This window comes from Dipodomys merriami, unplaced genomic scaffold (assembly GCF_024711535.1).
Source record: "Dipodomys merriami isolate MVZ:Mamm:240054 unplaced genomic scaffold, mDipMer1.0.p SCAF_22, whole genome shotgun sequence".
NCBI classification, from domain to species: domain Eukaryota; kingdom Metazoa; phylum Chordata; class Mammalia; order Rodentia; family Heteromyidae; genus Dipodomys; species Dipodomys merriami.
The window spans coordinates 9,866,667-10,155,024 of NW_027203604.1; the positions used below are offsets into that span (position 1 = coordinate 9,866,667).

A 288,358-nucleotide genomic window follows, 5' to 3' on the forward strand; every position below is an offset into this window, starting at 1 on the left:
CTCTCAAGTGTGAATTTTTAAAAGTTCTGGCAAAATGTTAAAAAAAATGACTTGCACACATCATATCTCAAAGGTAAGCTTATAAACATAGGATATCACATTCTATAAATGCATTCACTTGTTACTTTGACTTCTGATATTCTGAATAGTTTCAGACACATCATCAGTCACACATGTAAATGCACACATTTTCTTCTCACTCTCAATTTGAAGAACATAAAATTAAACAATTTTCCAAGTAATGTCCTAAAACACATACAGAAAAGCATCCACGTTCTGGGAATTGTAACGGGCCCCAGGTTGTCAAGAATAACACATTGTAATATAATCATTGACCTGCAAAGGAGCAGGTCATGGCCTCACATGGGCAAATATGCTCAAAGACTGAATACATAATAAACATTACAGAACTATCACATGAGTTGCACACAATCCTTTTGATCAACTACTACACACCAGGCTTGATTTTCATCACACTCTTGCATCCACCGGAAGGCAGTCATGCTATGACAACTTCGGTCTCAGTTAGAGCCTCTTATGCAATTCTGCAATGGCATCAAGAGCACTGATGACTACAGGGAGAATCTGGATGCTGATCGATGTGCTCACTTCCATAAGGATAAGTGCCCCAAGCAGGTCTGTCAGACCTTCTATCACTGTGCAATGAAAGGAGCTACTGTTTAGCAGAACTGGACATGGATTTTCAAGCACAGCAGACATTTCCCTCAAGCTTCTCCCTTCTTGAGGCTGTGAGAGATATTGGAGGGGCTATGCCTGCAGGCTTACAACACATTGTTAGCCTGCGTCCTCTAGTAGAAGGCCTACGATCCCACCGAAAAATGAGATGGCAGGGCTATGGCACTCGCCAGGACCCATGGTGCACAAACTGCCAGATAGCTGGCCGGGATCAAAGGGCACCGAGTCCCACAGGCCACGGGCTACTGCCACCACCCACGGACACAGACAGGGATGCTAAAGGCTCACAGGCTGCTGACACCACGCAGACACGGGGATGCTAAAGCCCCAGGGCAGAACACTGCAGCAGCGCACTCACAAGCTCAGGAAGACTGAGCCCTGAGCTGCTATTACACGTGATTTTATTAACAGACTGGACATCACCATCCGAATGACATCGTCCATGCTCGCGCCTGCGCATAACGTTCCCCAGGGAGGGGCCAGGCTCGCGCCTGCGCATCTCCACCAGGAAGTTGACAGTTGAAGGTGGAGCATCAGAGCGCCTCCTTGGGTGCATGCACAGGCCTCGTGGCTTCATGCCACAGCTCACCCTGGAGGCCCCTCCCAGAACGTGGGTTGTCACCCTTCCCTAAAACAGCCGGTCACACATGCACACTCGTGATTTCCAAACTCACCAACCTGAGACCCCTGCACTGCACACCACCCAACTCCAAATTCCTCTTAAGACCCCTCTGGCACCGAGTTTCAGACCTGGGCAACACTGTGTTCCTAGAGCTTTTCATACTACAGCTTTGCTCTGCTATGTACATCTCCTCCACACAGAGATTCCCCAGTAAATGTGGATGCTCTCACAGTTTAGTGACAGCTTTCCTCAATATGAAAGCCTTGGCAGATGTTGGTTGATTTCACGTGGTATAGGGTACCTTTTAATTGCTGTCTCTCATTACAAATCTCTCTTTCCTTCCCTCCCCTTTACCCTCTCGCTCCCTCCCTGAGACATACTGCAAAATTTCAGAAACGTGAAAGAAAAACACCTGTCCTGAGTTACTAACCCTTTCAACACCAGCACTCCCCTGTCAGGGCCCTGCAGATTCCTCTGATTTCTCATTCCACAGGCAGCAGCAACTTCCTCAAGCTATCCCCAGCAAGGTATGCCCGCTGCAAAGCTCCAAGGACAAAATAGAGCCTCTTACTATCACTAGTCCCCTCTGAGAGGGCAGAGGGGCTCTGTCTTCTGAAACTCGGTGATGCTTCTCCACCAGTGCATTGTCACTGGCGTTTCCTTCCTGGCATTCAACATGGCTCCAGGCATTGCCTCTGTGTGCACTGTCTTCACAACTTATAGCTGGAAGTATTTCATTATATCTGCACATCTCTAGCCCCAAGTAAGGTCTAGGGAGACTTGTACAGAAAAACAGCCAAACAGAGCAGAAAGATAGCTACATATAAGAAAGCAATTATTCGGTGTGGGGGGGGAGGGGGGTATGATTGGGTGGGGGGGAGGGGGAGGCTGGGAAGGGAGGTGAAGGGTAAACAAAGGAGGAGGCTGCAATGCTTGGTAAGAAATGTATGCATTATCCTGCCAATGTAATTGTAACCCCTCTGTACAGTATGTTCTCAAATAAAATAAAATTAAATTAAAAAAAAAAGAAAGCAATTATTCCATGTGACAGAAGACTGAAGCCTACACGTAGGTTTCCAGAGGGGCAGCCGCTGTGTGTCCTCACCCCTGCCACTGTGACCAAACACTGTGCAGGCATTTGATGGAAATATGCACAGGTTCATTCAGAAATATAGGTGGTAGGAAACAGGATATTGGAGAAGCATTGAGATATGGAGCAACACAAGAGTCCCAAATGAGGGAGACCCCCCCCCCAACTACCCTGGGGGCTTTGGACTTGAGATGCTCTGTATTCCATTCCCGTCTGGCCCCTGTTACACTTCATACAACACCCATTTTGGTCAAAATATCTCAGCCAACAGTGTTCTGTTTCCAAGAAAGGTCACAAAGTGGAACAGTCCTTCTGGACTTTTCCTCCCTTCCCATCTGTAGGATGCCAGCGAGGAGTGAAGTCCATCATGTAGCACAAATTTTCCTTTGGGATTCTTCCTCATACTCATCCTATGTCTCGTTGTGCATTTTCTAGCAATGTCTTTTGGTCTTGGCATAAACTGTGAGTATTAAAATTCCTGTGATTTGGACATTGAAGAACTGCAATTGTCACAAGATGCAAATGAGAATACACATTTTTAAGAGTTGCTTAAAACCATTACTCTTCAGATATACTCACAATTGGTGCTTAACTGATTGCTAGGCAAGTCTTAAAACCCAACTTTATCACAAATTCACACTTCCAATTCATAGTTTCTGTTCTATGGATACAAAAATCTGTAACCTGGGTGAACCTTCATGAAATATTATCAGACCCTCACATTAACCCAAACTTGGACAAAAATCATCTTTTTCCCCCTTTCTATTTGCCAGAAGTAGGATTGGAACTTAGGGCCTGTGTATTGTCTATGAGTGTCTTTTTTCGTTACCACTAGATACTGCCCCAGTTCTCACTTTTTGCAGTAGTTTATTGGAGATAAGAGTCTCTGCCTCGGATTGCTTTGAACTTTGATCCTGACATATCAGCCATCTGACTAGTTTGGACTACAGGCCTAAGTCACCAGCAACTGGCCACAAAATCATTTTATCCTTAAAGGTGTCAATGGCATGAACACATGGGCATTGTCTAGACATGATAGGAAGACAAGTACAAAACATATTTAGAAATAGAGATGTATGATTCCCTGCTGCAGAGACCATCAAATATGTACCCTGAAGTCATATGGCTGTGAAAGGTGTGGTTAGCTGTCCCGGCAGCACTTCAGGACAGAAGATGATGAGAGAAGCACTAGCTCAGCTAAAGATCAAAACACAAAACTTCACCTTTGTGTCTTACTGGATGTGTGTGGCTCCACCATCATTGTAGTGTGAAAACAAACAACAGCAAAGAATACAATTTGATGCCAAGGCAAGACATCAAGTCATTAATATCACCCATGCAACAACGAAACCGGATTCCAAAGAGGAAGTGGATGTGATGGAGACAAGCCATTGGGAAGCCAGTGAGCAGTGTGGCCAGGATCGCAGGGGACAGCTCCCACTACCATGGGGAGGACACAGAGGAGTGGGTATTGGGGATCAGTGGGTGGAAGCCTGGATCTTCTCAAACTACACAGACATAAGAAGGATAGAGAATTTCTAATGTTTGCATAAAAAGGAAAAGAGAAATATGAAGCACCATTACCATAGGGCAAGAGTAGGTTTTTTGCCTCCCTATTTCTCACAGCCTTCTCTACAGCTATGAAGTCTAGAGGTTACCATGAATATTTCATATTTGGAATCATCTATAGCCAGAATTATGTGTGGGTATGGACAATGCATACAGATCATGTATACATACACATTATATAAACACATGATGTACACATGCAAATAGACATATGCATTGGCAAACCTGAGCTTAAAGACAGAGCTTATGAAACCATTGAAATGGTTCAAGAATCTACTTATGCAGAAGGAAATCGGGTGGGATGAAGGAAAGAAAACCAGGCTTATGGATGAAGACATGAAGGACAAAAACATCAGCAACACCATTGGCCTCTACATGTGAGAGCGAATATTAAAGTTGCCTGGGCACCCACCAGTCATCTTGCCTCTGTATTATTATTTAAAGGGAACTGAGGTTCTGGCCCACCTGTCACAGCCCTTAATGGAATGTCTGTCAACTCCCCACCCAGCCCTCCTGGGTGTCTGCCCCTCCCCCACTGTAGAATGCCTTGATCCCCACATTCTACTGCTATTTACATTTAAACTTTCCCCAGTTGTAGTTGGACCCTGAGAAGCAACTGGAGCCACGTTGCTCTCTGGGTTCTCCTCTTGACTTTCCTCCCTTCGAAGATTGCCAGACAGCTGTGGGCGATGTCCAAGCGTGTGGGGATGGCTTCAGATGGAGGTAAGCCTGAAGGGCAGGGTCAGAACCTTTAACCCCCAGCCATTCCTGAAAGGTTTTTGGAGTTTCAGTTTGCGCCTCGCTCCCACCTTGAGTTATTGAGCTGTAGCTTACCAGCATAGCACTGAACTTTCCCAAGATCATCTAGGTGACTCAGGAAAGTATGACAATTTGGAGATGGCTCCCAAGGGAGTCATCATAAGGACCCTAGGAACATGGTCTCTTAGTCGAGGCTGCAGATCATTCCACTGGCCTCAGGCTAGACCTGCTGGTCTCTTCCCATTCACAGGGGACTTCTATGCTAGTCCAGGTAACTCATGCCACTCATCGCAAAGGGACAGGGCAGCCTGGACACTGCAACTGGCACACAGCTTGGGCTGCACACACTTGGCGACTGTCATCCCTTGGTACAAAGAAGCCTTCCGATTTTCTGTCTGGTCAACAATCTCTGCCCTTTAATTGTCTGTGGACATGAAGGCTGGGCGCATCTCCTCCAGCTGGTATTTCATGCATAGGGAACTGATAGGGACTGCTGCCGACTTTCCTTTTGTAGATTCTGGGGTTGTCTTTCTGAAGAGGTCAGAGGGAGCACCACTGAGTGGGGAGGACATTCTGCTGTTACTCTTGTCATTCAAGTTACAGCAGGTGACCTGGTGGTTAGGTGTAGGACCTGAGCACCTAATTTTCTTCACAGAGGCTACGTGAGGGCATTCAGAACATGCTGTCCTCTAGAGCACTGTTGACCCTGTGTATCTGCTTCACGCCTGGATCCTTGTTACCCAATCCATGATACAACTGAGGGCAAAATAGAAAAGTGACACATTTCTGATGTGACAAAGTGACTATGAAAATCTCTAGACTCTCCCGTTATTGACTCACTATTCCTCATTCCCTGAGTGTTCTGGTCCTCTGCAGCCATGCCTGGCTGTGCAAGGACAAGATATCAGCCACACCAATGGTTCTGTGAAGGAAGGGACAAGCAATTACATAGGAAAGGCCTGGTGAGAAGCCTCTTCCCTTACTGTTTATCCAGGAAGGTGCTAATGTGAAGTGGGTTGTGGGTTGTGTTATGAGGATACCTCTGGACTTCCTAAGCTGCTAGGTGGGAGAGATTTCATTCAGTGCTTTTGTTTCTGGTGGTAAGTGAGAGACAAAAGGAGAGGTTTATGTGGAGCATCAGGAAAAGGAAGGCTGAGGAGCTAAAGGGGCAGCTTTTGAATCTGATACCTCCATAGAGAAAACTGGGGGGGGGTATCACTGCCGATGGACAGGGTCTCCTGCACAACAGCAAGCATGCTGAGTGGATCAAGCTGCGAAACAGGGGCAAATTAACCCCTGTCTAGGAAACGGCCTTCAGGGACATGGGCTGTCTGCCCAGGATGCCTGAAGGAGACCCACAGAAGCAGAAGAAGCTGAGGGGTTAATCTCAGCACACACAGGTGCAGGAGTGTTGTAGAACAGGAGCAAGTCCTCCGCAGGATGAATCCTCAAAGAGAGACACACCATGGCATTCACTTGGGGACATCTGTGAAACACTATTTCCCCACTGCAAGCCCTGACTTGCTGTCGTTCTTCCTTAGTCCTCCGTTTTTCCAAGTCCTAGGGAGCACCTCTGCGGTGCCCTGTCCCTCTTCAATGAACCCTGTTCTCTCTCCAGCAGCGTGTCCAGTGTCGGCAGCCTACCTGAGCCTGAACCCCGTTGCTTCCAGAGCTGCTCTCACAGAGCTGCCCTTTCACACAGCCGCCCCAGAACCAGCACAAGGGTCACTGAGGAAGCAGCCTCCCTGTCCACCTCCAACAGTGGCTGCGGCATTCCCTCCTCAGGGGAGCCCTCTGGTGCTGCCTGCTTTCCCCAGCACATCTCTGGTGTCAGGAGGAAGCTGCAAACCCAGTGGGGCAGGCCCCTCCCATGTCATTGTGGAAATGGGGACAGGAGGAAGGCCAGCAGTGCCCCTCCACACTCCAAAAGTAATTGTCACTCAGGCCCCTCTCATCTGGAATGTTCCTCCTGGGGATGGGGGTTCCATGGGCCCAGCTCCACTCCTCTTGCCTGGTCCTGCCAGCAGTGCTCCAGTGAGTGTCCCCATGACTGGATGTAGACAGGCTGCCCAAGACAGCTTGACCTGGGGCCCACCCCTGGGATCAACACCACCAGTTTCCCAGGAGGCTCCCATCAGGCCCCCAGTGAGCCAGCAGGCACCGTGGCCACAGAGGCCCTGCACAGAGGGCAGTCGGCCCACATCCCAGGCCAAGCTTCCACCTCCCAGTGTCTATCAGAACTTTCGGCGCTGGCAGCAATTGAAGGCCTTGGTCTGGAAGAAACTTCCACAGACTCCTGATGGGGAAGCACTTGCCTGCTTCTTCATGTGAGTGTCTCCTCTGGGAACATGGAGCTCCTGGGGGGCTCCTGCATGGGAATCCACACCACAAGGCAGGGAAGTCCTGAAGCTGATCACACCTGTAGAGAAAAACCACACAGACATAGTAGTGTCACACATGGGCAAGAAAAGCTCCTTCCCCTTGCACCATGGTACCCCTGTGAGTGTGGCCATCTTACTTTTCCAGAAGGATTAACACTGTAGAAAGGACCACATTCCCAAAGAGCACCTGCTATGAAGGGAGCCACAATTTGGCCTTAGGCTCAAGATCATTCTGGACATGTACCGCTCAGCTCAGGCCTCACCCATACTTGTGGAACCCAGCAATGGAAACCATTCCTTGCTAACAGTGTGGAAATCTCACACTCTGGGGCTGGCAGATTCCTTGTCTGGAGATGGTTCTCCTCATGGCTGCCTTGTGTGTGTCATGCAGGGCTGAGAGGTAGCTTTGGCTGCTCTTCCTGTCTGCCTCTCCAAGGCCACTGTCCTGTCCTGGCAAAGAATGCCATCTCCATGAGTGTACCTAAGCTAGGCTGGCCCAGGGCCCTGTCTCCCAATAGCATCACTGGGGGATTAAGGCTTCAGTATGTCAATTCTGAAGAACAGAGTATTTGTCTAGAATGTTCACTAATGGAAAGCACTCCCAGGAACTTGGGGAAGGCCAGCAGTGGCCTTGCTACTGATTTCTGTGGTCCATAAGGGTGACCTGGAGATAAGAGCCCACATGGGAGCTGGACATGTAGGCAGCAAGGGTGAGGAGCACAGGGTTTGGGTCCACTGGGAATGGAGGGTCAGCTGTGGGCTGTGGGCTGTGACTGATCCTGATGAATTGCAGCCCAGTGCTTCGGTCCCTGGCCCGGCTCAAGCCCACCATGTCCCTGGACGAGGGCCTGTGGAGAGGCCTTCAGGAGTGGGAAGGCACTAGCAATTACGAGCGCATGAACTTTCACGAGATGGCGGCCAAGTGAGTGAGGGACCCTGGAGCTGGGGTTTGTGTGGTGGAGGAGGACAGAGACTGCACGCCTGGGCCCAGTGGGGCTCATCACTCCCACTGCCAGGAAGGGCATGGACATGCACAGAAGATGCCCTTCTCCTGACAGCCTTCTGTCCAGGCAGTGGCACAGTCTCTCTGAGGTGCGGGTTGAGCTCTGAGTTGGGGGCCCTCACAAACTCCTGCCTCACTGAAGCCTGGTCCACACCTGCCAGGGGGCTGAGGGTCAGACCCGGTGGGGAAATCAGCCAACAACTGGTCCTTCCAACATGGGCAGTTGTGCAAAGGCAAAGACGGCTCCAGGTATCAGTGGCTCATGAGAGTTTAGGGCCCATGCCTGCTCTAGGAGCCCAAGGTTTTAATTTCATCTTGTTCTCTCCATCAATCACAATCCTGATCAGCTTCTGCCACTCACCTCCTCGGTTAGGGGCAGGGATGGAATAGGTTCAGAAGATGGGTCACTGAAGGCCCTTCCTGGGTCACTTGTTTCCACACAAGTCTTGGGCGATCTAGAGTCTCCCTGACCTTTGGGTTTTTAAAAAATATTATTTATTGCTATTATAAGTGTGTTATTTGGAGTGATGCAGTCATGTGCACCATGTGAAGAGTGCGCTTCTTTTGGACAGTGTCACTCCTTCCCGCACTGACATCTTGTTTTCATCCTTTATCAGCAACCTTCTGTGCCTAGGCAAGAACCTCAGAGTACTGCTTGCACACCTTCTATGTCCTCCTTCTGGGAAGTGCCCATGGGGCTCATCCCCCTCTCAGCTCACCCTGTGCCTCCTACATTCCCAGGTTCATGGAATTTGAGGCTATGGAGGTGATAGAGAATTCAAAGTTGCAGGGCATTATGCATGTCCAAGGCCCACCTCTTGCCATCCCACTGAAGCCAGATTCTCCAAGGCCCTCATCCCCCGACATTCTCCAGCAGCCAGGTAGAGTCTCTCAATGTTCTATTGGAGTTCATGGCATGAAGTGGCCGATGGGGTCTCGAAGGGTTTACCTACATGCAGGGCTTCTTTTTTCTTTTTATTATTTTATTTTATTTTTTTTTGTGAGCATACTGTATAGAGGGGTTACAATTACATGGGCAAGATAATGAGTACATTTCTTATCAAGCATTGCAGCCTCCTCCTTTGTTTACCCTTCCCCTCCCTTCCCAGCCTCCCCCCTTCTGCTCCACCCAATCCTCCCCCGCTTCCCCCAACCAAAGTTGTAAAGGTAGGGCTTCTTTTTTCAATGGAGGAGTTCCTTTTACAATGGAAACAAACCATCCCTCCAGAACCTGAGGTCTCTGGAGGAATAGTTAGCATGGAAGTGGTTATTATAGGGCTATGTCTATAGCTTCTCTCAGCACAAGCACCTTGGACAACACCTACTCAGGATCAGCAATGGGATGGGCAGAGCACCAGAATGTCAGTGTCTCAGAATTTGGTACTGCATGGCTATCTTATGTATTCCACATTTTGCAGTCTCTTCTGCTCCACTGTCTATGCTGGTCTGGGGCTGCTGTAGCGCTACTAAACTCTGCTGCTCAGCCATCTGGTGAGGAAGCTCTTCCCCCATCCTTGCTTTGTCTGGTCTCCTCTCCCTTAGAGGGCAACTCCAGCAAGACTGGCCTCAAGGCTCAGCCTGCCCAGCCATCAGCAGCCAAAGGTCAGAGGCCGCCAGAGACCAAGGCACCCGAGGAGATCCCACCTGAAGCCGTGGAGGAGTACATGGCCATCATGGACTGGCTGGAGGGCCTTCCTGAATTGTGCACCCAGGACTCTGGGGGAACACCCAAAGAGGCGGGAATGGAACAACAGGATGTGGAAGACATGTGCTCAGATCCAGAGCTCCTGAGCCTCCTTGACCAGCTGTGCTGCCAGGAGGATTTCATGTCAAATGTGGGCTCCAACTCCAGCCCTGTTCTCTGCCACTTTCCCTCTCCCTTGAAATGGACCTTGATTTGCTGGCTGTTCAGCACTGTGTGTGTGTGTGTGTGTGTGTGTGTGTGTGTGTGTGTGCGCGCGCATGTGTGCGTGTGTGTGTGTGTATGTGTGTGTGTGGACCAGGTTGGGGAGGTAATTCCTTCCTGTGTTCTCAAGGTCCCCTTGGCACAGATTTCTCCTTTCTACACACACTGACACCCTCTCCCTCCTGCTCTAGGTGGAGGCCATCATTCACCCCACATTCCTGGAAGAATTGCTTTCCTCCAAACCAGAGCTGGATCTTGAGGCCCTAATTGAGGAGCTGGAACAGGAAGAAGGACTCACCCCTGAGCAGGTTGGCACAGGAAAGACTGTAGGCAGGTAGATCAGGAGGGGAAGAAAGGCCACACACCCAAAAGGAAGCAGCACTGCCTTAGGCTTCTGGGCAGTCATGGCTTTGGAGGTTATTCCTGAAGGTAGATGTGGATGTGGACTAGAAGGAAGGACACAGGAGAGCCAGAGAGGGGCTGAGCTTGCACAGCTGCAAAGAGACCCAGTGGGGAGCTGACGAGCACAAGTGTGTGTGTCTGCAACCAAGAGAGGTGACCCTGCAGTTGTTCCCTCTACTGTGGGCCTTTCCCAGCCAGATGCAAAGCCAGTAACTCTGTATTTCCTCCAACAGATAGTGGAGAAACGTCTTGGGGCACTCAGAGTAGCCTCAAGTGTTTCTGAGTTGGCCATCTGCCAAGGTGCAGAGAGAAATGAGCAGAGCCCCCAACAAGCAGTCAGTGCAGATACCAGCACTCTGCATATCGTTTGCAGTGATGATCAGAGCCATGGTGGCACAGATGCAGAGCACCTGACACCTGCTGCTGCTGCTGCTGCTGCTCTCCAGGGGGGTCACGGGTGTCCTTCAGTAGGAACCACCCGGTCCACTGCTTGTCTCCGGGGACATGGATCCCATCCCCAGAGACTGGGGTCTGGAGAGGCCGTGAATCCCATGGAAGAGTCTCCTGCTGGCACTCCACGCAAGCGAGCAGGGGACAGGAAGGTGGGCAAGGAAGGTGTCCCCAGCCTGGCTTCCTTGCTGGGCTCTGAGTACTGTCTCCTGCCCTGGGGACTCTCTCAGAGCCCCAGGTCCCCCACCACCCTCCTGTCCTCTGGACACCAAGCCCCCGGGCCTTCACTGTGCAAGAGAAGAGGCCACCGCCTGGATCCCCCTCCACCTGCCAAGTCCAAGAAAAGGGCTCGCATTGGAGACTCATGCACTCCAGCAAAGAATCCCTGCCCAGGGTCTCACTATGAGGAATCTGCAAAGCAGGACTTGGCTTTGGGGCTGGTTCAGCCCTCACAGCCTCAGAAGAGAAAGCGTGAGGTGTTGGACGCCCAGAGGAAGAAGAGGAAGAAGAAAAATCCTTGAAGCCAGTTGGGGCCTGAGTGAGATCTCACCTGGCTTGCATTGTGCAATGGACCAAGCAAAAGGTCTTCCTCACTCACTGCTGATCCAGGGGTCCTCAGGGTAGCAGGGGAAGGGGGAGGGCTGTGGGAGTGAGGGGAAAGAGGGCAGGGAGAATGAGTAAAGGGGGGAGGATGGGGAGGGAGATTTACCTGGGGGGCTATGTAATTGGGCAGATTAAATAAAGATAGTTTGTTTGGAATGTGTCCTCACACAGCTGAGCCTGGGTCTGGGCTGTCCACGGAATGAGGAGTGTGAGCAGGGAAAGAGGTAGAGTTGTCAGGATCTGCCGTGCACACATTGCTTCTGCAGTTCTTCCATGTGGATCAGTCCATTGCTCCTGGGAGCAGGCAGACTGGAATCTCACTGTGATCCTTGATCATAATCGTCTCTCAAGATCTCACCCATCGTAAGAGGTCCTTTTTGCACATCACTAGATGACCCACAAACATCTATTAGGGGATGTCCATTTTGTGATTTCCACTTTCTTCTTCTTCTTAATTTCTCTGGGATTGATGGGAGATGGTCTTACTGAGCTTCTTTTCAAGGCCATCATCAGGCCCATGGCTGAATTTCTCAAGTAGCCAGGGTCTTCCCCAGTGAGTGGCCCTGGGAGAAGACAAGTGTTGGCCCCTGGGGCCTGGAGAATCTTCGGCTGACAGCCCCAGCTTGACTCTCCCCCATTCATGCAGATGCCATGCTCCCTGACAGTGATGCAGGGGACCTGCTCTTGGGGATGCCTTTTGGTGGCTGTCCTTTCATTGTCACTCAGAATAGCTAGAGGTTGTCCTGGTCTATGCACTCTGAGCAGGATTGCTGAGTGTCCCTGGTTTGGGGAAACTTGGCCACGGTTTCTCAATCTGGACATATAGCTGCAAATTGTCCTCACCTGACAGAGTCTTGCCAACCATTGGCCATCGCTTGGCACGAGTTCCACAAGTTTCAGAGCAAAGCAGGAAATGTGCCTGAGCTCATTCTCAGGACTGACAACAGGGGTTGCTGAAAATCATCATCATACTTCTATGGCTTCCATGTGCGGATTCTGTGTCAAAGTGAGAGAATATCTTCACTTGGTATATTCACCACACAGATTGTTTCTCTCTGTAGACAAGGTCAAGAGCCATAACTACCTAGCATGTTTTCTACAGGGTTTTAAGGAGGTCTTTACTGTACAGTCAGTTGTGAGAGCTTCAGATAGGATTACTCTGCATCTCTCGACACTTGTGTTTCTTACATAAAACACATGACGACTGAGAATGCTCCCCCCAAAAGTCATTTTCTATCCTCCTCTCAGTTCACCAAAGAAAAAATTTCTGCCTTCATTCCATTGTCTTTCTTTACACTGTGCTCTGTATTAGATTACTGCAAGCCCGCATTTCTCCCTTTGAAAGCAGCATGTTTGTACCAGTGTATGAGGGCCTGCAAGATGTTTCTGTCAGTATAATCAAACTGCAGAGGAAACTTGCATAGGAGGGCCAGCTCATGAGGTGTGTAGTGAATTTTAGTAATGAGTCTTCAATAATAGTTTCCTGTTTTAAATCAAGAATAATGACTACTAGCCAGGCACTGGTGACTCACATCTGCAATTCTAGCTACACAGGAGGCTGAGATATGAGGTTCATGATTTTTAACAAGCCTGGGCAGGACTCATCTCCAATAAACCACTGGAAAACCGGAAGTGGTGCTGTGTCTCAAGTAGTAGAGCACTAGCCTTGAGCTGAAGAGCCCATTGGCAGCACCCAGGCTAGAGTTCAAGCCCAACAACCAACAAAACATCCACAACAACAAAAAAGAAAACAGAAATGAAAGAAAGGAAGGAATAATGACTAAATAAATCCCCTGGCTCCATTCATTTTGATTGTAAAGTCTTCAATGTTGCAGGCCATCCTGCTGGCCAGTGCATCTCCAGTGTCTCTCTAGCTTCGCTGGGGATTGAAACTCTGGAGTGTGGGCTAACATGGTAACAGTTTCACGCTTACACTTCTTGGTCATTTGACTAGGTCATTATGGCTCCATTTGCCGAAACAAGTGACTCCTGACTTAGACCCAAAGATGAATGAGAGGATGACTAGAACAAGATGATATATTGACTTCTCTATCTTCCTATTTTTCTAGCTACTCTCTGGCCTTAACCTTTGTATAAAGATACTACCAGATTTTGTGGCCAATAATAGCAGAGCAGTAACCTAGTGAAAAAGTGAGGGGGCCAGCTAAGTTCCAGAAAGATCTCCACCTATGCCGAGAAAAGTCATGACAACTCCTCCTTTTATTAGCCTTCATGTTGTCTATTCTCTCTTCATGACTCACCAACCTGCTCAGTGGAGAGGCTGATTTCTCAGTAGGGGTCACACTAGTGCATTCCTTGGCCAGTCAATAGATTTTGTTCTTGCTGATGTGGTGGTGCACATCAGTATTCCTGGCAACTTGAGAAGCAGAGGGAGGAGAGAAGGTATAAAACCCAGGAAAATCACTAAATGGACTATGGTCAAAAACAATAGCAACAGCAACAAAAAAGGACATACTGTCTGAAAATACTAGGTTTAGCGAGAGGCTGAGCACTCGCCTGGCTATCAATACCATCACACACCCAAACATTTTACTCATTCTCCCACCTAAGTCATTGGCATTATCAGGAACCTGCAGAATCTAAGGGTTTTCTTGGCTTTATTCCTTGGAGCTTGCTAGTACCAAACTGACCTAATCCAGGTTCACCTCCTCAGCTTATGCTGGTGCAGAAATTCAAAAGCAGAAATCATACAATCCAACGCACATCACAGGGACCACAGTGTTGCCATCAAAGCCAGCTAGGAGATGCTGAAACAATCACAGCACACCCACCAAGTAGATGAAATTAAGGAAAAGATCCAAAAAGAACCAAAATGTGAAATATATGGAGTAGTACATCAGAAAGCAGTAAGTATGTTCTTAAAAGACTAAACATATAGATACCCTAAGACCCAGCAATCCCACTTCTTGTTATTTAACCAATAGAATACAATGCTACACCAATAATACAGGCACTACCATCTTCACCGCAGCATTGTTTGTCATAGTCAAGATGTGGAATCATGTGCCAATCAGTGGATGAACAATTCAGAAAATGTGATATATATATAGATATCTATCTATCTATCTATCTATCTATCTATCTATCTATCTATCTATCTATCTATCTATCTGCTATGCAGATATACTCACAATTGGTGCTTAACTATTTGTTTGGCAAATCTTAAAACTCAATTTTGCAACAAATTCACAAGTCAAATTCATAGATACTGTTCTATTGATACATAAATCGTAACCTAGGTGAACCTCCATGAAATATTATCAGACCCTCACATTAACCCAAACTTGAACAAAAATCAACTTTTTTTTTCTGTTTTTCTTTGTTAGACCTAGGACTGGAACTCAGGGTATTGGCTGTGAGTGTCTTTTTGCTTTACCACTTGAGACACTGCCCCAGTTCTCACTTTTTGGAGTAGTTTATTAGAGATAAGAGTCTCACAGATTTTCTGCCTGGGCTGGCTTTGAACCTTGATCCTTAGATAGCAGCCTCCTCCCTAGTTAGTATTATAGGCCTAAGTCACCTGCAACTGGCTACAAAATTGTTTTATCGTTAAAGGAGTCACTGGCATGAACACATAGGCTTTGTATAGGAATGATAGGAAGAAAAGTACAAAAGATATTTAGAGATGTATGATACACTGCTGCAGAGACCATCAAATATGTACCCTGAAGCCATATTGCTATGAAAAGTGTAGTTAGCTGTCCCTGCAGCACTTCAGGACTCTAGATAATGAGAGAACCACTAGTCCAGCTAGTGTGCAAGACACAAACTCTCACCTCTTTGTCCTACTTGGCACAGGTTCCATGAGTCTCAGAGCAAAGCAGGAAATCTGTCAGGGATCATTCTCAGGACTGACAACTGGGGTTGCTGAAAATCGTCATCACAGTTCTATGGGATCCTTGTGCAGATTTTGTGTCAAAGTGAGAGAATGTCTTCACTTGAAGTGTTCACTGCACAGATCCCTCACTGTAGTCAAGCTTTTAAGAGCCATTAGTGCCTTGTATTTTTTTATTGGGTTTTTAGATCTTTTTTGAAGTTTTAGCCATGACAGCATCACATATGCTAACTCTGCAAATCTATGGCATTCGACTATCTTTCATGAAATACTTGACAACTGAGAATGTTCTGACAAAATTTTCATTTTCCATCTTCATCTTGTTCTCCAATAACAAACGGTTTCTTTATGCCATTTTCTTTCTTTACAATGTGCTCTGTTTTACATTATTTCATTATTGGCATTGAAATTAGCATGTTTTTAATAGTGTATGGTGGACTAAAATATTTCAAACCATAGAGAAAATTCACATAGGAGGGAGAAGATGAAGAGTTCGTAAGTAATGAGTCTTGAGAAATTGTTCCATTTTTTTCTATCAATAATGACTAAATAAATCTCCTGGCTTCATTCATTTTGGTTAAAAGTCTCTAATTTTGGAGGCCATGCATCCCCTGTGTCTCACTGACTTCGTTGTGGACTGCAACTCTGGGATGTGGGCTAACATGGTAACCGTTTCTAGATCATTTTTCATGGTCTATTTGCTTAGGTTATTACAGCTCCTTTTGCAGACAAAAGTGACTGACTTCTCAGACCTGAAGATGAATGAGAGGATGACTGGAACAAGATGACATACTGACTTCTCTATCTTCTTATTTTTTTTTTTTCTGTCTACTTTGTGGCCTTAACCTTTGCTATGAAGACACCTACCAGATATTATGGCCAATAATACCTGATCAGTAACCTAGTGAAAAAGTAAGCCACCTAAGCTCCAGAAAGATCTCAACCTATGCCCAGAAAAGTCAAATACAAATACAAAATTATCATATTTGAAATAGCAGATAAAATACAATCATAAAATTTTGTGATTTTCCAATAACCATTAGGCTAAGTGAATTTTCATAGTGGTCTCTCATCCATTCATGATGAATGGATGTCTGTTTTTGAAGTGTTATCTTACTGTGTGCAGGATAATTTATTGAGTTAATCTAGAAAGAACAAATATATGCAGTACTGTTTCTTTTATTGTTGTATTGCCTTGGAACATGTTTAGTTTTTACATACTATAATGTTTCCCTGCATATTGTGCTGTTTGAGGTCAACTAACATGTTACTAGTAACGAAGAGAAGTGTATGTGCTTGAAAAGCATGTCAGGTTCATGATAATATGCTTTCTTTAGAATATTTCTGTAGGTTTCCTGGGACATACATTTAAAAGGCTTCATTTTGAGTGTGCATAAACATTTGTGTGTATAATTATACTCCCAGATCTAACCTTGCAGAGTTCCATAAAGTTACTAAATTTTTGGCAAGAAAGAAAGAATTTCCCATAAAAAGTAGGAAACTTATTAAAACTTTAACCTCTAATCACTCCTCTTACATAACTTGAAAAATGAATATCAACTTCTTAATGAATTTCTCACCACTTGTACTAAAAATCATGTAAAGTACTCATTACCCTTTTTTGGGTCAGCATTCTTTACCATAACCAAGATATGAAATAAACCTATGCCTCTCAGTAGATGAATGGATCAAGAATATGTGGAATATATGCACAGTGGAATTGTATGCTTCCATCAAAAAGAATGACAGTACACCATTCGTAAGGAAGTAGAAAGGCTTGGAAAACACTATCAAGAGAAGCCAGACCCAAAGAAACATAGGCTACATGGTTTCCCTCATTTGTCGTAATTAGAATGTGCTTATAAATCTACAATTAAACACAATGGGTGGTAAAAGACAAAAGATTACACTTGGACATGATAAAAACAGGACTCTAAACATTCACACAATGAGACAGAAGGAAGATATTCTTTGAAGAGGATCACAAAGGTTCAACAGCTATGTGCAAATGATCATTTAAATGATATTTACCAAAATGAACTCCAAGAAAGGAAAACAAGAAGTTTTTTGTTATTTTGCCTTTTTTTGGTTTTTATCCATTGTCACTGTTTTTGGCTAGTGTCCCTTTTTGTATGTGAGTTTATCTGCTTGGGGGAGGGTAAAGGGGAGTGCAGAAATGGTGGGCTAGAGAGTGAACTAATTCAGCAGTGATACTCACTAGACACTATGTTGAAAATGAACTTTACAACTTACGGTGTAGGGAAAAACTTGGAGAAAAAGAGAAAAGAGGTGACACTGTTCAAAAAGAAATGTACTCAATACCTTTACAATAAAAATATATATTAAAAAATAAACATAAATAAAAATCTGTAAAAAATGAAATGTACTCACTTCCTGACTTTTGTAAGTGTAACCCCTCTGTGTATCACCTTTACAATAAAAATAAGTTAATTTTTAAAAATGAAAGATAACATTTAATTACATGCTTCTAAAATGCAATGGTACAGAATAACTTTGCATTTCAAAAGGCAAGAAGAATAAGAAAACAAGCAGGAATCAGTCCAAAGCAAGACAAAACCAACAGGGCAAACATTCCATCCTCTATCTTCACATGGCCTTGCTGGCTACAGCTCACAAGGTTACACTCTTTATCTGCCTTGGCACACAGCAAGCATTCCACATTCTGACATCTCCAAATGCCTTGGGTCTCCACGACAGCTGTGGCTCACTCTCATAGCTTCACACATAGCCCCATCACAGCCTGTGTGCAGGGACTCTGACATTACCTCAAGCTTCCTGAACACAAAGGCTTTCCTCTGAAATCACTGTAGAGGCCTCCATAACCTCATAACTCTTTCATTCTGCCCATTTTGACACCTAGCACTAAATGTATAAAACAAGTCCTGATACCTCCACGAGCAGTACTTGGGCTTGCACAGACCCTATCTCCTGTGGCCTCTGAATGTCATCATGGCCAAACAGGGAAAAATAAAAGCCTGGACCAAAAGACCCTTGGAACCTATTCCCTGGAAAGCCTGTGCAAACAAGGAAGCTGCGCTCCAAAACAATCATGGGAGCCATTGGTGACTGGCAATACTAATCCTGAGAAGTCCTCCAGGCATTTTCTTCCCATTGTAGAGAACTTGGCTCTTTTGAATGACCCTAATCACTTTAGCAAACATACTTTTTATCCTCAACTTTAGACATCTTACTTTCTGTCCCAACTAACTTTTTCAAATCTTTGTCCTATGTATTTATTGCCAGGATCTCAGTATAAGTTTGGCCAAAAGCTGTCTTCAATGCTTCTATCACAGCTCTTCAATTATGTGCATTGTTGAAATTATTTTTGTCAGGTCACCTTTACACCTGACCTCACAAAAATTCTCAGGGAATAAACAAAATGTAGACAAGTTTAGTGTCAGTATTTAACATGAGCATCCAATACCCAATATAGTTCTTATTTCCATCTGAATACAATCTTTACTGTTCATATTCATCACCATTCTACCTCATTCTGGAAGAAAAGCATTTCTTGCCTCTATATCATGTTTCTGTTCAGAACATGACTTGCCAAAAAAAAAAAGGCCTGGATCAGAAACTTTGGGGAAAGGTCAGGGAGAAACAGAAGTATTGTGGCATTTGCCTATAGTCACCTTGATCATACAGTTCTGTTTCATTGGTCAGCTCACCAAAAAAATGAAGGAAATGAAGATAATTGTACTACCTTGTCAGGGAAACACAAAGCTGACATGAGCTTCCAAAAAGCTGAAATATCAGCTTTTCATGGAGAGAGGTTACTACTGAACTGCTATCACAGCTAACCTGCCTGATAGCCAGCAGTACCTACCAACCAGCGGGCAGGTGATAGTGGGCTTTCAACCATCAAAACCTGTGGAGAGTATCCTTTCCAAATAGTTGAACATACAGAGGTAGCAGCACTTCTGGCTGCCTTCATGCAGCTGAGATGTTTTGCGAGACAAGAGGTTGGCTCATCTTGCCTGATGTCAAGAAAACAACATAGCTATAAGACTGAAGTCCATGAAGCCCATGCACTTACAAAAAGTCCTCTTTTCCACTGTTATGAACCACTGGCCCAGCCTTCATGACCCCCAGATAGCAGGAGCCCACAAATGTTGAAAAAACATCTAACTTTCCAATGTATTGTCACCTTTGAATCCATATGCATGAAGAACCTGAACCCAACATTTATGGGGACTCTTTAGCTCTAGAAAATTAACTAAACTAGTTAAGAGTGAAGCAAAACTCATAATTGACCACAATGTATACACCAAATGGCCAATTTATCCTGATGTTCCTCTCACCATTCAGGTCCATCTTACTCCCTCTGACTCTGAGGAAACATCTGGAAGACACACACACACATGTACTACTAAATACTTAATAAGAAATATAAGAAATCGCCTGTGAAAATCACAAAACCCCATCATCTAGCAATTCCTGAATATACAAATCATCTTCCTACATTTTCCCCACTACATAAACCAATTTCAAATCCACAGAAAAATGACCAATGTCTTAACATGGCCTATAAACATATGCACAGATTTCTTCCACATTTGCCTTAATACATTCACAAACCTAAAATTCGTTTAGAAAAAGTACTGGTAAAGTGTTAAAAACCCTAATTATAAACACCTAACCCAAAATTCAATTGCATCTTACATTCCATAAATATACACACACATCATGCTACAAACACCATGCTGAAATTCCTTTATTCAGAATATCTTTACAACTATCATCACTCACACATGCAAATGCATAGATTACATTGTCACATTCAATTTACAACGTAACTCCAAAACATACATTTGTACAATTTTCCAATCAATGTTTCAAAACACACTATGGACATGACTCATGCCCTCTGAATTCTCAGTCCCCAAGCAGCCAAAAATAATACATTTTTATAATAATTCATTGCAATTTACATGCTCTCCAAAGCAAACACACCTTCACATGTTCAAAAGTGCTCAATGACTTCCTCATACATTATCACTAACACCCACTGAATACATAATTTTGCTGAATAGATGAGTAGTATACACTGGAATAAAATACACAATTTTCTTCAATGTAGATTCCTTTTAGTCAACTAATTATAAAGTTTTGATTTTCACCAGACTCTTGCATCCAGAAGAAGTCCTTCATGATATGACATCAGTCTGAACAAAACACTATTATGAAATTCTGTATAGGCATCAACAGCACAGATGAATATAGACAGAATATGGATGCTGACATTTTTTCTTACACCCACAAGGGTCTTAAGTAAAACAAGAAAGTCTGTCAGAACTTCCATCACTTTGTAATGACCGGAACTACTTTTTTTTGTACCTTTTTTATTGTAAAAATACTGTACAGAGGGGTTACAGTTACATGAGCAAGGTAATGAGTACATTTCCTAGCGAACATTGTTGCCTTTATTTCCCCCCTACCATCCCTTCCCTCTCACCTCCACAATTCCCCCCCCCCAAAGTTCAACAAAGTGTCTTGTACATCTCACTGTTACAATGGATCAACCTGTAGCTCTATTTTTTTCCCCCTTCTCCTCCCTAAATTAGAGAACTGTATATACAAAATGCAGGGCACCGACATCAAATACAGTGAAAACAGGGATTATTCTGTGGGCGAGGAATATACAAAGAAACAAACAAACAAAAAAAACCACCACAAGGTAGATTATAAATACGTTAGAAACAATAGCAAGCAAGAAAAAAAAACCTACTTGTGTCCCTATCTTGGGGTTCATTTTACTTAACATCATCTTATATGGTCGGTCATATGTACATAGCTTTTTGACCTTTTCTACTTGTCCTACACATGTACTAGTTATTGCAAATAAGGGAAACCATGGGACCTATGTTTCTTTGGGCCTGGCTTACTTCACTTAATACAATTTTGACAGGAGCTACTTTATAGCTGAATAGGAAAATGCTTTTCAAACACATGAGAAGTTTCCCTCAACCTTCTGCATTCTTGAAGGAGTGAGGGCCAGGCTTGTAGGTTCACAGCACATTTATTAGCCTCCACTCCCCACCTGAAGGCCAAAGACCCCACAGAAGAATGAGGGGCGCCCTGGGCTGTGGCCCTCCCCCAAACCCAACAAAACACAGTGCTAGGTCCCGGCCGGGCTCCCGAGAGCGCCGAGTCCCACAGGGTACTGTTGCCCTTCCCAGACACAGAGATGCTTAAGACCAAGGACTGAACCCTGGAGCAGTGCCCGGCCATGCTAAGGTAGAATCAGCGCTGAGTTTCCATTACCTTTGTTTTTGTTTAACTGACTCAGGGAGCCATGACCGTTGAGACCATGTCCTCCTAGCTCGCGCCTGAGCTGCTTGGGCAGCAACGCCCAGGTCGCGCCTGCGCATCCAAGCTCGCACCTGCGCACCCACACCCAGGCCTGCGCATCCACGCTCGCACCTGCGCAATTCTAACTGGCAGTTGGATGGTTGTCAGAACACTTCCCCTGTGCGCACGCGCTGGCTACGCCCCGCGGGGCGGGGCAGAGGCACCGCTCATCTTCTAGGCCATGCGCCCTCACAGAACCTTGGGAGATGATCTTCCTTAAAACCATCGTGTCACGGGTGGGTGCAGGAGGGAAAAACTGAGAGCGAGCGAAGGGGTGACACTGTCCTAAAAGAAATGTAGACACATTATAAGTACATTAAAAAGAACACTAAGAAAGATATCTCTTGAGTCCCTATCTTGGGGTTCATTTCGCTTAGCACCAGGTTATATGGTCATATGTACATAGCTTTTGACCTCTTCTGCTTGTCCTAGACATGCACTAGTTATGGCAGATAAGGGAAACCATTGGACCTATGTTTATTTGAGTCTGGCTTATTTCACTTAATATAATTTTTTTTGTTTGTTTCTTTGTATGTTCTTCCCACATGGTATAACCCTTGTTGTCAGTATATTTGATTCCGGTGTCCTGCATCTTGTATATATAGGGAAATAACAAAATGCTGAAATAAGGCTACAGGATGACCCATTGCAACAATGAGATGTACAAGACACTATGGTGAAAATGAACTTTACAACTTTTCTGGGGGGAGGAAGGAGTTGGGGAGGTGGGGAGGAAAGGGATGATAGGGGAAGAACAAAGGAGGAGGTAACACTGCTCGATAGAAAATGGACTCATTACCTTGCTCATGTAACTGTAACCCCTCTGTACAGTAGCTTTAAAATAAAAATATATTTAAAATTTAAAAACTAGATACCCGACTTGTGTAACTGTTACCCTTCTGCACATCACCTTAATAACAATAAACAATTTTATAAAAACTCATCATGTCATACTTGACCACTCATGATTTCCAAAGCTACCAATCTACCACTGCAAGTTCCAGTGAAGAACCCTTCTGGCACAGAAGGTGATGTGTCCTGACTCTTTTCCTAGAGTTCTTACTCTATACTATATACATGTGTTTCACACACAGATATCCTCCCAAATGCCAATGCCAGGAAGGTTTACTTTCAAAGTTTTGATCTACTTTTAGTGAACTTGACAGCATAGGCCAATTGTGGTTGACTTTAAAGTAGTATGGGGCCCTTTTAACCTCTCTGGCTCTGGCTCTGACCTTGCCTCACTCCCTACTGTCCCTCCCTCCCTTCCCCCCCTTCCACCTCCGGCCCAACGTATTGCAGAATTTCAGTTGGAAATGGAAAAGAACAGAATCAAATATCTTGAACTTAGTAATACTTTCAAAACTGTCACTCACCTTCCTGGGACCTTGAAAATTACTTCTAAAATACAGACTCAACCTCAAAGCCCCAAACACACACACACACACACACACACACACACACACACACACACACACACACACACACGGACATCAAGGAATACCGCCAACTTCCTTACACACACAAAGTCTCCAATGTCTGCCTAGAAACAATCTCAAACAGAATCCTCCCATCACCACCTTCTAAATAAATACACACTTACCCCACTAGTGGCTCCCATATACACATTCTTCTGTTTCAAACACCTTCCATGTCTAAAAAGATACACATTCACAATTAAATACTCTTCTAAATAAAAACAAAGCATCCCTCTCTAATAAGCACTCTTTAAAAGTACGCACAAATCCTGTGTGATAGACTATGCATTTACACTATTAGTACCACCACACTCTAACTTCTATTCCATGTACACATGCTGCCCTACACTCCCATAGTCAAAACACATACCAATACCAAAGCTCTGAGATGATCACACAATAATCACAGCTTCTGAATATATACAAACCCCTAGTTTACATGAACTTTAACACTCAGATATCTGAGCACACATTCAGAGTATCACACACACACACACACACACACACACACACACACACACACACACACACACAGAGGCATCCCATGGGCACCATAATTCTTTCTTTGGATGGTTCTTGAGCTCCAACAACTAGCAAAGTCTTTTGGGGGTAGAGGGATGAGGGAAAAGAATGACATCTTTGTCTTTAGAGAGGTGATAATACACTTATGGGATTTGAAGAATACCGATTTGAAGAATACCACTTTACACTTAGAAATATCCTGCTTTTCTGATTTGCTTTTAGTTTTAGGTGAGGTCAGTGAAATAGAGCCTTCCCAAACTTCCAAGAGACAGTAGCAGAGGACAGATAAGAAGCTAGGCTGGATCACATCCCTGGACCTTCCTTTCTTCCCTTGGCCATTAGAGGATAATTCTGTCACTCATAGGGTTGCTGGGCAACCAGAAGACAACATGTTGGCATGAGTAATTTGCAGAAGGTATAGGGAGCAGGCAGGGAAGCTCTATAGACAGGCTACCTGGGTCTGTGCTCCAGCTCTATAGTTCTTACCTGGGCTATATGGCTGCACTCCTCATCTGTAAAATGGGAGAGAGAGAGCCACCTGCTACCTGAGATGCAGAGAGGAATCCATGAGCCTATGGAAGTCACCACCAGAAGGTCCCCTTACAAAGATGGTTAGTGCCTAAGGGAAAGATAGGAGAGGTGGGAAGTTCTGGAGTCTTCTTTGGTCAACATTTCCTGCACATCTACAAAGTGCTTCACTTGCTTCTGGGACAGGGAAGAAGTTGATGGTGGCCCAAACAGATCTCTGCGCATAGGGGCAATAGCCATTTTAATGTCAGACACACAGCATGGTCCTTCTCAGGTGCTGATTGACCTAAGAATAACAGGAAAGCAGCAAATATCTGTGAGAGGTGCAGTCACATCTCAAGGCTGCTGGATTTAGAGGGTTGAGGCCTGAGCAGAGACTCTAGGAGAGTAAAAAAAATAAACTATCTCTATTTAACGATGCCATGTTTGAAAAGGGCACCAGGCTCAGAGCAGCAGGTTCAAAATCCACTAGTGTGGCCAGAGTTCAGAAAGATGAAGAGCTTGGAGACAGAAGCAGGAGGGGGGGGGGAGGGAGAGAAACAGACAGACGGACAGGCAGACAGACAAACTAGGGAGGAACAGGAGGGAGACAGCTGAAGAAGGAGCAACGTACCTTCAAGATAATGCTGGAAGCTGAGTGCCGGTGGCTCACACCTGTAATTTTAGCTACTAAGGAAGCTAAGATCTGAGGATCACAGTTTGAAGCCAGCTCGGAAAGAAAAATCAGTGAAACTCTTATCTCCAATAAACCACCAGAAAACCAGAAGTGGAGCTGTGGCTCAAGTGGTAGAGCGCTTGCCTTGAGCTGAAGAGCTGACGGACAACACCCAGGCCCAGCGTTTAAGCCCCATGACCGAAAAAAAAAAAAAATAGGGCTGGAACTTATGGGGTAGAATTTTTACAGGACATATGACAAAGAATAAAAATGAACTTAGGAGCACTTCTCCCTTCTAGGTATCTTCTGATGTTCTCTTAGGAGCACTTTCATTGCACCTAATAGATCTTCACTTGCTTTTTGTTTTTCTTTTCTTTTCTTTTCTTGTACCAGTACTCAGAGCCTCATGCTCTCACTTGGCTTTTCTGCTCAACACTGGCACTATCCTGTATGTGCCACAGGTTTTCTTTTTTCTTTTTGCTAGTTAATTGAGAGATAAGAGTCTCTTGAATTTATTTGCTTGGGCTGGCTTCCAAATGTGATTTTTAGATCTCAGCTTCCTGAGTAGCTGTCTGGCTGAAGGAAAACCTCCGCCTCCGCCTCCGCCTCCGCCTCCGCCTCCTCTTCCCTTTCCTCCTCTTCCTTCTCCTCTTCCCTTTCCTCCTCTTCCTTCTCCTTCTTTTCCCTTTTTTAAACTTTTTCTTTTGGTCCTAAACTAAATATCTGATACATTCACTCATTGGCTAGTGCTCTGCCAACTGAGCCAAGCCTCCAACACTTTTTTTTAACTTAAAAAAGATGATCTCTAAGCAGTGTGCAAAGAAGTTTCCCCTTAACAAAGTAGTTTATAATTATAATATATCTTGATCATTCTCACCCATCTCTCCCCTACTCCTCTTCATCATTCTTCTTAATTTTGTAGGATATACACTGAATTATTGACTGCATTCTTCTCTTCATTCAGCTCCCCATTTCCCCTTGACCTTATCCCACCCTTTTTGAGTACTCATTTACTAGTGTTTATTTTGTTGAACTTTGCCTTTACCTTTTTTATTAAATATATATTTTATTGTAAAGATACTTTGTACAGAGGGGTTACAGTTACATGAGCAAGGTAATGAGTACATTTCCTTGTTCCCCCCTCCTTTGTTTCCCCCCTCCCATCCCTTTCCTCCCCACTTCCCCAACTCGTCCCTCCTCCCACCCTGAAGTTGTAAAGTTCATTTTCTTTCTTTTTTTTTTTTTTTGGGTCAGGTTATGGGGCCTGAACTCTGGGCCTGGGCGCTGTCCCTCAGCTCTTCAGCTCAAGGCTAGCGCTCTACCACTTGAACCACAGCACCAATTCTGGCTTTTTTCTTTGTGCTTATATGGTGCTGAGGAATCGAACCCAGGGCCTCAGGCTTGCAAGGCAAGCGCTCTACCACTGAGCCACCTTCCCAGCCCCTGTAAAGTTCATTTTCAACATAGTGTCTTGTACATCTCATTGTTACAATGGGTCAGCCTGTATCCTTATTTCAGCATTTTGTTATTTCCCTTCCCATCCCCAAATTAGAAAAATGTATGTATAAGATGCAGGGCACCAGAAGCAAATACAGTGAAAACAGGGGCTATACCATGGGGGAAGAACATACAAAGAAACAAAAAAATCAAATCACACAGTACATTATAAGTACATTAAAAACTACAGCAAGGCCGGGCGCTGGTGGCTCACGCCTGTAATCCTAGCTACACAGGAGGCTGAGATCTGAGGATCGCGGTTCAAAGCCAGCCCGGGCAGGAGAGACCGTGAGACTCCTATCTCCAATAAACCACCAGAAAACCGGAAGTGGCGCTGTAGCTCAAGTGGTAGAGCGCTCGCCTTGAGCTGAAGAGCTGAGGGACAGCGCCCAGGCCCAGAGTTCAAGCCCCACGACCGACAAAAAAAAAAAAAAAAAAACAAAAAAAAAACAAAACTACAGCAAGAAAGTTAAAACCTCTTGTGTCCTTATCTTGGGGTTCATTTTGCTTAACATCATCTTATATGGTCATATGTACATAGCTTTGGACCTTTTCTGCCTTTGCTTTTTTAAGGACTAATGGTATTTGAGTTCTCTCGAATCTACTATATTTCAATTAATGCAATTGTCTACACTTGCATACCACCCAACGTATTTAGTTATAAGTTTATGATTGAAAAATAGCTTCCACATATACAGGATAATATGCATCCTTTATCTCTCTGGGACTGCTGATTAACATCACTTAATATAATTTTTCCAGGTCTTTCCATTTCTTTACAAATGGCATAATATTCTAATAGACGAGTAACATTCCATTGTGTGCACATATGTATACATATATGTGTATGTATATGTATATAATGTGATATATATATATATATATATATATATTCTTAATCCATTAATCCATTGAGGAACATCTGGGCTGATTCCATACCTTAGCTATGGTGAATAATGCTGCAATGAACATCATTATGCTGGTGGCTTTTCTCTAACCTGGTTGGGATCTTTTGAGTAAATGCCCATTAATGGAATTGCTGCATCATTTAGGTAGTTCTTTGTTTAATTTTTTGAGGAACCTCCATACTTCTTTCCAGAGTGGTTGAATAAGTTTACGTTTCCACCAACAGTATATTAGGTTTCCCTTTTGGCATCATCCTTGCCAGCATCTGTTGTACTTTTTCGTTGTTTCTTGAACTTGTTCCACATGCTGGCCCATTTTAGTATGAAGTGCCACCTCCCTACCACCCAGACACTCAACATCTGCTGCCACTCAGGGACTCATACATATTAGGTATGTACTATACGACCAAGCCATGCCTCCAGCTTCATTGTGCTTACCTTTGGAATGGTACCGGAGGCCTGAGATCTTGAGTTAGCAGATGTTGTCCTGTCTCAATCCTCCTTCAGCCACCCTCCACTGTAGGTTGTTCCTGGCACTTCAGGTGCCTCTGTTCATCTGAGCATCAGTGTTCCCTTTTCTGGAATATCCTTGTTGCCTTCGGATGACCAAAGACTCCTTCTCTGTGATCACATCTGTTAGAAATGCTGTTTTTTCCATGATGTCAAGCAGATATTCCATTGTTAAAGCATTACCTGATCACTAAAAGGAGTCTTCACTGTCCTTTCGCATACATCATTAAGAGTTACTCTCCTGCCTTGGCCAATGTATGAAACCCCCATTGAAGGGTTGGAGGGTTGAACACAGGGGCAAAGCCATCCTGACCTGTTCTTAGATGGTTGATGTCTCCAGAGAACATTTGAATAAATTAGAATTATAATCAGTCAAGAAGAAAGAGAAATCAGAGATCCTTGGCCATCTGCCATTTGGATGAGGCAGTGGAGAATTGGGAAAGGAAGCTCCATGAAGCTTTGTGAGCACAAGTCCTTTGTTTTCATTGTATAACCCAGATGATGACCACACGGGATGGAATGGCTCTTGTGTGACATCTGCTCCTCATTAAGCAGGGCCATTGGAGCAGCTGGAGTAATATCCAGACTGGCTCCTGTGCCAGTCAGTACATTGCAGAAATCTCACTGATGTGGTGGCTGTAGGAACCAGAACATATGACTCCATCTTGTAAGGCATAGATCCTGGAAATAGAGTATTTAAGTTTTGCAAAAGTTTCCTTATGGGCTTCTGAGAATGACTTGGGCTGAGTAGGGTCAGAAGGGATGGGATATTCTATCTCCACGTCACCCTGGCTCTCTTCTGCATTGGTTCTATTCCATGATGATCCAGAGAGAAAAGGCCTCAACTTCCAATTTGTGATGATTTGGAAGCAGTTGAAGAGGCATTCATAGCAAACACAGATACAAATATAGATATCTCATCCTTAAAATGTCCTGTATCTATCTGTTCTACCAGCCATGCTTCCTTCATTCCCTGGAGCCCTTTCAGCTTCACCCCATCTTTCTGGGTCCTTGTATTAATTACTCAGGGCTGCCAAGACAACATGTCACACACTGAGGGTCTTCAAACAACAAATACACATTCTTTCCCTCTGCTGGAGGCTAGAGATAAAAAAAAACCAAATTGTTGGTAAGGCCATGATCCCTTCTGGACCTCTTGTAGCTTCTAATAACAACAGGCATTCCTTGGCACAGCCACAGACTATATCCATCTCTGTTGATGTCATCACACGCTGCCATCTTCCCCGTGTCATGGTACCATCTCTCACATCTGCCTTAACTCAACACTTTCCTCCTTGCATTTCTGGTGTTCCATTGGTCACATGGGATCAAGATCCATCCCAGCCAATCTTAATGTCATTGTAGCCTCATTACACTCACAAAGAACATTTTTTTAAAAATGTAACCTACATGTTCAAGTTCATCTGGGTTAGGCTATCAGGATGCAGGACCTCAATTACTTTTTTGGAAGGACGACAATTCAGTTCACAGCAGTCTCATTCCCTTTTATTCTCAGAATCATCTCTCTGTCCTCATTCTCCACCTCTTAGAATGCCTTTCCAAAGCTCTACTTCCTTCTCTATTACGTGGAATCTTTCCTCCTTCCTGGATACCTCCTTCTTTATTCTACCCTTATTGTACATATATACAACAGGGATCATCTACTGTGACATTATTTGCTTTTTTTTTTGTCAGTCGTGGGGCCTGAACTCTGGGCCTGGACACTGTCCCTCAGCTCTTCAGCTCAAGCCTAGTGCTTCACCACTTGAGCCACAGCACCACTTCCAGCTTTTTTCTGCTTATGTGTTGCTGAGGAGTCGAACCCAGGGCCTCATGCATGCAAGGCAAGCGCTCTACCACTGAGCCACCTTCCCAGCCCCCATCCCTTGCTTTTTTTTTTTTGGTTTTGTGAAAATACTGTACAGAGGGGTTACAATTACATGGGCAAGGTAATGAGTACATTTCTTATCAAGCATTGTTGCCTCCTTTGTTTCCCCTTCCCATCCCTTCCCATCTCCATTCCTTGCTTTTTAAAATACTTTGCCATAAATTGAGCACATAGTTCCAAATCAGCAAGTACACATCTTCAGCATGCATCTGAAGGGGCCATGCAGAACTCCATGTGTGTCTCTTCCATTATTAATCCTTAATTGTTGGGCACTTAGGTTGTTTGCACTTTGCCACTGCTGACAGCATTGTCCTGAGAGCATGATCTCTGTCTCTATCTCTGTCTCTGTCTGTCTGTCTGTCTGTCTGTCTCTCTCTCTCTCTCTCTCTCTCTCTCTCTCTCTCTCTCTCTCTCACACACACACACACACACACACATTGAAGTGTGAGTTTAGAAATAAGTGGATATTAATTATATAAATTGTGTGATATCCATACATGCATAGAATGTACTTTGGTCAGATTCACTCCCTCTATTACTCTTGGAATTTGACATTTCTCAGTGGGCTATTTTGTGTTCATATAAAAGAGCTCCACACTTGGTCTATCCAGCAAAATAACTGCAGCCAGAACTAAAAATGGGGGCAAATTCCTGACACAACACATTGTACTGACCGTTAATAGGTCTGAGTGATGGTCTCTGCTTAAAGCTTAAAGCTACAAGCCTGTCTCATTGTAGGAGGAAAAGGATGACTCTCATTTTGAAGTCAGTGTTTGGAAACATACATCAAAAAAGAGGCTTTATGAACATTGGAAATGTACTCTCAGCTCAGGTTTTCCTTTCAATACCCATCTTGTTCATCCCATAGCTCAATGAACGGTTAACATCACATATATCTTTTGTCCTAGCAACAAATCCAGCAGTTACTCTGATTTCTGCTAACTGCAAACAGATGAGATTGAGTTTTTCTCAGGGCAAGGAGAAAGGAGAAGAGGAGAAGTCTGTGTGGATCGCCCTGCAAGACCTGCAGTGGGGTGGGGCAAGATGGCGTACTTCCGACTCTTAACCCATAAGGCATCAGATGATTACCATGTAGCAATGTGATTATAAACTCCAGATCCCTTTTCCTGGGTAAATAAGAACTTTCATTTAATCCTTTTGCTGACCAAAAATTAGTCAATTAACTACAGCTACATTTTCTGCACTAAAGGAGAAACTGAGAGTCAATGGAACACTAGAAAGGGGGAGGAATGCCATCCATTCTGGTTTGTTGAGATTCTAACAAACCTCAACTTTGAAGACAAAAGCCACTGTTTTCTCTTGCTTGCCTGAGTGGGCCTGATATCTCCTTGACTTGACCTTGAGGGCTTACTAACATATGCCAGCCCTTGCCTCTAATCCTTGCTCCAAGTCTTTTTTTTTTTTTTTTTGCCAGTCATGGGGCCTGAACTCTGGGCCTGGGCGCTGTCCCTCAGCTCTTCAGCTCAAGGCTAGCGCTCTACCACTGGAGCCACAGCACCACTTCCGGCTTTTTCTGTTTATGTGGTGCTGAGGAATCGAACCCAGGGCCTCATGCTTGCAAGGTATGCACTCTACCGCTGAGCTACCTTCCCAGCCCCCTTGCTCCAAGTCTTTCTCAGTACCTGTCAGAAACTTTTCTTGCTTGGCCTGCTCCAATGGCATAATGCATTTGGAAGCAGAGTGAGAACACCCCACACTTTTGCTGTAAAGTTCAAGTTCAGAAGAGCCTTCTCAACCTCTGTGACCTTTCTTGAATCTGACACTATTTCTAGGCCACTTCCCCAGAGCAATGGTAATGAGGCTGGAATTCCCAGAGTCAAGTTCAGGTCTAGCAAGCAATCAGGGCTTTGGAGTCAAAACAAAGGGGCTCAAATTCTTCTTAATGAAGCTGGATAGACTAGGAAAGATGAGATACTGTCAGCTAACAGCAAATACGGGAGATATTCCTTCATGTACTTTCCTTAAGATTAAGGGAACAAAAATCATTTTGGGGGAAATTAAGAAGGATAACTTATGGAAACTGAGGCCTGGTGTAGGCAACTCAGAAATATGGTATCTAGAAACTTAGAAATGCTATCTTTGGTTCAAAGAGAGGCAACTGACTGCATTCTTTCCTAAAGGATGCATTCCTCACCCAAGAATTCACAACTGCCTGACATGAAGCCCCAAAATGCAGATAGCAGGATGTCTCCTCCTTTCAAGGGTAAGGATCTGTTTTATGGCAGGATGCATTCTTACCTGGAACACCAGGTGTAGTTAAAGCAAAGACAAAGCACCTAGCTTTGCATAACTTAAAGCCAGATCCCCTCCTTTACCCTATAAATACCTGACAGCCCAAGGAGCTGTGTGTCTCTCTGGGTGTTTCCTTGTCTGTGTCTTTGTGTCCCTATGAGAGTACCCACACTCTGCTAGAGTGTACCCCTGCCCTTTTGTTTGTCTGCTTTTTTGTCGGTCTGCTTCCTTGTTTGTTTACTTAATAAAGTTCTGCCAAGTTCTCTTACCATTGTGACTTGTCCAGAAATTCTTATTTGGCGATCAAAGTAAAGGACCCTAAGTAAAGAGTTCCTTCATTTAAAGAGGAGCTTCACTAAACCTCACCTCTGTCCGGTGACACTATGATTCTTTTAATGCTGTCCTTGTGGAGTGAATCAAGGTCTTCCCTCACCTGTAAAATGGGGCCCATGATAGATCTAGCTCCTGTTCACCTGCACAGACTGTCAAAGGACAAGTAGATGAAAGAGTATTTTCAAAAGTGTTCTCTGAAGGGATTCATCATTTTCTGAAAGGCAGGGGAGAGTGGAGACTTGGAGTGTGGTGGGTGTGAGGTTGAGTGCTGCTTTACTTCTCTGGGCTGATTTTCCTAGTCTGTATTATTTGTAACGGTTAACATACATAGAGACTTTACCATGGGCTTTATGAAGTCCTGTGAAGTTTTATAGAGGTCATTATACTAATTTGTAGCAACCTTTAGAGCATGGAACCATGGCTATTCTCATTATGGAGCAGAGGAAACTGAGGCAGAGACAGAAGTTGTGATAAAGATCACCCAGTTAGTGGGTGTCATAATTGGAGTATGACAAACCAGGTAGACACCTAATGCTGCTCCCCACCCCCTCCGGGTATGTATGTAAGTGTACCAGTATTGGGCTTGAACCCAGGGTCTGCATATTGTCTTTTAATTCTTTTGCTTAAGATTGGCACTATACCACTTGACAGCTTTTGGATAATTAATTGGAGATAAGAGTCTCATGGACTTTCCCGCTTAGTCTGGCTTTGAACATTAATCCTTATATCTCAGCCTCCTGAGTATAGCTAGGATTAAATGTATGAGCCATTTGTACCCGGCCTCACTGCATTTTATGAGGATAAGTTGATGTTTTCCATATTTTTGTACCAATAGTCACTATTTTTCCCTTTGCTTGACATTATTTGGTAAATTATTCCAAGATGATGCCAATATCTTATTACTTATATATAGCATTCACCCATTAGCCTAAGTATCCACTGACAATTCCTTCCTAAATCAACCTCTATACTGATGCCTGCCAGAAGGTGGATTTTCTATCATTCCTTCCCCATTTACTTGCTGACCTTCTATTCTAAGAAAAGGTGTTCCATTTTCATTCGTTTATAGTTAATATCAGCACACAATTCATGGATTTCTATCTTATTTAATGGGCTAGAATCCATTCCTGTAATATTATTTATTTGATGCTCAAATTGTCCCAGATTTTTCTACTGGGAAATCTGTTGGGGGCGTAGGGCACATACAGACTCAGTTTCCCTGAATGTTCTGGGGCTGGCTGGGATCTGTGGCCAGACTGGGAACCACAGGCTTAAAGATAATCTGGCCTGTTCCCTGACTACTCCCTCCAGAAACAATAGGCCAATTAAAGCAATTGCTTCTAGCGTATGTAACAGGACACAGGGGTCATAGCACTCAATTCTTAGAAAAATCTCCTATAAAAGTGCTAATAATGCTCAGTGCTAATAATGAGCGGAGACTTGCTCTGTGGAGCTGAGTGGTTCTCTGCTGCCCTTATTGCAGCAACCACTGTTGCCTGTGAGGCTCCAGGCTGGGAACTCCTCTCCAGCCCTCCTGTTCAATCACATGTCCCAAGCAGCTCTGGGAACTGTGAGGAGAGAATGGGGCACCCTGCCACTGGTAGAGAGAAAGGCTGATTCTTTTTTAGAAAGGTGATGACATGTTTTGCAGATCTCTGCCTTGAGTCTTCCTCAATGAGAAGCAATTGCCAAGCAAGGTCAGGTTTACACTGGGCTATCGACTCTCCCCACTGAGTAGCTAGGATTACAGGTGTGAGCCACTGGTGCCCAGCCAACTTATAACTTTTAGTGGTATACTCAACTCTGCCTCTCTATCCAGACACTAAAGGAGTAAGGAAAGTCATGGTCAGCTTGTATGTCTCCCATTAAGTTAGAAGTTCCCCTACAAGCATACTCTTAGGAAGGAACATGCAATGTCTACATGCCTCTGATCATATCAAGGATTATTTATGGAGATGAAGTCCAGGAAACAGAAATGAGATGTTATTCCTTTGTTATTATTGTTTTTCTTTTTTTTATGTTTGTTCATTTCTCTGTCTTTGAGAGGGTGGGGGGGCACAGAAGTGGAGGGATAACGGGTGAATAAATATGGCAGTGGTGCTTACTAGACACACATATTGAAAACAAACTATACAACTTGTGGGATGTGGGAGGGAAAAATTGGAGAGAGTAAGGGAAGGGGCAACACTGTCCAAAAAGAAACAAACTCATCACTTGACTTATGTAACTGTCATCCCTCTGTATATCACCTTTTAATAACAATGAACAAATTAAAAAATTAAAATAGGTAGCTATTGGATACTACAAAAATGAGCTTTGCCTTTGCACATTTTTTAGAACTAAAAATAAGCCATTGTCTTGTACAAAAGAAGTTTAACAAAGGAACCCAGTAGATCTTGGCTTTATTTAAAGAACAAATAGCCTGCCTGAATCCTGGATATTCTATCAGTTTGTGCTGTGTTTTCTGATTGGTTCTGCTGCTGATTCTGGAGAGTTCTGTGCAGCCACATTCACTTCTTACTTCTGCACTGGCATCATGAAATTTTAGCTAGATGGACTCAACAGACCTGTAGTCATTTAACCCTATACTTAAAGAAAGTCCCAAAAGAGTCTCATTCAATCAGAATTTCTGTCAGGGGATTTTTTTCCTAGAGGAATTTTATGAAGTCCCTGTATTCTTCTCCTCTTAAAATTTATGAAAGAGGACTTGTGGACTGGACAGAAAGACAGCCTGGTGTGGTTTTAGACAAATTACAAGCAAGTGGACTGAGAGCCTTGCTGCTTGGTATCCACTTTGGAGGGACACATTTGTTACCACCAGGAAGTTTGCATAGAAAAGAAAAGCACTGAACATACAGTGATTTCCACCCGGTGTCTATCCATCCTCAATAGCCCTAACGATTTAGCATTTGCTTCTTAATGCCACTATGTGTCCTGAGTCATTCCTAAACACGAACTTGCCTCTCTCGTAAGTGAGGATTACCCTGTGTGTCAGACCATGATTAATGTTCTCCCTCCATGAGTTAAACTGTGGCTGTCATTAGATCCTGACAGAAACCAAGTCATTAGATCTTGACAGAAAAAATTTGCCATTTCACTACAAATTAAAAAGTTCTAGTACTAAATTACTCATGACAAAAATGAATTACTGGATAATTTACCTTGTCACTGCTGAGGTGCGAGTACATAGCAAGTCACTAGAGGTCATCATAACACGGAAGTGAGGCTTCCCAAATCTTCCGCGAGGAGAGCTCTTGTCCTGCCTTTCCTGCTTCCTCACTTGTAAATCCCAGAAAATGGACCTGATGAGCTTACTCCTTATTTTCTATTTGTTCTTTGTTTCCTAAAGTCCAGTAGGTATAAATCCTCTCACAAGGAGCATTCTTTCTAAGTGATTCTGGTCCCCAGGGATTTTAAGCTCAGCTTTCTGTGCTTCTCTGCCTAGGCCTCAAGTGTCAATGGATGCTGTTACATATCACCCTCTTGATATAGATGAACCATGTGTTCAGTACATTACTTTTTACACCCTCCTCAAAAGCAACACATGAAATTTAACCTGGAGCTGCGTTGCTGTTTCCTGGTAGGCAAGTGAAGCTGCTGCCTGTCCCCCTCCCCAAGACAGGACTGAAGTGTGTGTCAGCAGTTCCTGTCACTGCCAGTAGGCTGTTGAAGTCAGCTCAGTCACTACATCTGATTTCTTCATTCATCATCCATCTACCCAGGGCCTTACCCATGCTTCCACTAAGCTACTATTTAATGTGTGTAACTTCCCAAGATTGAGGGCATGGCTTTGTGAAACAGGGCTTCTGGTGGCATCATTAGACTTCATGGGTATCTTCCCTGGAGGACAAATTGTGGATATTGTACAATTCTTGGGGCTGGTGACCTGGTTTGGAATGTGTATCAGTTTTCATGATTGTGTGGTCTCCTAAACTCTGTGACTCAGGTGTAAGGATCTTACCTGTCCCTGCAGCATCATCCCATGCTTTCATTATATGGAGTGGTCAGGACAGGACTTAAACTTTCTCTGGAATTTGTAAACAAAGCATTGAAATTCCTAGTTCGATGAATACACTAGCAACCTGCTGTCTGAAGACAAGAAATGGTGTGCTGTCTTTAGTACTCAAAGTTGTCTTTTTTCTGTTAACATGGATAAATCTTGGGGCACCATGATAAAGTGTTGTAAGGTGAATCATACCAGAAGCCACATTTTGAAATATATAATATTGTTATACAGTTAACAGGCTGTAGGATGCCCGTTGTTACAAAGGCCCGCAGTATGCAAATGTACATAACAGAACTAGGAAACATGCTAAGGAGGAAAGAAAGAACAAAAACAATACCAACAAGCCAATTCAGCTTCAATGGAGAGTTGAATTGGGATTCTATGATGACCGCAGATGAGCCAGGAGACAGGACACAGGACCCGATCATGGAGACACGTGGCATGGAGTCCTGGGGGGTAGGCTGGTCCCGGCCTAAATAGGTCTGCGCAGAGGGCAGATCCTCAGGAAATTCCCAGTCCCAGGCACTGGACTGACAGATTCAGTAACCTATCAGCCAAGTTCCCACCCCTGCCTCCCGGGAGGCAGGTGATGGGCAGGGAGAGTTTTCTTCCCCCAGCATGAAGACAAATGACAGGTCCTACAATCCACCGTATGGCCAATATGGCGCGGGCCAGACCTGACCTCCTTACTAAAAAAGTCTGATAAACTTGAACAAAATACAGTATTTCTAGAAGAATTGAAAATATGGGTGGCAAAATTATCACTTGTAACAAAAATCCACCAAGAAGGGATTTAAGATTAAAAGGGAGGCCTTGTTCAAAAACAAAACAAAACCAGTAAGCAGTTAGTAATCCACGAAGAAAGGAAGTCAGAAGATGGAGAGCAACCTAGTTCATACAGAGAACCTTCCTACCCAGAGTTCCCTGATCTACTTATGTAAATGAAAGCTGTGGTGGGCCATCCTTATTGGGTTGGTTTTCTGTAAGTAAATGATGCCCCCATGACACATCGTGATTGGTTAGCATTTCCATGTGAGGGCGCTCAGTTTGCATGTGAAATTAGGGCTTCCTGGCGGTTTATGCTGGCAGTTGGGACAGAGATGTGCCTGGAGGAGGGCCGCCAAGTTCAGCTTGTGGTCCTGGAGGAAGGAACACAGGAGGACTGTGTGAGACATGGACTCATGTCACCGTTGGTTCAGACTGGAAGGCCAAGGGGGCCTGGGGCCCTTGCTGGGATCTGCCAGCCTCTCCTGAAGCTCTCAGGAGCCAGTGTGAGTCTGCCCGCAAGTCCTGGTATGGAGTGAGAGCAATTGTGAGACAATCTGGGCCCAGGCAGACGAGGCTGGAATCCGGGGTTTCCCCGAAAAATGGGTTTTGTCCAGCCTCAGTTTCTGTGTGAGGCCATGGAGAAACCCCCCATCTTCCCTTATGGGGTGCAAACTCTGCTTTACTTGCTGAGGGACTTTATCCAAGAAAGCTTTCGCCTGCTGGCTGGCAGATGGAGCTTGTCCCTCATAAGCGCACCGGCTCTTGGCCTGCTCCTGACCTTGGGGAGCAGCTCCAGGAAGGGGCTGTGCTGTGAAGACTTCCCTTTCTCCCCCAGCTGGCATGATCATGAGCTGGAATGGAGCTCGGTGCTGAAGCCTACATGGCAAGCCTGGGACCCTGGCTTCCAGCCTCAGGTCTGGGGGAATTTTTTTCCCCTTCAGTTCATATGAAATCATTTCAATGAACACATGTTGATGAAAGGCAGTATTTTAAGAGCTGTGGATTATACCTCAGAATTGGCCAGTTTAAAAAATATTGTATGTCTGTAGATGTTTGCTTAAATGTTCTGAGATGATCAAAGCTGAACATTTGCTAGTTTTACTTTTTTAGTTTTCAGTGATCAGGAACTTGAACATAAACCTATATACCAAAAGTAGTACAATGTAGATACAACTGTATATGGAACAGCTTACAATATAAATATATGATGCAACAGTGACACTAGCTAGGTGCTATGTGTCTGTGATATTAAAATTCTGTACAATGTTGTTTTGGTTTGTGAGAACATTCGTGAGTCTTGGCACTTCACAGTTCATCTTTCCTATGGTGTGAAATGTGCAGTCAATGCCAGGAGACTACAATAATTGAGAGAGAGGGAGTATACACTGACCAAGTTACATTTAAGAATGAGAGGAGACAGCAAACTGAAGTGTACTTATTCCTTCTTTGATGTAACAAAGAAAATTCATGTAATAAAATTTCAGATATGGAAGATGACATAGAAGACAGTACAGATAGTAGATTTGAGTACATACTTTGACATACTTGAATTATTGTATAAGGTTAAAAATCCTAATTGTATTGATCTGTATGGTCTAGGTGTGTCATAGTTGTGCTTTCAGGCTAGTGCAACTGCACTTTGTGGTTTCATACCATGTTAGATTCATCCCTGATGCACCACTTGATACACCTTTTTGTCTCACTAAATGATTATATGAACCTAAGTATGCTATTTTGAAAGTATGGGGAGGATGCAGAATTTGTATTTCTTAAACACCAGGTCATGTAATAAAAGAAAAAATTTCATGAGAAGATCTCTGAGCATTCCAGAGTTAACACATTTTCTATGGAAAGTCATTGGGTGATTTTGAGAATCTTATTTCCCTCAGTTGTGAAGTGGATGACACAATTTCTGACTCAAGGCTTTCATATGATCCATGTAACTCATGCTGCTGGTTGTTCTCTAGGTGAGGAGAAGAAAGGCAATATAGCCAGAGGGAAGAAAAGAGGTAGAAGGTACTAAAATGCTGTGTCTACTAGGACACTAAGAATGCAAGACCCATCTGAGCCAAACTCTACATTCAGTATCTGGCAAGAGTTCCTGGGAATCCATGAAACTTAGGTTACAGGGTCCAGTTGGTATTAAAACAAACAAACAAACAAACAAAAACAAATAACTTCCCAGGACCATTGTGTATTCCAAAACCTAAGCCAGAGAGAGGAGAACTAGGCCTGGGCTTGAGATGAAAGGGCAGATGACTTCAGGTCAATGTGGCTATGAGCAGACAGAGGGGTGCTACACTTTTTTGTTGTTGTTGGGTTTGAACTCAGAACCTGGGCACTGTCCCTCAGCTCTGTTGCTCTAGCGCTCTACCACTTTGAACTACAGAACCATTTCCAGTTTCCTGATGGTTATTTGGAGATAAGAGTCTCACAGACTTTCCTGCCTGGCCTGGCTTTGAACCACAATCTCCAGATCTAAACTGCCTGAGTAGCTAGGATTATAGATGTGAGCCACCCACTGGTACCCTGCTGGTGCTACACTTTTGAGTGGTGGTGTCCATTCCTAACTCAACAGCTGTAGGTTAAATTCACCTGAGTCAGCAACAGCTCTGGCTAGAAGAACATGAAGTTCTGTGGATTTTCATATCTCCCACTTGCACAGATGAAAAGCCATACAATGTGTGAAACTGAGCATCTTTCCAACCTCAGTCAGTACTTATAGGGTTCAATTTTAATCAAGATGCAAACTCTTGCAACAGCAAATGGCATGAATCAGGCTTTTTATTCTTCTTGAGAGCTTCTAACTGTTCTATATTTACTAGCACACTTTGGACAAGACATGCTTGCTACCATTTCTAGCATTTTCTATATGTTAACTAAAAAGTATGGAGGAAGGAAGGAGAAGGAGAACACCTATCAGTGCATTGTGATTATTTTCCTTCAGACACCTGTGCTGCTCTCTGGCCTCTACCTAGTCTTGGGTGTCCAGCAGCAGCAGCATGGAGCTGTTCAGAAGCTACCTCATTAGTTTGTTAGTCTGGATTTCACATATGGTCAATCTGCTATTGTCCTCTTATTTATCCATCCTGAACTCCTTCAGAAAGACTTTGCAACTTTTAGCTACTTTCCATTCTGAGAGCTGAAAATGTTTATTACATTGTATCTAATGAAATTGAAGAAACTATCTCATCATGATAAAATTTATAGCTTTTCTTCTGGCTTATTATAAATTTGTTTAGTTTGGCTGAAAGCCAGTGGCTCACACCTGTAATCCTAGCTATTCAGGAGGCTGAAATCTGAGGATCACGGTTCAAACCAGCCCAGGCAGGAATGTCTGTGAGGCTCTTATCTCCAATAAACCACCAGAAACCTGGAAGTGGCGCTGTGGCTCAAGTGGTAGAGTGCTAGCCTTGAGCTGAAGAGCTGAGGGATGGCATCCAGGTCCAGAGTTCAAGTCCCATAACTGACAAAAAAAATTGTTTAGTTTGTTTTGAGAATGTTCCCATATACCAAAAGGCCATGAGTGCTCATAAGGAAAACTCTGGCTAGAAAGTGAATCACTGGATTTTATAGATTATTTCCAATCATTTCATCTCTTTTTAAGAACAGGGCATAGAAGGATGACTAGTCAAGTGAACAATTCATGATAAACTAAAACCAGTAAATAAAAATAAATGTATAAATGAGTGTCAGAGATCCCGAGGGACCACAAGGCCAATGACCTCAGAGGGAAGGCTCAGAAATTTACCATTAACAATTTCTGTTCATCCTAACTTGTGAAGGGCGATATGGGCTCACTCTTGAAGGTATATTAATCCATTCATGCCATCTTGGTACATTATTTTCTTATTGAGCAAATAACAGTTAAATAGACTAAATAATACACATAATTAATTGAATAATACTTAAATTCAAATGTTCCATTAAAGTTGATTCTAGATTAGAAGTATCACATATTTAATGTTACTGCATGCAAATACATTGTTGTAAATTATGGTGGCATAATTGTGGAAATGAGTCATTTTCTCACATTTTAGAATATTTCAAAGATCAGAGATTAATTATAGCTTGAGATCACTGTGTCCTTAAACCAGCCATATAAAAATATACATAGCATGGCACATGGATAATTATAATGGTGATGGTGATTCTTACAACAGATGTTTTGGGTTTTGAAAATTCTGAGCCTGATCTAGTAAGGAAAACCTGTTGGAATGGGTGATGGATACTCAAAATAACCTTCCTCTATATTATGGGATGAGTAGGTTTTTACAGGCAAATCTCTTCTCATTCCCTCAGTGTCTCATTTATCTTGAAACATTGGGCTTCCAGAGTTATTATTAAGAATTAGAATTATGCCACATATCACAACTTGTTCTAAGAAGTTTATACAGGACAACTGCTCACCACCTGAAGCTGATGAAATAATTGGTCATAGTTTAGGCATAGATGAAGTTAGCCAACTTTTAGCCTACCAAATGGTAAAAGAACCTAAAATTTATTGTGTTATATGGTTCTAAAGTACCTCAGCAATTGAAGACACATGATTAATTAATATGATTAATTAAAAGTCACCCCACATCTTGTAAGTTTTATTTTGTGACTCTATTTTGGTTTATTCCTTCATTTTATTGATGCATATACTTACTTACTTTCCTGTTAATTTATAGAAAGAATTATTTCTTTAAAAAACCACTAGCACTAAATGTCAGTCTGTGAGGGATCCTGAGTGGGCTGGTTGGAGTCTTATGGGTAGGCCCAACCATTTCCAGGGACCAGAAAGAGAGCAGCAATGTCCAATGGGCTGCATTATCATGACCCTGGACTTTGTCCCCATATTTTCAGTGTTTCTAGAAGCTCCCTAATGAAAAACTTGGTAATTTGTAGTGATAGCAATGGGTTAGCATTATCACTGTATATAGACTTTATTTTTGAAATGGCTCCCTTGGATCTTCTAGATTTCTTGCTTTGATGTCAGAAATTGGGTGTCACATACTGATATATTTTATATTTTTAATGCATAGAAACCTAAGTTGCTAAAAATATAGCATCATATAATTCTGAACACCATTTTTATAAAACTTAGATTTCACAAAGTAACACATATCTGCTTGAAAATTTTGACACACAAATGTAAATGTCTAGAAAATATGCATTTAATATCTTAGGTTATTTTCATTAAGCTTAATTAAAAATTTGTAAACTATTTGTTTTTGGTGTTTGTCCTGGAGCTAGAACTTGGGGCCTAGGCACTGTTATTGAGTTTTTTTGCTCAAGGCTGGTACTCTACCACTTGAGCTATTGCTCCACTCTTTTTTTGATATTTATCAGAGATAAGGGTCTCACAGACTTTCCTACCAGGGCTGGCTTCAAACTGTGGTCCTTAGATCTCAGCCTTCTTAGTAGCTGGGATTATCAGTGTGAGCCATTGGTGCCCAGTCTACTTTGTAAAATTTTTAAATGATTGGTATTTCTCATATAAAAGCAAGATAAATGAAATCTACACGCTGTATAAGAACAAGCTGGAATAGTCACCTTCATCTTATTCTTACTTTGTACTCTAAATTTATTGAGACTTCAAATCCTCAAATTACCAGAACATTCTATTCACAGAAAATCATATGAAGGTTTGATCTATTTCATTCTGCATTTTGCTTGTGCAGCTCATTTTTTTAAAAGGGGACCTTGTTCAGGCAGATTCAGTGTCATTTGGGATACTGTTGCCTTCCAGCTCTCAGTGCCATTCATCACAGGACCTGAGCGCATGCGTGGTGACGAGAGACATGGACTTGCAGAGGAATGGCAGAGAGACCATGGAGAAGACTAGAGGCGCTTTCCTGCTCCCTACAAATGTTTGCTTCCAAGTACTCCTTTCCTGTGGGCATCTGTGAACGCTGAGCCACGAGGTCTAATGAAGAGAATTGGAATGTCTCGGAAAGCTGGGAGTGGCCTGAGAAAGAGCAATCGCTCCCAGCATCACAGAGACCCCAGCTCCTACCCAAAATGTGAGTTAATCAGAAGCCAAACTTGCTTGGACCTTGGAGTTTGGTAAAGGCCTAAACAAATTGTGGTTGTTTGCTGCTTACCCCAGCTTCCTAAGATAAGGAAGTCATTCATCCTAGGATTGCTTCCCATGCTGGTGTCTGTAACTTCAAAGAGATTGCTACCTTACTTTCTGCACGTACTCCCCTGTCATAATCAATAAAGACTCTGTGTAATGGGACCTTGGGCATCTGTTGCTGGTGAGAGACACAGGCCCTCGGTACCCTGAAACCAGTTTCACGGTCTGGTTTCCATCATTGCCTTCTTCCTGGTTGCTGTGGGATAAGGTGCCCATGGCAGTTTGCAACACTTTCCAGACAGAAGGACCACTGTGGTCCTAGCTCAGATGCTGCAACCATGGACTGTAAAGTCACAAGTGCCCCATGCATACATCAAAGTTGCTATTGGATACAGTGAACAAAAGAATGTTGTGGTTTCACCTTACTGTATAGTGACACATGAGAATGACACCAGTTAAGACAAGGAGAAATGATTAAGTTGTTGTTAGCTTGTGACTCTCAGCCTTTCCAAGACTTGATACTTTCTCTTAGCACATGTATTGGCTGTCTGTTGGTGGAGCAGGAATTTGTCCAGTGCTTCCAATGCAAGAAAAGGTTGCACTAAAAGTCTTAGAGTCTTCATTTCTCACTTCTTACAGCTACTACTTTAAATTCATGTTCCAGGCTTTCACAAGATAAAAGTTTAGCTTTGGCATAAAGATATTAAATGGCTTTTTTTTTTTTTGTCGGTCGTGGGGCTTGAACTCTGGGCCTGAGCGCTGTCCCTCAGCTCTTCAGCTCAAGGCGAGCGCTCTACCACTTGAGCTACAGCGCCACTTCCGGTTTTCTGGTGGTTTATTGGAGATAGGAGTCTCACGGTCTCTCCTGCCCGGGCTGGCTTTGAACCGCGATCCTCAGTTCTCAGCCTCCTGAGTAGCTAGGATTACAGGCGTGAGCCACCAGCGCCCGGCTATTAAATGGCTTCTTACAGCATGGGGCCTCTCACTCTCTGAAATGTGCATTTTGCCAAATAGCACATAAAATAAAATTCACTAGCTTTGAATCGAAGAAATGTTTTGTAAAACTTGAGAAGGTTGTGTTTGCAGCCTCAGCCATACACCACCGCCCTCTGCTGCCAGCGCCATCTCTGGCTAGCCTAGCTGCAGCCAAAGGAACAGAGGGGAAGTAGGCCTGGAAACCATGGTTCATACCAAGCCAACCATGCAGATCCACTGGTGGTAAAGCACCCAGGAATCCTGTGGCTACAAAAGCAGCTGCAAGAGCTCGCCCTCTACTGGAGGAGTGAAGGAACCTCATTATTACAGGCCTGGTACTGTGAGGTGCTTGGTGAAATTAGAGACTTTCAGAAATCCTGTTAGCTGATTCCAGCATCTGCTGCAGGAAATTGCTCAGGACTTCCAAACAGATCTGTGCTTCCAACACACAACCATTGGTGCTTTGCAGGAGGCAAGCGGGTCCTATCTGGTTGGCCTATTTGGAGATACTAATATGTGCTATCCTTGCCAACTGTGTGACAATTATGCAAAAAAGATATCCAGCTAGCACCCTGCATACATGGAGAATGTGCATAAAGCCACTAAGGGGGAGCATTTCATTCTCAAAAAGGTCCTCCCACACCCGTCTCCCCTTTCCTGTTATGGGCAATTTTGAATGTTAGATTCTGTTTCCCCCACTGTGTCAAATAGTGACAAGTATGCGATTGCCAGTCGAAAAATAAGGGACAGAAATCAGGTACTGGCAGTTTTTCCATTATTGTGTGAATTTCTAGCATAACTACAGGAATATAAAACATTAATGCAAATAAAAATATTTCAATGAGGGGCTGGAAAGGTGGCTCAGTGGTAGAGTGCTTGCCTTGCATGCCTGAGGCCCTGGGTTCGATTCCTCAGCACCATATAAGCAGAAAAAGCTGGAAGTGGCGCTGTGGCCCAAGTGGTAGAGTGCTAGCCTTGAGCTGAAGAGCTGAGGGACAGTGCGCAGGCCCAGAGTTCAGAGCCCACGACCACCCTTCCCTCCCCCCCCCCCAAATTCAGTGAACAAGTTTCAACTTTACAACAATTATAAACCTGTTATTTTTTTCTTCAGCTCAAGGCAACTGCTCTACCTCTTAAGGCACAGCACTACTTCCAGTTTTCTGAGTGGTTTATTGGAGATAAGAGTCTCACGGACTTCCTGCCTGGGCTGGCTTTGAACCATGATCCTAAGATCTCAGCCTCCTGAGTAGCTAGGATTACAGGCCTGAGCCACCAGTGCCCGGCAAACCTGTTAAATGTTTCTGGACAAAAAATTTGGATTCTAAAATTTGACTATTGTGCATAGCATAACATTAAGGATGAGTATACCAATATGTTTCTCTAGTAACTCTTTTGGAGTTCTATTTTTAATTTTGGAGAAACCACCATACTGATTTCCATAATGACTAAATTAGTTTACATTCCCATTCACAGTGAATAAGGAGTTCCATTACATGTCAAACAATTCTCTTTTCGTTTGTGATCTTGACTTTTTTTTTTTTTTGCCAATCCTGGGGCTTGAACTCAGGGCCTGGGCAATCCCTGAGCTCTCTCTGTGCTAGCACTCTACCACTTGAGCCACAGAGCCACTTCCAGCTTTTTCTGTGGTACTCAGAAATCGAACCCAGGGTTTCATGCATGCTAGGCAAGCATTCTACCACTAAGCCACATTCCCAGCCCATCGAGACTTCTTTCGAAAAGAATCTGGTGAGCCAATTTGCCAGTTTTAAAAAAATAGGTTGTATATACATGTCAGAATTTTACTTGAGCATTGAGAACGAAATGTTATTTGCTGAAAAATGTATATGTGGTGAAACAAGCCAGTCCCACAAAGATAAGTACCACATATTTTCTGTCATTTGTGGAAGCTAAGGAAAGTAAAACAAAACAAGGACATAATAGAGGGACTACAGAGGTGGAGAGGTGACTATGACTAAATTAATTTTCTGCATTGGTTAAAATGACAAAACCCTCTACTATGTACAATTTAATAAATGCTACTAAAAACTCAAAAAGTTATTTTAAATATTAGATGAAACCTTATATAAATTTTTTACTTATATGAGAGAATATTCTGTCTTCTCAGAGCCTGAGGGAGTTGGCCTATGATGCTGATATGATGAAAGCTCAAATCACAGTAAAGGAGCATGCAAAAAAAAGTCCTATTAAGGTATGTGGAACAGGGAACATTTTGCCTTCCAAAAATGTTTTAGACCTGAAAGGGGCAAATGATAGTTTTAAAGCCAGGATTTTTTGATTTTTTCAAACTGTTTGACAAAAAGTCCCTGCCAAAAGGTAACAAGATTCAGGTAAAATGTGTCTATGGCCTAGGGCATAGAGCTCTTTAATGTAACTAATTGGCTCAGAGCTTGTCTCAAATGTATGATGGTAGCTTTTGGAAGAACAGAAGACGATGTGGTATCATCTGATGAAAGGGGAACAATTGCCTGCTCCTATCTCCACACATTTTCTTGAGGGTCACACCAAGACTTCAGTATGATATAGCTACTCTGATCCAGACACTACTAAACTCAATACCCTCTTTTGGGTAGGTCAGCATCTGTTTTGTGTTTTATTCAAAATGGCATGTTTTGAATACATATCTAGTTTTGAGAACCTCTGCGTGTAGGAAGTTTCTGGTGTAGATTGCCTGAGTCCATAGATTTCTTGTATATCACTGAAAGATGTTTCTTACCTGTGTAACATTTTCCTGTTTTCACTTCAGGCTGAGTGGGGCTTGACTTAGCTTTTTTGTTCGTACTCATTACCTTACTCATGTAACTGTAACCCCTCTATTTTTATAATAACGTTTAAAAAAAAGGTTCCTCAGCTACCACTCTAACTCACGAAGGTGAATTAACCTGAATTGTAGACAAAATCTTGCCCCGTGTGACTCAGGTTTAGACAAGGCTTAGGTGGAAAAATACTTTAGCCTCTTAAAAATTTCTAGGATTCACTCTTCTGGAGAATAGCTTCCAGGTCTGCCTCTGCTTGCTGGAAACTCCATGGAACCCCAGCTCCAGTTGCCCAAAGGAGAACAAAGGAGCTGGCAGGATCACTAGAAGTGATTCACAGCATTGCCCTCCCCACTGAACCCTAACATTCAAGGGCTGAGTCTGTGACTTTGTTAGCAGCCACAAGGTGCATGCAAGATGTTCCAACTGAATAAAGTTCATCAGGCTGAAGAACATTGTGGTAGGCTGTCTTCCCAGGCTTCTTTAGCACAAATCCTAAAGGCTTTCTATAGTTTGTGGTATAAAAATGGTTCATTGATGGTTTCCCTTATTTGCAATATCTAGTATCTGTCTGAGTCAAGCAGAAAAGGTCAGATAAGGTGATGTTAGGGAAATGAACCCTAAGATATGTATTCAAATGTTTTTTTCTTTCATGTTTTTCTTTCATGCAATTGTTTCTAACACATTTATAAGACTGTTGCTGCGTATGTCCCTCCCCTGCTTTCACTGTATTTGATGTCGGTATAATTTGTGGAGGGGAAGGGGAAAAACAAATCGTTTAAATAGGGATACAGGTGGACCCATTGCAACGAGATGTACAAGTCGTTATGTTGAAAACGAACTTTACAACTTTGGTGGGGGGGGAGGTAGCGGGGAGGATTGATTGGGGGGGTGGGGGGAGGATGGGAAGGGGAAACAAAGGAGGCTCCAGTGCTTGATAAGAAATATACTCATTATCTTGCCCATGTAATTGTAACCCCTCTGTACAGTATTTTCACAATATAGATTTTTTTTGAGTCACAAAGAAAAAAAAATGGTGCATTGAGGGAATGTGGGCTGAGGGTACCATCCCTTCTTAGAAGCTGCTTTGAGGAAGACCACATATTGACCATCCTTATCCCAGTTTGTAGCAAAGAGAGTCACTACATCTCATGAGCAAATTTATTAAGCAATACATATCGGTGAAAGTAGTCATCCGTTGACAGAGGATGGACTCATATGAAAACGATAGTATTACTACTCATGGGCTGGAAATTATCCTGAGGAAAATACACCCCACAAGAGACTACATGAGAGGGGTGGCACGTATGGCCACAGAGGACACCAGCGACCTGACAGTGCCGTGGGCAGTGGACGTGGTGGCCTGAGATGTTTGTACCGGTTCGCCTCTGTTGGCAGGGACTATTGGCTAGAGACACAGGCCTTCTGGGAAGCAAGGGTGTCCCCCTGCTATCCCAGTAGCTGACTCTGTCACTGACAGGATGGCGGTGGCCAATGGGGCTCCTTTGGTGGTGACAGACTTTACTATTCCTAACTGGGCATTGTTCCAGGTAGGAAGCCGCGTGGTAGTGGGAATGTCTCTCTATGGGGGCTTGGAATTCTTTGTGCACAGTTTTCTTGGAGAGAGAACGTTCATGTTGACATCCAACCTTCTCCTCTAGGATCCGTGCAACATTGCTTATGAGCGTCTGGGTTTCAGACAATTCACTGCTCTCAAACGTATTGCTTGTGGGTAAATCTTGGGTCTGGGTACTGGTTGATTGGATCTTGGACTTCTGCGGGGAATCTGCCTGACTTTTTCCCTTACCAGGGAAAAAAGACATAAAAAAACTCCTTATCCGGTTGCCAAAAAACTGACTCTCTGGAGGAGGCTGCTCTTTCTCTGGCTCAGGGAGACAAGACCTCTTCCTCGTGGTGCTTGGTCTCCTGACTTGGGCAGGTGAGCTCGGCTTCTGGCTGTGGGAGGGCTCGGTTTCTTCGGTCTTTACCTCCTGAATCCTTATTCTGGGCCTCTCAAGGCTCTCTTCCTTATCAGGTTCACTGAACATCTGGCTGTACCATGGGTCTTGCTGCTCAGATGTCTCCGACTCTTGCTGTTTCGGGACGTCCCCTCCATTTGGTAACGCAAGGCAGGGATTACAAATGGATGTGCTGCTCCCGGAGAAGTTCCGGGAGCTACCCAGAGAGCTGCGGGAGGGCAGCATGTGCGCAGAAAACAGCACTTCAGGCCCACAGTTTTGCAGTAATGCATCAGTCTCGCAGTCCTGCAGGATGACGTCCAAAGGTGGGCTTTGGCTTGGACCGCTGGACTCTGCCTGTCCTTGCAGGCCTGGCTCTTGGTGCTTGGAAATTCTGGAGGCGGGGAGTGCCGTTTGAGTGGCTCTCAGCACTTCCAGACTTCGCAGGTTCAAATGACTGGAGTCCACGTCTGTCACGTAATTGGGCTCTTCCTCTTCATCCTCTGCCATTTCCCTGAATTCGTCTGTTCTTCCGGGCGTGGACTCCACAAAGACCTCTCGTATGGAGACACTGTGGCAGAGGCTCTCTGTCTTTGGGGATTCTGATCTATCTGTTTGGGGGCTTGTAATCGGCTCTACACTGCTAGCTTCGGACCTGGGCGCAATGTCTCTGTGCCAGGATCTTCCCACAAGGCTGTAAGGTTTGGGCTGAGAAGGCGGTCCACCTTCCTGTTCAAGCGGCGCTCCCTCGGTGGGCGCCTGGGCATAACTGCAGATGATCCTCCGCAGACACTCGAGCAGAGGGGAGGGGAGGGCAGTCGGGGCGGCCGCGCCTTCCGTCTTCCCTGTCTCCTTCGCCGGGGCTCTGGGAAAAGCTTCTCCCGGGACCTCGACCCCCTTCGCTGTAGGGTTTGGCTTCACGTCCTTACAGGCCACGTTCTGAGAAGCTTCCTGAGACACTGACACGGGCGGAGCCCTTTTCAAAGTCAGTTGATTCAAGGACTTGAGAACCTTCAGGAACAGGCCCCACTTGTGCCTCACCCAGAGCTTCTTGATATGCGCTTCCAGCAGCTGGCGAGCAGCAGCATCGAAGTGGGTGGCCTGTGGGGAGCTGGTGCCGGGCGTCCCCTCCGTTTCCAGGCTTGAGTGGGAGTTTTCAAAGGAGGACAAGGAAGAGTCTAGAACGCCCCTGGGCTGATTCGCTGTCACAGGGACCTTGCCGGCATTGATCTGCCCCCATTCCCTGTTTGCATGGATTTGGAGCAGGTTTTCAGGACGATACTTGTCTGAATGCATGGGGCAAACATAATCTGAATCGCTGCTTGAGCCAAGAAATGATTCAGTCAAGTCAGTGAAGGAATCTAGAGCATCCTCTGAGCTTTCTGTATCTATCTCTTTAACGACTCTGCTCAGACAAGGTCCCTTCTTCCATCTGGGGAATGCTGTTGCTGGGCCGTCTGAGATGGCTTTCTGTGTAGCCTGGCAGCTCTTATCTGCCTGGCCTCTCCCTGGCAGTTTGTCAGGAGACAGTTGGATCATGCATTGTGTTCTATAGCAGTGCTGTGTGAACCTCTCTTGGAGGTGATGCTCCAGCTTTTTCTGGAACTCGAAACTAATAAAATCCCCTGGGAAGTTGACAAAGTGTCTCTGGTCTGGAGAGCCCTCGTTGTGGTTAAAGACCTTGAGAGACTGTTTGACTGCAGGGGGTAAAGCTCTCTGACTTTCCTTGTGCTTCTTCAGAAGGTGACATTCTAGCTGCTGAATGACAGGTGGAATCATACATTTGTTACCTTCCTGTGTTGTAGGGCTAGAAACTGGAGATGAGTGGCATGGCAGCATTGGTGGTGTACAAGATGGAAGATGGGCATGGGCCTGGGTCTCAGCCACTGGTGGAGTCAAAGCTTGAGATTGTACTAAGTGGTGTAGCAAAGGCTGGGATGGAAACAGTTGTGGCTGTATGTTAGGCTGGACTTGTATCGGAATGTAGCTAGACAATCCATTGAATAAAATAGAGGGTAAGTCTAGTGGATGACCAGACAGCCTCACAGGAACCACCAGGGACTCACTGTGAAGAAACGGAAGGCCCCAGAACAGCTGGCTGCATTTCGGTTGTAATTGTTCCCCCAAGAAAATATACTCCTGGGAATCAGGAAGCTGCTCTGGTTTTGTGTTCCATAAAGGCTCTGGCATGGCAGTGTCTTGTTCACCACCCAGTGACTTCATCATGTTCCCCAGAGAATCCAGAGGGTGTTCTCTTTCCTGACAAGCTTTCAGCTTTGCCCTCTTACTAATTACTATCTCCAGCATCTCCAGGATGTCAGAGTTGAAGGCTGGGATAGGAGAAGGCACCCTAGAGCCATTGATTGGAGAGCAGCTCTGTGGGGTGGTTTCTGGTGGGACTTCTATGATGTTATATAGAGGAAGACCCAGGTTTGAATTAGGCCTGGGTGGAAAGTAGACCACAGGTTGAGGAGAATGAGAATGGGGAGAAGAATGTGCAGGTGAGCATGATAGATGTTCTCCTAGAGCAATCAGTGGCTCTGGAGGCCGAGACACACTCTGGGATGTGTGTGACTCAGTAGAAACTGAGGAACCCATCTGGACTGGTGGCCAGGTTGAGTCCAGAGGTTGCAAAGCCTTGGGTGAAGGAGCTGGGGAAACTTTTGAGGACATGGTGCTGGAGAATGTGTCGTCCTCATAGTACCTAGCTGATGGCGGGGAGGTGGTAGATTCTGAGTTGAAAATTTCACTTAGGGCACCTCCTTTTAAGAAATGCTGAAAGCTTCTGGTATGATGGAGCTGCCCTAGGTAACTGTAGGAGACAGGAGACATTTTATTCAGCAACAGGCCCAGGAAGATGGGCAAGATGGGCAAGGGTGATTACCTTCTGTCCATAGCACACAGAACCACCCCCTTATTGTGTGTGTGTGAGTGTGAGTGTGTGTGTGTGTGTGTGTGTGTGTGTGTGTGTGTGTGTGTGTATGAGAGAGACAGAATGAATCCTGGGGCTTGAACTCAGGGCCTGAGCACTGTCCCTGAGTTTTTGTGCTGAAGACTAGCACTCTACCACTTGAGCCACAAGCTCAACTTCTGGCTTTGCTTGTGTGTGTGTGTGTGTGTGTGTGTGTGTGTGTGTGTGTGTGTGTGTGTGTGTATGTGTAATTGGAGATAATCTCATGAACTTTCCTGCCCTGGCTGGCTTCACACTGTGATCCTAGATCTCAGCCTTCTGAGTAGTTAGGATTGCAGCTGTGAGCTCTCTTCTCTGTAGTCTCCCTTCTCCAGCTCTATAGGCTGGGGCTTCAGTCATATCCCATCCTCCATACCTGGAAAGTCTTTTCCCATCCCCATTGCAACCCTGGAGTAGAAATGCAGGCACAGAAACAGCTGGAAAATCCTTACCAACTCAGAAGGGAAACTAGATTATGAATCTCTTCAAGGTGTTCTCGAGTGTCTTTGCAAGCTAGAAACAAGAGACTGTGGTTATAGCAAACAAGAGGGGGTCCCAGGATCTTACAGGAGACAAACATCCCCCCTATTAAAAAAAACGGAAGATCATACTGGATCCCAAGTCTCAATGTTCATGGCCACATGACTGGTGGCAGTGCTAATCGGGCATAGGGAGGGGTAGTGCTTTGTTTAAGGTGCTTTCAACTCTGCCATTCTCCATGACCTGTAGAACCTCTCTTGGGGGACAGGGAGATAGGACCCCTCATCTCTAATATAGTTCTTAGGGAAGTGAGTAGGTCCACATGTGGGCCTGGAGGTCACACCTCCACATCAAGGCAGAGTTACCTCATAGCCTCTTAGCCCCTCCCCACTTTGTGCCACACCCAGCCCCTGGCACATCACAGCCTCATTCCAAGCTCCTGAGAAGTGTCTCCAGTCTTTTTTTTTGGGTCATGGGGCTTGAACTCTGGGCCTGAGCGCTGTCCTTCAGCTCTTCAGCTCAAGAATAGCTCTCTACCACTTGAGCTACAGCACCACTTCCAGTTTTCTGGTGGTTTTTTTTGGAGATAAAGAGTTTCATGGGCTTTCCTGCCCTGGCTGGCTTTGAACTGTAATCCTCAGATCTCGGCCTCCTGAGTAGCTAGGATTACAGGCGTGAGCCACCAGCGCCCAGCTTAGTGTCTCCAATCTTGACAGGAAATTCCCCCGAAGGACTAACAAACTGACATCCCTTGTGACCTGGCTCTGGTTGTCAGAGACAGGTGAGATCAAAATCCCCTTGGGAGAAAGGGCAGAGCCTACCTTTCAGAGTTTCACGTTTCTTCCTGTTCTTGAAGTGCCGCTTCTCCATGTGATGAGAAACAAGAGAGAGTCTTAAGACTCCTTTTCCCTTCTCTGTCTAGACAAAACTAATTATTCACTGCTCCTGGATAAAACGACATTCTGTCTTCACCTATGTCCTTTCATTTATTTTAGTGTGGCAAAAATGATTTTCTGTCTGTCTTCCTTGGAATATCGTTGGGATTTCTATATGAAGTAAAGACTTACCACACAGGGCATCAGTACCATTTCTCTGCTCAGGATCGCACATTCAGCTCTCAGCTGGCAGGATAAGTTTTTGCCTCCTAAGTCCAGAGGTGGTTCTCACTTCTGATTTTCCAAGAGCTTAGGCCGTGATCCTCAGGTCACATTATAGGTGTGAGCCTTTGGATCAGCCCTACACTGGGGAAAGGTGTGGTACACAGTCCTTTCTCAATTCCTCACTCTCAGGGGCCCAGTCCTTGGTTGCTGAGTTTCAGGGTTTGACTGCCCTGGTGTTTGCTGCATACCACACAGGCGGCCTGATGGCCCAGTAGATGACCTCATCCTCTCACCCTGCCCTGTTCTGCCAGCCCCTAGAAGGATGCTCTCTCCCCTTTCCTGTGACTTCCCCTCTCCATGGTCTTGGGAGAGGTGGAAACAGTAGAGAAACTAACATTTAAAAAATTATCTTTTAATTGTACAAAGAAGTTGCCATTTAACAGCTTATGAATACACTATATCTTGATTAATGTCACAACATTCACACCCATCCCTCCCTTACCCATCTCTTCCTTCACTCTTAATTTTGTAAGATATACATTGGATTGTCTGCATTTTCTCTCTTCTCCATCTACTCCTTTTCCCCCTTCACCCAACCCTTTCAAGTACAGCTAGTACTTGAACATTTTGCTGAACTTTGAATCTACCATCTCCCTTGAATCTATATTTCATTTAATACATTTCTAGACACTTGTATATCACCCAACAGATTTACCTTTGAGTTTGTGAGCTAAATCTAAGAGAAAACATGGATCCTTTGTCTCTGGGCCTGACTCACTTCACTTAATTTTTCCAAGTCTTTTTAAAAACATGGTACGATATCACTTTCAAATGTAGTAGTAAAATTCCATTGTCTATAATTGTACCCCTTTGGAGGGGGTGTCTTACCTTCCTTAGTTTCTTCTTTTTCTTAGGTGTTGGTGAGGATGGATTTCCCTTGAAGCAGGGCAGTAGTAGTAGCAGGAGGAAGAGCCCCACTCCACATACAATGGCAAGGATCATATCCATTGCCAAAGTGATGAGGTCAGGGCTCAGCCATGGTATATGAACGCTTTTCAGTGACAAGAGAAGATTCTCCATCATCTGGATTGCACTATTGCTCTTGAGCAACTGAGCTCTGGGAGTTTCCTTTGGCCATTTATAGTAAATGAAGGCCTACATCACAAAGGCCTGGATTTCTAGTAAGTCACAAAGGGGGAGGAGTGATGTGTAACAAAGCCCTCCCCTGCTGCTAGCTCAGCAAATCCTTTACTTCTGGGTCCTTAGTTTCCCACCTCCAAGTTCACCTACTCAACCTGTCAGAGGCATATTTCCATCCATTTCCTGTGCCTTCCCCCCTTGAACCCAGACATTACCTGTTTTTTTGGAGACCACTACTTGAAGTCCACATGGTTGATAGTTTTGAAAATTTGGACTTTGCTCTGGAATTTGTGCTGTTTCACATGGCTTTGTAGTCTAAGATAGCTCTTGTCTGGAACTCCAACGTTTCCCACATTACTGGAAATTCAGACCCTTGAATTCAATGTCAATTCACAAATGAGATTAATGTCTTAGAGTAAAGGAAATAAACGTTTATTAATTTGGAGGTAAAATGAGAACTATTTGAGCTAATGTCTGAGAAAGATGCACATCCTGGTGGGTAAGAGAAGGAAGCTTCTTTCCCCTTCTAGTCCTGGGGCTTGAATTCTGGGCTTGAGTAATGTCCCTGAGCTTTTGTGCTCAAGGCTAGTGCTCTACCACTTGAGCCAAAGCTCTACTTCCAACTTTTTCTGTGATTAATTGGAGATAAGAGTCTCATGGACTTTCCTGCCTGGGCTGGCTTCAAACCTCAGTCCTCAGATCTCAGCCTCCTGAGTGGCTGGAATTACAGGTATGAGCTGCTAGCACCTAGCAAAGACAGCTTCCCTCCTGTCCCCAGTTCTAGGGTTTTAACTCTGCCTGATATCCTGATATACTATCCCTAAGCTTTTTTGTGTGCTCCAGGATAGTGCTCTACTTCAGCTGAGTCCTATGGACTTTCCTTCCCCAGGCTGACTTCAAATGGTGATCCTCAGATCTCAGTCTCCTGAGTACCTAGGATTACAGACATGAGCCTGGAGGACCTTGCAAGGACAGATTTTTTTTTTTTTTTTGCTCCAGTCGTAGGGCCTGAACTCTGGGCCTGGACACTGTCCCTCAGCTCTTCAGCTCAAGGCTAGCACTCTACCACTTGAGCCTCAGGGCCACTTCTGGCTTTCTTTTTTTTCCTTATGTGGTGCTGAGGAATTGAAACCAGGGCCTCTTGCATGCAAGGCAAGCGCTCTACTACTGAGCCACCTTCCCAGCCCAACAAGGACAGCTTTTATAGAAAGGCCCAGGAACTTGGACTTTCTGATGGATTTAAGTGCTGAGGCCTGATGTTTGGCCGAATGGTGGTCTTGGGCCTGCTTATTTCTAAATGTGCTGCCCATTAGTCTTCAGAAATGTAGTCCTTGTCCTGAATGGTCCTTCAGTACTCTGGTAAGCAAGATAAGGAGAGGTGCATAGTGACCTTGCTTGGAACTATAAAAACCATCTTGAATCCCCTCTTTTGGGGAATGGCAAGTAGTGAGGGGAGAGGCGAGTGAGAAAGAAAAGGAAAAATGCTTCCTTTTAAAAACGTGTTTAACTAAAAGGACCCTGGTTAGTTAACATGCTGAAGCTTGTAAGAATATTTGGATGTCAGTTCCTCTTACATTTTCCTGTCAGTTTTACCCATTCATTTCTATGGAAAAGGGGCATTGTAGTTGTCTGATGAAGTGGGTGATACCCTGAGATTTTCTGATGGAAGGCATGCACCTGTCTTTGTCCATGATTCTGATGAATTTTACACAAAGCCCAGTAGTGTTTTATACAGGTAGGAGATGAAGCAAAGTACTAAGTGGAAAAACAGGTATATTAATCCAATAATACCACATTGAAATTAATGACCTCTAATAGAAACAATTTGACACCGTTAGGTGATTCATCTACCATCACATGTATATACAACATGTGGTTCATTAATTCATTGGTCTGGAGACATTGGGTGGGTAATGTTAGAAAGTGAACAGTACTGAAATATATTACAGTATTGTTTGAAAATGGCAAAATGAAGCTCACTAAAAGCTGTTGAGAAACAGGAGGGAAGGGGAGAAGAAAATTGAGTGTGGGCACTATTTGAATATATGTCTGAATTAAAGCAATTAGTATACACTTAAGATGAATTATAAGAATGTAACACAAGACCTGTGAGAGAAGTAAATGCTAGTTTAAGGTGGGAGGTAAATGGAAGAATACTAACTATCATGTGCATGTGTGAAAGTGGAACAGTGAAACTTGTTGAAGCTGGTTTGGGAAGCTGGGGGAGAGGATGGAGAATGACAGAAGTAGTGAGTCAGACCTAGGTACACTGTACGTATACACATATAGACATCAGAACGAAACCTTTTTGTGCAACTAAATGATGCTAATAAAAATTATGGATAATTGAAAAATAAGCCATTGGGGTGGTATGCGGAGCTTTACAGCCAGACTCTAGCTCCAGGATGTAGCTGAGATGTTGATGTAAATTTAAGATAAAACCAGCCACACTGAGTTAGGATGAAGTCCTTTTTGTACTAAGCTATATCCACTCCTCTCCTTCTGACCTAGATTTGGGGAGACCTAAATGGTATTGCTGCCATGGGCACACTTTTGTCTGTATGGCTCACAGTGAATTTGTCCACTGGTAAATCCTCTGTTTCTAGTTCTTTTGAGGTACTCTAAAACATTGTTGGTGGGATGTAAAATAGTTCACTTATTATGGAAATCAATAGGAAAGTTCCTAAACAAAGAAAACTAGGACCACCATATGACTTTGCTCTACTACACCTGTGTATTGGAGAAATCAAAGCCAGCCTACAGCACAGGTAACTACATCACTATTGCATCACTATTCACAATTGTCTAGTCATGAAATTAGCCTGGTCAGTCTTGATCAGCCGTTGACAGATAAATGGATTTTAAGAAAATGTGACTGAGAGCCAGGCACTGGTGGCTCACGCCTGTAATCCTAGCTACTCAGGAGGCTGAGATCTGAGGATCGCGGTTCAAAGCCAGCCCGGGCAGGAAAGTTCGTGAGGCTCTTATCTCCAATAAACCACTAGAAAAACTGGAAGTGGTGCTGTGGCTCAAGCGGTAGAGCGCTTGCCTTGAGCTGACGGGCACAAGGACAGCGCCCAAGCCCAGAGTTCAAGCCCCAGGACAAAAAAAAAAAAATGTGACTGAGACACACACAACACACACATACACACACATGAGAATATTATTCAACTATAAAAAGTGAAATCATAGGGATGGTCCATCCCTTGGACTATGCTAATGCTCATAGAGAAGCATTCATTTCTTGAAATGAGGAAAAGCAATTCTAATGTAAATCATGCAAGTGCTATAATTAGTATAAATTAGAAAATTGAAGATTCAATCATGGTATAGAATGGTAAAGTACCAATTCATTTTCTATATCATATTGTTAAATAAACTGTGGGCAAGAGAAAAAAACATGAAATCAAATTATAGGAAAGTTAATAGAACTGGCAATCATGGTATTATGTGAAATAGATTCAGACAAATATATGTTTTCTCCCATTTGCAGACTTTACATTTTTTATAGACATGAAAGGGGATGATTTGGGGAGAGGGGAGGATCAGCAGGGGAGGGAAGGGTTGAATAAGAGTGAAGAATGGGCAAGTGAGTAAGAAGTTGAGAGGATAAAACATGAAAATATGTTGTACAGTTGATTCAAACTATAATATTTTTTAAAGATTTGTTCATTGGGGGCTGGGGACATGGTTCAGTGATATTGTAATAGTAAATTTGAGGCCCTGAGTTCAATCAGAACAAAAAAAAAACCCAACAGTTTCAAGGCTTTTTAATTTTTATTATAAAGGTGATGTAGAGTGGTTATTATTACATACACCAGCTAATGAGTACATTTCTTTTTGAGCCGTGTCCTTTCCTCCCTCAGTTTTTTTCCCTCCAGTCCCCTCACCCCACGTTGTATAGTTTATTTCCAACAGCATCTAGTGAGTATCACACGTTGTAGGATTTTAATTCTATAGTATATTTAGGCCTGCTCTTATTATATTTATAAAGAATTTTCTTTTTTTCTTTTTCATTTTCATTATCTTTAAGTAGTTGTACAAGAAGTTTTCAATTCAACACAATTTATGAGTATAATGATCAATACTTTTGATCAATTTATGAGTATAATGATCAATACTTTTGATCACTGACACTTCTTGCAGCATTATCTCCCTCATCCATCTCACCGTCACCCATACCAATTTTGTATATGTACCTTACTTTAAAAAAAAATTTCCAAAGTACTTGTAATGTTTTTTTCTGGTCCTGGAGCTTGAACTCTTGTTCTAGGCGCTGTCCCTGAGCTTTTTTTTTGTTGGTCATGGGGCTTGAACTCTGGGCCTGGGCGCTGTCCCTGTGCTCTTCAGCTCAAGGCTAGTACTCTTCCATTTGAGCTACAGTGCCACTTCCAGTTTTCTGGTGGTTTATTGGAGATAAGAGTCTCAGGGACTTTCCTGCCCCGGCTGGCTTTGAACCGAGATCCTCAGATCTCAGCCTCCTGAATAGCTAGGATTACAGGCGTGAGCCACTGGCTCCCGGCTGTCCCTGAGCTTTTGTGCTAAAGGCTAGCACTCTACTACTTGAGCCACAGCTCCACTTGGGCCACACCTCCACTTCCGGCATCTTGTGATTAATTGGAGATAAGAGTCTTATGGACTTTCCAGCCCAGGCTGGCTTTGAACTATGATCCTCGGATCTCAGCCTCCTGAGTAGCTAGGATCACAGGTGTGCGCCACCAGCATCCAGTCTCAAATTCATTTTTGATCTCATCTTTAAAACAATACTTATGGACTGGAAAAGTGGCTCAGTGGTAGAGCGCTCGCCTTGCATGCTTGAGGCCCTGGGTTTGATTCCTCAGCACCACATAAGCAAAAAAGAAAAAAGCCGGAAGTGGTGCTGTGACTCAAGTGGTAGAGCACTAGCCTTGAGCTGAAGAGCTGAGGGACAGCACCCAGGCCCAGAGTTCAGGCCCCATGACCGGACCCCAAAACAAACAAACAAAAAACAATACTTACTTGGAAGAGGGGTGTGTTTTTTTCTTGTCATTGTCATCTGTATGGGTGGATTCTTTTTTTAAATTTAGCTATTTTATTTTCTGAAATTTTTAAAATTATCTTTCAGTAGTTGTACAAAAGAGGTGCCACTTAGCAAATCAGTTTATGAATACAATGCATCTTGATCAGTGGCTCCCCTTTCAACATACCCCCTTTTGACCTACTCCTTCCCTTACTTCTCTTAATTTGGGGGTATAGACAATTCTTGACTGCATTCTCCTCACTTCTGCTTAACGTGTCTATGCCTTCCTCCTTGACCCCACTCCTCCTCTTGCATATATCCATTTCCTGGTGCTAATTTTGCTAAGCTTTCGCATAGTCTTTCTAAAAGATTATACTATCTGAGCTTTCCATAGAGAGCTCTATTATGCATCAGTAAATTCATTTTTTAAGTTTTTTTATTGTGAAAATACCATACAGAGGGGTTACAATTACATGAGCAAGGTAATGAGTACATTTCTTACCAAGCATTGTTGCCTCCTCCTTTGTTTCCCCTTCCCATCCCTGCCCTCCAAAGTTGTAAAGTTCGTTTTTTGACACAATGACTTGTACATCTCATTGTTGCAATGGGTCCACCTGTATCCCTGTTTAAACAGTTTGTTTTTTCCCTTCCCCTCCACAAATTATACCAACATCAAATACAGTGAAGACAGGGGTTATACCGTTGTAACCAACCTGATTGGACCGATTCTAATGTGTTTACTTACAGATTTATAGGCACATTCTAGTTACCACAAATGAAGGAAACCATGCAACCTTTGTTTTTCTGGGTCTGGTTTACTTCACTTAATATAATTTTTTTCTAAGCCTTTCCATTTCATCCTTTCTAATAGTCAACTGGAAGAGCATCATCCTAGCAAGTGTGTGGTCCCGGGTTCAAATGCTGGTAGTACCAGTGAGTGGAGGTAGTGGAGGTAGTATGTATATATATATATATATATATATTTTTTTCTATCCAAATACTTCTATAAGCAAATGGGCAGAAATACCCTCTTCTGGAAAAGTAGAAATAACCTATTCTTACATAGATGAATATATAATGTTGGGTAGGGATTTTTGGTTTAATTTCTTCTCCATTTCTCAGGATAAAAAATTCTGACCAGCAGAGAGGTCAGCAGGATTCTTCTTTGCGGTCTACCTAATGTAGGGTGATTATTTTACAATGGTTTCCATGGTGTACAACATCATTACTATACTTCTGTGTATCAGTGTGTCATTTTCTATTCCAGGATAACCAGTTTCACATCCATACTGAACATTATGTTAGATTTGCAATATAAGTAACTGTATCTTACTGATAGGTATATATTTCTTTTCTTTTAATTTGTATTTCTATACCATTATCTAGATATCATCTAGACTGACTTTCCACATGTATCCCAAAGCTCTATTCTTCAACAAAGAAAACGAATTCTTTGTTTTGAGGTGGAACTGTATGTGGTTGAACGATACTTGCACATATGATGTACATATATACATACACATATATGCACACTCATGAACAGGTAATTGTTTTTTTTAAATTTTTTATTGTGAAAATACTGTACAGAGGGGTTACAATTACATGGGCAAGATAATGAGTACATTTCCCATCAAGCATTGTAGCCTCCTCCTTTTTTTCCCCTTCCCATCCCTTCCCATCTTCCCCCCGCCCCCCACCCAATCCTCCCCCCCCACCCCGCCGCACCAAAGTTGCAAAGTTTGTTTTCGACATAACGACTTGTACATCTCATTGTTGCAATGGGTCCACCTGTATCCCTATTTAAATGATTTGTTTTTCCCCTTCCCCTCCACAAATTATACCGTCATCAAATACAGTGAAAGCAGGGGTTATACTGTGGGGGAGGGACATACAAAGCAACAAAGAAATAATCTTATAAATGTGTTAGAAACAATTGCATGAAAGAAAAAAAACATTTCAATACATATCTTAGGGTTCATTTCCCTAACATCACCTTATCTGACCTTTTCTGCTTAACTCAGACATACACTAGATATTACAAATAAGGCAAACCATGGGACCTATGTTTCTTTGGGCTTGGCTTACTTCACTTAATATAATTTTTTCCAAGCCTTTCCATTTCCTAACAAATGGGGCAATGTCATTCTTTCTGATGGAGGCATAGAATTCCATTGTGTATATATACCACATTTTCTGATTCATTCATCTACTGAGGGGCATCTGGGTTGGTTCCATATCTTAGCTATAGTAAATAATGCTGCAATAAACATAGTCGTGCTGGTAGCTTTAGTGTGGTCTTGTTTGTGAACATGGGGGTAAATGCCCAAAAGTGGGATTGCTGGGTCATAGGGGAGCTCTATGTGGAGTCTTTTGAGGAACCTCCATACTGCTCTCCAAAGTGGTTGAACAAGTTTACACTTCCACCAACAATGCAGTAGGGTTCCCTTCTGTCCACATCCCCTCCAGTATCTGTTGTTATTAGAGTTCTTGATTATAGTCATTCTAACTGGGGTGAGGTGGTATCTCAATGTTGTTTTGATTTGTATTTCTTTTATGGCTACGGAGGTTGAGCATTTCTTCATGTGTCTATTGGCCATCCTTCTTTCCTCTTCAGAGAAGTTTCTCTTTAAGTCTTTAGCCCACTTATTTATTGGGCAGTTGTTTCTTTGAGGATTTGTTGTTGGGGGATTTAATTTTTTGAGTTCCAGGTATATTTTAGATATGAGTCCCTTGTCTGTTGTATGGCTAGTGAAGACCTTCTCCCAATCCGTGAGCTTTCTATTGATCTTGCTAGCTATGTCCTTTGCCATGCAGAAGCTCTGCAGCTTCATGCAATCCCATTTGTCCAACCTTTCTTTGATTTGTTGTGTTTCTGGGTCTCTATTAAGAAAATTTCGGCCTGTGCCAAGGAGACCTAAGGTTTCTCCTATTCCATCCTGTAATGTTTTCAGAGTGTCTGCTTTGACTCCGAGGTCTTTGATCCATTTGGAGTTGATTCTGGTACAGGGAAGGATCTAGCTTTGGTTTTCTACAAGTAGTTAACCAATTTTGCCAGCACCATTTACTGAAGAGGCTGTCTTTCTTCTATTCTATTTTTTTAGCTCCCTTATCGAAGATTAGATGGCTATAGGTCTGTGGGTTCATTTCTGGGTTTTCAATTCTATTCCATTGGTCCTGAGGTCTTAAACAGGTAATTGTAAGCAAACATAAATACATATAATTTCCCTTGCTGCCAATTGTTCATCTCTCAGGGATTTTCTTTTCTTTTTGGTGCCAGTCCTAGGGTTTGAACCCGGGGCCTGGGCACTGTCTCTGAGTTTTTGTACTCAAGGCTAGCATGCTACCACATTAGCCACAGCTCTACTTTGGGTTTTCTGGTGATTAATTGGAAATCAGAGTCTCATGGCCTTTCTTTTGAACTGTGATCTTCAGATCTCAACCTCCTGAGTGAGTAGCTAGAGTTATAGGCTTGAACCAGCAGCACTGGTGCTCTCAGATTTTTTTCATCCACCATTTTTTATTCCTGGAGTGATCTGTAATGTAAACAGCCTATGTCTGTTACTTGGGTGCTTGGTAATCCATGGGCATTTGATTTACTATATCTGTTCTTGGGTGCTTGGTACTCCATAGGCATTTGATTTACTCTGTGCTTCTCTGTCTTTGGTCAGGATTAATGAGATATTCTGTGTGCTCATTTTTCAGTTTCTATTGTACCCAGTACAAGTTATAGACTAACATTTTGTTTCTGCACTAAATGTTTCATTTAGTGAGATCTTTTCATTCAAGCATATTTGTTTTTTCATATTTTTATATTACAAAGGTATAGAATTTACATGCTTCTTGAATTGTTATATTTGGGATTCTTTTCCCCTTAAAATTATTTGTACATTAAGATTAGCTTTTTATTTCATTATAAATTAAAATAAAATACTTTTTTTGTGTACCAGTCCTGGGGCTTGAATTCAAGTCTTGGATATTGTCTCTGAGCTTTTTGTGCTCAAGACTATTACTCTACCACTTGAGCAACCACTTGACATCCAGCTTTTTTGGGTAGTTAATTGGAGATAAGATTCTCACAGATTTTTCTACCTGGGCTGGCTTTGAACGGCGATCCTCAGATCTCAGCCTCCTGAGTAGCTAGGGTTACAGGTGTGAGCCACCACCATCCAGCCCCCCCCCCAATACTTTTAAGGGAACATCCAACTCTGCTTCTCCCGCCCTACTCTAAAGAAATAAAAAAATTCACGGCCATTTTGTATGTCTCCCATAAATCAGAAGGTTCACCTAGATACACATAAAGTTGTTTTGGTGATTCTGTTGGTCTTGTTGGGACTGAGGCAGTGCTATGTCTCCCTGCTTCTCCTCCTGGATGTGGCTGAGCACATGGAAATTTCCACTAGTTCTCCTCAGGAGACTTCCTCAGGACCAACAGGGGTAACATCAGAGTGTGATAATAGGACTCACTGTTGGCTTCTGACTCTGAGCTCAACTTTTCATCTTTTATCTCCTTGCCTGCTCAGGACAGAACACTAGGAAAAGTGCCAGGTGTCTGTCTATCTGTGCCACATGAAAGGTTTCCTCCTGCCCTTTTCAAAGTACCGCACAGCCTTGTACTTTGTACTTTCTTTATACTTTGTACTTTGTTTGTACTTTGGTTCCAGTTTGGCTTCTCTTGCTTGGCTTAGGTATAAGTACTGGTCACAGGAAGTCCTCCTTGGAGAAGCAGGCTGAATTTGTAAGAAAGATGGAGTTGACACTAATAATAAACATCTGTCCAGTGTTAAACCTTAGCTTTGGAGGACAGGTGATACAGAACACAGCTCATAAGAGAAAACCTAAAAAGACACTGGGCTGTGTACAATTTGCTTCTTGCTAATGGTTTCTTAGGAGTTGTTGTTTTGGACCTTATGGAGACAATTACTCAGTAGAAATAAAATTATTTTGTATTACAGTATTTGAACTTGAGAAAATGGCTAAGAAAGATGAAAACCGATGGAGTTACGGTTTAAGCTGTAGAGGGTATTGGGAAAGGATTTCTCTATTTCAAGGCAACTCTATCCTCCCCCATCTCCTGGGCAGGTCTGGAGGCCTAAGGTAAATGGGCAAGGGCCTGCTGTGAGGAGGGGCCTGATGATGTTGGTCAGGAAATACCACATGTTTAGTCTCAGCTTACATGATATTTTCAGTTTTGTTCATGAGAACATACACATTCCTAAGCATGGGCTGTTCATTTATTTTATTTGAGACTCATACCATGCTTTTGCTTTAGTTTGATTTTAGGTGCTGGTCCTGTGGTTGAAATCAAACCCTGAGTTCTGTCCCTGAACTTTTTGCTCAAGGCTAGTACTCTACCACTTGAGCCACAGCTTCCCTTCTGGCTTTTTTGATAGTTAATTGGAGATAGGAGTCTCACAGACTTTCCTTCCCAGGTTGGCTTCGAACTGTGATTCCCCAGAACTCAGCTTTCTGAGGAGCTAGATTACAGACATGAACCACTAGCACCTGGCTCATACCAGTTTTAAGTCATCGTCTATATCTGGTGTACACTCGCTGCAACACACACACACACACACACACACACTCACACACACAGTGCTTCATTTGTTGGTTAAAATTTAAAAATTTTAAAACTTTAATGGAAACCATTAGTTTAATAGAAACCATTAGTTAATCATTAATGGAAATCATTAATTTTCAAAGCTTTAATGGAAATCATTAATTATGCTTGGTTTTTAAAGTTTAGAATAAAATATCAGGCCTTGGAACACAGCAAGCACTGGAGAAGTGTCTGATGAGTGTCTGATGAGTGTGCTGTCGCTGTTTTCCCAGTGCATCTCCCAGTGAGCTCCACTATCAGTGCGTCCCCAAACTACTGAGCACCGGAGTTGAGCTTCCTGGTTCAAGTTGGACTCAGAAGCGAGCGACATGAATTGGGTACACTCTCAGCATTTCTACAGTTAATTTTGGCCTTGGCAAATGCCTCAACTTCTCTAGTATTAATGTTAGCATCATCATTGTTACTATTTTTCTTTTACTGTAGAACAGCAAAAATAAAAACACATTCCCTGCTTTCTTCTCAGGACAGTGTTAAAGTTAAAGATCCTTTCCCCTTTTGATCACTTTGGGTGGAACAGAAATGCCTTCTCATGCAATGCCCATGTGCCTCTGATCCTATAAAATAATATTTATTGCTATGAACTAAAAAAAAGAAAGGAAGGAATGTAGGAAGGAAGGAAGGAAGGAAGGAATGTAGGAATGAAGGAAGGAAGAAAGGAATGTAGGAATGAATGAATGAAGGAAGGAATGTAGGAATGAATGAAGGAAGGAAGGAATGTAGGAAAGAAGGAAGGAAGGAATGTAGGAATGAAGGAAGGAAGGAATGTAGGAAGGAAGGAAGGAATGTAGGAAGGAAGGAAGGAAGGAAGGCCTTCTCAGAGGCTTGGCACAATTGTCTTGTGTTAGGTCCCAGTTGTAGGAGAAAACTGATCCCCCCTATGCACAGCCATTAATTCCTTAATCATTTCTTCTCATGGCCAGATCAAGAAGGAGAGGGGGCCACTAGACTGGCAACTTATTTCAAGATCAGGGACTTAGAAACCTCAGGTCTCCTCTGCATGGGCTCTCTATATGCTGGATTATAAAATTACACATTTTCTTGTTCCTTTGCTTCAAATTCCATCACTGTTCAAAATGTCTCTTCGGGGAATTACAATTAAGTTGAGTGAAGGTAAGGTGTAATTGCACACACCTGTATCCCGCCCTCAGGAAGTAGAGTTAGGAGAATTCATTGGGTACTAGGGCAGGCTGGGTCTTCACAGGGACAGGCAGAGTCAAAAAGACAAAGGAGACAGAATGAGGGAGGGATAAAACAGAAAGGAAGGAGTAGAAAGCAGTACTACAAAACTGATTATCAGTTGCATCTGTTAATTACCATCCACTTTGACCATCGATTACATCTGTTAATTACATTCCTAATGTAAGGCAATTTCCTCTGATAGCCTTCAGACTATCAGACAGTGCCTTCCAGGATGTTCATTTTAAAAAATTCATTTACTGACCATAATTCTTGTTTCCAAGCAAGAGGAGGCATAAGAAAATACTAATATTAGAAAAGTTTTTGTTCTATGCAATTGTTTTCTTAAAGCCACAATAGTAGATTCTGTCTTGACCTCTCCTTTTCAACTAAGATAACTTCCAAGTTTACTAAAGCCAGGCTCAACATTTTGCACTCAGAAAGACTAATTCACAAACATTATCCATCTCAAAATGGACCTCCTTTGACTGAAGTATATTGAACTGCTGAGGGCAAGGTACCCACTGGGAACCAGTTATTCTAGAGCTGAGTTTGTAAGGACCTTTTCCCTGTGTCCAGCCTGGCAAGTTGGAAGGGGGCTTGTGGCTTGGTCTGCACTTCCTTGGGGAAATCACTAGGGGCACTCACCTTGAGTGGGGAGTTCTGCCAGGAAGCACTTGCCATTTGACTACAAGTGTAGAAGTCCAACATGAAATTACCTGCTGGCAGAAAAATTATTCAGTATTTAAAAAATCAGTTTAGAGCCAGGCGCTGGAGGCTCACGCCTGTAATCCTATTTACTAAGGAGGCTGAGATCTGAGGATCAAGGTTCAAAGCCAGCCCGGGCAGGAAAGTCCATAAGAGTCTTATCTCTGATAAACCACCAGAAAACCAGAAGTGGCACTGTGGCTCAAGTGGTAGAGCATTCACTTCAGGGACAGTGCCAGGCCCAGAGTTCAAGTCAAACAATGGACCAAAAAAAAATGTGTGTGTGTGTGTGTGTGTGTGTGTGTGTGTGTGTGTGTGTGTGTGTGTGTATATGTATGTGTGTGTATACGTATATATGTATATATATACATATATATGTATATATATATATATATATATATTCAGTTTAGATGCGAGTACAAAGTGAGTCTTTAGAGATCACCATTACTGGGAGGAGGCGAAGCTTCCCAAACCTTCCAGACTTTGCTGTTTATCGCATGTAATTATGAAAAAAAAAACCCAAACCCCCAAAACCTGTTGTCCTGAGTTGTTTTACTCTTTCTTCATTCCTGTGAGTTCCCGTTTCCTGGCATCCGGATATGTGCCCCTCTTCTCACAATGACAATTCCTAAGGGAGTCACATGCCCAGGGCTTCTGTGTAAAGGACAGGGAACCCATATGGAATGACTGGCTTCTAAGCTCAGCTTTCTGTGCTTCTCTGCCTGGACCTCAAGTGTCAATGGATGCTGTTACATATCACCCTCCTGATATAGATGAACCATGTGTTCAGAACACTACTTTTTACATCCCACGGAGGGGTACTTTTCACCCTTCTCCTGCTCAGGAGCACCACGTGCAATTTACCTGGAGCTGAGTTGCTGTTTCCTGGTAGGCAAGTGACAGCTGCTGCCTGTCCCCCTCCCCAAGATAGGACTGAAGTGTGTGTCAGCAGTTCCTGTCACTGCCAGTAGGTGTTCCATGGAGTCAACTCAGTCACTACATCTGTTTTCTTCATTCACCATCCATCCACCCAGGGCTTTGCCCAGGCTTCCACTAAGCTACGTCCCAGTCATACATAACATTTTGGAGGTGCCATTTAGGGGATCTTTAAAATGTGCTAGATAGTTAAATGTGTGTAACTTCCCAAGATTGAGGGCATGGCTTCTAGTGCCATCACTGGACTTCATGGGTACCTTCTCTGGAGGACAAATTCTGGATATTGTGCAATTCTTGGGGCTGGTGACCTGGTTTGGAATGTGTATCAGTTTCCATGAGTGTGTGGTACCCTGAACTTTGTGACTCAGGTGTAAGGATCTTACCTGTCCCTGCAGCATCATCCCATGCTTTCATAATGTGGAGTGGTCAGGATAGGACTTAAACTTTCTCTGGAATTTGTAAATAAGCATTGAAATTCCTAGTTTGATGAATACACTAGCAACCTGCTTTCTGAAGACATGAAACGGCTTGCTGTTTCTAGTACTCAAAGTTGTCTTTTTTCTGTTAACATGGATAAATCTTGGGGCACCATGATAAAGGTCTGATAAAGTTGAACAAAATACAGTATTTCTAGAAGAGTTGAAATTATAGGTGGCAAAATTATCACTTGTAACAAAATCCACCAAGAAGGAATTTAAGATTAAAAGGGAGAAGCCTTGTTTAAAAACAAACAACAACAACAACAAACCCAACAAAATAAAACCTGTAAGCAGTTAGTAATCCAGGAAGAGAGGAATTTAGAAGATGGAGAGCATTCCTACCCAGAGTTCCCCTGAACTACTTATGTAAATGAAAGCTGTGGTGGGCCATCCCTATTGGGTTAGTTTTCTTTTCTTTTGTATATATGTTTCATTGTAAAGATACTGTACAGAATTTAAAACGTGCTATGTGATTTGTTTGTTTGTTTCTCTGGTATGTTCTCCCCCACCCCCATAACCCCTGTTTTCACTGTATTTGACGTCGGTGCCCTGCATCTTGTATATACATTTTTCTAATTTGGGGAGGGGAAGGGAAATAACAAAATGCTGAAATAATGATACAGGTCGACCTATTGTAACAATGAGATGTACAAGACACTATGTTGAGAACGAACTTTACAATTTGTGTGTGTGGGGGGAGGAACTGGGGAGGGAAGGGATGGTAGGGGAAAAACAAAGGAGAAGGTAACAATGCTCAATAGGAAATGTTCTCATTAGCTTACTCACAGGTTACAGTTACATGAGTAACATTTCCTATTGAGCATTGTTACCTCCTCCTTTGTTTGGGTTGGTTTTCTGTAAGTAAATGATGCCGCCATGACACATCGTGATTGGTTAGCATTTCCATGTGAGGGTGCTCAGTTTGCATGTGAAATTAGGGCTTCCTGGCGGTTTATGCTGGCAGTTGGGACAGAGATATGCCTGGAGGAGGGCCGCCAAGTTCAGCTTGTGGTCCTGGAGGAAGGAACACAGGAGGACTGTGTGAGACATGGACTCATGTCACCGTTGGTTCAGACTGGAAGGCCAAGGGGGCCTGGGGCCCTTGCTGGGATCTGCCAGCCTCTCCTGAAGCTCTCAGGAGCCAGTGTGAGTCTGCCCGCAAGTCCTGGTACGGGGTGAGAGCAATTGTGAGACAATCTGGGCCCAGGCAGACGAGGCTGGCATCCGGGGGTTCCCCGAAAAATGGGTTTTGTCCAGCCTCAGTTTCTATGTGAGGGCCATGGAGAAACCCCCCATCTTCCCTTATGGGGTGGAAACTCTGCTTCACTTGCTGAGGGACTTTATCCAAGAAAGCTTTCTCCTGCTGGCTGGCAGATGGAGCTTGTCCCTCATAAGCCACAGGCTCTTGGCCTGCTCCTGACCTTGGGGAGCAGCTCCAGGAAGGGGCTGTGCTGTGAAGACTTCCCTTTCTCCCCCAGCTGGCATGATCATGAGCTGGAATGGAGCTCGGTGCTGAAGCCTACATGGCAAGCCTGGGACCCTGGCTTCCAGCCTCAGGTCTGGGGGAATTTTTTTTCCCCTTCAGTTCATATGAAATCATTTCAATGAACACATGTCGATGAAAGGCAGTATTTTAAAGCTGTGGATTATACCTCAGAATTGGCCAGTTTAAAAAATATTGTATGTCTGTAGATGTTTGCTTAAATGTTCTGAGATGATCAAAGCTGAACATTTGCTAGTTTTACTTTTTTAGTTTTCAGTGATCAGGAACTTGAACATAAACCTATATACCAAAAGTAGTACAATGTAGATACAACTGTATATAGAACAGCTTACAATATAAATATATGATGCAACAGTGACACTAGCTAGGTGCTATGTGTCTGCGATATTAAAATTCTGGACACTATTGTTTTGGTGTATGTATATTCTGGTGAGAACATTTGTCAGTCTTAGCATTTCATAACACATCTTTCTTATGGTGTGAAATGTGCAGTTATTACCAATAGACAATAATTGAGAGGAGACATAAAACTGCAATGTTCTTATTCCTTGATGCAACAAAGAATAGTTATGAAACATAGATATAGAAGACAGTACAGGTAGTAGATTTGAGTATATACTTTGATATACTTGAGCTATAGTACAAGGTTGAAGTCCTTGTGGTATTGATGTGTGAGGTGTGTCATGCTTGTGCAACTGCACTTTGTGCTATTCACATGATGTTAGATTCATCCAGCTGCATCACTCAATACACCTTTTTGTCTCATAAATGATAGTTATATGAACTTAAGTGTACCATTTTGAAAGTATGTGGGAGACACAGAATCTCCACCTGTATTTTTTCTTTCTTTCTCTCTCTCTCTCTTTTTTGCCAGTCCTGGGTCTTGAACCCAGGGCTTGGGCACTGTCTCTGAGCTTCTTTTGCTCAAGACTCACACTCTACCACTTGAACCACAGCACTACTTCTGGCTTTTTCTGTTTATGTGGTACTGAGGAATCAAACCCAGAGCTTCATGCATGCTAGGCAAGCACTCTACCACTGAGCCACATTCTCAAATCCCCATTTGTATTTTTTTTGGGGGGGTCTAGTCATGGGGCCTGAACTCTGGGCCTGGGCGCTGTCCCTCAGCTCTTTAGCTCAAGGCTAGTGCTCTACCACTTGAGCCACAGTGCCACTTCTGGCTTTTTTCTTTTTGCTTATGTGGTGCTGAGGAATCGAACCCAGGGCCTCATGAATGCAAGGCAAGTGCTCTACCACTGAGCCACCTTCACAGCCCCCCCCATTTGTATTTCTTAAACACTTATGAGGTCATATAATAAAAGAAATATTTCATGAGAAGATCTCTGAGCGTTCCAGAATTAGTACATTTTCTATGGAAAGTCACTGGGTGATTTTGAGCATTTTATTTCCCTCAGTTGTTTAGTGGATGACATGATTTCTGACTCGATCCATGTAACTCATGCTGCTGGGTGTTCTCTAGGTGAGGAGAAGAAAGGCAGTATAGCCAGAGGGAAGGAAAGAGGTAGGAGTTACTAAAATGCTGTATCTACTAGGACCCTAAGAACACAAGACCCATCTGAGCCAAGACTCCACATTCAGTATCTGGCAAGGGTTCCTGGGAATCCATGAAACTTAGGGAATGGTGTCCAGTTGGTATTTAGAAAAGAAAAGAAAAGAAAAGCAACTTCCCAGGACCATTGTGTATTCCAAAACCTAAGCGAAAGAGAGGAGAACTAGGCTTGGGCTTGAGATGAAAGGGCAAATGACTTCAGGTCAGTGGGGTTATAAGGAGCCAGAGGGGTGCTACACTTTTTTTTGTCTGCTGTTGGGTTTGAACTCAGGGCCTAGGTACTCTCCCCAAGCTATGTGGCTCAAGGCTAGCGCTCTACCACTCTGAGCCACAGTGCCACTTCCAGTTTTCTGCTGGCTAATTGGAGATAAGAGTCTCACAGATTTTCCTGCTTAGACTGGTGTTGAGCCACAACCCTCAGATGTCAGCCTCCTGAGTAGTTAGGATTGTAGGTGTGAGCCACCCGTGTCTGGCTGATGCTACACTTTTCAGTGATGGTGTCCTTCTCACCTTGAGAGCCATGTTAAATTCACCTGAGTTACCAACAGCTGTGACGAGGAGCATGGCTTTGCCATTAGAAAGCTACACTGTGGCAGGCAGCTCTTGCTGTATGGGCAGACTCGATCCTGTTAGGTGGAGTGGGAGAATCTCAGTCTGTCTGTCTGGTCATGATTGTCCATCACTATAGTTTGTTTTTAATTCGCAGCCTCTTAACCAAACTTCTTTACTCCTACTAATACCCAGACTGACCACATCTTACCCATTCGTGGCCTATTACTCAAGAGCTTTCAGTGAGTTTGCTTTTACCATCTTTACTCGCAGATGCAAAATATTTTACTTTTAATTTTTTTCAGGTATAATACATTTCAATATTGTTCATTCTCTAACATCCTCTTCACTACAAGTACACATACATTTGTGTGTGTACATATGATCCTGTATTTGTTTAAATTTTAGATCAAGATAGTATGTATTCTGTTTCTACGTACTGAGCTAGTGGCTGACTAAATGTTTCTGGATTTTCTAGCTATACAATCACATCTCTTTTATCCTAGTTCTTATGATCTTAATTTAAAGTTCCTCTTTGTACTGAAAAGATTTCCAAGGGAATATGTAACAGGCACAGTGATTCCTACTAAAGTCCTTGTCCTGATTTTAGAAGAAATACTTATAATGTTTTCTTACTTATAAGTTGGGTATTTGTACTAATTCAGTAGCTAGCATGAGGCATTCATTAACTCTTTATTAAATTTTTCAACCAGTTATAACTTAACAATTAAGCAATCATTTAAAACAGAGGTAAATTTTCAAAATTCACCATTAGTGTCTTATTTTCTGAGAATTTCCTATGCATTAAGCTGTATGGTTTTTTGAATCTCCCACTGGCATAGATGAAAAGCCACACAGTGTGTGAAACTGAGAGTCTCTTTCCAACCTTGAACTCAGTGAGGATAGGATTCAATTTGGATCAAGGTGAGAACTCTTGCAGACAGCAGATAGCATGAATCAGGCTTGTTATTCTTCTTGAGAATTTCTAACTGTTCCATATTTACTAGCACACTTTGGACAAGATGGATGCTTGCTGCCATTTCTAGCACTTTCCTATGTGTTAACTAAGAAGTATGGAGGAAGGAAGGAGAGGAGAGCACCTATCAGTGTGTCTGTTAACCCGTGCATTGTGATTATTTTCCTTCAGACACCTGTGATGCTCTTCTGGCCTCTGCCTTGCCGTGGGTGTCCTTCAGCAGCAGCATGGAGCTGTTCAGCAGCTACAGCATTAGTTTGTTAGTCTGGATTTCAGAACTGGTAAATCTGCTATTGCCCTCTTGTAATCCATCCTAAACTCCTTCAGAAAGACATTGCAGCTCTTAGCTACTTTCCATTCTGACAGCTGACAATGTAATTACATTGTATCTAATGAAATTGAAGAAACTATCTCATCATGTTAAAATTTAGAGCTTTTCTTCTGGCTTACTATAAATTTGTCTAGTTTATTTTGATAACTTTCCCTTATGGTAAATAGCCATGAGTGCTCATAAGGAAAACTGACTAGAAGGTGAACCATTGGATTTTATAATAATTTCCAATTACTTCATATCTTGTTAAGGACAGCATATAGAAGGGTGACAAATCAAATGAGCAAATCATGAAAAACTAAAAGCAGTAAATAAAAAATACACATGTAAATCAATGTCAGAGGCCTTGAGGGACCATATGACCCCTCTGCGATGAGACTGTACCATGGTTAGTGATGGGGAAAGGAGCAAGGTCAAGGATCTCAGTGGGAGGCATCAGGATTCCTGTTCATCCTAACCTTGTGAAGGGAGATATGATCTCACTCTTGAAGACACATTAATCCATTCATGTCACCTTGGTACTACTGAGTACATTATTTTCCTATTGAGCAAATAACAATTAAATGGATTAAATAATACACACAATAAATTGAAGAATACTTAAAATTAGATGTTCCTTTTCTGAGTTGATTGCTAGTTTAGGAAGCACCACTTAAATTTAATGCTGCTGCCAGGTGCTGGTGGCTCACTCCTGTAATCCTAGCTACTCAGGAGGCTAGATCTGAGGATCATGGTTCAAAGCCAGCCCAGGCAGGAATAGCTGTGAGACTCTTACCTCCAATAAACTACTAGAAAACCAGAAGTGGCACCATGGCTCAAGTGGTAGAGTGCTTGCCTTGAGCTGAGGAGCTCAGGGACAGCGCACAGGCCCAGAGTTGAAGCCCTACGTCCAACTAAATAATAATAAATAATAATAATGCTGTATGAAAATGCATTGTTAAGGGCTGGGAAGGTGGCTCAGTGGTTAAAGCGCTTGCCTTGCATGCCTGAGGCCCTGGGTTCGATTCCTCAGCACCACATAAGCAAAAAGAAAAAAGCCAGAAGTGGCGCTGTGGCTCAAGTGGTAGAGCACTAGCTTTGAGCTGAAGAGCTGAGGGACAGTGCCCAAGCCCAGAGTTCAGGCCCCATGACCGGACCCCAAAAAAAAAATGCATTGTTATATAAATTATGGTGGTATAACTATGGAATTGAGTAGTTTTCTTACATTTTAGAATACTTCAAATATCAGAGATTAATTGTAGCTCGAGTTCAAGCTACAAATGGTGTCCCTTAATATTCTACTATTTACATCAGTCTGATATAAAAATACACGAGATATGCATGATTATAATGATGACTGTGATTCCTGCAACAGGTATTTTAGGTTTTAAAAATTCTGAGCCTGATCTAGTAAGGAAAAACATGTCAGAATGCATGGTGGATAGTTAAAATACCCCTCCTCTATATTATGGGATGAGTAGGTTTTTACAGACGAATCTCTTCTCATTCCCTTAGTGACTCATTTATCTAGAAATCATTGGGATTCCAGAGTTATTTTTAAGAATTAGAACTATGCCTCATATCACAACTTGTTCTAAGAACAGCTGCTCTCTGGCTCATATTTGGTACCTAAAGCTGATGGAACAATAATTGGTCTGTAGTTTAGGCTATGGCATAGATGAAGTTAGCCAATTTCTTTCTTTCTTTCTTTTTTTTCTTTGGGTCTGGTCATGGGGCCTGAACTCTGGGCCTGGGCGCTGTCCCTGAGCTCTTCAGCTCAAGGCTAGCGCTCTACCACTTGAGCCACAGCGCCACTTCTGGCATTTTTTCTTTTTGCTTATGTGGTGCTGAGGAATTGAACCCAGGGCCTCATGCATGCAAGGCAAGTGCTCTACCACTGAGCCACCTTCCCAGCCCCCGAAGTTAGCCAATTTCTGGCTAAAGAACCTAAAATTTATTGTGCTGTATGGTTTTAAAGTACCTCATCAATTGAAGACACAAAATATATGATCAATTAAAAATCACCCCACATCTTGTAAGTTTTATTTTGTGCCTCTATTTTTGTATATTCCTTCATTTTACTTATGAATACACTTCCCTAGTGTCCTGTTGATTTGTAGAAAGAATATTTCTTAGAAAACCACTAGCAGGGTTATATATAAGGATCTAACTTCAGTTTTCTACATGTGTATAGCCAATTTTGCCAGCACCCTTTGTGGAAGAGGCTGTCTTTCTTCCATCTTATAGTTTGGGCTTCCTTATCAAAGATTAGGTGGCCATAGGTCTACAGGATCATGGGTGGCTCTTCAATTCTATTTCATTGGTCCTCAGGCCTGTTCCTGTGTCAGTACCAAGCCATTTTTGTTAAATAACTACAGCTTTATAATTGAGTTTGAAGTTTGGCATTGATATTCGGCCAGCACTGTTCTTCCTGCCAAGGATTGTTTTTGCTATTCAGGGTCTTCTATTGTTCCATATGAATTTTTAAATTGCTTCTTCTATTTCATTAAAGAATGTTGTTGGTGTATTGATAGGTATTGCATTGAATTTGTAGATAGCTTTGGGCAGTATTGCCATTTTCACGATATTAATTCTCCCAATCCAGGAGCATGGGAGGTTTTTTCACTTCCTTAAATCTTTTTTAATTTTCATTTTTTAAATTTATAAAGTTTTCATCATGGAGGTCTCCATGCACTAGAATCAACTCCAAATAGATCAAAGACCTCAAGGTAAAAGCATAGACCCAAAATGTTACAGGAAGGGATAGGAGATATGCTAGGGCTCCTCAGCACAGGCTAAAACTTCCTAAATAAAGACCCAGAAACACAAAAAATCAAAGAAAGGCTGGATAAATGGGATTGCATTAAACTTCAGAGCTTCTGCATAGCAAAGGACATAGCTAGCAAGATAAATGGGAAGCCCACAGATTGGGAGAAGATCTTCATTAGCTATACAACAGACAAGGGTCTCATATAAAAAATATACCTAGCAGGCTGGGAAAGTAGCTCAGTGGTAGAGTGCTTGCCTTGCATGCATGAGGCCCTGGGTTCGATTCCTCAGCACCACATAAGCAGAAAAAAGCCAGAAGTGGCGCTGTGGCTCAAGTGGTAGAGCGCTAGCCTTGAGTTGAAGAGCTCAGGGATAGTGCCCAGGTCCAGAGTTCAGGCCCCCAAACCAAATATATTTACACACACACACACACACACACACACACACACACACACACACACACACACACACGCACACATACCTAGAGCTCAAAAAGTTAACCCCCCAATAACAAATCCCCAAAGGCACAAGCACCCCATTAATAATTGGGCTAAAGAATTAAAAAGAGACTTCTCTGTAGAGGAACTAAGAATGGCCAATAGACACATAAAGAAATGCTCAACATCACTGGCCATAAAAGAAATGCAAATTAAAACCATATTGAGATTCTACCTCACCTCAGTTAGGATGGCCATTATCAAGAACACAAATAATAACAGATGCTGGAGGGGATGTGGCCAAAAGGGAATCAACTACACTGTTGGTGGGAGTGTAGTATGGAGGGAAAGCAGTATGGAGGTTCCTCAAAAGACTAAACATATAACTCCCCTATGATCCAGCAATCCCACTCCTGAGCATTTATCCAAATGATCACAAGTTAGGATACACTAAAGCTACTAGCACAACTATGTTCATTGCAGCATTATTTACTATAGCTAAGATATGGAACCAACCTAGATGCCCCTGAATAGATGAATGGATCAAAACAATGTGGTATATACCAAATTTCAAACTCTACTACAAAGCCATAGTAATCAAAACAGCTTGGTACTGACACAAGATTAGACCTCAGGACCAATGGAATAGAATTGAAAACCCAGAAATGAACCTACAGACCTATAGCCATCTAATCTTCTATAAGGGAACTAAAAAAATAAAATTGAAGAAAGACAGCCTCTTCAGTAAATGGTGCTGGCAAAATTGGTTAACTACTTGTAGAAAACTAAAGCTAGATCCTTATATATCACCCTGCACCAGAATCAACTCCAAATGGATCAAAGACCCTGGAGTCAAAGAAGACACTTTGAAAATATTACAGGATGGAATAGGAGAAACCTTAGGTCTCCTTGGCACAGGCCGAAATTTTCTTAATAGAGACCCAGAAACACAACAAATCAAAGAAAGGTTGGACAAATGGGATTGCATGAAGTTGCAGAGCTTCTGCAAGGCAAAGGACATAGCTAGCAAGATCAATAGAAAGCCCACAGATTGGGAGAAGATCACTAGCCATACAACAGACAAGGGACTCATATCTAAAATATACCTGGAACTCAAAAAATTAAATCACCCAACAACAAATCTTCAAAGAAACAACTGCCCAATAAGTAAGTGGGCTAACGACTTAAAGAAAAACTTCTCTGAAGAGGAAAGAAGGATGGCCAATAGACACATGAAGAAATACTCAACCTCCCTAGCCATAAAAGAAATGCAAATCAAAACAACATTGAGATACCACCTCACTCCAGTTAGAATGGCAAAAATCAAGAACTCTAATAACAACAAATGCTGGAAGGGATGTGGACAGAAGGGAAACTTACTGCATTATTGGTGGGAGTGTAAACTTGTTCAACCACTTTGCAAAGCACTATGGAGGTTCCTCAAAAGACTCCACATAGAGCTCCTCTATGACCCAGCAATCCCACTTTTAGGCATTTACCCCCATGTTCACAAACAAGACCACACTAAAGCTACCAGCACGACTATGTTTATTGCAGCATTATTTATCATAGCTAAGATATGGAACCAACCCAGATGCCCCTCAGTAGATGAATGGATCAAGAAAATGTGGTATATATACACAATGGAATTCTATGCCTCCAAAAATCAGAAAGAATGACATTGCCCCATTTGTTAGGAAATGGAAAGACTTGTAAAAAATTATATTAAGTGAAGTAAGCCAGGCCCAAAAAAACATAGGTCCCATGGTTTCCCTTATTTGCAGTATCTAGTGTATGTCTGAGTCAAGCAGAAAAGGTCAGATAAGGTGATGTTAGGGAAATGAACTCTAAGATATGTATTCAAATGTTTTTTCTTTCATGCGATTGTTTCTAACATATTTATAAGATTATTTCTTTGTTGCTTTGTATGTCCCTCCCACATGGTATAACCCCTGCTTTCACTGTATTTGATGTCAGTATAATTTGTGGAAGGGAAGGGAAAAAACAAATAGTTTAAATAGGGATACAGGTGGATCCATTGCAATAATGAGATGTACAAGTCGTTATGTTGAAAACCAACTTTACAACTTTGGTGGTGGGTGTAGGAGGATTGGGTGGGGGAGGTGGGGGGAGGATGGGAAGGGATGGGAAGGGGAAACAAAGGAGGAGGCTACAATACTTGATAAGAAATGTACTCATTATCTTGCCCATGGAATTGTAACCCCTCTGTACAGTATTTTCACAATAAAAAAAAAGAAAATGTGGCATTTCTACACAATGGAATTTTATGCTTCTATCAGAAAGAATGGCATTGCCTCTTGTAAGGAAATGGAAAGACTTGGGGGAAATCATATTAAGCCAGACCCAAAGAAACACCCACATTTGTAATAATTAGAATATGCCTAGGATAGCCCTGGAAGAGAATTATAATAGCTCAATAGGTATGTACGTACGACCATACCAAATGATGCTAATTAAAATTAACTCCAAGACATGGAAACAACAGGTCTTTTTTTTTACCTTGTTATCATCAATGTATCTACTTCTTTCTTCTTATTTTATTTCATTTTTCTTTTGCCATTGGTTTATCCCTGGCAAACACTGTCTTTGATTCTGATACATCTTGTCTATACATTTATCTGATTTGGGGAAGTGATGGGGAATAACAAAATGTGGAAAGAAGTACAAAGGATGACCCATTGCAACAATGATACTCACAAGACACTATGTCGGAAATAAACTTTACAACTTTGGGGGAGGGGGAGGAGGAGGGGAGGGAAGAGATAGTGGGAGAACAACAGAGTGGGTAACAATATTCGACAAGAAATGTACTCATTACCTTCCTTATGTAACTGTCACCCCTCTGTACAGCATCTTTATAATAAAATTAAAAATTAAAAACAAAACAGCATTTAATAAGCAAAGCAAAACAAAAACCACTAGCACTAAATGTATATCTATGAAGGCCTTGAGTGGCTGGTTGGAATCTCTTGGGTAGGCCTAAGCATTTCCAGGTACCAAGAAGAGAGAAGCACTGTCCAAGGGGCTGCCTGTAATGACCCTTGACCTTGTTGCCATATTTCTTCAGTGTTTCTAGGAGCTCCCTAATGAAAAATCTGGTTAGTGTATAGATTGTAATGGGTTTATCATTCTATGTAGCATTAAATGCTTCTAGGCTTTATTTTTGAAATGGCTCCTCCTTAATTTTCTAGAGTTCCTGTTTTGATATGAGACTGGGGGTAACATACACATTTAGCAAAATTACTCTGATATAGTATACTTTAAATGTTTGTGCAAAGAAATATGTTGATAAAAAGATATAGCATCACAAAATTCTGGACACCATTTTTCCAAACTATTAGATTTTTTACAAAGTAATGCCTCTATCTGCTCAAAGATTTTAACATACAAAAGCAAATGTCTAGAAAAATGAATTTGACATTTAGGCTATTTCCATCACCTTAAATTGAAAATTTGTAAAATATTCATTTATTTTTGGTGCTGCTCTTGGTGCTTGAACTCAGGCCCCGAGGCACTGTCCTTGAGCTTTTTTGATCAGGTTAGTACTCTACCACTTGAGCTATTGCTCCACTCTAGGCTTTTTTGGTGGTTAATTGGACATTAGAGTCTCACAGACTTTCCTACCTTGGATGACTTCAAAGTGTGATCCTCAGATCTCAGCCGTCTTAGTTGCTGGGATTATCAGTGTGAGCCATTGGTGCCCAGCTTATTTTGTAAAATTTTTCAATGATTGGTATTTCTCATATAAAAGCAAGATAAATGAAATCTACACGCTGTATAAGAACAAGCTGGAATAGTCACCTTCATCTTATTCTTACTTTGTACTCTAAATTTATTGAGACTTCAAATCCTCAAATTACCAGAACATTCTATTCACAGAAAGTCATATGAGGGTTTGATCTATTTCATTCTGCATTTTGCTTGTGCAGCTCATTTTTTTTAAAGGGGACCTTGTTCAGGCAGATTCAGTGTCATTTGGGATACTGCTGCCTTCCAGCTCTCAGTGCCATTCATCACAGGACCTGAGCGCATGCGTGGTGACGAGAGACATGGACTTGCAGAGGAATGACAGAGAGACCATGGAGAAGACTAGAGGCTCTTTCCTGCTCCCTACAAATGTTTGCTTCCAAGTACTCCTTTCCTGTGGGCATCTGTGAACGCTGAGCCACGAGGTCTAATGAAGAGAATTGGAATGTCTCAGATAGCTGGGAGTGGCCTGAGAAAGAGCAATCACTCCCAGCATCACAGAGACCCCAGCTCCTACCCAAAATGTGAGTTAATCAGAAGCCAAACTTGCTTGGACCTTGGAGTTTGGTAAAGGCCTAAACAAATGGTGGTTGTTTGCTGCTTACCCCAGCTTCCTAAGATAAGGAAGTCATTCATCCTAGGATTGCTTCCCATGCTGGTGTCTGTAACTTCAAAGAGATTGCTACCTTACTTTCTGCACGTACTCCCCTGTCATAATCAATAAAGACTCTGTGTAATGGGACCTTGGGCGTCTGTTGCTGGTGAGAGACACAGGCCCCGGTACCCTAAAACCAGTTTCACGGTCTGGTTTCCATCATTGCTTTCCTCCCAGTTGCTGTGGGATAAGGTGCCCATAGCAGTTTGCAACACTTTCCAGACAGAAGGACCACTGTGGTCCTAGCTCAGATGCTGCAACCATGGACTGTAAAGTCACAAGTACCCCATGCATACATCAAAGATGCCATTGGATACAGTGAACAAAAGAATATTGTGGTTTCACCTTACTGTATAGTGACACATGAGAATGACACCAGTTAAGACAAGCAGAAATGATTAAATTGTTGCTAGGTTGTAACTCTCAGCCTTTCCAAGATTTGATACTTTCCCTCAGAACACGTATTGGCTGTCTGTTGGTGGAGCAGCAATTTGTCCAGTGCTTCCAATGCATTAAATGGCTGGGCATTTTAGATAGTATAGATAAAAGTCTTAGAATCTGCATTTCCTACTTCTTATAGCTACTACAATAAATTTTTGTTTCAGTCTTTAATAAGAGAAATTTAAGCACAGTTCCATTAGAAAAAAATATCTTTAAGCTTTGGCTTAAAGATATTAAAGGCTTAAAGATTATTAAATGGCTTCTTACAACACGGGGCCTCTCACTCTCTGAAATGTGCATTTTGCCAAATAGTACATAAAATAAAATTCACTAGCTTTGAATCGAAGAAATGTTTTGTAAAACTTGAGAAGGTTGTGTTTGCAGCCTCAGCCATACACCACCGCCCTCTGCTGCCAGCGCCATCTCTGGCTAGCCTAGCTGCAGCCAAAGGAACAGAGGGGAAGTAGAGCCTGGAAACCATGGTTCATACCAAGCCAACCATGCAGATCCACTGGTGGTAAAGCACCCAGGAATCCTGTGGCTACAAAAGCAGCTGCAAGAGCACGCCCTCTACTGGAGGAGTGAAGGAACCTCATTATTACAGGCCTGGTACTGTGAGGTGCTTGGTGAAATTAGAGACTTTCAGAAATCCTCTGCTAGCTGATTCCAGCATCTGCTGCAGGAAATTGCTCAGGACTTCCAAACAGATCTGTGCTTCCAATACACAACCATTGGTGCTTTGCAGGAGGCAAGCGGGTCCTTTCTGGTTGGCCTATTTGGAGATACTAATATGTGCTATCCTTGCCAACTGTGTAACAATTATGCAAAAAAGATATCCAGCTAGCAGGCTGCATACATGGAGAATATGCGTAAAGCCACTAAGGGGGAGCATTTAATTCTCAAAAAGGTCCTCCCACCCCCGTCTTCCCTTTCCTGTTATGGGCAGTTTTGAATGTTAGATTCTGTTTCCCCCACTGGGTCAAAAAGTAACAAGTATGTGATTGCCAGTGGAAAAATAAGGGACAGAAATCAGGTACTGGCAGTTTTTCCATTATTGTGTGAATTTCTAACATAACTGTAGGGATATAAAACATTAATGCAAATAAAAATATTTCAGCGAGGGGCTGGAAAGGTGGCCCAGTGGTAGAGTGCTTGCCTTGCATGCATGAGGCCCTGGGTTCCATTCCTCAGTACCACAAACAGAAAAAGCTGGAAGTGGTGCTGTGGCTCAAGTGGTAGAGCGCTAGCCTTGAGCTGAAGAGCTGAGCGACAGTGTCCTGGCCCAGAGTTCAGAGCCCATGACCTGCCTAGCTGCAGCCAAAGGAACAGGGGGAAGTAGGGCCTGGAAAACATGGTTCATACCAAGGGGACCATGCAGATCCACTTGTGGTAAAGCACCCAGGAATCCTGTGGCTACAAAAGCGGGTGGCAAGGGCACACCCTCTATTGGAGGAGTGAGGGAACCTCATTATTACAGGCCTGGTACTGTGAGGTGTTTGGTGAAATTAGAGACTTTCAGAAAAACAAATCATTTAAATAAGGATACAGGTGGACCCATTGCAACAATGAGATGTACAAGTCGTTATGTCGAAAACGAACTTTACAACTTTGGTTGAGGGGGGGGATGGAAGATTGGGTGGGGGGCGGGGGGAGGATGGGAAGGGATGGGAAGGGTAAACAAAGGAGGAGGCTACAATGCTTGGTAAGAAATGTGCTCATTATCTTGCCTATGTAATTGTAACCCCTCTGTACAGTATTTTCACAATAAAAAAAAGGAATCCTCTGCTAGCTGATTCCAGCATCTGCTGCAGGAAATTGCTCAGAACTTCCAAACAGATCTGTGCTTCCAGAGCCAGAGTGCAACTATTAGTGCAGGGACAAGTGGGACCTATCTGGTTAGCTGTCTTGAAGACACCAATCTGTGTGCTACCCTTGCCAACCATGTGACAGTTACACAAAAAAGTTATCCAGCTAGCAGGTGGAGAATGTGCTTCAATCCACCGAGATGGGGAGCATTTCATTCCCAAACAAGTTTTTCCCCCTTTTCCTGTTGGCAATTTCCCATCAAGGGATCAAAAAGCAACTCAAGTATATGCTTACTAGTGGAAAAATAGGAGAGAGAAATCAGGTATTGACAGTTTTCCATTATTGTTTTGTGAATTTCTAACATGACCGAGGGGATATAAAACATTAATGCAAATAACAATATTTCAGTGAACATGTTTCAGCAGTTCAATGTTATAACAACTATAAATAAACATGTTAAATTTTTCTGGACAAAAAAAAACCTGGAAAGGTTCCATCATCTGGCTATTGTGCATAGAGTGATATTAAGCATCACTATACAGGTATCTTTCTATAGTAACAAGCTTTGATTCTTTTGGGAGTTCAATTTTTAATTTTGGAGAAATCACCATACTGATTTCCATAGTGACTAAATTACATCCCCATTCTCAGTTCTTTTCCCCTGAATCCTCAAGAGCATTTGCTCTTGATTCTTGATAACTATTCTGATGGAGCGAGATGGAATCTCAGTGTAGTTTTTTTGTATGTGCCACTGGCCCCATGTCTCACTGTAATTTTTACATGTATTTCTTTTATATCTAAGGATGTCATTTACCATCTGGACTTCTTTTGAAAAGTATTGGTGAGCTTATTTGCCAGTTTTTTTTGAAAATATGTTTTTTGTACATGTCAGGATTTTACTCTTGAGCAATGAGAATGAAATGTTATTTGCTAGGAAATGTATGTTAGATTAAACAGGCCAGTCCACAAAGATAAGTACATTAACTTTTTATTTTTTAAATCAATTGTTACTTAAAATAAAAATGAGATAAACTTATAATTAAGCAATCATATTTAAAACAGATGTTACTTATTGTATATGAACTTGCTGTGCTCTACACTCTCTGGTTAGTTGCATTGGCCTTCTAGGCTCTGTGGTTATTTGTGTCTTCCATCTGCAAACTTTGTGTGTCTTTCCAACCTTGAAGTCAGTAAGGATAGGATTCGGTTTGGGTCAAGGTGGGAACTCTTGCAAACAGCAAATAATACAAATCAGTGTTTCTATTCTCTGGAGAGCTTTTTGTTACAGATTCACTAGCAGATCTTAGACAACACTGGTGCTTGCTACACTTTCTAGCATTTTCCTGTGTGTTAACTAAATAAGGAAAGAGGGAGGGAGAAAAAAGGAGAGAGGTCCTATCAGTGTTTCTGTGATTATTTTTCTTCAGACAGCTGTGATTCGCTCAGCCCTCTGCTTCGCCTTGGGCGTCCCTCAGCAGCAGCTCAGAGCTGTGCAGCAGCCACAGCATTAGCTTGTGAGTCTGGATTTCAGAGGTGATGTCTTTGCTATTGTCCTCTCGTTAATCCACCCTGTTTTCCTTCTAAAACCTTTCTACTCTTAGCCTCTTTGCCTTCTGAGAGTGGAAAGTTTAATTAGTTGGTTGAAATTGAATTTGTAGAAAATATATTATCATTCATAGCTTTTTTCTGCTTATTATAAATTTGTAATTTGTTTTGATAACTTTCCTCTGTACTGAATGATACTAAGTACTCATATACTCATAAGTGAAATTCAGGTCAGAGGGAAACCATTAGATTTTATAGATTATTTCTGGATACTTCATCCTTTAAAAATTTTAGAACAGATGAGAAAAAATGAAAACAAATAAATGAGCCAATATCAGAGCCACTAGGGGAAAGTAGCCTAGGCACCATATAAGAAACACCTCTGTGTTGGCACAGGGGAGGAAGAAGTGAAACTATCCCTCCTTGCAGATGACATGATTTTATATCTTAATGATCCCAAAAGCTCCACACTAAACGGTTAGAGCTGATAGACCACTCCAGCAAAGTAGGAGGATACAAAATTAACCCACAAAAACCAGTCACCTTTCTGTATACTAACAATGTACAAGCAGAAAGGGAAATCAAGGAAACAACCCCATTCACAATAACCTAAAAAAAAATCTAGAAATTAACCTAACCAAAGATGTAAAGGATCTATTTAATGAAAACTATAAAAGCCTAAAAATAGAAATCATACAGGACACCAGGAAATGGCAAGACCTCCCATGTTCTTGGATAGGCAGAATTAATATAGTGAAAGTGGCCATACTGCCAAAATTGATATATAAATCCAATGCAATTACCATTAAAATCCCAATGACATACTTTGATGAAATAGAGAAAACAGTCCAAAAATTCATATGGAACAACAAAAGACCTAGAATAGCCAAAGCAATTCTAGACAAAAGAAAGAATGTGGGAGGGATCATGATACTAGATTTCAAGCTCTACTATAGAGCCATAGTAACAAAGACAGCTTGGTATTGGCACAAAAAGAAGCCCCCAAACCAATGGAACAGATTAGAAGACCCAGAAATAAAACAGTATACTTACAGTCAGTTGATATTTGACAAAGGAGCCAAAGACATACAGTGGAAGAAGCATAACCTCTTCAACTATTGATGCTAGGAAAACTGGGTGGCCACATGCAGAAAACTAAAAATGGGCCCTAACCTGTCACCACGCACTAACATCAACTCAAAATGGATGAAAGACCTTAACATGAAACCTTATACTCTGAAACTACTGCAGGACAGAGTAGGAGAGACACTCCAACTTATAGGCACAGGAAGGAACTTCCTGAACAGAGTCCCAGAGTCAAATTGGAAAAGAGACTCAATAAATGGGACTACCTTAAAATAAATTACAAATAAAAAACAAATAAAAAATAAAAAATACAAATAAAAACAAATTGGAAAGAGACTCAATAAATGGGACTACCTTAAAATAAAACGTTTCTGCACAGATAAAAAAATATTAAACAAACTAGAAAGACAGCCAACTAATTGGGAAAAAATATTTACCAGCAATATATCAAACAAGGGCCTAATATCCATTTTATACAGGGAACTCAAGAAACTAACCCCTCCCATATCTAATAAACCAATCATTAAATGGACAAGGGAGCAAAAGAGAGACTTCTTAGAAGAAGAGATAAAAATGGCAAAGAAACACATGAGAAAATGTTCATCATCCCTGGCTGTAAAGGAAATGAAAATAAAAACAACCCTGAGATACTACCTTACCCCAGTAAAAATGGCCCACATCCTAAATTCGACCAACAATTGTTGAAGGGGATGCCGAGAAAGGAACTCTATTGCATTGCTGGTGGGAATGTACACTAATACAATCATTTTGGAAAGCAGTCTGGAAGTACCTCTGAAAGCTAAATATAGACCTCCCCTATGACCCAGCCATACCACTCCTATGCATCTATCCTGAGTAACAGGAACCAGGATACAAAGACACATGCACCTCCATGTTCATTGCAGCACTGTTCACAATAGCCAAGATATGGAAACAACCCAGATGCCCCACTACTGATGAGTGGATCCAAAAAGTGTGGTACCTATATACAATGGAATATTATGCAGCCATTAGAAAGGACAAAATAATGGCATTTGCAGGGAAATGGATGGAACTAGAGCAAATGATTCTGAGTGAGGTAAACCAAGAACATAGACAAACGGCACATGGTCTCCCTGATATGTGGATGCTAAATGCAAGGAGATATGGCAAAGTAAACAGGACTCAATAAACAAAGGACTTCCACTCATTTTGTCATATCATTGCTAAATGACTCCATGTTCTTGACCACATATATGGTATATATATGCACACATCTGAGGGATGTTAGGAGGAGGACACAGAATCAGGGAGAAATGGGAAAATATACAACAGAGGCGCTCATCAGCTGCACTGGACATAGATGAAAATGAATTAAACAACCCAAAGGCAGCAATGGTCTGCCTAAGCAAAAGGAAAAATAAGTAAATATCACCTGATGTAGAAAAAATAGTTGTATTGTCAAAGCTCATAGAATTCACAAATTTTATAGACCATAATGCCAATTTGCCTCATGAGGGTTAAAATGTTTGTGACTTTAATTATCACTATTCCACAATACCGTGAAGTCAGTGAAATATATGTAATCACCTAATCTCAATAAAAAAATTAAAAAAGAAACACCTCTGTGATCTGGGGAATTGGTCATCTCCCTAGGACCTCAGTGGGAGAAAGCCTGAAGACTGCTGTTGGATTTTCATCCATTTTATTTATTTATTTATTTATTTATTTATTTATTTATTTATTTATTTATTTATTTATTTGGGTCCAGTCATGGGTCTGAACTCTGGGCCTGGGCGCTGTCCCTCAGCTCTTCAGCTCAAGGCTAGCGTTCTACCACTTGAGCTATGGCGCCACTTCTGGCTTTTTTCTTTTTGCTTATGGGGTGCTGAGGAATTGAACCCAGGGACTCATGCATGCAAGGCAAGCGCTCTACCACTTAGCCACCTTCCCAGCCCCATTCATCCATTTTAATCTTTACATGGGAGGATGGGCTTAGTCTTTAAAGATGTATCCATCCATCCACTCCATTCTAGTATTACTAATAATGTTATTTTCCTAATGAGCAAGTAACAGTTTGATAGAATAAGTTAATATACTTAAACTCAAATGTTCCAGTACTTTTTACCTGGTAGATTTATTTTAGTTTCTATGAAACATGAGCTAGTTTAAAAAGTACAGCTTAGAGCTGGGAAGGTGGCTCAGTGGTAGAGTTCTTGCCTTACATGCATGAGGTCCTGAGTTCGATTCCTCAGCACAACATAAACATAAAAGGCTGGAAATGGCACTGTGGCTCAAGTGGTAGTGTTAGCCTTGATCTGAAGAGCTGAGGGACAGCGCTCAGGCCCAGAGTTCAGGCCCCACGACCGACAAAAAAAAATTTAATGCTGCTGCATGTAAATGCATTGTTGGAAATAATGGTTTAACTATGGAAGTGAGGAGTTTTCTCTCATTTAAAAATATTTTGAAGATCTGAGATTAATTATAATTTGATGTCTCTTAACCATCACAGGTGAACATATTAATTATTGCAATTTAGATCATTCTCATGTAAAATATATATTGTATAACAAACATGACTTTAATGCTAACTGACTTATACAGGTTTTTGGTTTTGAAGACTCTGAGCATGATCTAGTGAGGAAACCTTGCCATGATGAATGGAGAAAATGCTCTTTCTCTGTGTTGTAGAATTTTTAATATTCAGAGAGTGGCCTCTTCTCACTCCCTTGATATTTTATTTATTAATCATTGGGCTTCCAGAGTTACTATTAAGAATTAGAATTGTCCCACATATATTTCCTAACTTTTGCTTAGAAGTTCATGTACAATAACTGATCATAGACTCATACTCAGTACCTGAAGCAGATGAGAAAGTAATTGGACTATAGTTTAGGTGGTATACAGATGACATTAAGCCAATTTCTAATCTTGCCTAAACCAAAATGATTTACAATTATGTCTTGTGATTTTAAAGTACTTCACCATTTCAACACAGAATGTGTTGATTAACCAGTTACAACCCAGACCATACCTTGTATTTTCTATTTTGTGCCCATATTTTTTCTTTTATTCCTTTTTAATTTATGCATGTATAGATTTATAGAATTTATATAGATTTATAGAAAGAATTTGTATGTTGATTTATAGAATTATTCTTTTAAAATTTGACCATTTATGTCATTATGAAAGTAATGTTTCTCGATTATTTATGTTAAGCATGTACAAGAATCTCTCCTAGGTCATAGGGGAGCTCTATCTGGAATCTTTTGAGGAACCTCCATACTGCTTTCCAAAGTGGTTGAACAAGTTTACACTCCCACCAATAATGCAGTAAGGTTCCTTTCTGTCCACATCCCCTCCAGCATCTGTTATTAGAGTTCTTGATTATAGCCATTCTAACTGGGGTGAGGTGGTATCTCAATGTTGTTTTGATTTGTATTTCTTTTATGGCTAGAGAGGTTGAGTATTTCTTCATGTGTCTATTGGCCATCCTTCTTTCCTCTTCAGAGAAGTTTCTCTTTAAGTCTTTAGCCCACTTATTTATTGGGCAGTTGTTTCTTTGAGGATTTGTTGTTGGGGATTTAATTTTTTAAGTTCCAGGTATATTTTAGATATAAGACCCTTGTCTGTTGTATGGCTAGTGAAGACCTTCTCCCAATCCGTGGGCTTTCTATTGATCTTGCTAGCTATGTCCTTTGCCATGCAGAAGCTCTGCAATTTCATGCAATGCCATTTGTCCAACCTTTTTTAAATTGGTTGTGTTTCTGGGTCTCTATTAAGAAAATTTTGGCCTGTGCCAACAAGACCTAGGGTTTCTCCTATTCCATCCTTTAATGTTTTCAAAATGTCTGCTTTGACTCCGAGGTCTTTGATCCATTTGGAGTTGATTCTGGTGCAGGGTGATATATAAGGATCTAGCTTTAGTTTTCTACAAGTAGTTAACCAATTTTGCCAGCACCATTTACTGAAGAGGCTGCCTTTCTTCCATTCTATTTTTTTTTAGCTTCCTTATCGAAGATTAGATGGCTGTAGGTCTTTAGGTTCATTTCTGGGTTTTCAATTCTATTCCATTGGTTCTGGGGTCTGTTCTTGTGCCAGTACCAAACTGTTTTGATCCCACTTTGGGGCATTTACCCAAATGATCACAAACAAGACCACAGTAAAGCTACCAGCATGGCTATGTTTATTGCAGCATTATTTACCATAGCTAAGATATGAACCAACCCAGATGCTCCTCAGTAGATGAATGGATCAAGAAAATGTGGCATATATACACAATGGAATTCTATGCCTCCATCAGAAAGAATGACATTGCCCCATTTGTTAGGAAATGGAAAGACTTGGATAAATTATATTAAGTGAAGTAAGCCAGGCCCAAAGAAACATAGGTCCCATGGTTTCCCTTGTTTGTAATAACTAGTGTATGTCTGAGCCAAGCAGAAAAGGTCAGATAAGTTGATGTTAGGGGAATGAACCCCAAGATAAGTATTCAAATGTTTTTTTCCCTTTCATGCAATTGTTTCCAACATATTTATAAGATGATTTCTTTGTTGTTTTGTATGTCCCTCCCAAATGGTATAACCCCTGCTTTCAAAGTATTTGATGTTGGTATAATTTGTGGAGGGGAAGGGAAAAAACAAATTGGTTAACTAGAAATACAGGTGGACACATTGCAACAATGAGATGTACAAGTCGTTATGTCGAAAAACGAACTTTATAACTTTGGTGGGGTGTAGGGGGAAGATTGGGTGGGAGGAGGGGGGAAAGGGATGGGAAGTGGAAACAAAGAGGAGGCAACAATGCTTGATAAGAAATGTACTCGTTATCTTGCCCACGTAATTGTAACTCCTCTGTAGGGCATTCTCACAAAAAAAAAAAAAAATTAAAAAAAAAGAATGCTCGATAGGAAATATACTCATTACCTTACTCATGTAACTGTAACCGCTCTGTATACTATTTTCTACAATAAAAAACATAAAAAATAAAAAAGAATCTCTCTTAAATTAAAAACAAAAACAAAACAGTAAACACTCAGGGCCTGACTTGTGGCAATATGGCCAAATGCACCATGACGGTCAGCATTGTCAGTAAATAAAATATGGTGCCTCTCTAGAAACTGATGAAGAAAATTCAAAATCAGCCAGCATGCCAAGCATGCCAAGCACACCTGCTCCTTCTGTGGCAAATCCATGTGGTTCCTGCATGAAGAGAGTAGCTGGCGGTGCCTGGAACTACAGCACCACTTCTGCTGTCACAGTCGAGTCTGTCATTTGAAGACTGAAGGAATTAAAAGACCACAGAAGGCGCTACCATTTGAGATATCTCTCCCTAGCCTACAAAAACTATTTCTTGGAAAACCACTAGCACTAAATGTGAAAGAAGAGTCTACAAAGGACCCAGAGTGGACTAGTTGGTGATCCAGGGACCAGGAGGAAAGAAACAGTATCCAAGAGGCTGGATGTCATGACCCCTGACTTGCCACCATATTTTTATAGGAGCTCTCGAATGAAAAGGCTGGTTAATGTGGAAATAGAAATGGGTTATTATTATCATTCTATATAAAACTCAATGTTCCTGGGATTTGTTTTTGAAATGCTCTTTGTGGTTCTTCTAGAATTCCTGTTTGATGTGTGAGACTGGGTGCCAGATACACATTTAGAAAATGACTCTGATACAATATACTCTTACTTTTTTATTTTGAGAAGTACAAATTGTTAAAAAGTTAGCATTTCAAAATTCTAAATACAATTTTCAAAACTGATAGAGGTGTTACTTTGTAAAATCCATCTGCTTGAAAAATTTAGCATAAAATGTAAATTTCTAGAAAAAATGGATTTTACCTTTTAGGTTATTTTTATCCACATATTGATATTTTCTAAAGTTAAAAGACAGTTAATATTTCTCTTAAGAATAATAAAAATTTGCATTTGAGTTAATAAGCTGTAATATTCATCTTCATTTTTCTTCTTAATATTCTTGAGGAACTTTGTACTCTAAATTAACTTAAACAGGCAGAAAACTATATTCACAGTAAGTCACATAAGGGTTTCATTGTAGTGCATTCTACATTTGGCTTGCATTGGTCATCTTTTGTGTCCATATTCTTGCTGCCTACGGGAAACCCTGTAGCAGGCAGATTCAATGGCATTTTTGATATTGCTGCCTCCCAGCATTCAGTGCCATCAGTCATGGGACCTCAGTGCAGATGTAGTGGCAAGAGACATGGTCTCACCAGAGGTCTGAAAATTGACTAGAAGTAGCATAAAGAAGATTTGTCTTTATCTGCTTCCCCACAATGCTTGCCTAAGTACTTATTTCTAGACAGAAGGACCACTGTGCTCGTACCTCAGATGCTGAAATCATAGGCTGTAAAGCAACAATACCCACCTACAGTGGAGACCCCACTGGAGACCTAATATATGGGATTGCTGTCATTTCAACTTATGGAAATTTCAGAATGAAATTATTTAAAACCCAAAGTGGTTTGTTTCTACCTTGAAATTATCAGCCTTTGCAATATTGAGTCATTGCTGTTTTTCTTCAAAACATGATAGATTGTTAGTGAAAGGAAAGCACTGCATGCTTTTAGCTCAATTAATGGCTGAGTATTTTAGAGACTATCTTATAAACAAGGGTCTTATAAATTACTTCTTTTCCACTTCCTTATAGCTACTAATATAAAATTTTATATTTTACTCTAATTGAAAGATAATCAGATTGCGAAAGAACATTTAACTTTGGTCAGAAGATATTAAGATACAAAGGAGGTCCCAAAACAACAGAGCTGGCTTGGGTGGATGTTGATGTGGATTCATCTGGTGGAAGGGGAACGTCATCTGCTTTAATCTTCTCACATTCCTTCCTTCTCCAATCTTAAAAGTGTCCGTGGACGTCTGCACAGCCTAAACTATAAAAAGAGGCAAACAGAAAAACAACAACAACACATTTTCAATGTCACCAGTCCTCAGGAAAGGAAGGTCATGAAAGACTCTTCAGTGCCATATACAATTACCCTGGAATTATAGACTTAGGTCTAGCTCCAGACTGTACTAAATTCAATATCGTGTTTTGGGTGGCTTAGCATCTTGCAGGGGTGATCAGAATTCTGTTTCTTTCTGCCTTATTCAAAATGATATTTGGATTTACAAGAATGCTATATCCTTCCAGGTTCTGAGCGGAACTTCAACATGTCTTCAGGGACCTTGCATAGCAGAAATGCACCCATCTTTACGGATCTGGCCTCTTTGTACAACACATCCCCAGATGTCACTGCTTGACTCCATAGGTATGGTTTGTATCACTGAAGAATGTTTCCTGCAACAGAATCTGTAACATTTTCCCAGTTCAACCTCAGGGTGAAGGAGCTGTATAGATTTCCCAGGGATAGATAGCTCTTACCAAAGAAGTCAGACCACGCTGAATTTTAGCAAACAACAAAACATAACCCAAAATAAAATTTGTTTCTATAAAGTGACTCAGGGCAAGACACAGGCCTACCACCCATGCTTTCTCCCAAACCAAGTATCATATTCTCCATCCCTGAATGGAGTACATAGAATATTTTGCCCTCTATCCCAGCAGAAGGGACAGGTTTCATCCCAAACAAGAACTTCTACCTGGAATGGGTGCCTTGCAGAGACAACTGAAATGGAGGAAGTCTTTAGCTTCTAACTCCACAAATCTCAAGAACTCTTTTGACAGATGACTATCAACATGCTGGAGGACAGCCTGGCCTTCCCGACTGACTGGTCTGTCTCTATTTTTGCTAGGACTTGTATTAAACCCAAACTCCAGCAGCTCAAGAAGGAGCAAGGGAGTCAAGATCACCATATATAAATAGCAGCATTGCCCTTCCCCCAGACCCCTAGAATCTAGTGATTTATATAACATGTAAGGAAATCCCCAAGGAAGTGTGAGTTGCAGGTTCAGGACAAACATCGGCTTAGCCTTCCATCTGCACTGGCTTGTATAGCCAACAAGGGTGTATGGATGGGATGAACATGTTCTAGGTCTAGTGATTTCAAAAGCAGGTGACCCAAGCAAGGACCTAGAACAAGGTTTGATGAGGGACCAAGGAAACCACTCTGGAGCTCAGGAAGCAACTCAGTGAAGTTTGGAACACAATAAAGGGAATTCAACAAATTCTGGATGACAACGAGGACATCACCCAGGATATCAGATATAAAAAACAACTGGGATGGCACCAGTAGCTCACACCTCTAATCCTAGCTACTCAAAAGGTTGAGATACCAGGATTACCATTCAAAGTCAGCAGGAAAATCTGCAAGACTATCTCCAATTTAGCACCAAAACCAAAACAAAACAAAACAAAAAAACAAAAAAAAACCAGAAGTAAAGATATGGCTTAAGTGGTACAGAATCAGCCTTGAGCAAAAAAGCTAAGAGTTAGACACAAGCTCCGAATTCCATCCCCAGTATCAACACACACACACACACACACACACACACACACACACACACACACACACACACACACACACACACACGCATGCATGCACATGTGCACACCTGCACACACATAAAAGTTCTGCAAGTCCAGTTGAGTATGAATTTGCTGTAGAATAATTAGGGCATGATCTGTGTGTGTGTGTGTGTGTGTGTGTGTGTGTGTGTGAGAGAGAGAGAGAGAGAGAGAGAGAGAGAGAGAGAGAGAGAGAGAGAGAGAGAGAGGCAAAGAGAGAGAGAGAGGCAAGAGAGAGAGAGAGAGAGAGAGAGAGAGAGAGAGAGAGAGAGAGAGAGAGAGAGAGAGAGAGAGAGAGAGAGAGAGAGAGAGAGAGAGAGACATTAGTCTGCTTTGCTTCTACCCATGCTTCTCCCAAATCGAACATCCACTCAAAAGTCTATGGGCATAACTTCCTACAAGGCTCAGTGATGCAGGGTGAACTTGTCCCAGGGGCTTTCCTTCCATCATTCTAGAACTTGACTGATGTTACAGATTCTGTAAGGTACCAGGCTTAGAAGTTGCAGGCTTGTGATCCAAGTAATCTCAACCAACATGAGGCTCTACCCTCACCACTTCCATAGCTAGCCTTTTCCTCCACAGCCCACTATTGCTGAAGAGGCTAATTACATTAGCAAGATGCCCAATTTCCTGGAAGAACATCCTCAGAAATGTCCAGGAGAGGTAGAAAAGAAAATGCCAGTTACTACCCTGCAGAGTCCCTTTGTTTCTCCCTCACCTGAAGAACCAGAGAAAGGACAGAGGGGGAAATGATCTGGGGGTAGCCATGGGCTGTCAGTGGTGCCAATGTTCTCAAGAAAGGAGCTTCCACATTCAAGCCCCCAGTCCACTGCTTCCCGAGCAGTATCTGGCAGAGTAGGGCAGCCCTAAAGTTTAGGTGAGGCTGACTCCAGCCATGACACCCCTTGGGGAAGTGCCCATGGGAGTCAATGTGGTTAAAAACTCTCATCTATGTCGACCTGACGATATCAATGTCTCTTAGTACTGGTAAAAGATACAACACTTCTCTAGAATTTCTATGAAAAAACAAAGCAGATAATTGCTTAACCACACAAGATATTGAGTTTGTATACAAAATGGTGATTGAAACCCCCCAAATCATTAGTGTCAATCTGAAGGTGTAAAGCAGTAGGTATTTCTCAAGGGTCAGAGTGCCTATAAAGTGCATGTCTCAGCCTCTTCAGTAAATGATGCTGGCAAAATAGGTTAACTACTTGTAGAAAACTAAAGCTAGATCCTTATATATCATCCTGCACCAGAATCAACTCCAAATGGATCAACGACCTCGGAGTCAAAGCAGACACTGAAAACATTACAGGATGGGATAGGAGAAACCCTAGGTCTCCTTGGCACAGGCTGAAATTTTCTTAATAGAGACCCAGAAACACAACAAATCAAAGAAAGGTTGGACAAATGGGATTGCATGAAGCTGCAGAGCTTCTGCATGGCAAAGGACATAGCAAGATCAATAGAAAGCCCATGAATTGGGAGAAGATCTTTACTAGCCATACAACAGACAAGGGTCTCATATCTAAAATATACCTGGAACTCAAAAAATTAAATCCCCCAACAACAAATCCTCAAAGAAACAACTACCCAATAAATAAGTGGGGCTAAAGACTTAAAGAGAAACTTCTCTGAAGAGGAAAGAAGGATGGCCAATAGACACATGAAGAAATGCTCAACCTCCGTAGCCATAAAAGAAATGCAAATCAAAACATTGAGATACTACCTCACTCCAGTTAGAATGGCTATAATCAAGAACTCTAATAACAACAGATGCTAGAGGAGATGTGAACAGAAGGGAACCTTACTGCATTGTTGGTGGGAGTGTAAACTTGTTCAACCACTTTGGAAAGCAGTATGGAGGTTCCTCAAAAGACTCCACATAGAGCTCCCCTATTACCCAGCAATACCACTTTTGGGCATTTACCCAAATGTTTACAAACAAGACCACACTAAAGCTACCAGCTTTAGTTTATTGCAGCACTATTTACTATAGCTAAGATATGAAATCAACCCAGAAGCCCCTCAGTAGATGAATGGATCAAGAAAATGTGGTATATATACACAATGGAATTCTATGCCTCCATCAGAAAGAATGACATTGCCCCATTTGTTAGGAAACGGAAAGGCTTGGAAAAATTATATTAAGTGAAGTAAGCCAGGCCCAAATAAACATAGGTCCCATGGTTTCCCTTATTTGCAATATCTAGTATATGTCTGAGTCAAGCAGAAAAGGTCCGATAAGGTGATATTAGGGAAATGAACCCTAAGATATGTATTCAAATGTTTTTTTTCTTTCATGTGATTGTTTCTAACACATTTATAAGATTATTTCTTTGTTGCTTTGTATGTCCCTCCCCCACAGTATAACCCATTTTCACTGTATTTGATGTCGGTATAATTTGTGGAGGGGAAGGGAAAAAAAAACGTTTAACCCATTGCAACAATGAGATGTACAAGTCGTTATGTTGAAAACGAACTTTACAACTTCGGTTGGGGGGGGGAGGATGCGGGGAGGATTGGGTGGGGGGTGGGGGGAGGATGGGAAGGGGAAACAAAGGAGGAGGATACAATGCTTGATAAGAAATGTACTCATTATCTTGCCCATGTAATTGTAACCCCTCTGTACAGTATTTTCACAATAAAAAAAATAAAGTGCATGTCTCTGACTTAGACCCTAATACCACAAAAACAAAAAGTAGCCAGGAGATGCATATCTGAAAATATGGGTGGTTAGTGAGGCTAACGGCAAAGTTGGGGTGGAATTGGAGATCACTAGTCTCAAGACTTGGCCACTGCCTTTCGTCAAAGATGTCCACACTGATGTGTAAAACCAGGAACAAAAGGGCGCCTAGAATAACAGAGTTAAGGTTCTAGGAAGGCATTGGGAAAAGATGTTTCAACCACTTGATGAGGAAAAGGACTGTGGGAGACCCCACAGATATGCAGGACAAAAAACTGCAGAGAGGAGGACCTCCCAAGTTTTGGGGCTGCCTCCTCCTGCAATCATCAGAAATATAGGTACCATTGTGGGAAACTTCTCCTCACTTTCATCAGAAACGAAGCTCATCCATCATAGTTCTTTGACTTTGCCATGAACCCCAAGCCCTACCTGGCAAACATTTGTACTACCATAAGCCTTCCCCTGACTGAGAGCCAAGTCCAGTGATGAAACAAATGGGCTATAGTCATCAGGTTGGTCACAAAGGTCATAGCCTTTGTGATCTTTGTGACAAGATAAGCATCAGTCTGTGTCCCATGCTGTCCCTTCCAGGGGAGGTCAGGAGACAGGAGTCACAATCAACCTTCACCATTACCCAACATGTTGTCATTAAAAAAATATTCTAGGCAGGAAAGTCTTTGAGTCTCTTATCTCCAATAAAACACCAGAAAACTGGAAATGGCATTGTGGCTCAAGTGGTAGAGCACTTGCCTTTAGCTGAAGAGCTGAGGGACAGTGCCCAGGCCCAGAGTTCAATACCCACGACTGACAAAAAAAACCCCAAAAACCAACCAAACAAAAAAAATGTCTTCTTGTCTTTTCCCATGTGTGCACACCCTCCATGTCCTGATGGCTTCTTACCCAGTGAATCTGTTGCTTTGCATTTGAGGAAAGGACTTCTTTCCACACCAGGCTGGGAGTAAAGAAGATCAGCACCTGATCCTCTTCACAAACAGCTTTTACAAAGAGGAGCACACACAAGGGGGACAGTGGTACTAATGACTCGTCTCTCTAGCAGATCCCTTCTTGTACCTTACGAGTCTATAGAAATAAAACTACCGAAAGCCTTTAGAAGTTGTCAGGATGAGGCAAACTAGGATGACCCACTCCAGAGTCTGGATCAATCTGGCTTTCCTGCTGTTCTATCTCTACAGTGAACTGGGTTCCAGTGTGGGGGTAAGTGTACAGAGGCACTAGAGGGCCCAGTACCTTCACATGTCACGAACAGGGTATAGAAATGTTGGGAGGGTAGTTGTGGCAATCCTGGACTCAGGAAGGAAGAACTATGGCCCTAGATTTCCTGGTGAATAGCAATGTCTGCTCAGAGAGCACCCTGCTCTCCTTAATAGCAGCTGGGGTTGAACACTGCCAGCTTTAGATCTGTCTCAGCAAGGATGGCATGGCAGCATCACTCATACCACCCTGCCTTCCTCCCTCTTTAGAGCAGTGGCCACCATGAAAGCTATCAAATTCTGTCAATGGATGTGGGGTAGCCACAGGACAGTGGCTGGGGTGGGGGTCATGTTACCCTTGCCCATGATAACCTTTGTTTTTCTCACTCTCTCGAGCAGAAACCAGGATGGAACTTTCCACTGTGCCTATGTCTGCGCTGGAGCTTTGGGATGGCTGCTGAAGAATGTGTTGTCCCAGATCTTGGTCAACGGCTGTTCCCTCTGGACAGAGCTCTGTGTGTAGTGACCAGCCAATGGTAGGATATCGTGGGCCCAGTGGGGGATGTGAAGAGCTACGGGAGGAGGATGACTGGTATGGGTATACACATGGATAGAAGGTCAGACCTCAGGGTCTGACCCATTCACACCGGCTCTAAGGTTCCCTGCTCTGCTGTCTAGATCACTTGGAGAAGGCCCTTTAGCTAAGACCTAGACTATAATGGAAGCAAAGCTTTGAAGCAAGGGAAATTTATATCCTAATAGTATATTTAAGTCGTCTTCACCTTTCAGTTCTGAAAAGAACCCCTCCAGGGTGGGTCAAACAGTAAGCAAGCCTCCAAGGCCCTAAGGCTGCATGGCTGGGTTATTGCAGGAAAACAAGTAGCAGTGTCTTGGTGTGTAGGAGCTGGGCAGGGCTCCCAGGGATCACTAGGGTAAAAGTGGCATAGACAGAAAAGCTGGTGGACTGGTCAGCAGCAGTGTGTTCTGCTGCTGCCCACTGTCCCACATGAGAGCTATGGAGACTATGGACCTGGAGACTGAGAGAACTTCCCTGACCTGTGGCAGAGACCCACACAGAGCCCACTATGGAGATTCCCACCTCCGACTCCCACAGACCCACACAGCAACCCCTGGAAGATGACCCCCACACAGTGACCTCCCTTGGACACAGTATACAAATGTTTTGTCTCACTGACTGACTCAACCCCCGACCCTGAAGGGATTTCTCAATCTCTTTCAAAACAACCTTTGCACAGAGCATGTGCAGAGACCTCATAGAGACTTACATAGGCACACCGTAGACTTGGCTCCCACTGAGACCAGTCACTTGGGATGGTGACTTTCGGGGAGAACTTAAAAAGCTCCCTCACAGAAAATTCATATTGTCCCCATGGAAACATTCCCCCCCCACCAAGAGTGTATAGACATTCCACAGAGTTCTCTACACAATTACTGAGAAACAACAGAGAGATTTGCTCCATTCCTCAGAGTGCTGGCAGAGATCTTTCAGAGAGACCTCCTCCAGCATCCCCACAGAGATCTCTTCCTGTGGAGACCACACATAGAGACATTTCACAGCCACCAACACCCCACAGAGGATCCCCACGCAGACACCTCACCTTCCTCCTGAGATCCCACACGCAAGCCACTGGCACCTCCCTGGCTTCCCACAGAGAGACTCCACATCCACCCTTCCTTATCCCCCTGGAGGGGCGGTGGCCCCTGAAGCTTGAGGTGCTCAGATGCTGACAGTATTGCCCCTAAATGGGGTTCTCTGCTAGAGCAGCAGCTGGAGAATTTTTGGTCTTTTGAACAGAACAACTACAGATTTCCCATGTAGACCTACAAAATTCCTTTATTTTTTGTGACTTTTTAATAGCTTCACTGTGGTAATCCACAGTTAGAGGCCCACAAGTTTTAAGCTTGAATATATGCTGCCAACCTCTAATGAGAGACTATAATTTTGCCCAACTTTAGTAATCAAATGGTACCAATGCCACATTCTTCTTAGCTCTACTGGGGGGACCAGTTCCTACGAACACTTTATGAGCAATGGTTCCACTAACAGAAAATGTACCTCTTCTTTCCCTGTGAAATTTCCCTCTCCATTTCTTTTTCCCTTTATACTCTCTCTTATATGTTTCCCATATAAGAAGACTAGAAGACATTAGCCATCTGAAGTCTAAAAAGTGAATGCTTAGCACAATCAACCATCATGACTTTGGACCTTTAACCACCCCATCTATGGTAGTTTTTATAGCAGCTTAAGATGACCCAAGACAGATTCACAGCCAGATGGTGATGGAGTGACACTGTCTGCCATTCATCATAAACACACTCTATTCAGCAGCTATTCCCAGCTCCAATTCCCTGCAGAACTGCAAAGAAAGTAAGTGGAGTGTTGATTCCATCAAAACCCCACAGAGTGCAGTGGTACTTGCTGGCAGACAGGTCCATGGACCACGTGAGCAGAAGCGGAGGCATGTAGGACTCCATGTGGAATGCAGAAAATTCAACCTGTCACGTACATGGACTCTAACACAATGGAGAATCCAGAAAAAAAACAAAGCAGTAGCCATAGACATGCCTCCATAGAAGACCCAAGAGAAATGTGCCTTCAGATGTGTCAGTCACAGTTCTAAGAACGTATTAGTAGTTGCTCAGTTTAACACTTTCCAGCAAGTAAAAGGACTACCTCTAGAGCTGACATCACACTGAGTTAACAGGGGTTTGGAGAAAAAGAAGCCACAAATACAGTGGAGACTGCATGGAATGGAGGGGTGGCGGTGAGGGCACAGAGGTAGAAGCCTTACTGGAGATTGTATTTAGGTATTCGAATTCTCAGACCCAATGCTGGAAACCAAGCGCAAGCAGACTCGATTCCCAAGTCTATACATGGACCACCATCTGCTCACTTGAAAGCTTAAACATTGGGGAAGAAGGGTAGGAGAAGGACAGCCACTTGCTAAAGTAACTGATAATTCTGGTATTAAAAATTTTGTTTTTGTCAGTGTTTGGTTCTGATTGTTTTGATATTTTATTGGCTTGAGTTGATTTCTTGTATACATACATACATACATACATACATACATACATACATATATATATATATATATATATATATATATATATATATATATATATAGGTGTCTTTGTACTTTTCCTCCTTCTCATTTTAGCTCTGTATTTCCTTTCCTTCTGCCATAATTACATATGAACCATGATACTTGACTTTCATCATTTAATCATCATCATCATCTTCATCATCATCACTATTGGTATAGTAGGGTTGATATACAGAGGGGTTACAGGTATATGAATCAGGTAATGAGTACAATTCTTTTTGAACCATTGTCTTCCCTTCCATATTGCTCTCTTCTGGTTTTTTTTAATTTTAATTTTATTGTCAAGATGATGTACAGAGGGGTTACAGTTACATAAGTAAGGTAGTGAATACCCCTTCCCTCATTTTTCTCCTCTTTCCCTCTAATCATTTGATCTTAAGCCATGTTCTCTCCCTTTCTTTCCTCACTAATAACTGTGCCTCTATCTCTGTCTCCCCACACTTATACTTTTACCTCAATATAGTAAAGGCTATAATAGCACAAATATATAGCTGACATCATCCAAAACAGGAGAAAACTGGAAACATTTCCTGTAAAATCAGAAATGAGAATTATTCACTGCCACTATCTGTATTCAAAATAAGTACTGGGATCCTAACTAGAGCAATAAGGCAAGGGAAAGAAATAAAATGGATTCAAATAAAATGAGTTCAAATGATTTGAAACTGGTCAAATGATCCAATGTGCAAATGATATGAGGTTATTCTCGAGCCCCTAAACAGTCCACCCAAAACACCCAGGAGTTAAACACTTTTGACAATGTATCAGGAAAGAAAATAAACACACAAAAGTCAGGAAAATAGAATGATGGAGGGAAAGTAATATCAAAATTCAATGCATCCAGGCATGCAGATGGCATAAGGATTAGTGATTAAAAGCTATTAAACACAGATGTAGAAGGAGTCTGATTGAAATATATGTGTGTGTAATATACCATGGTGAAACACCATGGTACAATTGACATATGCTAAAAAGTACATGACAGGAAAATACAAGAAGATCTGTGATTTCATTGGGCAACAGAGGATGCAGGAGAGGAATATGGTCAAAGCGCTTTCATGCATATATGAAAGTTAGACAATGAAGAAGTGGGGGAAAGGGGTCAGAGAGAGTGAGGCTGATATGGTATACTATATGAATATATGAGAATGTCACAATGAAATTCCTCTTGTACAAACATTATATGCTAATAAAATAGCTTGGGTTTTTCTTGTGTGTGTGTGTTTTGGTCCTAGGGCTTTATCTCAGCCTGGGAGCTGTCCCTGGGTCCCTGAGCTGCTTTTTTTCTGTTTTGTTTTTTGTATATATATTTTTATTATAAAAATACTGTACAAAGGGGTTATAGTTACATGAGTAGGGTAATGAGTACATTTCCTATTGAGCATTGTTACCTCCTCCTTGTTTTTCCCCAATCATCCCTTTCCTTCCCACCTCTCCCAACTCCTCCTCCCCCCCAAAGTTATAAAGTTCATTTTCAACATAGTGTATATCTCATTGTTACAATGGACAACCTGTATCCTTATTTCAGCATTTTATTATTTCCTTTCCCCTCCCCAAGTTAGAATAATGAATATATAAGATGCAGGGCACCAGAATGAAATACAGTGAAAACAGGGGTTATACCATGGGGGAAGAACATACAAAAGAAATCAAACCCCAAGATAGGGACACAAGTGGTTTTATTTTTCTTGCTGTTTTTTTTGCCATTCTGACTTCTTTTTTTCATATATATTTAATTGTAAAAATACTGTACAGAGGGGTTACAGTTACATGAGTAGGGGAACAAGCACATTTCCTATCAAGCATTGTTACCTCCTCCTCTGTTTTTTCCCTACCATCCCTTCTCTCCCACCTCTTCGACTCCTCCCTCCCTCCCCCAAGTTGTAAAGTTCATTTTCAACAGTGTCTTGTAGATCTCATTGTTACAATGGGTCAACCTGTATAGTTATTTAAGCATTTTGTTATATCCCTTCTCCCTCCCCAAATTGGAAAAATGTATATACAAGATGCCGAACACCAGAATCAGATACAGTGACAACAGGGGTTATACCTTGGGGGAAGAACATACAAAAGAAACAAAAGAATTACATAGTGCAGTATAAGTATGTTAAAAACAATAGCAAGAAAGAACAAAACCACTTGAGTCCCTGTCTTGGGGTTCATTTCACTTAACATCATCGTATATGGTCATATGTACATAGTTTTGACCTTTTTTGCTTGTCCTAGACATGTACTAGTTATTGCAAATAAGGGAAGCCGTAAGACCTATGTTTATTTGGACCTGGCTTACTTCACTTAATATAACTTGCATTTATAATGGGTTTTTTTGTTTGTTTTTTTGTTGGTTGTGGGGTTTGAACTCTGGGCCTCGGCACTGTCCCTCAGCTCTTCAGCTCAAGGCTAGTGCTCTACCACTTGAGCACAGCACCATTTTTGGTTTCCTGGTGGTTTATTGGAGATAGGAGTCTCACAGACTTTCCTGCCCAGGCTGGCTTTGAACTGTGATCCTCAGGTCTCAGCCTCCTGTGTAGCTAGGATTACAGGTGTGAGCCACCTGCGCAGGGCTGTTTTTGTTTTCGTTGTTGTTGTTTTAATTTTATTTTATTGTAAAGGTGTTGTACAGAATTTACTTTGCCATTTTCTCCAGCAGATGTCACTAGGGAGCAATGTGATACTATACAAAGGGGGACAACAGGTTATCTGGCACAATTACTTCCAAATTTTTATTATTATTAATTTACTGTATTGGTGGTATAGGAGTGAAGTTCAGAGGGATTACAATTATATTAATTAGGCAGTGAGTACATTTCCTTTAGTACGGTGTCTTCTCCTTCCTCACTCTCACCAATCCCTCCCTCCCATCTTCTCCAGGAGTTGTATAGTTCACTTTCATCAGAGTCCAGTGAATTCCACCACTGCACTTGTTCACCTTTTTCCCCCCGAGCTTATTTTTGCTCAGAGCTAGTGCTCTACCACTGAGCCACAGCTCCACTTCTAGTTCTTTCTGAGCAGTTTATTAAAGATAAAAGTCTCACAGATTTTCCTGCCCGGGCTGGCCTCGAACCACAGTCCTCAGATCTCAGCCTTGTGAGTAGCTAGGACGATACTCGTGAGCCACTAGTACCTGGCAAAATAATTTTAAAAAGACCCTAAAGAGTTCCCCAAAATAAAATAGCCCAGAGGACGTAAAATTTTATATAAAAGTTGAGTATAGAGGCTCACAACTACTTTAGCTCAGGAGGATAGCAATTTGAGGACAGCTCAGAAAATGTGTGAGCCCCCATGTCAACCAATAAAGAATTGGATGTAATGGCTCATGCCTGTTGTCCTAACAACTATGAAAATACAAATAGAGGTCTCACCAGCCTGAGCCAGGCAAAAGGTGAGACCCTAGTTGAAAAATAATGCAAGTGAAAAAGGGCTAGGCATTTAGCTCAAGTAATGGAGCATTTGCCTGGGAAGCATGAGTCCTGAGGTCAAACCCTGGTTATACATATACATATACATATATACACATATACATATATACACACACACATACATACACATATACATACATATATTAAATTTTGCCTTCTCCGTTTAGCTCCACTGTCTGAGTATTGATGAATATCATGGGTGGCAGCCAAGGATTTCCACTTCTCCACTAGAACTGGAGAAAAGAGCTGGCAAATTTTCTATAATTTTCTTCATGCATTATACATCCTTCCACGCTCAGGAAGGAACTTTATCAGTGGAGCTAAGTACCATACCATTTATCACTGAGAGAACGTAGTAGCTAATCAGCAACCAAATATCAACAACAACATCATCTAAGCAAAAGGCTATGTCAAGTCAGAGGTAGGTTGGAAGCAAAACAGCACTTAAATGAAACTTTTCAGTAATTTAAGGCACATTGTTCCTGGAGAGCACAACCAAAGGTAGATCCCTTCTGCAGGAAATCCAGCTACACAGTAAACTGTCCACTGCCTCTTTAGCAATGAAAGAGAAGCTAGAGCTGGGCTCCAGTGGCTCATGCCTGTAATCCTAGCTACTTAATAGGCTGAGATATGAGGATCATAGTTCAAAGCTAGCCAGGCAGAAAAGTCCATGAGACTCTTATCTACAATTAACCATCAAAAAACAAAAACAAAACTAGAAGTGGAACTGTGGCTCAAGTGGTAGAGCAACAAACGAGAAAAAAATGCTAAAATGCTCAGGCCCTGAGTTCAAGTCCCAGAACTTGGAAAAAAATTACAAGTCAATACAATCCACAGTCACTGGGAATTACCCTTCTCATAACAGCAGGGGAAAGGATAACCACATAGAAAGGGAGAAAATACATAATTAGTTGAATTGCATATACCACAAGAGGAAACACTAAGGATGCGTCCTCACTGGGAAGCACAGCACAGATAGGGGGCATTGGTAGAAGCAGGATATTCCAAAAAGGAGGAGCTCTGAAATTTCATTTTTCATATGCTATTGGTTCTTTTGGAATAGAGAAAAACATAAAAGTAGATTGTAAATTAAACTAAATTACTCTTAATAACTTTTGAAGCATCATTAGTCATTAGTATTTCATGATATATTCAATTATTTAGGAACATTTTTTAAATGTGAATTAAAAATTCATCAATACTGGCCAGATCCTGAAGGCCCATACCTGTAATTCTAGCTACTCAGCAGGCTGAGATGTGAGGATCGTAGATTCAAAGCCAGCCCAGGAAGGAAAAGTCCATGAGATTATTATCTTCAGTTAACCAATTAAAAAAAAATACTGGAAGGGGAGCTTTGGCTCAAGTGGTAGCCTTGAGCAAAAGAGCTCAGGGACAGTGCCCAGGCCCTGAGTTCAAGCCTTAGCCCTGGCACAAATAAATTCAATACAGTCTATATTATCAAATTAAAAACATGAATGGATAAGAACTATCTCCAGCCAAGCTCTGGTGGCTTACATCTGTAATCCTAGCTACTTAGGAGGCTGAGACCTGAGGAGGAAGGCTCAAAGCCAGCTTGGGCAGGAAAGACTGTGAGATGCTGATCTCCAATTAATCACAAAAAGCCAGAAGTAGAGTTGTGGCTCAAGTGGTAGAGTGCTGGCCTTGAGCACAAAAGCTCAGGGACAGTGCCCAGGCCCTGAGTTCAAGCCCTATACCACCACAAGCATACACACACACACACACACACACACACACACACACACACACACACACACACACACACACACACACACACACACACACACACACACACACACACACACACACACACACACACACACACACACACACCTTCTGAAGCCCCTTTCAATCCTGGCACCAGAGGTGAATAATAATGTCTGTGTTTCCATATATCCTCAATGTTTTGAAAAATATATGTATGCAGCACCTGTCATCCTATACCACTATCATCTCATCATTTTATTGAGACCAATCTGATAAATGAGAAACATAACACCAGTAATCTACAATGAATCTCATTTGCTCGCTCAATGACAGCAAGGTCTACTGGGTGTTACTTTAACTATTGCAAGTTAAAAGTATGTAGGTTATTTGCAGAAATGTAGTTTGTGTCTAATGAACTGATGTACAATGAAAACACTTCAAATCTTACTCAACTGACCTAATTTACAAATGCATTTATTGGCTCCTAACCTTCAAATAGTGACAAGGGAGATCTTGAAATGTGCATTTATTGGGGAGCATCACATTGAGATCTTAGCAAAGAAATGAGAAATCATTTGGAAATTCATACATATTTCAGAGAATGTTCTACAATCAAGACAACACATGTCTCTCTAGGCCCAAATATGAGAAAGGGCCTCCCTTTGCCTTCCTAAGTAGATGCGACCAGTATTGTAATCTGGGTAAGCTTGCTCAACTGTGTTTATGGTATACAAATTTGTAATATCAGCATTTATAATGCTGGTATTCATCATACAAAGATAGGATGTCATATCCTATAATCTACCAGCAAAGATGCAATATGTTTTAGAGGAAGCAGAGTGAGGAGAACAGATATAGGCCAACAGTCAAGGGACATGGCTTCTGGTGGTCTCACCTCAGTCAGTGAGAGACAGAAAATAAACTCCTTGAGAATGAGAATTAAAAGCACGGAAGAAACAGTATGCGTGCACTACAATGCTAATGCCTGCCAGTGTAACTACAGCTTTTGTGTTTTCTTTATGAAATATTAGATAGAATATAGAACGTTTTAATGTTTACGACTAAACCAAAAACTATAGAAGCTGCATCTAAATTTCTATAAAGACAGTTATATATCTCTACCTTTCTATTTTTTCCATTTTTAATCTCCTGAAAAGCAATATCTACCTGTCACATGCATGGACCAGGGCTTGTACCGTGAGTATTTCTGGCCTCACTTCCTATATACTAGTTTTGTTCTTATTTTTATCAATACAAGCTCATTCTGCCCTGGGACTGATCAACTTTCTATGTAGTGACCATCAACTTAGTCCAAGGGGCTGGAATAGACTCAAACCAGAGCCTTGGTGATGCTACATGGGACAGTGTGCCTTCAAAGCAAACTCCCAGTCCACTACCTTCATGTCTCCGATGAACATCATTAGCCAAGAAGCAATTCTGTGTACTGAAGACTGATCAGAGTCTGGTGTGTACTGTCACGAGCTGGAAAGGAGCTTGCTGGATAGTGCCATCCAGATCAGAGCTATCCTTGAGGTACTTCCAAACTGAAGGTTACGTTGTAATCGTTAAGACTTCAGAGATTGTCCTGACACTAAAATACAGAAGGCTCATTACAATTGTTTGTTGTTGTTGCCCTCTTTTGTATGTTTTCAATAATGAAGGAAGCCCTGCTGACCATGTTTTGCTATGTTAATTTTATCTCATGCTCTGTTTGCTTTGTATTAAGAGTTTGCAATTAAAGCAAACAAAATACCACACAAAGTTCTGGAAAAGATACATGAAATCATATCCACTATGTCCAATGAATGAAATATATTGTCTCCATTATTTAAGGGGCTATGTGACCCTCTCTAATAGCTGTAATATTTTTAAACTTTTTGGTCTTCACCAAAGAATTATATTAATAAGTAACAGACTATTCTTGATTTGTATTGTTCTGACTTGCTAGTAAATGGAATCACACTGTAAATTCTACTACAGTTTGGTTTTCTTGGCTCTGTAGAATTGAGATAAAATTCTCCTAGGATAATTAGTTTCACTGAATTTATTATAACCTGATTGTGCCATTCCATCATGTTGCCGGGCATTTACGTTTTTCTTGACAGTATGGGTGCCGTCTCCCACTTTACTTTGACAAAAGCAAGAATTTTCTGTATGCCACAGAATCATGATTCCAAGGAATTTGCAATCTTCATCATGGAGAAATTATGACAAATTCTGTCCCAAAGGGATGATATTGGCCCACATTTCCACCAAAGTCAGAACTACTGTAGAGTCACATCTACATCATGTTTGATTCTTATCCATATTAAATCTGCAATTTTGCTAAGAGGGAAACATCTCATTCATTTTTGTTTTCCAGATTAAGATATAAAAAGAAAGTATAGTTACAATAATTGACAATAATACAGAATAGGGAGAGATGGTCAGGGGCTGCAAGGTCCATTTCAATGATTCCTCTGACTGAAATGTGATTGACAGTGGAAAGAGAGAGAAAGAGGGAATCCCTTCTAAAGGATTTTCTTTTAATACCAGCACTCTGTAAGATGCTCCTCATATTAAAATGGGGTTACATTCTAATAAAGGCTTCATGACTTGAAATTTTATTTAACATGCCTAACCTACCAGACTCAACCTCAATTACCTTGTGCTACAATACAGGGTAACTTACCTTAGCTATAGATGCAAAACATCTCTCAAAGCTTTTTCCAATAACATGCTCAAGAGCTCATATATCTTGTTGAATACTGTACAGAATGTGAAAAAACAATATTTTTAGGGATGTGTTCTCAGACCATTGTAAAGTTGAAAATAATGAAATCTGCCCATTCAAACCAGAAATCCTCTGTATTTTTACCTGCTGAGTAAGAGACGGCACATTCAGAGCAGAACACACAGATAGTCAAGGCCAGAGAGAAAACCATGCTTTGGTGTGCTTTTTTAAAAAACAAAAGGTAGCTGAGGCCTGTCAGGTAATCTGAAAATATGTCTGGATAGAAAACATTAAAAATCTAACAAGGATTTACTTGTATCACACAGTATTTTCAAGATAATATTTACATGTTATTTTCAACTTAAGAAAAAGTTATTTATGACTATGTTGTTTTAAGATGTGCTCTATAAATAAAAAAAATGTGTGAGAAAATAGCTCATTCATTTTATTCACTATGGAGTACATCCAATCCCAGAAAAGAGATAGACCTATCACTTTTTTAAGGATTTCTTCCACAATAATCTGGTCCAGTGTGCAGGAACCAGATGCCATGAGCCCAAAGAATAAGGGGCAGATGGATACAGGATTGGGGGGAGAGGAAAAATTATTGGGTAGCAGGCAGATATAAAGTGAGCTCCCATGACAATAATACCAGTTAGGTCTCCACAACCTATGTCAGAAGGAGAGGAATGATTGCAGTTTAAGACAAAAGGACCTTCAAACTAACTGAATGTGCCTAATTTATCTTAAGTTTATATTAAAATGTCAGGCACATTTTGGATCAAGTATCCTCCTGTAAAGTGCCACGTATGCCCATCTTGCATAATATTCCCTGGGGATTCATATTGTATAGACAGACAGAAGGCCATTTCTTTAACTTGTAAACAGAATTCACGACAGCAGTACAAGCACCTGCACAAAAGGCCAACAGGATTAACCTGGACCAAGTAAGGAGGGTCAAGGTCTCCTCACACAGCGGTAACAATGAGCTGACCCATCCCCGGTGCAATGGGACTTTTGACTCCACACTGAATTGTCCCCCGCCTGGATTTAATTATCACAGTGTGGGTACAGCAGCATTGTCTATGTGCCTGATTTGGCAGCAGAGCTTCGGGATGTATGGCATGATGTGGCAGGATGGGCTGTAGGAAAAGGGCATGCTACTCAGTAGCATGCACGACAGCTTGTCATGCTTGTCTGGATATGTACCTCTATTGATGCAAGTTCAAGTATGCCAGTCCGTCTAGTCAAGATGGGTACTGACTCTTGTGTCTGGAGTGATATGACAGATGAAAGTGCCACAATCTATCATGTTCTTGGGACGAGTCCTGAGCAGCATGGCCTGCATAATGGGGGCCCTGGTCACTGGAACACAGTGTAAGTAACCATATGCCACATTAGCATCTCCAAACTTTTGGTAGTAGAAGTTTGATTAGCTCTCTTGCTAAAGAAACCTCAATGAAGGCCACAGTTGTGTTTACATGGCCAAAGCAAGTTGATCTATTTACTGTTTAACAAAATGTCAATTCCTTGATGTAGGTCAAAAAAACAATGGTATGAAGGAACACTCATACACTTGTGGTACCAAGTCACTGTATTTTAGGGGCTATCTTGCTACTTATTTTTCATACCATTGTAACATTTTCTAAAGTGTATCTTATGTCCCCACAGGAGCATGTGTGCCAATTAGGTCTGGTAAAGGACTTGAACTCTGTCAAAACTTCTGTCTCCATATTTCAAAGCGTGGAGGTCTTAACAAAAGAGAATATATTATATCAGATTGATGAGAACCTGGTCCAATTGCCAGTGTCATATTTGTGCCCCATTGTGGCTCCTCAGAGAAGCTTTCCCAGTTGAGAATGCTTTTCTCCTTGTCATATTGCTATCCAAATTGTCCGATCTTGGCACACTGTACTTTTTGTCAGCTTCACATCCAGGGGCCATAGCTCAGCCATAACTCAGTTCAGAACCACAAGTTGTATAGTTCTGCCCTTTGTTGGCTCTGGTTTTCTCCTGCCTCAAGCAGGATAGTTTGGGTGGCAGGTGATAATGGCAGGAGTAGGCAAACCCTTGGATTCCCTTAATGGACCCATTTGTAGACCAAGCATTTTCAAGGGCGGAGGCTCAACCCTCTTGTCCTTTTGGGGTCATAGCCACTGGGGTGGGTACTTAGAATGACAGGAAGCTCATAGGCCAATGGATCCACTACTATCTACAGCATGGGAACCAGTAATGTGTTGGTGAGGCTCTGCTTGTCATAAATGCACACGCCACTTACTTGGAGAAAGGTTCAACTACAGTAGATTGATGCTTGTGAATAGGCCGTCCACAGAGTGCTTTATAGGTAGGCTGGTTCACATCATGACTAGCAAAGTCTGGACAGTGGCTTCTCCTTAGTGAGCACTGTGCTACCAAGCACTACCATTCTCAAAGATAGTAATCTAGTTTCACCTACTTTTCCGAGGCATAGAGGTATTTTTTGACTTTGTTGTTCTGAGCAGAGTTCCCCCTCAGAAGAACAACAACCTAACTACATTAGGCCAGCCTTAGACCAATACAAAAACAGATAAAAGGGGAGGAAAAGGGCTGGGAAGGTGGCTCAGTGGTAGGGCACTTGCCTTGCATGCCTGAGGCCCTGGGTTCGATTGCTCAGCACACATAAGCAAAAAGAAAAAAGCCGGAAGTGGCGCTGTGGCTCAAGTGGTAGAGCGCTAGCCTTGAGCTGAAGAGCTGAGGGACAGCGCCCAGGCCCAGAGTTCAAGCCCCACGACTGGACCCAAAAAATAAAAAATAAAAATAAAAAAAAGGGGAGGAAAAATGATAGTCAACAATATTTCACAGAAAAGATGCAAAACAAATTAGCAAATAATAACAACAATAAAAACTAGTAGTCAAACCAACTTGAATCTCTCTGGTATGAAAGTCTTATTAGACACATAAACCAGTTTCATGTAAACTTTTCATATCAACATTTAAAGATAAAAATTCTGGCTGTGGGTGTGGTTCATTTGGTACAGCATCTGCCCAGTAAGGACAAAGACCAAAAACAAAATAGAAAAAAATCACCTGCTTATATTAACACTCATAAAAAGTATGTAGGGAGTGGGTAACAATGTTCAACAAGAAATGTACTTACTACCTTATGTAACTGTAACCCCTTTGTACATCACCTTAACAAAAATTTTTAAAGAGTATGTGAAGAATTCTAACATTCATTCATGATTTAAAGGATATAATTCCAGCATATTAAGAAATAATAATTTACATCCTCAACTTGATAAATATCACAAAAAGTTGACAAATAGAACCCTGAAAGGTGAGAAACTCCTTTTCTAGCCCAGTGTCAGTGGTTCATGCCTATAATCCTAGCTACTCAGGAGGCTGAGATCTGAACATCACAGTTCAAAGCCAGCCCAGGGAAGAAAGTCTGTGAGACTCTTATCTCCAATAAACCAGTAGAAAACCAGAAGTGGTGCTGTGGCTTAAGTGGTAGAGCTCTAGCCTTGAGCTGAAGAGCTGAGAACAGAACCCAGGCCTAGAGTTCAAGCCCCACAACAGACCAAAAACAAAAAACAAAAAAAAAACCCAAACCCACACCAGAATTCCTTTTCACCATTTTATCCAATCATACACAGTGAGTCAATGCTAAAGCACCAAGACAAAAAAAAAAGGGAAGAGAAGTTGTAGTGATTTGGGAAAGAAAGGTGTGCATTTTTTTTTTTTTTTTTTTGCCAGTCATGGGGCCTGAACTCTGGGTCTGGGTGCTGTCCCTCAGCTCTTCAGCTCAAGGCTAGCGCTCTACCACTGGAGCCACAGCGCCACTTCCGGCTTTTTCTGTTTATGTGGTGCTGAGGAATCGAACCCAGGGCCTCATGCTTGCAAGGCATGCACTCTACCGCTGAGCTACCTTCCCAGCCAAGGTGTGCATTTTTTAATATCTGAAAGATTATCTATACAGAAAATCCAACAAAATCATCAGTAAAAGAATAGTTGGTTATAGTAACTTTTATAAAAACTTTTGTACCAGGCACTGGTGGCTCACACCTGCAATCCTAGCTAGTCAAGAGGCTGAGATCTGAGGATTGTGGTTCAAACCCAGCCTGGGCAGGAAAGTCTGAGACTCACCTCCAATTAACTGCCTGAAAACTGGAAGTAGCACTATGGCTCAAAGTGGTAGAGCACTAGTCTTGAGTAGAAAAGCTCAGGGATAGCACACAGGTCCTGAGTTCAAGCCCCATGACTGACAAAAAAGAAAGAAACAAAATATGTACTCTTTACCTGACTTATGTAACTATAGCCCCCCTATACATCACCTCTATATAATAATAAAAATTTAAAAAACTTTTATACATGTCACCAAAAAACAAGCAGAATATATAACTTTACTCCCTCAAATTCAAAACTAAGGACCTAAACACATGCACATTTTGATGATGAAGCCAAAATAATGTGATTTCTTCCATCATCTATCTAACCAACTTTCTTAGTTCCATTTTCGCATATGTACATTAAGTATTATGACTGCATTCACATATCATTCCTCTTTCTATTTGTCCACACAGGCCTCTTCTTAGTCTTCAATCTCCCCAGTGAAGGTATATTTCAGCTTCATGATATTCATTTGATAAACTGTTAATTAACAGTTCAAAGGAGTTAAGTTATGAAATGTCACTCCTGTCTATACCACATAAACATATATTATACATAGAATACATATGATTATACATAGAATCATTCACACACACATGATTCTATGTATAATCACATATGTTTACATTTTAAATCTAACATCATAGATATTTAATAGGGTAAAGCCAAAGATCCTTTTAGAGAATGGAGTTCAAATACAAGAACATGTACATCACCAAGCCTTCCAACACATAGAGAATGACTCAGAAACAAAGGAGAAACAAAATGGGGGAGAAAAATAACATTTGTAATAATTATGATTCAAACTTTACCACATTTCAATAAGCTATATAACTTGTGGGCAGGGACAGGAGGAGGAAACTGGAGGAAAGTGAGGGAAGGGGTAACATCTTCCAAAACAAAGAAATGAACTCATTACCTGATTTATGTGATGGTAACCCCTCTGTCCAACACTTTAGTAATAACAATAAAATTATTTTTTAAAAACTACCATATTTCACAGGAAAGGATCAACCTTTCCACAACTGGTCCTAATAAAATATTTAGTCAACAGATACATTTCTAGGCACATCATAGTCATGGTGTAAAATCAAAAGAGAGAGTTGAAGAGTGGAAGAGGAAAACTTCTCATGCACAAAGGCACAACAGTAAACAAGCTGAAGTCTAGTCACAGATCACGCAATCTGGAGAGTGAGGTGCCAAAATAAAGAGCTATAGGGCTAAAGAAGGGACAGAACTGGTGACTTACTCCTCTAACCCCAGGAGGACCCTGGTGTAAGGCCGGACAGGGCAAAAAAGTTCATGAAACCCCTATCTCAACCAGTAAAAAACTGGGCAAGATGGCACACATTTGTCATTTCACCTATATTTGAAGCTTAAACCAAAGGATTTCCTTTCTTAGCTGTTGAGGAATAAAAATGAGATTCTAATTAAAAAATAAACCATGAAGGAAAGAAAAAGTAAAAAAAAAAGAAGGTTAAAGGAAAAGAAAAAAGGAAGAAAAATAATCAAACAAAAATGGATAAGGTAACTGCAGAGCAAGCATGAGGCCCTGACTAACTGCTAGAAGCAAAAATTATTAACCAATAATTGTATGTGCAATAAATGTATCCATTTAAACAGATGGAAAATCTTACTTCCTTATAAATAGACTGAAAATATTCCTGCCAGCATCAAAATAAACTACTTAATATGAAATACTAATGAAAGGTTTTTGCATTTCAAAAATGGTCCAATCTCAGATTTTAAAATATGAAATTTCTCCTGCCTGAGAAGGAAAATATTTTTTTTCTTTTCTTTTCTTTTTTGGGTCTGGTTGTGGGCCTGAACTCTGGCCTGGGTGCTGTCCCTCAGCTCTTCAGCTCAAGGCTAGCGCTCTACCACTTGAGCCACAGCGCCACTTCCGGCTTTTTTCTTTTTGCTTATGTGGTGCTGAGGAATCGAACCCAGGGCCTCATGCATGCAAGGCAAGTGCTCTACCTCTGAGCCACCTTCCCAGCTCATCTTCTGTACTTTCTTATGGATTTTTTTTTGGGGGGGGGGGTCCAGTCGTGAGGCCTGAACTCTGGGCTGTCCCTCAGCTCTTCAGCTCAAGGCTAACGCTCTACCACTTGAGCCACAGCGCCATTTCCAGCTTTTTTTTCTTTTTGCTTATGTGGTGCTGAGGAATCAAACTCAGGGCATCATGCATGCAAGGCAAGCGCTCTACCACTGACCCACCTTCCCAGCCCTTCTTATGATTTTAAAAGCAAAATACAAGCATTTAGAAATATCATTTGAGGATTCACATCTATTTTTATATTTATTCAGCGATGTAAATTTTTGAAAATATGTATTTAAGACCCTATAGCACAAGATAAATTAGAAATTAGAGGTCTCAAATAGCAAAAGCAACTTGGGCAAAAAAAAAAAAAAAGAGTAGTGCTGGAGGCAAAACAATTCCAGACTTTAAACTTGATTACAAGTTATAGTAACAAAAGCTACTTGGTACTAAGCCTGCAAGTAGGTCTAGACCAGAAAAATAGGTCTAAACAGAAGACCCAGAAATAAACCCCTAGATATATAAGGGAGCCAAAAACAGGATAGAAAAAAAAGACTCTTCAACAAATGATGCTGGAAAAACTGGATGTCCATGTGCAGAAAACCAAAACTGGATCTCTATCTATCACCCTGTACTAATATCAATTCAAAATGGACCAAAGACCTTAATATAATACCTGAAACCATGAAACTATTAAGTGAAGGAGGGGAGAAATATTAGAACATACTGGCATAGATCAGAAGTTCAGTAAATCAAAGAAAGAATTGACAGATGGGATTGTACCAAACTAAGAAGTTTCTGCACAGCATAGTTAACAAGCTAAAAAGATAGCCTACAGAATGGGAGATGTCAGATGTCGGATGTGTAGTTAGGACCTGAGAGACAGAATGCATGTTATCTCTCATCTTTGTAAGGTAGAGCTGATTCATAAATATATAAGTAAACACATGCAGGGTCATAAGCATGTGTACACAAACATGTTAACCAAAGTAGGGTATTTATAGAACATTCAAATGGTGTGACTCTTTACAACGAACTCACAGTCTAACAAAAACAAAGCTGGGAAGCTGGTATTTGAGGTGGGGAGGAGGCCAAGGGGAGGAGGGTAGATGAATGAAGAGATAAAAGGGGGAAGAATACAATAATATTCAATGTGTATCCTCCTACGAAACCCGGAAGATCGAGGGGCTGGGGAAGATGATGAAAGGGGTGATATAGATCAAAATTCATTGTACTCATAAACTGATATGTTGAGTGAGTAACACCTCGTACACTACTTAAAGATAGTGAAACTATAATTTTAAAAAGGCCCTAGATCACAAGATAAATCAGAAATTAAATTTATTTTATTTAAAATTCACAAAACAATAAATAGAAAAGAAATTTGAGTTACCAGCAGTTCGTACAAAAAATCAGCATATCATGTGGGAAAGCTAAAGTTGCAGTCAAGAGGAGATCCAGAGAGAATCTCTGGGAAACAGAGATGAGCCCGAATTTGCAAAAGCTTTGAAACAGGTGGACCTCGGGAGCTATCTCTAAAGTTCCAGTCAATGTCAGGGTTCCAAAGGAAATGGACTGATATTAGTCTCTGTCAGGCAGAGTAGACAGTTGAAGATGCAGATCTAAAGGGTTCAGGGTGGCAGAGGAATTGCTAGGCTAGAGGCAGGGAAGGTGGAGGGGGTTTTGTTGCAGTCTTTATTTCCCAATGTCCCTCTCCCTCTCAGGATCCCTTTGTGATGAGGGATCCCATGAAATCTGTGATGCAGGCATGAGCCCCACTGGCTGCTCCCAAATGGCACATCCAGAGCTTAGATGCATGAGATTAACAGTGTAACTCAGATGATAGAGGATCCTTTCTTTCCTCTGAAAATTATTGTTACCCCTTGGCTGAATCTCAGCCCCACAAAATGTGTAATAAAAATGACCTTTGCATTTTCATGTAAATTGGGCTGCTTAATATATTAATCTTTCCTCATACCACCTCAAAAACAAAAAAAAATGGTTCTTGGGTGACATTGTCCAAAAAATAAAAAAATGTACTCTTTACCCTGACTTTCATAACTGCAACCCCTCTGTACATCACCATTACAATAACAAGTTAAAAATAATTTTAAGGTTCCTTTTTTCTACTGATGTTTCCAGTTTCCAAAACAAACCCCAAGATCTGAAAAAAGAAAAATCTCAGGAATGAAGGGAGCATCCTTCCCCTAGGCACTGTCGGGACTGGGCAGGGTAAGGCTAGGCATGAGGCCATCTACTGAGCTCTCAGACCACCTTTGTGGTATGTGGCAAATGTCAAGGAGAAATCGAACACTGCAACTTAGTGGCCAAGAACTAGGTTTCTGAGAGTTGGAAACTTAAGCACTGGCTCATCAGTCCCTTGTCATGGCAGAAGCATTGTTCCTCAGTGCTGTGTTGAACAGAAAGCTGTGCTTAGCCCCTGACAACCTGCGATCAGAGGCTGGGTCGCCTCTGGCCTGAGGAAGCAGAAGCCAAGCTGGCAGACGAGAAGCAGCAGAGTTGAGCCTATGTTCCTGAACAGAGGAACAGCACTGTGGTCATCTGTGATAAATCTTACCTCATAGGAATCCCAATATAGTTCCCAAGGCAGACAGACAGAAACCATTTTCAACCCCATGAAAAATAAAGGAAAGAACACAGATGAAGGCAGAATTTCATATTATATTAGCCTTAGAAGAGAAGGGAGCTCCAGCCTCTTTCTTGTATCTCAGGTTTGTGTGAGAAAAAGATGGCAGAGTGAGAGCAGGAAGAAGAGTGTTGCTCTGGAGGGTAGGCTCTGCCCTTCAGCCACAGAGGGAACTAGAACTAACCTGTTCCTGACAGCCAGAGCTAGCGCTGTCAATTGTAGGCCCCTGACAGGGAAGCGCCAGGGAAGGAGATCAGAACTAGGAACACATACTCAGGTTTTGTGCTTGGAATGAAGCTGCTAGGGGCTTGGGGATAGGTGTAGCCCAGAGAGGAAGATGCTGAACGGCTGGGGAGCCTTCATTTGAAGGCAGGACCTCTAGGCCTACCTGTGGACAAACCAGTTCACTTCCCTAAGACCCGTACGTCTTTGAGAGAACATATCCTTTCCTCCACAGGAGGTTCTGAAAATCATGGAGCTTGACAGAGATGGAAAGACCCTGTTTATGATAAAGTACTCCCCTTCCTGGGCCGTCCTACCATTTTCAACAGTGTGTGGCTATTGACATTGAGGCTCGAATTCCAGAATCTAATCTCCTGTGTTCTCCTCTAAGAGACATTCAGCGTTTCTTCACATACCACCCCAAGCTCTTCCCTTCTCCATAACCCAATTTCCTTTTCTAGCAATTAGAGACTGCCCTGAAAAACTGGAGGACACTCTGAATCTGGCTTTCCTTTTACAAGGATAAAAAACTAATCAGGTTTTCTATGGCACAATCCCTGGTTTCACTGTATTTGATTCTGGTGCCCTGCATCTTGTATATACATTTTTTCTAATTTGGGTAGGGGAATGGAAATAACAAAATGCTGAAATAAGGATACAGGGTGACTCATTGTAACAATGAGATGTACAAGACACTATGTTGAAAATGAACTTTACATCTTTGGACAGGCGAGGGGGGCTGAGGAGAGGGGAGGGAAGGGATGGTAGGGGAAAAACAAAGGAGGAGGTAACAATGCTCAATAGGAAATGTACTCATTACCTTGCTCATGTAACTGTAGCCCCTCTGTACAGTATCTTTACAATAAAAAAATATACTAAAAAAAAAAGAGGTTGACGCAGGAAGATCACATTTTAAGGCCAGAGTGGCTATAGAGTGAAACTTCTCAAAACAAAACAAAATCTCCCCCCAAAATGAAGTATAAATAAATATATTTATTTATATCTATGTATATCTATAGGGTTTAATTCTTTTTTCCTACAACTCAGATATAATAATGTCACTCCTGTCATTAAGTCTTTTCTTGCCATCTTAAGTCTTTCATGTGCTGTTCAAAAGTTAATAAAATTTATCCTTCATTTACCTTTAAAAAACAAAAAACAAACAAAAAACCAGTCAGGTTTTGTGGCCTTATTCCGACTGAAGCTGTCCTGGGGACACAGTTGGGTGTGGTGAGTGTGACTAGAGTTCTGGAATGTGAGAATGAAAAAACTTTCCCGAGTCAGTGTGGTAGACAGAGGAGAGGAGAGGATTGCAGATGTCCACCTGGCCCAGCCTCCTGCATGTCCCTGACCCCCACCCGTTCCTGGTCGCAGCTTTTGCCTTCTGTCTCTTGCAGCTACCTAGGAAAACACCATGATTGAGACTGTCTTCAGCTAAATGCCACAAATTAGGTGCAAAAAAAAAAATGGGACTGCTGGAATCTAGCAGTTATTGGGGCAGACAACAGAATCCTCACCCCCATCAGCTTGTCATTGGCTTTACTAGCACCTCTGACCAAATGTCCTCGACCTGTGGCCTCACCCCTATCTGTAGAACACCTAGAAGAACAGTCTTACTTGAACAGAACCTCTCTGGTAAACCAGCTCTTTAGGAATTGATTTGGCATCTCACTTCGGGAACAACCAAGGCCCTAACCACTTTCACTGTACCATTTCATTCCTGTCCCACTGGGGGGGGGGGTTGGTAACTACCAAGAACTTATACCACCCACCCCCCAAGGCATATGGCAAATCCCAGCCAGAGAGTCTGTCACAGCAACCAACAGAGGCCTCCTTAAAGGGAGCTTCCACGTGCCAGCAGACAAAGGCTGAGGGAGATCCTCTTTCCTCATGAAAAAAAAAAAAACACAAAAGTCCAGCTTTTAGAGATCCTAACTTCCCAAAGCATGAACTAAAACTTGTGGAATAAGGAGGAGAGGAGGGGTCATCTTTCACATACCCCCAATCTAGTCTATACCCTAAATTTTCTGGAGAACATAGTGAAAACACAGGAGGATGAAGGAGATACCACGGGAAATCCCTTCTAGAAGATGAAAGCAGACAAATGGCAGCCTCTTGGTTCTCTGCAGGAATCCTAACCTAAGAACCTGGAGGACCTTATATAGCAGAAATGCAGCCAACCTTTCGAAGGCCTGTCCTTTCCTCACAGCAAGTCCCTGGTGGCTATTGTATGAGTTTCTACAATGCCTTCCTCTCCCTGAACTAAACTTTTAGGACCTCCACCCTATTCCCAGGCTAGGCCCTTGACCCAGAATATGGTCCAACCCCAACAAGGAACACAAAACTTGACTCTGACAGTGGCTAAGGTCCGGATGGAGGACCATCTCCCATGTCCTCTCCCAAAACAACAACTTGTAGAATATCAGGCTGTATATCTCAACAGAGGACCACAGTAATTCCTCCTAAATGTAAACCAGCATCTAAAATGGACTGTGCTGAAGTGAGTGAACAGAAGGTTTAAACATCTAAGTTTGAAAAAAGCACAAGAGAAGCCAAAAGCCAGCCTACTTCCAACATTCCAGGGCAGCCATGCTCACAAAATAACAAGTTAATAACCTCCATTTTTTCTGGGAATTCTAGCTGCTCCCACAAACTCCAGGAGTCTGACTGGAGCCACAGAGCCAAGACAGGGTAATGAGATGGGCAGCACTGTCCTTCCCTTAGACTCTCAGCATAGCAGTAACTGATGTCGCCTCAGGGCAAATTCCCAGGCAGCTGATGTCAGTGCCAGCCTCAGGATTCCCAGGCCTCCCCACACTTGTTCAGCACTCTATAGTCCCGTGTGAAAACAATTACTCAACATGTTTTAAGGAGAGTCCAGGAACTTACAACCTGGATGACCCAACCAAGGTGATCTACCCAGGAAATCTACCCTGCAGTTCAGAAAGCACCTAAGTGAAGGATCTGGAAGATAAGATTCAAACAGTGACTAGACAGCTGGGTGCCATGGCTTACACTTGTAATTCTAGCTACTCAGGAGGTTGAGATCTAAGGGTTCAAAGCCAGCCTGGGCAGCAAATACTGTAAGATGCTTATCTCCAATTAATCACCAAAAAAGCCAGAAGTGGAGCTGAGGCTTAAGTGGTAGAGCACTAGCCTTAGGAAAATATTCTCAGGAATAGAGCCCAATCCCTGAGTTCAAGTTCCTGAACTGATGCTCATGCCCATGCACGTGCACGCACACACACACACACACACAAGTGAATAGATATCATTCAGGAAGTATCACTCAGGAATTTACTTACCTAGAACCTCACACAAAAAATATCTGGAAAATGTCCTGCAAGTCTACCTGGCAGGAAGTTAGAACAGATCAAAAGAGGACATGATCACTCTGTGTGTGTGTGTGTGTGTGAGAGAGAGAGAGAGAGAGAGAGAGAGAGAGAGAGAGAGAGAGAGAGAGAGAGAGAGAGAGTGAATTCTGTCTTTGCTGCTACCCATGCTTCTTCCAAGTTCAATACCCACAAAATCCCATGCATATTGCATCCTTCAAAGGTCCTGGATCCTGTGTAAATACTTCTTAAGAGCTTTGCTTCTTCTTCTTTCTTCTTTCTCTTCTTCTTCTTCTTCTTCTTCTTCTTCTTCTTCTTCTTCTTCTTCTTCTTCTTCTTCTTCTTCTTCTTCTTCTTCTTCTTCTTCTTCTTCTTCTTCTTCTTCTTCTTCTTCTTCTTCTTCTTCTTCTTCTTCTTCTTCTTCTTCTTCTTCTTCTTCTTCTTCTTCTTCTTCTTCTTCTTCTTCTTCTTCTTCTTCTTCTTCCTGCCAGCCTGGGCATTCTGTTTATGTGGTGCTGAGGAATTGAACCCAGAGCCTCCTGCATGTGGGGCAAGCACTCTACCACTGAGTCACCTTCCCAGCCCAGCTTTGCTTCTTTGATCCCAAAAGTTGCCTGATTTTAGAGAGAGATACTGTAAGTTACTGAAACACCGATGGGGTCCCCAACATCAGGCCTTGTGAGCTAAGCAGTCTTAGCTTACGTGAGGCCCCAGCCTCACCCTTTCTACAGCCTGCCTTTGTCTTTCTCTTCCCTGTCTCCTGTGACCCAAGCCCCTTCTCCACTGCCAAGATGGCCAACACCTTGCACTTACTGTAAAGTGCGGGGAGAAGATAGTAAGAAGAGCATCATTTGTTATCCTGCAAAACCCCTTTGCTGCCCCACCAATTACAGAGCTGCAGAGGGCCTAGACAAGGACATATACTAGTATCATCCATGGGCTCTAATACCTAGCCTGCCCATCTAGACAGGAGAGCCCCTTAAACCCAGCACATATAGTCCCTTGAGCAGAACCCTCCAAAGAACAGTCTTGGAGGTTGGGAAAGGCACCTTCATGCCAAGTCCACCAATGGTCAGACATGAGTCATAGGGGGAGAGACATCCACCTTAGGGGACCAGTCTAAAGACCAGATTGGCATCCCTACCTTCAATGGCTTAAGAGTCCAGGGAGATAGTGGAGGTAGAGAAGAAGATGGCCTTGCCTGTGAAATAACAGAAGCCACTGTGCTAGAAAATACTAAATAATATAAACCTTAAATGTGTGAGGTCTCTGGGGACAGTAAAAGCCTTTCATCCTCTAGAATTTTGACTTCATGGGAACCCCTAAAAAAGCAGAACTGAAAGTTCAAGTAGCTCAGGAGACTGAGCACCAAGTGAGGATTGAGTTGGAGAAATAACCTCTGGACCTGGTTGGGGATATTCCTCAACCTGAAGGATGCCATCCTGACAAGTACCCCACCCTATTCAGCCTGCTTTCTAAGGCCTCTCTGCCTAGTATCCAGAACATGCCCAGGAGAGGTAAGCAGCACAGCAACTTCCCAAGTGCCTTGTAACTTATAGATATAAATGAGGGTATAACAGAGACAATGGGAAATAGAGGCTCAGGGAGATGAGAGTTAAGAGCAGGACAAAATCAAGGCAAGATGTTTGTTCTCCTAATGTGAGAGAAGCCTGTGACGCCTTCCCAATCCTGGGGCCTGAGGCCCTCTCCTGAGGTCAAGAAAATAGGTACCATTGAGAGGAAGACTACCCAACTCCATCAGAGATGAGACCACATCCTCCAGAAAGCCATAGCAAGACAAGGATGCACAACTTCCTGCACCTAATACAAAAGGCAAAAGGCAGGATCAGGCATTACCCATTCGCTAACAGTGGGCAGCTGAAGCCCACACGCTTATGGTGTCTGCTGGACAAATGTTGTTCAATAATATTGGCCATTCCGGTTGTTCTGGCATGATTAGAACTTCAGGAGCTTCTGGGCTTACATTCCAACGATTACAGGGGTCCCCAGATCCAGAGCAGTCTAGCGATGGAGCATATGGGACGTTAATCACCAGACTAGTCACAAAGGCCACAGCAGACGTTTACAAGAAGGAAAGCAATCCGATCTTGGTATTCATAGTGCCTGTGTCCCCATCTGGTCTCTTGTCAGTATAAGATAACTAGGACCCCTGTCTCAGAACACCTTCACCATTATCCAACATGCTGTCTGGTTGACCCGATTATGCTTCTCCTGTCTTCCCTGTTGAGGAAAGGTTTCTTGTTTCTATCATGAGCTCAGGTTTCTCCATGTACTGGTGGTTTCTTAGTAGATCCACACTGAATCTGAAGGATGGGGCTTCTTTCCGCATTGCACATGGTGTAGGAAAGATCCGCATCCAATCTTCCTCACAGTGGCTTCTAGAGAGGATGGGCACACAAGGGACAGCGGTACTGTTACCCTCACACCAGATCCCTCGTTGCACCTTAAATGTCCATCATTAGGATACTGTAGAAACCAACTAAAGGAAGTCTTTGGGGTTTGTCAGGCTAAGGCAACCCAGGAGAATTCCACCCAGGGTCTGGGTGGAATGTATCTTTCACCTTATTCCCTCGAAGGTAAACTTTGTGTAGCTGCGGATGTGGGTACACAGAGGTGCCAGACCTGGGCCCAGCAAAGTGGTTCTCCAGAGGCGAATCACCTCCTGGATTTCCTGGTGAATGACAGAGGATGGCTGCCCCAGGAGCCTCTGGTCAACTTGATATAATCTGAAGGAGAGCCCTGACACTCGCCATAGCTCAGCCTGCATGGCATTGAGTCTTACCTACCACTTCGCTCTCCCTTCTTCACTCCACATAGCAGAGACCACCAGGGAAACTATATTTCTGCCTAGGGGATTTTAGGAGCCCCTAATACGACAGTGGCTAAGGAGCACATTGCCCTCACTCACTACTAGCTGTCTTCTCTTTGGAGGAAAACTGTGTGTGCAGTTACCAACCCCTGGGAGAAGAGGGCCGTGATGTGACCTCAGGGCTGGAATCACTTGTGTTGGCCTCTTCCCTGGACTCACAGGTCTGGCTTCCAGAGCACAGGCCCAGAGAAGGCCCTTTAGCTCCAACACAGACTGGAGAGAAAGCATAGCTTTGATGTAGGGAAGATTACCTTCCTAACATATTTAAGAAACCTGTAGGACATTACCTTTTGGATTCTACAAATGGTTAATTGGTAATTAGTGTGAAAGTCAAATCTAGGAAACTCTGTCCATAGCTGCCAGTTTGGTGACTTTTGCACATATACGTGGATCCAACATTCTTCCCTGGTGTGGTAGGAATACCTTGGAGCAGTGAAGGGCCATCCTGGGCCATATACTTTGTGTATACTGTCTCTTATTTTGCCTCAGAAACTAACAGGGAAGATGTAAGCAAACATGCTTGGTACCCACAAGGTAATAGGTTTTGTCAAATGGCTTGACATGGCCATACTATGCTTCTATCCCAAGTTTTCTTATCACAGGGCAGAGAGGATATGTAAAATATGAGAAGACAAGGCAGAGGAGCCATCATTGGGTCCCCTATAAGCTAGTAAAAGATGTGCTTCATTTTCTGGGGAGAACCCTATAACAAGAGGTACCACAGAAGCAAATGACACATCATGGCTCTAGACTTTGCCTGTCCTGAGCCTGTATGTGGGACTAGAATTCCTTTGGGTGTGAGTGTGGCATGGAAAGGATCTCCTGAGTTAGGCCTTCCCTGATGATAAGAGCACCTCCAGAGTGAGCCCAGCAGCAAGGGGGAAGCCAATGTCCCAGAGAGGGTAAAAGTGGTACACACAGTGAAGCTGGAAATGGGAGGGAGGAACTTTCTGTGCTTTCTCCTGCCACCAACCCTGTCCTTCATGAGGCGACAGATCAGTCTACCAACAGGGACCACCAATGAGACATGTAAGCCAGACCAACACTGATACCACTGTGGAGGCCTACAGAACTCTCCACTGAGACACACATCATCACCATCCTGGAGATTTCCACAAACACCTGTAACAGAGATCCATACAGACATTTCAATAGAAACCACCCAGGAATCTCCACTAAGGCTTACATGGATACCTCCATGAAGACAAACAGCAACCTCCAGAGATACCTGGAACCAAAATCCACATGGACACCACACTGAGACCCTACACAGACCTACAGGAAAACTACAGACACCACTATGACACCCACAGAGACCTGCAGTTAGACCCCACAGATCCTTATAGAATCCTTATGGATCCTTACAGAAATCCATACAGATACATACCGAGAGGTCCCCAAGTTCTCTCGAGGATCCCCCCAATTTCACAACAGAACAGCAGTATTCAAATAGAGATCTCAACAACAACAACAGAAAGAGAAATAGACTTGTACAAGGAATGACACTGAGAGGAGTTCCCACCCCAAGGCCTACTTCAATCCACAATGAGAATTCCAGTAAGATCTGCACTGAAATCCTACTCACTCATACAGAGATCCACACTCAGCCATCCCCAGATATCTCCACAAAGAGGTACACAGACATCTCCACAAAACACTCAAAAGATAAATTCTACAGAGACCCTCACATATGCTCACTATAACCCACCCTGAGACCCCCATAGCGATCCACATTGAATACCATTACAGACATCTACAGAGACCATCAGACACCAGATTTCCCCAGTGAAAGCACTTTATCAAAACCAATACTGAAATAATCCTCAGTGATCCACACACACTGTCAGTCCTCTCCGAGACTCAGACACACAGCTACACAGACACTTTATTCAGAGATCACACTCACAGAAACATATTTTGGGATTCACCTTCAAAAATAACAGATTAGGCTACCAACAACAACAAAAAGAAAAGCATATAATTATTTCCTTGACAAACATAGATGTGAAATTTCTCAAATTCCATAACACATTAAAAAAAGAACTGAATTCCATAGCCCATTAGAAAGATTGTGCACTATGATTAAGTAAGTTTCATTCCAGGGATGCAAAATGGTTCAGCATATGCAAATCAATAAGTACAATACAGTATACAAACAAAACCATGAGCAAAAATCAAATATATCTCAATACATGCATAAAAAGCCTTTGACAAAAATCAATCTGATCAAAGCTCTGAAGAAGCTAGGAAATGAAGGAACATACCTCAACACAAGAAAGGCTATATGTGGCAAACCTAGAGCTGGCATCATACTACACAGAGAAAATCTGCAATCATTTTCTCTTTTTTTCATGTGTATGCCAGTCCTGAGTCTTGAACACAGAGCTTAGGACCTGTCCCTGAGCCTTTTTGCTCAGGGCCAGTGTTCTACCACTTGAATCATAGTTCTACTCATGTACTTTTCCTTCCTGGGCTAGCTTTGAACCATGATCCTCCAATCTCAGACTCCTAGGTATCTGGGATTACAGGTATGACACACCATTGTCCAGCTATCATTTCCTCTTAAGTTAAAAACAAGACAAGGGTCTCAACTTTCTCCCCTTCTTTTCAATATAGTACAATATAGTGCTCATAGCGAGAGCAATGGGATGAGGAAAAAAAAAACCAGGAAAGCAACAGGTCAAATTACTGTATTTCTAAATGATAAGATTCTGTATTTAAAAGTCTCTGAAGTATTTACCCAAAACATATCTGATAAGAATTTTTAGCAGTGCATCAAGATACAAAATTTATAAACAAAAATCAGTGGCTTTTCTTTTTCTTTTTTTTGGGGGGTGGGGTCAGTTGTGGGGCTTGAACTCTGGGCTTGGGTACTATCTCTCAGTTCTTTAGCTCAAGGCGAGTGCTCTACCGCTTGAGCCACAGCACCACTTCTGGTTTTCTAGTGGTTTATTGGAGATAAGAATCTCATGGACTTTCCTTGCCCGGGCTGGCTTTGAACTGTGATCCTCAGATCTCAGCCTCCTGAGTAGCTAGGATTACATGTGTGAGCCACTGGCGCCCGGCTTCAGTGTCTTTTCTTATATCAACAATATAATTGCCTGAGAAAGACATCAGAACGATTCATTTGAAACAAACAAAATAAGCTCACCAGAGAGTTCCGGGAAGATGGCGGAGGAGAAGCTGTAATCTGAACAAGCTCTCGCATAGAAAGCAGTTTTAGAGTTCCAGTGAACAGTCCTAAGCCAGAGAATCACACCAAGTGTGCCATCACAGGACAGAGAGTTAGACAAAATAAGCTCACCAGTGGAAGCAAAAGATTTCTACAAGGAAAAGTATAAAAAGGAAATTGTAGAAGATATCCACAAGATGATAAAAATCTCCTAAGTTCATGGATTGGCTAAATTAACAATGTAAAAATTGCCAAACTACTGAAGATGATTTACAGATTCAATTTAACTCCAATCAAAATTCCAAGGTCCTCAGGAAGCTGAAATCTGAGGATCAAGGTTTGCAGCCAGCCCAGATAGAAAAGTCCATGAGACTCTTATCTCCCACAAACTACTCAGAAAAAGCCAGAAATGGTGGTGTGGCTCAAGTGGTAGAGTGCTAACCTTGAGCACAAAGAGTTTAGTGGACAGCACCCAGGCCCTGAATGTAAGCCCCAGAACTGGAAAAAAAAAATCCCAAGATCATTCTTCACAGAAATAAAATCTATCTTAATATTTGTCTGAAACATAAAAGACTCCAGAGAGTCAAAAGAATACTGAGCCAATAAATAAATAGATAGATAGATGGATAAGCAAATAAATAAATGGCATGTTGCTGGTGCCATCATAATATCAGACTTTATACTACATAGCTAAAACCAGCATAATTGTGGCACATAAACACCACAAAGACCAAAAGGAACCACACACACATAGCCATTTAATTTTTAACAAGGAGCCAAAAATGTGTGTTGGAAATACCACAAATCTTCAACAAATGGCACTAGTAGAACTGGCTATATGCATGTAGAAAATATGAGACTAAATTCTTATCACTCGCCCTGTACAAAAATCAAGTCAAAATAGATCAAAAATCTTAATAGAAGATTGGAAACTTTGAAAGTACCACAAGAAACTTCAGAGAAAAAACAGGAAGTTACAAGTTATTGAATAGAACTTCCAACTGCCCAGAAAACAAGAGTAAAAATAAACAAATGGGATTACATCAAATTAAAAGGCTCTGCATAGCAAAAATAAAAACCAAAAAATTCAATTACCAGAACCAAGAGACAATCTATAAAATGGGAGATAATCTTTATCTATTGAGTGCCAGCTATTCAACAGAGAAGGAATATTATCCAGAATATCCAAAGGGCTAAAAAAATTGAGCACCAAAAGAACAAATAATCCAATTTAAAAATGAGCAAATGAATTAGACAGATGATCCTCAGAGGAAGAAGTACAAATCATGAATAAATATATGAACAAAGTTGAACATCAACAGTCATAAAGGAAATTCAGATCAAAATGACACGGAAACTCACCTAGACAGAATGTCAAAATGACACGGAAACTCACCTAGACAGAATGGCAATCATCAAGAAAGCAAACAACAAATACTGGTGAGGATAAAGGGACCCACTGCTATTGGCAATGTAAACTAGCACAGTTTCTGTGGGAATCACAATGGAGGTTCTTCAAAAAAAACTAAAACCAGATCTGTACTACCTCCCTGCTATACCACTTTTGGGCATACATATGGAGTACAAGTTGACATACCAGGGAGATGCCTGTCCACTCATATTTATCATGGCACTATTGGCAATAGCCAAGCTATGGAGTCAGCCTAGAAGCTCATAAATGGATAAATATGTGATATATACATATGTGTGTGTGTGAGAGAGAGAGAGAGAGAAAGGGAGAGAGAGAATAACATAATATATAATGGAGTGTTAAGCACAAGGAAGAATGACATTTTGTCATGTGCAGGAAAAAATAGAAATGGAGATCATCTTGTGGAGTGAGATCAACCAAGTTCATAAGGTCACTACTGCAAGTTTTTGTTTATATGTAAAAAATCTAGAAAAAAAATGATGATGATGGTGGTGGTGATGATGATGATGATAAGAGGAGGAGCAGATGGAGGACAGTGTACAAAGATTATATAGAAGGCTTCAGTGGGGGAAGAAGAGGAAAGAAAAGGGTATAAAGGGGGAAGAGAAGAAAAGTACATTGTCAGATTTCTATGTGTAGTCTACAAAGTATAATAAAATGCATCAAAGAAGGAAAAAGACAGGAAGAGAAGGGTGTAAGGTATTTATGAGGTGAATTTTTTCAATGTACAGTGTATACATTTATCAAATTATCAAAATTAAATCCCATTGGACTATTAATTACATTTAAAAAACTAATCATGATCTTTTAAAGGGATTGTAATGACATTTGCCATGTATGTGTCACTGGTTCAGTCTCTAGATTATTTATCAAGATGAGAGATTCATAGCTCTTTCTCTAAAAGAGTAACACTTGGAATGTGTGCACAAATACATAACAACACAAAGGCATGTCAGAAAAAATGCCTTTTTTGTCCTTGGAAAGCAGGAAGAGCTTTTTCAGAGATGCCTCCCTGAACACAGAACCTCCCTCTCATAGTCAGGGCTGGTGTGGGGCCCTAGAGATAGAAAAGACCTATCTACAACAGCCAACTTGGAGGGGCCCTGCAAAAGCAGGTGAAGAGAAATCCTTCAGCTTACTCAAGAGTTGATGTCCCAAGAGTGGGTGAGGTCTGTGGATGAAAACAAGAAATCAATTCAAGAACTAAACAAAAATGATAGCAACATGGGTAAAAAAAAAATCAGCAAAGAAAAGGAAACTGGGGGGCAAACAAGAAGAAATATTAGAAATGAAAAGTTAAATAAATAAAATAAAAGCAAGCTGGGTGCTGGTGGCTCATTCCTGTCATCCTAGATACTCAGGAGGCTGAGATCTGAGGACCACAGTTCAAAGCCAGTCTGGGCAGGAAAGTCTGTGAAACTCTAATCTCCAATAAACAACTAGAAAACTGGAGGTGGTGCTGTGGTTCAAGTGGTAGAGAGCTCGCCTTGAGTTGAAGAGCTGAGGGACAGTGGCCAGGCCCAGAGTTCAAGCCCCACAACTGACAAAATAAATAAAATAAAAGCAATAGATATCCTGTTCATGCCCTGATTTTATATACTTTTTTTTTTTTGTCAGTCATGGGGCTTGAACTCTGGGCCTGGGCGCTGTCCCTCAGCTCTTCAGCTCAAGGCGAGTGCTCTACCACTTGAGCTACAGCACCACTTCTGGTTTTCTGGTGGTTTATTGGAGATAGGAGTCTCACGGTCTCTCCTGCCCGGGCTGGCTTTGAACTGCGATCCTCAGATCTCAGCCTCCTGAGTAGCTAGGATTACAGGCGTGAGCCACCAGTGCCCGGCTCTGATTTTATATACTTGTATCTATTGATAAACATTGTGATACTTAGGGAAAAAAGCAATAGATAGTATTATAGGCAGACAAAAACCAGCAGAAGAAAGATTTTCAGAAATAGAGGATATTCGGACAGTGGGAGCTCATGCCTGTAATCCTAGCTAGAACTGAAGATCAACCTTTGAAGCTAGCCAGTGAAGACAAATCGAAGACAAAACTCTTCAGTTCACCAGCAAAGAAGTGAAGGTGTGGCTCAAGTGGTAGAGTGCCAGGCTTGAGTGAAAAAGCTAAGCAAAGGCAAAACACCCCAAGTTCAAGCCCCACGATTAGTAAAAAGAAAGACAGAAAAAGGAAAGGAAGGAAGGAAGGTAGGAAAAAAAAGAAGTTCTTACTGCTTATAATTCTACTACACAGGAGGCTGAGATCTGAGGATCATGGTTTGAAGCCAGCCCATGCAAAAAGGGTCTATGAAACTTTTATCTATACTTAACCAACAAAAGCTGGGAGTAGAAGTTTGGCTCAAGTGGTAGAGCAAAAAATCCTTGAGCAGAAGAAGCTAAGGGAGAGAGTCTGAATTTAAGCTGCACACACACAGACAACAGACACACACACATACATACACACACGGGGGAAAAAGAATTACCTCACACAGCACAAACCTGTAAGCTAGGAAATCAAGCAACAATATATTTCAAGCCCCGCAGGACAGTAATTACCAGCAAATAATAACATATCCAGCAACGTTATCTTCGGATTTTGATAGAGAAATAAAAACCTTCCAAGATAAGAATAAAATATAGCAGTTCATGTCCACCAAACCTACAGTGCAGAAGATACAGAAGGGAATAATATACACTAAAAAGAAAGATAGACTATCACAGAGACCAAGAAAGAAAAGACTCACAAAAGGAAGGGTGGCACACATGATAACCAAGAAAGTAGCAAACATGCCCAACTCAGCAAAGCAGAAAAACATGAAGAAGAATATGATGAAAGAAAAGAACCAACCATACAATAATTAATTTGAAAAAGAACAGGAGAACCACAGGAAACAGCAAATACTTCTTAATCATAACCCTAAATGTTAACGAGCTTAACCCTCTAATCAAAAGACTCTGATTGTCAAGTTTAATCAGAACGTAGGATCCACCAATTTCTCATCTACAAGAAACACACCACACAGCTAAGAAACACACAGACTAAAAGACCAAGGGTAGAAGAAGATACACCAAGCAAGTGGAAGTCAATAGAAGAATAGCTATATTCATATTAGACAAAGCAGATTTCAGGCAAAAACTAGTTAAAAGAGATATAGAAAAACACTAATATCAATACTAGGAACAATTCATCAAGAAGCTATAACAATTTGAAATATATATGCATCAAAATACCAATGCCCCCAAATTCATAAAACAAACATTACTAAAATAAGGGGACAGTTAGAATCAGATACAATAACAGTGAGTGGCCTAATACTCCACCTTCATTTATATGTAAAACACCTGGAAAAATATACCAACAATGATATCTGAGAACTAAACACCCTCAGTGAACTGGACTTAAAAGATATATATATCTTAAAAGATATATATCTTAATAGATATATATATAGAGAGAGATTATTTCGTGATATAGCAGATTACACATTCTCAACAGCTCATAAAACTTTCTTCAATATATATCATCTTTTATACCATAAAGAAAATACAAAAAAAATTGAAATGGTTTCCTTTATCCTAACATACCATAATGGAACAAAATTAGAAATCAATAGTGAAGAAAACAGGGGCTGGGAAATTGGCTTAGTGGTAGAGTGCTTGCCTAGCATGCATGAAGCCGTGGGTTCTATTCCTCAGCACCACATAAGCAGAAAAAAACCAGAAGTGGCACTGTGGCTCAAGTAGTAGAGTGCTAGCCTTGAGCAAAAGAAGTTCAGGTACAGTGTCCAGGTCCTGAGTTCATGCCCTAGGACAGGCAAAAAAAAAAAAAAAAAAAAAAAAAAAAAAACCACAAAAACCCAAGCCAACAAACAAAAACCAATTTAAGAGTTACAATCTAAGAATGATATGTTGTTATACAAAAGCTTTGCTTAAATATTGTATGTAAAGTAGTACATTTTATTGATAGCAACAATAGTTTCGGCCTTTATTTGGAAATACATTTTCCTTCTGTTTAAATGGAGAGATTTATTGTATGTGGACTTTTTTTTGACAATTTTTAGGGGGGATATGTGGTAGTGTGTTACTGCTTGTAATTCTAGCTAAGATCCGAGGATTGTGGTTTGAAGCCAGCCCATGCAAAAAGAGTCTATGAAACTCTTACCTACACTTAACCAGTAAAAAGCTGGAAGGAGAAGTTTGGCTCAAGTGGTAGAGCAAAAAAATCCTTGAGCAGAAGAAGCTAAAGGAGAGTCAAACTTTTATACTTTTTCATTGATTTAAGAAAAAGCTATTAGTATCCAAAAATATGATGCACTCTACTCACATTGAACTAAATCTCTGTACAACTAAAAATATTAAATCTAAATCTCTGTACAACTAAAAAAATTAAAAATACCCTTTATAGATTCAACTTTATACTTAACCATTTGAAGTTTTGAAGATGAATTTTAAAGACTCTAACAGAAATTGGAAATTATTTTTAGTTCTATTTAAATTCACAATGCTAAATAAATATAAAAGAAATGTGCATTCACATCTGAGATGATACAAGGAATGAACACATTATGTGGGAAAGTTGGAGTTGCAGACAGAGGAGATCCAGATTGTAAATCTCTTGGGAAACAACAAAAATGACAAAGACAAGCCCAATTTTTCAAAAGTTACAAAACAGATGGACCTCAAGGAAGCAGCCAATGGCTTGGTTCAACAGGATATGGCATGAGATCTGTCATTGGCAGATCGAGAGGGTGGAGGTGGCCTTGGGGGGGGGGGTCTTAAAAAGCCTTGAAAAGTGGAAGCAGAGGAGGGACTGTGGTGCAGTCTCTCTTCCCCCTGTCCCTGCCCCTCCCCCTCCCAGCTGTTCTTTGTGACCAAGTCACAGTTCTGTGATGCAAGCATGAGCCTTACCGCCTGCTCCCAAGGGCAGCTTACCTGAGCTCAGTTGCCTGAGAGCAATACTGCGATTCAGACGATGGAGGATATTCTCTCTTGTCTGAAAAGCATTTTCATGGCATGGCTGAACCCCAAGTCCACAAGCATCACAACATGGGCAATAGACATGATCCTTGCCTTTGTCTGTGGAGTGGGGCTTTTCCACTTACTAATCCCTTACCTACAGAGTAATCTATTTTTACCTGAAAAAAGAAAGAGGCTGAAGAAGGTAAGAACCCTTATTATGCTGCATTTAACAGAAATGGTTCTCTACGGATCTTTTCATTTTTCCAAAAGTACTATTAAGATCTGGAGAGGGGAAATCCCGGGAAAGGAGAGAGCATCTTTCTCCTAGGCTCTGGGAGGCGGGAGAGAGGCATGAGTATATTGCCACTGTGTGTGTCAAGTGCCAGGGAGAAATCAAACACTGAAGCTTGGTAGTAAAGCACTGGGCTCGTGAGAGTTGGGGAATTGAGCACCAGTTCGCCCGTCCCCTGTCATGGCAGGAGTCTGAGGACCACACTTCTTCTCAGAGTTGGGCTGATCAGAATGATGTGCTTAGACCCTGAAAATCTGCCATCAGAGGCTGGGTTGCCTCTGTCCTGAGGAAGCATCAGCAGAGTTGAGTCCATAGTATTGAACAGAAGAATAGCACTGAGGCCACCTATGGTGGGTCTTACCTAGAAATCACAGTGTACTTTGAGGAAAACAGAAAACCTTCAACCATGCTAAAAACAGGAAAAGGACAGGACACAGGTGAGGCAGAATGTCATATTATACAGGAACAGGGAATATCCACAGCGAGTGGAGAAGGGAGCCCCAATCTCTTTCTTTCTTGTGTTTCAGACTCATGTGGGGAAGAAATGGCGGAGAAGGTGCAGGAAGAAGAGGGATACTCTGGCAGGTAGGCTTTGTCCTTTGACTCCAGAGGGGATTTGAACTCATCTGTCCCTGACAACTACAGCCAGGTTTCCGAGGTTGTTAACTGCAGACTCCTGAGACGGAGGCGCCAGGGAAGGACATCAGAACTAGGAACATGTCTCAGGTTTTGTGCTGTAATGAAGCTATAAGCCCTGGGGAATAGGACCCCAGAGGGGTGGGGCAGTGGGAGACTTGGGAGCAATGTGGCTTTCATTTGGAAGTCGGAACTGTAGGCTCACATGTGGACACTTCCCTGAGAACCCATCCTCCACAGGGAAGGTCAGAAGGCCTTGGAGGTTGGCCAGAGGTAGAAGGATCTTGTAAGTGATGAAGCGCTGCCTCTTCCTGGACCTTCCTAATACTGTCACCAGCATAAGGCTGTGGACACTGAGATTTTAGCTCGAGTCTTAATTGCTTCCTCTGCTAAGGGATAGTCCATGTATCCTTCAATAACATCTCAGGGTCTTCCCTTCTCCATAATCTTAATCTCCATTTCTAGTAACCAGAGACTGCCTGGAAAAACTGGAGGTCACTATGAATCTGGCTTCTACTCTGCAAAAGTAAGGAACTTATCCATGCTTGTACTTTTATTCCTACTTAGGCTGCCCTGGACACAGTTTGGTGTGGTGGGGTGTGGTTATAGCTGGGGAGACAACAGGCTTTCTAAAGTCAGTGTGGCAGGCCATGGAGGGGGCAATAGCTGCAGTGCTCAGCATGGCCTGGCCTTACTGGCCTCTTGGCCCCTATCTGCCTCCTGTCTCCTGCAGCTACCTACAAAACCTCCAGGACCAGGAACACCTTCTTCAACAGTTAGATAAAGATGCCACAAATGAGGTGTTGAAACCTGAAACTGATAGAACCCAGCAGACACTTGAACAGAGTGCGCAAAATCCTGTGCCCAGAACCTTGCCATTGGCTTCCCTAGCACCTCTAACTGAGTGTTCTTTGCCTATACACCACCTAGAAGAACAATCTAACTTAAATACTATATCTCTGGGAACCATCTCCTGGACCCACTTCTTAGAAAATGCTGATTTGACCATTTACCCCTGGACCACCTTGGGCCTCGACAGCTTTCACCGTGTAATTTATTTGCTGTGCTGTTGGTGGGAATCTGCCAAAACCTTATTTTTACGCACCTGGGCATGTGGCACAACATCTCAGCCAGAAAGCTTGCCCCCACCACCAGCAGAAATCTCCTTCCAGAGAGACTCCAGATTCTGGCAGACAGTGGCTGGAGGCATCTCCTTCATTAAAAACAACATCCAACTTCTGGAGATGTTTATCTCCAAAAAAGTGAGCCAAAAGCTATGGAGGGAGAAAGAAAAGAATGGGCCCTTTTTCACACCATTGAGCCCAGGCTATCCCCCAGAGAATCTGGGGGACCTACTGAAGTCACAGAATAACGAGAGACACACCATAAACAAACTCCTGTGGGAAACAGAAGCAGAAATGTGGCAGGCTCCCAGTTATCCACAGGGCTTTTATTCGAAGGATGAGTTAGACCCTGGGGATCTGAGACGCAGCCAGTTTTTCTGGGGCCTACCCTCTCTGCATAGCGAGTCTCTGATGACTTCAGCCTGGCTCCAAGCAAGGTCTTCTGCTCATGGAACTAAACCTTTCACATTTAATAATGTTTTCTTAACTGAACCTCCACCTAAAGGAGCTCTACATTTTTCTCAGCCTCAGGATGCTGCTCAACCTCAGCTTGAGACACAAAAGTTTCCTCCCCCAGCATCTAAAGTCCTGACCGAGGACCACTTCCCGCACCCATTCCCAACCCAACTACCTTCTACTCCACCACAGATTAATACCTGTAGGGCATCAGGTCTGATATCTGAACAGTGGGCAGCACAATCATTATTTCCAAATAGACCCCAGGATCTTGAATGGTCCTTAAAAGAGCGACTGAAATGTGGCGAAGTTTTAACCTCTAAGTTTGAAACAACTCAGGAGATCATTAATCAACCCACTCTTAACCTTCCCCAGGGCAGCAATGACCCCCAGATTAATAAATTAGACTGTACCTTTTCCAGGAACTCTATCATCCTTGAGTGCCAGAAGCCTGAGGGGGAACCTCAGAGTCAAGAGAAGGTCACCAAATATCAAGGGCAGCACTTCCCTTCCCTTGGACTCCCAGAACCCCAGCCGATGCAGTATCAGGATAAATTCCCAGGAAAAATTGAGTGCCAGCCACAGAATAAGCATGAGTTTCCCCAGCCTTCTCAGCCCACTTCACTCAGTTGTGAAAGCAAGATAGAGTCCACATTTTCTAATGAAGTCCAAGTAGCTTTCCCTCTGAACAACATAGAGCAAGATCTGGAGAGGCACCCGGTGAAGGGTCTGGAGAACAATGATGTTTTAGAAAGTGACGGGACGAGGCAAAAGAAGTACTCAGGAAGTCACTTACCTAGAACACTAGATAAAAAATACCTGGACATCCACCTGGGGAGGAAGCTGGAACAGATTAAGAAGGGCATGATTCCGGTGCGTGTGCGTCAATCCTTCTTGGCTAGAAGAAGTGTTTTCTCCAAGTCCAATGCCTCTTCAGAACCAAGTGTAGTATCCTGCACAAATCAGCCATCCAGGGTAAACACTTTCCAGGAGCTTTTGTTTCTTGATACTAAAAGTCGCCTTATGTTAGAGACCAACACCATAACATGCTGGAAGAAACACCGATGGTATCCCCAGCTGCAGGCCGGTGACCCAAATCTCAATTTATGTGAAGATCCAGCTTCACCTCTTCCACAGCATGACCTTCCTTCCTCAGACTCCCGTGGCTTGAAGGTGTCCAAACCAGAAGAACACGGTCAGAAAGATTCAGGGAAGGAAGAAGTAGGGAAAGTATCAGTAGCTTCATTGAAGCTTCTCTTCTCTGCCCCGTCACCTGCAGAAATACAGAGGTCCCAGGGGCATAATCCATCTAGGATCAGCCATAGATACACAGAGGCCTGCCCGTCTGAACAGAACAGCAGCTTGCCCCTTAAACCCAGCACCTCCAGTCTCCTAAGCAGGACTCAACATCAGAGGACTGTCCTGGAGACTGTGAAGGCCAGTCTGAAGCCAAGTCCTAGTCCAGTGATGGCCAGTCCTAAGCCACAGGGGAGTATGGACATGGTCTCAAGGAACCCTTTCCTTAATGGAACCACTCTCAAGAAAAAATTGGCATTCGCCCCTCCAGTGACCAAAGATACCAAGGAAACAGAGGAGGTAAAAAAGGAGTTGCCTCCTAAACCAGTAACTAGTCTGTTTCAAAACTCTCAAATAATTAATCTGAAGAGTTCAGAGTCTCAGGGGACTAGTAACAACCCCTCCCGCTCCAGAAATTTTTCACCAGACTCTGGAGATTCCCAACAGAAAGCCCATTTGATTTGTGAGGTCCAATGTAAACTGGGGGTTGGCTTGAAAAAGCCACAAAACCCAGCCACTGACATCCAACACAGCCACGCCGACAAACTCCCCACCACAACCAACCAGTCTTCCAAGGCCTCTTTAACCAGCACCCAGAACATGTTTCAAACAAGAAGAAATCCAGCAACTTCCCAAGTCCCTCGTGACCTTTGGATGAAAACAGAACAAGTTCCCAGGGACATCAGAGTTGAAGTGCAAGGACAAAAACAAAGCAATATGTTTGGTTCCCATGCTGATAGACAGGACTATAGAAAGTCTGATCCAGGACTTCAGGAAAGGGTAAAGCCTTCCCAAAGTTGGGAATTGAGCCCTCCTTCCCAAGATAGGAAAGTAGGCTCCAATGGGAGGGAGACTTCCCAAGAGATGGGACCACATCCTTCCGAAAAGACAAAGGGGAAGAATTTTCTGCAATTTCTTAACCCTGATACAAGAAACCAAGAGAAAGAAGACTCCCAGCCAGGAGTTGAGTTCCCAGTAGCCATTACACAGAGCCAAGGTGCAGGAACTAGCAAACAATGTTACACAGACAGTGGGGCGACTGAAGCCCAGTCACTCATGATGCCTGATGGACAGATACTCTTGAACAAGACGGGGCTTCAGCATGAATGTGACCCATGCCAGTTGTGCTACCATGGAAAAGGATCCCAGGACATACATTCTAATTACCAGGACATACACTCTAATTACCAGGACATACACTCTAATTACCAGGACATACATGCTAATTACCAGGACATACATTCTAATTACCAGGACATACACTCTAATTACCAGGATATACGTTCTAATTACCACGTGCATCCCTCTGATCCAGAAGAAACCCCAATAATGAGCTGTGGTCATCAGGCCAGTCACAGGGGCCATGGCCACCCTACTGAGAACAGATGTACCACAAACAAGACTAGCAATCAGCCCTTGCTGCCCAGAAAGCCTGTTTCCCTAACCAATTCCTGCCGGGATAGGCTGGGTGGCACACATGCTTCCAAATATACTTACCGTCATCCAGTGTGCTACTACCAGAAATCGGTCTTGTCTGGGTGACCAGATTGCTGAGGAAAGCAAACCCAATCTTGTATTGCTTCTAATAAATTTATTTCATTGTATCCCAAGGAGTGAGCTTTTTATTCCCTCTGTTCTGGCTGGGTGTAGGGAAGTCAGCATTTGGACTTCCCTACAATAGCTTCTAGAAAGGATGGGAGCACAGGGTGGGACAGTGGCTCTGAGGACTCTCCCTAGGTCTCTTACTGCACCTTAAATGTCCATCATTAGAAACAAACTACAGAAAACCTTCAGGATTTGTCTGAATGGGCAATCCAGAATTGAGCCTCATCCCAGCATCTGGTTCAACCTGGCTTTCTCCCTGCTCATTCTAGGATGAACTTTGTGCAGTTGTAGAGGTGGGTATGGAGATGCACTAGAGGTGTCCCAAAGAGAGTGAGGGAATGTTTAAAGTATAGTACAACCAACTTGGGCTCAGGTTGAGAGAATCATTGCCCCCTGGATTTCCTAGAGAAAAATAAAGGTCACCTGTTCCCAAAGGCCCTGCTTGCCTGGATGGAGGCTAGAAAGGAGAGGAGGCCAGCCAGCCAGCCCCTGTAGCTCAGCCTGGATAACAGAGCAGTATCACCCACTATCACCTCTGCCTTCTATCTCTAGAGCACAGACTATCATAGATACCACAATTCTATGGGTGGGTGGGGAGTCATACAACCGCCACTGAGGGGTGGACTACTCTCTCCTAGTGTCATCTACCAGCCTTTTGAAGCACAACTGTGTGTACAATATAACCTATGAGAGGAAGGAGGCATGATGTACCTAGAGAGAGAGAGAAACAGGTCAGAGGGATAGAGAGACAGAGGCAGAGAGAGGAGAGGAGAGAGAAGGGGGAAGAGGGAGGAGAGAGGAGAAGAGGAGAGAGGAGAGAGTTGGGAGAATTGTTAAGGTTTAGTTAAGGAAGGAGGCAGAGTGGCAAAGGGACACTATCATCATTGCTGTGGACAGAAAGCAACAGAGCTCTGGCATGGAGTTCTGACACCTCAGGGACTGAGACATTCACACCGGCCCCATCCCCAGGACTCACTCACAGGTATGGTTTTCAGATCACAAACTTGAAGACACCCCATTATCCCTAACACAGAAAGGAGAAGAGACAAAACCTTGAAGGAAGAGTCACTTCCTAAAAGAATAAGAGCCAGGCGCCAGTGGCTCATGACTGCAATCCCTAGCCAACTCAGGGGGCTGAGATCTGAGAATTGAGGTCCTAAGCCAGCCCAGGCAAGAAAGTGCATGAGACTCCAATTAACTACCCAAAAAGCCAGAACTGGAGCTGTGGCTCAGGCGGTAGAGTGCTAGCCTTGAATAAAATGCACAGGGAGAGTCCCCAACACCTGAGCCCCAGTACCAGCAATTCCAGAAAGAATAAGTTGATAGTTGGGACTAAAGCCAGGTCTAGGAAATTTTGTATCTCACAGGCTATCACCCTTCCCAGAGGATGTGAGGACTGAAAGGTTGGCCTGAAATCACACAATAACCCTGTCCTGGCCTTTAGTCCCCTTTTTGCCCTAGAGATCAGCAGGAAAAAGAACCACAGACATGACTAGTCCACATAGGTCAAGTGAATTGCCCCAAACGCCTCAGCTCTCAGGGTGAGGGGCAACCCAGGAAAGGCCCTGCTAGGCCTTGCTCTGCATCTGGTGCAAGTTTCCTCATCACAGGGTCTGTTCACATGGAAAACAGGCCAAGAGAGTAAGAGGAGCCACACTGGATTCCACACCCGGTGGGCAACATGAACCACTCCAGAGGCCACATTTGTTCTTGTGCTGGAGGTGCCACTGAGCCAGATGAAACAGCATGGCCCTTCCTCCAAGCCTGTCATGGTTCCATGTGTGGGACCAGAACAGAAGCCCGTAGGGGTGTAGGTGTGGCAAGGAAATACTCAGTCAGACCTTCTACCTAATGATGACAGTGTCCTCCAGGGTGGGCCCAGTAATGAGAGGAGCCAAGGTTGCTGAGGCCGTGCTGCTTGGTTATCTTGGGGGAATGAGAGGTAGGTTCTGTCAGGATAAGATTTGGACATGGGGCCGGGCGCTGGTGGCTCACGCCTGTAATCCTAGCTACTCAGGAGGCTGAGATCTGAGGACTGCGGTTCAAAGCCAGCCCGGGCAGGAGAGACGGTGAGACTCCTATCTCCAATAAACCACCAGAAAACCGGAAGTGGCGCTGTAGCTCAAGTGGTAGAGCGCTCGCCTTGAGCTGAAGAGCTGAGGGACAGCGCCCAGGCCCAGAGTTTAAGCCCCACGACCGACAAAAAAAAAAAAAAAAGATTTGGACATGGGCTCCAGGGATCTGAGTGTACAAGTGCAACAGTACATCTGGAGAACCAACCAGAGGCAGGAACAAGGAACTTTCTCTTGTTTCTCCTGCTATTGACTCTGCCTTTCTTGGGCATCCGTGAAGCTATGGACCAGACAATCCAACAGAGACCTTCACTGAGACTGACCAAAGGCTCCCTCCCCACGTCCGTACACACACACACACATACACACACACACACACACACACACACACACACACACACACACACACACACACACACACACACACACAGTGTCCATCATAGAGATTCCAAGAAATTCCCAGACCTGTGATGGAGACCCCCCTGGAGGAAACAGAGACATAGATATGTCCACAGACACTTCTGGTCTAGATTCATGTAGATACCACCATTGAGATCTCCACAGACATGAGAGATCCACACAGACAATCACGGACTCAAGAGACTTCCACACTGAGCTGCAGCTGAGGCACCATTATGGAGATGCTCACAGAGACCTCCACAGACCCACAAGGACTTCATCATGGAGATAGGAACTCCCAAAGACCTGTGACCAGTCACACATGGTTACCACCACGAAGACCTTCTCAGAGATCCCCACAGAAGACCTCCATAAAGCCTCTTTGATGGAGATTTACACTGAGGTACCTCTGAGACCTCCCACTGCCACACAGTTCCCACATGCAGCCCCCTTGTAGAGATATTACTCATTAGGCCTGACTTCCATTGAGACCCAGTGTTCCCTGAGACCTCCCATGGAGATAGTCCAGGGACATCTCACTGACCAGTCCTTGAAGTGATTTCCTAAACACAATATGCAAAAAGATGTCCACCTAGAACATGCACAGAGAGACAGTCACAAGAGCTGGCACAGAGACTTCATAGGAGATTTTACACCATACTCTCTCACAGGAGTTCATATTGCTCATAGAAATCTCCTGCAGAGATTTTTACAGACACTCCTGAATTCTCCCACATACACACTCAAGTTTTGCTCTGCTCCTGGAATCCTGACAAAGATCTCACACAAAGAGACCTTCTACAGAACTTTCCAGTTAACACCATGGGAATGCTCTGCATAGATCTGACTGGATGATATGTGATGATCACTGTCGTTGTTGTTTGTGGGGGTGGGTTGTGGGGCTTGAACTCAGGGCCTAGGCTCTGTCCCTGAGCTCTTTTGCTCAAGGCTAGTAGAGCTATACCACTTTGAGCCACAGGAAAAAAGGCTGACTAAAGCAGTAACCAGGTGGTGGGATATTAGCATAAAAACAGACACACAGATGTGTGACTTGACCAAGAGCCCAGGGAGATACACATTTAAGTGTTCTGTTCTTTTCAAAAAGGCTTCCCAGGTGACTTCATGGGAAATGAATGAGTTTTCAAAAAACAGCAGTAGGACAATTGATACACTGATAGAAAACAATAAACTTCACACTGCACCCCAACATAGGAGGCTGGGTGTAGTCTCCCAATATGCATCCATGTCCTCAGCTTCAGTACCGGCAAAAACGAAGGCTGTCTTTGAGATCATGCTGAATTAACTGGATAGGCTCTAGATGCCATAACAAACATCCTTGTAAGAGAAGACTGGAATGGGAGTAAGGCCATTGAAGAAGGAAGTATAGATGGTGGAGTTATGCTTCCAGCCAACTTGGCTTCCAAGCCAAGGAGCACCAGGCTAGCAGTGGCAAGGAACCATTTTTTCCGAGAGTCTTCTGAGAGGGTTTGGCTCTACAAACTCCTTGGTTTCAGGCTTCTGGAATCTAGAACTGCGGGTAAATCAATATCTGTCATTTTTGTGACAGTTCTGGGGGGTTGAACTCAGGGCCTGGGTGCTAAGCTAGTGCTCAGGGCTAGCCACAGCTCCACTTATAGCTTTTTGGTGGTTAATTGGAGGTAATAACCACACAGACTTTCCAGCCCAGGCTGGCTTTGAATTTCAGTTCTCAGATCTCAGCAGCCTGAGTAGCTAGGATTACAGGAATGAGCCAACATCTTGTTTATAATAATTTTTTTATAGCAGTCTAAAAATCTCATTCAATTCAAGCAATTAGTTCGTGTATTCTCTGGCTCTAAATATAGAATCTAGAACTGTGACATCTACAAAATGAAACAGGTAAATGTCCTCATTAATTTGGTTGAGATAAGCAAATTTTACTTGCGGGATGCAGAAAAAAATATCATCCACTAGAAAAACAAATTTTGATCACCTAATTTTCAAAAGTCACTAGGGAAACCAAGTGCTAATGGCACATGCCTGTAATCCTAGCTACTCAGAATGCTGAGATTTGAAGGTTGTGGTTCAAAGCTAGCCACTGGCAGGAAAGTCCTTGAGGCTCTTATCTCCAATCAAAAAGCTGGAAGTAGAGCTATGAAGCAAGTGTCAGATTGCTACTCGTGAGTGGAAAATCTCAGGGACAGTTCCCAGGCCCTGAGGTCAACCCCCAGGACCAGTACCAAAAAAAGAAAAAAAGACATGAGGAGAGATGGGGGAGAATGATGGAACAAGTGACACTGATCAGAAACTGATTTGTTAGATTTATACAACTACTTACAGTTCCTTTAAATTTGAAATGAAAAGAAAAATTGGGGCTGGGAAGGTAGAGCTCAGTGGTAGAGCGCTTGCCTTGCATGCATGAGGCTCTGGGTTCGATTCCTCAGCACCACATAAGCAGAAAAAAAGTCAGAAGTGGTGCTGTGGCTCAAGTGGTAGAGCGCTAGCCTTGAGCTGAGGGACAGCATTCAGGCCCACAACCGGACCCCCCCCCCCAAAAAAAAGAAAAAGAAAAATTGTGCATGGAGGCAACATTTGGGAGGCCTGGGCAACATAAGGAGACCTTGTCTCAGGAAAAAGAAATGAAAGAGAGAGAGGGAGCAGGGAGAGAGAGAGATGGAAGGAAGAAAGAAAGGAAAGAAGAAAGAAAAGAAGGGAAGGAAGGAAGAGAGAGAAAGAGGGAAAGAGAGAAAGAAAGAAAAAGAGAGAAATGAAGGAAAGAAAAAGAAGAAAGGAAGGAAAGTAAAGAAAAGAAGGAAAAGGAGGGAGGGAAGGGAGATAGAAAGAGAAGGAAGGGAATGAGGGAAGGAAAAAGGATATGAAATGTAGCAAGTGAAACAATCCACAGTACAATTATCTTACAATTGATTTGTATTTATCATCTAAAATGTACAGTACAACAATAAGATGATCATCCTATTGTCTTCATACATGCACCAAGCAGTCCCAGCAGAGGGATAGGGTAATGTTATCCCTAGTCCCAGCTGCTTGGGAGACGGCTACACAGGGAAACCCATTTCAAATAAAGTACAATAAATTAAAAGGAAGTGATTTAAATAGAAAGTTCTGTAGACTTTAAAGACCATATATGAATAATCACTAATCATATGAAATGAACACACTCAACATCCTTACTCATTAAGGAAATGAAAAATCAATACCACAATGAGATATGTGAACATAATAATGCTTGCTAGGACAGGACAAATGACAAAGATGATGGGAGAATGTGGAGGAGTTGGAACTCTCACACGCTGCTCACAGATGTACAAAAATGGTATAACTACTTTGAAAAATAGTTTGGTGATTTCCCTGAGCATACCACCACTGTATAATTTAGTATTCTACTCCTAAGCATTCAACCATAATAAAAGGAAGCATGCATGTATGTAAAGTCTTATGCATGGATATCCATACCGGCTTTACTTTTAAAACACAAGAAGTAAGCCAATTCCTCCAATAAGTGATGGGTAAATAAACTGTGACTCATGAACACAGTGATAACCATTCAGCAACAAAAAGCAGCAAAACACTGAAGAACACAAGCATGTGTTAGCACTTGTAGAATCATGTGGTCTGTGTGTGAATCTAGAGAAAGTTAATCTCAGAAAGCAGGTCAAGCCAGGGACAGGCTAAGCTGTGTCAGATGGAGAGCAAAAGAACTTTTGGGAGTGATAGAAAGTTTTATATGTTGATTATTGTCACCATTATGGAGGTATACATGTTCATCATTGTTCATCGACTACATATTCAAAACAAGTGCATTTTGTTGTATGTAAATTTAAATATTGGATTTTTTAAGTAAACAATTGAAACTATCATTATTCCTCAATGTGTTCTTTGGGAGGGGGCAACAGTACCAGGGTGTGAACTCAGGGCCTCAAACTCTGACTTTGTTTTTTCACTCAAGGCTGGCACTTTACCACTTGAGACACAGTTGAACGTCTGGCTTTTTGGGTGTAGTTAATTGGAGATGTCTCATGGATTTTCCTGCTTGGGCTGGCTTTGAACTACAATTCTCAGATCCCCTGAGTAGCTGGGATTACAGGTGTGAGCCACCTGCACCCAGCTTAATTCTTTCAAGAATGAGAAGATGGTCTGCCTGGTGAACTAGTTGTGTTTCATTGACTCCTCTCTTGACCTACCTCTAAAACCAGTATGTTCAGTGTGTTTAAATCATCCTTGAGGAAAATGAGAGAGGAGAGAGAAGGAGACAGAGACAGAGAGAGAAAGAGAGGATTGGGCCTTCTGTTCCTGCCCTTGTCCCTGTTGCCCCTGGTGGCTGAAACTCACCAAATGGACTTTGCATATTGTGTGCACAGTTCCTAATGTGACTGGCTGGTTGGAGGACAGTCAAGTAATTGCAGTCAAGTGAATGAGAGTCAATCAGTAACCTCTGAGATGTCCATGTAACTGGAGAAACCAGTTCACTTGTTGAAATGAGCAAACTATGCAGAATGAGATCTTCCTAATCTCCACCTACCAAGTAATATATCTGGGATTGCAGGCTTGAGTCACTACAATTTTCTCCCCAAAACTCCTGGGATTTGAGCTGGGATTCTTATGTTTGCTAGACAAATATTCTACCACTTTAGTCATGCCTACAGCCTTGTTACTAATATTTATTAATATTTTTTAGTATCCATCCTATTAATTTCCCTCTGTTCTTTTCTTTTTGTCTGCTATTTCTGGGTTTGTTTTGTTTTGCTTTTTTCTTTTTGTCTATGATCTGGAGTTACATTATTAGGTTAGTTTGTCTGAATCTTTTGTGTTTGTGTGTCATTTGTGGGGCTTGAGCCCAGGGCCTGGGCACTGTCCCTGAGTTCTTTTTGCTCAAGGCTAACACTCCACCACTTTGAGCTGCAGCTCCACTTTCGGTTTTTTGAAAGGTTAATTGGAGCTAGGAGTCTCATAGGGACTTTTCTGCTTAGGTTTCAAATCACAATCCCCAGATCTCAGCCTCCTGAGTAGCTAGGATTACAGGTGTGAGCCACTGGTGCCCAGCTAAATTACATTTTTTTAACCACAAAAAAATATGATATCTCTTTTTTAAGTAAAAATATAAGCAAATAGATTCTAATAAAATTTATTAAGAACCAAGGCTTTTTAAGTTTTTGTTGTTGTTGTTGTTGCTTTTGTTATTGTTATTGCTGTTGTTTTTCGTGCTGGCACCAGCATTTGAACCTGGAGCCTGGAGCTCTCACATGGCTTTCTTGCTCATGACTGGCACTCTACCACTTGAATCACACCTCTAGTTTGCATTTTTGAAGTTTTAAACAACAGTAGAACTATTGACTACTTAACTATTATCTATTTTAGCATGATGCACACTTCAAAAACCCACTTGAGGGCAATCTTTTGATTGAGGAAAAGCAAGAACATACACAGAACAAAAAGCACATGCTTTTTTGTGACAGAAAATAGTGACACAAGAAGTCACTATTTCTCCAGTAAGTACAATTGAAAGATTTATATACTTTGTGTCCATACACGTGTGTGTGTGTGTGTGTGTGTGTGTGTGTGTGTGTGTGTGTGTGTGTGTGTGTGTGTGTGTGTGTGTGTGTGGTTTGGCTTTATGTAGCCCTTAATTGTCTTTCAAATTAACTTTTACAAGTTAACTATATATGTGCTATATACAGATTTAAAGTAAAAAATACCTAGCTTTGGGGTTGGAGGTGTGTTTCAAGTCATAGGGCACCCAGCCAATGTGCAAAAGCAAGTGTCAGACACCTAGTTCAAATCCTGGTCTCAGACTAAACAAAAAACAAAATAAAACAAAAAACAAAAACCCTAATCTTTAATAAAGAAAAGAATCACGAATAACTTTGATTAAATAATTTAAAACAATTGCTTTTATATATCTTTGCTTTGAGAGTTTTGGTCTTAATTTTTACCTGCTCAAGCACTGAACTGAACACAATCGCAGTGGCTTCCCCAGCAACTAGACTCACTTTGTCCTCTGTGTACTTAGCGCCACCTTGTGATCATGTCGCTTCAAGAAATTACAAGTGATGTGATCATTATAACCTTTCTGGAAAATGCAGCTGGATGTTTTCTGAGGTAAATTAGAAGGCTGCAAGCCGCAGAGATACTACGCAGATGGTGCTGTAAAAGGAGGAAATTCAATGAACAAAACCATAATTAATGCCTTGTTGGGAAACTACCCCAAGCCAACATTCCTTCTCATAATATATAAATGTGGTCTAGTTATTTAGCATTTAATGCACTCATTTTACTACACATAATGAAGTAACTTTTTTATTTTTTCAAATTCTCTGAATTAAATGTAAATAAAATAAATTGGGATCTGTTTTTGAAATGTTTGCATTTGTATATGAGTTACCATTTTATGATGAGTTTATTTACTACAGATGTCCAAGAGATCATCTCAGCTCGAGAATGTTCAGTGGAGTGAGATAAATGACAAGTATGAATGAATTCAGAGAATGGAACATTTTACAACACTTCTGATCTCATCCTTTAGGAAATCAATGTAAAATGCTTATACAAAAGAAACAGCACAAGCCGGGCGCTGGTGGCTCACGCCTGTAATCCAAGCTACTCAGGAGGCTGAGGATCATGGTTCAAAGCCAGCGTAGGCAGAAAAGTCTGTGAGACTCTGATCTGATCTCCAATAAACCACTAGAAAACCTGAAATGGCTCTGTGGCTCAAGAGGCAGAGCTCGCTCACCTTGAGCTGAAGAGCGCAGGGACAGTACCCAGGCCCAGAGTTCAAGCCCCACGACAGACCAAAAAAAAAAAAAAAAAAAAAAAAAGAAAGAAAGAAAAAAAAAAAAGAAACAGCACAAATGAATGAAGAGTATCAAAAATGGTAAATATGTAGACAAATATAAAGCTTCATGTTTTATATATTCATGATAAAATAGTTTAATGATTAAGCAAAAAAGATAAAGCATAACAGTTTACATGAAATATAGGACAATAGCACAAAAGATGGAAAGAGCAAAAATATATTGCTATAAGCTTTTTACAATGCACATGAATTGGTATCATATTATTTGAAGTTAAATGGTTAAAAGTTGAAAATGTATTAGTCTGAGAGCTACAAAAGATGCCTGGAGATACGGGCTATACTCTAAATACAGAGAAAATGAGACAGTAAACATGCACAACTTGATTTTTGCAAGAGACAGCACCAAAGGAAAGAGAAAAAAGTGAGATATGACAAATTAAAAAAAATAGTCTGACAATTGTTGGTCACTCACGCCTGTAATCCTACTTACTCAGGAGGCTGAGATCTGAGGACCATGGTTCGAAGCCAGCCTGGGCAAGAAAGTCCATGAGACAATTAGCCATCAAAAAGCCAGAAGTAGCGCTATGTGGCTCAAGTGGTAAAGTACTAGTTTTGAGCAACAATGCTCAGGGACAGCACCCCAGCTCTAAGTTCAAGCCCCAGGACCAGCACAAAACAAACAAACAAAAACCCAGTCAGACTATACCAAAATTGGCCCATATTTACATTGGATGTAAATGTTCTGATTAAATAGAAACAAAGCAATGGGCTACAGGCATGATTCAAGAGGTAGGGTGCATGGCTTAGCAGGAGATCCTGGGTTTAATCCCCAGTTCTGGAGGGGTAAAAAAGATATTTTCAGCTTAATGCAAAGCAAGCTATTATACCATAACATAATGGTAAGAAATGCTCTTCAAGTGTAAAGACGTGGCGGTGAAGGGCAGAGGATGAGGCAAATCCAGAACGCGAATGCTCGGGAAGGAAAGCTGGAAGGACTACAGTAGATTTCTCTATACAGCCAACCATCACTGGGAGGAGGGGAACAAATCATCACAAAACAATGTAACTACTGACCAAGAAGATAGAGCGACACCCCAAAGGCCTGGGAACACACTGAAAAGGCTTCTAAATAGACAGAGCCTACGTTTCTTAAAATGAAAGAGAAAAATAGGGAAATTCTCAGGGTTGAAAATTTTAACATTTGTCTCTTCTTTCAGCAAGATTTGAGAATATCATCAACCAACTTGGCCTAATAGAACTGACACAGATCACTCAATCCATCAACATCACAATGGACTTTTTTTTTCAAATTTTCCCTAAACATTTGCCAACACAAACTATATTGAGTCATAAATCTATTCCCACCAATTTTGTGTGTGTGTGCTGGTACTAGGGCTTGAACTCAGGCCCTTGAGCTCTTATTTGGCACTTTTTCCCCTCAAAACTGTTGCTCTACCACTTAAGCCAAACCTCTACTTCTAGTTTTTCTCTATGTAGTTGTTTATAATATTCTTATGGACTTTTCTGCCTGGGTTGGCTTTGAACCTCAATCCTCAGATATCAGCCTCTTGAGTAGTTAGTATTATAATTATAAGCCACCAACATCTAGCTCACCAAATTTTAAAGGACTGAAACTATGTAGGGTATGTTCTCTGATCACATGTGATTATACAAAGAAAAAATCATATAACAGGAAGATATCAAGGAAAGTCCCAAACATATAAATATTAAACAATACTCCTCTCAGTAGCCCATTTGCTAAGAAAATAAGGGGTAAATTCTAAGTTTTTTGAAACTTTGTAATTATGAAGACACAAAATTACCAGAATATATATAGGGTGCAGATGAAAGGCAACCAAACAAGAAATTTATATATTTAAATATTTCTAGTACAAAAGAAAATAGAAGAGGGCTGGGAAGGTGGCTCAGTGGTAGAGCACTTGTCTTGCATGCCTGAGGTCCTGGGTTTGATTCCTCAGCACCACATAAGCAAAAAGAAAAAAGCCTGAAGTGGCATTGTGGCTCAAGTGGTAAACCGCTAGCCTGAGCTGAAGAGCTGAGGGACAGTGCCCAGGCCCAGAGTTCAGGCCCCACATCCGGACCCCCCAACCCCCCAAAAAAAAGAAAAAGAAAAAGAAAATAGAAGATTAAAAAGCCAAATAAAGCCGGGGGCTGGTGGCTTATGCCTGTAATCCTAGCTACTCAGGAGGCTGAGATCTGAGGATTGTAGTTCAAAGCAAGCCTGGGCAGGAAAGGCCAAGAGAGTCTTATCTCCAAAAAACCACTCAGAAAACTAGAAGTGGAGCTGTGGCTCAAGTGGTAGAGTGCTTGCCTGGATCTGAAGGCTCAGGGACAGTGCCCAGGCCCAGAGTTCAAGCCCCATGACTGATAAAAAAAAAAAAGCCAAATAAATTTAAACTAACTAGGAAGAAAGTAATGATAAACAAATCAGTATATTAGGAGAGAAGAAATAATATGGAAAATCAGTGTAATCAAAATCTTTGAAAATATCATTAAATTTATTTATCTTTTTGGTCATTAAGAGAATATAAAAATATAAAATAAGGGGCATCAATATAGTTCTTAAAATACAGAAAAAATAATATTAAGAATTAATCATCATAATTAAGAATTATAAGCAATTATTAATTTATTCACATAAATTAAAGGTCATATAATGAATCCCTCAACATAGCCTTCATAATAAATACAAGAAAAAATAAAGTACTTGGGTAATTCCATATTTTTTTAAACTCATTTTGTAGAAAAATTTTTCCTACAAATAAAATTCCAGACCTGGAAGGCCTCACTGTCAATTGATTAAAGATGAAACTATCAACCTTACATAACAACATTCAGAAAATTAGAGAAGGAAGAGAGAAAGAATATTCTCCAAGGCATTTTATGTGATTGGAGTATCATGACTTTGTAAACACACAAATATTTTATAAAACAAGTAAAATGCCAAGAAAGATAAGTGCCATGAAGAAAGCATCATGAAAGTAGAAATAAAAATTGTTCATAATACTAGCAATTCACAATTGGCAATGTATAAAATTGGTAATACGTCCAGGCCCCAGTGGCTCACACTTGCAACCCTAGCTGCTCAGGAGACTGAGATCTGAGGATTATGGTTTGAAGCCAGCCTAGGCAGTGAAGTCCATAAGACTTTCCTATTAACTACCAAAAAAAAAAAAAAAAAAAAAAAAGCTGGAAGTAGAACTGTGCCTCAAGAGGTAGAGTGCTCACCTTGAGCAAAAGAAGCCCAAGCTCTAAGATCAAGCCCCAGAACTGGCACATAAACAAAACTGATAATAAAAACTGATAATACATCATGATAAAAATAAAATTTTCCATCCCTAAATTGCAGATTGTGAAATAAGTCATGCTAATTCATCACATTAGAAGACAGAACAAAAATAATGAACATTTCAATAGATGCTATGGTTGTTGTCTTTCCAACACTATTTCAAAGTACCTTCGACAGCTGACTTATAAAGGAAGAAGGTTTATTTTTGGATAATAGTTTTTTGGGGGGAGGGGGGGTCCAGTCGTGGGGCCTGAACTCTGGGCCTGGGCGCTGTCCCTCAGCTCTTCAGCTCAAGGCTAGCGCTCTACCATTAGAGCCACAGCGCCACTTCCAGCTTTTTTTTTCTTTTTGCTTATGTGGTGCTGAGGAATTGAACCCAGGGCCTCATGCATGTAAGGCAAGCACTCTACCACTAAGCCACCTTCCCAGCCCCTGGTTTATAGTTTTGGAATTCCCAGTTGGTTGTCATCTGGCCTCGTTCTGGGCCTGTGTGAGGAAGCATATCACAGGCAAAGGAGGAAAGCAAAACCACCCACCTGTGGCAAAACAGAGGGCTAGTTATCCCTTCCAAACACAGGCCTGGATGACCTAAGGATGTCCCACTAGTCTCTGCCTCTTAGAGGTTACACTACTTCTAAATAGCTGTCCCTGGGGACTAAATCTTTTAACACATGGGCTTTGGAGGACACATCCAAACCATAGCAGATGTAGAATAAGCATTTGACAAATTTTAATCATATATGATTTTTTAAAAAACATCTTCTAGTACATTGAAGTATTAAACAATTCCCTAATCTGACAAGGGTGGCCATAAAAATAAATTAGTCACTACAATAGTACTAAATTTGGTGCCATAATCCCTTCTCCTACAATCACAGACAAGGATGTTGTTCCTCCCATTCAAAATTGTGCAGCATGCTTGACAGTCCAGTAAAGCGAGATGAAGAATAAAGGGTATGAGATTATACAGGAAGAAGTAAATAATATCTTTATTGGAGACAAAGTAGTCATAGACATAGAAAGTTCTGAGGAATCTAGAAGAACTACCAGCACAGGCAAATAAAGCTAAAAGTAGGGGAGAGAAAATAGCAGAAGCAGACCAAAATCATTTGATTTTAATACACTGTCACATATATGTATCTGTATTTGTATCTGTATCTCTCTCTCTCTCTCTCTCTATATATATATATATATATATATTTAAAGCTACAATACAATCAATAGCATGAACAATTACAAAATACGGATAAAGAAATTTGTGTAAGACATCTACAGAGAAGCTACAAAATACTGATGAGAGACCTGAAAGACCTAAGTAAATTACAAGTGTACCATACTGAAGTAAATTACAAGTGTACCATACTGAAGTAAATTACAAGTGTACCATACTGAAGTAAATTACAAGTGTACCATACTGAAGTAAATTACATGTGTACCATACTGAAGTAAATTACAAGTGTACCATACTGAAGTAAATTACATGTGTACCATACTGAAGTAAATTACATGTGTACCATACTGAAGTAAATTACAAGTGTACCATACTGAAGTAAATTACATGTGTACCATACTGAAGTAAATTACAAATGTGTACCATACTGAAGTAAATTACAAGTGTACCATACTGAAGTAAATTACAAGTGTACCATACTGAAGTAAATTACATGTGTACCAGGTCCAACTCAAGAGTGTTGTAATTCTACAAAAAGTAATTCATAGATTGAATTTGACACTATTCGGTGTTTGCTATTGTTACCTATAGAAACAAACTAGAGAATACTGAAGTTTTAGGAAAATGCAAAGTAGACAAAACAACTTTGAAGTATGGGAGTTTACAAAAGGTTGATTATAAAAACTTAATACAGATGACAGACATTGGAGCAGGACAGTGACTCAAGCAATAGATCCAAGTAATTCAGATAGCTTTTTTTTTTTTACAATTGGATCTTTGAGTGTGTAAAACTATTATTATCCCTTACTTTTCACCCTAAATGAAATTTAATCCAAATCAATCATTGGTTTAAATATAAAAACTAAAGTTCTGGACTATATAAGGTTAAGTTTTTGTTATCTTGAGATTTCTTTGGTGTAAAAAAATCTTACACAAATGACGAACCATTCAAGATGATAAGTAGGAATTCAACAAATTTAAAACTTTTCTCCAAAGCCAATATGAAAACTATAACTCAAAAGCAATTTATTTCCTGGAAGAAACCCAAATAAAACCTGACCTCTGAACAAGAGGTCGTAAGTACAGGTTTCCTGGGCCACTTTGCTAAACACAACTGCAAATCCTGGAAATGGCGCACAGACTCTAAAATGCAGAAAGAAAACACCAGCTCTAGAGATCACAATAGCTCAATAGCTATGCACATATGACCATATAAATTGATGCTCATCAAAAATGAATTCCAAGACATGGAAACAGGAGGGTTTTTTTTCCCGTTTCTTTGTTTTTGTTTTTTGAAGGTACTGTGTGAAGTTACTTCTTTTTTCTTTCATTGTTTTCCTTTGGTTTATCCCCTGTTGTCATTGTTTTTTATTTTTGTACCCTGTGTATTGTATATACATTTACCTGATTTTGAGGAAGGGAAGAGAAATAACAAAATGATGAGACAAAGGACAAAGGGTTGAACCGATACAACAATGACACTAACAATACACTATGTTGGAAATGAACTTTACAACTTGGAGGGGAGGGGAGTGGTGGGGGTGGGGGGGAGGGAAAGTGGGAGAAACAATGTTTGACAAGAAATACACTCATTACCTTACTTACGTAACTGTAACCCCTCTGGCATCACCTTTTCAATAAAATTAAATAAAAAAGAAAACACCAGCTGGTTTGAGATCTGAGGTCTAGAAGAGCAGCACAGAAGCAGCACATATTGCATCATAGGTGGCAAAGAAAGACCATTCAAACCCTGTGTGTTAGTCAGCTTTCTGTTACTGAGACAAAGTATCTGAGACTATCATCTTGTGTTTACCTAATGAAGTTTGCATACAAGCTCAATAAAACTTGCAAAAATACATTGCCACTGTTTGTAGCAGAAAATCCCAAATAATGATTAAAATAGCTTTTTGTATAAATCTTTTAAAGTAAATTTTTATTGCAAAATAATGGTACTTTTATTTTATTTTATTTTGGTCGTTGGTGGGGTCTGAACTCTGGGCCTGGGCGCTGTCCCTCAGATCTTCAGCTCAAGGCCAGTGCTCTACCACTTGAGCCACAGCACCATTTCTGGCTTTTTTTTTTTACTTATGTGGTGTTGAGGAATTGAACTCAGGGCCTCCTGCATGCAAGGCAAGCGCTCTACCACTGAGCCACCTTCCCAGCCGCATGAAGGCATTTTTAAATATTTCTTTTTTGTTGTTTTTGTTTTTGGGTCCGGTCATGGGGCCTGAACTCTGGGCCTGGGCACTGTCCCTCAGCTCTTCAGCTCAAGGCTGGCACTCTACCACTTGAGCCACAGCGCCACTTCCGGCTTTTTTTCTTTTTGCTTATGTGGTGCTGGGGAATCGAACCCAGGGCCTCAGGCATGCAAGGCAAGCGCTCTATCACTGAGCCACCTTCCCAGCCCCATGAAGGCACTTTTAAATATTTCTACACTAATGTCTCATTATTAAATTATTCTAGCATGCACTGGGAGCTTATGAAAAGATGATCAAATCTTGTCAAACATTTGTGACTTTTACTGAATTGGTCACAATAAAATGTTGCTGAGATTATTTACCATAGCTAAGATGCCCCTCAGTAGATGAATGGATCAAGAAAATGTAGTATATATACAATGGAATTCTATGCCTCCATCAGAAAGAATGGCATTGCCCCATTTGTTAGGAAATGGAAAGACTTGGAAAAAATTATATTAAGTGAAGTAAGCCAGGCCCAAAAAAACATAGGTCCCATGATTTCCCTTATTTGAAATAACTAGTGTATGTCTGGGACAAAAAGAAAAGGTCAAAAGCCATGTACATATGACCAGATAAGATGATGTTAAGCAAAATGAACCCCAAGATAGGGACACAAGTGTTTTTTTTTTCTTTCTTGCTATAGTTCCCAATGTATTTATAATGAACTGTGTGATTTTTTTGTTTCTTTGTATGTTCCTCCCCCACGGTATAATCCCTGTTTACACTGTATTTGATGTTGGTGCCCTGCATCTTGTATATACACTTCTCTAGCTTAGGGAGGGGAAGGGAAAAAACAAAATGCTTAAATAGGGATACAGGTTGACCCATTGTAACAATGTTACAACATGTTATGTTGAAAAATGAACTTCACAGTTTTAGCAAAGAGGTGGGGAGGGGGTAAAGGGGGAATGTAGTTGTGGGAGTGGGAGGGAAGAGATGGTAGGGGGAAAACAAAGGAGGAGTAACAATGCTTGATAGGAAATGTACTCATTACCTTGCTCATGTAACTGTAACCCCTCTGTACAGTATTTTCACAATAAAAACATATTTAAAATGTTGCTGAGCATAGTATTTTTAATAATGATTTTACTAGTATCCTTATTATTCCTATTTTAAATTTAAGAGAACAAAAAATCACTGCATTGTAAGAATCTCAAAATTTAATCTTCCTGTAAGTTCATTTCATAATGATTACTCTCTAAAATACCTGTCAAGAAAAAAAAGGAACTTATAAGGGTTGGTGTGTTCCACTTATCAATCACTATTGATAAATGTTTGTCAATAGGTAAGGCTATGTGCCTGCAATGACACATGTGGCCACTAGGGGTTGGTCATGCTCTGTAGTGCACACAGCCAGCCCTCTGATAGAACGCCCAGCACCTGGGCTTCTACAACAGCTGACGTCTCTCAAAGAAAGATGGACAAGGCATAGATCTTCATTTTATGAAGTTTCCTAAAGAAGATTCTCCATAGATAAGCTTGAATTGCCCTAAAAATCAGTTCCTCACAATAAGGCAGAAATTACTGTGAAGAAAACCTATATTATCCTTGATGCCTATGTCATTGCCCTAATGGTTTGTTTTGTCGGTGGTGGGGCTTGAACTCTGGGCCTGGGCACTGTCCTTCAGCTCAAGGTGAGCGCTCTACCACTTGAACCACAGCGCCACTTCCGGTTTTCTAGTGGTTTATTGGAGATAAGAGTCTCACGGACTTTCCTGCCCAGCCTGGCTTTGAACCGCCAACCTCAGATCTCAGCCTCCTGAATAGCTAGGCTTACAGGCGTGAGCCACTGGTGCCCAGCCCTAATGTAATTTTTAAAAAATGGCTTAAGATATCCTTAAGAGGACTTTAGTGTTGAGGCTCATATTATTCTAAGAGTTGTCAGTACTGACATTTAGGGCTAGAAAACATTTCATTTATTTTTTTTATGTCTGGGGAAACCTGGCCACTGCTTACCTTCCCAAACTGTAACAACCAAACAGGTCTCTGGAGTCTGCAAAAGACCCTCACTGAGAAAGTCTCCCCCAGATGAAAGCTGTGAGCCTCCAACGAAGTTTCAATTACTAGAAATACTAAAGGGAAAAAAAAATCCACTATTCTGGAATGAACTTGCATCCCAATGCCCTGGCGTCTCAATCCTCTTGAATTTCCAGCAGTGCTGATGCTACTGATTCGAGAACCACCTTGGAGAACCACTGCCCTCACAAGAAAGAGTAATTCATCCTGCATGCACATATTCTGGAAAAAGCCTCCATTTCCTAAGACACTTTATCCTAATTGAACTGACACTGTGCTATGCCTACCTGGGCAGCGCTGACACTGTATGAAGCCACCTAGTACTACGGAAATAGTGGTGAGACTAGTGTGGGATGGTAAGGGATGCCTGGAGAACAGGGGCTTCATAGCAAAGGAACTCGGGAGGAATGAATGTTCCTGCCTCTTCCTCCCTCCGCCATCCTCTTCTGTCCTCCATTTCTTCTCTGTTAGGAAAATCAGAGATACCTCCCGCTGTTCTCTGCCTTCCAGAGGACTGCCCACCTGTACATCTGTCAACAAAATGTCCGTGATAGTCCATTTTGTGCTGCTATAATAAAAGACCTGAGGCTGAGATCTTACAAAGGACAGATCTTTTTCCTCTTTTTTTCTTAGTACAATGGCTTAAACTCAAGGCCTTTCCACTTGTTAGGCTAGCACTCTACCATGGAGCTAGGCCTTTTGCTCTCAGAAAAGAGGTTTATTTAGCTCATAGTTCTGGAGGTTCAAGAGCATGGCACTGTTACCTACTCACTGTGTCAAGAGTCTCGTAACAAAGGGCATCACCACAGTATGAGCATAGGAGGCAGGAAGTAAGAGAGCTGGAGCTGTTCGGCTCACTATTATATAACCTGCTCTCAAGGAAATTAATCCACTCCTACCAGATCTAATCTCTCCCTGAGAAACAGCATTCATCACTTCCAAGGCCTAAGCTCCATCACCTAACTGGCCCTGACTAGACTCCACATCTCTTAGTCCCTACAACCTCCAAACACTTCTAACACATGGACCTTTGGGGTAGAAAGCATGTCTGAACCGTAGCAGCATCCAACTCAGAACTACAAGAATGTTCATATAGTCAGAAATTACTGCTATTAGCACTTTTACATGCCCCTAGGAGAACACAAATAGAGTTAGTTAGAAACAGAAAAAAAAGCTACTTCATTGGTGAACTATTTCATGGAAATCCTTCTTAATAATGGGTCCACTCCACAGGGATAAAACTCAGGAAAGAGGGGACACCATTATTGTTTTGTTAGTTATGCATTTAACATACCATGAGTTTACTAATAAAATGAAAAGTCAAAGCTACTTTATGTCTGTCCCTTTCATAGATATATCTTAAAAATAGAAACACTCCTAACATGTAAAATGCTAAATGGATAGGTTATGAAGGTTCATATTTTTGTTTTTAAGGTAAAAAATGGGAAATTTTCACAGAAAAACAACCACAGATTCAGCAGAACTAGCTATGTTGTAAACATAAATGCCCCAACATAAATTGACCCTGAAGGTGAAGGACATGAGAAAGGGTGAGTCTCCCTGGGCCAGGATGCAGGATCTGACTCCAGCTCTTCTTTGAAGATGGGGAAAGGAGAAAAGAGAACACAATCCACTGAGGAGAATACTTCCTTTACTCTCATAGTTGAAACCAATGAGCTTAGATAGAAGAACTTCAACAGAACTTTGGAAAATACTGCTTCAATGAAACCATTGCTTTAATTTAAATAGAATGCTAGTAGAGTCAATCATGAAAGGAAAAAAAAACTATTAGAAACTTTATCAGACAGCTTGTAGAAGACATCCAGTTAAAAGCTTGGTTAATAATGGGGAATTTTGCAGGATTAAAAAAATTATCTTGAAAGGTTTTTATTTTTTGGCAGAAGTCACATTGTCTTTATAGCCAGCCACAGACCTCAAACAAGTTCATCCCTATGATGTGTTTTTCAGATAATTGTGACACTGGAAAGAACATATTCTACTTTAAAAGTGTTTTCTTTTTGTAAGGCAAAACTAGGTCTGCTTATTTTTCTGTCTATTCTGTTATATAAGTCACTGGCAACTAATGGTTCATTAACAAAAGTTTGCCTTCTTTGAAGGCAGATTGATAACCAGAAGAATTATAGAACATGTCCTCAGTGGTCTCTGACATAATTTTTCCTCAAAATTCTGTGTAATTCACTCACTCTTCTTATTCTCACAGTGAGCTCAGATTGAAGTTGTTTATTACTATGTTCTGCAAGTTAAGAGCTTTGACCTACAATGATGTAAGGAAAATCTACACTATAAGAAAGGAGACATTCCTTATGCAACTGCATTATTTTCCACTAAACTTGCCATTGCCAAATGACACTTCTGGTATAAGTGCCTTCCACGTGGTTAGGGAAGTAAATAGTGTAAGCAAGCCCCAGAACCTGGGCAGGAGGCAAAGAACAGACCTTCAACAGAAGGCCAGTTGCTTCTGTTCTAGTCCCCATGAAAACACTGGACACTAGGACTAAACAGCACGTTCCACTTCATTAAATGAAGGTAGCCACCATTTACTCGGTGCTGACCCTGAGCCTGAACTGCACTAAGAGATCTGTGGGGTACGAGTAGCTGTAATCCTCTGGAATCATCACAATCCTCTCCATTTACAAGCAACCAAACAGAAGACCAACTGACAACCCCTGGCTATATGACATGGAGCCTAGATTCTCCGTGGAGATACAGCTTTGCTCTCCTCAGTATCTGAAATGGCAATGCATCTCACAGCTGCTCTCCTCCAAGGATTGTGACATTATGCAATGCTTTTCTATCAAGGAAAGAAGGACTCTAATCATGTGTGCGTATGTGTCTGCTACATAAAAACTATAGATTAGATATATAATATGTGCAGTATATCTATAATTAACTAAATATAAGTAATAAGATAAAGGTGAGCAACAACCATATTTCAACTCATCAACTTAAAACCACAAAGTGATGCCACTATAAAATGATCAAAATGGCTAAAATTTAACAGACTAAAACACCAAGCATTGATGAGGATACAGCAGAACAGGAACCATCACACTCCTAAGAAAAATGCAAAGTGGTTTAAAAAAACTACTTTAGGTAGCTGTCTTGCAATATGTTTGGAAGCTGAACCCTACATGTAACTTACAGTCCAGAATGCTCAGGACAGGTGTGTTCACTGTGCTTGCCCTTGGTAGCATGGGTCCCTAGGAGGGACAGGGTTCCTCCTGATGGGTTGGTAGTATTGTTAAACTTCATCCAGATGGTGTTTCCACCAAAGCATTCATTTTTTCAAATCATTCATTTTATAAAACATCATCAAGTTGGAAATGGAGTATTTTCCACTTTACTGAGTATGGGTTTTTTTTTTAACCTCCACGTAAAAGAACTTGGCAGATACAATGATAACTATAATATTTCCATAGGAAAGCTGTATTAGCATGTTGTATGGACAGAATGTGAAGACACAAGGACTCTCACATATAGGAAGGGGGATATAACAATATGAATTCTTAGGAAATGTTGACTACATCTATAAAATTTGCAAATTCACACACGTACCTCTATTCCCACTTTCCTGTGGGTGTGAAGAGGGCAGACAGTGGTCAAAGCAACAATGGCTTAACACAAGAGAGAGTTACTTTCTTTTTTTTTTTTTGGTCTGGTAGTGGGCCTGAACTCTGGGCCTGGGCGCTGTCCCTCAGCTCTTCAGCTCAAGGCTAGTGCTCTACCACTTGAGCCACAGCGCAGACTTCCGGCTTTTTTCTTTTTGCTTATGTGGTGCTGAGGAATCGAACCCAGGGCCTCAGGCATGCAAGGCAAGCACTCTACCACTGAGCCACCTTCCCAGCCCAAGAGAGAGTTACTTTCTGTGTGGGAAAAGAAGGCTAGAAATGGAAGACGGCAAAGCAGTCTCCTCTACACAGTGCTCTGACATGGATTGATTCCAGGAGCCCCTGGCAGGTACCCAAATCCAGGGTCATCATCTCCCGCTAGGAAATGGCAAAGTATTTGCATAGAACCTACAAACATCCCCCTGTAGAATTGAAATAATCTCTAAATTACGTATAATTCCTAATGTCACGTAAATGGTATACAAATATTTGTTATACCACTGAGTAGGGGAAAGTGACCAGAAAAATTGTCTGTACATGATTAGTACAGACAAAAAGATTTCCAGGTGGTTTTAATTTGTAGCTGTCACAGGTAGAGAACTCATGGTTATGGAGACTGACCAAATTTCTGTTGTGTTGAGCTGTAATTGAACCTGTGTCCACATCCACAAAGTGCCTTCCTGGTAACAAGATATCTTGTATTTTTCTGGGAGCATGAGCTCAGCATTCTATGTGTTCTTCAGTGAGCCTCTGACTCCAGGGATTGCAGCTTACAAAGGAGAAAGTAAAGATCTATTTGAAGTCAGAGTAAGGTAAAGTCTGTCTGAAGAGGAAGTGATAAGCAATGAATAAGACACGTACCAAATGGCAAAAACAGCATCCACTCACTTCCCAGACCTCAATATTCTTCTACGTCTTCCACGCCTGTGGTTCCTTGCTCATGTGCGATGTGGGACCAGGGATTGCCTTGCCTGCATTAGGGTAGGCCAGAATGACAAGAAGAAAGTGACTTTACCATAATCCTTCTCTGGCTGCTTTTCCTTTCCACCCACTCCTCGATCCACAGCTAGAGCATTCAGAGGTCATCTTCTAGGGGAGCTACTTGTACCCACTCCTAATGCCTAATGAGGGTTCCCTCACAGGGGTCTCTTAAGACATATACCACAATGGTATATCTTTTAATGTACCTATGTAACCAAAGACATATACTAAATATGCCCAAAAAAGCAGAGTAAACTATTGGAAATGAAACATAAACATCTTGCTGTGAACTGAATCTTATACTTGTATGTGTGTGCACACGTGTGGATGTCTGTATGAATTGTGTAGTTACATATTTTTTTAAATTAAGTCGTGGTCTCTATTCATCTTTTCCCTTAGCAAAGCTTTGAGCTACTGAAAGAAAAACAATGCAGCAGGACCTATACGAATAAAAATCAATTCCAACACAACTTAAGAATGTATTTTCATTTATGAATTAAGGGCTCACTGCATAGCCCATATTATTCTCCTGCTTCAGCTTCCCAAGTGCTGGGATTGTAGGCATGAGGTCCTCTTGACTGTACTAACCTTTCAAACAGGCATCATACTTTTTCTTTTTTTGGTTGGTCATGGGGCTTGAACTCTGGGCCTGGGCACTGTCCCTCAGCTCTTCAGCTCAAGGCAAGTGCTCTACCATTTGAGCCACAGTGCCACCTCTGGTTTTCTGGTGGTTAATTGGAGATAAGAGTTTCACACTTTCCTGTCCATGCTGGCTTTGAACCAAGATCCTCAGATCTCAGCCTCCTGCTTAGCTAGGATTACAAGTGTGAGCCACCGGTGCCTGGCTCCATCATACCTCTTTTATTGACTGTCTCCTACTTCCAAAATGTCAATGCCATGAGGCAGGGATCATCACTTCTCTCTTTCTCTCTTTCTTTTTTGATTTTTTAAATTTACTTTGTTACTATAAAGGGATTACAGTTATATAAGTCAGGGAATTAGTACATTTCCCTTTGTAAGTAGCTTCCCTTCCCTCACTCTTTCCAGTCTCTCCATCCAGTCTCTACTCACAACTTGTATAGTTCACTTTCATCAGTGTCTAGTAAGCACCACTACCGCACCACTTCACCCCTTTTCCCTTGAGTTCTGTGCCTTCCACTCACCCTCCCAAAGATAGACACATGAATAAACCATGGAGAAAGAAAACAGAAACAACAACTAAAGAAACCTCTTGTTTCCATATCTTGAAGTTTGTTTTGATTTATATATATATAATTTTCTATAAATATAAAGAGGCACGTAGCACTGTGCCCTTGTGTTTCTCCCTTAAGAGTATCTTCTTTTAGTTTCAACATGCCTGAGTGTTTTGAATCCTGTATAATTGATCATATCTCAGTATATTTTAATCTTTTTTGGGGGGGGGTCCAGTCGTGGGGCCTGAACTCTGGGCCTGGGCGCTGTCCCTCAGCTCTTCAGCTCAAGGCTAGCGCTCTACATCTCAGTATATTTTAGACTTAACTTCTGTATAGGAGAGAAAACATGTGCCTTTTGCCTCTCTGAGCTTGGCTTACCTCATTTAACATGATTTTTTTCTAGGTCCATCCATTTCCCTGAAAATGACATAGTATTATTCTTTCTAATGGCTGTGTAAAATTCCATTGTTTATAGGTATCACATTTATTGTAGGGCTGTTTCCATATCTTGACTATTGTGAATAGCATCACTGCCTTCTTAACTACTATAGTCTCGGGTCTAATACAGTGCTTTGCATCCTGACATGTAGTAGGTGATCACAGGTTGACCCATTGCAATGAGATGTACAAGACGCGATGTTGAAAAACAAACTTTACAATTTAGGTGGGGGGGTGGTGGTGGTGGTGGGAAGAATTATAGTTGAGGAGGTGGGAGGGAAGGGATGGTAGGGGAAAAATAAAGGAGGATGCTTAATAAGAAATGTACTCATTACCTTGCTCATGTAACTGTAACCCCTCTGTACAGTATTTTCACAATAAAAAACACTAAAAATAATTTAAAAACCTGTACAAACTTAATAAATTAATGAGTGTCTCACCACTTTGTTCAGAATCGCTTTAGTATCTGTGTATTTTTCTCTTCTTCTCTTCCTTCTTCAACTCTCTCTTTCATACATAAAAGCTCATGTACACACACACACACACACACACACACACACACACACACACATTTCTAATGCCTATAACACAGCATCTATTTAATTCTCCAGTCCTGCTCATTCCTTGCACAATCTCTTTGTATAGCTGTATAGCTTTTTTGTCTAGGAAAAACAAGTTATGCAGATGCTCTGCTGTATAGACACAGATAGGAAAATGTCTCCAAGATACTAGGACACTTCATTAAGCAAGTCACAGCCCATTTTTTGTCTCCCCTTGCTCAGCAACCTTTGGTCCACAGGCACTTAACTCATCTTAGCTACTCAACAGGGCCCTGTGCATGCTATCTTCCTGCCTGAATGCTCTTTCTTCCCCTCCCTACTAGCGTCTTCAGAGCTTTGACCTCATGTGTACCTGTGCAATTCACAATTCATCTCCCTCCCTTCCTTCCTTCCCCCTCTCTTCCTCCCCTCTTTCTTTCTTTCTTTCTTTCTTTCTTTCTTTCTTTCTTTCTTTCTTTCTTTCTTTCTTTCTTTCTTTCTTTCTTTCTTTCTTTCTCTCTCTCTCTCTTTCTTTCTTCCTTCCTTTCTTCCTTTCTTTCTCCTTCCTTCCTCTCTTCCCCCTCTCTAGATGGGGCTGAAAGATGAAATCTGGTTTCCCTCCCCTTTATCTTGTATTTTTGAAGGAATGTCTAACAAAAAGAATATGTCAAAATACCATCAATGTTTTCATAGAAGTCATAAGTGAACAGATCCCTAAGTATGATGGGAGAGGCTTTGAAAGAGGTCCAAAAATATACATACATCAGATTATAAGCATTATTATTTGGGGCAGCATTGGGTTTGAATTCAGGGCCTTATGCTTCTGAGGCAAGCACTCTATCAGCTGAGCCATCCCCCTCCACCTCTGTCCTTAAGTATTCATTTAAGTGTCTAGTGTTAAGTCAGAACGTGCATTTGGTTTAAAAGACTGTATTTTCTTCTATAGCTTGAGGTACTCTCTCACACTTTTCTATCAAAGATGTGTACACAATGAAAACAAAAAGATAACCAAAACGAAGGCAAGAATAACCTTTTGCTATCACCATTTTATGGTGGTTCCATTGCTTATTTTCTTTACTATGAGCTGAGAATGTGTGTTGGTGGGAAAGGGGTATGTTGATTGGGACATTTCTAACCACCAGATATTGTCTAAAAGGTTTAGAACTCCTGTGTCCCTAACTAAGATGCGGGTTGAGGGAAACATTTCCTTTCCATGGAAATTCAAGTCCAAGATTTAGATCCCTACTTAACATTTGATGTGAAAATGGGATTCGATGTCACAATGTAAACTCATAAATGAAATTGTGTAAACCTGCTCTTGGGAAATCGAGCTGAAAGGAATCCAGTAAAGCAGATGGTGAGGCTGCCAAACTTGTCCTGCTCCTTGTGAATCCTGACCGAGCACTCTTACTCCAGAAACTTGCTTGATTGTGATCAGATATTTCAGTAGATACATGACACTCCCACTTTCTTTGGCTTCTTCAACTTTTCCCACCCAAACCTGATGCTGCTGTCAGGACTGACATTACCACACAACTGAACATTATGAAGAAAGAGAAGTCGTTACTTCCAATTTGAAGTTCCAGACTCAAAGCATGATGGAGTTTCATATGAAAAGTCTATTTTGAATTTAAGCTGGCCACCAGTTCCTCACACCTGTAATCCTAGCTACTCAAAAGCCAGCTCGGGCAGAAAAGTCTGCTAGATTCCTATCTCTACAAGTGACCAGCAAAAAAGCAGGGCTGAAGAATGGCTTCCATGATAGAGCAGCAGCTGTGAGCAAGTGTGAGGATCTGAATTCAAACCCCAGTCCCACAAAAAATAATCTAACTTAATCCAACTCTGCCCAGACTCTATGCAAAGTGGAAACTTCTGATCTTCACCCGGGAGAGGCCAGACTATGTACGTACAAATCCAATACTGGTAAGTAGAGAGGAGGACAAATAGGGACTGTGAGGAATTTAGCATCTCCATCAGCCTGCTGTTGTCTTAGCCCCATTCCCTCTTCTTTGAGCCCCCACAATTCTTGACCCACTGGACTACCAATATGGCAGCTTATGATGGGCTCTTTTTATTATATTTTTTCTTATCTTTGAGTAGTTGTACATAGGGGTTACCATTCATCAAATGTTCATAAATATAATGCATCTTGAACCTTGCTACCCTTTTCATCATTCTCTCCCATCCCTACCAACCCAACCCCTCTCTGTTTTCCTAGTTTCACAGGATATGCATAGAATATATGACTGCGTTCATGATGGGCTCTTATGTCACTCTCTGCCCATGGCACACTGGAATGACTCTGCCTTGCTGGTGAGAGACTTACCTAGATATAGACTCAACTAATTCCTGAAGACTAAGGCCACAGCAACTACTACAAGGTGAACTAGTTTAGGGTATCTTTGCAAGCACCCCTTTGTGTACATATAGATTAGGAAATTAAGACCAATACAAGTATTGGTCAATCCCCAAAAGGTTTAGCCATTGACGCATCTGTTAACTGTGTCAAGGTGAACTGGGTCAAAGCCTAAAACACTTCCTTTAAACACTGGCAGCTACTGTGAGAGGAAGGCAGAAGTTGAAATCCCGGCATGTCCTGGACTCTGTTCTTATTGCAGGAGGGTGGGTTTCTTCAGGCTAGGCATGAATGCTTTCCTCACCCTAGATGAGCCAAGTGTAGCCATCATCGGCATGCCTGCTCCCATTGCAGCTGGGGATCTTATTGAGTCACCAGGAGGGAGTCACTCCCTAAAAGTCAGTTATGGAGTCATACATACTCTGATGACAAAAGGCTCCATACTGGCTCCGCTGTCTCCGTATATCCAGGAACTTTTCTAATAAGAGCAACCGTCAGTTCTTGTTGTCGGGCTATGCACTTCTAAAACTTAAGCCATTTTTATTTTTATGATCATCCATTCCCTTCATGCAAAAGAGAAAGGTGAAACAACATGGGGGGAGGGGGCATTGCTGATGTGCGGAGAGCCATCAAGCTAAGTAAGATTTGAGGTCAGAGCCATCCAGCTGGGGCTGTGTTACTTTGACTTTCCCCTGCTTTGTGGCTTCCTTCTCTGGTACAGCTTCCTAACTAAGAGAACCAAACTGCAATTCTTTTATGTTCCACATTCACACCACAACTAGAACCCATTCAGCATTCAGAGCCCTGTGTCCTTAGCAACTTATAGGAGGATTGACTCAATTATTTTGTGTCTCAGAGTCTTCTTTTCCCAAGAAGGTATACTAGATGGAAAAAGGAGAGACAAAAAGGAGAATGAGAAAGAAGGAGAAAGAAAAATAATAAAGCAAATATCTTTGTACCAAGATATTTCATTACCTTCAGATAATGAAACATAAAACATAAAGAGAGAGGGAGTCTTCTGCTTCTATATGTTTCACATTTGAGTGTGTATCCAACCAAACTCAAATTTAAAACATTCAGAAAAAGTTGCATCTATACTGAACACATACAACCTTTTTTCTTGTTGTTATTCCCTAAGCAACACAGTGTAATAACTACTACTTACAAAGCATTTACTTTGTCTTAAGCATCCTAAGAAATCCTGAAGTGATTTTAAAGTATACTGGAGGACAGGAACTGGGCCATGGTGGTACCTGTAATCCCAGCTATGCAGAAGGTTAACATAGGAATATGCTCAGAGGCCAATCCAGGAAAAAACACAAAACCCTATTTAATAATTTTAAACTCCAAGGCAAACAGGACTGGTGACATGACTTAAGTGAGACAGCATTGCATAGCAAGCACTGGGAACTGAGTTCAATACCAATATAGATAATAAACTAAGGAAAGAAAGAAAAGAATGGAGGGAAAGAGAAAGGCAAGGGGGGAGGAAGAGGGAGGGACTAAGGGAGGGAGTGGGGACAAAATTTCCCTGTTTGCACTAATAATCTCTTCCTCTCTCCCCAGCTCCAAACTGCCGTCTTTCTCCAGACAACCATTAATACACTTTCAGTCTCTATAAGTTAGTTTTTATGTTTAGAATATCATACAAGTTGAATCATTCAATGTACATTATGTTTTGCCTGGCTTTGTTTATCAACTAATTACGACATTTGTTTATGTGATTATGTATGCAATAGCTTATTCCCTTTTATTGTCAAGCTTGTCCCATTTATGGATGTAGTGCTATTTTGTAATCTAGCCAAACCTCTTCACCTTTAGATTGACATTTTGGTTATTTTTTGTTATTGGCTAGTGCTAATAAAAACAAAATTAATGAAATGATCATTCCCAATTATCATTTGGGAATTCCCAATTTTAATTGGGAATGATCATTTCATTAATTTTTCTAAACTTTGTAATTTACAATCTTAGCATATAACCTGACACAATTTAAAAGTCATGTATAGATCTCTATCATGTATACATCATGTAGTATTTGTGACTTTTCTTAAAGAAATTATTTTGCAGACTCCTGTTACTGTTTGTAGTTGTATTCTTTTTATTAATCCTTAGTTAAGGTTGTGTTTGCTTCTACTCAGAAATGTCAAATGTAAGAATCACAGATGACTGGGTGCTGGTGGCTCACACCTGTAATCCTAGCTACTCAAGAGGCTGAAGTCTGAGAATCATGGTTCAAAGCCAGCCCAGGCAGGAATGTTTCTGAGACTCTGATGTCCAATTAACCACCAGAAAACAAAATGGAGCTGTGGCTGAAAGTGGTAGAGCGGTAGCCTTGAGCAAATGAGTTCAAAGACAGCTCTGAGGCCCTGAATTCAAGACCCAAGGCCCCCCAAAAAATCACAGATATTTTAAATACAGAATGTTAGGATTTGCCTCCTATCTCTAGATTTCTATATTGTTTAAATATTACTGTGTGGCTTATGTAAAGTAGGTTTTATCAAGTGCATAGCTTTGGTCTATAATTCAGGAATGCTTTATAACCATCAGAAGACATTGTTTATACTTCATATGTGATCGGTATGGTCAGTTTTAAAGTTTTAAAGTGATAAATAAACTACTATAGATATTCCTGTACCAGGAAGATAGATAGATAGATAGATAGATAGATAGATAGATAGATAGATAGATAGATAGATAGATAGATAGATAGATCGATAGATAGATAGATGGATAGAATGGCAGGATTTGTGGAGGTTATCTACAAACACTATGCATTATATGAAGAACTTGAACATAGTTAGATTTGGTATCTGCAGGAGTCTTGGAATCAACCTTATATGATTTTGAGGAACTATATACATATATATAGATAAGAATGAATAAATATATGTAAATGTATAAGTTTGTAAACACAAAAGAAAGGCATATATTTCATTCTAATATAAACACCTGTAAAGACTCCACTGTGCATAAAGGTAAGTCCCTGTGAAATTAAAATGCTAAGGTCATTTGAAAAGCTCCTTCTGGAGTATGAAGTACATGCCCTCCTTCTCAACCAGTGGAGCAAATAGGGGACTGTTTGTCAAGTGAATTTGTGACCACCAGGCAGGATTGGGTTTCTCTGGTCTTCTCTTCATTGTCCATGGGAAAGGTGCCCAGTTGTACTGCATGGATGATATTCTGTCTTACAACTGTTATACCTTCCCACCTTTGACCTTGGGTCTCCTACTGGAACCTTCATTTTTGATCCTGGTTCAACTATCTCAGTCCAGCCTCTTTTTCCCTGTGTGACCAACATAAGTCTGCCAATTCTAAAGCTTTTCCTTGCCAATACAAGCTCAGAGTTCTATTTATTTGAGACAAAGTTGTTCTTTACCATTCCTGTTGAAGTTGTTGTGAGGAGTTATTGGACTAAATTTCATAAATGTTCCTAGCACTATGTCTAAAATATAACAGGGACTAAGATATGAAAACTGTTATGACTACACTGAAAATCACACAGCACTGGAAGTAAAATAAAAGTTAAAATGCACAAGATTTCTGTGTAGAACTTTATCATTAGAACAGTTGGGGCTGGGCGTGTAGATGGTAGAGCAATTGCTTAGCATGGGCAAGGCCCTGGGTTTCAACCTCAGCACCAACAAAAAAATTTTTGAAGTTTATCTGGACATCATAATAATAGTAAGGATCTAGGAAGTCATGGCTGTGGGTCAGTCATGGGCCTAATCACCTAGATGAAATCAACTTTGCTTTCCATAATCACCCCAAGAGGTGAGTTCTGCCATTGTCCTCTGTGATGATAAGGAACCCAGATGCACATGTATGGAAAACTTGCCTGGGTTGGCAGTGAGAAGAGAGTGATAGAGGCAAGTCCATCTTCCCAATACTGTTATAGCACATTCCTCACTGACACTGCATACAGGTCTCCTGCCCTCAGACATTCACTTTCAAAATATTTCCCTTCAATCCATGGCACACGCCTGTAATCCGAGCTACTCAGGAGGTTGAGATCTGAGAATTGTGGTTCAAAGCCAGCCTGGACAGGAAAGTCCCTGTGAGACTCTTATCTCTAATTAACCACTGAAAAACTGGAAGTGGTGCTGTGGTAGAGCACTAGCTTTGAGCACAAAGAGGCTCAGGGACAGTGCCCAGGCCCTGTTTTGTCTTGTCCAGACAGTAGTTGAAAATAACAGCTGACCCTTGGAAAATAACAGCTTCCTCTTAAAGTGTCCTATAAGCACATTCTTTTTTTAATGTGCTTTCAGAACTCATGTGAATCTTCACTATCTTTTGCTTCTTCAGGAAGTTTTCGTTCTGTTGGAAATTAGATTTTTATTTAATTTTGTTTCCCTTGGAAGAATAAAGCTGTATTCAAACTACCACTTAAGCCATACTCCAGCTCTTTTTGATATCCTGTTCTTTTCAGGAGGTGGAGAAGTTCCTGGAAAGACAGTGACAGGCATCTCAGTGCTTTGCCTGACTCAGGAGAAGGCATGCTGAGCACATTTTTTAATCTAGAAGATAGAAGGTCCATGCTGCTACTGTGAGAAGTCATTTGGTCACACAGGATCCTCCAACTTGTTTGGCTCAGTGTACTTCCATGGAAGGTCAGGCATTTGTGGGGGTGGGGGGAGGGGAGTACTAGGGTTTGAACTCAGCTTATACTTCCTAGAAAGTACTCTACCACTTAAGCCATACTCCAGCTCTTTTTGATTTAGTTTTTTTAGGTACAGCCAAATCTGAACCTCAAATTTTCTACTTGCTTCCACATAACTGGGGTTACAAGAACCCACCCCATCTGACTCACTGGGCCTGATCTTGAACTGTGATCCTTTCAACTGCTGTCTCTGGAGTAGCTAGGATTATAGAAGTAAGCTACTGAACTTGACTGAACATGACCTTTTTTTATACTCCAAATATTTATCTGATTTGACCTTTGATACCCTTAAGAGATATTCTTAAGATGTCAACTAGTAACATTTTTTTGTAGGACTTAAACTCAGGGCCTGAGTGCTATCCCTGAGCCTCTTTGTGCTCAAGGCTAATGCTCTATCACTTGAGCCACAGCACCACTTCCAGTTTTTCATTGGTTCATTGGAGATCAGAGTCTCACATGGACTTTTCTGCCCAGGCTGGCTTTGAACCATGATCCTCAGATCTCAGCCTCCTGGGTAGCTAGGATTACAGGTGTGAGCCATAGCGGCCAGCTGAAAGACTAGTAATTTTTAAAAATGTTTTTATTGTAAAAATGCTGTATAGAGGGGTTACAGTTACATGAGCAAGGTAATGAGTACATTTCCTATCAAGAATTGTTAACTAAGACTAGTAATTTTTAAAGATGGCTTTTCACTAAGCACCAATGCAGTCATTAGAAAGATGCTAGGGCTCCTCAGCACTGGAAGCCTCTGTCTCCAGACCCTACAGGTCAGCGTAGCCTCAGTCCACTCTGCTTTGCCTCTGCAGAAAACCAGAGGAAACCCTTAAGCTGCACCAGTATTTCTGAAGTCAATTATCAATTATGGGTGAGTGTTACTGCTATTTGAAAGTACTAATTTATCCTTGCTAGTCTATAGGCCACTGTGTAACAGAACCCTAGGAAGTGACTCCAATAAAAGGTACTAAAGAATATAAGAATAAAAGGCATTATACTACTGCAAAATGACACAATGTTGTCCTTTGGCAACCATGGGCAAATTAGATCCAGGACCCTAAGAAGATACAAAAATGTGTGGATGCTCAAGATTCTTATATAAATCATATATTTTAAATCATATTTGTCATGTAAATTTAATCATATATATATATATATATATATATATATATATATATATATATATATATATATATATATATATATATATATATATATATATATATATATATACTGCCCATATAGATTTTCCTATATGCCTTAAAATCAGCCCATGTTATTTATAACACCTAAGTTAATGCAAATGCTATGCAAATCATTGTTATATTTTGTTGTTTACAGAATGACCAGAAGAAAATGTTTGTACAGATGCAAATCCTGAGGATATCAGGGCTGACACAAAGAGATGATAGTTTTCCTTTTGGCATCTCTGTCTCTAACTGATGGTGTGCCTTTAAATAAATCCTGTTATCTCCTTTCCTTCTGTCCTGTCTCCCCTGAAATATGATTGAACTTAAACTGGCTATCTTGTCATGTCCTTCCTGCCTTACAACTTCAGGACTCTTACCAAGTGTGGTGATGGCTTCCTGGTAACTGCTGTGTCATAGGAGTTCTACAGGAGAATAAGACACCCATAACCAGAGCTCCATTTAAATTATCAAAGATCTTAGAGCTAGCTAAGCAGGGGAGTTTGGATGCAAGCCTTGAATACCCAGTTCATGTGTATTGAGATCTTGCTGCCATGATAGATGCAAAGATACTATCCTGAGCAGGCAACCAGCACTCAGGGGCCAGACACTGGCATTAATTCACCTCATTGTCACAACAGCCTTATCTCCACTTGACAACTGGTGATATTGGACATAGACACTTTAAATAACATCTAATAAGGTTATATTGATCATATGTGTAGAAGGCAGGTGTAGAGGCAAAGTACAATTTGAAACTGTGCTTCCCTCTCTTTCTAATAAAGTATGGAAATACTTTTCATTTCTATTTGTAGAATAATGGCCCAGAAGTATGCCCACTACCAAAGAGTTTATATTTTAAGACCTCCTTTAATACTATTTCAATTCTCTAAGGGGAAAATAAACCCTCAAATTGTCACTATACAAACACACTAGAGAGGTACTCTCCTACTTACATTCCTCTGGACCTTTCTCCTAAGTGTGTAGTTTGATTAAAGAATGGAAAGTATAATATTGTGTATCATCATAAATGCTTATTGATAGCACCCTGGAGAAAAAGTTATAAATTTAACCAAGCATAGTAAGTTCCCATTTAAGCAAAATGGAATTTATTTTTGGACAATCTGTTGAACTTTTTCAACATTTAGGATCCCAAATGACTTTTAAAACTCACTTCTGTGTTTACACAAACCCATGAGAGAGAAGTGTAGAAAAAGTTGAAGCAAAACATAGCATCTCATGATCCCTGAAAGTGGTGTGCTATTTATTCACTTGACTCAGAAACTCCAAGAAAGCAAGAATGTCTGATCTTCATGTTCACTGTAAAAACACCTGCAAAACAAAGGTCACCAAAAGTGTACATATCTGAAGTCACCAAATACCTGAAATGTATTGCTTTATAGAAGCAATGCATGTTAGCCTAGCAGTGGTGTAGTTGATATCCTGTAGGTATATCCTGGACAGACAGTGGGGCTGCACACAGGGCTAATAGGCCACAGAGTGCTATATTTTTGTTGCATGATGATCTTAAGTTTTAATTCATCATACATTATACAACATACAGTGTGACAATCATGCATGTGACACATACATATGCTGGGTTATGCTCCAAGAGGAGGACTAAGATAGAGATGGCCAGTTATTGGACACATCCAAGTGAACAAATGCCCCTGGTTTTCCATGGAGCACTCACAAGTGTGCCTGTAGAGCTCATGGACATATTAACCCAGGCATGAGCTCTGATATACTAGGAGGTAATACTCACTTGAAGAGAATAGATTCTTCCAAAACCAGAATAGGCTACAGAGAAGAAAAAACTACTCAGAAAATTCAAATCTTATAGCATGGAATGAATTCAGCACAAAATAAATACAAATGAAGGTCCTTTTTAAAAGAACCCCAAATTATCCAAAGCAAGGTCTGAAATGTTTGTAGTACTTCTTTAAACTCTTAATAAGTCTGATACTTGGTTAAGCTGGGCACTGGTGGCTCATGCCTGTAATCCTAGCTGCTCAGGTGTCTGAGAGGTAAAGATTGTGGTTCTAAGCCGGTCCAGGCAGAAAAGTCAGTGTGACTCTGATCTCCAATAAAAAGAAAGGAGCGGAGCTGTGTTTCAAGTGGTAGAGTACTACCTTGAGCAAAAGAAGCTTAGGGACAGTGACCAGACCTTCATTTCAAGCACTGGGACTAGCACCTCCCAAAAAAGATACTTGGAAACAATGAGGTAAGTACAGAAAGCATTCCATGTCTCCGGGTTCCATTTCTGTGAGTTCAACCAATCTTTGATCACAAATATGCACCACAAAATTTTCCTTGTTTTTCTCATTATTCTCTAAACATTATGGTCTAAAAAGTATATGCAAAGAGTTGTATATTGTACTGATGCAAGTAATCTAAACATGATTTAAAGTATATGCAAAGGTATATGTAGGCAATATACAAATATTGTGTCATTTTAGGTAATGGGCATGAATATAAATGGGTTTTGGAATCTGCAGGAGTCCCGTATTCAGCATTCCAACTATACTGAGGAACAGTGTATCACTGCATTCTCAGAAGAACTGAAGCTGTTCATACCTCTTCCTCCAGTCTTTTGTTTCCCATTCTCTCTGCAGCTCACTCTAACTTTAGTCGTCCCTTACACCACTGTTCCCATCAAGGTTGCCGACTATGCCTGTGAAGTTGAATCCATGGTTACTTTTTTTTCTGCTTGGCCTATCAGCAGTGTTCACTAAAATAGCTACTGTCTTATGCTGTGCTTTCTTGGCTTCCTGCCACCCTCCTGAACTCCAGTTTTGCCACTTGGGTGACCCTATTTCAGGACTCAGCCTCTTCTCCACACCTCCCATAGATGATCTTGGGATCTTGGGAGGGAACCTGTTTACCCTGCTGGGTTCTTTAGTATCTCTTCTGCAAGATGCAGTAAATTTACCATGTCCCACACTGAGAACCTGGTATCTCTCCAAGCCCATCCCTCTTTGCCTCCCTCTACTGGGTACTAGCAAAGCCAGTCTGCTAGTTTTCTGGATAGCGCCTTGGTTCCTCTCTTTCTTTTCACAGTCTTCATTTTATCCATGAGCAGACCCAACTAAGTGCCTCAGGATGTCATGTTTCTACTGGGACTGTGAGACACAGCACCCTGCCTGTGGTGTCCTGTGTCTGCTGCCACAGCAACCCACTGCCCCCCAGCCCTGGATCAGATCTCAGAGTGCTGGTATTGTCAGCCTTCTTGCCCTTTCAGTTGGCCTCAAAGCACTGCTAGCAGATGGGCATCCTAGGGAGCTCATAGCTTCCCCTCCCTTCGTGGGGTTCTCTATAAGCAGTGTCCCTCCAAAGTGGTCATGGGGATCCTAGTACCTGCAAGGCACCCCAGACAGGCTCTTCCTCTCCTTGTTTTCCATGGGAACACTAGCAATGGTTGCCTGATGTTGCCCATCTCTGGGATGCCTAACCAACTTCTTGTCTCTTTGTGGCTTCTGCCATCACCTCTATTACAGTCACTCTGTAAGAGGTGACACTGTTCAAAAACAAATCTACTCATTACCTGACTTACGTAACTGTAACCCTTTGTACATCACCTTCACAATAAAACTTTAAAAACATAAAATCAGTCTGTTGTACCTAAGTGTCCATCAACAGATGGATGTTGAAAGAATATGGGGTGCACATACACAATAGAATGTTATTTAGAAGAACAAAAGAATAATAAAATCCTGTCATGTTCAGAATAACCCCAGGTGAACCTAGACTGATATTAAGTAAAATAAGAGCTTACATAAAGTGAAATAAGCCAGACACAGAAAGACAAGTGCCATGTAATCTTATTCATCTGAGGAAACTAATTGATCTCATGGAAGTTGGCAGGAGTGGGAAATATAGATAAAGGACTTGGGAGAAGCTACATGATGGGTACAAATTTACAGTTGGACATGAGGAATAAGTTCTTTCTTTCCCACAGAATGATGACTATGACTGGGAACAATGTATTTTTTAAAAACAGCTGGAAGAAAAGATTTTGAACATTTTCTCCACAAATGATAAATGTTTAAGGTGATAAATGTGCTAATTACTATACTAATAATTTTATCATTACAGAATGCATACTCCTGTGAAAAGTCCACATTATAATATCTCACTCCAAATTCCTCTCTTTTAGACATGGGCCTGGATACTGTCCCTGAGCTTTTTCACTAAAGGCTAGCATTCTACTACATTAGCCACAATTGCACCTCCAGCATTTTGCTGGTTAATTGGAAAAAAAGAAAGATTCTCGTGGGCTTTTCTGCCTGGGATAGCTTCAAATCAAAATCTTCAGGTCTCAGCCTCCTGAGGAACAAGGTTAGAGGCATGAGCCACCCGCACCAATCTGAGGCCTCTTGTTTTTATGCACTGATTCCACTTATGTAGCCCCACCCTCATGACTTAAGCAACTCTCAAATTCTCCACCTCCGAATACCATCTGTCTTAGGCTGCTCTCTGCTGATAAAATCCCATAGAATAAACAGCTACTAAAGGAAAGAAATTCATTTCTAACATTTCTGGCAGCTGTGGCGTCTACTGTTAAGGTGAGATCCTCCTTGCTACATGGCAACATGGTGCAGGGTGTGATATGGTGAGAAAACACACAAGAAAAAGATGGCTCATATAACCAATCCACCTCCAGTTAGTGGTATTAATACACTGGAGTCCTGATGTTTAAGCATGTCTTAATATTCTCAGTATTATTCTCTTTCTGTGTGTGTGGTTTTGCGTGCGTGCGTGCGTGCGTGCGTGTGTGTGTGTGTGTGTGTGTGTGTGTGTGTGTGTGTGTGTGTTCTGGTAGTGTGTGGCTTGAATTCAGGGCCTGGGCACTGTCCCTAGCAATTTTTTTTGCCAGTCCTGGGGCTTGAACTCAGGACCAGGGCACTGTCCTTGAGCTTCTTTTGCTCAAAGCTAGCACTCTAGCACTTGAGGTACAGTGCCACTTCTGGCTTTTTTTTTTTTTTTTTTTTTTTTTTTTTTTTGGTACTAGGGAATGGAACCCAGGGCTTCATGCCTGCTAGGCAAGCACTCTACCACTAAGCCACATTCCCAGTCCCCTAACATTTTTATTCAAGGTTAATGCTCCTTTTCTGGCTTTTTAGTGGTTAATTGGAGATAAAAGTCACACAGACTTTCCTGCCCCAGTTGGCTTTGAATCTTGATCCTCAGATCTTATCCTTTTGAGTAGCTGGGATTAGAAGAATGAGCCACTGGTGCCTAGCAGTATTATTCTTAATATCATAACTTCTTAATAGTATTACTATGGCATATAGATTACAACATTAGGCTTGGCCTAATGTACTGTGATATTGTCAAGCTATGATTTTTAGGAAACGCAAACATTTAGCCCACAACACCACCAATCCCACAAAGGACTAGTATCCATAATATACCAGCAACTCTCAAAATGCAAAAGCAGGCTACAACTAATCCAATTGGAAACGTACAAAGGATATGTATAGACATTTCATTAAAAAGAAATTTTCATCTTTATTTGATGACGAATAAGTCTATGGAAAGATTTCACATCCTTGATCAATCAAAAAATAAAAACCAAATAATTGCAATCCTCAAAATAGCAAGTAAAAGAAATACTGATAATCCTAGAGAGGATACAGAGAAACTAAATCACTTATGTTGCTGGTGCAAATGTAAAATGGTATAGCCATTCTGCAAAATAGTTTGGTCATTTTCATAAAAATCACCTTATGATTCACCAATGATGCTCCACGGCAAGGATCCCAGAGATGTTAAAATTGTTCATATTATACACTATGCTAGGTGCTAGTGGCTTATGACTGTAATCCTGGCTACTCAGGAAGCTAAGATCTGAAAGATTGTTGTGAGAAGACCGTCCTGAGCAGAAAAATCCATCCCCAAAATAACTAACAAAAAGATGGGCTAGAAGAGTAGCTCAAGTGGTTGAGTAACAACTGAGTAAGCAAGCTGAGTAAAGTACAAGGCCCTGAATCAAATCTAAGTACAGAGAGAGTAAGTGGAGAGAGGAACCTGTACACAAATGTTTGTAGTTGTTTTACTCAAAATGGTATGAAACTGGAAACTACCAAATGTTCTTCAATACACAAGTAGCTGAACACGCTTGGCATACACTATGGAATACCACTCAGCTATCAAAATGAACAAACTATGTAGCTCAGTAGTAGAACACCATCCTCACATGATTCCAGAGGTCTCCTATTGTCTGATTCAATTTATATAAATGAACTTGAAATCGTAAGAACGAGACCTGTGGGTTCCAGGGGTCAGAGAAGAAGTGGGTATAGCTATGAAAAGGGAACAGTAGGAATTCTATGTTCATATCTCAACTGAAAAGACCTGTATGTCAACTTCACTTACATCAATAGCCTGGTTTTAATACTGTTGATCATTTTGCAAGATATTACATTGAGGAGAACTGGATATTGATATGTGAGTTATAAAAAGAATGCTAGGATATTTCTGTATTAATTCTCACAATTTCATATGAGTCTACAAATATCTCAAAATACATAATTTTAAAAATCAGTATTGTATTGGAATCACAACAATTAGATAAGTGGAACTAAATAAGAAATTGCAGATATAAACTTTATTCTATTTATTTCTTCAAAAGACCTCGATGAGGGCTGGATAAAAGGTGGCTCAGTGTTAGAATGCTTGCCTTGCATGCACGAGGCCCTGGGTTCGATTCCTCAGCACCACATAAGCAGAAAAAGCTGGAAGTGGCCCTCTGGCTCAAGTGGTAGAGTGCTAGCCTTGAGCTGAAGAGCTGAAGGACAGCCCCCAGGCCCAGAGTTCAGGCCCCACAACCAGAAAAAAGAAGAGAAAAGAAAAGATACCTCGGTGAAAGAGATATGTTAGTGAATGTTCTCAGGGGGAAAACTGGTAGGAGAGTGGGGAAGTAAGATTAGGAAGGATATGGCTTTAGTAGGTTGAATGTTAAGACTCCAAAAAGACATTTGTCTGTTCCAATCCCCACACAATGATACTTTTATCATCATGACTAGCCTAAGGGATGTTTAGATAGCTGGCAAAACATTGTTTCTCAATTTTTCTCTAGGGATATTTCCTTATGAGAGGTCCACTATCCCATTTACCCATGTGTGATAAAAACCTCAGACTCTTCCAACTCGCCATGAGAAACCTGGGCCTGGCAGTCTTAAAATAGGTTTTTGAGAGATGCAAGTGCTGCTTGTTGGGAAGAAAATGCCAAGGGAATAATACAATGTATGAGAACACAGGAATGCATGTCAGGAGATGTGGGCAGAGCACTGACATTATGGGCTGCATAGTAATCTTGAGGCTATTTAGGTACTGAAAAAGTCAGGTTTTATACAAAAATGCACTAGAAAAATCTGTTACCCTTTAGGGAAAAAAGTAACTATGTTCATATCTATCTATCTATCATCATATTGAATTATAATTTCCAAAGCAAAGGGTCAAATGTAAACAAAAATACACGATATAAGAGAATTAAATAATTCCCTTCACCAATGGAAAAAGTTTAAAGAAAATGAATGAGAAATAAAATTATTCTAGATAATTGTGTGATTAAAAATACAATATGTACACACAGGAGAATTGAAAAAAAAAAAAGATCCCTGGGATCCAACTTATATTTAACCACTGAAATAAAATTAAGTGCCCCTACAAATATTATATATAAATATATAAAATTAAACCTTTGGGGCTGGGAAGGTGGCTCAGTGGTAGAGCGCTTGCCTTGCATGCATGAGGCCCTGGGTTCGATTCCTCAGCACCACATAAGCAAAAAGAAAAAAGCCGGAAGTGGCGTTGTGGCTCAAGTGGTAGAGTGCTAGCCTTGAGCTGAAGAGCTGAGGGACAGTGCCCAGGCCCAGATCTCAGGCCCCACGATCGGACCCCCCCCCTCAAAAATTATAAATCTATATTTAATATATGATGTATAACATTACAAATGTTAAAAATAATATACATTTATATATTTAAATATATAACCTATAAACATATTGTATAAATATATTACAAATATATAACTATATAATTTATATATAAATGTATTAAATATATTGTATATATTAAAGCATATATTTATGTATTAAAATATGTAAATGTATAAAATATATGATAAATATATAAATGTATTTATATAATATATAAATGTGATATACCAGTATATTATACAGATATAAGTGTATTATATATAGATATATTGTTACAAATTATATACATATATGCATATATATTTACACACATACCAAAATTAGATTACTGATGCAATTTAAAACATTCTGCAACCACTGACTTCAAAGGACAAAAGCCATTGGCTGTCTCTAGCGAGTCCTGCTCGGGGCCTGGCATCCTCAACTGCACCAGGCAGAGAAATTGGCCCACAGCTTCTTCATTTGCCAGCAGTCAGGTTTTTCAACTGCCCCACCAACCATTGCCTGGTTAGTGCGCATGCGTGAGGAGGCGGTACCCAGCACTCCTCCGTCCCCTTCGGCCGGCGCGATGACGTCACTGGTTCGCGCCGCGCACAATTTAACACACCTGTGTTCCGCCTTCCGGAAGGAGACCCAGCAGCTGACCATGGCTACCGCCGCGGAGCAATGGGTCCTGGTGGAGATGGTGCAGGCGCTGTATGAGGTGGGCTCTCTGGCCGGAGAGGCCCCGGGGAGGGTGAGAAGGCGCGAGTGGGTCTGAGGTGCGAGGCCTCGGGTGGGCGGATTCGGTCCCGCTCGCCCAGGCGCTCCCTGGCGCAAGAGCTCTTGTAGGAGTCGGTGTCCGCCGCCGGTCGCGGGTGGAGGGGGCGGTAGGCCGGGGCGCGGCCGCCGGACCTGAGTGTGAACCCGCGGTTCCGGGCTCCTTTAGGAGGCGGGAAAGGAACCCGTGAGAGGGGGCACAGGGTGTGGCTGGCCCAAAGCCGGAGTCGCTCCTGACAGCTGACAAAGTTGGAGAAAGTAGAGTGGACAGTCTCGGTCCGAGATGGTCCTCGGGAAATCCGGTCCTCGGAGGTGTAGTGCAGTTAATCGGAGAGAAACATTATAGTGAATCGGATTGGGTGAAGGGAGTTAGACGAGAAACGGGATGATACAGGATTTTAAAATACCAAGTACTTCGTCATTCTGTGGCATACATCTGGCATTTTTTAAATAGAAAATACAACTATGTTAATAAAGTTGTTTTCTAAAAATAGTTCAGGCTTCTTTTTTTTTTTTTTGAAAGGGAAGCTACTTCATATGTGTAACGTAGTAGGAAATCACAATGGGCCGTCTTAGGAGAATGTCTGATTAATTGACAAATGGTGCTGCTGCATTGACAAATCTCTGTGTTGTAGTGTGGAACTTTCTGCATTGTCTTTCGGCTGCTGAGCTACTGACTATATGTGGGGGATAGGCACCGAAGAATTTAATTTCTAATTAAACTAAAATGCAAATTTAAGTAGTGCATGCTACTTAAATAGTGCTTTGATCAGGAGAGATCTAAAGGCTAGGAATAGATCATACATTTAACAAATTGGCCGAATTCTAAGGGCTGACACAGTGAATTTTGCTTTGCTTTCCATAGTGTCTTCCATTACACAACTTGATGGGAAATTTTTCATGTGTCTGGCTCTCTGCTATTCCTTTCTTTCTTTCTTTCTTTCCTTCTTTCCTTCTTTCTTTTCTTTCTTTTCTTTCTTTCTTTTTGGTAATACTGGGGTTGAACACAGGGCCTGGCCACATATTAGGCAAGTGATCTGCTACTGTTCCCAGCCTCTTGTTTTTGGGTCTCAGTATCCCACTCCTTGTCTCAAGATCTTCCACTTCATGGGTAATTATCTTAATACATATATAGATATATATCCTTATATAGTTAACTGATATACAGCTATAGGTTAGCTATCGTGACTAAGATAAGTTACTAAAATTGAATATTTTTAAGAAATGAATTTTTAAGGAAACATTTATTATAAATTTGCATGTTGGTTTTGAAATTTTGTTGTGTAACTTCTTTCCTAAACATGATGATCAGAGACTTGGAAACTCCTAGTGTGTAACATAGCCTTAAGAGAAAAAGGTGATTTTTTAAAAATTAATTTCCTACATTAATAGTTTCTTGTCACTTGGTGAATCTTTGATAGTGGACTATTTACTGATTTGGACAGCCTCTAGTAATCCCCTGCTAGAGTCTAATTGCTAAAAGAATATTTACATTTACTCCTATTTAATAGGGATCAGTAATTTTTCATCAAGAGTATTTTTTTTAATTGAGAAAAATGTATATAATCTTGTTCCCAATTTCTGTGTACTTTGTAGAACTTGAGGGGAACTGTATTGCATAGTGTACCTGGAAAAAAAAAAAAGAAAAAGAGCCATTTGTGTATTTAGCATACATATGTAGTTTTAGAGTTTTTTGCACATTAACTTGTTGTGGAAATTTATCAGAAATTTTACACTCTTCAGATTTTTTTTTTAGCTATCCTTATCACTTTCTGTCCAATGCTTTAAAACAATGGTATTGTTTATAAATGCTCCTTTGGGGAGTTGAGGGAACAGTCTCTTTTTTGTATCCAAATCTGCCTGTAACTTGAGTTCTTCCTCCCTCCCACATACTGGGATTACAGGCATGCACCATCACACTTGGCTTTGCAATGCTTCTTTTCAATGAATTTGCCAATAAAAACCCACTAAAGTAGGACATCGTGTAACTCACTGGCTGGATTAGTTGATATCTAGAATCATCCATATGAAAGCTTAGCTTTCATTCTGAAATCATACAGTTAATCAGAAAATCTGAGATAATATTGTTAAGATACCTTTGTGATTATTGATGTGAAACACATGACATACTTTGGGGAAACTATGGTAGAAAGAAGAACTGCTATTCCTTTAAGCATTTATAGTCATTATCCCCCCCTCCCCCCATCCCCTCGTTCTACCATACTCTAGAAAGGGTTTGAGGAGAGTTATCCTGGATATAGAATGTGTAGTAAGATGTGTAAAACTTTGCATGTTGTAGTAACTGATTGCACATAACTATTAACTTACTTGTAAGTAGATGGAGGCTAACTTATTCATGAGTAGATCGAGGTGATAGAAGGCTTATTAAGTGGAGTAATTTTTTTTACAATCATTTCCTGCCAGAAAAAAAATTATCTGTAGGATCTGATAATATTGTTTTAAGTATTGGGCTTGTCTGGTTTAATTTTTTTTTTCATTTTTATTCCTAAAAAAGTCTTTAAAGTATTAGAGCTTTTTCATGTGAAGGAGAAGACATATGAAAAGGAATGAATAGATATTGAGAATGCTCTGGTAGTAAATATAAGAAGTAACAAATTAAATGATACAGGACCATATAATAGATAAAAGGCAGCACCTTCAAGTGTACTGAATTTAGTATGCAGGCTTCAGAAGAGTTTATTTCTTTTTCATTTTTTTTTTTTAACTTGTAGGCTCCTGCTTATCATCTGATTCTGGAAGGTATTCTAATACTCTGGATAATTAGGCTTCTTTTTTCTAAGACCTACAAATTACAAGAACGATCTGATCTTACAATTAAGGTAATTTAATCTTTTTTTGTGTACTATTGTAGTTGCTACATCTTTCTAAAAAAGGATTGTGACTCAACTAGTATATGTTAAAATGTTTTTGGTAATGTAAGGAAATCAAGGGGAATGAAGGGGAAATCAGTGTTAAAAAAATACAGGGAAAATGAGGAATAAGGTCACTATCCAAAGGAACATCATATGATGGGCCTATATTCTTTGAAAGTAGTAAACAGCAGTCTAACCTATTAATGGTTTCAGGAACACAAGAGCAACTACTGGATTTTTACCAGTGTCTATTTGAAGGTTATACCAGTCACTCGGGGAAAGTACACCTGTTTTTGAGGCCTGAGAGATAATTCTGCCTGTAGTTTTCACAAATGAAGTTTAGAGTTAGAATTCTGTCTACTCCCATCTCAAGTGGAATTTTGATGTAGTATATATGGGAAAGGCAGGAAAATCTTTAGCATAGAAATAAATTTTTCTTAAAATTCTCACATCACCCTTAAAACTGCATGAATAAACAAGCAAATTAGAAAGAGTTGAGGGTGTCAATAGCCAAACTCAAGAATGATTCTATTCTTGTTCTAACCACAGTAACTAGAGTTAGGCTAGACATTTCTAACAATGTATTCCCTAGGAGTTTCCATTCAGCATATAGTTCAGATATTGCTGGCATTAATAAGAAGTGGCTGGTACTATGCTCTGTCTCTTCTTCTCCCATAGGAAAAGGAAGAATTGATTGAAGAATGGCAACCTGAACCTCTTGTTCCTCCTGTGTCAAAAGACCATCCTGCTCTTAACTACAACATTGTTTCAGGGTAAGTTGATTTGGCTTATTGGATCATTTGTGTTTAGTATCCTTTAGTTGTTTTTGCTAAAGTTTATGCTGCTTTTGTATTCATTTTTTCACTGGTAAAACATTAGTATTCATTTTTTCACTGGTAAAACATTTCAAAATTTCTAGGAGTAAACTTACTGCTTTAGTTCCCAATACAGACATTTCTTTTAGATATAGTCTAGATAGCTCTGTGTGTGTGTGTGTGTGTGTGTGTGTGTGTGTGTGTGTGTGTGTGTGTGTGTGTGTGTGTGTGTGTGTGTGTGTGTGTGTGTGTGTGTGTGTGTGTGTGTGTGTGTGTGTGTGACAGAGAAAGAGATAGAAAGAAGAGGGGAGGGAAGAACGGAGGGAGGGGAGGAGGGAGAGAGACGGAGAGAGTTAGTGCCAGTTCTGGGGCTTGAACTCACGGTCTGGATGCTGTCCTGAGGTTTTTTCCTCAAAGCTAGTGCTCTACCACTTGAGCCACAGCTCCACTTCTTGCTGATTAATTAGAGATGTTAGGCAAAATGAACCCAAAGATAAGGACTCAAATGGGTTTTCTTTCTTGCTATTGTTTCTAACATACTTGTAAGATGATTTCTTTGTTGCTTTGTATGTCCATCCCCCAGATATAACCCCTGTTTTCACTGTGTTTGATGTTGTTATAATTTGTGGAAGGGAAGGGAAAAAACAAATTGTTTTAACAGGGATACAAGTGGACCCATTTCGAAAATGAGATACAAGACGTTCGTTATGTCGAAAAATGAACTCCACAACTTTGGCGGGGGGAGGGTGGGGTGGGAATGGGACAGCAGGGATGGTAAGGGAAAACAAAGGAGGAGGCAACAATGCTTGATAAGAAATGTACTCATGGGCTGGGAAGGTGGCTCAATGGTAGAGCGCTTGCCTTGCATGCATGAGGCCCTGGGTTTGATTCCTCAGCACCACATAGGAAAAAAAGAAAAAAAACAGAAGTGGCGCTGTGGGTCAAGTGGTAGAGCACTAGCCCTGAGCTGAAGAGCTGAGGGACAGCGTCCAGGCCCAGAGTTCAGGCCCCACGACTGGACCAAAGAAAAAAAAAGTCCTCATTACCTTGCTCGTGTCATTGTAACCCCTCTGTACAGTATTTTCACAATTAAAAAAAAAAAAACAAAAACCTTACTAATTAAAAAAAAAAAAATCTCACAGACTTTCCTGTCCATGCTGGCTTCAAACTGCAATCCTCTGATCTCAGCCTCCTGAGTAGCTAGGCATAAAGCACTGATGCCCAGCTTTAGATTACTTCTAAAGTCTTCAATTTAGGGATTAAAGTTTATCTTTTTTTCTTTAAAAACAAATCCCAAACATGAATGGAATTACGTCTTTATTTTTTTCCAGCCCCAGATTTTATTATATTAATTATTTGAAAGACAGACTATATAAAAACATACCTGCACTTATTTCCCTGCCCCTGTGAGATCTTGATGTGGATTAGAAAAAGCTGATCTTCCTCTAGCTGGGAATCTTAAGCTGGATGTTGCTCAGCTACACATAGAGACCTTGTTCCTTTCTTCCCCTGCCCCAGCAGAGTTCAGTTATAATGTATCCTTAGACTATTTAGTGTCTGTGTTTTTATGACTACAATAAGATATAACTACAGTTTCTTTCCTGAGTACACATTTTCTCTGGAGTTAATCATTTCCTTTTGCCTTACTTGCTTAACTCTGTGTAACAGTCTCTGGTTCATTCTTATCTCCCTCCAGGAGTATAAGCCTCCATTCAGAATATTCAAATGTATTAGTTATATATTGGGTTCATTTTACTTTTGCTTCTTAGAAACTTGTCAACCTGCTCCAGTCTGACTTGTTGCTATATGCATATATACTGTATGACCCTAGAATCTCCTATAACTGTTAACTTGGGAATTCGTTTCTTTCTCTCCCACATTGACTATCCTGTTTTCTTTTTCCTTTTTCTTTTCTTTCCTTTTTTCTTTTTTTAAAAACCTTTTTTGGGGGAGTGCTTTTCATAGGGCTTGAACTCAGGGCCTGAGCTCTGTCCCTGAGCTTTTTTGCTCAAGGCTAATAGTCTACCACTTGAGCCACAGCTTCACTTTCAGCTTTTTGGTGTTTAATTGAAGATAGTCTCATGGTCTTTCCTGCTTGGGATGGTTTCAAACCTTGATCCTCAGAACTCAGCCTCCTGCTAGGATAACAGCAGACCTAGCCATTTTCTTCTATATGTTAGTAGATAGACTCTCAAGGAGTACCCATGGAAGGTAATTTTTACACATTTTAAAATTGTTTTACCCTTTTGAACTATACTGGGTTGATTGTTTTTTGTTTCAGAACTGGGGCTTAAACAAAGTTTGGGTACTGTCCCACATTTGCTCAGGGCTAGTACTCTACCACTTGAGCCACAGTTCTACTTCCTGATTTTTGATAGTTAACTAGAGTTATGAGTCTTATGGACTTTTCCTTCCAGGGCTGGCTTTGAACAGCAATCATTCTCAGCTCTCAGCCTCCTGATTAGTTAGGATTCCAGGTGTGAGCTACTAACCCCTGCCTATACTATTTTTTAGTGCTATGTCTGATACCTTCTCAGTATTTGGTGAGTCTTAGACTTGATTCTGTTTTTTCAATATGCACAATAGTTCCATTATAATCAAAAGTGATATGTAAATTGTTTTCTAAAAGCACAGGGAAAAAGGTTGAAGAAAGTTTTGTTTGAACTCAGGGTCCCATACTTGGTGGGCAGGCACTTCAGCAAAGAATCAGTAGTTATTTTTCAGTAGTTATTTTTGAGATAGATGTCACTTCTTGTCAAAATAATCACAGTTCCTGCCCTGGATCACAAGCTACCTATTTTACACTTCTTACCATTTCTGGCATGGCAGGTATAAGCCTCCCTTCCCAGTTTCCCCTCTGTGTGATGGAGTCTCACTGGCTTTTCTGACTCAACTGGCCTAGAACCAAGATTCTCTCAGTCTTAGCCTCCCACAAAGCTTGGGATGACAAATGAAATCCACCACACTGAGCTATGGGTTTAGGAGTCTTGCAATGTTTTTTGCCCAGGCTGTCCTTGACTCTCAATCCTCCTATTCTTAGCCTCCCAAGCAGCTTGAAGTTTTACGAATGATTCCTCTAGTGTATTATGATGCATAAAGTTGTGTATTTTATAGTGGATGTTCTATAGTGTATAAGAAAGCAAACATTTGTTCTAGTTCAGAATGTTTGTGTCTATTGAGTCAGGAGTTTTGTTATTCAAATATTTTAGTCCTAACATTTGCTTTCTGCTTAATTGCATATGAATAAAAGGAGACAGTGGACAGCAATCAGTATTCCTATGTGGGCTTATTCTATTTTGCTTAAATTATTTAATTTGAAAATGCATTATTAGTTGCATTTGGGCTTCTCATTAAAGCTTTTCGAATGGTCTTTTTGTCATTACAGAGCATCTTTCTCCATCTCTGATAATACTTTTACATTAACGTCTGTCAAGTAGCATAACAGCTGCACAGCTTTCAGGTAGTTAATGAGTAAATAAGAAAGTATTCTCTTCTGTTTTCAGCCTTCCCCTGCCTTTATTTGTAGTTGTTTCTTTTGTGCATGATTGAGTTTTTAAAACTCAATCAGTATTTCCTTTTAACTGAGGAGTTTAATCTGAGGAGTTTGATAATTAGCTGAAGAGTTTAATCATAAACTGAGGAGTTTGATCACTAGCTCATTTGAATACTATCCAACAATATTTGCTGAAATATTAGGTGATTGATTAAATTTAAGATAGTATTTTGGCCATGTTGATAGTAAACTTAAATGGATATACAAGTAACCAAAAATAATCAAATTTAAGCATACATCTTGAATCACATAATAATGCTTTTTTCCTTACCTCATGTAGTAATTTAATTCTAATTCTCCCGTGACATCTTAGATACCATACTCATCATTCAATTGCTTTTTAAAAATTTACTTTTCAGAGGTGATAGCTTTCATTTCTATCAGAATATGTGAGATCTTATTGCTGACCCTCTGCATTTCCCCAAGCTTCAAATATCCATTCACTATTTGTCATTCCTACACTTGACCCGTAGAAGCATTATTTTAAAAATTGTGGTCTTAAAACAGTTAAATCTTGCTTACATTTTGAAGCCCTACTCCTAGGAACATATACAATATTTATATCAAAGAAACTGATTACTGTTCGCTGAAATTGTAGTTTAGGGTTGAGTTCTGCTGCTTATATTAGGAAACCCAAACTTCCATGACTTACATAGGTAAAAGTTTATTTCCCCTCACTGAGAAGAAAAGAGATGGGCAGCTCCAGGAAATTGAAGGCCCAAGGTTCCCATCCTTTTTACTCATAAGTTATCTCAAGACAGACTAGTAGGCAGAGGATAGTACAGAAGCTTCTTGCTGCTGTCATCTTGATTAAGAGCACTAGTTGTACACACCTACTTGCAAGAGCAGCTGGAAAATAATGGTGCGCTGTTCCAGGTGGCAGGGTAGGGACAAGAATATACATGTTGGTTACCAACTATTGGTCTTCTTCATGTGTTACACCAAGAGTTGAATGTAATTGCAGGCACACCCACGGAAGGGAGAGACTGATACAGACCTCTGGCTCTCTGTGTTACTCAGGGCTACCAAGTGGGAGCATTTGACTTAACACCATTTCTGCATGCCTTTCTTTTTCTTTTTCTTTTTGTGCTGTCCTGGGGCTTGAACTCAGGGCCTCAGCACTGTCCCTCAGCATTTTTGCTCAAGATTAGTACTCCACCATTTGACCCACAGCTCTACTTCCAGCATTTTGGTGGTTAATTGGAGCTTAGAGACTCAAGAGCTTTTCAGCCCAATCTGGCTTTGAACCATGATCCTCAAATCTCAGCCTCCTGAGTAGCTAGGATTGCAGGTGTGAGCTTGCCACCCTAATATTTTGAGGTGTGAGGGTGGGTTGGGAGTCCTCTCAAATAGCATTCCAACATTTATTCTTAAACTACATAGCTATGCAAGATCATAACTTGTTTTGCCTGTTCTTGCCTTTAATCTTTTTTAATCATTTTATATATTTTCTTGTTGTCTTCCAGATTGTATTCCGTCTTATTTTATTTAGACACTTCTTTTCTTTAGTTTTTTTTTTTTTGTTATTATAAAGATGATGTACAGAGGGGTCAGTTACATAAGTCAAGTAAAGAGTACATTTCTTAGCTAGGCACCAGTGGCTCACACCTGTAATCCTAGGTACCCAGGTGGCTGAGATCTGAGGATCATGTTTCAAAGCCAGTTTGAGCAGGAAATAGCACGAGACTCTTATCTCCAATAAAATACTAAAAAGAAGCCAGAAGTGGTGCTGTGGATTAAATGGTAGAATACTTGCCTTGAGTAAGAGAAGCTCAGGGACAGCGCCTAGGCCCAGAGTTTAAGCCCCTGGACCAGCAAAAAAGAAAAAAAAGTAAATTTCTTTTTGGACAGTGTCACCCTTTCCCTTGCTCTCTATTTAGATATGTCTTAGCCAAAGCAAAAATTGCCATTTATACACATGGGATTCTAGTTCATCATTTGTATAAAAGAAATAGGGGTAACTTACTCAGAACAGAATTAATGCAAAGGCATTTTTTTCTTTATTTTTTTTTTTTCAGTCCTGGGGCTTGAACTCAGGGCCTGGGCACTGTCCTTGCCCACCTTTTGCTCATGGCTAGCACTTAGGCCACAGTGCCACTTCTGGCTTTTTCTGTTTATATGACACTGAGGAATCAAAATCAGGGCTTCATCCATGCTAGGCAACACTGTAACGTAAGCCACATTCCCAGCCAGAAAGGCATTAAAAAAAAAAACAAAAAAACTAGCATTCTCTAAGTTTACTTCTTCAAAAAGAGAAAGGACATATTGGAAGGCAAATATTGGAGTAGCATGACAACATTGTTCTGTTGGGTCTGCCGCCAGGGCAGTGTGATGACATGTGACTTGGGTGTATGCTGAAGCAAACCACTCTTTGTCTCTTTGCTCCTAGCCCTCCGAGCCACAACATTGTGGTGAATGGGAAAGAATGTATAAATTTTTCCTCCTTTAATTTTCTTGGGTTGCTGGATAATCCTCGTGTGAAGGTGAGTAGCACTTAATGCTGAAGCGGGCAAGTAGCATTACTAACTCAGGAAGCAACAGTATAAAACACAAATGTGTGCTGTCAGGAAGGGCCAAATGCTTCTCTTTATTTCTTGTCTGATAGACTTGGAGCCTGGACTTAGACATAACGGAAGCAAAAATGAGAATGTGTGACAGCCAGAGAACCTAGTAATCCAGACTTGGGTAATAGTCAGAGAAGAATCTAGGAAATTGTTCCATCTCTTATTGGGATTGTGGGATAACAAACATTTGTTAATGCAGATACAAAAAGTCAGAGCATTGAATTAACCAGGTTGTGAAAATCAAGCTAATGTAACTTTCATGGTTTAAGAATCATTACACTTAGTTTTTCCCTAAATCCTCTTAGAATTGTTATAAGAAAAAAGGAAAATGGAACTGGGAGGAAGGAACTGTATGGGTTAAAAAAAAAAAGTATCAGTTTTGTGCCCTTCCAGGTAAATTATTTTATTTTATTTTTCTTCAATAAAGGCAGCAGCTTTAGCCTCTCTAAGGAAGTATGGTGTGGGCACCTGTGGACCTAGAGGATTTTATGGTACATTTGGTAAGTTGCTGTTGTATGCTTTTTCAGAGTATTCTGTTCAAGAGCTAAGATTCAATTTGATCCAGGTATAGTGTCTGCAATCTTAGCTGCTCAGGAAGTGGAGATTAGAAGGCTCAAGGCTCAAGGCCAAAAACTTTTGAGACTCCCTCATGTCAAACAATTTGAAGCTGGGCACAGTGGTATGTACCTGACATTCCAGCTATGTGGAAAATTAAAATAGGAGGGTCACAGTCCAGGCTTTTTGAGTAAAAAAAAATAATGCAACACAGACCAAGTTCAAACCCCTCAAAAAGAAAAAAGAATTCAGTTTTATTTCAAAACTTCTTGGAAAACATATTCTTAAATCAGTCTTGGTATTAAACTGGGTATGAAATGTTACTTCATTTTGATTTTGTAGTCTGAAACCACTGAGGGGAAATACATTGGGGTCTGGGACTGGGTGTAGTGTGTGAAGAGAGCAGTAAGTACCTTTTATTTGCTCTATCAGACTGCATCTGACCAAAGAGATAGTGATATAAGAAGGTTTCTGTCCTATATGACAGCTATCAGAGGAAGTATCCAGCCACTGAGAGTTCTGCTCTTAATAGACAAAAGGGGACTCAGGTCTTGCCACATCCTGTACATTGATCTAGCATTTTTGTCCCCACTCTGAAGAGAATGTATGACACATGGCACTCTTCCTCACTGTCTTCTGGTGAGAATTTGCACCAGATCATGCCTAGTCACAGGCTGGAAAATAGCCCTGGGTGGGTAGCCATGTGGCAGAAAGGTGAGAACAGTAGCTTTTCTTTTCTGGAGAAGGAAATGAAGGATGACTTATTTCCTTGTGTGTGGATTATCTTGGGATAGGCTAATTTAATACTCACACAACTGTATCATAGTAAGTACTGTGTGCTTACAAACTTTCAAAGAAAACCTAGCATTTTATTGTTACTAACTGTATATTGGCTTTTGCTTTTGAAAATGCCACTAATTCGGATAACTCGAAAATAAAATGTGTTTTCCTTTTAAAAGAAACCCTTTCATTATACAGAAGCAGGCTTAATGCACAAAGTTGTATATTGTATATTGCTTGTTTTGTGCCAGGAACTGTCTTAAGTGTTTTATGGACATTAATCTGGGTGGCCCTCCTACCACCCTATTGGAAAAGGTGTAATTGGGGCTGGGAAGTTGGCTCAGTGGTAGAGTGCTTGCCTTGCATGCATGAGGCCCTGGGTTCGATTCTTCAGCACCACATAAACAAAAGGCTGGAAGTGGTGCTGTGGCTCAAGTGGTAGAGCGCTAGCCTTGAGCTGAAAAACAGAGGGACAGCACCCAGACGTAGAGTTCAAGCCCCATGACCAACCAAAAAGGAAAAAAAAAGGGAAATAAAAAGGTGTGATTATTATTCCTTTTTAGCAGAAGAGGCATCAGAAAGCACAAAGCAGTTTTTAGATTTGTTCAGTTGCTTACCAAGTGATTAGGGAATCCCAAATCTGAAGCCCCAAAGCTTGGCTGAGCTTTGCGTTGGCCTCAGTGACCAGACCTTCTGTCTTAAAGTCTAGGGAGGAAATCAGACAGACAGATAAGCAGGTGTAGAAAATGCCACAAGTCCCTTGAAGCAGGCAAACACTTTCTGGTCATTTCTCACTATGATCTCTTCTCTGCCTATGGAAAATGGAATGCTTGAGTTACCTTCTAGGCAAAGCTATGGTACCAGTTGCCAGTTGCCAAAGTGGGTCATTCTATATGCAAAAAATAGGCACACTGAAGTCAAAGAACATTCTGTTTTCTTCCTTGCTGTCTTCCTTCCCTGGTTTGTGAGTTTCTTTATTGCATAAGTAGTATCATGAGAAACAAGTTCTGCACTGACCCCATTCTGCCTACCACAGAACCTGCTCTTCAGGGCTGATATCAGCTAAAACCCAGCTGCTTCAGATAGAAGGACAGAAGTTTTGGGACTTTGCAAGACTTTGAGACTAAGCAAGTCAGTAATTGTTCAGAGATCCTTCTCTACAATGGTGTACAAATGGCAATAAGTGTGCATGCTGATGGGAATATTCTTAACTGCCAGTTTTTATCAACTTATTAACTTACTCTGAAAGCCTGAAATAAAGCCACACTCAATTTCGGTCTCATCATATCTCATTAAACAGTCATAATGTATAAAAATGGAATTAGGTAACCTGAGGGGTTTTCAGAGGGAAATAAAGATCAGTTAAATAATTATCATTTATCCTTGTTACTACATTAGCATTCTTAAGCTCCTCCTATAAAAAGACCAAATTTCTATGTGTGTTATAAATTCCAGTTCCCCAGTTTACACTTAAGAAGTTTAGATAGCAGCCAAGTCCTACAAAGGGATGGCAGGTCCTCAACTGTGTGCCAGTACAGGTTGTTAGAGGAGAAGCCACGAGGAGTTGTAATGCGTATATCACTTTCTTGACAGAGTACATTATTTTACTGTTTTGCTGAAATTCAAAAGACCTTCAGTAAGTTAATGTGGAATAATGATAAAGCCCACAGTGTTTCAGTCAAAGGATGTTAGAGCATTTGTAGCAGATAGTGGGTCTGGGGTTTTTACAGTAGATTGATAGAGAAACAAAAATACCCCAGTAGCTCCTTTACAGTCATAGCTAGTTTTACATATGCCTCCAAAGTGCTACTGGCCCAGAGGTTGTTGTTTTCTTTTTAATATATATTTTCTGTTGTTAAAGGTGAAGTACAGAGGGGTTACAGTTACATAAGTCAGGTAATGCGTACTTTTCTTTCTGGACAGTTTCACTCCTTCCCTCACTCTCTCCCAGTTTTTCCTTCCCATCTCCACCCACAGTTGTACAGTTCATTTTCAATATAATGTCTGGTGAGTACCATTGCTGCATTAGTTCACCCTTTGTCCCTCTGTTTCTTACTGTCTCAAAGAAAGATAAATGAACAAATGACAGAAAAACAACAACACAAAAACAGCAACAAAGAAAAAACCATTTTTCCATTTCCTGAAGTTCATTTCAGTAAATATTATTTTATATGATCAGATGCATATAGGCATTGTGCCATTGTGTTCCTTTCCTAAAAATCCCCCTGTCTCACTGTGTGTGAATGTCTGGAGCCCCGTGTAATTTACCATGTTCTAGTGTATGTTGGATCTAGCTTCCACATATGAGAGATGGGCCAGTTTTGTTTTCTTTTGTTTTTGTTTTGGGGTTTGTTTTGTTTTGTTTTGTTTTTTGTTTTTTGGTCGGTCGTGGAGCTTGAACTCTGGGCCTGAGCACTATCCCTGAGCACTTTAGTATAAGGTGAGTGCTCTACCACTTGAGCCACAACCCCACTTCCATTTTTCTGGTGTATAATTGGAGATAAGAGTCTCATGGATTTTCCTGCCTGGGCTGGCTCTGATCCTCAAATCTCAGTCTCCTCAGTAGCTAGGATTATAGGTGTGAGCCACTGGTACCCAGATGGTCCAGTTATTTTAATAGTTCTTTAAGGTGGAAATGGGAACAAACTATTATGTCTGGTTTTTACTAGAGGAAAAAGAATCAGAAGATGGTTTAAGTATCTAAATTTTCTGTTGAAATAGATGTTCATTTGGATTTGGAGGAGCGTCTGGCAAAGTTTATGAAGACCGAAGAGGCCATTATTTATTCATATGGGTTTTCCACTATAGCTAGTGCGATTCCTGCTTACTCTAAGAGAGGGGACATCATATTTGCGTAAGTAGTCTTTACCTACATACCTACACTTGGATTCCTTTCAGAATAATTCTAAGTGTCTCAGAAGGTCCCTTCATGGAACTCACTGCTTTTTTGTTTTTGAAAAAAAAAAAAAAACGTTTGCTCACCCCAAACCAAGGGGAATAAGACCTTCACTCAGTATGTTTAAAAGTGCTGGTGCTGAAAACTGGAACATGAGGTATTGGAGGGTGGAGGAGAGTGGTGAGGTCAAGGGGTGGATGTAGACAAATGGAGAGAGGAAGGATGGAAAAATACAGTCATGGACCTAGGAAACTATGGCAAAATTGAGGTAATGTGTGAGGATGGGAGAGATGGGGGAGAATGATGAAAGGGATGACATTGATCAAGATGCATTATACTCCCTTTGTACAGCTACTTATAGATAATAACGAAAGAACAAAATATCCCTTTTTCAAATGATGTGTTACTCAGAATCCAGCCCTTGGTCTTAATGGTTTTCTCACTGAAAACCCATCAGTTAGAGCTACAATTCAGCACTTGTGTTGGTTAGTTGGAGATGAGAGGTTCACAGAATTTCCTGCCCAGACTGGCTTTGAACTATGATCCTCAGATCTCAGCCTCTTGAGTAGCTATAATTATAAGCATGAGCCATCAGTACCCAGCTTCTCAGCATTTCTTATGGTGAAAATTTTAATATATATAGCTTTTTGAAATACACCGTGCATAATTGTATTCTGTAGTCACTCTCCTGTACGGTAGCACAGCAAAACTCCTTAGATTAACTCCATACCCAGCCAATTTATTAGATTAACCCATAACTCCAGCCTGTCCTCATTGTGACCAAATTCTGGTCACCACCATTTTATTCTCAACTTCTATGGTACTAGTATTTTTAGATTGCACATATGAGAGAAATCATAATGGCACTTGTCTTTCTGTTCTACGCTTATTTCACTTAACATAATAAGCCTCTGGTTTTATCCATGTTCTTGCAAATGACAGGGTTTCATTTTATTTCTTCTATGGTATATCTATATCTATATCTATATCTATATCTATATCTATATATATATGCCTTAAGAAAATGTGGTATGTATGTATGTGTGTATATATATATATATGTATATATATATATATATACACATATATATATATATATATATACACACATACATACATACCACATTTTCTTAAGGCATTTATTGGCTGATGGACCTTTAGGTCTTTTGGTGCTTGTGAAGAATATTGCATTGAATGTAATAATACAAGTATCTCTTAGATATAACTGATTTCATTTCTTTTGGTTACATACCCAGGAGTAGAATTGCTAGATGATAGGGAATGTAATAGTTAATTGTGTGTGTGTGTGTGTGTGTGTGTGTGTGTGTGTGTGTGTGTGTGTGTGTGTGTGTGTGTGTGTGTGTGTGTGTGTGTGTGTGTGTGTGTATGTTGTGTGCGTGCATGCACGCACGTGCGCACTGTTCCCAGGGCTTGAACTCAGGCCCTGGGTGCTATCCCTGTTTTGGTGCTTAACTAGAGCTAAGAGTTTCACAAACTTTCTTGTCTGGGCTGGCTTTGAATCATGATCCTCAGAGCTCAGCCTTTTGAGTAGTTAGGATTACAGGTGTGAGCCACCATTACCTGGTTTTATTTTAATTTTTAAAGAAACCACCATTTTCTTTTTCATAGTGTCTTTACTGATTTACATTCCCACCAACAGCATGCAAGTGTTTTCTTTTTTCCATATCTTCACCAGCACTGATAATTGTCACTCTTTCTGATAAAAACTACCTACTGGCCAGGTGCCAGTGGCTCATACCTGTTATCCTAATAGCTCAGGAGGCTGAGATCTGAGGATTGTGGTTTGAAGTGCACCCTGGCAGGAAAGTAGGTAAGACTCTTATATCCAATTCAAAACAAAACAAAACAAAACTAACAAAAAGCTAGAAGTGGACCTTGTGGCTCAAGTGGTAGCATGCTAACCTTGAGCAAAAGAGCTCAGGGACAGCACATAGGCTCAACTCAAGCTCTAGGGCTGGCACCAAAAACACTGAAGTGAGGGGATAGCAAATTGTAGTTTTACTTTGCATTTCTCTCATCTTGAGTGATTTTGAGTATATTTTTAATATCTGTTGACAGTTTTGTATGTGTTCTTTTGAGAAATGTACAGTTGGGCCTAATGACCATTTTTGCAATTGACTATTTGGAGTTCCTTATATATATTCTAGATGTCGACTCCTTGCTACATGTGTAGCTTACATACATTTTCTCCCATTCTATATTACACTGTCGATTTACTTCATTGATTGTCTCCTTTGCTGTGCAGTTTGATATAATCCCATTTGTCTACTTTTTGCTTTTGTTTCCTATACTTTGGGTTCTTAAAGAAATATTTACCTTCCAGTATCTTGAAGCATTTCCCCTGTACTTTTTTCTAATAATTTAATAAGTCTTTAACCTATTTTGAGTTGATTTTTGTCATTGGTGAAGATAAGGGTCTCATTTTGTTCTTCTGCCTGTTTGATATCTAGTTTCTTTAATACCATTTTTAAAATATTCTTTTTTTATATAGGTATGTTTTTAATTATCTTTAAGAAGTTTTACAAGGGGGTTTCAATTCAACATGTTCTCCCAGCACCATGTATTGAAGATTGTCATTTCATCAGTGTGTATTCTTTGCAACTATATCAACAATCAGTTGTCTGTAAGTGTGTGGGTTTAGGCTCTTAATTCTGTTTCTTTTGGTCTATATGTCTGTATTTATACTTTGATTACTATAGCTTATATATTTTGAAGGCCAGTAGGATAATGCCTCCCTCCTATTTAGTTCTTTTGCTTAAGATGGCTTTGACTACTTAGGGATTTTTTTCTAATTCCATGTTCCATGCATATCTTAGAATTTTCTTTCTATTTCGTTAAAGAATGACTTAGACATTTTGATCAGGATTGCATTGAATCTGTAGATGGCTTTGGGTAGTATGAACCTTTTAGTAGCATTGATCTGTTCAGTTCATAGATACATATGTCGTTCCATTTTTTTAATTGGCTTCAATGTTTAATAGTTTTCATTATTGAGATCTTTCACCTTAGTTATTTATTCCTATGTTATTTTGTAGCTATTTAAAAGGAATTGCTTTCTTGATATCTACTTCAGATAATCTGTTCTTCATATATAGCAAAACTAGAGAATTTCATGTGCTGATTTTGTATCCTGCAACTCTGCTGTATTTGTTTATTCTAATCAATTTTTTTCCAGTCCTGGTGCTTGAACTAAGGGCTTGGGCTCTGTCCTGAGCCTCCCTGTGCTCAAAGCTAGTGTTCTACCACTTGAGCCACAGTGCCACTTCTAGCTTTTTCTGTTTATGTATATAAGAATTTGTCATCTCCAAATAGTGAGTTTGGCTTCTCTTACAGCTAGAATATCCTTTTTTTTTCTTTCTTGTACACTGCTCTGGCTAAGACTTCTAGTACTATGTTGAATGAATGTTAAAAATAGATATCTACTTCCATATCTTTCAGAGAAAACTTGGAGGTTTTTCCTCATTCAATATAATTAATGTTAGGTATTAACTTATTACAAATAGGCTTTGTTATGTTGAAGAATGTTCCTTCTACTGTTTTTGCATGTGTGCTGGTGCTGGGTCTTGGATTCGTGTCTCATCCTCTTGCTTAGCTTTTTTACTCAAAGCTAGTGCTCTACTATTTGAGCTATACCTTCACTTCCAGCCTTTTGCTGGTTAGTTGGAGATGAGTGTCTCTCAGATTCGTCTGCCCTGATTAGCTTCAAACCAGGATCCTCAGATTTCAGCCTTCTGAGTAGCTAGGATTACAGGAGTGAGCTATCAGCACTGAGCTAATTTTTTCTTTTTACTTTTTATTTTATTTATTTATTTTTTTGGTCGGTCGTGAGACTTGAATTCTGGGCCTGGGCACTGTCCCTCAGCTCTCCAGCTCAAGGGGAGTGCTCTACCACTTGAGCCACAGTGCCACTTCCGGTTTTCTGGTAATTTATTGGAGATAAGAGTTTCATGGACTTTCCTGCCTGGGCTGGCTTTGAACCATGATCCTCAGATCTCAGCTTCCTGAGTAGCCAGGATTACTGGCATGAGCCACCAGCACCCGGCTTTTTTTTTTTTTTCTTTTTTTTAAAGTAAAGTTCACTATGTGAGCCTGAACTGGTCTCCCAATGTATAATCTGAGTGCTGGGATTACAGCTACCATACCACTGGAGCATGTTCCTTCTGTATGCAGTGTGTTCAGTTTTTATCATGAAGGAATGTTGAATTGGATCAAAGTTATTTTTATATCTACTGCTTTGATCATATGAATTTTTCCCTTCATTCTATTGTTGTGCTTTATCATGTTTATTGATTTGTATGTATTGAACTATCCTCATATCCCTGAGATGAATCTCACTTGATCATGATGAGTAATGTTTTCAGTATACTGTTGGGATTTGGGTTTTTTTGGAGGATTTTTTGATACATTAACCAATGTAGTTTTCTTTTTTTGTTATGTCTTCATCTGGTTCAGGTATCAGGATAATGATAATGATGCCCTCATAGATATTTGGAAGAAGTTTTTTTTTTTTCTTTGTTGGTCCTGGGGCTTGAACTCTGGGCCTGGGCACTGCCCCTGAACTCTTCAGCTCAAGGCTAGTGCTCTACCTCTTGAGCCACAGCAACAGTTCTGATTTTCTGGTGGTTAATTGGAGATAAGAATTTCATGGACTTTTTTTCCCCCGGGCTGGCTTTGAACCATGATCCTCAGTTCTTAGCCTCCTGTGTAGGTAGGAATACAGGCATGAGCTGCTGGCGTCCAGCTTAGAAGAACTCTTTATTCTTCAATTCTTTTGGAATAAATAATACTTGGTAGAACTCAACAGTGAAGACATCTGATCCTGGGCTTTGAAAAATTTTTTTTGATTGAATACTTTATTACTGATTGCACTTCATACTTGTTACTGATCTGTTCAAATTTTCTATTTTTTAAATGATTTAGCCTTAGAAAAAAATGTGTATGACTAATTTATTGGTATATACTTATTGAGTTTTCTCTTTTATTCCAATTGTTTATCTATTTGTTGATCTTAATTAAGAACATCTGTTTCATTTGATCATTTATATTGAGTTTATTTTAGTTTTTTCTGCTGGTCTTTCTCCTAATTTGGCATTTAGTTTGCTCTTTTTTTTCCAGTTCCTTGAGGTACAGTGTTAGGGTTTATCTGAACTCTTTCTACATTTTTTATGTAAACATTGATTTCTCTTCCTTCTATATAGTGCTTTAGCATATTCAATGGATTTTGATTTGTTATGTCTCCATTTCTTAAGAACTTTAAACTTTTTCTTGATTTCTTCCTTGGATGATTGGTTGTTCAAAAGTAAATTGTTTTATATCCATGTATGTCTATAGTTGGCAGAGTTTTTGTTGTTTATTTTTGGTGCACATCCTGAGCTTGAACTCAAGGCCTGGACATTGTCCCTGAGCTTTTTCACTCAAAGCTAGTGGTCTGCCATTTTAACTACAGCTCCATATTTGGCTTTTTGGTGGTTAATTGGAGGTAAGAATCTCACAGGTTTTGAACCGCAGTCCTCAAATCTCAGTCTTCGGCATAGTTAGGATGATAGGTGTGAGCCTCTGGTGCCTGGCTAGATTGCAGTTTTTCTTGTTATTTATAGCTGGTTACATTGTAGTCAAAAGATTCAATATGATTTCAACTTTTAAAAAAGTTTTGATAGGGGCTGGGAAGGTGGTTCAGTGGTAGAGCACTTGCCTTGCATGCATGAAGCCCTGGGTTCGATTCCTCAGCACCACATAAGCAAAAAGAAAAAAACCGGAAGTGGCACTGTGGCTCAAGTGGTAGAGCGCTAGCCTTGAGCTGAAGAGTTGAGGGACAGCGCCCAGGCCCAGAGTTCAGGCCCCACAACCGGACCCCCCCCAAAAAAAGTTTTGATACTTATTTTGTGGTGTGTCATATTATCTGTCCCAGACAATGTTCTAAATGCTGAAGAGAAGAATGTAGATTTTGCAGTTTGGGGATAGAATAATCTGTAGATGTCTAACTCTGTTGTTTCTTTATTGATTTCCTGTCTGGTGTCTGTTCTAAAAGCAGCATGTTAAATATTCCCTACTGTTACTATATTGGAACCTGTCCCTTTGCATCTACTAATATTTATTGTGTATATGTATGTATGTGTATTATACGCACACATATATAAAGACAGAATGAAGTTTCTTGTTTGTTTTTTAATGGTATTTTTTCCTTTTTTTTTTTTTGCCTTTTCTTTTTTTGGTATTGAGGATCAAACCCAGGACATTGCACTTGCTAGGCAATCGCTTTGCCCCTGAGCTATATCTCAGACTCCGAAATTAGTTTCTTACAAGCAGTATATAGTTGAATTTTTTAAAATCATTTTAGTCATGCTATTTCTTTTAATCAGAGAACTTAATTACATGCATGGTAAAATCTTAATACTACAGTCATTTTGTAACATGTTTTTTGTTGTTTTATTTCTAGTCTTACTGTACCTTTTTTCTTCTTACTCTCAGACGCTCTGGGTGGCTATCTGATTTACTCTAGTAGTGTGTTTTGATTCCTTGCTTATTATTTTTGGTTTATCTGTTACCAATTGTAGTTGCTGTGAGGCTTAGAAAAAAATCTTGATTATAATGAACTATTTTTAAATGACGTTAACTTATACATCATAAAGAGCAGAAACAAAAAAATGTTCTAATAATGGGGGAGGCTGGGAAGGGAGGTGAAGGGTAAACAAAGGAGGAGGCTGCAATGCTTGGTAAGAAATGTATGCATTATCCTGCCCATGTAATTGTAACCCCTCTGTACAGTATGTTCTCAAATAAAATAAAATAAAATATATAAAAAAAGAAAAAACAATGTTCTAATAAAAAATAACTCCACTCTAGACAGCAGTCTGGAGGTTCCTCAAAAACTAAACATAGATCCTTCCTACAACCCAGCCATAACATTGCTGGACATCTACCAGAACACAAACCAGAGTACTGTAAAGACACTTGCACATCCATGTTCATTGTTGCACTATTCACAATAGCCAAGTTATGGAAATAGCCCACCTGTCCTACCATAGATGAGTGAATCAAAACAATGTGGTATCTTACACAATGGAATTTTACATAGCCATTAGAATAATATTATGTGATTTGCAGGGAAATCGATGGACAAATCATGTTAAGTGAGGTATGCCAAGCTCAGAGACACAAATGGTGCATGTTTGTTTGATATGAAGAAACTAGATCTAAAATACACTGGGACATGATAAATTATACAGGACTCTAGGCATTCACACACAGTGAGACCAAAAGGAAGATATTCTTAGGAGAGAAATGCAAAAAGCCAATGCTCATGTGTAGCTGCTCATATAAAATAATATTTATCAAAATGAACTACAAGAAGTGGAAGCGAGGATTTTCCTTCATTGTGGTTTTTGTTTTCTTTTTGTCTTGTTTGTTTGTCTTAGGGAGGGTGGGGGGTCACAGAAATGCAGGGACAAAGGGTGAACAAATGCAGCAGTGGTATTACTAGACAGATGTTGAAAATGAACTATACAACTTGTGGGTGGGGTTTGGAGGGAAAAACTGAGAGAGAGTGAGGTAAGGGGTAACATTGTCCAAAAAGAAATGTATTCTTTACCTGACTTATGCAACTGTAATCCCTCTGTACATTACCTTTATAATACCAATTTAAAAAATTAAAAATAAGAAAACTACTGTTGTATTTCATTCCTCCTATTTCATGTTCCCCAGGTTTGTTATTGGGGCTTTCCTTCAGCTTTCTTACTGGCACTCAATCTGACATTTTGCTTGTTAATTAGAGATATAATCTCACAGAATTTTCTGCCCAGGCTGGCTTTGCACCTCAGTCCTCCAGGTCTCTGCCTCTTGAGTAGGTAGGAGCCACTGACACCAGCATTTAAGTTTTTTGATATTCCACTTTACATTTAAATTTTTTTGCCACATTTTACATCTTTTTCTTTTTCCTTTTTTTTTCTTTTCTTTATGTCCTAGCACTTGAACAATCAGGGCATGGGCACTGTCCCTGAGCTTCTTTTGCTCAAGGTTAACACTCTACCCCTTGAGCCACAACACCACTTCTGGATTTTTCTGTCTATGTGATACTGAGCAATAGAACTCAGTGCTTCATGTATGCTAGGCAAGTACTCTACCACTAAGCATTTCCAGCCCCATTTTACATTTTTCTGTACTGCCTATCTTAACTAATTAATGTAGGTTTTATTAACATTTTTATCTTTAATCCTCATACTAGAGCTATGAATGACTTACCTACAATGTTACAATATTAGAGCATCCTGAATTTGTACAGTTACTCTTAATAGTGAGCTTGTCTTTCTTTGTATTTTATTCTGTTCAGGATTTCCCATTAACATTTCTTTTTTAAATTGTGCTCATTGCTTTGCCAGGTTTCTCTGTTAAAGTATTAAATATTTTATTAAAATTTATTAAAATGTTAATGTGAATAATTATTAATGTGTAGTATAATTATATAATTCTTATTAAATACTAAATATTTTATTAATATTTTCTTTGAACATACTAAATTTTCTTAAAACAACTATTTTGAATTCTACATCTATGAGTTTTCTCAGACTGATTACTATCTGGTCAGTTTCTGGCAACATATTTTGACTATTGGGTGAGGCCATGGTTTACTGAAAGCTCTTGATGCTGTTCGTGTGTGCATCATCTGAGCATTGAAGGATTAGTTATTCCAATTTTATAATATGGTTTTATTCTTATGCGTCTTTTTCAGAAATTCTAAGCAAACTGCTTATTTTCTCTGAGCCCATCGTCACTTCCGCTGTTTTCATTACTGAATGACACCTAAGTAGAAGGTTGCCAAGTAAGGTTTTGATAAGTTGTTATTATTTGGACACTAGGGGGTGATTCAAGCCCTTGCTTGTCCCAACTCTAGTTGGTGTGTTGTTTAAACTTAGAAAGGTTCCATTCCACAATCTTTAGAGCCCACATGCTGTACCAGGAACCAGTCTAGGCTCAGGGACCCTGTCCCTAGTCCACAGTCACTGACACTGTGGTACTCTGCCCGTCTGGACAGAATTGTCATGGATGGATCAGCCCCAGGCTCCCCCAGGCCATATCATGGCCACTGACACTAAGCTGTGACACATCATTAGATCTCATCCTGCCAAGATCAGTGCAGCACCTGGGAAGGGGTACACAAAGTACACATGGTTGTAGGCTGCCTTTCTGCTGAAGTGTACTCATTGCTCAAGACAAGTACAACCAAGCACAGGTAGTCCTGGCTGCAATAAAAATCTAATACTATAATAAAAATACTATAATAAAAATCTAATATTTCTTTCTTAGCTTCAGAGCTAGTCTAGAAACTCTGTCTTGATACCAGCCTGAGACTGGTGGCCATTAGGATCTGTCCAATGATAGGTTTCTCCTGCTTGGAACTGATTTCTAGGTTGTATTGCTGTGTTTATTACTACCTTGTTATCCTCAGTGAGTGGGGTCTTACATCATACTCTAATGTCCCAGGTTGCGATAGTGTTGGTGAAGGCAGTCTCTTAGCCTCCTAAGCTAGGTTGGCTACATTTTATAGTTATAAGGGTCTGTGTAGCGTCAGGCACAACAGGGCCCACATTGCAGGTGATGACTATTGAGGCTAAAACACCTGCCTGGTGCTGGGCAGGTCCAGAGCTTCATCTGAGAGTACTGACCTGGAAATAGCTATGTTGCCCAGGATCAGGGAATGAGTAGTGGAAATAGTCCTTTGGCTACCAAGGCTGATGCTAACTAAGGTCACAGTCTGGGGTGAAGCTTATATCCTGGGCCCACTCAAGGCTGACAAGCAGGCCAGATCTTGACGCTGTCCCTCTGGCACACAGGTTTCCACTTGGTGCACAGGCAGATCTATAGGCTTCCTCTGATCTGTATATACAGCCTTCTTTTCTACCCTGTGCTAAGTCTTAGTGGCAGCCTGGCACTGAGCTCAAATGCAGTCCTCTGCTAGTTTTTATTTTGTTTAATTGTTATTATTTTTTTAACATGGTGAATTTCTCTTTTTATTTGTACTTACTACCTTATGTAACTGTCAGCCCTCTATACATCACCTGGACAATAAGTTTTTTTAAAAATTTTAAATAAAAAAAAGACTAACAAATAAACAGCTATGCTAGTTTTTATACCTTGCTTCCCAGCAGGTGGAGTTCTCTCCCCACTGTACTACCACAGGTTGGAGAAAAGGTGGTAGAAGCAATTTCTTTGCTGCCAGTTCCAGTGGCTCAGCCTGCAGTTATTAAATAGTTGGGGAGGGTCGTGAAGTTCTGCCCCAGTTTCACCATGTTGGGCCTCGTTCTCTCTCTCAGATCTTTCTCTCCCTCTCCCTCCCCCCCCCTCAGATGCATGTGCACTGTAGGAGGCATCTCTGCTTCTCTGCTTTAGAGTTGGGGAAAGGGTACTTCCTGCTTTCTTTACTTTCATTTTATTATACTAAAGGCAGGCACTGTGGTGTCTTATCTGGATTCCTTGGTCTTGTGAAAGTAGTTTGGTGCATGAAAAGCTATCCAACTTGTTAATCTGTGGGAGACCTTTGCCAGAGGATCTTCATGAGAGGACCTTCTCAATGTGTTACATATTCTCTTCTACATATATAATAGACTGCTTGAAATTCACTTGATTACCAAAATGCTAAGGGCTAAAATGGTGTTTAGTAAAATTACTTTGTTAAGTTTGTTGGGACACAACATGATGCCTATCTTGCAATTCTTTCCTTTCAGTGAGCAGCCATAAGGTTTGCATGTGGTAGCCTTCAGCAAAGTGATTATTTACTCCATCTGTCTTGTATTGAAATCAGTACAGATTCATAATCACTTGCAAGAAATAAGTATTCTATATATTCGTTCCAAGTCTATTTCTCTCTCTCTCTCTTTTTTTTTATTCTTAGTCATTAGTTTTCAGGAGTCTGACTGTGACATCTCTTGGCCTCTATTGATTTTGTTTTACCTGTTTGGGTAAATCCAACTTTTTAAATCAGTAGGTTTAAATGACTTTGCAAATTTGGGGGTAAGTGGTGGTAGTTGGCTGTTGTTTCTTTGGGCACTTTTGTATCCCCACCCTTTTTCTTTGGGGGGACGGAGTCCAGTGCTACAACTCTTAGATTGGTTTTGTGGGTTTTTTTGTATTTTTTGTGTGCCTGTCCTAGAACTTAAATTTGGGTCCTGGGTGTTGTCCCTGAGTTTTTGTGCTCAAGGCTAGCACTCTGCCACGTCAGCATAGCTCTGCTTCCAGCTTTTTGGTGGTTAATTGGAGATAACAGTCTCGTGGACTTTACTGCCCTGGCTGGCTTTGAAGCACAATCCTTGGACTGTAGCCTCCTAAGTAGCTAGGATTACAGGCATGAACTACTGGCACCTAGTAATGGTTCTTAGATTGCTTTTTATAAGCTCATGGGATTTTGAAGCTCTCCTCAATTCTTTCTAGCCTGTGTTCTCTGGTATGCACAGTGAAATATTTCTATCTCCTCTTTTAGAGCACTGATTCTTTCCTTTTTTGCTGATCCTCTTTTTGGGTTTTGTTTTCAGTACCAGTATCTGCATAGGATTCTCTTTTGAAGCTTCTATTACATATTTATGTTCAGGCTTTCTATTTTATTTCACTCATTTCAGACATGTTGAGATTATTCATTGAACCTTTTTTTAATCCTACCTATTCAGATGTTTATTAGATCATCTTGGGATTCCTGACTGCTCATTATTTATATTTTTTGTTTTCTGTATTCTGTGTAACATTTTTTGATTCTCAGTGTGATATTCAATCTGGGCCTTTTTATGTTCTACTATTAGAGGCCAGCCCAACCTCATTTAAACTATCTGTTTCATCTAGCTTCATATGACACTGTTCTAAATAAGGAATGGGATGGATAAGACTCCTTGCCCATTCCACCTGGATGTTCAATCCCAGGGACCTACTTAACTTACATTGACACCCAAGGAGGAGATTACTTTGTTGCTAAGAGTGATCATGACCATTCTCAGCCCAAGTGGAGATGAGGAGAGCATCTCATTACTTCTAGGAGGGGGGGAAGTTTTTACTCCCTACATGATCTCCAGTAATACCACAATGGAGTGGGAGTGAAGGTCTCTGTGTAACCAGCTGGCAGAGATATAAGCCCTGGTACACTGCTTGGCTCTTTATAACAACCCCATAGAAAAGATGTGAGGTGCCCCTCAAAGGCCAAAAATCCAGGTTCTAGTGGGGGTTCTGTGGTAGTTTGCATAGTAGGGTAGTTATTGTCTACCAGCTTTCTGTCCCACTAGGCTGCTGATACTGCAGCAGAGTCATGGCAGAATAATGCATCAGTCAGAAGTTGCACTGGCAATGAGATGTTTAGTATTTAGTATACGTCTAAGGAAGAGCAAGCATGTGAGTAAATTGATATGCCATCTATATGGTATATCCAGGTTGCAGGGAGATTAGAATTTGGCAAGAAGTGTATTTTTGGAAGACATTAAATAAGGTAGCTTATGGGGAAGGATTCTCAGAGTGAAGAGCAAACAGGGACATGGAAGTATTTAAGCATGTTTTATTTGCCTTGTTCCAGTTAATATTAGCAATTGGTCAGCATTTGTTTTGTGAGAATGTTGACAAGACCCTTTAACTAGAATTTGGTGCCTTTCTCCCTCACAGGGATAAAGCTTCCTGTTTTGCTATCCAGAAAGGATTACAGGCATCACGAAGTGACATTAAGTTCTTTAAACACAATGATGTGGCTGACCTGGAGCGACTACTAAAAGAACAAGAGATCGAAGATCAAAAGGTATGAACCTTTTGAAGAAAATTATACAGTTCCTTTGTACTTTCTAACCAGCTAAATTATATATGAAGTGGTAATTTGTCATTGAGAACTTGCCTGCGGATCACATTTAGATATTAAGTAAGGGTGTTGCTGCTTATTAAGTGCATTTTGGATTGGAGAGAGTCAAGTCTGACTATAAGTGCCTGTCATTGCCTTGATTAGATAGAGCAGGTTTAGGGAACGGGAATCTAGGCAACTGTCTTAAGAGGATTGAGGGACACAACAGTAAGCACTTGATGAGTCGGGGAGATGCACACTATCAACTATATAGTAGCACCAAAAAAATCATAGAGATGTTTTCTAGTGAATTCAAAATAGGCCTATTCATGTCAGAATAAATCATGTGTCACTTACATGGAGGGAAGAATAGCAGATCTTAATTTCTGAATTAATGAATAAAGTGAGACCATTTCCCTATGATTCTTGTGGAGCTCCAGGCAGCCGCTGCCTGCAGAGCCTGAGAGCCTTGTGTTGTGCTTTTATGTACTTCTAGTCCTCTTCTCAGTTCATTCCCTGGAATCTATATGGCCCCTGGTGATGGTGGTTTGAAAGTGGGTTCTCAGTGTGCTTACATGAAAATGGCAGAGGAAGTATCTTCAAAGCATCACTATGAGGATTATGATTTCTTTCCTCCTACAACTTAGATGGAGAACTGCCTGGTCTGTAGCTCTGTAGCAGGGCACCATGATATGCGGACTGTCCAGGGGGCCTCTTCACCACATCCTTTGTCTCAAAGACCCCTTTCAAAAGGAATTTGTTGATGCAACTCATTCATAAATAGAATAACTAGTAAAAATGTTCATCATATTCTTTAACTTTGTGTTAATGTCTATTTCTGAAAGTATTTACATTATTCATTTCAGATTCTGTCATATTCTTCATGAATATGCATATTTTCATTATGACTATCCATTCTGTGCTCAGTCTGTTGTAGGTCAGGGTTTTATGTTTATGCAATTTAGAAAAATCTACAGGAAAAAATCTAAAATTGAAGTTGGTCCATTGGTTAATTTTTTTTCTATAGAAAGATAGCTTTTATAGTACAGAACTAGAATGCAATACTGGTACTACTGGCTGCCACCAGATTGAAGAACGCTGCTTTAGAAATCATGACCAAGGTTCTAGTCTTCTATAGAGAGTTTTGTGGGCTTAGTATTATACAGGTTTGGAAGATATCATGTTCGAAGTCTTACTGGGGTATTTTGTTTGTTTGTTTGTTTCGGTCATGGGGCTTGAACTCAGGGCCTGGACACTATCCCTAAGCTTTGTCGCTCAAGGCTAGTGTTCTTCCACCTTGAGCCACAGAGTCACTTCTGATATTTGGTGGTTAATTCAAGATAAGAGTCTCATGGACTTTCCTGTCTGGGCTAGCTTCAAACTGCAATCCTCAGATCTCAGCCTCCTTAGTAGATGTGAACCACAAGTGCCTGTCATCTGCTTGGGTTTATTATAAGATATTTTTATTCCGTGGATTTGTGGCTAACAATAAGAATAAAATTGTCTTGAAATTTAATTTTACTTTATTGCTTGTTTTTTGGTAGTACTAGGTATTAAAGTAAGGACTTTGTACTTGATAGGCAAATGCTATTGTCACTTGAGCCATGCCCCAAGTCTTTGTGCTTTTAGTTTCTTTTTCAGATAAGGTCTCACATTAACTTTGCCTGGGTTTATCTCCAACTGCAAACCTCCTATTTCTACCTCCTAAGTTAACTGAGATCACAGTTCTGCACCACCATCCCATGTTTTTGAGAGCATGTCTTGATGACTTTCGCCGGGGCTGACCTCAAACATCAGTCTTCCTGTGTGTACCTTCTGAGTAGCTGGGATATGCAGCCATTCCCCGACCAATTTTACTTTTTTACTAATCAATTAATGCCACATTTTCTTGCCATGAGTCGTCTTTATAAATAATTTTACATTTTACTTTTAGAAATATTTTTTCAAGTTCATTTTCATATAAATAGTAAATCTGATAACCTTTAATGCTCCTTACTTGCCCACCTGCCTTTCCTTTGAAAGCAAATTAAAGTACCTGTTTAGTCTACATTTGGAGTAAACTCTTGTCAGTTTCCCAAATGTTTTGATTCTTAAAGTTTGAGTAGCCTCAGTAATGTATACTTTTATAGAACTCAACAAACACAGTATGGTACAGCTATAAGTACTAAAATATTCCTTAAAGTATTGCACTTATACTTGAGTTTCTAACTATCCTTTAGGGCAGAAGCAAGAGACTTTTTTTTTTTTTTGCCCATCCTGGGACTTGAACTCCAGGCCTGGGTGCTGTCCCTGAGTCTCTTTGTGTTCAAGGCTAACACTCTACCACTTGAGCCACACCACCACTTCTGGATTTTTCTGAGTAGTTTATTGGAGATAAAAGTCTCTGAACTGTGAGCTTTGAACTGTGATCCTCAGATCTCAGCCTCCTGAGTAGCTAGGATTATAGACATGAGCCACCAGCACCCAGCTTGAAGCAAAAAACTTTGAATAGAAAGGTAGTAATGAATTCTTTTTTTTTTTTTTTGGTCCAGTTGTGGGGCCTAAACTCTGGGCCTAGGTGCTGTCCCTCAGCTCTTCAGCTCAAGGCTAGCACTCTACCACTTGAGCCACAGTGCCACTTCCGGTTTTTTTCTTTTTGCTTATGTGGTGCTGAGGAATCGAACCCAGGGCCTCATTCATGCAAGGCAAACACTCTACCACTGAGCCACCTTCCCAGCCCGGTAGTAATGAATTCTAACTATCTGTGGTCAGTATTTTTTCAGTCTGACATACCTGAACCATATTCAGATTCTTATCTGTAAGTTATTAGTGACCTGCTGTGGATGAGGTGTGAGATAAATATTGTTTGAACAGTTATTTTCACCCTAGAACTTGATCAAAACAGGATCACAGTTAAATTTTACTTGACTTAGTGTTGTCAGTGAAGAGTAGGGAAGGAAAATGTTTTAGTGTGTTTTGGAGGTGAAGGTACCTAGCTCGCATTTGCCTGTTTTGTAACTTGTGGTTATAGAAAATTAGTATTGCATACAAAGGAATTGTAACATCATTAAGCCCTCCAGGTCCTTCTGTCAATATTTTGCCATTGTTATATACTCTAAGCTTCTATCTGCTCTTTAGACCATCTCCATTATGGTTCTTTTAGGCGAAATTTACAGACATTGAAATGTGCAATTCCTAGCCATATCATCATTTCATCATGATATAAGATTCCTATCTTCCAGAAGGTTCCATCACACTTCGTTCTTATCATTCTGGAGCAGGAAGGTTTTGCTTTTACCTTAGTATGGTCAGAGGGTTGTAAGTAGTAAATGTGTGAGTGATTGCAGTTGATGTTATAAACTGAAAAACATGCTATTTTTCATCTCAAAACAACAGGATCTCAAACACTAAGCCTTAAATTCATTCAGACCTTCTAAAATTTTTTTTCATTTTTTTCAATTTTTTGGCACTGGGGATTGAACCCAGGGCCAAGCAAGTGCTCTACCACTTGAGCATTTTTAAAAGTAAGTCTTGTGAGGCGAAAGTTCTAGACAAATGTGACCAATTATGTATTTTCAGACTGAAATTAAGGATGTTTTTTAATTTTTAATTTTTTTTAAGAATCCTCGCAAGGCTCGTGTAACTCGACGTTTCATCGTAGTAGAAGGATTATATATGAATACTGGAACTATCTGTCCTCTTCCAGAATTGGTAAGCAACCATGTTCAGTCATTATTTTAATGGTTAGACTATTTGGCAGATATACATTTGTTTATGATTACATTTGATATGTAATGTCTATACCGTTTTTCACACTAGGTTTCAAACATACATACCAGGCAAGTAGATTAACATTAAAAGTCAAAAAGCTGGCTTTAAAATATATCAATGGAATACAGAATTCACATGTATGGAGATGTAACTATGAAATGAACCCCCCCATATAATTTATCTATCTCTATCTATCTATCTATCTATCTATCTATCTATCTATCTATCTATCTATCTATCTATCTATCTATCTATCTATCTATCTATCTATCATACCTAATGATGTAAGTACCAAAGGATGTAATTAATTGTCATGAGATAATTTTGTTTGTATTTCCCAAATGGCTAATGGTACTAAGCTCTGTTTCACATACTTGTTGCCCATTTGTATGTTTGGGGAGAAATACCTGTTAAGTATTTTGCCCATTTTTTAATGGGTTGTCTTTGTATTATTAAATTATGAATTCCTTATCAGTTATAACATGACTTGTAGGTATTTCTCCCATTATATGGACTTTTTTGTTGCACTTCAGTATGTACTCTTGAAGTACTTTAGTATTGTTCCCAATTTTGAAGAAGTTCTGTTTATTGTTTTGTTATAGCTTTTGCCTTTGTATCACATTTAAACATCTTTGTCTACTCAAAGGCTACCAAAGTTTCCTTCTACTAGTTTTCACTTTTACAGCTAGGTCTGTGATTCGTTTTGAGTTAGTTTTTTGTGTGTTATACAACTTTATTTTGAGTTCGATGACAGGTTGGTCAACTTTATTCCTTTGTGCATGGTATTCTTTGTGTCTTTTGTTGAGGATAGTAGTTGCTTCTCTATTGAATAGAATTACTCTTTGTGAAAAAAAATCAGTTGACCGTAGATGCATGCGTTTATTTAGACTTTCAATTATGATTTATCTATATGTTTATCTTTAAAAGAGTACAATATATCAATTACTGTATCTTTTAGGTAGCCTCTGAAATCAGGATGCATGAGTGTTCTGACTTAGTTTTCTTTTTTAAAAATTGTTTTAGCTGTTCATTCATCCCTTGGAATTCCATTTGAGTGTTAGAAAAAAGTTTTCCCATTCCTGTGAAAATGTGATTAGGATTTTAATAAGTATTGTATGAATATGTAGGTATCTTTGGGACATATTGCCATCTTCAATTCAGTCTTCAATTTGACATGTTTCCTTTATTTAGAAATGTTTAAATTTCTTTTGGTTCTTTAATTTCTCCACTTTTTTTAGTTTATAGCATACCAGTCTTAAATGTATCACTAAGTATTTTTGTTGCTATATATGGAATTGTTTTTTTCACTTCCATTTTAGATTGTTTACTGTTAGCTTATTAGTTTATTGTTAAAACATAAAAACATAAAATTGTGCATATTAATGGTATAGTATAATGTTTCATCACATACATCAATGGTGTACTGTTCATGTGTTAGGGATCTTGTTCTATACATAAAATATATCATTTGTGAATAGAGATAGTTTTACTTCTTTCAATTTGATTGCCTTCTCCCCCATCCACTCCCCACACCTTGCTTGATTGTCTGGCTGGAACTTTTGTTAAGAGTTGAGAAATACTGAAAGTGGGTCACCTAATTTCTGATATGAAAGGGCAAGTTTTTAATCTTTATCATTGAATTATGATGTTAGCTGTAAGTTTTTCATAACTATTCTGTATCAGAGGTTCAGGGAATTCTTCCCTGTTCCTAATTTTTAAGTGTTTCTAATAAGAGGTTGTTAGGGTGTTTTGTTTTTTGTCGAATGTTTTTTCTGTATCTACTTAGGTTCTTTTCTTCATTCTATTAATGTGGTAAATTACATTAATTGATTTCTTCTGCTAAATAATCCTTATATTTGTTAATTTAGATTGAAATCTAGGCATCTGTTAATTGAATAAGGATTCAAATTACAGGATTCATGTGCTATTTTTAAAGTTTTTTCATTGTTCAGGAAAGCTGAGTTCACCCAGAATATGAGGAAAGTTTTTGTTTTGCCAATTTTTGAGTCAAAGATTAATGGGACAGTGTGGAAAGGTAGTAGACAAGAAGTTACTAAAGCTGTTCATTATAGGACTACAGTCACAAGACATTCTAATGGACAAGTGTATGATGAAACAAAATGCAGAGTATGAGAACAGATCAAGTGTATGTGAACATTGAATATGTAATGATTATACAAGTCAAATTAGGTTTGACCCTGGGATTCCTGTTTTGTCTGTTTCTGTGCAAGTTGTATTAAATTGTTAAATATCTTCTAAATTTGATTTTTAAAAAGAGATAAGTAATATCTCATTCCTGTTAAGACATGGAAAGAATCAATGTTAGGTCAATGTAATCAATAATTGTTAATAAAAATCCGACCAAAAGCCGATTGAAATACACCTATCCCCTCATTTGGCATTAATTAGTAAAAATAGCCAGTAAAATTTTGATGATTGAAAAAAATAACAAAAGCTTATATCAAACCTTCTTATACATTCTGTGCATTATTTCTGTAGTTTTAATGGAAAAAAGGACCCAAGAATTCCCATGTTCACTATTTTTTAAACCATGAAATTATTAGAAAAACCTTCAGATAGACACGTATCTTAAAATTTTGATAGGAAGGGACTGAAAACAGAGAAAAGCTAAGTTGAGCATCTGTGACTCACATCTGCAATCCTGGCTACTCAGGAAGCTGAGGATCACAATTCAAAATCACTCCAGGCAGCAAAGTCCATGAGACTCTTGATCTCAAATTAACCATCAGAAAACAAGAAGTGGCGTTGTGGCTCAAAGTGGTAGAACACTAGACTGAAGCAGAAATGCTTAGGGTCAGCTCCTGGGCCCTGAGTTTAAGCCCCATAAACCGTAACAATAACAATGTAATAAGATAAAGATTTTCTGAATTTAAATCTGGAGGAATACTTACATTTCCCAAGAGTTTGTGTACATAGTCACACCAGTGTTTTATGTTTGATGTCTATACACATAAATATCTAAGTATTCTTTTTTTAAATTTTAATATTGTGCTGTCTCTTTAATGGAGTTAAATTGGATCACTTTAGAGCTCTAAAATAGTCATTTCTCGTTCTTCACAGTTATTCTGTAAGTTGCCACAAACACTAGAATACTAAACTGTTGCTAGGGCAATGCAGGATTAGATTTCTGTGACCCCCTGGCCATAACATTTTGATTAATACATAAAATGTACTGTACATTTTTCTGTTTAAAGATGCCTTCTTTAGCAGGGCATTAGTGACTCATTCCTGTAGCTACTTAGCAGGCTGAGATCTGAGAATCAAAGCCAACTCAGGCAGGAAAGTCCATGAGATTCCAAATTAACCATCAAAAAGCCACAAGTAGAGCTGTGGCTTAAGAGGTAGTGCACTAGCCTTGAGAAAAGGAAACAAATAAACTCAGAAACAGTGTCTAACCCCTAAGTTCAGGCTTCAGGACAAGCAAAAAAAAAAAAAGGAAAAAAGGAAAAAAAAGATACCTTCTTTAATGTATACTGTTAACACATTAACTGTCTTCTTGCTAGGATAATGCTTCTCTAATACATATTTTCTCATAAGACATACTGTCACTTGGAAACACCTCATCATTTCATCAATGCCATTTTAAACACAGAATCACCAATAAAACTGTAGGAAATGTGGCCAAAGTGACCATAAAAAGTACACTTGGTCAGTAAACAACTAGGAGTACTCAGTTCTTCACCACGACACCCATGCACATGCCTTCTGACATGAGTGATGGGTGGGTGGTGGGTGGTGTTTACAAATAAATTTTAGCAAATAGGCAAATTCACAAATATAGAATTCACAAATACTAAAGGTGAACTATAATTTTTTCTTTGAAATATATTCTATATGCTACTAATTACCCCTGTTTTAAAATTGGGTTTTACTTAACAACCTAGGTTAAGTTAAAATACAAATACAAAGCAAGAATCTTCGTGGAAGAAAGCCTTTCGTTTGGAGTCCTTGGGGAGCATGGCCGAGGAGTTACTGAGCATTATGGGATCAATGTAAGTCTTCCACTGGGGAAATTACCTTCCTGTAGAATATGTATACTTCTATTTTGTTAACATTGTTGTGGGCATAAAATTGCGTTTGTCATTAGATCCTGATTTAAATGGATGCAGGTAAAAATGAAAGTTTTGTAAAACAGCCTTTGAACATAGAATATTCAATCATATGTCAGAAACAGTTGATTTTTACTGATTTTCTGATGTTTTATCTTTTAGAAGTACATACTGAAAGTAATAGATGCATAAAGTGTTTAAAAATTATTTTGCTTGATGTAGTTTTATTTGGAGTACTTTCTATAGCAAAATCCAGCCAGTCCACTGCTTTTTTAAGAAAGTAATCTTATCTTAAAGCTCTTAACCTGTTTTTAATATCTCACAGTCTTGAATTTTATCTCCTTTTTTTAATTATCTGAAGTAGTTGTACAAAGGGCTTTCAGTTCAACAAATCAGTTTGTAAATACAATGTATTTTGATCAGTGTCACCGATTCCATTGTCCTCCTGTTTTTTCCAACCCCATACCATCAAGTTACCTGATTCATCTCCTTTTAATTTATTCACTGTGAGGAAAATGTTGCTGCATGATGGAATGGTAAGAAAATATTAGGGTGAGTCATGTCCATGATTGCAGTCCTTCCAGCCATAGATTTTGTTTGACTAATATCTCCATTTATGTAGTTTTTTGAATCTAGATGCGTAAAGATGTGATAAATGAAGTTGATTTTTATTGTTGTTGTTTTGTCATTTATGGGGCTTGAACTCAGAGCTTGAGTGATGTCCCTGAGTTCTTTTGCTCAAGGCTAGAGCTCTGCCACTTTGAACCACAGCCTCACCTCCAGTTTTTGAGTGGATAATTGGAGGTAAGAGCCTTCTCTGCTGGGGCTGGCTTCAAACTGCAATCTTCAGAGCTCAGCCTCCTGAGTAATTTAAGATTACAGGCGTGAGCCACCACCACCCTGCAAATGAAGTATTTTGTATCTAGGCTTTGTACTGTCTTATTTTTCATTTCCTGTAAGTTGAGGAATAATCCATTGGTCTTTCTCACTTTTCTGGCAGATGGAAGATATTGACCTTATCAGTGCCAACATGGAGAATGCTCTTGCTTCTATTGGAGGTTTCTGTTGTGGCAGAACTTTTGTAATTGACCATCAGGTAAACTCTGAAATTGATTGCTACATTGATCACTTTAAAGTAAAACTTCAAATTATATCCTTTTGTTTTTGTTTTGTTCAGTGGTTCTGAGAATTGAACATAGGGCTTTCTACTTGCTAGACAGGAGTTCTATCTCTTGAGCTGTGCCCCAGACTATTTTTTACCCACCCAGGTCAGCCTCAGATCATGATGCTCCTACCTATCCTTCACAGTAACTGGATCACAGCCACATACAACCATACCAGCTTATTAATTGGGATGGGATCTCACTGACTTTTTCCTCAGTTTTCTTGAACTACAGTTATACAAATTTTACTTAAATACTGATATTTAGAAAACAACTTAAAATATTTAACTTGAGAAATTACCTCCCTTTTTAACTTTATCTTTGCTACATGTATAGTACTTATTCTTGACTAGATCTTACTCCCTCACCTTATTTACATATTGTTCTGTGGGTTATATGGGAATTCAGTGTCTTTTGAATGTTTACTCTCCTTATCGCCCAAAAACAGAGAGAATGTTTATGTTATGGTTTGACTTGTTTCTTCTCAGCGACTCTCTGGCCAAGGATACTGCTTTTCAGCTTCATTACCTCCCTTGTTAGCTGCTGCTGCCATTGAGGCTCTCAACATCATGGAAGAGAATCCAGGTACAGCCGTCAGTGCTTGGGCTATGTTAACTATAACTGTGTCACTGGCTTGCTTCTGGGGGAACTTCGTAAGAGGAAATTATTTACCAGAAAAAACCTCTACAGAATTAGAATACAGGATGAGCATTTCAAATCCAGAAATCCAAAGTAGTCTAAAATCCAAAATTTTCTGAGCATAGGTAATTTCAGATGTTAGAGTTTAGAAATTCATCCAGGGAGGTCTACATAAACACTACAGAATTGGGGTGGAGGCATGCTTCAGATGGTAAGGCACCTGCTTAATGAATACTAATGAATCTGAAAAACTCTTAAAAATCTGAAATATTTCTCGTCCCAGCGTTCCAGAGAAGGGATACTCACTCATAGCTGACATTTACAGGAAGAATGGCAGTGAAGACACGGCCCTTGAGGCCAGAGCTTTAGTCCTTGTGCTTGGAGCTGGAACCAAAGCCTGGCTGGCTTTCTGGTATGCAGGGATGCCAGAAGGAGGAGGTCCCCTGGGTCAGTGACAAGCTTAGATGCTTTCACTACTGTAAATAACTATCATTGTTCGTTTTACAGTTTTTTGAGAAATGAACCAGTGCCAGTATGTTAGAACTGTTGTCAGTTTCCTACTTCAGTCTTTTATCCTCAATTCATTCAGTCTTGACAACACTCTTTTGTCAACCACCAACTCAGTGGGCAAAATACAGTGTCAAAGGAGAATTCAAAATGTGGCTATTGGCTACAGTAGGATCTTAAAATGGAGAGAATAGTGGGCCTTACCTGGCACTTCAGATACACAGCCTTGATACTAATTCAGAAATCAGAAGACTTGTGAATGTGTCTGTGTGCACATTTAGATGCTCCCTTGTGAGGTAGCTTTGCAGCCTCATCTCCTGGTCAGATATTACCACTTTTTGATTTTCCTCCTATACTTTTTAAAATATTACTTTGACACTGCAGATTTTTCACCAAATTGTTTAAATCAGGTGCAGGTGGTTTATACCTGTAATCCTTGCTACTCAGGAGGCTGAGAATCATGGTTACAAGCCAGCTCAAGCAGGAAAGCCTGCGAGACTCTTATCATCAATTAATCACACACACACACACACACACACACACACACACACACGCACGCACGCACGCACGCACGCGCGCAAAACAAAATGTGGAGCTGTGGCTCAAGTGGTAGAGCAGTAGACTTGAGTGAAAGAAGATCAAGGCCAATGCCCAGGCTCTGAGTTCAAGCCAAAGGACTGGCACACACACTTATACACACAGAGAGAAAAGGAGGGAGGAAATAGGAGAGAAGAAAATGAAGGAAGGAAGGAAGGAAGGAAGGAAGAAAGGAAGGAAGGAAGGAAGGAAGAAAGGAAAGAAAGAAAAAAGAAAAGAAATGATTTGCTCCATTTTCTTCTTTGCTGGACTTTGTAGAATCTTGGTAAGAATAAGATTCATTGTTTTGGAACTCATTTTCAGGTTTGGTGGAATGGGATGAGAAGAGTCTAGTCAGTAAGTGTCAAAGACTAAGTTCAGCCCCACACAAGAGCACCACTGTCAGTATATGGAAGGATTTGCAGCCTTTTAGATTGATGAGCTTGAATTGCGCGCTCACACGTGTCTGTGTGTGTGTGTGTGTGTGTGTGTGTGTTTGAATTGTGCGCTCGCACGTGTGTGTGTGTCTGTGTGTGTGTGTGTGTGTGTGTGTGTTATCAGCCTGGAAGTTGAATTTAGGGTCTGGTGCTATTCCTAAGCATTTTTGCTTACGGCTGATGGTGAGCCACAACTCTGCTTGCAGCTTTTTGCTGGTTAATTTGGTGATCAGACTCTCAAACTGTTTTGTCTGGGTTGGCTTTGAACTGAGATCCTTAGGTCTCAGCCTACTGAGTAGCTAGGATTATAGGCCTGAGTCACCGGCACCCAAGCTTTAAAATTATTTTTTATTTAGTACTATCGACTGCATCAGCTAATATCAATGATTTTTTTTCCATTTAGATATTTTTGCAGTGTTAAAGAAAAAGTGCCAACAAATTCATAAAGCTTTACAAGGGTAAGTTTTATATTTTGGGCTAACATAAAGATTATCTCTACCATACTTAATGAAAAGTTGTATAGGCTGTAATCAGCATAACAACTTTGCAACTAGGAAAACAACTCCGTTCACCAACTTGATTTATTTGTATAAAACTAGAGCAACCATTTGTCCTTGTCAAGAATCATGCCTTTGCTTTTACAAAAATGCAACATACTACTAAAATTCTATAGTAATATGGGAAAAACAATACAACATCTTACCACAAGAAATAAGAAAGATACACACTGGAGCATCTCCATATTGCCACAGAAAAAAAATTAATTACAGGATATAATTGGGTGGTACTAGGTTTCTGCTGTCCATGTTACTATTTAGTAGATTTATGACATGAAAAGGAAATTGAAGTGAATCTTATCAATGTTTTCTTTAAAAAAAACTTTAGGGGCTGGGAAGGTGGCTCAGTGGTAGAGCGCTTGCCTTGCATGCCTGAGGCCCTGGGTTCAATTCCTCAGCACCACATAAGCAAAAAAAAAAGCCAGAAGTGACGCTGTGGCTCAAGTGGTAGAGCGCTAGCCTTGAGCTGAAGAGCTGAGGGACAGCGCCCAGGCCCAGAGTTGAGGCCCCACGACCGGACCAAAAAAAAAAAACAAAAAAACAAAAAAACAAAAAAACTTTAATTTTAATTTGTAAAATTCCTCTTAAGGTTGAGAGAAAAATAAATTGAGATTGGTGACATGTTCAGTTTCTGGCTTCTTAAGAATGATCTTACATCGCCTAAGTTGTTTCCTTTTTGCCTCCTAAGAAGAAATGGGTCTACAGTCTTAAAAGCCCTGTCTCTGTTGCAAGATAAGGAAACTAGACATGTTACTGATTGGAAAGGGCATTTGATAAGTGAATAGATCACAGCTGTTCTAGGTAAAATAGAGACAGAGATAATGACAGTTCTGGGTGTGTCTGTACAATAGTAACAGAAGTACTTGCATCATTTATAGTAGGAGAATATACTTGCATCAGTTCCAGTTGCACTGGTTTATGAAATATTAATTTACCAACTCATTGGAGGCACTGTACATTCATCAGTACTAACCTTAGATGCCCTTCAGAATCTGTTCTCCACCTTTTCTTCTGAACTCCTTAGCCTTCTGTCATCATTCCATCCCTTTCATAGACAGCCTCACCTCATGCTGTCCCTTAGGAATTCCCTTGGTTTTTCTAACAAACCCACATAGCTACAGACAACCCAAACTAGTCTTCCCTCTGTTGTAGCCAAAAGCATTTTCTTCCAACCATCACAGGTTCTTATTCTTACTTTTGAGAACCTCTGGTTGTCCCCTCACTTTGTTATCCTGAGTCATTTCAGTAGCATTCATATCCTCCCTACCCCTTGTCTTTAAATTCTACCTGCTCATAATGTCACATTCCCCTCTAGCAACTACCCTGTTTCTTGGCTTCTGTTTTTAACTATTCTTCTCAAAATACATATGTAGTTTTTCCATGTCCTCATCTCTCACTTCCTCTAAAAACTACTTTCCTATGGGGAACACCAGTACACCAACTCTAAGACTTATAGCACATTTATGGCTCAGTAGTTTTCCACACATGACCATTTTTTTTCCTTCTTTGGATTCTGCTACACTGTGTTCCTGGGTTTCCTTCAACAGCTTTGAATTGTTTCATCTTCATCTGCTTTGAAGGCTTTCTGCAACGCCCTGCTCTCTTTAGGATTTTGTCCTCAGTTGTCCTCTTCATCTCATTAGCTTCTTGGAGATTTGCCTCCTGTGACTGAAGCTTCACATTGTTTTGTGTCCCCTGCATGTGGGTAACTGACAGATCTGTGTCTCCAGATCTCCAGCTGCCTACTCAGTAGCTATACTTGGAGAACCCTGCAGGGACCTCATACTAAACACACACTGGAACAAATATAGGAGAGAAAAGCAAAGGAAACAGGAAGGCAGCCAGACCAAACAAGTGGGAGGACCTAGGGAAGGGTGCGGGCCAGGTAATGGGCCTTTCAGGCCATGACAGAAGCCTTGGCTCAGGTAAGAAGGTATGCATGGTTTTGAGGGAAGAAAACATGCCCTGGAACAGCTAGACATAAGTCTTACCATATTTCTCCTATGTAGAGTGAAATTATGCATTGTTTGGTGACAAGCGCAGAAGCAAAGAGATTAGTTAGGAGATGGAAACAAACAGAAGGTTGTATGACTTTGACCCAGTAGTATCAATGAGCATTGTTTGACTTCTAGATATATTTTGGAAATACAGCAGGCTGGATCTGCCAGAAATTCCTACAGAGGATGAATGAGAAAGAGAAGACTTAAGGTTAACTTTAAGGTTTTGATCTGAGCAACCAGATGGAGTAGCTACTAGGTGAATAGCCAGAACGGTTGAAGAAATATTTGGTGGGGATTCAGTGCCCGATGTGTTGTGCTTCATATGCTGTCAGACATCAGTGGAGAATAGCACTTGGATATACAAGTTTACATTTGAAAGAAAGTCCTGAACTAGAAAAAAATGTTTGATTTACAAAGATAGTATTTAAAGCATTTCCATGTGGATAGGTTAGAAGGTGATCGAGAAGTAGCCAGTGAAAGGCTGACCGAGGACTCCAGAGTCCCAGAAGCCAAGTGGAAAACACAATTTCATAGGTCAGTCAGTGTGTGGCATGTTGCTGCAGTAGACTTAGCAAGGTGACTACATGCCATTCCTTTGATTTCAAAGTATGGTGCTTACTGTGACTTGATGAGTACTTCCAGGACAGAAGAAGGGGCAGAATAGAACACCTGATTGAAGTAGGCTCAGTTAAGAGAAGAGATTAAGAGAGGAACTGGACACAGCTTTAGGAAAGCATTTTTAAGCACTTTCTGTAAAGAGAATAGGGAAGAGAAATTAGGTGATGATTAGAGAAAGAAACAGGGATCAAGAGAAGATAAGTAAAGCCAGTTTCTGACTAACATTCCAATTCTACATCCTTTCATCTACAGCTTGATAGGGCTATCTCCCATATACCAGTTTCTCATTTGTACATGGGTTTATTTTTGAACTATTTGATTGGTTTGTTTGCTCAGTACTAACTCTGTTTTTGCTGTTGTATTTGCTTTCATTAGCTTCCTCCAAAATAATTGCTAGAATTTTAATTGGAATGGCACTAAATTCTCTGATTAATGTGGAAGCATTTGTCATGCAAGAACATGAGCTCTCTATTTCAATCTTCTTTTCTTTTGTGCCAGTATTGGGGCTTAATCTCAGGACCTAGGCACTGTCCTTAAGCTTTTTCTCTCAAGGCTAGTGCTGTACCACAAGCTGCTTCCCTACCAGTTTTTTGGTAGTTAATTAGAGGTAAGAGTTTCATACTTTCCTGCCCAGGTGTTTTTTGAACTCTAATCCTCAGATTTCAGCCATGACTACTGGTGCCTAGCCATTTTGATCTTCTCTGTGTTTTTTAACACAATTTTTTCCCTTTAAAGCCTTTATACCTTTTTGGGGTCTTTAAAGGAAATTTCTGGGTGTCCTATAGAATTTTGTTGCAATTGTGAATGGGGTTTTATTCTTTCTACTTGATTACTGATAATTTGTAAGGATTTTTTTAACTAATCTTATGTCCAGAATTTTCTTTTTAATTAAATTCCGTTTTGATGATGTACCTAGAAAACCTTTTTATAACAATAATTTTCTATCTTTCCCTCTTATACATCAGACAGTTCTTTTTCTTTTATTGCATTCATCTGGGTCTCTTTTTTTTTTTTTTTTGGGTCCAGTTGTGGGACCTGAACTCTGGGCCTGGGCGCTGTCCCTCAGCTCTTCAGCTCAAGGCTAGCGCTCTACCACTTGAGCCACAGTGCCACTTCCGGCTTTTTTCATTTTGCTTATGTGGTGCTGAGGAATCGAACCCAGGGCCTCATGTATGCAAGGCAAGCTCTCTGCCATGCTAGATATATTTAGCTAATGTTTTAATTTGAATATATATAATTCAAATGGACCTACAATCTTCTGTTATGCTGACTTTCAGTAACATAGAAATCAGTGTTACGGTAGCTTCAATACATGATTTGGGTATTTTCTACTTTTTCTGTCTTGGAGCCAATGAGTAATCAAAGCGTAATTGTTTCTTCAAAGTTTCCCCTCTTCTCTCTTAAGGATTTACTATATCTTCTACCTCTTAAGGTTGGAGAGAATGTGATTTTTCTTTTGAGTGTTTATTTTCCCTATTTAATTTTCTATTTCTGACTTTATTTGAATCTATTCTTTGTATTGTGTTCTTTAATTTTTATTTAGTTTTGTCTTTAATTTTATTTATTTATTTATGAATGTATGTATGTATGTATGCTAGTCTGGGCCTTAGCACTGTCCCTCAGCTCTTCAACCCAAGGCTAGCGCTTTACCACTTGAGCCACAACAGCACTTCTGGTTTTCTGGTGGTTTATTGGAGATAAGAGTCTCATGAACTGCTGTGCCAGTGGCTCATGCCTGTAATCCTAGCTACTCAGGAGGCTGAAATCTCAAGATCATGGTTCAAAGCCAGCCTGGACAGGAAAGGCCATGAGACTCTTATCTCCAATAAACCACTCAAAAAACTGGAAGTTGGTGTAGTGGCTCAAGTGGTAGAGTGCTAGCCTTGGGCTGAAGAGCTGAGGGACAGTGTTCAGGCTCCATGACGGACAAAAAAAGTCTCACAGAGTTTCCTGCTTGGGCTGGCTTTGAACTGGGATCCTCTTGAGTAGCTAGGATTACAGATGTGAACCACTGGCTCCCAGCTCTTTTTTTATTTTTTATTTTTGAGAATTATATGCAGTTTATGGCATGAATTGGCTAAAACATTTCTGGGTACAAGGGACAAAAGTCCAAGTCCAGCTTTTCATAAGAGGAAGAAAAGGGAGGGGGAGGGAGGGAGAAGGGAGAGCTGGGCTCATGAAATGGTATGTCCAGGGTAACACTTGATCAAGGCATGATTAGATCCAGGTACTCAGAAAGACTTCATCCCACAATGCAGTTTTCATCCATGTTGGCTTCATTCTCAGACAGCATTCTCCTTGGGGCAGCAAGGTGGTCCCCAGTAGCATGAGACTTGGCAACCCAGATATGGTTGCTTGAATGGAGAAAAGTCATATGAGGCTCCCAGGGTGGAGCAGTGACTATTTAATCAGTTGCTCTATTCCATATCTCAGTGGCTTCCTCTACAGAGTGAGTAGCATAGAATTTACAAGGTGGGTCAGTAAGGAAAGCAGGAAGTCTGGACTCCATTCCAAATACTGTGTGACCTAGAACCAGTCATTTCATCTCACCTCTTGACTTCTCCAGCAAAAGTATGTGCTAACATCAACAGGAGCAAGGATAAGAACCACATGGTTATCTCAATAGATGCAGAAAAAGCATTTGACAAGATTCAACACCCTTTATGATGAAGGTTCTGGAAAAATTAGGAATCCATGGAATATTCCTCAATACAATAAAGGCTGTATATGACAAACCTACAGCCAGCATTATACTTAATGGTGAAAAACTAAAGCCATTTCCTCTTAACTCAGGAACAAGACAAGGATGTCCACTCTCTCCACTTCTCTTCAATCTAGTATTAGAATGTCTAGCTATAGCAATAAGACAAGATGCAAAGATAAAGGGGATCCAAATAGGGAAAGAAGAAGTAAAACTCTCCCTCTTTGCAGATGACATGATCTTGTATTTAAAGAATCCCATAGACTCCACTCCCAAATTATTCAAGCTGATTCAAAACTTTGGCAAAGTAGCAGGGTATAAAATTAACCCTCAAAAATCAATGGCTTTTCTGTATGACAACAATGAGAAAAGTGTGGCTAAAATTAGGAAAGCAACTCCATTCCTAATAGCCCACAAAAAATAAAATACCTAGGAATTAACCAAAGAAGTGAAGGACCTCTATGATGAAAACTTTAAAATCTTGAAAAAGGAAATCAAAACAGAACTTAGAAAGTGGCAAAAACTCCCATTATCCTGGATTGAAAAGATCAACATCGTGAAAATGGCAATACTTCCCAAGGCTATCTACAAATTCAATGCGATACCTATCAAAATTCCAACCTTATTCTTCAAGGAAATAGAAGATGCAATCCAAAAATTCACATGGAACAATAAAAGACCCCAAATAGCAAAAACGATCCTCAACAGAAAGAACACTGCTGGACGAATATCAATACCAAATTTCAAACTCTACTATAAAGCCATAGTAATCAGAACAGCTTGGTACTGGCACAAGAACAGACCTCAGGACCAATGGAATAGAATTGAAAACCCAGAAATGAACCTACAGACCTATAGCCATCTAATCTTCGATAAGGAAGCTAAAAAAATAGAATGGAAGAAAGACAGCCTCTTCAGTAAATGGTGCTGGCAAAATTGGTTAACTACTTGTAGAAAACTAAAGCTAGATCCTTATATATCACCCTGCACCAGAATCAACTCCAAATGGATCAAAGACCTCGGAGTCAAAGCAGACACTCTGAAAACATTACAGGATGGAATAGGAGAAACCTTAGGTCTCCTTGGCACAGGCCAAAATTTTCTTAATAGAGACCCAGAAACACAACAAATCAAAGAAAGGTTAGACAAATGGGATTGCATAAAATTGCAGAGCTTCTGCATGGCAAAGGACATAGCTAGCAAGATCAATAGAAAGCCCACGGATTGGGAGATCTTCACTAGCCATACAATGGACAAGGGTCTCATATCTAAAATATACCTGGAACTCAAAAAATTAAATCCCCCAACAACAAATCTTCAAAGAAACAACTGCCCAATAAATAAGTGGGCTAAAGACTTAAAGAGAAACTTCTCTGAAGAGGAAAGAAGGATGGCCAGTAGACACATGAAAAAATGCTCAACCTCTCTAGCCATAAAAGAAATGCAAATCAAAACCACATTGAGATACCATCTCACTCCAGTTAGAATGGCTAAAATCAAGAACTCTAATAACAACAGATGCTGGAGGGGATGTGGACAGAAGGGAACCTTACTGCATTGTTGGTGGGAGTGTAAACTTGTTCAACCACTTTGGAGAGCAGTATGGAGGTTCCTCAGAAGACTCCACATAGAGCTCCCCTATGACCCAGCAATCCCACTTTTGGGCATTTACCCAAATGTTTACAAACAAGACCACATAAAGCTACCAGCACGACTATGCTTATTGCAGCATTATTTACTATCGCTAAGATATGGAACCAACCCAGATGCCCCTCAGTAGATGAATGGATCAAGAAAATGTGGTATACATACACAATGGAATTCTATGCCTCCATCAGAAAGATTGACATTGCCCCGTTTGTTAGGAAATGGAAAGGTTTGGAGAAAATTATATGAAATGAAGTAAGCCAGGCCCAAAGAAACATAGGTCCCATGGTTTCCCTTATTTGCAATATCTAGTGTATGTTTGAGTCAAGCAAAAAAGGTCAGATAAGGTGATGTTAGGGAAATGAACCCTAAGATATGTATTCAAATGTTTTTTTTTCTTTCATGCGATTGTTTCTAACACATTTATAAGATTATTTCTTTGTTGCTTTGTATGTCCCTTCTCCACAGTATAACCCCTGCTTTCACTGTATTTGATGTCGGTATAATTTGTGGAGGGGAAGGGGAAAACAAAAAAATAAAATAAAAAATAAAATAAAATAAAAGGCTGAACACACACACACACAAAAAGTATGTGCTAGGAGCTCTAGGAAGAATTTCCCTTCATTGTGTTCTTAACTTTCTTTTACTTCTCATATTTAGTTTACTGGCTTAATTTTTTATTTTCCAGTAAATGTGTTATAGGTAAACATTTTACAGAGGCAGTATGGTATCCTTAGTATTACATCTAAGGTAAATTTTTTTAACCTTCCTCTAATCAGTAGTTTACTTCTTCATTCTAAGACTGAGTTTGGAGGGGAAGTCAGCAGCCTTTGTTGTTCTCTGAGGAATCTTGAGGATTCCACACAAGTAGAGACAGAGATTGGTGTCTGACTCCACCTAGACTGGGAAGCATACCGTGGAGGCCACAGCTGTCTTGATGATTGCTCTGAGCCTGAGACCTAAGGAGAGCTTGGTGTTTATACATCTGTAGAAAATGATACATTTGCCAAATGTTTTCTTTATGTATCGGGCTCTGAAATACAGCCTCTCCATTTCTGAACTGGAGCTACATTTGGGTTTTGGTAAGCTTCTGTGGCAGTTAGCATCTAGCAGCAGTGCAAGGCATTAATTCTGTTTGATTCCTTCTTTCTCCATTCTGTTCTACTTACCACAAAAGTTGAGCCCATTTGATCAAAGCACAGCCTGGATTTAGGACTCTGGTGTCTTGTATTATTTGAGGAAAAGAATAGGAAAGTGATTTGATTCATACAAAATGCTAATTGAAAAGGAATTTTTAAATTTTTCCTCTGAGAAAACAAGACCTAAGAAAACTGGTACTTCAGGGTATATACCCATTCACATAGGAAATAAGTTTTTAAAGTAAATTGCTTAGTTTTGACATTGGTAAATGAACTAATCTAGAAGGTTTCCTGACATTCCAGATACCCTAGATTCTAAAATTCCATCATTCAGACCTGCAGCCTACTGTATTGAGAGCTCCTAGAAGGTATATTACATTTAAAGAAAGGTGATACAAATTAATAATTTCCAGAGTTAGGTTGAAAGCAAATTAAGATTAGTTTCGATTCCTTACAGTGGTCAGAGAGCATGGTTGTATTATGTGTGTTTCATCACTACAATAGAATCCCTGAAGCAAAACTGATAAATTATTTTGACTCACAGTTTTAGAGCTGAAAGCTCTAGTCAAATGAAGCAAAACTGATAAATTATTTTGACTCACAGTTTTAGAGCTGAAAGCTCTAGTCAAATGGCCACATTGTTTGGGCCTTTGGCAAGGCCAGCACATATGACAGAATAAACCACACACCTCATAGTTCAGAAAACAGAAGAGGAGGTTGGGGTCCTGCTGTCCCATTCTGGAGCATACCCCTCGTGACCTCAAGACCTTCAAGGATGGGGCAAGTCCAAGGGCAGGGGGAACCTATGAAGAGGTGTCTGGATGGGCAGGGTCCCACCCTCCAGCAGAAGGCTGGAGACAGAGGTCCATGGTATCCTCTGGAGCGAGTGTCTTCCACATGGTCATGCACTCAGAAGTGGCTCTCCCAGTTTTCTCCTGCCCTGAGAGACAGTGCCGAGGCACATAGTTCACCTTTTCTATGGAAATTAGGATTGCAGCATACAGTGCTTCCATCAAAGTCACAGGGCTGTCCTTTCCTGTCCAGTGCTGCTCAGAGGGTCTGAGAAGTTTGGCCCTTTTCTGTTACTTCTGTGTGAGATGCCTTGAGCCTAGAAGCAATTTACAGTGTGCTGTGTTTACCTCTTTAGCATTTCTGGATTAAAGGTGGTGGGAGAGTCCCTTTCTCCGGCCTTCCACCTCCAGCTTGAAGAGAGCACTGGGTCTCGGGAGAAGGATATGCATCTACTTCAGGAGATCATAGACCAGGTGAGTGTGAGCACTTAACCTGAAAGTCCATGCCCCTCCCACCCCCACCTCTAGCAATGATTCTACATCACTTTTAGAAAGATCTCATTGCCCCAAGAGATGCGGGGAGTGGTAAAAAGTTGCTGATAACACACACAGACATAATGTGGATTGTCCTAATGCCCCTGGGTCTCCTCAACCAGCTGTAATGAGCTCAGTTTGCCAGTAGGGGCAGGCTGTAGACCTTCTCTTCCACTGAATAGACTCGGCTCCCACCAGAGCTGATACACCTTGTTCTGCTGTGAATTTAAAGAGCATAACAGCCTTGCAGAAAAGTCACTTGCTCCCCACTCACAGAGCTGAATCCTTGCGGTTGGGGACAGGTTGAGTGCATTTCACAGCCTGTGCTAAACAGCTGCTCATGTGAGGTGAACCTGCAACATAGCTCAGAGACAGCCAGCAACTCCTGAGTTCTAATGTTCCTGAAAACCTGCAGGAAGGAAGAGACTCTTCTACCATATCCCTAACTTGGGAGAAACGTTCATGTCTCTTTACCTTCTGGAAGTCAGTTGATTACTTACTACTCCTTAGCCGCACATCACTGGGAAAGCTGGATGCTCAGTCTCAGCAGTGCTGCCTCTCCTGAAACCTCCCTCTCTTTTTCCTTGTAAAGAAACCCAATGGACTGCAGCACCGTGGGTGTGTACACACCACCTTTTATGGAACCTGCCCTGCAGCTACATATGCATTTATCTGTTCTTTGTCTCCCTGCCCTGTCCAGTGATATGATTCTCTTAGCCTTAGGGTAATAATAGCGGTAGCCATCGACTGTTCTGTTTCCTTTGTAAGCCAGGGCCTCCATCCGTGTGGCATGCTACTGGGTGCTTGTTTGTCATGCAGCTGCACTATGGAGCGTAAAACCTGCCTCGGGCTGCACCGCCTACCTCAGCCACCCTCTATCTATGATGTTTAAACACAAAATCCACAGTGGTTTGTAATGTCTCCTACCTGGCCGGGTGTTCTCAGGGGGCCTTCCTGCTTCCAAGTACTTCCGGACAGCCAGAAGCTGTCCGTGTTACCTGTGTGCTTTCTATCTCCTCCATTTACAACATTTACAACACAGGTCCTCTTTGGGTGGACTTTCACTGCTAGACATTTGGAATCATTTTATTTTCCTTCTGCCACCCCTTGCTCTGTACATTATGCATGTATACACACATGTAAAATTCATATATATATACACACATATATATTCATATATACATATATATATGTGTATATCTATATCTCCGATGTGAGCCAGTCCTTTTTGCCTTTGCCTTTTGTTTGGTTGTCTTTTTTTTAACCTCTAGAGTCTTTGTTTTTTGTTTTTTTTCTCTAGAATCTTACATTTTCTTTCCTGGGCTAGACTGTACAAAAGACCTCCTGTTTACATTTCTCACATAGCTAGATTGACAGATATGCACCACTAAACCTAACTTCTTATTGGTTGAGATGAGCATCTCCCGGACTTTTCGCCTGCACTGGCCTAGAACTGAGTCTCTTGATCTCAGCCTCCTGGGTAGCTAGGATGATAAGCTTGAGCACTGCACTCTACTGTAAAACATTTTTATCACCATAGGCAGCTCCTATAATCAGGACCTTTCTCTAACGTTTTATGTTGACAGTTAAATAGTAAAGCTATGTGCAGCATTGTTAACACAGACAGACTCTAGTGCCTACCTTGCCCACAGGCAGTACACATTCTCAGGTATGCTCTGTTGCTCAGTGCTGCTCTCTCTGACACAGTCCAGCCATCTCTCTTCAGCTCTTGGTCAGCCCACAGGGCTTTACCCACACTGCTTTCCTATGTTCTAACTATGTCCGAAATGCTAGCCACTGTGGCTATACAAATTGAGTAAAGTATGTAAAATCATGAATGCAGTCAGGAGTACTCAAACTACACAGGCTCAAGGAGATTATCTGGGATGCTGGAGTCCACATCTATTCATCATTGCAGGAAGGACTGGAGAGAGACTCGGGACTATGGAATGGCATTTCAGCTTTGTCTCCTAGCAATTACAGTTGGAAACATGAATGCTAGCAACTGCTGGTGCTCTCAGTGTACCTTGCCACTTCTCTTCCCAGGGTCTAAGTCCAGGCTGCTAATGTTTTTCTTTTTCACCTGCAGTGCATGAGCAGACGCATTGCATTAACTCAAGCCCGCTACTTGGAAAAGGAAGAGAAGTGCCTCCCTCCTCCCAGGTTAGTTGACAATGCAGTATCATCTCACTGACTTGCTCACTTTAAACTCTTAGGAAATATTTTGTGGTTTAGGTTTTCGTTTAATATCACAGGTTAAGAAGGAATGTCCTTCAATACAATACTTCAGTTGTATTCAATTTTCAGATTGATTGTGTGTGTGTGTGTGTGTGTGTGTGTGTGTGTGTGTGTGTGTGTGTGTGTGTGTGTGTGTGTGTGTGTGTGTGTGTGTGTGTGTGTGTGTGTGTGTGTGTGTGTGTGTGTGTGTGTGTGTGTGTGTGGTGTGCAGTTATGGAGCTTGAACTCAAGGCCTGGGTGCTATCCTGACCTTCATTTCCTCATGGCTAATGCTTTACTACTTGAATCATGGCACCAGTTCTAGCCTTTTTTGTCATTTATTGGAAATACGAAGCTCATAGACTTTGTTCTGCAGACTGGCTTCAAACTATGATTGTGAGTAGCTAGGATTACAGGAGTGAGCCACCAGCACCAGGCTGACATTTTAAAAGCATCTCCAGATAGAGTATCTTCCTAGTTAATTAAAAAAAAAAAAAAGTGTCTAGAGCCAAGTGCTGGTGGCTCACACCTGTAATCCTACCTACTCAGAAGGCTGAGATCTGAGGATCATGGTTCAAAGCCAGCTCAGGCAGGAAAGTCCGTGAGACTCTTCTATCTCCAAAAAAAGCTGGAAGTGGTGCTGTGGCTCAAATGGTAGAGCACTATCCTTGAGCAAAAGAAGTTCAGGGACAGCACACACTCCCTGAGTCAAGCCCCAGGACAGCCCCCCCACCATACCCCCAATACACACACACAAAACATGTCTGAGATCCCAAAAATTAACTGGAGTAGAAAGGTTCCTGTCAGCTACAGTCTGGGCTGTGAATGTCCTGCCATCTCCATTGGCCAGAGAGTATGTGGGCTTTATCTAGCAAGATGTGAGGAGCAGTACAGCAAAAGCAGCAAGCACTCTAACACTTAAAAATGTTAAAGAAGGGGCTGGGAAGGTGGCTCAGTGGTAGAGTGCTTGCCTAGCATGCATGAGGCCCTAGGTTCAATTCCTCAGGACTACATAAGAAAAGGCCAGAAGTGAAGCTATGGCTCAAGTAGTAGAGTACTAGCCTTGAGCTGAAGAGCTGAGGGACAGTGCCCAGGCCCAGAGTTCAGGCCCCATGATGGACCAAAAAAAAAAAAAATGTTAAAGCAGACAATTCCATCCTCAGAGCACATACACTATAGTCAAGGCACATGGACACCTACATGATAGGTCTGGGGCAGGGGTCACAGAGATATGGCCATTTCTTCCTCAGATTGATGCTAAGGATTCTAAGCACAGAAATGAGTGCAGACAACCCCCAGCTGACACTGGTTCAACTTATAGTTTGTAACTTCTTAGCCCTGTATGAAAATACACCATGCAACCATTCTGTATTTCCTTCTCAGTACAAGATTTAATAAGGTACATGAGATATAAAGAAGGCTGCATTATGTCATTTTTCCCAGTAGGTGAATGTAAAAGTTCTGAGCATATGTAAAGTAGGCAAGAGCACAGTGTGAAGTCCCTGGGTTAGGTGGTTAAATGCATTGTCTGAGTGGGATGAGATTACCAGGATGTGGTCCTATCATGAGTGAAACAACTTCAGTTCCCCCATCACCTGGAGAGCATCGCGACCTCTAGGTCCATCTTCTAGCTCCGAGTCCAGGAAGGCCCACTGGAGAGAACAAGCACTCTGCAAAATGCCAGGTGGGAGCTTCAGGAAACCACTCCCTTCTCTTCATTGCACACGCCACTCCCTCCCCCCACATCAGCGCATTGATGTGTTATTAGAATGCAGAGCAGGAGAGCCCAAACAGGTGTCCAGAGGATGAAACAGATGTTTGCAAAAGAAGATGAAGGGGCAGAGGCGATATTGTCTCATCAAACTCCTACTTCTTTAATTTCCTCAAAGTGTGTAATCTCCCTTGGCTTAAAATGCTATAAGATGTCTAAACTGCTTATGGAATTGTAAATAGGAACAGCCATACTAACTGATCAGAGAAATTGCAAATTACTACATCATTCTGGTAACCTTTAAAAAAAAAATAACAGTACTGGCATTTGACCTGAGGGCCTGGCCTGGCACTTACTAAGCTGTCCCTCTACCATTTGAACCTTGCCTTTAAGCCTTGCTTTTTGTTAGTTATTTTGGAGACAGTCTACTGAATTTTTCTGCCCAGAGTGGTCTTGAACCACTATCCTCCAGATTTCAGCCTTCTGAGTATCTAGGATTATAGGCATGGGCCTCTGGCACCTGGCCGCTCTGATACTTTGAGAGCAGATATGTTGACAGGATGTGGCATTCCAGCCTTGAGAACAGAGCCCTGCAGGAGAGACTGACTGTATACACACATGTGGTTTAGACCAGGAGGCATGAGCTGTTGTCCCTGTCCAAATATCAGTGTGTTAGGCCTGCAGGGACTGAGTCCCTGTTCCAGCTCTTTCCTTCAGCCATGGCAGTGAGAAATCATATGTAGCAGAGGTAAATGAGTGAGCGGGTTAAGTTTCTATATAGCCTTGTTTACTAAAACAAGAGGCAGCTGGATTTGGCTCTCTGGCCATAGATGGATGACTCTGGGTATAGCCTTCACTTAATGATTTTCCATGTCCTTTTTTGTTTCCCAGCATTAGGGTTGTGGTCACAGTGGAACAAACAGAGGAAGAACTGGAGAAAGCAGCCTCCACCATCAAGGAAGTGGCCCAGGTCGTCCTGCTATAGGCTGCCTCCCATGGCTCTTGCCCCAGCACACACAGAACTCAGAGACCTCTTGCTGCCCAGGATGTGGCCTAAAGAGAGCTTGGACCTCTGTTATGATTGCCTCAAAACTGGGTGGATGTGGACCAAGTGTATGGCCAGAAGGATGAACACTTGTTATTTTAAAAAAAAAGAAAACACATCTAAAAGCCCAAAAACTGACTTTTTAAAAGACTAATGACAGCATATAATTAGTATTTAAATTATGCTATTTAGTACTAAGTGTTTTATTGTACTAGTATTTTGTATTCTTTTTTGTTTAAAATTGGAGCTTCAGTATCTCTTCTCTCCCTTCTGTAGTCACGATTTCATAAGCACTCCTTCATATTTCATAAAAAAATGATTTTGCAACTTAATGCCAAGAGGAACACCTGGGACGCGATGCACCATTCACTGTTGACAGTCTAGTTCAGCCATGTAACGTGAAATGGTGGCTGATACGCAAATAAACACTTTGATTGTTATAAATTGCATTATAATATATTCAAATCACAGAGTTTTTTATATATTGATATGTCATATTTAATCTAAGCATCTCTACCCAGAGGATATTCATTCCACTAATTTGAATCCAACACTATATTATTTTAATAGAATTGACCTTTGCATTTATTATGGGTTAACTTAATCTGGGAAGAGGGTTATTGCACTGATCCTAAAATATAAATCATGTTCTTTGTTTTTGTCTGGAGACATAAAACTTAGCTTTTTCTAAGCTAACAACGAGAACTTTTTTTCTTTTCATCTCATGAATCCAGATATCTATGATGTGAAAGCTCTAAGAGCAATTTGTGACTGTTGATCTTTACAAGGTAAAAGTTGTGATGTGTTCCATGGGGAGAACACTGATATAATACCATCACTCTCTCTTACTAAAAAGGTAAAAGAGTAAAGTTATAAAATGAATATACTACTTTCTAATCTATGTTCATATTAACAAATGGTCTTCAACATCTTTTTAAATGACACATACCTTTTTACTGTTGAGTTACTATTTTGCTTGGGGTCTTTCGTACATATGTGCCTTGTGATTGTTGCTGCTTTGAAGCATACAGTACTGTCCAGGGGGTGAGTCTGTTTGATTGGTTTTATTTTTTAACGAAATAAACCTACATTCTTGATGATCAGTCTTGTTTGTTTATGGAATGAAATCAGCAGAAGGATCTTGTAAGTTTAAACCTTGCAAACTCAGGGTAATATTCTGGCTGTATGGATGTTTCTTGTTTTATTTTGTTTTAGAAAAAGAACTCTTACTCCTTCTATATCCAAAGAATGTGCATTATCTCAGATTTTCTAGTTGCCAGCAGAATTAAGCATTGACTCTTTAGGACTAGAAAATCTCCAGAATTATTATTTTTATGAAAAGGTAAAGACCAAAGATAGTTTCTTATTTTGAGGTTCTTTTTTTTCTTTTATAGTTTCTAAATAAAAATAGCAACTAGATATTTATTGTTACTTTTTTTTTTTTTAAATGACCAGATGTTTCTGGGAATGATGATAGAGCCAGCACACATTACTTAACTTCAGTCTTGGAAACACAAACATTTCCACAAAAAGAACTACAGGTAGTGTCTACATTGGAACTATAGAATGTCCATAGTGTAGTGGTACATGCTCCACAAAATATGCATTTGCTTGAAATAATACATTTTGGGTTAAATTGGAGCAAAATGCTTAGAAAGGAAGTCATCTCAAATATGAAACAAGATTTGAGATTCTTTTACAAAGAGTGAGAAAACTCTATTAGTGACTTTTACTTTAAAAGATAATGGCTTGGGGTAAGTGTCATAGAAAGTCTCTGAGTCCTGTTTCCACTCAGCAGTTGCCTTAGGAGCGAGGGGGCCTGCATGATTGCCCCCATTTTATCATCTGTAGCAAGAGGCCACTCAGGAAAGAGCTGTAAGACAAGTTGGGACGAAGATATCAACATTTCCCAAAGTTCAAGACTACTCATTGTAATATGCACTAAAGGAAACATCCCTGCTTTCTGTAACTTGCCACTCATTGTAAAATATACTCCCAAATCAGATACGGTCATTAGGTAGAAAAGGTGTGTCTTTAAATCTCTGAACTTCTGACATCATATGACTACTATTTTCATGTTTCTTAGTGAAAATAAAATGATCCCAAAACACTACAGGCACCCAAGAAGAATAATTGTGGCCACATAAATCTAAGTATCTCCTTGCATCTACCCTTCAAAGACTGTCTTCATGATGACAGTCAATAAGAACACCTGCAACCCACATTCCAGCACACACTGCAGCCTCACTTTCTCACTCACAGGCAAAGAGGAGAATGGTCCAGGAACACTCCAGGTATCAGAATGCAGATAAGTCATTTCAATCCAGAAAATGGGAGTGGGCTGTTTCCTAGAGCTTCAAAGAAGAAGTAACTGGATTTTACCAGCTACCTCTGAAATTCATTGCTGTTAAGCAATATGTGTATGTAATTAGATAGGACTTTAATGGAAGACAAGGATGTGTAATGATAATATGTAAACATGTACTCTGACAAAATACCAAGAATAATAACTTGGAGGAGAGGGAAGGGAAGGCTGTGGAAAGTAAGATCACCTGCTAGTGCCACTGAAGGACCACAGAGACATCAGTCAAAACCCAGAGGAAACTGGTGGCTCACACCTGTAATCCTAGCTACTCAGGAGGCTGAAATCTAAGAATGGTGGCTTGAAGCCAGCCCAGGCAGAAAAGTTCATGAGACTCTTATCTCCAATTAACTACCAGAAAACAACATGGAGCTGTGGCTCAAAGTGTCAGAGTGCTAGCCTTGAGTGAAATATTTCAGGGACAGCGCCTAGGTCCTGAGTTCAAGCCCCACAACTGACCAAAAACTAAAAATAAAAAATACCAAGAGGTGATGCTCTAAGGAGTTTGAATTATAAAATAACTATTAGAACAAAACAATCCTATATTCTTTCTTTTTAAAATACAGTAATACCACATAGATGGGGAAAAAAAAAAAACAACACTCACAGAGTAAAACTTAATAGTACAAGAGAGACAGCTAAACTCAGAAAAGCCAAAGTGGAAGAAAATGGAACAAAGGAAACAGAATAATGCCCAAGCTAGGATGCAAGCCAATAGATACTCAGCAAGGAATGATAAAAGACATAAAATGATAAAATACTTAATATTTGTGTGAATGTGAACCCACGCTAAGCATTGTTACAAGGGATTTGTGGGGAAACAAATGCATAGGGATGTGAAGTTTCCATGCAGGAAAGAAATCAAGTGGACAAAAAATAAGATTATAGGGGCTTGGGAATGTGGTTTAGTGGAAGAGTGCTTGACTAGCATGCATGAAGCCCTAGGTTCCATTCCTCAGTACCATATAAATGGAAAAGGCAGGAAGTGGCACTGTGGCTCAAGTAGTAGAGGGCTATTCTTGAGCAAAAAGCTCAGGGATAGTACCCAGGCCAAGTTCAAGCCCCAAGACTGAATAACATTTATTATTATTATTATTATTATTATTATTATTATTATTGATGAACAATGTAGTTAAGAGCATATCAGAGTATCAACCTACATACTATAACACAAACACACAAGTATACTTAGGGAAATTAATTTTATTTATATAATGTAGATAGTATCACCATAAATACACTAAACTTATTTTCAAATGCATGGAATTCCATAGATCTTGATCATACATTAGGAAATGTGGATCAGCTTCATAAATTGCAAGACTTTTAAAGAAATAAAAGTTTAACCCAAACTCCAGAAAACAGTAATGGCTATATCATTGTCATCTGGTTGGATTTGGTAGACCAAGGTTTCAAAGCAGGTTTCAAAACTTATATACAAATAAGTTTTGTTGTTGATGTTGTTTTGTTTGTTTTGTGCCAGTCCCGAGCCTTGGACAAGTGGCCTGGAACTGTCCCTGAGCTTTTTTTCTCAAGGCAAGTGCTCTACCACTTGAGCCATATCTCCACTTCTGGCTTTTTGATGATTAATTGGACATAAGAATCTCCCAGGTTTTTCTGTGTGGGCTGGCTTCAAACTGTGATCCTCAGATCTTAGACTCCTGATTACAGGTATGACTCCTGATTATAGCACAAATAAGGTTTGTTTTGTTCATGAAATTTTTTTAACTGGGGGAAATCATGTTAATAAGATAGAAGAACCTGTGACCATAACAAATAATCTCCACCAAAAGAAACGATTTTGAAGAACCAAGTGGAAGAAGAGGAATGAAATAATAGAAATGGAAAATGAGATGTGAGTGCATATACCCACTGAAGGCACAGAAACAGGTGTGGGAGCAGAGTCTTGTGCTGTGGGAAAGCCAGCATGCCAGTGTGGTGAGGGCAAGGACAACCAGGAGAAGTGAGAAACGGTGAGGGACACGTTTTTTAAGAAATAGACTGAAAATCCCAATGTTTTGAAATTACGTATTCATAAAGTTCAACAAACAGATTTGTATCTAGATGTGTCAAGTGGCATATAGACAAAATCATGGAAGTAAAAAGGAAGGATGGAATCATGTAAGTGTACAACAACTGAGGAATTTTCATCAGTTCAGGAGGCTGAGATCTGAAGATTCAGTTCAAAGCCAGCCTGAGCAGACAAATCTGAGAGACTCTTACCTCCAATTAGCCACCAAAAAGCCAGAAGTGGAGGTGTAGCTCATGTGGTAGAGCACCAGATTTGAGTGAAAGAAAGAAACCAAGGAAGAGTGAGATGCCTAAGTTCAAGTGCCAGAAATGACTCCCCCCAAAAAAAAAATGGGGGTAGAGGGAAGGGAGAGAAAGAAAAGAGAAAGAGAAAGGAAGAAAGTGTAGGTGAGCAGCTATGAGTGTACATAATTGCATGCTCACACGTTGCTTAACAATGGGGACTGCATTCTGAGAGGTGGCCAGGTGACTGCATCATTGCGTGAGCAGCATGACACGTACTCTCACAAACCAAGATGACCATGTAATCACTAGGCAATAGATTTTTATGACCCACTGTCACATGGAAGATTTGTCATTTATGGAACTGTTGTACAGCATGTGAATGTATTCCAACATGTCAGTTTTCATCAGCTGAGCAATTCACTCAAGCCCCACAACAAAGCTACATCCGCTTTCTCAGCCTTAGCACTCCAGTGGGGGCATTTTAGAGCTAAGAAATCTACGAAATGATTTGAAATCTATGGAATGATTTGTGGAGCTAGCAAATAGTTGAAACTCATGGCATGTTTTTAAGGAGGACCACTGTGATAGAGTCTACAGCCTAGAAGGAAGGACAGCAGACAGAAAGCCAACTCTGCAGGAAAAAGTAAATCACTTAAAGTGACAAATATAAGAATAAGAAGTTAAAAAGAGGCTGGACACCGGTGGCTCATGCCTGTAATCCTAGCTGCTTTGAGGCTGAGATCTGAGGCTCACAGTTCAAAGCCAGCCCAGGCAGGAAAATCCATGAGACTCTTATCTCCAATAAACTACTCAGAAAAAGACAGAAGTGATGCTGTGGTTCAAGTGGTAGAGCAGTAGCCAGAGTTCTAGCTAGAGCCGGAGAGATTCAGGAACAGTGCCAAGGCCCTGAGTTCAAGCCCCAGGAATGGCGCAAAAAAAAAAGCTATACATGAATTTCACATATCTTCTTTTTACTCTTTTACATGATAGTAGATTGTGTGGAACAAAAATGGTAACTGCAGTTTGGTATCATTACACAAAACAGTGGAGGATAAACAAAAGTTCTGTGTTTCATTGATATTGAATTATTCTGGTGTAGATTATGATAAAATGCAGATTGTAGCTGAGAATATTGGCTCACACTTGTGAGCCCAGCTACTTAGGATGCAAAGGTAAGAGAGTCATAACCAAAGTTGGCATAACATAAGACTGATCTGAAAAAGAAACTTAATGCCAAGTACCAGTGGCTCACGCCTGTAATCCTAGCTACTCAGGAGACTTCTTGGTTTGAAGCTAATCCAGGCAGGAAAGTCCATGAGACTCTTATCTACAATTAAAAAACAAACAGAAAAAGCTAGAACTGGATCTGTGGCTCAAGTGGTAGAGCATTAGTCTTGAGCAAAAAAGCTCAAGAATAGCACTTAGGACCTGAGTTCAAGCCCTAGGACCTGCACACACACACCAAAAAAATCAAAAGCAAAAATGCTTAGGCATGGCTTAAATAATATAACCCTTAACTAGCAAGTATGAGGCAAAATATAAATACTGCAAATATAAACATTTTAAAACACAGATTGTAGCAGCCAGAACAAAAATGAAAGTAACCTGAAAAGCATAACAAAAAAGTATCAAGATATTAGGGAAGTGATAGGCATTAATTTGATTGATTGAATTTTTAATAACATTTACAAAGATCAAAGTATCACATTGTATAACACAAAATGCACAATTTTTCCAATCAAGGGGGGTTAAATCCAATTAAGGGGGATTAAAATAGTAAATTGGAAATATTTAATGCAAAGGAAAGTAAAGCTGGAAGAGAAATACAAAACATTTTTAAGAATAGAAAACAACAATCCAACTATAGAAAAAATTCCATTAAAATTTGAATGTGATGAGCATTCCAAAATGTGGCTCACTGAAGCCTTTAACTCCAGCATTTCAAAGGCTAAGGCTGGACAATCTCAAATTCAATGACAGGCTGAGCTACAAAGTGAGATCCTGTCTCAAAAAAAGAGAGAGAGTGGAAGAGGAAGAAAGAAAAGAAGGAAGGAAGGAAGGAAGGAAATCCAGCCTAGACAAAAAAGCAATACCCTATCTCAGACAAGCCAAGCATCTGCTACACCTCTGTAATACCAGCTATTCAGAAGGCAGAGGTAGGAAGATCACAGTCAGAAAACAAAAGTGATGATACTATCTGAAAAATTATGAAAGCAAAAAGGACTGAAGGTATGGATCAAATAGTAGAGCACCTGCCTCACAAGTGCTACCATGTTGAGTTCAAATACCATCATGGCTAAGAAAAAAAAAACTAGGAGTGGTTTTGAGATTAATAGTTTGAATTTAAGAAGAATAAAATGACTACGATGTTATTGTATCTTACAAAAACCACATTTAGACTCAAAGACACAAATCAAAATACATTAGAGAATCAAAAAATTGTAGGCCATGCCAACGGTAGCCATGAGGAATCTGCAAGGACCTGCACTAAAGTAGGAAAATAATGTATTTAAGATAAGAAATACTGCTACAGACAAACACAAATGTATAAATTCTAGGAATAGATGCCTAAGATACACAAAGCAAAGCTGTCATAATTGAAATGAGTAAACTGGGCACTAGTAGCCCATGCCTGTAATCATAGCTACTGAGGAAACTGAGACCTGGAGGATTGCTGTTCAAAACCAGCTCAAGCAGAAGTGTCCTTAAGACACCATCTCCTATTAACCAGCAAAATGCTGGACTGGTAAAATGGCTCAAGTAGTAGAGCACTATCCATGAGCAAAAGAGCCAAACAAGAGAGCATGAGGCCTGGAGTTCAAGTCCTGATACCAGCACACACACACACACACACACACACACACACACACACACACACACACACACACACACACACACACACACACACAAAGTAAATAATTTAATAATAATAACTAGAGATGTGACTAGCTCATTCTAAATACTTTCTAGGACAATAAGAAAGAAGATTGGTAAGGATATAGAAGACTTGAGCAAAGCTCTGTGAACCAACTTGGACAAACTTGCCTTTATAAAACACCACACGGAGATTCCAGAGTGCAGTCTTTTCAAGTGCATATGAAACAGTCTCCATGTCAGACCACATGCTGGGCCATAAAACAAGTCTCAATAAATCCTAAGCGAGTTGAAATCATAAAACATGCTGTCTGGCCACAGCACAATAAAATCAGAGATACACAATAGAAAGAAAACTGGAAAAGCCCCAAGTATCTGGTAATTAGCCAGCATATTTCTCAATTGCCCATGGATCAAAAAGAAAATGCACACCGGAAGTTTTTAATCTTATGAACAGAATGAGATTAAATAGAGTATGTCAAAGTCAACATGAGACAGCTAAAGCACTGGTTAAAGCAGATGCCTGGATACCCAAAGAAGAAAGGTTTCCGATCAGTGACCGAAGCTTGCACCTTTTAAGAAGCTAGAAAAAGGGCTGGGAAGGTGGCTCAGTGGTGGAGTGCTTGCCTCGCATGCATGAGGCCCTGGGATCGATTCCTCAGCACCACATAAACAGAAAAGGCCAGAAGTGGTGCTGTGGCTCAAGTGGCAGAGCACTAGCCTTGAACTGAAGAGCTGAGGGACAGCGCCCAGGCCCAAAGTTCAAGATCCATGACTGACAAAGAAGAAGAAGAAGAAAGAAGAAAGGAGGAGGAGGAGGAGGAAGAGGAGGAGAAGGAGGAGGAGAAGAAGAAGAAGAAGAAGAAAAAGCAGCAGCTAGAAAAAGAAGAGTAAATTACCCAAAGCAAGAAGAAAGAACAAAGATCACAGAGGGTATCAGAAAATTAACAAAACCAAAATCTTCAAAAAGATTAGCAATATTAGCTGGGTGCTGGTGGCTCACAACTATAGTCCTAGCTACTAAGGAGGCTTTTTTGTGTTTTTTTTAATGTTATTGTACAGAGGAATTACAGTTACATAAGTAAGTCAATGAGTACATTTCTTTTTTTGAAGGGGGGGGGTCCAGTCGTGGGGCCTGAACTCTGGGCCTGGGGGCTGTCCTTCAGCTCTTCAGCTCAAGGCTAGCACTCTACCACTTGAGCCACAGCACCATTTCCAGCTTTTTTCTTTTTGCTTATGTGGTACTGAGGAATCAAACCCAGGGCCTCAGGCATGCAAGGCAAGTGCTCTACCACTGAGCCACCTTCCCAGCCCCATTGAGTACATTTCTTATAAAGCATTGTTACCCCTTCTCTCGTTCTTCTCCCATTTTCCCTTGAGATCTGAGGATCACAGTTCAAAGCCAGCCAGGACAGAAAAGTCCAACAGACTCTATCTCCAGTTAAACAGCAAAAAGCCTAGACTGGAGGTTTGGTTCAAGTAGGAGATTGCCAGCTGTGAGTGAAAAAGTCAAGCAAGAGCTCAAGGTCCTGAGTTCAGCCCCAGTATTGGCACAAAATGAACTAAGATTAACAATCTTGTCAAACCCTTTTTGGATTGGCCAAGAAAATAACAGAGAAAACACTTATTATTCAAATCAAGCCCTGAAGAGGCAATATCACTACCAATGTTACAGAAATTAAAAATTATCAGAGAACTGGTTATTGGTGACTCACATCTGTTATCCTAAACACTCAGAGATTGGGAAGATGGTGATTTAAGGACAGCCTAGACAAAAAGCTTCTAAGATCCCATTGCATCCAATAGTTGAATGCAGTTGTAAACACTTGTCACCCCAACAACAGTGGGCTGCATAAATAAAATTACTGACCAGATCCTATCTCAAAAGAGCATGAAGGGCTAGTAGTGAAGATACAGTTCAAGTAGTAGAGTGCCAATCTTGAGCAAAAAAGCTAAGGGACAGTGCCCAAGTCCTGAGATTAAGCCCCAGTACCAGCAAAAAGAAAAGAAAAAGAAAGGAGGAAGGAAGGAAGGAAGGAAGAAAGGAAGGAAGGAAGGAAGGAAGGAAGGAAGGAAGGAAGGAAGGAAGGAAGGAGAGAGAGAAAGAAAGAAAAGAAAGAAAGAAAGAAAAAAAGAAAGAAAGAAAGAAAGAAAGAAAGAAAGAAAGAAAGAAAGAAAGAAAGAAAGAAAGAGAAAGAAAGAAAGAAAGACAGGAAGAAAGAAAGACAATGGAGCAAAATAAGTCCAAAATAAACTTGTATGTATCAGGGTTTTTTTTTTTAATTTTAAAATTATTGGACAGTTTCTTCAACAGTTAACATAACTTCACAGAATATGCTATACTCCTGGATGTTTGTGAACTCCCCAAATTTATATACAATACATCCCAGGTAGGACTGTTACACTGAGCCTTTCCAAGATTGACCAGATGAGACATGAGTCCTCTTTTATGAAACAGGACTGGGAGAAAGCCAGGTTCTAGTGGTTCATGCCTGTCATTCTAGCTACGCAGGAGGCTGAGATCCAGAAGATTATGGTTTTAAGCCAGCCCAGGAGGGAAAGTCAGTGAGATTCCATCTTCAAAATAATTAGCAAAATAAATAGGCTGTGGTAGAGCACCAACTGAGCAAGCAAGCCAAGCAAACAGGAGGCCCTGAATTCAAACGCTCAACTCCTCTTTGATTTACCCCTCCCCTCTTCCCATTCACAAAAGATGCCAGGGAGAGTCCCACCAATTCTGTCCTCGATAGACACCACATCTGCTGGCTGGCACTTTGATCATGGATTTCCCTGCTTCCGCAACTGTTGTTTGTTTTGTTACAAAAGCTCAAACAAACTAAAGCAATAGAGCCAAAAAATGCACCTGACAGGTAATAAGTCAATGATAGTGTCACATTTACCTACAGAACTTTCAAAAAACTGATAGCTGTGCACAAACTGGTATACAAATGTTAATAGCAGTATTGTTAATATTGGTAAAGGCCAATAACCTGGAATCAGTGCAAATGCCTATTAGCTCTGTGTATGAGCAGACTAAATGTGGTAGAGCCCTTTAATGAAATACAACCGAGCAATAAAATGTAACAAACTACTGACAAAATGTTATGACACAGATGAGTCTAGAAACCACTCTAAATTAAAGAAACCATATGGAATAGGCCACAGAGAATGATTCCACATATGTGCCATGTGCAGAAAAACACAAATAGAACAAAAGCATAGTTAGAGTAGAATTTCCTATGAGTTGGAGTGAGTAGACGTTGACTGAGCACTAGCACTGGAGACCATGGCTGGGTGGAGGATGGAGATATGGTTTTGATGGATTTGATGGTTCTTGTGCAGCTGTGTGGTTTTTATGAGGTTTTTTTTGTAATGGTTGGTGGATACTGGGACTCAAAATTGGTAACTGATGTTTTCACTCATTGGCTGGCGCTCTACCACCTGAGCCACACCTCCAACCCCAACACAGCTGTGTTTAAAGCTCCCTGAATGATGAAATGGTCCAAATCTCAAAACTTTTAGAGTACTAACGTACCATATGTGCAAAATTACACACTGTGTTTTTCCTTCCATGCATAAAATTGTTTCAAATATTGTACAAAATTACCTTCAGGCTATATTATGTGAAACAAATGAATTTCATGTTTAGACATTGTAGACCTTCAAGGTATCTGATTATGCGTATGGAAATATTCCAAAATCTGAAATAATCCAGAACTAGAAATGCTTCTGGTCCCAAGCATTTCAGATAAGGAATGCCCCAACCTACACACTTAAAACAGGTAACTTCAAAGGGGTGACACTTGTCAAGATGCATTGTACTCAAACTGATATGTTAAACAGAAACCATTTGACCATCTACTTAAAGATAATTTTTTTAAAACACAGATGACTCAAGTATAAATCTAAGCCTTGGACAAGTGATGCATCCATTAGTGAACTGACTTCCTGCCATGATAGCAAACATTTTCTTCTCTGTGCTGCTCATGATAAGCATGTAGCAAGAAGCCAGGTGCTGGTGGCTCAACCCTGAAATCCTAGCTATTCAAGAAGCTCATATCTGAGAACTAAAATTTGAAGCCAGCCTGAGCAGGAAAGTTCATGACAGTCTTATTTCCAATTAACCACCAAAAAACTGAAATGGAGTTGTTGTTCTAGTGGTAGAACTCCAGCTTTGAGCAAAAAAAAAAAAATTCTAATGGACAGTGCCCAGGTCTCAGAACTGGCACAAAACAAACAAAAACAATGTAGCAAGAAATCTGTGATTCAAGCAAAGTGACCCAGCTAAACCCCAAGGAGAAAGATGTCAGGATAGATTGGGAGGAGGCAGTGCATGGAAAACTTTAAGGCAGGAAACTCCAGAGGCCTGAGTCTGGTCCTAGCCGAGAATCACTGGACCAGGCTCGAAGCCTCATTCAGCAAGTCTTCGTCTGTGAACAGGGAGAGAGCTACCTTATCCAGAATTATCCTGAGCCTTCTTCTCAGAGTGTTTTCCTCAGGAAAAAATGGAACATTCTAGTTGACTCCAGTCCATGACTTCAGTCATCAAGAAATAAACCACTCACACCTTGCTCAGAGAAAGGGGAGAGGCCCTTTTGTTCTTGCTCACATGGATCAATATCCTATTTGATGAAAATACATGTTAGAAAGTTTGACACTTTGGGGGCTGGGAAGGTAGCTCAGTGGTAGAGCGCTTGCCTTGCATGCCCGAGGCCCTGGGTTCGATTCCTCAGTACCACATAAGCAAAAAGAAAAAAGCTGGAAGTGGTGCTGTGACTCAAGTGGTAGAGCGCTAGCCTTTAGCTAAATAGCTGAGGGACAGTGCCCAGGCCCAGAGTTCAGGCCCCATGACCGGACCCAAAAAAAAAAAAAGAAGGAAAGTTTGACCCTTTGGATTGCCTTCCCAGAACTCTTGCTCTTTCTCCTTAGAGTGTCTCTGCTGTAGTTTGGATATGGGTCTTGTGTGTCCCCTTGTAGGATCATGTGTATGGAAGCCTGACCCCCTATGTGGTAAAGCAAGAGGTGGCAGAACCTTCAACAAGTGAGACCTTCAAGAGGTGGAGGCTTTTAGGTCAACGGAGACATCTCCTTCTGAAGGGCCTATGGGATTGCCATCTGCATGGTTTCCTGCTTGGAAATATTAATCAATTTTTCTCCCATGTGTTCTTATGAAAGGACTCACTCACGGAGGGTCCCAAGGAGAGCCAGCACCATGCTATTTGGATCCAACGCTCTGTAGGAGCTAAGTAAATTTATGTTCTTTATAAAGTTAGCCGGACTCAGGCATTTCATTATGGCAACAAATAAAAATGAACTCATATGATCTGTTACTCAGAACGCAATATGATCTTGGCAAATCGCTTTGATGCAATTTCTCCACAGATCCGGGCTGTGTGTCCCCTAGAATAAGCTTTGGTTGCTTCCCATGGACTTCTTTCTTTGCAAAGACTCCATGCTATCTACAAAGTCAGCTGGTCACACTGAACAGAGAGAATGGGGCAAGTTAAGATCACAGATTCAAGCCAGACCACTTATACTAGGATCATAGCATCACCTCCCATCAACAGTCTAATAGTTGCTTGTATCTCTGTGCCTCTGTCTTCTCATCTGATAAATGAGACTAAGATCTGGCAGAGGAAGAATTTATCTTTAGGTGATAAATAATTGTAATAGCTGTCACATTTACCTACAAGTAAATGTGAGACTTAGGTGATGCACCTGACCCATCTGTATTCCCAGCTACTTAGAGACAGGAAGATCACACGTTTGAAATTGTAGTAAAACTGTGACCCAAAGACAAAAGAGCTAGAGATGGAGTTCAAGTGGTAGAGGGCTTGCCTAGATGAGTGAAGACCTGGGTCCAATCCCCAACATAAAGGGGGAAAATACACCCGGCAGGTAGTAAGTACTAAATAAATGCTGCTATTATTGACAATGAAATGTGGACCATCAAGGAGTGAAGAAGTTGACATATGGGCTCAATCTTCTGCTCCCCACTTGACCCACAGCATATCACTGAAATTGGAAATGTGAGACTATGGTGAAATCCAAGTCCGTGATTCTTACCATTTCTCTATATTCCAAATATCCCTTGCATGCCAACAAGAATCTGTCAATCGACAGATTTCCCGAAATCCATCAATTCTCTGCATTCTCTCTTCTGGTTTTCTATTCCATATGTCCCTTTCCTCTGATCTCGTTTTGTTTTTGTTTTGTTGGTGCTAGGGCTTGAACTCTAGGCCTAGGCACTGTCCCTGAGCTTTTTCACTTAAAACTAGCTCGTCTACCACTTGAGGCATAGCTCTACTTGTGGCTCTTTTTTTTTGTGGTGGTGGTGGTGGTGGTGACAGTTTCTTGGAGCTAAGAATCTAATGGACTTTCCTGTCTGGGCTGGTTTCAAACTGTGATCCCCAGATCTCAGCCTCCTGAGTAGCTAGGATTACAGGTGTAAGCCACTAGTGCCCAGTTCGGCTATTCATTATATATCATCAGTAATCTGTTATCTGCTGCTTCCCAGAAACATTTCAATTCTTTGTATGCCTGCCCCAGTTTTCCATTCTAATTCTTTGTATGCCCGCCCCAGTTTTCTATTCTATCACTTTCTCTGACCCACCAGTTCCCTGTACTGCTTCAGTCCCTGCCTCGCCCCCACCCCTGCATTTTACTATTATCTCACCAGCAACCTGGAATACACCAGTTCTACCAGTTAGCTGAATCCTTCTGATTCTCTGTTTTCCATCAGTCCCAAAGATTCTGTCTGTGTTCTATATTAAATCCACCAGATCTCTGATCGATCTTTCTGCATTTTAATAGCTCTCTGCATTCTAATATCTCTCCAGGATCACTTGGGTCTTTGTATTCTACCAGTACTCTATTGCACTAGATCCTTTCTTTCTACCAGTGCCCAATATACCAGCCACTCTTTATATTTCATATATGATTCTCTGTTCCATCTCTCAGTTCTCTTTTCTCCATCAATTTCTCTACATTCTATTTATCAGTCCACTCTATTCCATCATTTCTCTGTATTCAACAACGTAACTGCATCCTGTGCATTTTCTGTAACCCAACAGTTCTCTGTATTCCAACCACCAGGTCTCCTTCCATCTGTCACTGTTCTATATTCCTCCAGTTCTCTATTCTACTTGACCACAAATTCCCTGCATTTTACCACTTCCCTGAATGTCATTGGTTCTCAAGTCTTCTAGCAACCAGGTCTCTATCTACCTACCCCTGCTTTTCTGTTTTCTGTTTCTGTGTTCTATTTGTCAATTCCATGGCATCATTTCTATTTTCCACCAGTGGCTTCCATTGTTCCCATCCACAGTAATCCACATAGCCCTGTACCCATTGTTCTCTGTTTGGTTATACTCTGTCCTTCTGATTGAGAGTGCCCTCTCTGTGCTCCACAACTTTTGTAATTTTTTTCTGAAATCACTAATTTCTTTTATTATATCCAGAAGCCTTACCATGCTTACAAAATTGTCTCCACTGCAGAGTTATACAATAGCCATTACTTTCTCACATGACTTTAAATGCTTGCTTCATGCTCACGGCTGCTGTGTGTGAATTGCCTGTCCATCTGTGTCAGCCAATGGCAAAACATTCCAACTGCAGTATGCCCATTTCCAGTATGTTTTTATATCTGCAGGGACAAGTCTCCTTCTCTTTCCAAATAGTTTTATATTGTTCAAAAGATGGCCACATTTATACTTTTTTCTCTTGCATCTGCCTATCCAGTTTTTAAATCGCCTGCTGTGTCTGTGGCCATGTTTCCTTCAGAGAGGTAGATGTGCATTGATTCTCTCTGTTACAAATGACCCATTGAATCAAAATGCTGTGTTGATGACAAACTCTTCTAAACCAGCAAGGATCCTTGGTCAGGGAGGGACTTTACATGATGCATCCTTATCTTCCCAGCATCATTGGGTTATTTAATAAAGAGACAGGCCAGTACTCTGGAGGTAGAGCTTTCCTTACTGCTACTGAGTCACCTACACACAACTGGCTTTCTCCTCAATACACAGAAATAGTTGTGTGGTCCTGCCTGCCTCACAGGGTTACTATAGCAGCAAGTGATGCTGTGGGTGCCCCAGGGTAGCAGAGTTTGGAGGAAGTGCACTAGAGTGAGGTTTCTATGATTGATGACATGTACTGGAGGCTGGATGGAAATACAGTAAAGAGCCAGCAAGAAAATCACAGGCTCTTCCTTCCCACTCCTCCCTACCAATTGTCTGCCATGTACCCCAGCCGTACCCAGAGTAGGCAAAAAACTTCCCATTCACAGGATCTAAGTCTCCAGAAGCAGCCTGGGACAGAGTTTTGCTACATTGTTATTAAAATACAACATTTAAGTCTGGCAATATGTTTTCTCAACAATTGACTAGAGTCAGATGCCTGTGGCTCCTGCCTGTAATTCTAGCTACTCAGGAGGCTGAGATCTGAGGATCTGGGTTCCAAGCCAGCCAGGGCAGGAGAGTACATGGAACTCTTATCTTCAATTAACTACAAAAAAAGCAAGAAGTAGAGCCATGGCTCGAGTGGTAGAGCAATAACCTTGAGCAAAATGGTTAAGGGAGAGTACTCAGGACTTAAGTTCAAGCCTTAGATGCCACACACACACACACACACACACACACACACACACACACACACACACACACACACACAAATAATACTGAAAATTGACAGACTCCTATCCATATATATAATTTGTGTTATTTTATGTAATACATAATATATGATAGGTTATATACTATATTTAATATTAAATCTTTATCTTTATATAAATATATTTTTTCAGTAAACCTGAATCAATTCTTCAAAAAATTTCCACGTGAATTTTTTTGTTAGTATAGTACAAGTTTGAACCCATGAACTATGCTTGGTAGGCAGATGCTTTACCATTTGAACTATTCCACCAGCTCTTTTTGTGTTGGTTAATTTGAGATAGAATTTTACTTTATGTCCAGGTTGGGCTAGACTACAGTCTCCCTGTTTGTATTTCCCCACACCACTGGATAACAGGCATATGCTACTGCACTTACCCTTTGCATGTCAAGACTTATCACTTTTTTTTTTCTATGCTGGCCCCAAACTCTAATTCCCTGATCTTCACCTCATAGGTAGCTAGGATTATAGGCTTGGACCACTGCACCAGATTCCAAATTAAATTTTAACTAAGATTTTATTCCATTTATAAAGTAGTTTAGGGAGAATCAATAGGTTATAAGTACTCTTAAGTGTGTAGATTTTTCCATGTTTATTCAGTTGGTCTATCCACTTGATTGGAGTCTTGAAGTTTTCCCGTAGGGAAAGTCTTATATTTTGAAACAATACCTATATACTTTATACTTTTGGCTATCATAATTTGTATCCTACCTTTTAGTATCTTCAGTAATCAATTGCTGTTGTGTAGAAAAAGGCCATTGATTTTTGAAAATTGATAGGTAAAACATACTGAAATTTTACATGTCAGAATAGTTTGTAGCTTCATGTTTGTCTTAGTAGGTTATTATACCTTTTCTTCCTTTTTTGTTCTGTGACAGCATTTATATCCCAGAATATTCCGAACAATATCAAATAGTACCATGTTGGCTAACATTTCAACTTGCAATAAATCATAAAGAAAATTCAAGGAAATACCTCTATTAATATTAATTAACTTATTTGCTATGGAATTTTTGGTATCCACTACTTACCAAGTTAATGCATTCAAAGCTGGTTGTGCACATCTGTACTGCTAGCTACCCAGGAAACTGAGATCTAAGGATCAAAGTTCAACGCCCACCCAGGTTGAAAAGTCCATGACTCTCTTATTTCCAATTAACCATAAAAAAATCTGGAAGCTGTAGCTCAAGTGGTAGAGTGCCATCCTTGAGCAAAACAGCCAAGCAAGAATGCAAGGCTCTTAGTTCAAGCCCAAGTGCTAGTACAAAAAATAATGAATGCAGTTCAGACTGGTTTTTGAATTAGCCTTACATCCCCAGAAAAAACCTACTTGATGCACATAAGAAATAATTATTTTCTTTTTTAAAATGTTTTTGAGATAATTTATTTAAAATAATACTGAAATAAATTTGCTTCTATTTTGTTATGGATCTTTGTACATAAATTCATATGAGGTGTTTGCTTATTTATTTATTTGCTTACTTACTTATTTATTTATTTTTGCTGTCCTAGGGCTTGAACTCTGGACCTGGAAGCTATTCTTGGATTCCTTTCACTCAGGCTAGCATTCTACCACTTGAGCCACAGTGCCACTTCCAGTCTTTTCTGTGATTAATTGGAGATAGGAGTCTCACAGACTTTCCTGCCTGAGCTGGCTTGGAACCATGATCCTCAGATCTCAGCCTCCTGAGTAGTTAGGATTACAGATGTGAACCACTGGTGCCTGGTTTACAAGATGTTTATTTTTATGTATTATCTTTGTGTAGTTTTGGTATGGCAATAGTGGTTTCATATAATAAATTAAGAAATGTTTCTTAGTATACTCCCTAATGGATTAAATTTTGTTCAGCTGTTGTTAATTCAGCCTGAGCTTGGGCATAGCTCAAGGCTGAGTGTTTGCCTACCATATGCAAGGTCCTAGATCCAATCTCACAACCAGCCAGCAAACAAACAAAAATGTTTGTAGATATTCTCTATTCAAAAACATCTGTTTTCCAGAGCGTTTTTTCAGAAACCTTTAAATTACAAAAATTATTTAATGTTTATAAGACTTTATGTTTATAAGACTTTATTTTATCTTTTGTTTTGGTTACCTGTGGTTTTTGGAAAATTGGTTCATTTCCTTTGTCATTATATATATGAGCAAACTTGTCTATCCCTTTGCTACAGGACCTGTGTGCCACCGTTCTTTCTTTCTTTCTTTCTTTCTTTCTTTTTCTTTCTTTCGTTCTTTCTTGTTTTCTTGCTTTCTTTTTCTTCCTTCCTTTCTTTCTTTCCTTTTGTCAGTACTCTATTGGTTTATGAGATTCATTAATTCTTTGTGACAGATGAGTTCCTATTTCGTTGTTTTCTTTTATTTTTAACTATATTGCTTTTTTTCCTTTCTCGTTGTTTTATTTCTCCTGCTCATTTGTTTTGTTTCCTTTTTCTTCTTTTCCCAGTCTTTTAAGTTAGAAACTGTGCTCATTGATTATTATTTTCTCATTTCTCACTTAAGTACTAAAGATATTCCTCTCGACACACATTAGCTGAAACCCACAGGTTTGTTTTTCCCTTTTATTTATTTTGAGTTTTGTTTAGACAGAGTCTCACTTTATAGTCCAGTTTAGCCTTAGAAATTAATCCTCTTAATTTGGCTGGGTTTACAGGTATGTGCCACCGCTCTCATCTATTAAAACACACAGATTTTGATAGGCTGCATGTAGTTTTAGTTTCATTCATATTAAACTTATTCTTTTTTTATTCTTTTTATTCTTATTTTAATTTTCTTTAACCCTTCCTTTGATTTAAAGATTAATTAGAAAGAAGTTTACCAGGGCTGGAAAGTTGGCTCAGTGGTAGAGTGCTTGCATGCATGAGGCCCTGGGTTCTATTCCTCAGCACCACATAAGCAGAAAAAAGCCAGAAGTGATGCTTGAAAAAAGCTGTAGTGGCTCAAGTGGTAGAGCGCTAGCCTTGAGCTGAAGAGCTGAGGGACAGTGCCCAGACCCAGAGTTCAAGCCTCACAACCAACAAAAAAAAAAAAAAAAAAAAAAGAAGTTTACCATTTATTTCATTTCCAAGTGTTTGGGAAATTTTCAGTTGACTTTCAGTGATGGATTTCTAAAGATTGCATTATAGTCAGAGAACATACTCTGTGTAGTTTCAATCTGTTTAAATTGGTTAAAGTTTGTTGACCTGAGCTAAAGGCCTATGGTAAATGTTTCATGTGCACTTGAACGAAATATGTGTTGTGCTGGCTCTGAGTAATCTACATGTCTCAGTGAAGCTCAGATGTTTGGTTGTTGGTGGTGTTTGTTCTTTTGTATTCCTGACATGTATATACCAGTCATTCTATCAATTGCTGTAAGTTGGAGTTTCAAGTACCCAACTGTAATTCTAACTTTGTCTATTTGTACTTTGCATTTCTACCAGTTTTTGTCTTACATATTTTGAAATTCTTTCATGGTGCATACTGTTATGATTGCTCTAGCTTGGAGGAATTGACCCTTTATCATTATGCAATGCCCCCTTTTTTGTTCTTTGCTTTGAAGTTTACTTTGATCTAAGATCAAGGTGGTCGGTCTTGCCTTTTTTTCTAATTCCTATTTGTGTGATATGACTTTTTTCATTGCTTTATTTTCTATCTGTATTATTTTTGAAGTGATCTTCATGTAGACTTCATCTAATTGAGTTCTGTTACTCTGACCATCTTTATCTTTTTTTTTTTTTTTGGTCAATCATGGGTCTTGAACTCTCTGCCTGGGTGCTGTCTGTGAGCTCTTTCAGCTCCAAGGTAGTTCTACTACTTGAGCCACAGCGCCACTTCCAGTTTTCTAGTGGTTAATTGGAGGTGAGTTTCCTTCCTCAGCTGGCTTTGAACTGCAATCCTCAGATCTCAGCCTCCTGAGTAGCTAGGATTACTGGTGTGAGCCACTGACACCCAGCAATCTCTATCTTTTAATTGATATATTTACATCATTTAAATGTAAAGTAAGAGTTTAGGGATGTAGCCCAGTGGTAAAATACTTGCTAAGCTGGGCACTGTTGACTCACACCTGGAGTCCTAGCTACTCAGGAGGCTGAGACCTGAGAATCCTAGTTCAAAGCCAGCCCAGGCAGGAAAGTCCCTGAGACTCTTATCTGGCAACTTCTGAGTAACTCACTTCCCTGTAGCTCCCTTTCCTTTGCTGCTTCCTAAATATCATTGTCTCAATATTTCCTCTCCATGCTTTGGATACCACATTAAATAATGTGATCATTTTATTTCCAAACACAGAAGAGGTTGTGAATAATCTTCTGTTTACCTCTGTGCTTAGCTGTTTTCTCATTCTTTTGTGAAACTTCCAGTCACTTGTCTATTACCATTTTCTGCCTTAAGCTGCCAGGGCTACCATGAGAAAGTACCAAAGGCTGGTAGTTGAAGCACCTGAAGTTCTATTTTCTCCCAGTTCTGAGACCTGCCTTCTTTGCTTGCTGACAACCACCTCATTGTGTCCACAAATGGCTGATACTCTTTTTGTCTTTCATTCTTATTTATTTTATTTGCTAAATAGATAGTTATTTAGGGGCTAAGGATTGAACCTAGCACCTTTGACCTGCTACACAAGTGCTCTACCACTGAGCCTCTGTTTTTCTTTTTATAGGAAGATGGATTGGAGTCCTTTCAGATTAAGACCCATCCTTACAACCTTTGACCTTAATTACCTCTTTAAAGTCCTGTCTCCAAGTCCAATCACAGCAGCCATTAGAGCTTCAGCACAGGATCTGAGGGTTTATAGTTCCGTCCATGGTATTTCCTTTGTCTGGGGACCTCCCTTAGCCCAGCTTTAAGGTAAATGTACTAGCAACGAATTCCTTAATTATGCTTCATCTGAAAATGTCTATGTCCCCTTCACTTTAGGTTTTTGTTAGCTCTCAGACTAGGACTTGAACTTGGTACCTGATGCTTTCGCTCATTGGCTAGCATTCTACCAGCTGAACCATGCTCCAACACCAAGTCCCTTCATTTTTGAATGACAGTTTTGTTAGATAGAAGACTCACAGTTGACAGTATTTCTTTCTTTCTTTTTTCCGTCACTTTAAAAATGGTCCATTAATTTCTTCTGAGGAATTTACGTCCATTCAAATTGCTCTTCCACAGGATATAACGCATCAAGCACTTGAGCTGGTTTTAAGTTGTTCTTTGTCTTTAATTTTTCATATGTTTAGTTGGGATGTATTTGGGTGTACATTTTTGGGTAACTTGTCTTATTTGTATTTCAATCTGCTTAATTTTTTATTAGCATCAATTAGTTGCCCAAGGGGATTTCACTTTGACATGCCCATATATACATACAATGTACCTTGATTAGACTCATCCACTCCATCACGCTTTCTCAGCTCTGTGCTCCCCTTCCCAAACTAACCTCAGTGAGCTTAATCATTTGCACATGCACATAAAGTATTTCAACCATATTCACCAAGGAACTAATGGTGATTGATCTCTGAAGCAGCTCCTGATATGTGGGCTCCCCAGAGGTGGTGGCTAGTTTTCTAAAGTGTCCTTCAGACAGGGAAAATGCTTTCATGAGTTTGGTGGGACTGCCAACAGCTTCCCCAGATCATTGGGAACCCTTGTCTGAGTCAAAGTCTCTCCCACTCTCCATCAGTCTCAGATAGTCTTCCTTCCACATACCATGGATGGGTGGTCAAGAAGTCCCTGAACCCAGGGCTGGGAAGGTGGCTCAGTGGTAGAGCACTTGCCTTGCATGCCTGAGGCCCTGGGTTCGATTCCTCAGCACCATATAAGCAAAAAGAAAAAAGCCGGAAGTGGCACTGTGGCTCAAGTGGTAGGGCGCTAGCCTTGAGCTCTGCCCAGGCCCAGAGTTCAGGCCCCACGACCAGATAAAAAAAAAACACACACACACACACAAAAGAAGAAGTCCCTGAACCCAGACTGTTTCCTGACCTCTGAGCCCCTAGTTGTGACCCAGAGGTCCCAAAGCTTGTCTAGCCACAGGCTATTTATAAGTAGTTGCTGTATCTCTCCCTCCCTCCCTCCTTTCCTCTCTCCCTCCCTCCACCCCTCTCTCTTTCTGTGTCAGTATCTCTCTGTCTCTGTCTCTCTGTCTCTATCTCTGTTTGTCTCTCTCTCTCTCTCTCCCCGTGCCAGCATTGAGACTTGAATACAGGGCCTGGGTGCTAAACTAAGCCAAGGCCTGGGCCTTAGTTGCTTATTCACTCAAGTCTAGTGCTACCACTTGAGCTACAGCTCCAATTATAGCTTTTTGCTAATTGGAGATTGGAGATAAAGACTTCTGACCAGGCTGGCTTTGAACTGTGATCCTCAGATCTTAGCCTCCTGAGTGGCATGAGGCACAGGTGCCCCATTTCTATATCAGCTTCTTGATCCTGAAATTTTACATTTCTGGCTGAATTTGAAGAGTCATCAGGCATCATTTATTTGAATTCTTTTCCACTCTAGACTCATGCTTTATCTCTATTTCCTCCTGGAACACTAATGACATGAGAGGTAGCTTAGATGTTTGGGTAGATTCTGTCTCACAGATCCTTGCGGTACAGTCCTCTCCTTTCCTGTTTTTCTGATTTGTAAATTCAGATCTGCTTTAAGTTCTCATGTTCTATTTCTTGCCTTCTTTAGTATTGAGTCTATACAATGAGTGTCTGATTTCAGTTCAGTTTTACAGTGCCTTGCAGTTTCTACTGTTTTCCTCATTCTTCTGGTATTTCTGGGGCTCTCACTGCTGGTGCTGTTGAAGGGAGAAGTTGCTTCTCTAAGCCAGTTGGTATCGATAGGCTATCTTCTCCTGTGGAACATAAGAAGGGACCTGGCCCCTGGGCCTAGATCACAGACAATGGGATTTAAAGCAAGGCATTGCAAGGTTTTTCCAGGGCTGCCCTCACAGATGGATTGGCCCATCTACTCATTACCCAGATGTGACATAAGAGTTGAGTCAGCCCAACAGGGGTTTGAGGGTGAATCAGGACACCTATTGCTTTCTTTCATGCACTAAGATTTTTTTAAGGAGGAGAGGTAGGAAGGGCTGGGGTTTGAACTCAGAGCCTTGTGCATTGCTAGGCAAGCACTTTACACTATTTAAGCCAAACCTCCAGCCTTTTTTGCTTTGGTTATTCTTTTAAAGAGTCTTACATTTAAATCGGGATCAGCATTGGACCACAATCTTATTCATCCTTCCCACTAGAGCTGTGATGGCAGACATTCATCACAACACCCAGATTTTTCTGTTGAGAAAGAGTCTCATGAACTTTTCGCCCTGAAACTTCAATCCTCCTAATCGCCTCCCAAGTAGTGGCAATTATAAACATAAATCACGATGCTTCGCACTCAGGAGTTTTTAAATTCCTGTCAAATTATTTCTAGGACATTTAGTTATTTTTAGGAGGAAGAAAGAAGGAAATGGGCCTACGCTTTCTTGTTCTGTAGTTAGAAGGACTGAATAAGATTTTGCAAGTAAAAATGAGAAAAAAAATTTATGAATGCAGGAATTGCCACTGGATCTTGGCACAGAATATATGTGCCAATATATTCAACATATGTTGAATAATCAGAGTTTTTATACTGCAGTTTCAGTACTCTTAATGTCTGTTTCAGATAAGACCCTATTTCCCTAAATTCTTCACAGAGTTGTAAAATTTGTGTGTGTGTGTGTGTGTGTGTGTGTGCGCGCGCACGTGTGTGTATGCGCGCTCGCTAGTACCGGGGCTTGCATTCAGAGCCTGAGTGTTGTCCCTGAGCTTTTGTGCTCCTGGCCAGCACTCTACCACTTGAGCCACAGAGCCAATTCCAGCTTTTTCTATGGTACTAAGGAATTGAACCAAGGGATTCATGCATGCTAGGCAAGCACTTTACCACTAAGCTACATCCTCAGCACCAGTTCATCATGTTTAAAAGAGTTAAATGTCCAGATTTCCACTAGATTTCCTTGTGCCCATATTGCCTTTCCTTTGTAAGTATTATGACTCTTGGACATGGTTTTCCAAGTGAAAACATCTTAATGAAGCAGTAAATAACTGCCTGGTTTGGCTTTCAAAGAAGATCACACCAGCTAAGTTTTGTTTTCTTAAGTTTGAATTTTACTGCCCAACAGATACCCCACTTTTTGTGTTCAAGACATGAAACACATAAGGACTTCATTAAGAAATCAGGCTTTGGTGGGACAGCTTTGATTTGACACTTTTGAAATATGATCCAGGTCACAGCCATGAGTGGTGCAGACCTCTTTTGGGGCCACAACATCTGGACTTGATTGATTTAAGTCAGGTTGTGGGGTGCTGGCCTCCATCTCTCTATGAATCTGCTGCTGAGGTAGACCTGGTGTCCAGAGGTGACTTGGGAAATTTTTATGAGGTCTAAATAGTTAAATTTCATACTATTTTTGTTGTTGTTGTTGTTGGGTGTGAGGCTTGAACTCTGGGCTTGGGTGCTGTCCCTGTGCTCTTCCCATCAAGGCGAGCACTCTACCGCTTGAGCCACAGTGCCACTTGGGTTTTCTAGTGGTTTATTGGAGATAAGAGTCTCAGGGATGTTCCTGCCCAGGCTGGCTTTGAACCTTGATCCTCATATCTCAGCCTCCTGAGTAGCTAGGATTATAGGCATGAGCCACCAGTGCCCAGCTCATACTAATTGTTTACAGGGGAAAGGCAGTACTGAGGTTTGAACTCAAGGTTTTGCTTTTGTTAGGCAAGTGATCTACACTTGAGTCCCACTTCGGTTAGTGTGTGTGTGTGTGTGTGTGTGTGTGTGTGTGTGTGTGTGTGTGTGAGTGTGTGTGTGTGTGTGTGTGAGTGTGTGTGTGTGTGTGTGTGTGCGCGCGCAAAAGCTGGTTGTGAGGCTTGAACACACATTCTTGTTTGGAGATCTCCCTCAAGGCTGAAGTTCTACCATTTGAGCCATATTTCCACTTCTAGATTTTTGCTGGTTAACTTGAGATAAGAGTATATCGGGTTTGTTTGCCAAGGCTAGATTCTAACTGCGATCCTCAGATCTCAGCCTCCTGAGTAGCTAGGTACACATGTGAGACTCCAGCCCGGTCCTGCTTTTTGCCTAAAATCTCCCTGGACCTTGATCCTTCTATTTATATTTATCACTTTTTTTGCTGAAATGACAGGTACACACCATTATACCCTCCTTTTTCTATTGAGATAAGGTCTCTAAGATTTTTACCTGGGCTGGCCTGGAACCAGCACTTTTGCTAACTGACAAGCTGGAGTTAATGGTATGAGCTACCATACTCAGCTCATATTAATTCTTTATTTTGTTGTTTGATTACCTTATTATTATAGGTCTGTAGGAAGCCAACTTCTGTGTTTTGGTTTAAAGATGGCCTGCTGACTACAAATTAAACCTCTAGCATTTTATCAGTATTGCATGTGTGACACTAAATTGATTAGTCAATGGATATTTATTAATGAATGGGAAATAACTTATCACTAAAGTCACAGAAATGTGCTATGTGTAGCAGGAGGTGCCTGCATGTGTTGTGTTTGTGGCTTTTCCTCTCCTCGCACCCCTCCTCCAAGGGCCAGGAGCCTGGTATAAAACTTCCCCTTTTCTCTGTCCTTAACTGACATTAAACAAATGGGAGTAAGGATGGGTTCCATTCAGTTTTCATCAGCTAGGATGCACTGTCCCCTGAATTAGCATTAGTCTACTTTTGAAAAGACAAAAAAAAAAGGAAATAAGTAAAAATGACTTTTATATCTGAAGAGTTGGCAGACTGTCTGGGTCTCTTATGTCATTTAAGAAATAAATTCTTTAGATATTTTCCTGGAAATGCATTCCAAGGGCATTGATGTTTGGAAGATGGGCAGGGCATCTGGAGATGTCCTACTCAGGGAAAGATGTTTTGGGGAAGTGATTCTACACCTAGGAGGAGTTTGAACTGGCTCTGTGGATCTGGAATGCAGATTCTCATTTATACACAGGTTAGGGGAGACACTTGATTAAGTTCCCCTTGCCTCTATCACCAGAGATGTATCTAAAAGTACCTGAGAGCATAGCATATTTGTATCTGTAGTATTATGTCTCAAAGCCCTCTAATACACTGCAACTCATTTAAACCCCACAGAATCCACTTTGAGGTGAGAAAACAGACTAGCCTCAGGTCCCACCGCTCCAACAGAACCCAGATCTGGGTCTGGGCTCCTGCTTGGTCCATCTCCTGTAGCCTTTCTTCAGCACCATGCCAAAACCCCAAAATTGGCATTTTTCTTTTCTTTTTAAAAATTATTATTATTATTATTATTATTATTATTTATTATTATTATTATTTTGTGCCAGTCCTGGGCTTGAGCTCAAGGCCTGGGCACTGTCCCTGGGCACTGCTCAAGGCTAGTGCTCTACCACTTGAGCCACAGCTCCACTTTTGGCTTTTTGTGGTACTTAATCAGAGATAAGAGTTTCACAGGCTTTCCTGCCGGGCTGGCTTTGAACTAAGATCCTCAGATCTCAGCCTCCTGAGTATCTAAGGTTACAGGCATGCACTACCAGCATCCAGCTGGAAGATAAGCCTTGGAAAAACATTCACTGCTGAAGGACCTGGATTTTTCCTTAGTTTCTAATCAATCATGGCACACTGCAGACCCACTGAGCAAGTGCAAGGCAGACAGACCAGGATGTGGTCAGAGCTCTGGTGATTCATTTGTGGCTTAGTTTCAGCAACCTTGAAAGCATAGCCTGGGACAAGGATTGCAGGACAGGCAGTGGGTTGGATACCTGGCAACTCCCAGAGGGAAACAAGAAAGGGAGGCACTGCTCATTCTAGGACCTTACTAGTGAGCAGCCTGCTGCTATGGGTACCTGTGGCCCATCAATCATGGAGGTCACAGCTTGTATGAAAGGAAGCTAGTAGCCATGAAGTTGGAAGCAGAAAGATGAGCCCAGAGGGAATGCAGGCCCCAACAGTCTCTGCTACACACAACTCACACCCCCAAAAAATTCTTTCCACAATGTCAGAATTTATTGACAAGCCATGTTCATTTTCTTAGTATTAATTCACCAAGTACTACTGTTATCACTCGATGACCATGAGCCATTGGCAAAGAGGATCTATTACACCGTGTGTGTGTGTGTGTGTGTGTGTGTGTGTGTGTGTTGATACTGGGGCTTGAATTCCTACTCTGTCTTAGTTTTAGCCCTCAAAATGGGCACTCTACTATTGAGCCATACCTCTACTTTTAGCTTTTTTTGGTGGTTAATTGGAGCCAAGACTTTCACGACTTTCTTTCCTAGGCTGGCTTTGATCTGGAATGCTCAGATCTCAGCCTCTTGAGTAGCTCGGCTTACAGGCATGAGCCACTGGCACCTAGCTTACTCCAATGTAATTACTAACATGAACTCTCAGATCATGCATTATACTTTGCAATAATACAGAGGTTACAAAATGATTAAGGAAGGGTTAAAGTGGCTACGGGGTTCAAAAAGACCTTGCAAAAAGCCAGGGCAAGGAGCTGCTGTGAATGCAAAGAGAATCATTGCAGGTGATTAGAGAATATATTAATAATCAACCCAGTCTCAGAGATGTTGAGGCAGCGGTGTTATTATAGCTAGCTCAGGGCCCAGAGTTGTTTCTAAGCTTACTGCATATAAAGGGGCAGCATTCCCACATCAAACAGAGGACCAGTCTGAGCAGAAGCCCTGATGATAATGTCCTGAACTCATCACGTGTCATCTGCGATACACACACTGGATGCTCTGACGATTGGTCAGTATAGGCTGCCATACCCTGGCTGCAGGTCACAAGATTTGCAAAGAATACTGCAAAGATGTGTTTCTAACGCATTTATAAGATTATCTCTTTGTTGCTTTGTATGTCCCTCCCCCACAGTATAACCCCTGCTTTCACTATATTTGATGTCAGTATAACTTGTGGAGGAGATGAGGAAAAACCAGTTGTTTAAGGATACAGGTGGACCTGTTGCAACAATGAGAAGTACAAGTTGTCATGTCCAAAACGAGCTTTACAACGTCGGTGGGGCGGGGGGAGGGGGGGAAGGAGAAGGATTGGGATTGGGGGGATGGGGGGAGGCTGGGAAGGGATGTGAAGGGTAAACAAAGGAGGAGGCTGCAATGCTTGGTAAGAAATGTACGCATTATCCTGCCCATGTGATTGTAACTCCTCTGTACAGTATGTTCACAAATAAAATTAAATTAAATTAAAAAAAAAAAGAATACTGCAAAGAAGGGATCTGCTCATATTAAGAAGAAATCTCAACTGAGGAATTTGGAGGACAATCCCCACAAGGTTCCCTGCCCAGATGTGTTGTCTCATTCTGTTCTCTGCAGTTCAAGTTCAGAGCTACATATAAACATCTCCACCAGGTGTTGGAAGGAAACACATGTCCTTAAAGCAGACATGTCCTTAAATTTTCTTGTTCAGGACTGTGCCATGCCACAACCAGTTCACAGAAGAACATAACTGGAGGAGGAGGAGTAAGAGGAGGAGGAGGAGGAGGAGGAGGAAGAAAAGGAGGAGGAGGAGGAGGAGGAGGAGGAGGAGGAGGAGGAGGAGGAGGAGGAGGAGGAGGAGGAGGAAGCAGAAGAGAATAAAAATGATAAAAACAAAAAAAGAGGAGGAGAGGGAAGGAAAAAGGAGGAAGGGAGAGGAAAAGGAGGAGGAGGGAGAGGAGGAGGAGAAGGAGGAGGAAAGAAGAAGAAATAATAAGGTGCTTGTGGGAGAGAAATCAGCCTAGAGGTTTTAACTAGAATGAGCATTGTACACAAACTGGTGCTTGGGCTCAAGGCGCCCTGAGAAAAGTGAGCACCAGGGGAATCTTCCCACTGTAGCCTCTTTCCCTGGCCCCTGGGAAGATGCTTTGCCTCAACCATGCCTCACCTCTGCAGAAATTCAAGAACAGAGAGCTTACAGTCACTCACATCATTTCATCTCAATCAGAATTAAGGCTGGGAGGCTTCATTCCAAATGTTTTCTTAAATAACAATGCTTACAAGGTTTACTTCTGTATAGAGTTTTCTGAATTAAAGTGATTTAAGTTAATGCTCCATTCAAGGTTTTAACAAAGTATGGTGAACAAATGTGGTTTTAATGTATTGCTAATAGTCGTATAGAGTTACACTTAGGTAAAGAAATGGGACTTGGTTAATCTAATCCAGTCCTCAACCCACAAGGTCTGGAGGGAGTTTGTTTAAGCAATCTTGTTCCTCAAAGCCAAAACATAAGTAAATTAAAATTCTTTACTGTAGTGGGGAAAATTTTAACAGATCACAGTTTCCCGGTGGTACTATTTTCAAAAGGAGAGCTATGAATAAAATTTGTATATTTTACAAGCTAACAAAATAATCTATCTAACACCATTCTCATGTATAAACAAATACATATGTGTCTAGGGAAAAGGACTGGGGATTTCAGCAGGAGGAATGAGAAAAGTATTCCATCTCTCCCACAAACGGAGGTTCTCTCTGTTCTAAGCTAACAAGGTTTAAGGTTCCATCACAAAGTATTTTAAATATTCTTTTATTGTGATAAAAGAAATGCACGTTATTGGAAGTTTGAAAATTCAGCAAAGTGTCATATACCAACACCTAACCTTTCATATGACCTCACAAAGATGATCAACCTATGACTATTAAGACTTGAAAAAAAATAACTTAATTAGTGACAGATAGTTGCTATGCAGGAGATGACTATTTTAAGAAGAAAGGTTTGAAGAAGTTGCACTTGATGCTGAACAAACTTAATAAATACCTAAATAGATAGGTTGATTTAGAGATAGAGATAGATAATATATTTCTATATATATATATATATATATATATATATATATATATTTAAATTCTATGGGCTATTCCAATTCCAGAAATTTTTAAATGGATGTCTGTTGGTGTCTTATGTTATCATATATATATATATATATATATATATATATTGCACACTAGTTATAAGAATAACAATAATCATCATCGCATTGACTGAATCACAATTTGGGACACTCCTGCCCCAATCAAAACCCAAATTTCTATAACTAATGAGCATAATCACCAGATGAATTTTTACTAGATGAATTTTTACTAGATGAATAACAATCCTTCAAATAAAGACCTGTGAAAGCTGAATGCAGTGGCTCATGTTTTTTTAAGGCTGAGCCAGGAAGATCACAAGTTTGAGGCTAGCCTGGGCTCAAACTAAGACATTGTCTCAAAACAAGCAAGAATGGAGGGGATGTGGACACAAGGGAACCCTATTGAATTGTTGGTGGAAGTGTAAACTTGTTCAACCACTTTGGAAAGCAGTATGGAGGTTCCTCAAAAGACTTCACATAGAACTCCCCTATGATCCAGCAATCCCACTTTTGGGCATTTGCCCAGATGATCACAAACAAGACCATACTAAAGCTACCAGCACAACTATGTTTATTGCAGCATTATTTTTTTTCAGGAATTAACATTTTATTTATTTTTTATTGTGAAAATACCATACAGAGAGGTTATAATTACATGGACAAGGTAATGAATGAGTACATTTCTTATCAAGCATTGTTACCTCCTCCTTTGTTTTCCCTTCCCATCCCTTCCCATCTCCCCCTCCCCACTTCCCACCCACCTGGCCAAAATTGTAAAGTTCGTTTTTCAACATAATGTCTGGTACATAGCTAAGATATGGAACCAACCCAGATGCCCTTCAGTAGATGAATGGATCAAGAAAATGTGGTATATTTATACAATGGAATTCTATGCCACCATCAGAAAGAATGACATTGCCCCATTTGTTAGGAAATGGAAAGACTTGGGAAAAAAATTATATTAAGTGAAGTAAGCCAGGCCCAAAGAAACAAAGGTCCCATGGTTTCCCTTATTTGCTATATCTAGTATATGTCGGGGACAAGCAGAGAAGGTCAAAAGTTATGTACATATGACCAGATAAGATGATGCTAAGCAAAATACTATTGTTCTTAATGTATTTATAATGTACCATGTGATTTTTTTGCTTCTTTGTATGTTCCTCCCCACAGTATAACCCTGTTCTCACTGTATTTGATGTTGGTGCCCTGCATCTTGTATATACACTTTTCCAGCTTGGGGAGGGGAAGGGAAAAAAACAAAAAAAAATAAAAGAACAAGCAAGAAAACAAATAAACAAAAGACCAGAGAATCCATATGGATAGAAATTAAAGCTTGAATAAATAAATGAGGAAGAAGTAATGACTCACCATTAGGAAACCACCAGGGTAATGATGCTTGTAGGCAGAGCTCATGGATGAACGGTAAGATTGGAGGGACAAGACATTACACTGTTTCAAAATGACCCCTCTCCTTGAAAATTATACTGCACAGTGGAGAAACTCAACAGATACCATCCTGACCAAGTGGTCAAGGTCAGCATAGCCAAGCATAAGATATCTGCAGGACTGTGAATCATATTAGGATGCACTGTGCTGAGACACACATAGATCAAAAGATGCCCTATAATGCTGGGTGCTGGTGGCTCTCACCTGTAACCCTACCTACTCAGGAGGCTGAGATCTGAGGATTGTGGTTCAAAGTCAGCCTGTGCAGGAAAGTCCTTGAAACTCTTAGCTGCAATTAACCACCAGCCACCAAAATGTGGCTCTATGGCTCAAAGCACAGTACTAGCCTTGAGCAAAAAGAGCTCAAGGAGAGCACCCAGGCCCTGAGTTCAAGGCCACCAATGAGAGAGAGAGAGAGAGAGAGAGAGAGAGAGAGAGAGAGAGAGAGAGAGAGAGAGAGAGAGAGAGAGAGAGAGAGAGAGAGAGAGAGAGAGAGAGAGAGAGATCCCCAATAGAATCAACTGTACTCTTCAAAAGTATATCAAGACCATGAAAGGATAGGAAGACAATGCTCCCAGACAGGAGGAGCAAGGCACTATAGCAAATACATGCTACATTGTCTCCTGGGTGGGAACCTGGCACAGGTAAAGGACATGAATGGGAAAACTGGCAAAATTCCACTGAGGTCTGTAGTGTATTTAGTAACATTGCATTAATGCTAATTTCCTGGGCTTGATTGCCCTGCCATGCTTATGGAAAATATTAACACTGGAAAAGCTGAGTGAGAGCAGATAAGAACTCTTGCTTCTATTTGTACAGTTTGTTGATGAGTTTAACATCACTTCAAACATCACTGGGTGCAGTGGCTTACGCCTGTAATATTGGCTACTTGGGAATGAGTTGAGGCCCACTTGGATATAAAAATTGAGATACTCTAGCTCAGTCAATGGGTAGGCAGAGTTGTGTACTTATGGTCCAACCACATGGTAACTTACAATGGCTTGGCACAGTGGCATGTGCCTGGCATCCCTAGTAATATAGGGAAGTGCAAATAGAATCTCTGATCAGGCTAGTCCAGTCATAAGATAAGACCTTTTCTAGAAAATAATTAACAGTAACCAGGCACCAGTAGCACATGCCTCTAATCCTAGCTACTTAGGAGGCTGAGATCTGAGGATCAAGGTTAAAAGCCAGCTCAGGCAGAAAAAGTCCATGAGACTCTTATCTCCAATTTACCACCCAAAATCCAGAAGTGAAGCTGTGGGTTAAGTGTTAGAGTACCAGCTTTGAGTGAAAAAGGGTAAGGGAATTCAAGGTCCTGAGTTCCAAGCCCCAGAACTGACACAAAAATAAATAAATAAATAATTTGATTCGTTAACTGATTAATAACCAATAAAAAAGGGGGAGACACAGTTCAAGTGGCAGAGTTTCTGCCTACCAAGTATGAGACCCTAAATGTAAACTCTAACATCAACAAATCAATTCATCCATCCATAAATAAATAAGAGAGTGTTAGAGCTCAGTGTCATAGGGTGCTTTGCATGAATGAAGTGTGTGTTTGTGTGTGTGTGTGTGTAAGATAGATAGATAGACAGACAGATAAACAGATAGATGCATAGAATATGTTACATAGAAGATGGCTCTTTCCCACCTGAGCCTCAAGTAAAAATCCACAGGCAGTTGCTGCCAATTGCTGCACTGGTTTGTAACTGTTCCTCACAGGAAAACTGCAGCAGCCCCCCAGGAAAATTGGAAGAAAGAATCTATTTATCATATTCTATGCAAAATAGTACAATGCTGCTTATCAAGAAGAAGAAAACTGGTTTTTGCTCACCAAAAGCTAACATGTGACTTAAGCAGAAATTCAAATTAAGGGATCTTCCAAGTGGTGGTAGCACAAGGCCTATAATCCCAGAACCGAGGAGATGAGTTGAAATAACTGGACCTTTGGGACCAGCCTGGTCTACATGGTGAGACCCTGTCTTTTTTTTTTTGCCAGTCCTGGGGCTTGAACTCAGGACCTGGGCACTGTCCCTAAGCCTCTCCATGCTCAAGGCTAGTGCTCTACCACTTGAGCCACGGCACTGGTTCTGGCTTTTTCTGAGTAGTTTATTGGAGATAAGAGTCTTACAGACTTTCCTGCCAGAGCTGGCTTTGAACCATGATCCTCAGAACTCAGCTTCCTGAGTAGCTAGGATTACAGGTGTGAGTCACTGGCACCTGGTGAGACCCTGTCTTAAAAGCACAACAAACAGGGCTGGGAAGGTGGTTCAGTGGTAGAGCGCTTGCCTTGCATGCATGAGGCCCTGGGTTCGATTCCTCAGCACCACATAAGAAAAAAGAAAAAAGCCGGAAGTGGCTCTGTGGCTCAAGTGGTAGAGCGCTAGCTTTGAGCTGAAGAGCTGAGGGACAGCCCCCAGGCCCAGAGTTCAGGCCCCACGACTGGACCCCCCCCCCAAAAAAAAGTTGGGACAAACTGGCTAAAATGTGCTTGAAGGAACTCAGAAAATACCACCGATCCCCCCCCCCAAAAAAATGTCCCATCAGACTTGAAACTGAAGGCCCTTCAGGAAGAGTGAATGAAGGAGGCACCTTGTCCCAGCCTGTCCATCTGGGATAGAAGTCCCACCCTTTCCAAGGAAGGCTACTGTCATGAGATGAGTCCCCTTCTGGAAATCTCCCCAACCAGGAGCCCACCTGTGGCTTATGCCTGTTATCCTAGCTGCTCAGAAGGCTGAGATTTGAGGATGTTTGTTCAAAGCTAGCCTAGGCAGGAAAATCCATTCAACTCTTATTTTCAATTAACCATTAGAAAGCCAGAAATGGAGCTGTGGCTCAAGTGATAGAGTACTAGCCTTGAATGAAAAAGCCCAGGGACAGTGCCAGGCCTTGAGTTCAAGCCCTAGTATTGGGGCAAAAAGAAAGAAAAGAAAATCTCCCCATCTGAAGAAGAGTAACTCAAATCACAGGACAGGAGAGGCAGGAGGCTGGCAGGGCACAAGGCCAAGGTCACTTATTCCTTGGAGGTCGCATTCACTTGTTATCCCTATACTCCTCCCCAACCTGCTCGACTCCAGGTGGGCACACCGCTGCTAACTCCAACTGGCTTTGAGAGTTCCTTTGCATTCTTGGGAGTCTTTGTACACATAATCAATATGTGTACACTTCTGCCACTTTACCTCAGTTTACAAACCCAGTTATCTACCCTCTGAAAACAAACGGGAGGCTAGATCTGAGGGTCACAATTCAAAGTCAGTCCTGACAGGAAAGCTCATTAAGGCTCTTATTGATTGGAGAATTAACCAGCAAAAAGCCAGAAGGAAAGATGTGGCTCAAGTGGTGGAGAGCCAGCCTGGAACAACAAAACTAAGGGACAAGCTGGGCATTGGTGGCTCATGTCTGTAATCCTAGCTACTCAGAAGGCTGAGATCTGAGGATCATGGCTCAAAGCCAGCCTGGGCAGGAAAGTCTGTAAGACTCTTATCTCCAATAAACCACTCAGAAAACTGGAAGCAGTGCTGTGGTTCAAGTGGTACAGTGCTCGCTGTGAGCTGAAGAGCTGAGGGACAGCGCCCAGGCCCAGAGTTTAAGCCTTACTACAGACAAAAAAAAAAAAAAAAAGCTAAGGGACAGTACTAAGTCTCTGAGCTCAAGCCCCAATATTTGCTCGCACACACACACACACACACACACACACACACACACACACACACACACACACACACACACACACACACACACACGGAAGGGATTTTTTAAAATAAATTTTTATTTTTATTTTTTGTGAACATACTGTACAGAGGGGTTACAATTACATGGGCAAGATAATGAGTACATTTCTTATCAAGCATTGCAGCCTCCTCCTTTGTTTACCCTTCACATCTCTTCCCAGCCTCCCCCCGCCCCCCCACCGAACCCCCACCACCACCCCCTGCCCCCGCACCAATGTTGTAAGGTTCGTTTTCGACATGACAACTTGTACTTCTCATAGTTGCAACGGGTCCACCTGTATCCTTAAACGACTTGTTTTCCCCATCTCCTCTACAAATTATACCGACATCAAATATAGTGAAAGCAGGGGTTATACTGTGGGGGAGGGACGGAAGGGATTTTTTCCCCCTATAGTTTCTTTCTTTCTTTTTTTTTTTTTTTTTTTTTTTTTGTCTATCATGGGGCCTGAACTCTGGGTCTGGGCACCGTCCCTCAGCTCTTCAGCTCAAGGCTAGTGCTTTACCACTTGAGCCACAGCACCACTTCCAGCTTTTTCTGCTTATGTGGTGCTGAGGAATCGAACCCAGGGCCTCATACAAGCAAGGCAAGCACTCTACCACTGAGCCTTCCCAGCCCCTCTCCCATAGTTTCTAATGTTCATTTTTCTTTTCAGATCCTCTCCCAGCTTTATCTAACACCTGTGATGCACCACAGCTTCAGAGAAGGGCAGAAGAACACACTGATTGCATCTTGGGCAGTTTGTTGCTTCTAAATATGGAGGAGTGGGTTGCCATGATCGGAAGTATCCCTTTTCCCCCACGTAGGTAAAGTACAGGGAGAAATTCCTCATTCTCAGGGGAAATGGGGTGGCATGAGCCACTTGGCATAAAGGTTCTTTGGAGCTGAAGGAAACTGAGAGTAGGCAAATACAGGACAGGTGTCTGCTCTCCCTCCACTAGCAGAACGGGTTGGTAAGGGTGTCCTTTCTCAGAGGTAACTGCAAATCCCTGAGATTTATTAGCTCCTCATCAAACTGAGAAGACTCTTGAGGGACCTGCACAGCTGACCCCACAACTAGCCTTTGCTTCCGTTTCCCCACCTGTCCAGCTTCCATGTCTGCTGCCTCTTGGCACTGTCCTTGGCCTCATTCTTTTCTACAAATGTCCTGTTCTTTGTGAGATGCTGCAAAACCCACATCCATCAGCCATTCATCTCAAAGTGCTGTGTACCTGTCAGTAAACTTTGTCTGCCTCTTGTGACTGTCTGCCCATTTAATGTACAGGTCTCCAATCAATGAACATAAGGTGGACAGAGGAAACAACTGTTTCAATTCTACAAGGGCTCAGCTCAGTGCTGACAGATGAAGGAAAATAATTTTTTGGTACTCACACCTAAACATCTAGTCAAAAATGATAACCAGAAACTGGGTGATGGTGGCTCAGGCCTGTAATCCTATAATTCTAGCTACTCAGGAGGTCGAGATCTGAGGATCAGGTTCCAAAGCCATCTAGGCATGAAAGTCTGTGAGATTATTATTTCCAATTAACCACTAGGAAATTGGAAGTGGCACTGTGGCTCAATGTGGTAGAGCACTAGCCTTGAGTGAAAAGCTTAGAAACAGCACCCAGGCCCTGAGTTCAAACCCCATGACCAACCAAAAGAAAAAGAAAAAGATTGCCAGAGTTCTGAGCTGCTTGTGGTCCTGACTGAAAAAGTCTGTGTCAGCTGGCAACAGAGTTTTCATAAAAGATTTCTGTAGATGGGTCCGAAGATGGTGATGGTTGTACAACATGATTATTCCTTGATGTCTCTAAACCATGCTCTCAAAAATGGGTTAAGATGGTATTACACAATGTGTTCTTCAGTCCAGCTAAAGATTTGGGTGGATTCATTTTTTGTTTGTTTAGTTTTGTTTTAAGATAAGTTCTCACACTGTAGTACAGACTAGACTCCAATCCTCCTTCAGCCTCCTGAATATTGTGATTAAAGGCATGTACCACCATGCCCATTGGAGTTCTAATTTTTTTTTGTCAGTCATGGGGCTTGAACTTTGGGCTTGGGTGCTGTCCCTGCACTCTAGTACTCTAACACTTGAGCCATAATGCCACTTCTGTTTTTCTGGTGGTTAATTGGAGAGAAGAGTCTCACAGATTTTTCTGCTTGGGCTGGCTTTGAACCACTACCCTCATATCTCAGCCTCCTGAGTAGCTAGGATTACAGGCATGAGCCACCAGTGCCTGGCACAGAGTTCTTTGAATTTTTTTAAATGGAAGATTATGATCAAGAATATGATGCAAGCTGGTTTGTGATCATTGGAGTAAATGCCTAGGAGTGGGATTGCTGGGTTATAAGGGAGCTCTATGTGGAGTCTTTTGAGGAACCTCCGTACTGCTTTCCAGAGTGGTTGAATAAGTTTACACTCCCACCAACAATGCAGTAGCATTCCCTTTGACCACATCCCCACCAGCATCTGTTATTATTTGTTTTCTTAATAATGGACATTCTAACTGGGGTGAGGTAGAATCTTAATGTTGTTTTGATTTGCACGTCTTTTATGGCCAGAGATGTTGAACATTTCTTCATGTGTCTGTTGGCTATTCTTATTTTTTCTTTGAAGAAGACTCTCTTAAGTCTTTAGCCCACTTATTAATGGGGTTGTTGTTTCTTTGAGGATTTGTTTTTGGAAGGTTTAATTTTTTGAGCTCAAGTGTATTTGAGATATGAGGCCCTGATGCATCAGCATTATTTACCATAGCAAAGATATGGAATCAACCCAGATGTCCCTCAGTGGATGAATGGTTCAAGAAAATGTGGTATATATACACAATGGAATTCTATGCTTCCATCAGAAAGAATGACATAGCCCATTCATAAAGAAATGGAAAGACTTGGGGAAAAAATCATATTAAGTGAAGTAAGCCAGAGCCAAAGAAAGATAGGCTGTATGGTTTCCCTCGTTTGTAATAACTAGAATATATCTATAAATCTACAAGTTAACCCATAGTAAAAGACAAATAATTACGCTTAGACAGATTAATTAAACAGCACTTTAAGCATTCACATAGTGAGAACAAAGGAGGATATTCTTAGGAGAGGATCACGATGGCTCAAAAACTGTGTGCATATGGCCATATAAAATGGTGCTTATTGAAATGAACTCCAAGAAATGGAAACAAGAGTTTTTTTTTTTATTATACTGTTGACAGTTATTTCTTTTTTTTCTTTGGTTTATTCCCTTTGTCTCTGTTTTTTATTTCTATACCCTTTGTCCTGCATATAAGTTTACCTGATTTGGGGAGGGGAAGGGGAATCACAGAAATGGTGGGACAAAAGGTGAACCAATTTAGCAGTGATACACACTAGACACTATGTTGGAAATAAACTTTACAAAAGAAAAGTGGGGAAAAAATGAGGAAAGGGGTAACACTGTTCAAAAAAATGTACTCATTGCCCAATTTATGTAATTGTAACCCCTCTGTACATCACCTTTATAATAAAATTTAAATAAAGAGAATATGATCATAAAGCTATTGTGACTTTTTCCAGTCTTATTTGGAAGCCAAATCAAATGGCATTGCTGAGTCTAGATTCATGTCCACTGGACTAAGTTGAAAATAGTCTCAGATTAGGGCTCAGTGAGTCATGCCTGTAATACTAGCTATTCTAAAGGTGAGCATTGGGGTGATGTCAATTTGAGGCCAGCCTGGAGAGGAGAAAGTTTGAAAGATGCCCATTGCAAACAATAGCTGGGTATGTTGATACGTACCTGCCAGTCCATCTATAGAAAAAGCATAAAATAGAAAGATTGAGGCCCAGCCCATCCCTGGTAAAAAGTGAAACACTATATGAAAAATTACAAAGCTGGGATGTGGATTAAGTGGTAGAACAACTGGCTAGCAAGTACAAGGTCTGACTTCAAAGCCTCCAAAACACACATATGAGAGAGAGAGGGGGGAGCAGGCAGACAGACACAGAGACAGACAGAGACAGAGAGACAGAGATAGAGAGATACAGAGACAGAGAGATACAGAGAGAGGTGTACTGGGGCTTGAATACAGGCCTGGCCTCTGTCTCTTAGCTTTTTCCCTCAATATTAGCTTCACTTCTTAGAATCACAGCTTCACTTCTGTTTGTTTTTGGGGATTTGGGTTTTAGGTTTTTTTCCGGTTAAAGATAAGAGTCTTCTGGACTTTGCTGCTGCCAAGACTGGCTTTGAACCGTGATTTTTAGAGCTCAGCTTTCTGAGTAGCTACCATTACAATCTTGAATCATCAGTGCCCGGCTTAATTATTTTTCATGAAAAAGATAGCCAAGCACTGGTGGCTCACACTTGTAATCCCAGCTACTCAGGAGGCTGAGATCTGAGGATAGAGGTTCAAGCCAGACCAGTCAAGAAAATCCAAGACTCGGGGCTGGGAAGGTAGCTCAGTGGTAGAGCGCTTGCCTTGCATGCATGAGGCCCTGGGTTCGATTCCTCAGCACCACATAAGAAAAAAGAAAAAAGCCAGAAGTGGCACTGTGGCTCAAGTGGTAGAGTGCTAGCCTTGAGCTGAAGAGCTGAGGGACAGCACCCAGGCCCAGAGTTCAAGTCCCATGACCGGACCCCCCCCCCAAAAAAAAGGAAAATCCAAGACTCTTATTTCCAAATAACCACCAGAAAACCAGAAGTGGAGCTGTGGCTCAATGTGATAGAGCACTAGGCTTGAGTAAAAAAGCTCCAGGACAGCACCCAGGCCCTGAGTTCAAGCCCCACAGGTGGCAAAAAGGAAAAGAAACCAGTCTCGGAATCTTTCTTTTGGTTATTCACTCTCCAAGGCCTCCTGAATAGGGCCGGCCCACAAATAAAATCATTCCTGCTGGCTTCAGGAATAAGTCAGTGAGAGAGGAGAGACCGGATCCTAATAATGAGCAAGGAAGAGCTGATTCCAGGATGTTCATGAAACAGGCTGTGGAGACACAGATGGTGGAAAACAGTTCAGAGTCACAGCAAGATCTCCTCACACTCTTGTGAAAGGCCAAGAAGGAGAGCAGGGTGGGCAAGCTGAGATGGCAGCATCCTCCTCCCTGCAGGTGGCTACATTTTCCACCCAGGAGCCCACCTCTCTTCCCCAGATATAAAAGGGCTCTGAGACCCTTCCAGATGGAACCTGAACCCCTGACCTTCCCACATAAAGACATCCGTGACACTCACAGCACCATCTGGGCCTCATAAAACCACATTCTATCTTTGCTTGGCTCTGGGGCTGTTCAAAAGCTTCAGGACTGCTCTGGCTTCCTCGTGGACCTTAATTCAGAACACATTTCCCCAAAGAGGAGCAGAACAAAGCACAATAGCACTAAAGTTCAATTTACATTCTCAGTCAGTGAAACAAAATGGAAATAAAAACCAGTTGTGGCAGAGTCATTTATAACTAAACTACAGCTCTAAAAGTGCCTTTCCTATCATGTCATGGAAGAAAAGACATTTTTAAAGCCACCAGCAAAAGTCTGAAGTGACCAAAAAAGGAGAGGTGAAGAATTTCCATTCAAAAAACAATACTGAAATGCTGATGACATTGGGTCTATCACTGTTTCTCCTGATCTGGTAGGCACAAGGTTATTTCAGTATTTCCTGATTGGCTCTTCTCCTTCTGATCTAATGTTTTGTTTCCACGCTGCCAGTCAGTCAGAAGAGAGGGAGAGACCCCTGGGAAACCCCACACAAGAAATTCAATTGCCTTTTAATTTGGCCAGACTTCCCAAGCGCCTGCAGAACTTCTGTGCCATCCTTGAGCCAGGATTTCCAGGTATAAATCTGCCATAGTAAGTTATTTCTGGCTTGTTGTTCTGATTGATACATACATATATACATATATATATATGTTATATATATATTTTTTCCAAGTACTAGCAGATGTGTGCAAGTGCAGCCACTCTGTGAGCTACACAGTTAAGAAACAGTTCAGCAAGCACATGCCATGCTTACATGGTTAGAAATGTTGTAAGATTGCAGTATAAATACAGGGGCTCCCTGACTTAAGTTTCCAGTTGATCTCACATCACTCATCTGCAGCAGGAAGAAGACTTGCCTAATTTCTGCAAAGCCCAAAAAATTCTCCTGGGAATGCATAGAAACCCATCATACATGCCATTGCACAAGACCACCTGCAGTTCCCAGGCTACCAGCCTTCCATCACCTTGCACATGATTGTGTTGTCTTCTTCTCTTCTCTGGGACATTTCTGAGTTCCCAGGCAAGGCTGCCATAACTTCATGAGTGTTCTTTCTGTACAATCTTTTTTTTTACAAGTCTGTTTACTATTGTCCCATAAACGTCCTAAGAACATGGAACATCCTTTACTCATCTTTGTCAACTGGGTGTTTAGCCCCAATATTTGGTGAGAGGTTGTGCATTTGGTGATTTGTTCAATGTTGATGGGAGGCATTGGATGCCTCCCATCACATAATTCACACTAAAGTTGGTGATTTTTCAAATGAAAAGTTTGCAATTTTTGTTTTAAACTTTTTAAAAATAGCTTTATTCAAGTGTAACATAAACATAGGAAGTTAATCTTAACTCAATTAATTATGCCCTGTCCCTGTGACACTGCTTTTCTAGAAGGAAGCATGTAAAATGGCAACACATTTCATCTTTTCTTTCTGCCTTCCTTCACTCACTTAATGCTTTTTTTCTTTTCTAGCAGCTACAGGGATTTGAACTCAAGATCTTTAGCTTACTTGCCTTGCTTACTTGGCTTGCTCAGTGAGTGCTCTACCCCTTGAGCCATATCTCCATCACAGCTTTTTGCTTGTTGGAGAAGGTGTCTTAGAGATTTGTCTGCCCAAGCTGTCTTCAAACAATCCACTGGATTTACCTAATGCTTTTAGAATTCATCTCCATGATTTCTTTTGTCAGTACATTAGTGCTAACTAGAGTTCCCCTGCACAAGATATAGCACAATGTTGTCTGTCATCCTTGATAGAGATTTGGGTCATTTCTACTTTATGGTTAGTTTACATAAAGCTACAGTGATCCTACCTGTCACCTCTGAACTAAGCAGGTCTTCCAGACAGTCATGGATTGGAGATGAGCTAAGACAAGTCAGGTCCTTCCTGAAGGCAAGTGATAGCCACAGGGCTCTAGCTCCAGCTTCTTTCTATAAAGATCCTTCTAGCAGGCACATTACCATATCACAAAAAAGGAAAGTGAGCCCTATTGCAATTCCAATTGCTCTTCTGAGTCTTGTACTCCAAGTCTACTACTCAATGACAATAGGAGAAATAAAAATAGAAATCACACAGTGAGACCAAAGGAGGATACGCTCAGGAGAGGAACACAAAAGTGCAATACCTATGTGCATCTGATCATATAAAATAATATTTATTGAGATGAGCTCCAGGAAATGAAAACAAGAGGTTTTTCCCTCCTTTTTGGTTGTTCTTGTTTTCTTTTCCTTTTATCTTGTTTGTTCATTTATATGTCTTTGGGAGTGTAAGGGGGGCACAGAAATGGAGGGACAAAAGGTGAAAAGATTCCCTTATTTGCAATAACTAGTATATGTCTGAGTCAAGCAGAAAAGGTCAGTTAAGTTGATGTTAGGGAAATGAACCCTAAGATATGTATTCAAATGGTTTTTTTCTTTCATGCGATTGTTTCTAACACATTTATAAGATTATTTCTTTGTTGCTTTGTATGTCCCTCCCCCACGGTATAACCCCTGCTTTCACTGTATTTGATGTTGTCATAATTTGTGGAGGGGAAGGGGAAAAACAAATCATTTAAACAGGGATACAGGTGGACCCATTGCAACAATGAAATGTATAAGTTGTTATGTCGAAAATGAACTTTACAACTTTGGTGTGGGAGGAGAGTTGGGGGAGAGGGGAGGATGGGATGGGAAGGGGAAACAAAGGAGGAGGCTACAATGTTTGATAAGAAATGTACTCATTATCTTGCCCATGTAGCTGTAACCCCTCTGTACAGTATTTTCACAAAAAAATAAAAGGTGAAAAGATGCAGCAGTGGTCCTCACTAGACACTGTGTTGAAAATAAATTGCACAACTTGTGGGTGGGATGGGAAGGAAAAGCTGAGAGAGAGAAGGAAGGGGCAACACTGTCCAAAAAGAAATGTATTCATTACCTGATTTATGTAACTGTATATCACCTTTGTAATAATAATTTTAAAAATGAAAAAAATCTATGACCAAATAAGATTGGTCATAGATTAGGCATAGTAGCACACACCTCTAATCTCTGCACATGGGATTCTGAGACAGGAAAATTTCAAGTTTGCGGCTAAGACAAGAAATGTTCCACTTTGTAGCCTGGACTATGTAGCAAGACCCTGCCTGGCACTCACAGATCATTGTTTTAACTTTTAAGGTGATTCCTACCAAATAAATCTTAGGATATTTAGACATTGTAGGAACCGGTTGGAGGCAAAACTACAGCAATAAAAATAAACTGATAGGTTGTCCAGAGCCCAATTCATAGCCCTCTATTCCTTTGCTAATCCTAGAGGAGGTTGGAAGAGCTGAGGGCTGGCTTCCCAGGATCCCTTGCAGCTCTGGCTGCCATGAGATTCAGTTACAGAGCCTTTGGTAGGATCCTGACAAGGTGATGGTTGTCCCTCAGTTCCACTTCTGTGTCTACTGCCAGAAACACCGGATGTGAATCTGAACTCTACCACACCAAGGACAGAGGAATGGAACAGGAACAGTGAGGTCCTGGATTCCGAGGACTGTGGAGTAGCTGAACAGATCCTAACAGCTACTGTTTCCAGACATGTCCTGGAAGAGAATAACCCTTCCTGATTCAAACCAGTAGCCAGCCAGCTGAAGGCCTGAACATGTCCCATTTGCATATGAAGCAATTGCTCAGATCCTGGCAGTAGTAGCTTGAGCAAAAATATGCAGCTTGATATCATTAAGAACAAACTAAGAGCAAAACTAAGATCAAATGTGTGTGAGTGCACATACACACACATTTTTTTTTAAAAGATGCTTTCTAGAATTTACATAAAAAAGCGTACTTGAAAATATTACCATGTTCTTAGGTCCTGGCGTATTTTGTCTTCCCTGATATGATTATATACATATGACTATTATAAAATGGATTACAGCTTGAAAATCATTTTACCCCTAAATATTTCATCCTACACTTCCAAAAACTGTGAAATAGTTGTCCTCGATATCTACAGGGGATTAATTCCACAATCTCCCTGCTCAAATCTGTGCATACTCAAGTCTCTTATAAAACATTGTGCTACGATGGGCATATAATTCACACATCCTCCCCTCTCTATATCTCTAATAAAGCCAAATAAAGTGAGATGTTATGTAGATAACTGATTCACTGTCTTGTTTAGGGAACTGAATACAGAGCCTTGTGCTTGCTAGACAAGGACTCTAACATTGAGCCACTGCTAAGCACCTTTTTGCTTTGGGTTTTTTTTCCCCCAGTTCTGGGGCTTGAACTCAGGGCCTGAGGACTGTCCCTGAGCTTATTTTGCTCAAGGTTAGCATTCTAACACTTGAGCCATGGTGCCACTTCTGGCTTTTTCTGTTTCTGTGGTACTGAGGAATCAAATCCAGGGCTTTATGCATGCTAGGCTAGCACTCTACCACTAAGCCTTGCTCTGTGTTTTTTTTTTATTCTTCAGGAAGTGTCTTGTTCGATGCTGGGGCCAACGAGGGCTAGAATTCTCCTACTTATACTCCTTATCACTAGCACGACAGGTGTATACCACTATATCCAGCTGTTGTACTTCCTCCATAGCTAGGTTGACAAATGTGCACCACCATGCCCAGCCATTGGTTGAGATTGGAGTCTTGTGAGTTTTTATGCCTGGGCTGGCAGAGATCTTTGGTCTCTGCCTTCCAAGTAGCTAGTACTGCAGGCTTGAGTCACTATGCCTGACTCCAAGTGAAATTTTAACTGACACTGTATTTTATTAATAAAGTAATTTAGGGAGAACCAACAGGTCACACTAAGTGGCTTATCCAAAAGTGTGAGATTCTTTGTGTTTGTTCAGCTGCTCTGCCTACTTTGCTAGACTCAATATTTTACCATCTTATATTGTTGGATAATTCCTAAATATTTCATACTTTGGACATCCTAATTTGCATCTTACTTTTTCCTAAATTTCCTTATCAACTATTGCTGATGTAGAGAAAGGCTATGGATTTTTACAAGTCAACCTGGAAATCTTTCCCCCCTCTCCCCCACCCCCAGGCTGACCTCAAACTGCAATCTACTAATCTTTGCCTCCCAAGTAGCTAGGATTATAGGCTTGACACACCACAATCACATGTATTCTACCGTAGGTCTACTTACCTACTACATGAAGGAGTGAGAGGAAAATGAGCAATATTCAATCAATGTGTATTGACAGAGGCTGAGGATATATGAGTGGCAGGAAGTGAGCACAGAGTGTCATTTCATTTGCATGGATATAATATAGTAATTTTCAGGATGTTATGGGATTTTTTTCACTCAAGATTAGTTGAATTTATGGGTGAGGAAATTGTGGTACAAAGGGTTGATGGGATTTCTCCTCTTTAACCATGATACCATTATCATGTAAATTAATTTAATAATTATCAAATATCTAATGCCCAATCTATATTTAGGCTTTCCCACTTATTCTTTTTTGGGGGGAGAGGGTGTGGGGGGCTGGTACTGGGACTTGAAATGAAGACTTCATCTTCTCACCCTCAAAGCTGGTGCTCTATCATTTGAGTCACTTGTGGTTAATTGGAGATAAGAGGCTCATAGACTTTCCTACTTGGGCTGCTTTCAAATGATGATCTTCAGATTTCAGTCTCCTGAGTAGCTCACTAGTAAGCCACTGGTACCTGGTCCCACTTGTTCTTTGCCTTTTTACAAATAAGGATTTGAATGCTTTTGTGATTCCTAAGTATGCACAACATTGTGTAAGATGCACCTCCCTCAAACCTTTCTATGTCAGCACATTGCTCATTGGATTAGAAAAAAAGATAAAATAATGAAATAATAAAACCAAAGTATGATCGTTGCATTCTGCTTTAAATTCCATCAACCCCAATCTCTACCCCACCTTATTTTCAATCTGCTCTTAGAAGCAATCAAGACAACCATCATGAAAAGTGTCCAATTTTTGAACTTTTATCAGACAGTTTTCCTTCTGGGTTATTTTACCTGTTCCTCTGTCCCTGTTACCTGTAATCTGGGTCTAAAGAACTGATAAGATTTGAGTTGTTTTGGAGCATGGTAGATCTATCCACAAGTATAGTTTTGTTTTGTTTCTTCTTATCATACAGAGTTTCTTGGACATTGGATTTTTTGCGTGTATGTGTGCCAGTATTGGAACTTGAACGCAAGGCCTCATGCACTTGCTGGACTTTTTCAAGGCTAAATACTCTACCACTTTAGCCACATATCCACTTTTTTTTTTTTTTTTTTTTTTTTTTTGTTGGTTGTGGGTCTTGAACTCTGGGCCTGGGCGCTGTCCCTCAGCTCTTCAGCTCAAGGCAAGCGCTCTACCACTTGAGCTACAGCGCCACTTCCGGTTTTCTGGTGATTTATTGGAGATAGGAGTCTCACGGTCTTTCTTGCCCGGGCTGGCTTTGAACCGCGATCCTCAGATCTCAGCCTCCTGAGTAGCTAGGATTACAGGCGTGAGCCACCAGCGCCCGGCCCACATATCCACTTTCTTTTTTTGGTGGCTTTTTAAATTGGAGATAAGAGCCCCTTAGATTTGACTGCCCAGGCTGGCTTCTAACACTGATCCTCAGATCTCAGTCTCCTGAATAGCTAAGATTACAGGTGTGAGCCACCGGTGTGCCCGGCTTGGCCAATAATGTTGCGCCTCTCTCATTATTCAGTTCTGCTCCCTTCCCCAGCACAAAATCTATGTGCTTGTCTTGACTTCACTCAGGTGCCACTCATGTGTGCCTCTCTTGGGGCTTGGGACCTAGACAGGACTAATTCTTTTACTGCGGGCATGGCCTACAGGCACAGATACAGTTGGCATAGCCCTTATGGAACCCCTCCTGGAGAATGCATCTAAGTGCTGGAACTAACTTCTAACCTGGTAGAATATAGCAAAGGTGATGGATGTCACTCCTGTAATTATATTATATAAGACAATAACATTCATTAGCAGATTCTCTCTCTGTCTCTGCCTCTCCCTCTCTGTCTCTGTCTCTCTCTGTCTCTCTCTCTCAGTGGTGTTGAGAACTGAACTTCATTGACCTTATACATACTAAACACATGCTGTACAACTGAACTTTGTTTCTAGCTCCCTTTCTGATTTTTTATTTTGTGCCAATCCTGGGGCTTGAACTCAAGGCCTGGGCCCTGAGCTTGTTTGCTCAGGGCTAGCACTCCTCTACTTCAGCCATAGCTCCACTTTCAGCATTTTTGGATAGTTAATTGAGATAATCTTTCCTGCCCTGACTGGCTTTGAACTGAGACAGTCAGAACTCAGCCTCCGAATAGCTAGAATTACAAGTATGAGTCACTGGTGTCCTGCCTACCCCTTGGTGATTTTGATGCAAAACTTTGTCAGCATGGCAAGACACTGATGTGGCCACCACTTCAGAGTTTGGAGCTATCAACCCTCTAAACTTTGAAGTCATAAAACCCATCACGAACCATGTACATGCTGGGCACCAGTAGCTCACACCTGTAATACTAGCTACTCAGGTGGCTGAGATCTGTGGGTGGAGGTTCTAAGCTAGCCTAGGGAAGGAAAATCCATGAAAGTCCTATTTCTAATTAGCCAGTAAAAAGCTGAAAGTGTTGCTGTGGCTTAAGTGGTAGAGTACTAGCCTTGAACAAAAGAAAAAAATTAGGGCACAGTGACAGTCCCTGAGTTCAAGATCCAGTATTGGCAAAAAGAACAAACCTATGTGCATAAGCATAGAAGTTGATCCTTCCCTAATTTGAACCTTCAAATAAAACTTCAGCCATGCTAATAACTTGATTATACCTCTTGAGAGACCCTGAGTCAGATTACTCAGCTAAAATGAACTTGAATTCTCAATTCACAAAAACTGAGATGATGTGTGTACTGTTTTAAGCTAATACAGTTTGGGGAGATCATGTTACACAGCAATAGATAATACATTTCTCATATCCCAGTTCCTTGTTTTGAACCAAATTGATCTTTAAGAAGGAGACTAAGAAAGTTAATGCACTTAGTACCCTAAGGCTCTAAATCTTGCCTGGAGCCAAACAACGCAATTTATTCTCTCCATCTATGCCTGAACTATTAGTGTTATCTCTCCAAGCAGATCGTGTGTTCTTTGCAGGCAAGAGCCACATTTCAGTGTTGTATTGCCTGAATGATGAAACATCATATTTTGTGCATGAGAGGCACTCACTGAACGTCTGCTACTAACAATAGCTCTAAGTATTATTCAACAACCTGTCATGGTGTACTGTTGCTACAATCATCACTTACTCAATGTTGAGAGCTTTATCAATATCTATAATTAAATATGTCTATGATATGGAGAGATATTTGGCCCTTACAAAAGGAAGCATCATTATTTGGTATTTCTTTTCTATTTTTTTATTTCTTAGGAAAATAATACAAATGAAGTGAGTGAGTAACAATGCTTTCCAGATGTTCCCAGATAAGACAATAAAGCACATAAACAAGAGATTTTTCTTATTTTATTCCTGAGGAAATTCTACTAATAAGTTCAGCCTTTAACCAATTGGCTCTTCTCCAAACTCATATATTGCCCCCCCCCTCCTCCCTGAAGCTTATTATGCTAAGTACAAGAAAGACTTGAAGAAATCTATGTATCACCTAATATATGTTAGGGTCTTGTATAAGGAAGTTTCTGGAGGAGCAGATCATAGGATGCATGCATACACACACACATACATACTTATGTATACACGCGCACACACATACACATATACATACACATGCTTGCCTGTCTTTCTTTCTTTCTTTCTTTCTCTCCTTCTTCATTCCTTCCTTCCTCTCTCCCTCCCTTCATCCCTCCCTCCCTCCCTCCCTTTCCTTTCTTTCTTTCTCTCTCCCTTCCTTCCTCCCTCCCTTCCTTCTTTCCTTCCTTCCTTCCTTCCTTCCTTCCTTCCTTCCTTCCTTCTTTCCTCTTTCCCTTTCTTTCTCCCTCCCTTCCTCCCTTCTTCCCTCCCTCCCTCCCTCCCTCCCTTCCTTCCTTCCTTCCCTCCTTTCTTCCTCTCTTTCTCTTTCTTTCTTTCTCTTTCTCTCCCTTCCTTCCTTCCTTCCTTCCTTCCTTCCTTCCTTCCTTCCTTTCTTTCTTTCTTTCTTTCTTTCTCTTTCTCTTCCTCCCTCCCTTCCTTCCTTCCTTCCTTCCTCTTCCTTCCTTCCTTCCTTCCTTCCTTCCTTCCTTCCTTCCTTTCTTTCTTTCTTTCTTTCTTTCTTTCTTTCTTTCTTTCTTTCTTTCTTTCTTCTCTCTCTTCCTTCCTTCCTCTTTCTTTCTTTTTTCTTTCTCTCTCTTCATTCCTTCCTCTCTCCCTCCCTTCATCCCTCCCTCCCTTCCTTCCTTTCTTCCTTCCTTCTTTCCTTCCTCTTTCCCTTTCTTTCTCTTTCTTTCTTTCCTTTCTTTCTCTCTCTTCCTTCCTTCCTCCCTCCCTCCTTTCCTCCCTTCCTTCCTTCTTTCCCTCCTTCCTTCCTTCTCTCTCTCTCTTTCTTTCTTTCTTTCTCTTTCTCTCTCTTCCTTCTTTCCTTCCTTCCTCTTTCTCTCTCTCTTTCTTTTTTCTTTTTCTCTCTCTGTGTGTCTCTATAACACACACACACACACACACACACACACACACACACACACACACACACACACAAGGTTATTATAAGATATCAACTCATTGGAACATAGAGTCAGGAAGTCCCATGAACTGCTGTCCATACGCTGGCAATTGACCACCCATGAAATCGGTCAAGGGACTGGATCTGAAAACTAGGAAGCTGATAGGTGAGAGTCCAGTCCGAGTCTGGAAGCCTGGGAACCAGGAGAATGGAGAACACAATATAAATATTCCAGCTCAAGCAGAGTATGAAGTCAACCTTCTTACTTTTTTAAATAATAATATACATATATATAATTTTTTTTGTAGGTTGTGAGGCCTGAACTCTGGGCCTGGGCGCTGTCTCTCAGCTCTTCACTTCAAGGCTAGTTCTCTACCACTTGAGCCACAGCACCACTTCTGGCTTTGTCTGCTTATGTGGTGCTGAGGAATCTAACCCAGGGCCTCATGCATGCAAGGCAAGTGCTCTACCACTGAGCCACCTTCCCAGCCCCACCTTCTTACTTTTTTTGTTCTATCCAGACGAGGATATTACCATTTATAATACATGGGAACTAGTGTTTTACTAAATCCTCCAATTTAGATGTTAATCCCTTGCAGGAACATGCTCAGAAATAATATTTAATCATCTATCTCATTACCACACAAATCAGAAAAGTAGGCACATAAACTCAACTGTCATGCAAGATAAATTATACAGGTCTCTAGGCTTCACACAGAGTGAAACCAAAGGAGGACATCTTAGGAAAGGATCAGAAAGGAATAATGGCTCTGTGTGTATGATCATATAAAACAATATTTATTGAAATGAACTCCAAGACATGGAAAGAAGAGGGTTTTTTTTCTTTTGTTGCTGTTTTTGTTTTCTTTTCCTTTTGTCTCATTTGTTCATCTGTCTTTGGGAAGAGAAGGGGGGGTTATAGAAATGGAGGGACAAAGGGTGAACAAATACATCAGTGCTACTCACTGGACACTATGTTGAAAATGAACTATATAACTTGTGGGTGGGGACAGGAGGGAAAAACTGGGAGAGAGTGAGGGAAGGGGTGACATTGTCCAAAAAGAAAAGTAGCCAGGTGCCTGTGGCTCATGCCTGTAATCCTAGGTACTCAGGAGGCTGAGATCTGAGGATTGCAGTTCGAAGCCAGCCTGGGCAGGAAAAGTCCGTTAAACTCTTATCTCCAATAAACCCCCAGGAAACCAGAAGTGGCGCTGTAGCTCAAGTGGTAGAGCGGTAGCCTTGAGCTGAATTGCTGAGGGACAGCACTCAGGCCCAGAGTCCAAGTCCCATAACAGACAAAAAAGAAAGAAAGAAAGAAAGAAAAAGAAAAAAGAAATGTACTCTGACTTATGTAACTGTAACCCCTCTGTACATCACCTTTACAATAACAATGAAAAAGAATAAAAACAAGCCTTTTGATTTTCAGTCTTCATTGAAGATGTTTTCAAATTAACTGTCATGGATCCCCACTTCAAGATGGTAGCTTGATCAAGGTATTTCTCTACCTACAGAGCTCCAAGTAACAAGAAAATATTATTTCTAACTAAGCAAGTCAATTGTCTTGATAAAAAGCAGCAAATAGAGCAGAGAATCAAACATTTGGTTTATTTTCAAAGAAGGTGACAACTGACAAAGAGGTATTTGTCTCAAAAGCTAAATTGGTGTCTATTATCTAAACAGAGTACACTATTATTATTGTTGTTGTAAAGGTTATATACAGAGGGGTTACAGGTATGTAAGTAATGAGTCCATTTCTTTTCAAACAGCGTTATCCTCCCTCATTTTCTCCCACTTTCCCTCCCCACAACTCCCCTCTCCCCAAGTTGTAAAGTTCATTTCCAACATAGTGACTAGTGAGTATTGTTGCATTGGTTCGCCCTTTGTCCCATGGTTTCTGGGGTTCCCCTTCCCTTCCCCAAATCAGATGGACTTATATACAAGACAAAGAGTACTGAAATCAAAAACAGTGACAACAGGGAACAAACCAAAGGGGAAAAAAATGAAAGAAAAAAAAAAGAAATAACTGCAAGCAGTACACTAAAAATACAAACTCTTGTTTCCGTGTCTTGGAGTTCCAGAGTACACTTTTGACTGGGTGGCATTTTCCTCCCGAAACTTAGGAGAGGATGAGGTAACTTGGAACAAAGGAAAAGGTATCCCACTCACCTTAACTGTCAGTTAGTTCTCAATCAGTGGCTTTACACAGGTGCCAGTGGCTCACCGCTGCTACTCAGGTGTCTGAGCTCTGAGGATCCTGGTGCAAAGCCAGCCTGGGCAGAAAAGTCTGTAAGAATCTTTTTTTGGGGGGGGGGCGTCCAGTCATGGGGCCTGAACTCTGGCCTGGGCGCTGTCCCTCAGCTCTTCAGCTCAAGGCTAGCGCTCTACCACTTGAGCCACAGCACCACTTCCGGCTATTTTTTCTGCTTATGTGGTCCTGAGGAATCGAACCCAGGGCCTCATGCACCTCATGTCACCTTCTCAGCCCTCTGTAAGAATCTTTACCTCTAATTACTCTCCAAAAAATGGGAGGTGGAGGTATGGCTCAAGTCTGGAGCAAAAAAACTAAGGGACAGCATCCAGGTCCTGAGTTTAAGCACTAGTACTAGCACACAAATGAAAGGAAGAATAGAAGAATGGAAAGAAGAAAGGAGAGAGAAAGAGAGGAGATGAGAGGAGGGGAGAAGAGAGGAGAAGTGAGAAGAGGAGAGGAAAGGGGAGGATAAAAAGAAAATACTTGGAAAAAGGACTCCATCTGTACTGAACACGTACAGATTTTTTTTCTTGTAGTTATTCCCTAAAGAGTACAATACAGCAACTATTTATTTACATACCATTTTACATTGCTAGATGTTACAAAAATCAAGAGATGATTTAAATTATATGAGAGGATTATGGATGTGTTATATGCCAATTTTGTGACATTTCATATAAAAGACTTGAGCTTGCATAGAGGGTCCTGGAACCAATGCCTTTCAAATCCCTAGGGATATCTACATCTGAACTTGGGCCTGCAGCTTTCCTGCTCCCCAGTCACACCTTCTGGAAAGAGCATTGCTGGGAAATGTGCAGAGAAACAGACAATAAATCTCATGGAGTCGTTTAAGCACCATTAAATCACATTGAATGTGCATGAGAGAGAAGGATCAAGACGAACCAACATACCAGACTTGGAAAGAAACGAGGTAACAAAGAAACACTGAGGGCTGGACTGCCCTGTCAGCCAGGCATCACCAACACTTCCATTGATGGCCCCTACATTGCAAAAGAGCCAGGAACCACAGATCCCAGGAGAGGCTCACTGGTTGGTTCTGGCACAGTGTCGGCTATGAGGACACTTGTAAGAGATTAGGTTGACAAAGGAGGAGATACACTATTTAGAGGTGACAAGAACACAGCCAATGTCAACTTCCTGTTATCTTCCTAGGTTGTGTGGACCACCCATCCACATCTGCTGAGCAAATGTTTGCAACAATTCATGAGAATTTGTAGCAATTTTCTGGAGATCTAAAAATCACTCCTTTAGAACATCCCACTGAAATTTTCAGTGGATACATAACTTCACCTAATCTTACTCCATACGGTTCAATGATTATAGACGTCCATAATTCTTTATACTAAAATCCTTAATATAAGCAAACAATGCAAACTGGAAAACATAGCTTTTTTTAACCTGAAAAAAAATACCTGGCCAATAAGAATGCAACAATAATTCTTAGAGAGATTCAAGTGCACAATGCATAATTATGAAGAGATTGAATTACTGTTAAAAAAAAAAGAAACTAATTTCCTAGAAAACTACCTTGAACATAGACTCCTGTACACAACCAAATCATCAACAAAATATGAAGGGATCTAAAGACAAATGTAAAAGTTGACTACCTGTATGACTTTTTTCCTTCTTTAGTTGTTGTAGTACTGGGACTTGAACTCAGGGCTTAGGTACTATCCCTTAGCTTTTTGCTCATTGCTGGCACTCTACCACTTGAGCCACAACTCTACTTCTGCCTTTTTTGGTAGCAAATTGGAGATAAGTGTCTTACAGACTTTTCTTCCCCTAGCTGGCTTCAAACCATGATCCTCAGATCTCAGCCTCCTCAACAGCTTGGAGATCTTCTACAGGCATGAGCCACTGGTGTGTTGCAATAACTTTTGATTTCTTTCCTTCCTTCCTTCCTTCCTTCCTTCCTTCCTTCCTTCCTTCCTTCCTTCCTTCCTTCCTTCCTTCCTTCCTTCCTTCCTTCCTTCCTTCCTTCCTTCCTTCTTTCCTTTTCTTTTTATTGATTATGGGGCTTGAACTCAAGGCCTGGATGCTGTTCCCAAGCTTTATCACTCAAGGCTAGTGCTCTACCACTTTGAGCCACGGGGCCATTTTTGGTTTTCTGTGATTTATTGGAGATAGTCTCACACACTTTCCTGCCCAGGCTGGCTT

The 288,358-nt window shown here is 41.1% G+C and overlaps 3 protein-coding genes and 1 long non-coding RNA gene across 7 annotated transcripts; 2 read left to right on the forward strand and 2 right to left on the reverse strand.

Annotated features, from left to right (window-relative positions):
• Positions 1-48,053: 48,053 nt before the first annotated feature.
• On the reverse strand, positions 48,054-54,446 carry LOC138834694 (spermatogenesis-associated protein 31E1-like). 2 transcript variants are annotated; one of them, XM_070033320.1, is made up of 4 exons: positions 54,242-54,446; positions 53,075-53,114; positions 52,226-52,286; positions 48,054-51,635 (listed from the first exon to the last, which is right to left on the reverse strand). In XM_070033320.1, the coding sequence occupies exons 1-4, from the start codon at positions 54,434-54,436 to the stop codon at positions 48,080-48,082; spliced, it is 3,852 nt and encodes a 1,283-aa protein (XP_069889421.1). In that variant the 5' UTR covers positions 54,437-54,446; the 3' UTR covers positions 48,054-48,079. The 2 variants fall into 2 exon arrangements, with proteins under 2 accessions (XP_069889421.1, XP_069889420.1); XM_070033319.1 differs by having other exon boundaries at positions 53,075-53,117.
• Positions 54,447-91,671: 37,225 nt separating this feature from the next.
• On the reverse strand, positions 91,672-180,828 carry LOC138834696 (uncharacterized). Of its 2 annotated transcripts, none has more exons than XR_011374232.1 (3): positions 180,647-180,828; positions 161,902-162,011; positions 91,672-92,713 (listed from the first exon to the last, which is right to left on the reverse strand). It is a non-coding gene; the product is annotated as an uncharacterized lncRNA (long non-coding RNA). The 2 variants fall into 2 exon arrangements; XR_011374233.1 differs by lacking the exon at positions 91,672-92,713 and adding an exon at positions 147,821-148,025.
• LOC138834695 (spermatogenesis-associated protein 31E1-like) lies at positions 134,018-139,418 on the forward strand. The gene is made up of 4 exons (XM_070033321.1): positions 134,018-134,206; positions 134,824-134,881; positions 135,398-135,458; positions 135,666-139,418. Exons 1-4 carry the CDS (start codon positions 134,018-134,020, stop codon positions 139,348-139,350), a joined length of 3,993 nt encoding a protein of 1,330 aa, XP_069889422.1. The 3' UTR covers positions 139,351-139,418.
• A 103-nt stretch (positions 180,829-180,931) lies between the features above and the next one.
• On the forward strand, positions 180,932-235,145 carry Sptlc1 (serine palmitoyltransferase long chain base subunit 1). Of its 2 annotated transcripts, none has more exons than XM_070033323.1 (15): positions 180,932-181,034; positions 183,823-183,930; positions 184,642-184,736; positions 190,721-190,814; positions 191,323-191,395; positions 194,952-195,084; positions 207,775-207,904; positions 211,541-211,630; positions 215,596-215,703; positions 216,761-216,856; positions 217,412-217,508; positions 219,486-219,540; positions 228,892-229,009; positions 231,159-231,232; positions 233,921-235,145. In XM_070033323.1, exons 1-15 carry the CDS (start codon positions 180,978-180,980, stop codon positions 234,126-234,128), a joined length of 1,536 nt encoding a protein of 511 aa, XP_069889424.1. In that variant the 5' UTR covers positions 180,932-180,977; the 3' UTR covers positions 234,129-235,145. The 2 variants fall into 2 exon arrangements, with proteins under 2 accessions (XP_069889424.1, XP_069889423.1); XM_070033322.1 differs by having other exon boundaries at positions 233,889-234,156.
• Positions 235,146-288,358: the final 53,213 nt, after the last annotated feature.

What these genes read in the sequence shown, in the direction of transcription:
- LOC138834695 (XM_070033321.1), top strand. Translation starts at nt 134,018, where the DNA reads ATGGAGGATATTCTCTCTTGTCTGAAAAGCATTTTCATGGCATGGCTG. An exon ending in AAAGAAAGAGGCTGAAGAAG is followed by an intron (nt 134,207 to 134,823) that starts GTAAGAACCCTT and finishes CTTGTGTTTCAG; the next exon opens with ACTCATGTGGGGAAGAAATG. An exon ending in GAAGAGGGATACTCTGGCAG is followed by an intron (nt 134,882 to 135,397) that starts GTAGGCTTTGTC and finishes CTCCATTTCTAG; the next exon opens with TAACCAGAGACTGCCTGGAA.
- LOC138834694 (XM_070033319.1), bottom strand. Translation starts at nt 54,436, where the DNA reads ATGATGGAGAATCTTCTCTTGTCACTGAAAAGCGTTCATATACCATGG. An exon ending in AAAAGAAGAAACTAAGGAAG is followed by an intron (nt 53,118 to 54,241) that starts GTAAGACACCCC and finishes CATCACATGGAG; the next exon opens with AAGCGGCACTTCAAGAACAG. An exon ending in CTAGTTTCCCTTCTGAGTTG is followed by an intron (nt 51,636 to 52,225) that starts GTAAGGATTTTC and finishes TGTCTCCTACAG; the next exon opens with TTACCTAGGGCAGCTCCATC.
- Sptlc1 (XM_070033323.1), top strand. Translation starts at nt 180,978, where the DNA reads ATGGCTACCGCCGCGGAGCAATGGGTCCTGGTGGAGATGGTGCAGGCG. An exon ending in AAGAGATCGAAGATCAAAAG is followed by an intron (nt 207,905 to 211,540) that starts GTATGAACCTTT and finishes ATTTTTTTTAAG; the next exon opens with AATCCTCGCAAGGCTCGTGT. An exon ending in CTGAGCATTATGGGATCAAT is followed by an intron (nt 215,704 to 216,760) that starts GTAAGTCTTCCA and finishes CTTTTCTGGCAG; the next exon opens with ATGGAAGATATTGACCTTAT.